Here is a 208170-nt window from a genome sequence, read left to right on the forward strand (position 1 = left end):
AGTGTACATTTGTTTTACAAATATTTCTTGAATACAGTTATACTGTGAAGTGTAGTATACCGTAATGGTGATTTGCCCACCTGGGCAGTCAATGAATGTCAGTTGATTAACTCATCAAAATTTATGGCTGAATGAAGTTCACCATTTTTTTTCAAATTTGCTCCAACAGACTTAAAAATTTCTTGTCAGAATAAAATAACTAGAATAGTAATGTGTGCACTATTTATTTTCCTTTAAACACACAACACTACTTTAGGGGGGAAAACACATTACCCTTTGTTATACTTCCTCATGAGATGGTTAGTTGCTTTTCTTTCTCTTCCCCTTTCTCTAAATTCTCTCTGCCTTATGATTCAGCCAACTGAAAACAAACATGTGGCTAGCACATTGGGGACAATTGAAAGTGTTTGCAAACCCTGTGAGAGACAGTCTAGCCACACATTGTGCCTTCTGTTCAATGACAAAGCTATTATTCACAAAATTGGAGAAACTACAGTTCCTTCTACTCAACACTGAAATAATCATGAATCATGACAATAATAACTGCAGCTACATCAAGATACCTTTGCTTTTAGCTTTAGTAAGATCCATAGCTGATTCCACTTTGACTCTGAGATCTTCTTTTGTGGACAATTCTACAGTATATAGCATAAGAGGAAAAGAGATGGAATTATGCTATTTTTTTCAAGGTTCTAGAATATCGATATCAATCAAGAATTTAAACTGCAGTGTCTGTCACATTGATTAAGAAGTGAAAGTTGTTGGGACTTCCCTGGTGGTGCAGTGGTTAAGAATCCACCTGCCAATGCATAGGACACAGGTTCAAGCCCTGGTCCAGGAAGATCCTACATGCCGTGAAGCAACTAAGCCCATGCGCCACCACTGAGCCTGCACGCTAGAGCCCGTGAGCCACAACTACTGAGCCCGCATGCCACAACTACTGAAGCCCGTGTGCCTAGACCCCGTGCTCCACAACAAGAGAAGTCACCGCAATGAGAAGTCCACACACCGCAACGAAGAGTAGCCCTGCTCACTGCAACTAGAGAAATCCCACGCGCAGCAACAAAGACCCAACGCAGCCAAGAATAAATAAATAATTTTTTTTACATCTTTATTGGAGTATAATTGCTTTACAATGGTGTGTTAGTTTCTGCTTTATAACAAAGTGAATCAGTTATACATATACATATGTTCCCATATCTCTTCCCTCTTGCGTCTCCCTCCCTCCCACCCTCCCTATCCCACCCCTCTAGGTGGTCACAAAGCACCGAGCTGATCTCCCTGTGCTATGCGGCTGCTTCCCACTAGCTATCTGTTTTACATTTGGTAGTGTATATATGTCCATGCCACTCTCTCACTTTGTCACAGCTTACCATTCCGCCTCCCCACATCCTCAAGTCCATTCTCTAGTAGGTCTGTGTCTTTATTCCTGTCTTACCCCTAGGTTCTTCATGACATTTTTTTTTTCTTAGATTCCGTATATATGTGTTAGCATACGGTATTTGTCTTTCTCTTTCTGACTTACTTCACTCTGTATGACAGACTCTGGGTCCATCCACCTCACTACAAATAACTCAATTTTGTTTCTTTATATGGCTGAGTAATATTCCATTGTATATATGTGCCACATCTTCTTTATCCATTCATCCGATGATGGACACTTAGGTTGCTTCCATCTCCTGTGAAAGTTTCTGTAAGACTGTTCTGATATTTGTAAACTGTATTCATATATGTGGGATAATTCATATAAATGGAAAGTAGACTTACGCAGAAAGCCAGAACACTAATGCCTTGGTGGAAGGACTCTGAGTTGAGCACAGATTCTTTAGTTTGGGGTTCAGGAAGCTCATACAAATGTCGTTCATTGGTAGACTAATGTTCATACATGCTTTGGTGCCATGCAGTTTGAAAACATCACAGAGAATAAAATCAACAAAGAAAGTGGGAAGTTGGAGATGTGTAAGTGAGAAATGATTGAGAAGAAAGTAGGCATGATATCCAACACAAGGGAGATGAATTGAGAGGTGAATGAAAACACTAAGCACATTTTTGAAGGTAATTTAGAAAGGAGTACAGCGTGAACCAGAAGTCTTTGGACCAGAAATCTTCTTACTTAGGGTAAAATGGAGAAGAAGAGCAAGTTAGTTTTGAAGTTAACAATGTGCTTGTGTTCCCTTGACCTCATTCTTATCTTCTGCCACATACCACTTCCAGGTACTCGCTCAAATAAAAAGTAGACTGTTGGTACACACGTATCTCTGTGTCAAGGCTGAAATGAAAAAAAAACAAAACAAAACTGTAAACAGACCAGATAGAAGAATTCCAGAAATAATGAATTTTAAAATATCTTGTTTGGTTACTTATCTCCTTGGGCCACCTAGGGAATGGAAAAGTGGAGCTTAACCCTAGGGAATGGAAAAGTATTTTTTTCTAGTGTCTTTAATGCATATTCATATGTGATTAAGTAAATATTGTTAGTCACTATAACAAAACGGGAAGATGAGAAGGGGTGAAGTTATGATAGGAGAATGAGTCTTTGAAATTCAGTTAATCAGAGTTCAAAGTAATTTGGTTACATTGACCACAGAAATAAGGGGTCAGCCTTATTTTTGGCAAAACTGCCTACAAATGAAGTCCAAGTGATTCGATTGGACGTGATGGACTGTCCATGACAAAGAATCCACTGTTCTTCATGCCATGAGTTGTACTAGGGTCATTCCTGTTTTTAATTGATACAATGAAGTGTGTCCTTTGGTCCATGTCCTGCCTTATTTGCTGCTTCTCAGCTTTTCCTGGATTCAGCTTCACTGTCTCAGAACCCTAAAAGTTATTTAATACAACCTGGATATGATCCTCTGAGATGGTGGGATAGAGGTCAGGGGAACATTCATGCTTAACTAAGGTGTCCCCATCTACTTGTCACATGCTATGATTGCAGTCCACCATCAGATCGTCTTCCCTCTGCTTTAACTTAACCCAAAGTGCCCTGCCTTCATTTAGTATCCAGGAGGACTAAGACCACAGATTACTAACAACCTACTGCAAATTATATGGAGTTGTATTATTTTCTCTCTCTCCCGTAAGACAGTAGTTCTCAGAACATTTGAGGGTGTTATGGATGTTTGGAGTAAAGGCGGAGTGAAGAAAGATCTTGATGGGGCTCTAGAGGTGAAAACCTGTTTACTAATCGTTGCTCAAGATGAGCTTTGAGAATCATTGTTCTTTCTCTTTCTGTTATTATTAGAAAATTGCTTATTTCACCATCTCACTTCTTCTTGATTATATAGCACCTTAAGCAAAGAATCAGACTTTTATATCATGGCTCTTAAAGCTATGATATAGCTTCTAAAGCAGGTCCAGTTAGTTATATAGTTAGTACGTTGTTGTAAACACGGGTTTCTTTGGCTTCTATGTATTTTCTTTTCCTACTTTTCAGCTATTTCATGGATCACAGCCATCCCTTCCAGAAAGTGGCAGATAAAAAGAGAAAAATTGAAGCTCATAAAGTGTGTGGGAACTCTGTCTCCTATAGGTCACATAATGGCACTGAACAGTTTGACCACTATTCTGGGCTACTTATGGGAACAAGACAGGCTTTTCTGCCAGTGACATATCTCTTATACTTTATTCTCAACAGTCTATATAAGTTTTTGCAAATAAGTAATACAAGAGCCTATGATACAATGGCATATTTGGAAACATTAAATGAATTGATTAAATGAAAATATTAAATGAATATTAAGTGAAACTTGTAAATGAATGTATACAACCTCAAAATGATCCGTGACGAAGGAATCTCTCATGCCCAAAAAATGAGTTGAATACACAAGCCCTTTTCAAACTTGCTAAATGGATTCTCAGTAGAAGAAGGAAATAATAAGGAAATGAATAGTAATAAAAATAGCAACTTAATCACTCTCTTTAAAGGACACTACTGGTCCTCTCATTAACAATAAGCATTTCTATTTCTTGTCATTTGCAATGCTTCTGACACAGTGTAAAGTGCTTAAATGTATTACCTCATTTTATCCTCACAACAACCCTGTGAGCTGGTTATTAATACCTCCATTTTATGAATAGAAAACAGAGGCTTAGATAGATTAAGCAACACGCTCAGTTAAAAATGGACAAAACTAGATCTTGAACCTCAGGTTTATCCTGTTATAAACACTATATTACTCTTGCCACGTGAAGTAGAATAAAGGTAAGTAATAGTCTCTTTCATTTTCTTTCTTTGTTTTAATTATTGGAAAATTAGGCTTAGTGACTCACTGAAGGAGGTTGTGGCCAGGTCAATTAAATGACTAGCAATGACTGTTTACCTAGTGCCTAAGGGTAAATGGCTTTGGGATAACTGGTTGATGGAGACAGACAGTCCTTGGATAACTATTACCTCTACTATTTACTAACAGGGAGTTCTTGGGCGAATTAAGTGTTCTGAGACTCAGGTTTCTCAACCAAAAATAAAGATAATAAGACTTATCTTGTAGGAAGTGTTGTGAGGATGAAATATTTGTAAGTATATGGCAGAGAATCTAGCTTACATTAGGCAGTAAGTAGGTGATAACTGTTGTTAATGCTTGGTACTTGGACATTACAATTTAAAAGTCAACAAGACTATTTGTATATAAACAATTATGCAGAAAGGAGTTTCCTCTAAACATGAAAAAAGAGACATTATTTAATTTTTAAAGTGCCTGTTTTGTAACTTTGAGGCAAGAAGGTTCTTTAAAAAATAAGTCAGCTTTATTTAGCTATAATTTACGTAAAATAAGATGTGTAACTTGCAAGTACACAGTTTGATGAGTTTTAACAAATGCATATGTCTTTGTAATCAGCACCACAATCAGGATATAGACTATTTCCATCATTCCATGAAGTCCCCATGAGCCCACCCCACCCCTGCCCCAGGAAACCACAGATCTGATTTTTTTTCACCTAGATTAGTTTTATCTGCTCTAGGACTTCATATAAGTAGGAATTATGCAGCAGCTATCATTTTGTGTCTGTTCTTTTGCTCAGCATGTCTAAGATTGATCCATGTTGTTGCTCAATCTGCAGTTCATTTATCTTTCATAATGAGTAATGTTTCATGCTATGAACATACCATAATTTGTTTATTTGCTTGTTTGTTTCCCAGACTGGAGCTATTATGAAGAAAGCTGCTATGAGTATTCATCTACAGGTTATTCAGTGGATGTATTTTTTATTTATTTTTGTAAATACTTAGGGGTAGAATTGCTGCATCTTTAGAGTTCGGTATGTGTTTACTTTTATAAGAAACTATCAAATCTTTTTATAAGTAGTTGTATTATTTTACATTCACACCAGCCGCATACAGAGATTCCGTTGTTCCACATTCTTGCCAACCCCTGATATTTCAGTCTTTTTCCATTTTAGCCATTGGGTGTGAAGTGGTATTTCATTGTTATTTTAATTTGCATTTCCTTAATGACTTATGATTTTAAGCATTACTTTCATGTGATACTTTTTTGTGTGCTATACATTTTTGAAATATATATTCAATTTTTTGCCCAATTTTTTTCTTATATTCTTATTAAGGTGTAAGAGTTTTTTATACATTCTGGAACAAAACTTACATGAGACATATGTATTACAAATATTTTCTCCATCCATGGACTTACCTTTTCATTTTCTTAATGTCTTTTGAAGAACAGGAGTTTGTAATTTTGATAAAATCCAGATGATCAATTTATTTTCCTTTTGCATCCTAAGATATCTTTTTCTAACCCAAATTGACAAGATTTTCTTCCAGAAGTTTTATAATTTTAGCTTTATGTTTAGGCCTATGATGCATTTTAAAATACTTTTGGGTATAGTACAAGGCAGGCGTTGAGGTTTTCTTCATATGGCTATCCAGTTGATTCAGCAAAATTTGTTGAAAAGACTATTTCTCCAAGACACCCCTTTGCACATTTGTCAAAAGTCAGTTTGCCTCTATGTGCAGATCTATTTCTGGACTTCCTATTCTTTTTTACTAGCATGTTTATTCTCATGTCATTACCACACTGTCATGATTATCATAGCTTTATAGTAAGTCTTGCAATCAGATAGTGAAAGTCCTCCAAAAATATTTTGACTGTTTTTGGTTCTTTGCATTTCCATATACATTTTAGAAACAGCCTGACAATTTCTACCCAAAAAAATGCTGGAATTCTGATTGAAGCTTCATTGAATCTATATATCAGTTTGGGGACAATTTATACTTTAACAATATGAGTCTTCCAGTCCATGAACGTGGTATACACTCCACTTATTCAGGTCTTTAATTTCTTTCAGCAGTGTTTTGTAATGTTCAGTGTAGAAACTTTGCATCTCTTTTGTTAAATTTATAAGTATTTTATGTGTTTTGAGATTATTATAATGAAAATATTTAAACTTAATTTTCTTATTGTTTGTTGCTAGTTTATAGAAACACAAAAATTTTATACATTGACTTTATATCCTCTTTAAAACTTTGTTTTAGTTAAGATTTAAGGAGGAGAATAATAAGAGACTGTGAAAGAAACCTGATGGATGTAAATAAGAGAACAACAAAGAATGATTCTATATGATCACAAAGAATGATTGTATATGAACAATTTTAGAGGGTAGGTAATGAAAAAATAGTACCATATCTGCTAACTATTGCTATGTAACAAATCATCTCAAAACCTAGTGCCTTAAAATAATACACATAGTATTATTTCACAGTCCTTTGGGTCAGCTGAGTGGTTATTCTGTTTTCAGCTGCTCATACAGATACATTCAACTGTACCTTTGTCTCAGAAACATATCTGGTACATACTTTATTCTATCTGTGAATGAATCAATTTATTGGGGAAAACAATTGGGAAAACAACAAACATAAAAAAATCTATTGAAAAGAACATGAATAATTCATTTCACATACTCACAATATTGGAAATAATCAGATACTACCAAAAATATTCACCTACTAATTAATATAAAATATTAATACTTCTAAACTAATTATGGTGATTCATAAAAAATCATAATCAAAAATCAAAAAGAAAGTATAAAGTATTTTATTTACTTATTAAATAAATTTAACCCATCACAGAATCAATAAAAGAGTTGCATAAGAGGAATCAGGGTAGTATTTGTATATATGAAAGTTTGTTTAATCATGGATAGAAAGGAAATAATTTTTAAATTAATGTTAATAATGCATTTATATACATATATGTTTAGTCCAATACTTTTAATCTATAATATAACATGTCCCAAACTGATTATTTTTCTGCAGCAAACTTTTTACTTTATTCTCCTCTCTCTTAGTAAGCATAACCCCAGCTGGCTAGTCCAGAAACCTGGGAGTCATCCCTCAGGTCACGCTGTCCTTTACCCCAACATCCAATCCATTTTAGAATTTGGTCCATTGGACCTCCTTTAACATTTCTGCTTTTCCCCATCTCCATTTCAAACACCCCTGACAAAGTCACCAATCATCTCTCAGGCAATAACTTCCTAGCCAATTTCCCCACATTCATTGACCCATGCCCACCCTCACATAGTCCATACTGTAGCTAGGGTGATTATTTTTACAAACACACATATGATGATGTCATTTCTGTCATCAAAACAATTTAGGAGAAGCTCACTTCCTTAGAGTGAAGTAGAAAATTCCTACTATGGCCTAATGGACTCTGCTCTTGCCAATTTATGTAGGTTCAATGCCGCCACCACCGCCACATCCCCACAGCCCCACCTCCTCTACACTGCTGCTGTTCATTGCACTTTCCAGACCAAACTGTCATACGCTCTCCCATCAGAGTCTTTTTTGCACGAATCACTATTTCTTCTACTCTTTAGCTAGCCAACTTCATCGCATTCTTCAAGTCTCAGAGCAAATGTCATTTCTTTCTGGAGACTTTCTTTTCACCCCAAAACAAGGTCAACTTCTTTTTTGCACATACATAGTATACTGCACTTGTTTGTAAAACTAGCCTCACCTGTAATTATGTGCTCAATGCCCGTCTTCTCAATTGAGCTATAGTTTCCATAAGGATATAAACTTCATCCATATATATTCATCCAAGTTGCTTATTTCCATCTGCAGGAATGAGGACTTCCTTTATGTATTATATGTGGACTAAGTACAATATCTATTATCAATACATGTTAATAAGTAGTAATAATAAAAACACTTTGTCCTAACTTAGCATGGTTTCAACAAACATGTACTGCACTCCCAGAATCAATGTGCCAAATGAAAAGTCACTTCAGCTGTCTCAGCATGGGAACTTAAGTAATTACTCACTTGGGAGAGAAACGGGCTTAATTTAACCAGAATAGCAGAGCGTCTGCTCCAGAGAGGTCTTGGGCTGAAGCAATTGGAACCTTAATCTCACCAAAATGACAAGGTTTTGGCTGAAGTGAATGGGGAATCTTGCCCAATACTTGACCACACCAAACTGGCTTTAGTCAGGCCCTCACATTTCATGTACCAACATCTACTTGTTTCTTAATTTAAAAAGGGTAAAGATAACTTAATTGTAAACAATGCCGTTTTATAGTAGACTAAATAGTTTTAGAGTTATCCCATTTAAATTTTCATTTGTAAATTGAATAATTCATTTAACTGAGTATTCACATTTTCTTAGGACTCTGGTTATTTTATGAGCTGCCCTTTGTTGAGAATCGCGTTTGGGCATCTCAACAATGACTGCATGGTGAATGAGATGAGGAGAAGAAATAATTTAAGGGGATCTGACACTAAATTGCAAGGTTTATGAGGCAGAAAGCATGCATGAGCATTGAAACGGGGCTCTTAAAAATGCTGTGACTTGTTTTTGGAAGTAACAGGACCTCAGCTAAGAGCAGCTCCAGCTGCAATCCAAATGGTGATATTTTCATATGAGAAGGGCTAAATGATCATTTCGTGATCTTTCAAGCAAACCACAGAGGAAATTCACAAATTACTACAGCAGACTTTGCTTGTGTTGACACTTATGTACACAATCAAAGGGGCTTTTCTCTAAGTGTCTATATTAAAGGCTTGCTTTCACAAAAGAAAAGTATCCCTTACAACTAGCTATAGGAACAAAGAATAAAGAAACAGAAGTTACTGTTTTATTTATCAATACATTTTTACTATGCTATAACTCTGTACTAATAATCAGCTATATAAACAAGTGATTCATAAGAAAAATTGACACAGTTTACCCATTTCCTTATGAGTAAATGGATATTATCAAGTTGATTACATTTTTTGTATGTGATACTAAGGGACCACTAAGTAAACTACTGCTATATCTGCTACAGTATATTTAATCATCTTTCACAAAAAGATATGTCTTTCATGATGGTACTCCAACTTAATTTCTGAGCAGCTCTGCCATAACACTTTGTAAGAGAATGGAGATATATCTTAAATATTCAATGTTTATTTCACATTGACTAGATATTGAGACTAAATGTGATGTCTGAAGAAATTTTTTTTAAAGAAAACTGGCGGTCGTAAGTATGTGCTCTCTATTTTGGCATTTTCCTTGGGGACTGAGTAAAGTTTCTAATTGCTTAATTACCTATTAGGATGACTGACCATTGTTTATTATTATTATTATTTTTTGTGGTACACGGGCCTCTCACCGTTGTGGCCTCTCCCGTTGCGGAGCACAGGTTCCAGACGCGCAGGCTCAGCGGCCATGGCTCACGGGCCCAGCCGCTCCGTAGCATGTGGGATCTTCCCAGACCGGTGCACGAACCCGTGTCCCCTACATCGGCAGGCGGACTCTCAACCACTGCGCCACCAGGGAAGCCCCCAAGTTCTATCTGAGTTACAAGTTAGGGACTACTTTTGGTGATTTTGAGCCTAGTGCATAATAATTGCTAGAACTAAACACTTACCCTATGTCTTCCAAACTATTAACAGAATAGATATAAAGGAGGAAATGGTCTGAGAACAAGTGCCGATGGGTTTTAGAATAATACTAAAAGCCAATGAAATGCTGTGGAGATGTACTGAAGCAAAATGTCAATTTTGGGAACTGGATGCTCTAAAAATAGGACTAGATTTATGCAGCATTGTATTGGAGGTTATCTATGAGCTTGATTTATAATCTTTTCTCAACAGACTCTCAATTTCTCGAAATTTTTCTCAATTTTTGGTAATAACTCCTGAAAGGAAAAAAAAAAAAGATTATAGCAGACATGTGCTTATAATGTCTCTACTCCTCTTCCAAATACTTCATGTCCTCAGAACATGGCTTCCACTGAGAGATTTGAAATCAGTTTCTGGATTTACTGATACAGGCTACTTGCTACTAGGAATTTGAGAAATTCATGGGAGGTGTCTCACCAGGAACCCAAGAAATGGAATTTTAGGTGTGGCTAGCAAATGACTTAAAACTGCTTTAGTAGACTTCCCTGGAGACAGAAAAATACTGTCTATAGGTCTAGTGGATTCAAAGCCACACAGTTTTTTCCTTTCTGTAGTGGACTTTCTCACTGCTCCAGAATGAGTGTATGGCAGGATGGAGTTTTTTGGAATTCATATGTCAAGTTCATAGCTATGAGTGGGTAAAAACTCTGCTTTTGCATTCCTACAGAAAACCACTAAAATGAGTCATCCTCTAGGGGGCAGTAGAGCATGATACAGGCTCAGAATTGTCTGGATCAAGTTCCTGAGGGAATGATTGATCATGAAGAACGATTAGTCTTAGACTTGAGAAAACCTTAAATAGGCTTTAACTTTATTATAGTGCCCCAGAATCCCCTCAAATTTTTGTGGCTAGTGAAGCTAAACAGTGCTGAGGTAGACCAATTGATGAATGCAGCTGCCCTGAAGGAGAATCACAGGTGAATGAACCTAAACCCCAGATCTGCAGAAGACTTGAAGAGGAAGGGATGGGGCAAGACTGACTGAGCCTCTTGAAGTGCGATGCTCTACAGTGAGACTTCTGACCCTGAGGAGCCCCTGTCTTGCCAAAGGAGTTCCAGTTTGGGGAGTGTCCCTCCTTATTTAACTCCAGTATGATTTTTCAGCTATCTAACTCCCCTCATTTTATAGTATTCAGGATGGCAAGAAATTTTTTCTAGGCGACTTCTGATTTCTCAAAACTTTGGTTATTCAGCTTGGTCCCATACTGCCTCAGTTATGTTGGTACAGTTCATCTAATAGTCAATTGCCTGTGTAATAGAAAGAATTTTGTGAAATTACCTTCATCCTCATGTTATGAAAGCAAGGACCCCAGGAGGGTGGTTGGGCACTAAAATCCTAATGCTGATGCATTTCCTTTCCAATTTTCTAGGAGAAACTTAGACAGACACAGGTATGGTACACTTTCCAGAGTGCCTGATGGGAAGCCTGTCTGACCGAAGTGAAGAAGGAGAAAAGCATGTTGGAGTGTGATGAGTGGTAGTGGTGAGTTGTACAAACACATATGGCATTCTCCTCTGGGTCGTGGGTGCATAAATATCTGATGGGAGAAAGGGTAACAGAGAAATAGAATTACTTTGAAAGTATCCATAGCCTCCCTCACCACTTTGTTTTCTTCCAAGAAGAAAAAATTATTACTGATTGGGTCTCATTTTCTATGCAGAATTTTAGTGATAGGATAATTCTTATGAGAAAAGCAATCAAAGCACAGGGTGAGCGTAAATTTGACAGAGGGCTGCATGCAGCAGGGAAAGTCACTGTAGGCAGCTAGAGCTATTGGTAAGGGACTCATAGGAGGGTCCCTCCTCTGGAAGGAGGAAAATGAGAGAGAAAGGGTGGCAGTGGGAGAACCATATTAAGGGATGGAGTTGAATACTGAGAAGTGATGAGGAACAAGAAAACTATCCAAAAGAATAAAAAAGTTAAGTCATGTGGCTTGTATTAAAAACACTCCATCCGTTTTCAGGCATTTTTCCCCCACCAAGAGACTTCGCAAAGATTCCAATTGCTTTTATTTACTATTTGAGAATAGGCCATTTGGGGACAGGGATTCAATTATATTTAGGTTATAATTAAAAAGTATATTGACTTGGAATATCATTATATATTTATTAGCCTAAGTTACTTCTTTTAGCTCTTTCTTCACTTTATATTTTGATGATACACTTTCCTAAGTAGCAATAAATCTGAAAAATATTTTTAAAATCAACAACAACAAAAAAGTTCTAGCTGGGTATTACCAGGCTTCCTGCCAAGTACAGTAATTGTTACTTGTGGAATTTTCTTAGAATGGCCAAGGCATTTGACTCAATAACTATAACTCTGGAATGAGTATCTGGGTGGAGACATTAGTCTGTTGGAATGTTGGTGAGTTAGTTCAAGCACATATGCTGGAAGAAGAGATTTATCGATGGATTCACTCAGGAAATCCAAGAAATACATGGTCTATGTTTTCTTCAAATCAAACATGGAATTTCATTAACCTATGCTGTTGGTTCCCCTTTTCTCTTAACAGATTGTTTCCTTTTTTTTTCCTACTCTGCTTGCCTTTTGTGTTTTTTATACCATACTAATAATCCATTTATTAAATGATACTCTTTTTTGGATATATAAATACAAAGGCCACAGTTAGGTCATGTTAAGAAGGGGGGGTTCAATTATTTAAGAGCACACGTTGACTGGAAATAACCACAAAGTATGAGGAACTAGGGCAAATAGGAACCAGAGGACAACTACATCACTGCTCAGCCAAGCAACACAGAACGCTCAGTTCCCAGCCACGATGTCCAGATCAGGATTTTGACATTCTTCTTTCACTGAATTTGAGTTGAAACTGAATTTCCTTGTCGTTCTATCCAAGTTGGCGATGTGTGGAGCAAATTTATAGAAACTTAGAATGTAAATGTAAGCAAATAAATTGCAAATGGTACACCCTAAGTGCAACAGTTAATTCAAAAACATTCATCTGTGAATGGGCTGGTTTGTTTGCAAAGTATTAGTTAGGATGTGCCCAATGCAGAGAACAATTAAGGAACAGTTTTGAATTTTGAATGGTCTTTCATCGCTGCACGTTTATTAGGTCCTGAAAGTGATTACACTACCTTTAGTTTCCTCCCCCTTTTTATTTAAATTTGTTGAACATATCTGTACACAATTCATTTTTGCTTTTAAACTTCCAGCCATTAACATAAACAATTAAATAGTATAAAGTTGTTCTCCTCTTTGATTTGTCCATATGTTAAAAACACTAAACCATGAGATGTGGTTGTGCAGATCTCATCTGAGAATTTGCAAATATGTGGCTCCATTTGCAATGGGCCTGCTGCTGTATAGGGATGTCCATGTGCCTCAGGGCTCTCATCCATTGTTTTTCCCTTGCACATGTCACTTTAATATTCATTATTTTAGGAAATTACTGTACCTAATCAGCATATAATTTGCCTTTCTTGTCAATTAATGTAAATAAAAAGATCATCGTATTTTCTAAGAAACAGATAAAAAAGCTACTCACGGAGATAATATTCCTCTGTTATACCTATATAACAGGAAATGTTTCCCTACCCCTTGCACTGAGACATATGAAACTTTACCCCAGAATTTCTTTAGGTAAATTTAAACATTGTTTAAAGGGATGTTTATAGAACCTTTCAGTTCACAAATCCCTAGAAGTTAATTTGCTTTGCTTAGAATTCAGCCCTTGACCACATAGAGAAGGAATTTCGAGAAGTAGTACAGTCCCAACTCACTGGAAGTCAGCGGGGGAAAAACATTGTGCTTAAGCCGATTTTAGACTCAGAATGTAGCTCATTAACATTTTGTAAATATGACACATCCAAGAACCACATTTATTACAAATCCAAGAATAAGTGAGGTCATCTGTTTCAAGCTTGTTAGAATTTTGCTTTGGGACTTTATGGGGGATGTGGCCCCTCTTGTGTGACTTCCTGAGCTGCAGGAGTGAGAAAGCTAAAATCTATACCTCTCAGAGTCTGCTGAAGCTAGGGCTGAAGGATTAGGTTCTGCAGTCAGACGGGATGCCCAAAATTTGAAACTTACTTAAGGCATAGGTTTCCCTTCTTCAGTTTCTGCTGATTTTGCTGGTAAGCATGATTGTGCAGGAATTAGGATTCCCTGCTTCACGTGAAGGCCCCCGGTCTATTCAGTAGCTTTGCAGGGCCCAGTTATAGTACAGAGCCTAGGAGGTGCAGAATGGTTCTAGAGCTAACAGCTACACCTTCCAGATCCCTGGATTGCACAGTTAAGGTAACTGGTCCCAGAGCAATAGTTCCAGGGACAGCTTCCAGATTTCCAGCTTCCCTAAATGTGGTCAAGTTAGCAGCTCCCTTAGTGGGCCAGAATCATTTTGAAATTATTTCTAGAGTCCAATTCTCCGTCTCTTTAAATGATTTTATAAGTATCTAATTCCCTGATTTAAATTACTTCTGGCTTGAAATAGAGTGTTTTCTGTTATCTGTGACTGAATTCTGATTGATAATAGTGTTTGAGGTAGTAGGTTAGGTATTTAACCTACTTGGGTTTGAAGGAAGTGAGGATTGACCTACCATTAAACGATGGAACAATAATCTGTGGAAGCTAGTGGTGAAATAGTTAAATTATTACCTGTATTCACCTGGCTTGAGGTGCCTAGAGGAGACATGACTTTGATAACTGAGTGATAAGGTGGCACAGTATGAAGACATGATGAGTAGGGGTGAACTGGCTGCTGCATACTGCGTTAGATTAAAAAGAGAAATGAAAAATTCAGGGCTTTAAATTATCCACTCAGTGTGGTTACAGAACTAGGAAATTTTTAGCTTTAAAAAACTCTTCTTTCTTGTGGCTGTTGGTAGCCGGAAACCAGAGTCTGACCCTACGGCTTGTTAAATTACAACATGGGTTGAATTCAAACACTTGCCAGATTTCTTACGTGAAAATGCATATCTTGGGAAAAAGTAAGATTCTGGAATTTGGAGAGGTGATCCTTGGAAGAATTTGGAAAATTCTGTTTACCCCAAAACTAAACCCATTGACCTTCTAATGACAGCAAATGTAGCCCCTTCTATCCTGTGTTCTAGTCTTTCCTTGCTTTAAAAAGCTGTGGTGACTTTTGTTGAAGTTGTCACCTAACCAGGGGATACTAATTTGCCTCATGTTCCATTCTACTTAAAGCAGTCCTTCTGGACCTGTAAGTAGAATCTGATCCCACAGGGACCCAGTTACAAAGCCACACATGAAAGGAAAATACGTTGCACTTCAAAACACTGCAAAATTTAGCCAAAAGAAGTAAAGAAATGTGCTGATTCTCACAAGATTTATAGATCTTACTGTGTACCTCATTGCACAGAAGCAGCCGGCCTCATAGAAGAATGAAATGGCTTATTGAAGACAGCAATTATGATGGTAGGTAGAAGTCAGCGCCTTGTGAATTGAGGTCCACAGAGAATGTGAAATCTTGTCTCAACCAGTGACCAATGTATATATGGGTCTGGGAAGAAAGAGGTGCAATTGGGAATATCACTGTTCACGGTATGCTGATGACAGTCTTCCCAAACTGTTGCTTCTACCTTACTATGACTAGGAATGCAAAGCCCTCATTGGCCAGGTCTAAGTTCCATGTCAACCCTCAGCATCGGGTCCACTCGAATGGTTTGAGAAGTGGGCAGATGGTAGTTCTCCAAAGGAATATCTGAATATGATTGCCAGAGGAAGGGAAGGGAATTCTGGGTAGCAAAACAACTGTCATGTCATCTAGGAAGCCATTGCCCCATGTATCCCTTATACCATCATAATGACTGAAAATCTACCACAAGCGAATAATTACTGTTGTTTAAAATTTGCCCTTTTAAAAATGGCAGGGACTTCCCTGGTGGCACAGCAGTGGTTAAGAATCTGCCTGCCAATGCAGGCGACACAGGTTCGGTCCCTGGTCCAGGAAGATCCCACATGCCGCAGAGCAACTAAGCCTGCATGCCACAACTACTGAGACTGCTCTAGAGCCCGCGAGCCACAACTACTGAAGCCCGCGTGCCTAGAGCCCGTGCTCCGCAACAAGAGAAGCCACCACGATGAGAAGCCTGCGCAGCGCAAAGAAAAGTAGCCCCTGCTGGCCGCAGCTAGAGAAAGCCCACACGCAGCAGCTAAGACCCAACACAGCCAAAGTAATTAATTAATTAATTAATTAATTCTAGAAAAAGACAAAAAAAAAACGGCAAACACTTTCTACTTAGTGGATTATCCTCATTGTAAAGATGAGAGATTAAGTAATCTGTCTAGAGTGGTAGAAATGGGACTTCATACAAAGCTGTTTGACCACAAAGCCCCTACTCTTAAAGAAAACAAAGTAAGCAAATTACGCATATGCTATAAAATTTAAAAGGTGCAATTAAGGAATATATAGTAAAAAATAAATTTCCCTTTCACCCTGCCCCTCAGATACCAGTTTACCTGGAGTGTCTGTTACCAATTTCTTATTTAATCCCCTATGTATATGTACATACATATACAAGCATACACACACGAATATTTATCCTAAAAACACAAAAAGCACCATAAGATTATTTTATGCTTTTTAAAAAATATATCCATCTGACTGTCTTGGCGACAATTACATATTACTAAAGCAGTATGGCCTTGTTGATTTTGCTAATATCTACACAGTGTTTATTGTCTATATAGAGCTTTATTTGTGTAACTAGACTTATACATCTTTAAGTTCTTTCCAAGCTTTTGCTACTATTAAAAAATGCGGCAATGAATATCGTTGTACAGATAGCTTTTTGTTCATATTTAAATATATTTGCAGGATATAGTCCTAAAAAGAGACTTTTTGAATAAAAGGGTATGTGTGTTTTTAATTTGTTAGTCACTGCCAAATTGCCTTCCAAAAGGATGGTTTCAGTTTTTACTCCCATCAGCAGTATTTGAAAGCACCTATTTTCCTGTACTATCCTGCTCAACTCAGGGTACTATCAAACGTTTTGATCTTTATCAATCTGATAAATGGAAATGGTTATTTTTCTTATAGGTTTAATTTGCTTTTCTTTTACTATGGGTGATTTTGAACATCTTTTCTTAGGTCTAAAAGTAATTTGTATTTCCAGTCATGTTAAGTGTTCATATCCTTTATCTCTGGGGTTGTTAGTCCTTTCACTTTGATTTATGGTAGTTACCTGTAGATTAATGAAATAAGCTTTATTTTGCTCTGTTACCAAAATTACCCTCATTTGTTCACAGTACTGTTACTCTAGGCAGAATCTTATTTTCACTTCACTTATGGTTTCTATTGCTGTATTTTAAAATATGGTAGTCTTTTTGGTGTAAAGAGTGAGATTGGGATCCCATTTTCCTTTCCTTTCTAGATAAAAAAAAACTTCCCATTCCTGCAACTATGCAATGTTGCTTTCTTGAGACGGTAACAGCTTAACAGTTCTGCTGCCTTGTGTCCCTCACAGTCTAGTAATTTATCAGTGCCTTTCAAGCTGCCTCCTCAGAGTTGAGCTTTATTTTCTCTTATTATTAATTTATTATTTCTATTGAGACATAAATGTTGATTTGACATGTTGTATAACTTAAACTTCCACGATGTCACGTGTCATTTGTATCCTGCCTAAAGTGTGAAGCTCAGCCAAGAGGCGAAGTCATTTCCAATGTCACACAGGCGGCAAGTACAGAAGCTGGGGTTGGATCAGCTCTACCGTGCTGACTACAGAAAGGGTGAAGACTGGAGGTAGTGCTTGGCCGAAATCACAGGCCTCATAGGTGAGCAGGCGGGAATGGAAGGAGCACGTGAGGACAGAGGGAGTGCTGCCGATCAGGTGCCTGGGAGCCTGGGCTGGGTCCTCAGAGGGCACACCTCCCCACAGCCACCCCACCCCCGGGCAATCCCCGTATAGAGGACAGAGCTGGGGTGGGTCCAGCAGACAAAGTGTGGTGGATTCCTTCCCTTAAGGCACTGGGATAGTCATCTGAAGAGAACAGGTGGACTGACTGGTCAGAGGGAGTGCAAGTTCCCGCCATGCCCCCCAGCTAGGCAGCCCCTGGACCAGCTCCCCGCTGAAAGAACAGGACTTGATCCAGGTCCACAAGGACGGAGGGAGACGTTTAAGGAAGGCTGGCCCCTGCCTCTGCTCAACAGACTAGCACTCTGACCGCACAGCAGCCCCATACACAGTCTTCAACACATGGATCAGGCTGGGGCCTCTGGCTACAACCCACGGGAGAGGGACAGAACCAGAGGCAGGGGTTAGTCTGAGATGGCTTGGAGCTCCCAGAAATCTATCTTCTGGGTATTTTCCCCAAGGCTCAGCTGGTCTTGAGCACTCCTGCCAAGGAATGGCTCAGGCAACCAGGAACCACGTGGAAAACCTTGTCTGTTGTTTTGATGCTGATGGCTCTCAGGAAGATGGCAGCTATTCAAAAGGATTGTACACACCTCTGAGATTTTATGTACCTGACCTTTTAAAAATAAGCCCTAGATTTTCTAAAGCGTGCTATATCACCTAGCTTGAACTTGGTAAAGTGTGTGAAACTGATTTAAAAAAATTGTGTGGGCCTCTGGGTGTAAGCACATGAATAGATTTCTAAGGGAATCTACTTAAACCTTCTGAAATCTGTATTTTTTCAGATAACTGTATATTGTTGTTTCAAGAAATTGACTATTAGATTATTAAGTATTATATCCAACAGCAAGATTTTTACCTTGGTTTAAAATGAAATAAATAAGTAGACAAAGTGTCTTAATATTGATTGAAAACAAGATCTCTTAGAAAATGTATGTAGTACTGTGTCTCGGCCTAGTCATATAGGTATACTTTTTATAGTAAGAATTCATAGTACTTTCTGGATTCTTACCAGATGCAATAAAAAATTAATTCACTTTGTAATGCCTTTCTGCCCAAAATTGAAAAATAGAAAGTCAAGAACGTAGTTACTGTTGCTATTAACAGAAAATGATATTTGTGTTTCAATTTGGTAAAATAATTTATGCTATTAAGAAGAAGTGAGGCATGGTGGAGGCAGCAAGGGTTAGGAGTCAGATACAGCTGGTACCAATTCTGCCTCTGCCACTAGTGGCTCTGTATTCAGGGACAGTTACTTAACATCTCTGAGCTCCCTTAGTTTTCTCTTTTGTAAATGGGGATAATAAAAACTATCTTAGAAGATAGTTGAGAGGGTGATGGCACAGAACAGTCGCTCAGTAATGTTACTGTTTATTATTATTAATGACATGGAAAGTGAATTGTCAACCAAGAACAAAATGTACTTCCTTTGAATCAGAAAGAATTAGGTTCCCAAACTAAAGCTGGTTACAGTTACTAAATGTAAATTAAACCATTATCTCTTTGGATTATTGACATTTCTTTATATCTAATAGGACAGAAACAGTTCGGAATTTGTAGGTGACTTTATAACAAAAAATCAGTGCCTCATGGGTGGAAATATTACTCCCAAATTTGGAAACATGAGGTGTCCACAAGCAAGTCTCTCAGCTACTCTCTGCCACAGTGTTATTCTTTCTAAAATACTTACGATGAGGAGCCACTTTCAGGCTAAAATTAAAAGACAAAATGGCTTTGTTTTGGAAAAACCGATTCATCGATATTTTTTTCCCATTGCTATAAAAAGTATTTGAAAATGAATCAAAACAAAGTGGTAAAAAATCTTGGTATGTATTTTTTCCTTGGATAATGAGGTACTCATTCAAGTCCTCTTGGAAAAGATTATTTTGTGCTCTGGTCAAGGTGGCCTACTTTCTTCTTGTGTTGAAAAGAAATAAAAATAGCTTCTGAAGTTATTTGAATTAGAAGTTATTTGTATTTTCCCAGGGAGAAAATTAGAAGTTATTAGAAGTTAGAAGTTTGAAATTAGAAGTTATTTGTATTTTCCCAGGGAGTGTTCACTTTGGGAAGAAAGAAAATTATACACCTGAAGAACATGGTTGGCCAATTTATTGTTGTTTGTCTATGGTAGGCCTAAAAGGAAATACATAGAATTCAAGGGGTTTTTTTTTTCCCTAGGAAATGCAGTGTCTCATTTTGTTTTATGATAGAATACTACTCTTTCCCTCATTTTAGTGTGTTCAAAGGTGAATTATTTGAGCTCACAATCTGAACCAAACCACATATATATATATATATATATATATATATATGTGTGTATATATATATATATATATATATATGAAATGGAGGAAAGAGAGCATATCAGAAGTCTTTCCTTACAGGAAGGTTTCAATAAGTATGTTTTCCCTCTTCTGAAAGATTGCTCAAACACATTTTAATTCCTCTAAAGTGCTCATTTTGAGAAATTGTCTACAAAAATAAATTCTTCCCTCTGAATTTTTTTCATATTCATATGGTCTTGTTCCTGTGTTCTCTATGGAAAAATGAGTATCTCAGCCACCTGGCATATTATTATAGTTGAGGACTGTCATCAAGAGGAATGTGTAATTGCAATTATCCTTAGCTCCAAAGGAGTTTGCAATGGACACATAAAATAAATTGATTTGTACAAATGGTAGAGCCAAAGAGGAATCTTTAGAACCAGGTGTTGGCAGAATTATTTCATTCATTTGTGCTAAGTGCCCTCTCCTGGTCACTGTGAGTAACGTGCAGGAGCTTATTCTTTTTCTAGATCTGCTTTGCTATGAAACATGGTATGTGCAACTATACATGTACTCCATTCTGGGCTTCCTATATGAGGAAAGAAATCTGGAGAAAAGTGACTCTCAACCTTACAAGAGTTAGAGTCTTATTTCCCTCCCTCATCCTAGTACCTTTGACCATCAAGTTATATTTAATTAGCCTTGTATGGGAGGGTAATACTTTTGTTTGTTGACCAGCGTGCTCTTCTCTTTTCCTCATGACTTCACCATCGATCCAAGGGAATCCTGCATATGACCTGTTTGTACATGACAAGAGTGATGTGTGGAACAGGAAGCCAGCCTAGAACTTGAGCAGGTGAGGAAATGAACATCCTCCTCTTCTCCCATGCTCACTCATACAACAGCAGAATTTGTGTAAGCCCTAGGATCAACAGAACTCAGGAAAAGGGAGCATCCCAATGTGATTGAGTGTTAAACCTAAATATCTGTGAAATCACTGAATTTTACTTTAAGTTTTTGGCATCAGGCAGAATGGTGGGTGGTCTCAGAATGAGAAATTATGTGAAATTTATTACTGAAAAATTTTATCTTCTATACCTGTTTAAAAATTGTGATTGAACTAGGGATTCTTCTGCCTAATGACTTCAACAGAAAAACACAATTTTTGATCAGAGAGATTAGCATATCAGAGTTGGGAATGACTATATATGTCACCTAACCTAGTTTCTAGTCTAAGATATAATTAGACTTTCAATCTCTTCTGATAGAAGAGGTAAGGGTATTTCCCCAGACAAAGAATAGGCTTGCTTACTGTTTGTTAAAAAACCAGTAGATTCCTCAAGGTCAGTGTACTTTAGCTGTGATGCATACCCACTGTGTGCATCAAATCCAAATCGATCTGAGCAAGTTGGTTCATGTTGATGGGACTTGGGGACAGGAGAACCCGTGTAAATATGCAGATACTCATACTCCTTGCTGTGCCATGAGTAATGGAGTTCTGTGTTCCTAATCAAAGTCTTGTGTCTTCAGCCAGAACCCATGAAACAGTAACAGGCTAATTTCTTACTCTGTAAGTAGAGCAAAGTCAAATCCCAGACCTGACAGTAGCCTCCCACCCAGCTGAAAATATTTTTTCACTGTAGCATTCTATAATGAATATTTTTACCTTCTTTACATGTTAGAAATGAGAGCTGTTCCAAAAGCTAATTCATTTATCTTATTCATCTATCCCACTGTGATAATAAACTATTTATAGAAATCAAATTTTAAAACACTCAGAATATGTTATTGGCAGAAAAGTAGACACATAAATCAATGGAACAGAACAGAGAGCCCAGAAATAAACCTACAAACTTAAGATGAATTTATCTACAACAAAGGAGGTAAGAATATACAATAGCGAAAAGACAGTCTTTTCAGTAAGTGCTGCTGGGAAAACTAGACAGCTACATGTAAAAGAATGAGATTAGAACATTTTCTCACACCATATACAAAAATAAATTCAAAATGGATTAAAGATATAAATGTAAGGCCAGAAACCATAAAACTCCTAGAAGAGAAAATAGGCAGAACACTCTTCGACATAAATCGAAGCAATATTTTTTTGCATCAGTCTCCTAAGGAAAAAGAAACAAAAGCAAAAATAAATAAATGGGACCTAATTAAACTTAAAATCTTTTGCACAGCAAAGGAAATCATTGACAAAATAAACAGACAACCTACTGAATGGGAGAAAATATTTGCCAATGATATGACTGGTAACGGGTTAATATCCAAAATATATAAACAATTTATACAACTCGATATCAAAAAATAAATAGCTCGATTAAAAATGGGCAGAAAACCTGAATAGACATTTTTCAGAAAAAAAACAGAAGAGTCTGTTTTTATACTCAAATCTGAGAAATGACATTTTGTTTTGTTTTGTTTTTGTTTTTGCGGTACGCGGGCCTCTCACTGCTGTGGCCTCTCCCGTTGCGGAGCACAGGCTCCGGACGCGCAGGCTCAGCAGCCATGGCTCACGGGCCCATCCGCTCCGTGGCATGTGGGATCTTCCCGGACCGGGGCACGAACCCGTGTCCCCTGCATCGGCAGGCGGACTCTCAACCACTGTGCCACCAGGGAAGCCTGAGAAATGACATTTTTGATCTAGGGAATATCTGTCTATTCCTCCTTCCATGGGGCAATAAAACTTTGGGTCTAGCCTTAATTGCTAAAGGGCAATAGTGGAAGGTGGAAAACTGGATTACCGTGAGAAAAAAATACATTAAGTAGTATTTTAAAAATTCCTATTCTTCCCAGGTAAAATATTACCTCCTGCCTTCTTTAAGCCCCATTGTTTCTATCTGGGTGCACACCTTCCCAAAGCCATTCCTTGTTCATATCCAAGGAATAGCAATCAAAGATCTCTGGGAAGCTGGGTTCCAGTGAACTAAAGGGAGATGGAAAAAATGAGTAATAAAAACACCAAAAAGTAGGATATATCCAATATCTGATACAGCCCATTGATTCTGAGAGAGATATGACTCACATAAGCCCTCTGGTTCGAAGACTGGGAAAACAGGGTCACATGTTTCCCTTTGATTCTCAGCTTGCCCCCCCCACCCCAGTACCACACTAACCTCATGCATCTCTTTCAAGTGTCAAGCACAAAGTAGCTTTAATAATCTCTCCTTGGTCTCCTTTACCCATTAAAGCACAGATATAAAGAAAATAGTGCCACAGACAGGTGTTTCCTCATAAAATAAGACAGCCATTTCATTGAGTCTTTTCCAAAGAGAAACTGATAGAAGCACTAGTGAGCCAGTAGTCTCTCAACTACACAGACACCATGAAGCCAACAAGGTGATGAGGAACTTCCAGTTATACTGCTTAACATTGAGAGGATGGCTAATAAAAGAAAGTAAAGGAAATCGTGTTTTCTTAGAACATTGGCTTAGGTGACTATATGTTTTATTTTCAAACTGGGAGATTTTTAATAGTGAAAGGGAGTATATTAATAATTAGCTCAAAACAATGGGCATTAACAAGGAATGTTCCAGTCAAACTAGAACATATGGTTATCCTAATAATAACACAGAAATTATGCTCTAAAAGGTGGTCAACACCAGCAAGAAAAAGGTTTCTTCATCTTATGGATGGTCTACTCTGAGGATGAGGAAACATGATGTCCCCTCTTAAGATGCCTAAAAATGCCTGTCACAGCTTCTGTAAGATGGAGCTGGAGGGAGTGCAGATTAGATATTGAAGAAGAGAAGATTAATGACTTCAAGACATAGCAATAGAAACAATCCGAAATAAAACACACAGAGAATAAAAACTTCAAAAATATATAAAGTGAGCATAAAGGAGCCATGAGCAATCTTCAGGCAGCCTAATATACACATAATTGAGTCCCTAAAGGAGGGAAGACCAAAAAAAATTTTTTTGGAAGAGATAATACCTGAAAATGTTCAAATTTGGTGAGAATTATAAATCCACAGGTCCAAGGATTTCAAACCAAACCACAAAAAACATGACGAAAACCACATAATCATAATCAGAACCTAATTGTACCAAACCTATTATTAAAAAAAAATTTTTTTAAGAGCCAGAGGAAAAAAAACCTTTTCTACCAAGGGATCAAGATAAGAATTACATCAGATTTCTTAATGAAGCAATGCAAGTGAGAAGACAGTGGAATGTCTTTCAAGTACTGAAAGAAAGAAAAATTGGTCAATTTAGAATTCTACACCCAGTCAAAATAGTTTTTAAAAAATGAAGGCAAAATAAAGGCTTTGTAAAATGTACAAAAGCTGAAAGACTTCATCACAAACAGGCCTACATTACATAAAATTTTAAAGGAAGCCTCTCAGAAAGAAAATAACAGCAGTGGAAATATGGAATATACAAAAGAAGAGCACCAGAAAAATGCAAATATATATGGACAAATATACAAGATTTTTTCTTATTATTTGAATTTCTTTACAAGATAATGATAATTACTTTAAAAATAATATATGTGTAATAAAAATGTATGAAAACAATAGTATAAAGGCCCTAGTGGAAAAATGAAGTATATTATTTTAAGGTTATTAAATTATACACAAAGTGGTATAATATCACTTGAGAGTAGACTGATAAGTTTTATACATAAACCTGAAACCACTAAAATAACAAAACAAAAGTTATATGTAATAAGCAAAAAAAGAAGACTAAGTTGGAAGCATAAAAATATTTAATTCTAAAGAAGGCAGAGAAATATTAAAACAATAAAAATATATGACTGTAAAGCAAACAAACAGCATATGATCAGCTCAGCAGACAGAAAAATCATTTGCAAGATTCAACATCCATTCCTAATTAAAAACAAACAAAAAAGCCCCCAAAACTTTAGCAGACCAGGTATAGAAGGAAACTTATTCAACCTGAGAAAGGGAATCTATTAAAAACTACAGCTAATATCTTAATGGTGAAATTCTGAATGTTTTCTTAAAGATCAGCAACAAGAAAAGGATGTCTGCTCTCACCATGTCTATTTACCTTTATACTAGAGGATCTAGCCAGTTCAATAAAGCAAGAAAGACAATGGCATCCAGTTTGGAAAGAAATAAACAAAACTGTATTCACAGACAACATGATTGTCTTTGCCGAAAATCTATTGGAATCCACAAAAAAGTTCATAGAGCTAATAAGTGAGTTTAACAAGGCTGTAGGATACTGAATCAATATACAAAAATCAACTGTATTTTTATGCTAGCAACAATCAGTCAGCAACTGAAAGTAAAAAACAATATCATTTCCAATATCCTTAGATAATATGAGATACTTAGAGATAAATCTGACAACATATATACAAGTCCCATTCACTGGAAACTATACAAGAGTATTGAGTGAAATTAAAGAAGACCTAAAGTAATGGACAGACATTGCTTGTTCATTGTTCAGAAGATGTTAAGACATTGTTAAGATGTTAATTCTCCCCAATTGATCTATATGTTCAGCTCAATCTGAAAAAAAAAAAAATCCCAGCAGGCTGTTTTGTAGAAATTGACAATCTGATTCTAAAATTCATATGGAAATGAAAAAAGACTTAATATAGCCACAACAATTTTGAAAAAATAGAACAAGTCAGGAGACCAAACACTACCTGATTTGAAGATTTATAATGCTACAGAAAGCAAGGCAATGTGGTATTGCTTTTAAGGTAGGCAAATTTATCAATGTAACAGAGTACAGAGTCCAGAAACAGACCCACAAGTATATGGTCAATTGATTTTCAATAATATGCAAAGGTAACTGAGTGAAGATAGGATGTCTTTTCCACAGCTATGTCTTTTCCAGCTATTTGCTATTCATATGCAAACAAGTAAATTTCAACCCATATCTCACATCACATACAAAAATGAACTCAAATGTAGAATTTAAGACTATAAAATTTCCAGAAGAAAACACAGGAGAAAATTTTTTTATCTTGGTTTAGGCAGAGATCATAAATACAACACCAAAAGCAGGAACCACCACACAAAAAAATGATAAATTGGACTCCATCAAAATTAAAACCTCTGAGAATTAAGACAAGTCAGAGATGGGGAAAACTATTAGTAAATCATATATCTGATAAAGGGCTTCTATGCAAATTATGTAACAAACTCTCAAAATTCAAAAATGGGTAAACAATCAAAAATTTTAAGTGGGAAAAATATTTTAACAGGCTCTTCACAAAAAAGACCTATGAATAGCAAATGAGCATCTGAATAGATGTCACTTAGTCATTAGGAAATGCAAGCAACACCAGAAATACGAGATACAACTATACACCTATTAGAGTGGCTGGAATTAAAGGACTAATCATATCATGTGTTGGCAAGGATGTGGAGGATCTTTAACACTCATATATTGCTGTTGGCAATATAAAATGATACAACTGCTTTAGAAAGCAAGTTGGCAGTCTCTTAAGAAGTTAAATATGCACCTATCACAATCCAGCCTTTATACTTCTGGGCATTTACTCAAGAGAAATGAAAGTGTATGTCCATACAAAGACTTATAGACAAACATTCATAGCAGCTTTATTTGTGATAGTAAAAAACTGGAAACGACCCAAATATCTATGAAATGTGGGTAGATTAACAAAATTTGGTGTATCCATACGATGGAATACTACTCAGCAATAAAAGAACTGAGCTATTTATGAACACACAACATGGGTGAATCTCAAAATCATTATGTTGGGTGAAAGAAGCTAAATGCAAGAACATATGTTCTATATGATTCCATTTATATAAAATTCCAGAAAATGAAGGCTAATCTATAGTGTCAGAAGGTTAGCACTGGTTGTCTGGGGATGGTAGATTCAGGTTGAATGGGGGGCAGGAGGGAGGGATACAAAGGGGACAAGGAAACTTTTAGAAGTGATAACATGTTCACTATTTTGATTATGGTATTGATTTTCATGTGTGTGTATATATATATATATATATGTTTTGATGCACCATTATGATTTTAAAAATCAACAAAAATGTATTAAGGCCTATTAGGTACAACCTATCATACTAAGAATTATTCAGCAAACAAATAAATATAAAAAGCTATCTTTGCCATTAAAGAGTATGAAGGGTAGCTAGAAGAAAGTTTTAAATGAGAGAAATTAAATAGAATAAAAATTTTAAATAACTTTTATTACAAATGGAAGTGGTACCTCTCACAAGGCAGTACATGGTTAAGTGTCCAGTGAACCTTCCAGACAATGGTTACCATGGGAAATCAGAGGTTCATCAAAATCTGGGCTACTTGGGGAAGATTTTCTTCAAAGAAGTACGACTGAAGTTTGGTCTTGGAGGGCTGTATAACATGCACCAAATGTTTGGCTAGACCTAAGAAACACACAATTGCTTTTAATAAATTGTTGGGCTGATGTTCTCTGTTCAGAGAGTCAATATGTTCAGGAATGCACTCTGCTAGTAAAAAGTCAGTCTCTTTAGATGATGCTGCTGACAACCCTGCCAGCAGGTCACCCTTCTCCCAAGCCAAATGCACAGTGTGACTGAAGTCTTAAGAGGTCTGTCAGAAATAGCCCACTTGTCGGAACTGGGATGTGTTTGTGGAACTGTGTGTTGAAGCACCTGTACCCACCCATGTCTGGATGTAGTTATTAGTCCTTCATTTTCCCAAGTGGTAAATTTGTTCACAGATGTTACTGGAGGGAAAGAAAATGTTCAGTGTTTACGCAGCAAATCTGCTCTGAAGAAACCATTCTGCTCAACTGAGGAAATGCCACAGTTATTTTGGTATTCCTTTAATTTTGGAAGTCTGCATTATTTGCAGGGCTGACCAAAAGACTTTTTTAAAAAGCCACAAATAAACATCAAATTCCTGTTTAATATGGTGGACGTTACCGGTTTTTGAAAAACAAAAAACAGTCAGTCACTCTTGCACCCAACCCCAAAAGCTAACGGACTTTCTGGTATTGATAACCCAGAAACCTCATGACATAAACCTTATTTTATTTCTGAGTTGGAACATCTACCTCAAAAAGTAGGCTCTGCAGGAAGGCCCTTTCTATTCTTAACGTTTCTGAAACTGGTAGCAAAGAGCAGACAGAGATAAAGCTAAGAGGAAAGTTTCCAAAGTTGATCTCTCATCAACAGCAAGGAATTCCCACCTCAAAAAAAATTATCTTTTTTTAACTTAAGCCTTTTCTCAGCTGAATAAATGGAGAGAAGTGCATTTGGGTTCTTTGTTTTATCCTTCTTATTGCCTAAGAAAATGTTTATTGTCTCTCACGAAATAAAAACAAAGGAATGGTAATTTATAATTTTTTTCCCACATGTGTAATAACCTGTGTCATTTGGCAAACTGAAGTAATTCTAGGATCAGTTGGGATTGCCTATCCTTTGATTAGTTTAAATAAAACTTGAGGTAAGCCCCTCTCTGAAGGTTCTCACTTGGGGGTAGTTGAAGTAAAGGGAGGAGGGGGAATGTCTTCATTTTTTCCTGGTTTTCATCTTTCATCTTAAGCTCCTGCTTCTATTGAATTTCTAATCTCCACTTTTCATTTCACCTACAGTCTATGACACTGACTCATACTCCTCTAAATAATACTGCTGTGTGGGGGGGAGAATTTCCTGAAGATTTGGAACAAAGGGTATGGATAGGATGAGGTGAAGCACTTCACACTGCATATTAGCTGTGTTTGTAAAAATACTCCAGACATTTCTATAACCAACAGGCCCCCTTTTCTAATAAGGACCTTGCCTCTCCCACACTGCAGCCTTCATCCTCACCCTTCACATCTCCTTGCCACTTCTTTAGAGTTTTACTGGTCCCTCAAATCTAAGATTCCTATAGAGTAGTTCCTCTCTCAAACTTTCCCTAGATCAGCATTCTCCAACTGTGGTGATGGAAATGTTCTATAATCTGCTCTGTACAATATGGTAGCCACATGTGCCTACTGAGCACTAGAAATGAATTAAATGTCACATTTAATTTTAATTAATTTACATTTACATTCAATAGCTACATGTGGCGATTATAATGGTTGTTGTATTGGATACCACAGCTCCCAACCATCCAACATTGACCAAGAGGCTACTCTTTCTGAACTGGACAGGTTTACTAAAGTGTGTTTCTCAACACAGATATTTAAAAACAGGAACAGTTATAAACCAGGAATATAAAAGACAGGAGTTTTTTTTTCTTTCCACTTGCTAAGTATCTAATATGGTCTGTGTCCATGTGCATGAAACCTAGCCATAAAAATACTGAAAAAGGGAAAAAACCCTCAATTTAAACCTTTAGTATTCTATTGCCCCAGCCTTGCTCTCTCAAATACATCCTTTTAAACATGCTTATATATTCATTTAATGCTAGTGTCCAAATGTAAATTAGTAAATCATGATTCTGTGTTGAAGTTCCTGACAACTTCTTAGAGTAGCCAAACAATTTAATATATCTAAGTCATGGTTTTAAGATGTGTGATTTGTGTTTCTAATTTTTAGGATACACTCCAGTTACATATTTTTTTCTTTTGTCAGTTACATATTTTTTTCTTTTGTCAGTTACATCTAAGGAAGTTTGGCATGCTAAACAATGGAATCATGTGCTTGAGTCTCAGCTTAATAGTCTTTCCACTCAAAGAACTAAATATGCCTCTGTTAACATTGTGCATCTAATTGTTATTTCTTCTGGTATAAAGAATAAGCTCTGGAGCACTGCAATTCTTTTGAAGGAAATATTACTTATCCCAAGAGTGTAGATTTTGTTTTACAATATATATTTGCCTTCTACATTTCTTCCTTTAAAATGTTTATTGCAAATGTTAATTTTAAACAGATGGGTTTTGTTTTGTGATGGAGAGGATCGAGTGTGCATTTAATAGATGCTGTGAACATTTCTCTTTGCAAGTCCATTTACTTTTGGGCCAAGTCCTGACATGATTATTTCCTTGCTGCAACACTCCCTTGTTTAGCTATTTGCTTGTTCTACCTTTCCATTTCTTCTGCATTTCCTCCCTGCTTGGTAAGCAAGGCAGCTGCCTTCATTCTGTTGGACAAAAAGAGCTCTGCCAAAGAAACATTTGTTATCAAACTAGTAATTTATTTCATTTTCATTTGTCACGCTAAGTAAAATCTCTACTTTTATCCAGTCAATATTAGTTTCCATTATTAGCATCTTGTCTTTCAAACTTTGAATCATGATGGTTAGTCACTCTTATTTTGTCACCCATAATGTATATTAATTTGCTTTTAAAGTCACAAACATCTTTATTACATACTTTAGTTATAAAAGTAACATAGTCACATGAATTAAAATATGAACCGAAGGAAAATATAGTGTATTTTCCCACAATCCACCACTTTAATGCAATCACTAATTTATTTATTTTCTCATGCATGTTTTCACGTAGCTATAATAATGATGTCCATACAATTTAGTGTCTTATTTTGTAATTATTTAACATTTTATCATAAGGCTTTTCCATGTTATGACATAGTCTCTTCAACCCTCTTTTTTATAATCATCATTTCAGTGACTATATATTATTCTATTCAGGGGCACACTATAATTTATTTAAATAATCCCCTATTGGTGACCATATGAAATACATCTGATATTTAAGTTTGATAGATGAGACTCTTAAGAGCATCTTTGTGCTTATAGCTTTTTACATATTTTGTTTAACTTAATGGGGGATTATTTATCTATTTATAGACTATTAATTTGTCTAGATCTAAATCTAATAGAGTATATCTGTGTGTATCTATTTGTTATTGACTTACTACGATAGTTAAAATTTGAAACCCTAGCATCAGGCAAGGGTACAGCCAATTAGTATATTAGGAAGAGATAATTTTTTACAATTTAAATATATTAATGAATTTATTCAAAATATCCTTTTTGAGCAGTATGTCAAGTACTATTCCTGACATACTAGGAAGGCAACAATGACCAAGGGAGACACCATCCCTGTCCAGATAAAGCTTTCCTTATTATGGATGGTGCACACTAGTCTACAAAAGACACAGTACTTTGATGGGGGACATAGATATCCTATAAAAACACATAGATGGGGCTCAACCTTCTAATTACAGAACCTTCTAGGGCTTCCTAGAAGAAGTAACTTTTAAATAAAGTGTAAAGAATAAAGAACTAGTCAGCAAAGATGTCGGGTGGGGTAGGGAAAGAGGGTAATGCACTTCAGGCACCACTAATGGCATGCGAAAGCCCACAAAGCAAGGGAATGTGTGTGGTGAAAAAAAAAAAAACAAAAAGAAAGCAGTGTGCCTGCAGAGGGGATCGTGTGTAGGAATATTTGAAGATTTCTTTTGCATTTTGCTTAACATTCATCAACAATCAGATTTAAACCTTGACGTGTCTGTTGAGCAGATAATCCAAGCTTCCTTTCCAACAAAAGTCATCCTATCCTAATACCAAGCAAAGTATTAGAGGGCCAGTTAAACTGCACCCTTGCCAGCATCAGATGGTATCATCTAGGTTATTTTAATAGCAGGAGAATGAAAAAGATATTATTTATGTTTTAAGTATCGTTTCAAAATCTATGGAGTGAGTTGAGGGAAATCCTCAAGGGAAACTATTCAACAAGGTATCCCATAATTCTTTTCCTGAACACTGAAATTCCTATGGTTTCTCTCTCCTTTGGCTTCAAGTATTGAAAGCCCATGTTAATTTGTAAATTTGTTAGTGGAAAGGATCATGTATTCTATTCCTTTTGGCCATGAACACTTTATAATAAATTATCTTTTCATATTGATTAACAAAAGAGCTGTGTCCCTAAAGAATGTGTCACAGTAGAGTTAAATTTTGATTGTGAATATTTCAATAAAAACAGTTCCTAGTAAGGGCTTCTCTTTAGAAAAATGAAAACTTAAGTGTGGACCGTAGACTTGTAGAAGACTTGGAAAGCAGGAGTAGAGAGTGGAAAGAAGGTATTACCCCCAAACAATAATGAAATGGCTCCATATCATACCCTATTCACAAATTTTCCTCTTCTGAGCCCTGTCCACAATAGCCATTCAAGGGGAAACTGGAAAGTACTTTTGAAATGTAACTTCTTATAAACATCAGATGTGAGACCTTTTTTGTTACATGGCCAATTTTTCAATGTAATATAGACTAGAAGAATCATGGTTTCCTTTATACTCTTTGGCTATTAGGTCATACATTAGTAGGCACAACCTGTGTCGTAGGGAGTCATGAAGAGTTGAGCTAGGTGAGGAGGACAGTAATTAATGCAGTTGTTACCCCCAAAATTAGGTGGAGTAATTTAATTTTGATTTGGTTATAAAAATCATCATAACATATTCCCAGTCCTATCATATGACATTTGATAGTCACTGTTTAAGTAATCAAACAGTAATTCAGTGTTTAAGTACTGTGGCAGTCATTTTACTGTTAAATTCTGATTCTCCTCCTTCTGGGTATATGGTAGTTATCTTCATTCCCTGTCCTCCTTAAGGCTGTACTTGCTTTGGCTAATGGAATGGGAAGAAAAGTGATGTGTGCCTTTTTCAGATGGGAGCAATAGCTGGTGGAAGATGGAATCAAACAGGCTTGATTTGAACCATATCCATACAATAGCCATTGGGGAATGTGGAATTGTGAGAACTATTGAATGAAGAATGAACTTCTATAATCATAACAAGAAGAAAATGGACAATTACAAATCAGTCTTTTTCTAGCCACATGTCACCTGTTTTGTGGAAAAGCTAGTAACCCTCAACTTCTTCCAAAGTAGTCCTGAAAGTTCGAGGAGACCCTTCCTGTGCTCTGCAGCCAAATCTTTTGGCTGCAGTGTGCCATCTGTGATCTTCTCTTTTGCTCCGAATCTCTATGGCAATGGCAGTGAACAAAGTAGTCACTCTTTTAACAATGCACAGCCGAGGTGTTTCTACCACAATACAGCAGTTGCTGAGCCAAGATGGCAGTGCCCTAAGCCAATGACAATGGCACCTAAACCAAATCTCTGACTGTTGCATTTAATACAAATGCCCCCTTACATTGTCATGTAAGCTTGTAGCATCAATATAGCAATGCCATATACGCTCAAAAATCTTATTTGTATTAGTTTTTATTCATTTTTAAAATTACAATCCTCTTTGTCTCTGAGCTCAAATATGAGATCATGGTGGCTAGACCACAGTTACAGACATAAATGGGGCTATTCTCAGAATCATCCTTGCCCTCTGTCCTGGCAATGAGTACCCCAAATAAACCAATGCATCTAAAAGATTCCCTCTCTTCAGATAATTTCTCTTCTGGGAGTCTCCATAGGCCCTTTTGCACATAATGATTTAATAGACGCAGTCTATCCATCCTCCACACTTGTCTTAGGGTGATCATTGGTTAGCCCCAAGTTGTGTACTCACCTACAAATACTTTTCAAGCTTGCTGAATTTCTTTGATCATATTAACAAGAATGTTGCGGATATAAGAAGATACTGAACTAGAATTGAATTAGAGTGAAATGGAGAAAAAGAAAATAATTACAGTACCTGGACACTTCCCATTCTCCTACTTTGCTGTTCTCAGTTGGTTGGTTTCCATCCCTCTTGATGCAAGATAGCTGACACAGCCCCATACCTACCTCCTTCTTCAATCCTATTTAAAGCAGGAAGCCGAAGGAAAGGACAGGAAGCAGCTTTCTCTTTGCACACCTCTGTCCAAATCAAGGGGGGAAATCCTTGCCAGAAGCCCTCTGACATCTTGCTACTCAAATTGTGGTCCTCAGACGACAGCATGGTCCATCGCCTAGGAACGTAAAATGCAGCATTCGAGGCCCTATCCTGATTACTGACTCAGATTCTGCATTTTAGCAAGCTCCCCAGGTAATTTTCATACACAGTAAAGCTTGAGAAGTACTGCCCTTATAAACTTTTTCTAATGTCTTTTTAGCCAGAACTTGGTGACATAGCTATCCCCAGGTGGAAGGGAGGATGGGAAAGTAATCTTCCTTTTTTTAGCCTCTTTAGTGGGAAAGAGGAAAGAAAAAATGAGGCAGGGAATGACTGTTGGTGGAACAACTCCCAGGATCTGCCATAGTATTTCTCTGGAGAAAGGGTGGTGCAGAATGCCGTGCTCCCTGCTGTTCAGTGTTACCCACTGTGGCTCGCTGGGTTCATGTAACCTATGGAACCCTCCCAGAGAAGGAAGCACTGTCCTCATCAGTAGTATTTTTAACAGCAGGTTGAGACTTTACCTGTGTGATTTTGGAATGGTTTCTTGTTTTTATAATCTTGAGGTTTAAGAGTGCTGTCTAACCCAGGAGAATTCAAAGGAAAAATATTAAAGCTAGTATAATTAAAGGGAAGGTGAAAATTATAAAATAGCAGGTTTCTCTTCTGCTCTGGTTGGTATGCAACATTTTTTCACTGAAAGCCACTAATAAAATTTATTTTCATGTACATTTTTTTTCCTTGCTGTGCATTAGTTTTCTGGCCTTATTGAAAATTTGTTAAGAAAGTTGTTTATAAATATGAAATAACTGGCTTAGAGGTTTTTAGTTTAATTTTTAAATGAGAATTATGTTGTTTCAATGTTGAGCCATTAATAAGCTAAGCTTTCTTAAGTATTTCATAAAGTAAAATTCTAACAGTTTTTCCAATCATACAAAGTAATAACACAAGGATAAAATGGCATATAGAAAAAATAATAATAAAGGAAAAATATGGGGGACCTCTCAATCATGGGACAAGGACCTTGTAAACTCGAATTTAAGCCAATTTTGGTTTGACCTCCTGGTGATTATGTGATGATTTATGTGTGGTAGTATAGAAATAACAGATGTCCTTTTTTGTCTCAAAATACCTCTACATATTTGTTTGAAGCCTCCTAAATCAGTGATCTTTCCCACTGGTTGTTTAAAGGACATTTTGAGAGTGGATTTGGGGCTACATTCCTATCCTTCCCAACCAAATCTTTATTTTGTTTAATTCTAGGGAAAATGTATGTTCCCAATGAACCCATCTTGCTATTACCTTACCTGTTTGATATGATAGAATAAATTGGGTGTAACTCCAGAGAAACAGAAATCTTTGCAGAAAAAAAACAAAAACAGAAGAATCTTCAACATAGAGATGGCTGTTTGATTTCGGAAATGCTGCAGACACACTCAAGAGCGTGTCTTTAAATCCAAAGTACAAATGAGTCAGTGGTCGTGTACAGATGAGCAAAGAGTTGGAGGGCAGGTCAGTCCTTACAACACTTGGCATGTTTTAGGTGCACATAGTTCTCATCAAGTTGGCTGAGAGGCCTCTACAGAGATCTCTTGGGAGACTGTGGTGCCCACTAAAACAACTGTGACTTTCAATAAAAATTTATGCCATGGATGCCAAAACAAACTTGTGAAAATTGTTCACTTTCAGGCAACCTGGACAAAATCCTTAGGAGGGCTGAAGTCACCATTTAAAAGGCTCCCTATAAGAGCCAAGAGAAATGTACCTTTGATTTATTCAAATACAGGTTCTAGTAAATGGCAAATCCGCAATCAGCCAAATTTGCATTTCATACCTGGAGTCTGGATTTGGCTCAACCTAAACAGTGAGTCTCCTTGGTCCTTGCTCTCTGAGCTGCTAAATGGAGATTTCAGGAATGTGGTCAAACTAGATCTTAAATTTAAAGACTTGGTGATTAATTGGAGGTTTGGGGGAGGTCTTGTTTTCATTCCTTCAGATAGACCATATTCATTGAACCAAATTGAAAATAATATTTTCAACAAAGTAAAAAAGCAAGTTCAATTATGAAACTCAGGAAATATATTTTTTTCTTTTTTTTATTTGAATTTCAGATTCTCATCAAATGTGAGTTGTATTCAGTCTGCTTAGTAGTAAATCAGAATGTCACCACTTGACCTTGGCAAAGTTACCTGGTAATGAGGATGAAAGGTGTATGGAACAATTTGTGTCTGAATCACCAAGTTTTCCTTCAACAGGACAAATGTGTCATCTGTTTTGTCATGGCTGGTCTTGAGCAATAGAACCTGTGGTGGCCATAGAGAGGAATGGGAAGGGCACCAACCTGCAGGTCAGAAGGTGATATTCACACGCAAGTATACTTCTGTAAATGCATAGACTTCCTGGAAGAATGCACAAGAAACTGGTAACAGAGGTTGCTGCTGCAGTAGGTCCTGAAGTGGGAACCTGGTGAGTCTAGGGTGGGAAAAAAATTTATTCTTTGTGTATGCCCTTTTTTCATTTTTAAACTCTTCTGCATGTCTCTCTCTCTCCCTCTCTCTCTCTCTCTCTCTCTCTCTCTCTCTCTCTCTCTCTATATATATATATATATATATATATATATATCCCATTCAAGAAAATGAATAATGATATCAAAAGACAGAGAAAGAATACATGAGTGTATATATATATATATATATATATATATATATGTATTTGACTCCACATTAAACTGGATGGATCATTTTCTCCCTCTAGACCTTAGAAACCTGTTTTCTAAAATGAAGTGGCCTAGAGTTTAGAGTAGAGAAATAGCTAATATTTGTTAAATCAGGGACTCCACAATTATAGAAAATAAAAATTTTCATCTGAGTCTGATGTTGGAGAGATACAACATATATAGTTAATAATAACAATATGAACCAAAAGCCGTATCTTACTAGCCATAAAGTTCAAAATTCATTGTTTGTATATTGAGCAGCTGCCCTGAGAAGGAACATTCGGAAAGTAAGAGGGGAAGAGACAAGTTGCTTTTTATTGGGTGGAAGCTGTGGTAGACAGGAGAGCAAGGTGGCTAGCAGCCCAAAGGACAATACAAAACAGCACATTCATGGGCAGAATGGCTTAAGACTATGTGTCTAACTGGGGTCATCACTTCACAAGAGCCTCTGCCCGTCTTTGCTTTATCTGGGAACAAACTTGGGTGTGGCTGCCTTTGACCAGCCCAGTTGACCTTGTCTTAAGCAGTTTCCTGTAACTGGGCTCTGTCCTCATACCTCAGTGTATGCACTTGCCCACAATTCAGACATCTCCTAACTTTATTCTCACCCACTCTAATTCCATTATAGCTTTCACTAGGGAAGACAGCTCAGTTCTCTGTCCTTGCACTTTCTCTAGCTGGCTTTTGAGTTGCAGAAGTGATTTCACCCTTAGTCACGTAAGACTGAATGTCTGCCGCCTAGTTTGGAGCAGATAATGTGGAAAAGAGACTAAGCTTCAAAGCCCATCAGGCAGGGCCTACATTCACATTTCAAAGGTTTCCTCACTTGGCTGTAGAAATATAACTAAGCTGCTTAAAATCTCCATGCCTGCTGCTTCATTTGTAATGTAGTCCCTTAGTTATGTACCATGAGTCTGGAAAGAACTGTTAACACAAGCTATTCTGGAAAGACAGCATTCTCATTTGAACACTCGGAGAATCCAGGGCACAAGCCTTAACCATGGCGCTATCGACATTTTGAACCAGATAGTTCTTTGCTGTGGAGGGCTGTTGTTGTGCATTGTAGAATGTTTAGCAGCATCCCTAGCCTGTACCCACTAGATGCCAGTAGCACTTCCCCAAACCCGTATGTGACAACCAAAAATAACTTTAGACATTGCCAAATGTAATGTCTCTGAAGGGGGAGGGGGAAATCGCCACCAGTTGAAAACTACTGATTCAGAGGATGATCTTCCTATCAAGTTTCATTTTGGTTCGTACAGAGTCAGACTAGGGTGGGCATCTGGACAATATTGTCTCTTTTCTGATGTTCCTTACCTTGTGCCTTCAATCCAGCTTCATTAGGCAGCTCTCTAGGGCAACAGGAACATGGTTGTCCCAAGAGTTAAGGCTTTCAGAGTTTAGGGAGAGCTTCTACAAGGCAAACAAATTTGGTCTTGCTGATGTTGACCAACTCTTAGGTAAAGCTTTCACGTGTTATTACTGTAATCGAGTTTCTATCTCAGCAAAGCTCTGTAGGAAATCAGGGAGTGAGGAGACACAGAAAATTCCATAAAAAGGGAGAACTCAGTAGCAAACTGCCTGCCTCAAGAACTGGCAGACTACAAGAGTAATCTCTCTCCTTTCTTTCTAGGTCTCAGAATACAGCGCTCCCTGCCAACCAGCTGCCATCTCTCCCCACCCAGTCAGTCTGGTGATCAACAGCATCCACGTCAGGAACTGCAGGCTGTGCCTTAGGTTTTGAACTCTTCTTGGATGGATATTTATATTTATCAGGTCTTGAAGTCAAGCCGAGGAATTTGTACTCTCAATGGGATGGTTAAGAGAGAAGAACATTTGTAATAGGTGGGAGGGTGACTGTGTTAGATGCATCAGAGTCATTTTGGGTAATGGGAACTGAGAAATACTCCAGGATGAGTTGATCAGAATGGCACTCATGATGTTCTAAGATGATGCTTCAGTGAGAGAAGAGGATAGGAACCAGAAGATAGGCAAAGAGAATGTTTAAAATGAAGGGAGATATGAGGAGAATGGGGGCAGTGGCTTAGACTCCTCTTTATGAAGAAGATGGTGGGTGCACACAGCACATACAGATTGTTTTTAAGACAGAGGACACCTGAGACTCTGATGGTTGGGGGGAAGAAGCCAGTAGAATAGAAGAGGTGCTAGAGAGGAGGGACCAACCAAGGAAGCAAAATACCAGAGAAGAAACATCCCTCCCCTTGAGACTTGTGGAAAGAAGTAGAATAAGAGGAAATTCCCTTATAATTTACTGTTTTCAATTAAAAAGTTGAAATGCCCTTCATAAAATGCACATGAGAAAGTAAAATATGAGACTGTTATCAGCCAGGAACACTCTAATTTAAACCAGCTTGAGAAATCTGTGGGTAATAAACTAGTGATTAAGTATTTATTAAACTTTTATTGTTCACATGCCCTAAGCGTTTGGACTTCTGCCAATACTCTGAAAAGAAAGACAAAATTATTTCAAAATGTTTACATTATATTAAATAGAAAACTTTGAGTATTAATCTGGACTTAACATCTTGTAACTTTTAGTCATCTTCAACCAAGCTGGTCACTATTATCTCTTATAATGAAAAAGGTGTGTGCCCAATTAAGTGGTTGAATATTGACTAAGCACCTACGACTTACAAGTACTAGTGTTCAGTCCTGGTTTAGTGGCTGTCAGAAAAATGGTGGAGGAACAGGGTGGAGAGCTGTGCCAGGATGGCCTGGAGAGCCAGAACTGTGATGAGCTGTCCAGACGCACAGCAAATATTTAAAGCCTAGAATCTCAGGCCCTTGAAACAGGAGGTTTTATAGCACAGTATATACAAAATATTTTATTATCAGTGGAGTAGTGGATATAATACTGAAGAAACATCCTCTGTTCGTAGGAAGGGAGATCAAAAGAAAGAAATCCTTCTCTTTGGCAATGTTTTCATTGTGCCAAAGATAAAGCAAGGGAGTCCTTTGACGAACTTTTTATTGGAGTCTGAGTTTAAATATGTGGCACATAAACAAATAACAATCTCCTCAGCTTAGACTCCTCATCAGTTTAAAATAGACCAATAATATCTTCTTGCCTGAAGACGGTTGGCTGGGCTGGATGCTATTTTTAAAGTCCACTTGAGCGCCAAGATTTCTATTTCTATGATAAAACCAGTCTGATGCATAGAAAATATAATGCATTTATTGTTCCTTTTCTTTTTTTTTTTTTTTGTGCTACGCGGGCCTCTCACTGTTGTGGCCTCTCCCGTTGCGGAGCCTGTGCTCCGGACGCGCATTGCCAGTGGCCATGGCTCACGGGCCCAGCCGCTCCGCGTCATGTGGGATCTTCCCGGACCGGTGCACGAACCCGTGTCCCCTGCATCGGCAGGCGGACTCTCAACCACTGCGCCACCAGTGGTTGATGGGTCGATTGCGCCCAATATTGTTCCTTTTCAAACAAATCCATTTTTCTCTTGAACACAGGGACAATTTACCGTGCTTTTTTGTTTTGGCAATTTAGGAAGGGTTTCCATGGTCTCTGTGGCCTCTTGATCAGTTTTTCTGTGCATCAGCTTGACCATAAGATTATCTGAGGCCAACATTGTCACCTCTTTGGATGTATGTTTGCTGGCATGCATTCCCCCTGGGGGCAGTAAAAATTGGTTTGGGGGTGATGTAATCTTAGATAATATATTGGTTTGCAGGCCACCAAAGGGCCACGATACATAAACAGATACAAGGTATATCTGTGGTAATTAAATTTCATGGTGATGGTAGGGGGGAGAATTAGGGGAAAAAATGTAAAAATACTCAGAGGGGAAGCAATAATAAAATAAATGGAGAAACACTGACCCGGGCAAAGAGTCCTGAGGGAGGGTAGGGGTGTAAGATCTTTTGGGTAGGACTTTAACCCATCAAATACAACAGTTTTTTTTTTAAGTTTTAGAAGCCTATATTTAAAGTATATCTTCCGCCTTTCTTTCTAATCGACTACAGGACACATTTTGCAATGTTTTAAATTTAGACATTTTCAAATTACTTTCTGTAAAGACCTTTCTTGTGACAAAAGGCATATCTTGAAAAACAACTGTCTCTTTTCAGGTCAGACTGTTCTGTGTGGCAGTCTGGAAGAGAGGTCTTGCAGGAGGCAGTAGAAGGAGAGTCGTTGAGCACGTGAAAGACATACGTTTCAATCCCAGATTTGCTTCGGATGAGCCTTGCAATTAGGGGCAAGCCGAGTAAAGCCGCGGAGCCCCTGTTTCCTCATTTGTAAAACAAGTCTGCTAATGCTTCCTGTTGCAGGGTTCTAAAGGATTTGAGACAACTGATGTCAGGTGGCTGGCGCTGGCTGTTTCTGAGTTAGGTGGTAAGGCCAATAGGTAGCAGAGGCCAATAACTGGGTAGAAGAGGACAAGATGCCCAGTGGACCTATTTTGCCAAATTCCGCAAACATCCTATTGGAGTTCCTGCTGCTGCTGTTAAAAAAAAAAAAAACTGTGCCCCTGCACAGTTTAAATAAATTCAAAAGGACTATCAGTAACTTTCAGAGTACGATTTGGGCTTTGCATCAATGAAGAGACACCAGGACAATCAGAGATACCATCAAGGAGCAGCACTTTGCCTGTTCCATAAAATCACCATGATTTAGTCCTTTAATGAAAAAAGGGGCTTGTGCAGGCACAACAGCTGTGGTTTTATGAGGGGAAAATAAACCAGAATTCCTTGTGGTGGGGCTGTTGCCACAAGGGGTCAGATCTGGATTTTTGGTGGAGGCTGGCATATCCTACAGTGACAAAAACATGATTGGAAGTCAGATAGCTTGAAATAACTTGCTTGTTTTAGGGGAGAATAGCTCAAGCAATACCAAACCTGACTAGCTCTGTTTAAGTAAGGACTTCAGTGTTTTTGATCTGAGGTTGAGTTGAGTGTCTGGAGTGGGAACAGAAGAAGGAATACCATTATCTTTAAGCTTGCCCTGGTTGCTGGTTGCCCACTTAGCACATGTGAGCAGTTTAACTGTCACCATGAATAAGGGCTTTTTTTTCCCCCAAGGTTATAAACAGAGATGCATAAATATTTTGGATCCATCAGCCTCCAAGTATTCTTCAGATGTTTTGAGTTCAACAAAACAGAATACACTGTGCTGAGTACATTCTCCCTTGCTTTTTGAGGATCACGTGTGATTTATAGGAAATGGAATCCATATGTTTCTGCTTCATTTACACTTAACTCATCAAAAGATTGTGTTGTAAAGCTATGTGATGTCCAAGATGGCTTTTTGAGCTTGGTGGTTTCTTTTTTTTAAATAAGCTGCTTAAAAGTTTTTGTTCCTTTAAAAGTTAGAGAGAGAGAGAGAAGAGAAAGATACCTAGGAAGGCCTGTTTTGCCAAGATGAAATAGATTTGAACACCAGGAAGTTCAATTTAAGCTGAAACTACAAACCAAAGAATTTCAAATGGGTCCAGAATTTGGAAGAAAACAAAGGTTCCTCTCCAGTCACTTTCCGAAGCATCTCCGATGAATGCAGAAAAGCAGCTGGCCACTCAGCAACCCCACTAAGGGAAGAGAGGGCTGTGAATGCACCATTAGTGACCCAGCTAACACATGTGCCCACTGCTGGAAGAGCTGTTATTCTCAGGCCTCCTGAGAACAGTCACTCTAGTTCAGATAAAGAACTTTTTGCCCTATTTTAGCATGGAAATATCTGCTCTCCTGGTGTTTTCCCGGGATTGTCCTGTCCTAGGCCAGCATTTCCTATTTGTTCTTCTGCCATCTGGCCCAAATAGCTGGCCACTAGACTGAATACTGTGTGTGCATTTGGGATGGTGTTTATTTATTGGACAACTTCTTTAGAGAAATATCTTGTTTAGCTCACAATAGAGCCAAGAAAGCATGCAGTTTGTATAAAGTAAGAAATATGTTAACGAGGGACCCACAAGTTTGTAAGAAGCCAAATGTAAAACTAAGTTTTCTTTCGCCATCTCAATATTTAGTCACTCTCATAGCAGCTCTTTAATCATTTTAGACATGCTTTATCATCAATATATGGCATCTTATGAAAGTTTTCAGGAGAAAAGCACCCAAATTGGAACTATTTAATGTGATAGTATAATTGAGATAACTATAAATCTCTGTAGAGGACTTATCTGCTCATCTCTAGAACAATATATAGTGTTCGATGTGAAACTTCATTATCCAGTGAGGTCTTTTAGATTGTGTGGTCTGAAGTCATTTCAACAGAATTAATAGTCCTGTGAATTACTTATACATACCAATTCAGTTATCTGGGGGTGAGGGGCAGGATTTTGGAATCTTTTCTTTTTTATGTGCAGTTTATTTTTATATATTTATTTATTGGCTGCGTTGGGTCTTTGTTGCTGCGTGTGGGCTTTCTCTACTTGCAGCAAGCAGGGGCTACTCTTTGTTGTGGTGCACAGGTTTCTCATTCTGGTGGCTTCTCTTGCGGAGCACCGGCTCTAGGCGTGTGGGCTTCAGTAGTAGTGGCACGCAGCCTTCAGTAGTTGCAGCACACGGGCTCTAGACTACAGGCTCAGTAGTTGTGGTGCATGGCCTTAGTTGCTCCGCTCCACATTTGGGATCTTCCCAGACAAGGGATCGAACCCATGTCCCCTGCGTTGGCAGGCGTATTCTTTTTTTTTTTTTTTAACATCTTTATTGGAGTATAATTGCTTTACAATGTTGTGTTAGTTTCTGCTGTATAACAAAGTGAATCAGCTATATGTATACATATATCCCCATATACCCACCCTCTTGCGTCTCTGCCCACCCTCCGTATCCTACCCCTCTAGGTGGTCGCAAAGTACCGAGCTGATCTCCCTGTGCTATGCAGCTGCTTCCCCCTAGCTATCTATTTTACATTTGGTAGTATATATATGTAGTGTTATTCTCTCACTTCATCCCAGCTTACACTTTCCCCTCCCTGTGTCCTCAAGTCCATTCTCTACATCTGTGTCTTTATTCCTGTCCTGCCCCTAGGTTCATCAGAACCATTTTTTTTTTAGATTCCATATATATGTGTTAGCATACGGTGTTTGTTTTTCTCTTTCTGACTTACTTCACTCTATATGACAGTCCCTAGGTTGATCAACTTCACTAAAAAAACTCAATTTTGTTTCTTTTTATGGCTGAGTGATATTCCATTGTATATATGTGCCACATCTTCTTTATCCATTCATCTGTCAGTGGACACTTGGGTTGCTTCCATATCCTGGCTATTGTAAATAAAGATGCAGTGAATATTATGGTACATGACTCTTTTTGAATTATGGTTTTCTCAGGGTATATGCCCAGTAATGGGATTGCTGGGTCGTATAGTAGTTTTATTTTTAGTTTTTTAAGGAACCTCCATACTGTTCTCCATAGCGGCTATATCAGTTTACATTCCCACCACCAGTGCAAGAGGGTTCCCTTTTCTCCACACCCTCTCCAGCATTTATTGTTTCTAGATTTTTTGATGATAGCCATTCTGACTGGTGTGAGGTGATACTGTATTGTAGTTTGTTGTTTTGTTTGTTTGTTTTGCAGTACGCGGGCCTCTCACTGTTGCGGCCTCTCTCTTTGCAGAGCAGAGACTCCGGACGTGCAGGCCATGGCTCACGGGCCCAGCCGCTCCGCGGCACGTGGGATCCTCCTGGACCGGGGCATGAACTCGTGTCCCCAGCATCAGCAGGCGGACCCTAAACCACTGCACCATCAGGGAAGCCCCTGTATTGTAGTTTTGATTTGCATTTCTCTAATGATTAGTGATGTTGAGCATCCTATCATGTGTTTGTTGGCAATCTGTATATCTTCTTTGGAGAAATGTCTATTTAGGTCTTCTGCCCATTTGTGGATTGCATTGTTTGTTTTTTTGATATTGAGCTGCATGAGCTACCTGTATATTTTGGATATTAATCCTTTGTCAGTTGCTTTGTTTGCAAATACTTTCTCCCATTCTGAGGGTTGTCTTTTCGTCTAGTTTATGGTTTCCTTTGCTGTGCAAAAGATTTTAAGTTTCATTAGGTCCCATTTGTTTATTTTTGTTTTTATTTCCATTACTCTATGAGGTGGGTCAAAAAGGATCTTGCTGTGATTTATGTCATAGGTGTTCTGCCTATGTTTTCGTCTAAGAGTTTTATAGTGTCTGGCCTTACATTTAGGTCTTTAATCCATTTTGAGTTTATTTTCATGTACAGTGTTAGGAAGTTTTATAATTTCATTCTTTTACATGTAGCTGTCCAGTTTTCCCAACACCATTTATTGAAGAGGCTGTCTTTTCTCCATTGTATACGCTTGCCTCCTTTATCAAAGATAAGGTGACCATATGTGCTTGGGTTTATCTCTGAGCTTTCTATCCTGTTCCATTGATCTATATTTCTGTTTTTGTGCCAGTACATGCTGTCTTGATTACTGTAGCTTTGCAGCATAGTCTGAAGTCCAGGAACCTGATTCCTCCAGCTCCATTTTTCTTTCTCAAGATTGCTTTGGCTATTCAGGGTCTTTTGTGTTTCCATACAGATTGTGAAATTTTTTGTTCTAGTTCTGTGAAAAAGCCATTGGTAGTTTCACAGGGATTGCATTGAATCTATAGATTGCTTTGGGTAGTATAGTCATTTTCACAATGTTGATTCTTCCAATCCAAGAACATGATATATCTCTCTATCTGTTTGTATCATCTTTAATTTCTTCAACAGTGTCTTATAGTTTTCTGCATACAGGTGTTTCATCTCCTTAGGCTTATTCCTAGGTATTTTATTCTTTTTGTTGTAATGGTAAATGGGAATGTTTCCTTAATTTCTCTTTCAGATTATTCATCATTAGTGTATGGGCCTGCAAGAGATTTCTGTGCATTAATTTATATCCTGCTACTATACCAAATTCATTGATTAGCTTCAGTAGTTTTCTAGTAGCAACCTTAGGATTCTCTATGCAGAGTATCATGTCATCTGCAAACAGTGACAGTTTTACTTCTTCTTTTCCAATTTGGATTCCTTTTTTTCTTTTTCTTCTCTGATTGCTGTGGCTAAAACTTCCAAAACTATGTTGAATAATAGTGGTGAGAGTGTGCAACCTTGTCCTGTTCCTGATCTTAGAGGAAATGGTTTCAGTTTTTCACCATTGAGAACGATGTTGGCTGTGGGTTTGTCATACATGGCCTTTATTATGTTGAGGTAGGTTCCCTCTATGCCTACTTTCTGGAGAGTCTTTATCATAAATGGGTGTTGAATTTTGTTGAATGCTTTTTCTGCATCTACTTAGATGATCTTATGGATTTTATTCTTCTGTTTGCTAATATGGTGAATCACACTGATTGATTTGCATATATTGAAGAATCCTTGCATTCCTGGGATAAATCCCACTTGGTCATGGATTATGATCCTTTTAATGTTTTGTTGGATTCTGTTTGCTAGTATTTTGTTGAAGATTTTTGCATCTATGTTCGTCAGAGATATTGGCCTATAGTTTTCTTTTTTTGTGACATCTTTGTGTGGTTTGGTATCAGGGTGATGGTGGCCTCGTAGAATGAGTTTGGGAGTGTTCCTTTATCTTCAATTTTTTTGGAAGAGTTTGAGAAGGATGGGTGTTAGCTCTTCTCTAAATGTTTGTTAGAATTTGCCTGTGAAGCCATCTGGTCCTGGGCTTTTGTTGTTGGAAGATTTTTAATCACAGTTTCAATTTCAGTGCTTGTGATTGGTCTGTTCATATTTTCTATTTCTTCCTGGTTCAGTCTCAGAAAGTTGTGCTTTTCTAAGAATTCGTCCATTTCTTCCAGGTTGTCCATTTTATTGGCATACAGTTGCTTGTAGTAATCTTTCACGATCCTTTGTATTTCTGCAGTGTCAGTTGTTACTTTTCCTTTTTCATTTCTAGTTCTGTTGATTTGAGTCTTCCCCCTTTTTTTCTTGATGAGTCTGGCTAATGGTTTATCCATTTTATTTATCTTCCCTAAGAACCAGCTTTTAGTTTTGTTGATCTTTGCTATTGTTTCCTTCATTTCTTCATTTATTTGTGATCTGATCTTTATGATTTCTTTCCTTCTGCTAACTTTAAGGTTTTTTTTTTCTTCTTTCTCTAATTGCTTTAGGTGTAGACTTAGGTTGTTTATTTGAGATTTTTCTTGTTTCTTGTGGTAGGATCATATTGCTGCTAACTTCCCGCTTAGAACAGCTTTTGCTGCATCCCATAGGTTTTGGGTCATCGTGTTTTCACTGTCATTTGTTTCTACGTATTTTTTGATTTCCTCTCTGATTTCTGCAGTGATCTCTTGGTTATTTAGTTGTGTATTGTTTAGCTTCCATGTGTTTGTATTTTTTACAGTTTTTTTCCTGTAATTGATTTCCAATCTCACAGCATTGTGGTCAGAAAAGATATTTAATATGATTTCAATTTTCTTAAATTTACCAAGGTTTTGTGACCCATGATATGGTCTATCCTGGAGAATATTCCATGAGCACTTGAGAAGAAAGTGTATTCTGTTGTTTTTAGATAGAATGTCCTATAAATATCAATTAAGTCCATCTTGTTTAATGTGTCATTTAAAGCTTGTGTTTCCTTATTTATTTTCATTTTGGATGATCTGTACATTGGTGAAAGTGGGGTGTTGAAATCCCCTACTATGATTGTGTTATTGTCGATTTCCTCTTTTATGGCTGTTAACATTTGCCTTATATATTGAAGTGCTCCTATGTTGGGTGCATAAATATTTACAATTGTTATATCTTCTACTTGGATTGATCCCTTGATCATTATGTAGTGTCCTTCTTTGTCTCTTGTAGTAGTCTTTATTTTAAAGTCTATTTTGTCTGATATGAGAATTGCTATTCCAACTTTCTTTTGATTTCCATTTGCATGGAATATCTTTTTCTGTCCCCTCACTTTCAGTCTGTATGTGTCCCTAGGTCTGAAGTGGGTCTCTTGTAGACAGCCTATATACAGATCTTGTTTTTGTAACCATTCAGCCATTCTATGTCTTTTGGCGGGAGCATTTAATCCATTTGCATTTAAGGTAATTATTGAATGTATGTTCTTATTACCATTTTCTTAATTGTTTGGGGTTTGTTTTTGTAGGTCTTTTGCTTCTTTTGTGTTTCCCGTCTAGTGAAGTTCCTTTAGCATTTGTTGTAGAACTGGTTTGGTAGTGCTGAATTCTCTTAACTTTTGCTTGTCTGTAACGGTTTTAATTTCTCCATCGAATCTGAATGACATCCTTGCTGGGTAGAGTAATCTTGGTTGTAGGTTTTTCCCTCTCATCACTTTAAATATGTCCTGCCACTCCCTTCTGGCTTGCAGTGTTTCTGCTGAAAGATCAGCTGTTAACCTTATGGAGATTCCCTTTTATGTTATTTGTTGCTTTTCCCTTGCTGCTTTTAATGTTTTTCCTTGTATTTAATTTTTGATAGTTTCATTAATATGTGTCTTGGCATGTTTCTCTTTGGGTTTATCCTGCATGGTACTCTCAGCCCTTCCTGGACTTGACTGACTGTTTCCTTTAGGGACGTTTTCGACTATAATCTCTCCAAATATTTTCTCAGACCCTTTCTTTTTCTCTTCTTCTTCTGGGACCCCTATAATTAGAATGTTGGTGCATATAATGTTGTCACAGAGGTCTCTGAGACTGTCCTCAATTCTTTTCATTCTTTTTTCTTTATTCTGGCAGGCCGATTCTTAACCACTGTGCCACCAGGGAAGTCCAGGATTTTGGAATCTTGAAATTTAGAGTTATTTCCCCTAATTCCTAGCCCTAAAGAACATTTAATAAAATGTTTCTTAATTTCATCATCCAGTGCTAACTGCTGTTAACATTTTAGTGTATGTTCTTTCAGCTCATGCATGTGGGCATGTGCTTGCATACACAGACACACACACGCACATTTTAATGAGATCATATTATTTATTCTGCTTTGTAGCTTCTCTTTTTCGTTTAGAAATATATTATGGACTTTTTCCTATGTTAATAAACTTTTTTACCTCATCAGGTTTAATACAGAATTTTAAAAATAATGTTTTTAGGATTGTACTATGATTAGCTTAATATCTCAGAGTCTTTTTATATGTAGGGTTTTAAAAAATCTTTATTTTTAGATACATTTTTAAATGTTGACCTTAGTTTTTAAAAATGTTTTCTATATTTTAAGACACATTAGAAAATAAACTAATTATCTTCTGCATCTTGCATTTCATTATATTTTGGACCAACGCACACTTTGAGAACCATGGAGAATATCCATCTCCCTCTTTTAGAAGAGGCCAAGCATTCCTATATAGATGATACTTTTTAAAGACCCTAGAAAAAATCAATAGGACAATCAGTAATTTTTTTTCTTCCTTAGGAAAAAAAAGTGTTTCCACCCCATTCCATTGCCAAGAAGAGCCTTGTGACTTAGATTAATCTGCCTCCCTTTCTGTGATGTTTAGTCCACTGGTAAAACTCCCAGAGTCAACTTCAAAGAAAGTTGAGATCCATACCTATTTTGCTGTCTGTTTCTGAGTTTCTTCACCCCTTGTTTCGGAGTTTTCCAATCTGTTACTATAGAACTCAGTCCTGTCCCTTTTGTTGACAGGTTGCCAGGATACATCCTGGCAACAAAGGCTGGGGTTCCTGTTCCAGGCAGCCAGCCTCACATACTACATGAACTCTTGCAAGAGGGGATGTGAATCGTGGAGCTCCCAGCTAGTCTGCTCCTGTTTCCACCAGCTCCCTCACTGAGGGGTTCAGCAGGCCATGACAAAAGCCAAAATAGAAAGATGAAGAAAAAATGATACAAGGTGAGTCTCCCAGAAGGTGTTCTTTCTTGGTTGTCTGTCTCAAATCTTACCTTTCAACTAGCAATAATAATCTTGATCTCTTCCACTTCCTTCTCACCACTATGTAGTAATATTTCCTTGCTATAGAAAAAGAATCCAAAGAAAAGTAACCAATTCTTAAGTTAAAAAAAACCCTCAAATACTACTTAACAAATGAACAAATATTGTTTTACTTCATTGGATGATTCTGACAATAATTGAACTATGGATTAAATGTTTTAATGGCTAAAAGAATCAAATTCCATTTAAAGGGATGATTTTTAAAATTTTCTTAAGAAAAGTTGATAAAATATATTTTTAACATAAATTCAGAATTATATGTTTATAAGCCAGATTATCCATGAAAGAAAAGGGGTGATAAAGGCTATAGTTACTCAGTTGACTTGGTAGTTTTTTTTTAATTGAGATAAAATTCACATGGAGTGAAATATAACTGATCTTAAGTTTAAATTCAAGTTCCTAAAAAAACAATGAATTTGATATATATATACAACCATGTAAACCATCACCTTAATCAAGACATAGGACATTTCTATCACTCAGAAAGTTTCCTCACATCCCTTCCAGTCAGTCTCCCCTCCTTAGGCAACCACTGTTCTGATTTCTATTACTAGAGAATAATTTGGCCGTTCATGAATTCTATATGAGTAGAATCATACAGTATGTATTCTTGTATCTGACTTCATTGGCTCAGCAGAATGTTTTTGAGATTGTTCCTGTTGCTGTGTATATAAGTAGTTCAATTCCTTTTATAGGTGAGTATTAATGCAGTATAGAATTATTCCACATCTGTTTATCTATTTTCCTATTGATTGATATTTGGTTTGTTTCCAGTTTGGGTCTCCTATAACTAAAGTTGATTTAAACATTCTTGCACAAGTCTTTTGGTGGACATATGTTTTCATTTATCTTGGGTTCAGACCTAGGACTAAAACTGATGGATGATAGGGTAGACATATGTTTATCTTTATAAGGAGCATGAAATGATATGTCATTGTGGTTATAATTTGCATTTCCTTCATGACTAATGAAGTTAAGCATTTTTACACAAGCTTGTTGGAGATTTGCATCTCTTTTTTGTTAAGTATCTATTCATATTTCTTGCCCGTTTTAAATGTGTTTTTATTTTTATATCATCTTTATTGATACATAATTCACATACAATAAAATGCACCCATTTTAAGTACACAATCTGATGAGTTTTGCAAGTGATTACATCCATTTTACCACCAATGATAAAATATAAGAATATGTCCATTAACTTTGTATTTCATTCTCCACCCACCTACCCACCAAGTAATCACTGATCTACTTTCTGTCACAGATTAGCTTTGCCTGTTTAGAATTTCATATAAATGAAATAATTCAGTATATTCTCTTTTGCATATGATTTCTTTTATTCAGTATAATATGTTTGAAAGAGATCTATGTCATTGTGTGTAATTTGTTCATTTTTATTGTGGAGTAATATTCTGTAGTATGAATGTGCCATAATTGGTTTATCCATTTACCTGTTAATGTGTATTTATGTTGTTTCCAGTTTTTCACTGTTAAGAGCTGTTATGAACATTTGTTTTATATTCTATTTGTGGACATATATTTTCATTTCTCTAGGATAATTATTTAGGAATAGAATGTCCATATCATTAGGTAGATATATATTTAACTTTATGAGAAATTGCCAGATGGTTCTCCATAGTGGTTGTAATGTTTCACATGCCCACCAGGCATATATGGGAGTTTTGGTTTTTTCACATCCTAACACTTGGTATTGGTAATTTTAAAAATTTTATCCATTCTAGTGTGTGTACAGTGGTATCTCTGTGGTTTTATTTTGCATTTTCTTGACAAACAACAACTAATGATATATACTATTGTTTCATGAGCTTGTTGATATTTTATACGTTTTCTGTTGTGAATAATCTATTCAAAGCTTTTGCCCGAATTAGGCAACCCATATTGGGTTGCTTGCCATATATGTGTCAAATATATGTATTGAAAACATTTCTTCCCAATCTGTGGCTTATCTTTTAATTTTCTTAATGGTATTTTTTAAAGAGTAGAAGTTTCTAATTTATATGAAGTAAAATTTTAAATTCTTTTTCTTTTATGTTTAGTGCTTTTTGTGTTTTGTCTAAGAACTCTTTGAAAATATTGAGGCCATAAAGTATTTTCCTATACTTTCTTCTAGAAGCTTTATAGTTTTAATTTTTATATGTAGTTCTGTGATCCACCTCGAGTTAATTTTTGTGTTTGGTGACAGTAGATGGTTGATATTCATTTTTCTGCTACATGAATCCAGTGGTTCCACCATCATTTGTTTAAAAGATTTTCCTCGCTCTATTGAATTGTCTTGGCATCTTTGTCAAAAAAGAATTGATCACATATGTGAATCAACCATATTTCTGGACTCTATTCGGCTACATTAATCTATTTACTTGTCTTTATTGGCATCATTAATTTTTAATAAGCCAGCTCATCTTGGCTTGCATGCAATGAAACAAATATTCAAAACAGATATACAAGTTGAGTCCTTCCATGACTGCTTGCCAGTGGAACCACGCACAAGAGTTTTAATAGGGTTGGGCATTCTGTCTTGTATGTTGTCCAAATCTTTACCTAGGCAGTAATCTGACTTTAAGCAATTCTGTAATAAGCAAAAGCCAAAAATATACAGTTATAAATTTAATCAAGAATGATAATCCCAGGAAAAGGGATGTATTTTTCAAACCCATTTACACAGAATGTAGCTTGAACTTAATTTTCATTCGTTCAATAATTTATTGAGTGTCTACTGTATTCCAGACACTGTTCTAGACAAGGAAAGTGGGAGGAAAATATTTCTTTGTTCATAATTTCTGTAAGGAAACAATACTTAATATAATCTCTACTCTATTGCCTGTTTAACAGTGTATGTCTCACAATTACAGAGAAAAGAAACCCTATGCCTGATAAAATAAGCATCAGATTAAAAGTTTTTATGCATTCCTATGAATTGACAGAAAATTATCAGCACTCAAATGTTTAATAAGGAAAAACATTTCCTCAGTCTTTCCAAGTTTGCTATCACCATCATAAATATACATTTCTTTTGAGCCTGAGAATGTAAGCTATCATTTCTGTCAGTTGCATTTTCCAACTTGTTTTAGAAATTGAATCTTATATATTATTTCTAAGAGAACTTGGTTCACAAACTGGACCTTAATATGGCTGTTTCTTCTCTGGATCTATATAATTTAAATGAATATTATTTTATTCTATTTTTTAAAATTTTTAAATTTAATTTTATTTTATTTTTATACAGCAGGTTCTTATTAGTCATCAATTTTATACACATCAGTGTATACATGTCAATTCCAATCACCCAATTCATCACTCCACCATCCCCACACCCCGTGGTTTTCCCCCCTTTGTGTCCATACGTTTGTTTTCTACATCTGTATCTCAACTTCTGCCCTGCAAACCGGTTTATCTGTACCTTTTTTCTAGGTTCCACACACATGTGTTAATATACGATATTTGTTTTTCTCTTTCTGACTTACTTCACTCTGTATGACCGTCTCTAGATACATCCACGTCTCAACAAATGACCCAATTTGGTTCCTTTTTATGGCTGAGTAATATTCCATTGTGTATATGTACCACAACTTCTTTATCCATTCGTCTGTTGATGGGCATTTTGGTAGCTTCCATGACCTGGCTATTGTAAATAATGCTGCAATGAACATTGGGGTGCATGTGTCTTTTTGAATTATGGTTTTCTCTGGGTATATGCCCAGTAGTGGGATTGCTGGATCATATGGTAATTCTATTTTTAGTTTTTTAAGGAACCTCCATACTGTTCTCCATAGTGTCTGTATCAATTTACATTCCCACCAACAGTGCAAGAGGGTTCCCTTTTCTCCACACCCTCTACAGCATTTGTTGTTTGTAGATTTTCTGATGATGCCCATTCTAGCTGGTGTGAGGTGATACCTCATTTAGTTTTAATTTTCATTTCTCTAATAATTACTGATGTTGGGCAGCTTTTCATGTGCTTCTTGGCCATCTGTATGTCTTCTTTGGAGAAATGTCTATTTAGGTCTGCTGCCCATTTTTGGATTGGATTGTTTGTTTCTTTAATATTGAGCTGCATGAGCTGTTTACATATTTTGGAGATTAATCCTTTGTCTGATGATTCGTTTGTAAATATTTTCTCCCATTCTGAGGGTTGTCTATTCGTCTTGTTTATGGTTTCCTTTGCTGTGCAAAAGCTTTGAAGTTTCATTAGGTCCCATTTGTTTATTTTTGTTTTTATTTCCATTACTCTAGGAGGTGGGTCAAAAAGGATCTTGCTGTGATTTATGTCATAGAGTGTTCTTCCTATATTTTCCTCTAAGAGTTTTATAGTGTCCAGTCTTATATTTAGGTCTCGAATCCATTTTGAGTTTATTGTTGTGTATGGTATTAGGGAGTGTTCTAATTTTATTCTTTTACATGTAGCTGTCCAGTTTTCCCAGGACCACTTATTGAAGAGACTGTCTTTTCTCCCTTGTATATCCTTGCCTCCTTTGTCATAGATTAGTTGACCATAGGTGTGTGGGTTTATCTCTGGGCTTTCTATCTTGATCCATTGATCTATGTTTCTGTTTTTGTGCCAGTACTATATTGTCTTGATTACTGTGGCCTTGTAGTATACTCTGAAGTCAGGGAGTCTGATTCCTCCTGCTCCATTTTTTTCCCTCAAGACTGCTTTGGCTATTCGGAGTCTTTTGTGTCTTCATACAAATTTTAAGATTTTTTGTTCTAGTTCCGTAAAACATGCCATTGGTAATTTGATAGGGATTGCATTGAATCTGTAGATTGCTTTGGGTAGTATAGTCATTTTCACAATATTGATTCTTCCAATCCAAGAAAATGGTATATCTCTCCATCTGTTTTTATCATCTTTAATTTCTTTCATCAGTGTCTTATAGTTTTCTGCATACAAGTCTTTTGTCTCCCTAGGTAGGTTTATTCCTACATTTTTTATTCATTTTGTTGTAATGGTAAATGGAAGTGTTTTCGTAATTTCTCTTTCAGATTTTTCATCATCAGTGTATAGGAATGCAAGAGATTTCTGTGCATTAATTTTGTATCCTGCAACTTACCAACTTCATTGATTAGCTCTAGTAGTTTTCTGGTGGCATTTTTAGGATTCTCTATGTATAGTATCATGTCATCTGCAAACAGTGACAGTTTTACTTCTTCTTTTCCAATTTGTATTTCTTTTATTTCTTTTTCGTCTCTGATTGCTGTGGCTCGGACTTCCAAAACTATGTTGAATAACAGTGGTAAAATTGGACATCCTTGTCTTGTTCCTGATCTTAGAGGAAATGCTTTCAGTTTTTCACCATTGAGAATGATGTTTGCTGTGGGTTTGTCATATATGGCCTTTATTATGTTGAGGTAGTTTCCCTCTATGCACACTTTCTAGAGAGTTTTTATCATAAGTGGGTGTTGAATTTTGTTGAAAGCTTTTTCTGCATCTATTGGGATGATCATGTGGTTTTCATTCTTCAATTTGTTAATATAGTGTATCACATTGATTGATTTGCGTATATTGAAGAATCGTTGCATCCCTGGGATAAATCCCACTTGATCATGCTGTATGATCCTTTTAATGTGCTGTTGGATTCTGTTTGCTAGTATTTTGTTGAGGATTTTTGCATCTATGTTCATCAGTGATATTGGTCTGTAATTTTCTCTTTTTGTAGTATCTTTGTCTGGTTTTGTATCAGGGTGATGGTGGCCTCATAGAATGAGTTTGGGAGTATTCCTTCCTCTGCAATTTTTTGGAAGAGTTTGAGAAGGATGGGTGTTAGCTCTTCTCTAAATGTTTGATAGAATTCACCTGTGAAGCCATCTGGTCCTGGATTTTTGTTTGTTGGAAGATTTTTAATCACAGTTTCAATTTCATTACTTGTGATTGGTCTGTTCATATTTTTCTATTTCTTCCTGGTTCAGTCTTGGAAGGTTATACCTTTCTAAGAATTTGTCCATTTCTTCCACGTTATCCATTTTATTGGCATAGAGTTGCTTGTGGTAGTCTCTTAGGATGCTTTGTATTTCTGTGGTGTCTGTTGTAACTTCTCCTTTTTCATTTCTAATTTTATTGATTTGAGTCCTCTCCCTTTTTTTCTTGTTGAGTCTGGCTAATGGTTTATCAATTTTGTTTATATTTTCAAAGACCAGCTTTTAGTTTTACTGAACTTTGCTATTGTTTTCTTTGTTTCTATTTCATTTATTTCTGCTCTGATCTTTATGATTTATTTCCTTCTGCTAACTTTGGGTTTTGTTTTTTCTTCTTTCTCTAGTTATTTTAGGTGTAAGGTTAGATTGTATATTTGAGATTTTTATTGTTTCTTGAGGTAGGCTTATATAGCTATAAACTTCCCTCTTAGAATGCTTACACTGCATCCCATAGGTTTTGGATCATCGTGTTTTCATTGTCATCTGTCTCTAGGTATTTTTTCATTTCCTCTTTGATTTCTTCAGTGGTCTCTTGGTTATTTAGTAACGTATTGTTTAGCCTAATTTTTTTTTCCCTGTAATTTATTTCTAATCTCATAGCGTTGTGGTCAGAAAAGATGCTTGATATGGTTTCAATTTTCTTAAATTTACTGAGGCTTGATTTGTGACCCAAGATGTGATCTATCCTGGAGAATGTTCCATGTGCATTTGAGAAGAAAGTGTAATCTGCTGTTTTTGGATGGAATGTCCTCTAAATATCAATTAAATCTATCTGGTCTATTGTGTCATTTAAAGCTTCTGTTTCCTTATTTATTTTCATTTTGGATGATCTGTCCATTGGTGTAAGTGAGGTGTTAAAGTCCCCCACTATTATTGTGTTACTGTCAATTTGCTCTTTTATAGCTGTTAGTAGTTGCCTTATGTATCGAGGTGTTCCTATGTTGGGTGCATATATATTTATAATTGTTATATCTTCTTCTTGGATTGATCCCTTGATCATTATATAGTGTCCTTCCTTGTCTCTTGTAACATTTTTTATTTTAAAGTCTAGTTTATTGGATATGAGTATTGCTACTCCAGCTTTCTTTTGATTTCCATTCACATGGAATATCTTTTTCCATCCCCTCACTTTCAGTCTGTATGTGTCCCTAGGTCTGAAGTGGGTCTCTTGTAGACAGCATATATATGGGTCTTGTTTTTGTATCCATTCAGCAAGACTGTGTCTTTTGGTTGGAGCATTTAATCCATTCACGTTTAAGGTATATTCCTATGACCATTTTCTTAATTGTTTTGTTTTTGTTTTTGTAGGTCCTTTTCTTCTCTTGTGTTTCCCAGTTAATGAAGCTCCTTTAGCATTTGATGCAGAGCTGGTTTGGTGGTGCTAAATTCTCTTAGCTTTTGCTTGTCTGTAAAGCTTTTGATTTCTCCATCGAATCTGAATGAGATCCTTGCCGGGTAGAGTAATCCTGGTTGTAGGTTCTTCCCTTTCATCACTTTAAGTATATCATGGAACTCCCTTCTGGCTTGTAGAGTTTCTGCTGAGAAATCAGCTGTTAACCTTACAGGAGTTCCTTTGTATGTTATTTGTCATTTTTCCCTTGCTGCTTTCAATAATTTTTCTTTGTCTTTAATTTTTGCCAATTTGATTCCTATGTGTCTTTACATGTTTCTCCTTGGGTTTATCCTGTATGGGACTCTCTGTGCTTCCTGGACTTGGGTGGTTATTTCCTTTCCCATGTTAGGGAAGTTTTCAACTATAATCTCTCCAAATATTTTCTCGGGTCCTTTCTCTCTCTCTTCTCCTACTGGGACCCCTATAATACGAATGTTGTTGTGTTTAATGTTGTCCCAGAGGTCTCTTGGGCTGTCTTCATTCTTTTTTCTTTATTCTGTTACACAGCAGTGAATTCCACCATTCTGTCTTCCAGGTCACTTATCTGTTCTTCTGCCTCAGTTATTCTGCTATTGATTCCTTCTAGTGTAGTTTTCATTTCAGTTATTGTATTTTTCATCTCTGTTTGTTCTTTAATTCTTCTAGGTCTTTGTTAAACATTTCTTGCATCTTCTCGATCTTTGGCTCCACTCTTTTTCCGAGGTCCTGGATCATCTTCACTATCATTATTCTGAATTCTTTTTCTGGAAGGTTGCCTATCTCCACTTCATTTAGTTGTTTTTCTGGGGCTTTATCTTGTTCCTTCATCTGGTATATAGCCCTCTGCCATTTCATCTTGCCTATCTTTCTGTGAATGTAGTTTTTCATCCACAGGCGGCAGGATTGTAGTTCTTCTTGCTTCTGCTGTCTGCCCTCTGGTGGATGAGGCTATCTAAGAGGCTTATGTAGATTTTCTGATCAGTATTATTATTTTAAGTAATTTCCCCAAACTCTCTGGTGAATGAAACATTTTCAGGCATATATGCAATTCAAGAAATAAGTTGTGAGTGGTGAAGAATGTGAATGATTCCAGAGCACCCTTCCTGAGGCAACAGTGGAGATTCCCATGGAGTCTTAAAAACATAGAGAAAGCTTTTCTAAATAGTACAGTATACAAGTACAGCAGGAGGCACACACAGTGTTGGGGGCAACAGGAAAGGAAAATGTAAAGGAGGCAAGTTGCTAACAGTTCAAAAGTGATGACAAACTGCAAATAGAATTTCCACAGTGCAGTGCAACCAAACATTTATTTCAGAGAAGCCTCTAAGAGGAGGCTAATGGAGTTCTCTGCAAACAAAATTTAGTAGGATTCTGGTTGCGCTGAGTGCTATTTTGTAGATTCACATTGATTAATAATTGGATGTTTCACTGTTAAAATAAAATGGAGTCTCATTTGTATGCTCTAATTCAGGGGTTAGGAAACTTTTCCTGTAAATGGCCACGTAGTAAATAATTTAGCCCCCATAGGCAAAAGCAGTCAAGACAAATACATAAATGAACAAGCATGGCTCTGTTCCAGTAAAACCTGATTTACAAAAAGAGGTGGGCGGCTGGCCAGGTTTGACCAGTGAGCCCTAGTTTGTTGACACTTGTTCTAATCTTCAAGGAATTCTGATAAAATATCTTCCAAAATTATACATTGACATTTAAAGAACTGTGGCCTTGAAACTGTTCTTCCTCAGAGTGCCCAGTACTTTGGGGGGCTCTCTTCAGAAGAAATATGACTTCAAAGGAGAATTAAACTTTGAAAGTAATATGTATTCAAAATGCATGTGGTCAAGAAAGACAATATATGAATAAGCTCAGCTCAGGAAAGCCTAACTCTGTGTTTTTCCTTCAGTTTTCTACCTAGTCATACAGCACCCGATACATGTATCTACCTAATCATAAGGCTACCTCTGGTGTGCTTGTCTAGCTCTGTTCTTGGGGGGAGCTCTATGCCATAGATGCCCGTTGCTCATTACTTGATGAGCAGCCTTTACCATAAGGTCCAGGGCTTGGTCCAAGCCAATGACTGGATTCTCTTTTCTCTTAAATTTGGTAAATAGACAGTCTTCCTTCAGTATCCTTGGGCGTTTGGATCCAGGACCTCCTGTGGGAACCAAAATTCATGGATGCTCAAGTCCCTTATACAAAATGGTGTAATATTTGCATATGGCCTATGCATATCCTCCAGTATACTTTTAAATCCTCTCTAGATTACTTGTAATACCTAATACAAAGTAAATGCTATGTAAATAGTTGTAAATACAATGTAAATAATATATAAATAGTTCCCAGTGTATGGCAAATTCAAGTTTTTTTTTTTTTTAACTTTCTGGACATTTAAAAAATATTTTTGATCTGATGTTGGTTGATTCTGCAGATGCAAAACCCACAGATATGAGTGACTGACTGTAGTTATGCTCCTAAATCTAGAATGATAATCCCTTTTTGAAAAATTATTGTAATATAGTTTATTTACAATGTTGTGTTAGTTTCAAGTGTACAGCAAAGTGATTCAGTTATACATATATTCATTCTTTTTCAAATTCTTTACCCATATAGGTTATTACAAAATATTGGGTAGAGTTCCCTGTGCTATACAGTAGGTCCTTGTTGGTTATCTATTTTATATATAGTAGGTGTATATGTTAATCCCAAGCTCCTAGTTTATTCCTCACCCCACCCCAGCGTTTCCCCTTTGGTAACCGTGACTTTGTTTTCGAAATCTGTTAATCTGTTTCTGTTTTATAAATGAGTGCATTTGTATCATTTTTAAAAATTAGATTCCACATATGAGTGATATATTTGTCTTTCTCTGTCTGACATACTTCACTTAGTATGATAGTCACTAGGTCCATCCATGTTGCTGCAAATGGCATTGTTTCATTCTTTTATATGTCTGAGTAATATTCCGTTGTATATATGTACCACATTCGCTTTATCCATTCATCTTTCAATAGTCATTTAGGTTGCTTGCATGTCTTGACTATTGTAAATAGTGCTGCTATGAACATTGGGGTACATGTATCTTTTCAAAGCATGGTTTTCTCCAGATGTGTGCCCAGGGTTGGGATTGCTGTATCATATGGTAACTCTATTTTTAGTTTTTTAAGGAACCTGCATACTGTTCTCTATAGTGGTTGTACCAGTTTACATTCCCACCAATGGTGTAGGTGGGGTCCCTTTTCTCCACACCCTCTCCAGCATTTATTGTTTGTAGACTATTTGATGATGGCCATTCTGACCAGGGTGAGGTGGTACCTCAATGTAGTTTTGATTTGCATTTCTCTGATAATTAGTGATGTTGAGCATCTTTTCATGTGTTTTTTGACCATCGTATGTCTTCTTTGGAGAAATGTCTATTTAGATCTTCTGCCCATTTTTTGATTGGGTTGTTTGTTTTTTTGATATTGAGCTGCATGAGCTGTTTGTATATTTTGGTGATTAAACCCTTTCACTCACTTCGTTTGCAAATATTTTCTCCCATTCTGTTGGTTGTCTTTTCATTTTGTTTATTATTTCCTTTGCTGTGCAAAAGCTTTTAATTTCATTAGGTCCCATTTGTTTATTTTTGTTTTAATTTTCATTACTCTAGAAGGTGGATCCAAAAAGATATTGCTGCAGATTACTAATCCCTTGAGTTAACATTGTTAGGAATATTAAACAAGGGTCAGATGGTCAGATATTCCTAAGACTTGAGAAAATACCACAAAACTAGCTTTGAATCCTTTTTCCAAAAGTCCTTTTCTGTTTTTATTCATCTATTTAATTAATGAGCTTGATTCTTGTTTAGAAATTTAGGTTAAAATTAAACTAATCTTACTCAGCTCATTCAACATTCAACATATTTTGTCAGTGCCTACAAAGTGCCTGGCACTGGACTAGGTGCTGGGCATCTAACTATGTAGAGAGCAAATGAGCCCCTAATGTTCATGGAGGTTACATCCAAGTGAAGGAAAAGAATACTACACAAGTAAACAAACAAGGTAAAAACATGCTGTAAGAGCTGTGAAGGAAATAAACAGCATTGTCATAACTGTGCACATAACTGTGATAGTGGTGGTGGCAGTGGTACATGTGTGCATGTGTTCACACACATGTTTCTGTATGTTGCATGTGTATGTGTGTGTTTCTGTGTTTTAGGAAGAAACAAAGAAATTACTTGAGAAAGAGTAGTCAGGAAGGGTCTGTCTGTTTGAGTCAATGATATTTTAACAGAGATCTGGAAAATGAAATGAGAAAGCTATGCAAAGACGGGGAAGATTCTAGGCAGTGGCAAGAGCATGTGCAAAGCTCCTTTTCACTCTCTCCCCTAACCTACCCCAGAGTGAGAACGAGTTCGGTTTATTTGAGGAACCAAAAGGTGAACATGGAAGAAGCACAGTACAGGTGGGAGAGAGTAAATGGAGACCAAAACAGAGGCTTAGGGACACACCAGGTTACAGAAGTTCAAGAGTTTGGATTTTATTTTGAGAATAGTGCAACAACCACGGAACATTTAGTCAGGGGAGGTATAGGATTTGTTTTATAACTTAAGTAGGTGAATATGACTGCTCTGAAAAAAAGAAAGATTAGGCAGTGGGAGTGGTTATTCAGCCATTATGCCTGAAACAGCACGTGGATGGTGAGGCACCCCCATTCACCTGCGTGGCAGTACACTTAGGAGGGCAGGCAAAACATCACAAGAAGTTTTCCAACATCACTGGAAGAATGGAGACAGGTGTGAAAGAATATGGGAAAGGAGAGGCATTAAGATGCAAAAAGCAAAAAAGACAGGAGAGGAGAAAGTGAGCAGAAAGAAAATACAAGAAGATGACTAGGGTAAAATAAAATGTTTACTTTTCTGTGAAATCATTCAAATACACTTATACAGGGATAAAAAATACTAAATCCTTTTTTTAGACTGTCTACTAGTCCCTTTTACCTTTTCTCTTGCTCTCCTCTCCCAACCCCACATCTCCCATGCAAGCCCACAAGAAGATCAAGAACTTAGTTGGAGAGCTGGGGCAAAGGAAGGCATCCTCATGATCATCTCACCTGCCTTCACTATCAGTATGACTTCTCCCAAGTCGAAAGATGTGGTCAAAGTTTATTTTAGTAAAATTACCGTGAAATGAACAAAGAACAAAGTGAAAAATATTGAGGATTGGAGATAGAAGAAATACACGGTTGGAGAAAGACTCAGAATTCAATGTTTAGCCAACAATTGTCCTTATTAGTACCATCTGACCTAGTTACAATCCAGCATATCATTACCAAATACATGCTAGATGGACTGGAATCTTGGCATGGATTCACTGCCAAATGAAGATTTTGACAATGATTATCAGTCTGTTCTCTTGTCCTAGAAGGAATTTGGAGAGAAATGTATAGAGGGGTGCGCGCAACTAGAAGCAGAGTGCTCACCAAAGTGATAATAAATATAACTAATAAGATTCCAGCCTCTCGCCAAGTGTATATATTCATTGAAAGGATGGAAATACATATAGTTTGTGAAAAATTATTTATATTGTGGCTCTTTTTAAAATCAGAAATGTGTAGTAAGTAATTAGTTTTCATATTATTTGAATCACTTCAAGGCATTTTCTCTCAAAAATACCAAATGATTGTGCAATATTAAAATAAGATAAATCTTGGATTGCTTTATCTGTTCAGTTCCAAGTGAACCATATTATATATGAAACACATAACATTTCAATCAACAAAAATTAAAATCACATTTTCCTCTTCAGTTAGCCTATTTCCTATGTCAAATACCATGTCAAGTGGAGTTTAATTATTTTAACTATTGGGGTGGTTATGGGTAACAAGAAGTTTCCAAATAAACTTTTCAACAGAGACTCTCAGGAAATGCTTACTGATAAGTAGCACAGGAACACTGTTCTAGCTGTAATTACTGAAATGGACACTATCCATTGTGTGACTAAATAAAATAGGTTAGGTTGTGATTCACCAACAATTTAATAACATATAGTGTAACTGAATCTATTTCAATCTTAATTTTGTAACTGGAATTTTATAATTAATCAAGAGAGACAAAAATTTGTAGCCTAAAATTGTGTCACCCTTCCATATGATATTTACAAGACAGATTTAAAATCTATACATTTTCAAATAGTGATCTCATAATGTCTTAAGATAGTTCAGCTTATTCTATTTCTCCCATATAATTGTGGTATTATAAGATTCTGGTATTCAAAATATCAGAAAACTAGAAAAACTATGAACAAATAGTTACAACACTTAAATGGAAGCTTCAGAAGACAACTGTGAGAAAAGAACAGTGAACAGAAAAAGTGAAAACAAGAAATTTATAAAGCCCACTGAAAGTAAATGCGGACTTACTAAATGCATCTCATCTACGCCTTCCCACCCTGGGATCCAGAATAATGAAATAATTCTCAAGACAGAGAGAAAGGAAAAGCCTTTTTAGTCACCTAGGAGTTAATTGCCATATATGTCTTTTAGTGGAGTAGCCTTTGCAAATGGGACTTCTGGGCCTAAAAGGACAGGAAAGGTAAAGGAGGAGAATGAAAGGAAGAGGATGCTCACAATGACTCTTGTTGGTGTCCCATGGACCTTGGCTGATGGCATTCTCTGAAAAGTTCACCTGGAGGCTAGGATAACCACAAACCTTTACAGAAAAACTACAAAGGAAAAGAGCTCTGCTAGACCCTAGGATTGGTCCATCTGTCCTATATGAAGATAGTAGAATCACATAATTCAAATAATGCCATAGTAATAGTACAGTAGTTGCATCCATGAAGGAAAGGCCAAGACCATCACTGAAGCATTGGTATTATTGAGAATCTGATTGCTTCTTTTCAAAAAACACTTCTTACTTTGATAAAAAGATATGCCTCTTGGGGCTTCCCTGGTGGCGCAGTGGTTGAGAGTCCGCCTGCTGATGCAGGGGACGCGGGTTCGTGCCCCGGTCCAGGAGGATCCCACATGCTGCGGAGCGGCTGGGCCTGTGAGCCATGGCCGCTGGGCCTGCGCGTCCGGAGCCTGTGCTCCGCAACGGGAGAGGCCACGGCAGTGAGAGGCCCGCGTACCAAAAAAAAAAAAAAAAAAGATATGCCTCTCTTTCTTTAAGTGACTAGAGTAGGATTCTTTTTATTTGTAGTGACACACAATCCTAACAGATACATACGTGAAGTAAACGTACTGTAATAGCCTATTAACTCATAGATGGAAGGGTTGCATTATTTGGAAATATCTCTAATGGTGGTCATGGTAATGGGAACTCAAAAATTATGTCCAAAATATCTGTTCCAGGCCCCACTGCCAGAGGCAGCATTCTGGGCTGAATGAATTATTAAATAAATCCAGCTCCAGCCAGGCCTTCTTAGTGGACTCAAGTGTACTTAGGGCATTTATTATAAGGATACTTGTGCATGGAAACACAGGGGAATCAAACAGCCAGGCCTCAGGAAGCTCAAGAACTACCTGTTCCAGGGGAATTCCTAGCCAAAGAGTTGAGTGGACTCTGTTCTCCAGACCAAACACCAAAATAATGAATAGGTAATTTGTATAAAAGCTTCAGAATTCTAGAGGGAAATCAAAGGAATTTTCAACCAAGTTTTTTTTATTTCTGCTGATTATTCAGTGTTAATAATCAGGTATTATCCCCATTGGCTTTTCAGCTCTATACTCATTAGGTCTCTTTCTTGAATTGTTTCAAAAGCCTGCATAGAACTAGAGACCCGACCCTGCTTTCCTTTTTAGGAGAGGTGAAGAAAGAGCCCTATCCACAATCTAGCTCTGCAAGCCTGACCTGGTCACTGCTTTTCCACCTGTGAGGTGGCCCACTTCCTCTTTTATATTTGACATTACAGACATTAGTAACATCTGAATATAATTTCTCATTTCTTATTTGGAACATTGTGACAAGCTTCTTCCATTTTCTAATAGAATTATCACAAATCTCCAAGAGTGCAGATATTCTCTAGAAATAGTGCAAGATATAAAGACTAAAGAACATTGTATGTCTTCTGCACCCAGGCAGTAGTGACAGCCCCTCATGGTTGCTCACCTGAGTGTTCCAACATTGGCCTGTTCCCATGCTCTACCCTGTTTCACCCACAGTCACTCCATCTCCTTCTATTCTACTTTTTTTTCTAATTTTTAAAAATTGAAGTGTAGTTGATTTACAATGTTGTGTTAGTTTCAGGTGTACAGCAAGGTGATGTGTGTGTGTGTGTGTATACACACACACACACACATATATATATATATATATATATATATACACACAAGTATATATATTCTTTTTCAGATACTTTTCCATTAGGTTATTATAAGATATTGAATATAGTTCTCTGTGCTATGCAGTAGGTCCTTATTGTTTATCTATTTTATATACAGTAGTTTATATCTGTTAATCCCAAACTCCTAATTTATCTACCATCTCCCTCCCCAGCTTTCCCCTTTGGTAACCATAAGTTTCTTTTCTATGTCTGTGGGTCTATTTCTGTTTTGTAAATAAGTTCATTTGTATCATTTTTTTGTAGAATCCACATGCAAGTTATATCATATGATATTTGTCTTTGTCTGACTTACTTCACTTAGTATGATAATCTCTAGGTCCATCCATGTTGCTGCAAATGGCATTATTTCATTCTTTTTATGGCTGAGTAATATTCCATTGTATATATATTCCACATCTCCCTTTTTATTTTATTTTATTTTTTATTAATTTTTATTGGAGTATGGTTGCTTTACAATGTTGTGTTAGCCTCCACTACACAACAAAATGAATCAGCCATACACATACAGATATCCCCTCCCTTTTGGACTTCCTTCCTGTTTAGGTTACCACAGTGCATTAGGTGGAGTTCCCTGTGCTATACAGTATGTTCCCATCAGTTGCCTGTTTTATACATAGTATCAATAATATATATGTGTCAATCCCAGTCTCCCAATTCCTCCCACCCCACCTCTTTCCCCCTTGGTATCCATACAGTTGTTCTCTATGTCTTTGTCTCTGTTTCTGCTTTGCAAATAAAATCATCTGTACCATTTTTCTAGATTCTACATATATGCATTATTATACATTAGCTTTTCTCTTTCTGACGTACTTCACTCTGTATGACACTCTCTAGGTCCATCCACGTCTCTACAAATGACCCAATTTTTTTCTTTTTATGGCTGAGTAATATTCCATTGTATATATGTACCACATCTTCTTTATCCATTCATCTGTGGACATTTAGGTTGCTTCCATGTCTGGCTATTGTAAATAATGCTGCTATGATCACTGGGGTACACATATCTTTTCAAATTAGAGTTTTCTCCGGGTATATGCTCAGGAGTGGTATTGCAGGATCCTATGGTAACTCTATTTTTATTTTTTTAGAGAACCTCCATACTGTTCTCCACAGTGTCTGCACCAATATACATTCCCACCAATGGTGTAGGAGGGTTCCCTTTTCTCCACACCCTCTTTAGCATTTATTATTTGTGCTCTTTTGGATGATGGCCATTCTTATTTGTGTGAGGTGATACCTCATTGTAGTTTTGATTTGCATTCCTCTAATAATTTGTGATGCTGAGCATCTTTTCATGTGCCTTTTGGCCATCTGTGTATGTCTTCTTTGGAGAAATATTTAGCTCTTCTACATAGTCTGTCTTCTTCTTAGGCATAATTTATTTGTTGTGATGTTTCATGCTGCTGTTCTTCAGCTTCACAACTCTTTCTCAGTGTCCTTTCTGCTTTAGCAACCATTGCTGTTATCTTTTCCAAGAGAGGAATTGTGATTGAACCAGTTCATCTGTTCATGTCATAGACTACTGTGAGCGTATGATGGATAGCCCTTGTCCAATGCCCAAGTTCTGACACAATCAGCTTGGGTTGGGGATCAGGAGTTGAATAATATGCTACAGAACATGACCACCCAGGGCCACCTATCCGCTGAGGGGGTGGGGCAGATTTCCTTAGCAGGGGCTGAGTATGACAAGCACCATAATTATAATATTTCATACTGCTTTGATCTGATAATTTAAAAAAATGTACTCATATTTCCCATAACTTTTCAGTATTTTTTTTTCCTTTTCAGGACTACAGGTCGGATTGTCTTTTAATGAAATATGAATAAAATGTTATTTGAATTAGCTGCAGAATGAAAATTTTGGAATTCATCAGAATATTTTTTAAAAGGAAGAATAATTTTAAAAATCTATAGTTAGTCTTCTAATTACATTTTTCAGCCTGCAGGATTATTTATGAAAATATGGGGCAGAAGACCTATTAGAACCATATAATAACAATTATGATATCATACCACCTACCAGACAGTGTGCTAAGCATTTTATCTTTTAATCCTCATAATAACTCTGCAAGGTATTATCATCCTACCAAACATAAGGTGAAATTGAGGCACAGAGAGGTTACATATCCCAAGATTCTGTAGCTGATAGACATTTTGGAGCAAGTGTTTAAAATAGACCTGAGTTTATTGCAAAAGTACTTTAAAGTGGAGATTAACAGAGTATTACTGGGTTCTGGGTGTAAGCTACTTTTTCTGCTTTTACTTAGCAAATTAGACTGTACCAATGTATTTGAGAGCTTGCTTGAACTTGGACTCTATTTCCCAGACGTGTTAGTGAAATCTTGATTAAGATTTTAATGACCTGAGCCCATGACACACAGAAAGAGGCATGGGAATTGATTTAGCATCCAAAGGGAAGATGCTGTTGTAAATAAACTCTTTCATTCTTGAAGTGCTGTCTAAATGCAGCAAAATTCTACAGCAGAAGTTCACTTTCTAGTCCAGAAGTATTTGTCAAGATTTTTAGCAAAAATGTTTAGACATATGTCAGCTACTACTAGTAACATAAGATGGAACATGGAGCTAACTGCCTGAAGCAACATTAAACAGAATTTCAGAATTGGAAGGAGCATACAAGTCTGGCTCTGTGTAGTATACATAGTCTCAAGAAGTTAGGTACAAATTGCATTTAATAAACCAGAGGGATCTATTTTCCTACTAAAAGTTTACTTGCAGAGTAAAGTCTGCAATGGATCCTTTTAGGAAACCAAAGAACTTCCTTTGCCTGGTCTTTAGATGTTAAATGTTGATGTTCTCCAGATTTCCTCACTCATGATCTTTTTTCAGTTGTATGTTATATATAAGAAACTCTATAAAAGTTCCCCATTTCCTATAGGGAAATCAAAATTCTTGCGATTCGTTATAAGGCTTTTCATAATTTGTTCCCAGTATACCTTCTCAATTACTTATATAAATTATTCACCATTCTTTTCCCTTTCTCACTTTACCCACTACCCACCTTACTGCCCATCTACACACACACACACAAAACCACTCACATCCATCTACAAACTCATATATACACATCCATATACATACACACTCACACTCTTCCACTCACACCTATTCACACCCCCCCAATCACTGACACCCATGTACATATACACATTCACTTCCATCCATACACATACCACATCTAACAATTCACACCTCTATCCATACACTCATATCACACCCATCCTCTCACAGTCATGTACATACCCACACCTAACCACTCACCATCTACACACTCACATATACATACGCTCACACTCGTGCACATACATTCATATATATACCTATAATCTCACCCATCTGCCTTCCCATTTGCTCAAATTATGTCAAAGTGGCATATTCTGATTCCTACAATTTTAAATAGGAAATGACTCTACAAAATGGAAATGTGTTTTCAGCTCAGACTCGAAACTGGAAGTAACCTTTTCCACCCAGGAAGGGTTTAAACATCCACCTCCAATTGTTAGAGAAGGCTGACTGAGGTCCTGAGGGCAGAGTCAAAAGGAGAGAAGGAAAATATTATGCATGCAGCACTTTGACAAGAAATATAGTCAGTTAACCAAGAGCAGAGTGTATTAAAGTCAAGTTTCTGAAGATAACAGTTAATAAAGGCTTTACCAGTTGCAAATATGCAGATACAGAAACAAAGAATACAGTCAAAGAGGACAGGGGAGAGCAAGCTTGAAGTGTGTACGGGAAAGACACATAGACCACACAGAGGAGAATGCAAAATCTGAAGGATTGTTTCTTCAGTCACACTGGTTGAGGATTCTCACAAGAGCTGAAGAGAGATACTGGAACCCATTCTATAATGTTATGTGAATATTTATGTTTTCGTTACTATAGAGTAAATTGAATTATAATTCTCATTGTAGAGGGCTGACTGGGGCTTCTCAGCAAGGCCTCTGGGATGGAGTCACCCTGGCGGGGTTTCCAGTGGAGACTAGAGCTGGGTGACCCTGAGCTGACTATTAAGATTCTGGGTCACAGGGGGGCCAAAAGTAGTTGAGCAACATTTTTGCAGAAGGCTCCATTCACAATGCTGATCTCTTTCTTTTGGGGTGTTTTAGTCTTCTATTACTGCCTTAGCAAAATACCATAAAATAAGCAGCTTAAAAGAACCCCAATCCATTATCTTATCATTCTATGTCAGAAGTCCAACATGGGTATCCTGGGGTAAAATCAAGGTGTCAGCAGACTGTGTCCCTTTTTGAAGACCCTGTGTTTGTTTCCTTGTCCTTCCCAGCTTCTAGAGCCACCCCCATTGCTTGCACACAGCCTCTTCCCTCCACTTCTTTTAAAGTCAGCAGTGGCTACTTGAATCCCTTTTTCCTTCAGTTGTCCCATCTCTTTCACTAGATGGGGGAAAGTTTCTCTACTTTTGAGAACTCATGTGATTAGATTGGGCCCGTCACTTCTCATCCTGTTTTCTCCAGAATATAACGGAGTTGAAATATAAGACACACTTTTCTAGTGGTGAGCTGGTCTGTGTCTTCAGAGCAAATTAGCAGTGAGGTCAACCACAGGATGCCGCATTCTTCACTCCCTTGCAGATGGTACCTTGTCCTTCATGTGTTGGGTTGTCCTTCTAGACTTAAAGTGGAGACAGACAGACAATGGGAACAATGAAACAAAGAGAAAGAGAGCACAGGCAGTGGGAGAAAAAAAGCCTGCTGAAAACACAAGAAACAGTAAAAAACAGCATTCACAGAATTGATTTTAAATTGAATTCTTCCAATCAAATACTCCAATCTTTCCGATCCTAGGTGTGACTTAAAATACACACAGATCTTCCTTTTGTTTGTTAAAGGAAAAGAGAACAAAGCAGTTGATACTCTCACTGACTTCCTTGCTATTTGACACTTATTGGGCATGGGGTGGAAGGAGGCTTTCAGTAAAGTTTAAACTACAAAAAATTTAAAGTACAAACTAAGAACGTTTGCAAATAAAGAGCTGTCACCACATTTTATGTTTGGTCTGGGCTCTGGGGACCTGGAGAATGAACAAGTTTCTCCTAGACACCAAGAGACTCCTTTCAGTGGTTTTCTCCAGCAGGGGATAGCCTTTGTAAGATTTCCTGAGCAATGAGAGGTTGTAGTGGAGGATTCTAACCATCGACAAGTTCAAACCATCTGGCCTGTGAAAGAGTTCCTTGTTCACAAAATTCAGAGATGAATGAATGACAATAGCTTTTTAATGACTTATTTACATAGGAGGATGAGAGATGTGGGGAGAAGAGCAACAGAAAGCCCCTGTTCAGAAACAGCCTTCAGCTGGTGGGTGTACCCAAACGACCGAGACTCCAGGGTCACCACCAGAGAAGACATGCTAAATGTACCAGGAAATAAGAGGCACATTCATTTACACACAGCAGAAACCCAGCCTTGCCTTTTGGGCTCCATCCTGGTTTTGACTTTCTTCCCAGGGACTTTCCTCAGAAACAGCTTTGCGTGGAAAGCGCATTATTAACAAAGGGTGTTGATGTCTGTAACGAATGGTAATGATGGTCAGTTTAAGTGTTAACCAGGCTTTGGGAGGCACCGACCTCCTGGAGGTGGGTAGAGCTAAGGCACAACTTTGAGGCTCTTGTAGGAGAAGTGGGTGATGTGGTTAAAAAAGGTTCCTTCAGAATACAGTGAAGCCCATCTCTCTTATGCCAATCTATCTTGGCCAAGAAGATCCCATCAAAGGCAGCTATATTCTTCATTGTGTTTGTTTTAACCTGGAGGCACTAGTCTAGTAACTGCACTTCTGACACTAATACTCTGTGGCTTGGAAGTCTTTGCCAAAGATATTGCACTGAGTTAGCTCTCTGAGACAGTAAATCAAGAGTGTAAAGACGGTGGGAACTCTGTGCAAGCATATCACATAATGGAAACTGGTAAACAATGAATCTATTTGTAATTCTTTTTAAAATTTAATACTGAAACAAGGGTATCTGTAGTTTTTTCCCCCATTATTTTTTATCATAATGCATCAAATTTAGACACTTAATGGATATTGGATATCTCATTCTTTATGAGAAGGAATTACTGTACTGTGCTGTTCTTATGCTAACATAGTATAAACTAACATAGATGGTACTTGAGAAAATGGTCAGCTTGGCAGAAAGAAAAAGTTCACCAAATTCTATAATCCCTGCAAGGAAGCATAAGTCTCTTAGGAAGTATTTCCAGCCCAAATCTTGGAAATGTAACAATAGTCTATATTATTAATAGCTTATTTATGGTTCTTTTTATTGACTGGTTCTTTCTTAATCTAATAACTTAAGATATCCAACATTCTTCATTTGGGAAATCATTTAATGGTTAATCAAGGGCCCTGACTAAAACAGAAGAGTAGCTCTTATTATATCAATGGATAACTAAATAATAATGGGAATGCTTCCAAAAAGTTCAGATGGTTTCCAAAACACATTTCTTGCCTGTTTGTGTTTTTCTTTTTCCTTTCTTTCTTTCTTCCTTTTTTTTTTTTTTCCTTCTATCATCTCTCCTGTGGCTGATCTAAACACAGGCTGCTCGATTTTTTTTTTTTCTTTCTGAAATTAGGTTCATCATTTCCTATGACCCTTTAATAATGTATGAAAATTCTTTCTCAGGTCACTGGTTCTTTTCTTTTTTGCCTTGGATATTTCTCTCCTTCCTTGAACCAAGTACTTCATCCTGACTCAACTTTCATTAGGAAGTTTCCCTTCTGAGTTTTTACCAATGAGTACGTCATGTTTTTAGTAGTTGTCTCCCAGAGAAAAGACTTCAACTGGGTTCTCAGTCTTCCGAGGGCAAGTGCTCCTTATAGTGATTTTCAAATATTTAACTGAGGAGAAAAATGGAGGAAAAGGGCATTTTAAAGCTAGAATCACAAAAGGTCACAAACTCAATTGAGTTTGAGAATCAAGCATGAATTTTTTTTTTTTTTTTCTTTCGGTACGCGGGCCTCTCACTGTTGTGGCCTCACCCGTTGCGGAGCACAGGCTCCGGACGCTCAGGCTCAGCGGCCATGGCTCACGGGCCCAGCCGCTTCGCGGCATGTGGGATCTTCCCAGACCGGGTTACGAACCCGTGTCCCCTGCATCGGCAGGCGGACTCTCGACCACTGCGCCACCACGGAAGCCCCAAGCATGAATTTTGAATTGAACAAGGGGCTGATGAGAAACTTTGTAAGAGTGCAGACTGGCTGTCCGATCTATAGGTTCAGCCCTTACTCAATATCCCAGCTTATGTTCGATGTTGCCACGTTGGAAGATGGGCTCTAGGCCTGATCTTCCAATTTTTCAAAAGAAACCAAAAATCCCAATTTTGTGTCACATCTCTCAATTTTAAAATAATGGCAACTAATTCAAACATTTTTAACTCTATGCAGGCCAAAAGGGACATATCTCTGAGCCAGGTCTGGCTTATGAAACATTTCTTTAAAGTCTTAAAAAAGAGCTATTGGAATAGAGTTATTTTATTGGAATCGAACTATCCCAGATGTCAGAAAATATGGCATGTAGATTTGTTTGTTATTCAATGGCTGACTCTCCCAGTTTTTTGTCTATCCTTTGAATTTCTATACATTATAGGCCTCTAACGCGACTATCCTGGTGGTTTCCATAACCAGTTCTCCATCACTCCAAATGTCAATATTACAATTACACAGTCATACCTGTGTGGCATTTATGACTCTTGAGTACTCTGTGATTTGGATACTCAATATAGAGTGAAAATTACAGGCTCGGTCTAATAATAGCTTTCATAGGGTGATATTATGAACCTTAACATAAAATCCCCTTGCAGAAGGCTCTACTTAGAAGCATAAAGGTGCATTTCTCCCATTTTTGGTTTTCATAGCTTTCCTAACACCATAGACTATTATGTCTACACCTGACAATTAGATGGAATAAAAGTGAAAGAACTTATATCTTGGTTTAAAATTCTTCACAGTGAAGGAGAGACAAGGAAGGGGAAATTTTGCATTAGCTATTCAAAATCAGCCTGGGAATGTCAGTATGGACACCCAGATTCCCTAGAAGTCATGCCTCAGGCTAAATGGCTTTTCTGAAAGTGTTTCCATTTTTTACCTTTCAAACACTGCTCCTGTCTTTCCCAAGCCCAACCACCTCTAGTTCCCAGTTGCTCTTTTGTCCATGCATATCAGAATTACTGAGGACTGCAAATGCTACTGGCCCAGGAGCTACCCAGAAGGGAGTGAGAGAACCAACCAGGGTGACTGGACCAGCTCCCCTCAACACTTGCTGGTCATCTCTGATCTATGAATGGGATTACCTTACTCTGACTCCCTCTGTGGCTGCGGTGACCATATGGCTGGGTAGTCAGTACAGGAAGAGTATCATATAAAATTAAGAAGAATATGAATATGCCTAAAATGGCAGGTTTCCCCTTATGGTATAATTCAGTCGATCACAATGGAAGAGCAACATTTTCTAGCTCTTGAAGGCTAGTGATGGTGTAAACATTATAAAGATATGTTTTCAGTGGTCTGAATGAGTTGGGGGTTGAATATTAAGCATCATATTATTTTCTAAGTTGCTATGAAATAATTCATTTGAGTTTATTGCAATAGTAAGGTAATATGCAGCTTGAATATCACAGATTTTTATTGCTTATATTCTGAGAGTGGCTGTATCAGTCAAGAGACAGAAACCATACCAGTTATTTAAACAGAGAGAATATAAAGAGTTGTTAACCAGGAATGAAGTTGTTACCTAGGTAACTAGCAAAGTAAAAAGAGAGAACTATTGTATAAGGGAGGTGGCAGCTACCATTCCTAGGGCTGAAGGATCAGAGGGAAAAGGTTTGAATTATTACGACTTAGCAACTTAGAAGAAGCACCCTATGGAGCTGAAAATCCGATTTCCAAAGAGGAAGAGCAGACTGGCTGATGGTGCTTTCTGCTGGGGGAGGGGAAATCAATCTGATTTGCAAATGTTGCAAAAACTGTAAACTGGTTTCAGCTACTGCTACAGGAAAGAACTGCTTTTGCTGAGATAAAGAAGTATTGCTGGGGTGATACTCACAAGAACCAAAAGCAGGCAGGAAACCCTTTAAAAAGACATAAGTCTTCTCTCTCCTCTAACCTCACATTCTTCCCCCATTACCAGTATTGGTAAATCATAATGCAAGGCTGGCTGGCAAAGCAGAAATGGGGTGTGCAGAGTCTCAGTGCCAGCATCACAAAGATGGCTATAGGAAAGAGAGTATGGAATACAGAGACAGTGCATTAATAACTGGCACAACAATGATGCCTGCTAGCTCTTTCAAAATCTCATGGAAAAAAATAGGATTCCATCCTTCTGAAGCAAAATGTCAATTAATTTTTTTCTTAAAAAAAAAAAAATTCCAGGAAAGGAGGTATTGTGAATCAGTTTCTTAAGAACCATTGGCTCAGTATTTAAAGTTTCAAGCTTTTTTATTTCTGATTTTTAGGAAAAACTGTATATTTAATAAGTCAGTTTTGCCTCATAAAACCTCTCAATTTTTTTCCTCATCAAAAAAAGGTCCTGAAATTTGAAATGTCACTATTAGAATTAATTTTGTGCCTAGATAATGACAACTATTAAACTATAACTCAGTGTTAGGTTTTCACATGAGTAAAAGACTCTTAAAAATTGGCTAAGATACAAATAAACATTTATTTCTCTTACGTAAATAAGGCCCAAGGAAGACACTCCAGAGCTTCTGTGATGGCTCTAATATTATCAGGGACTGAAGTTCATCAACATCTCTACTCTGTCATGTCAAGGGTTACACGAATGTAATCTGGCCCAAGATGGCTGCTAGAGCTCCAGCCATCAGTTATCAGTATGAAGGAAGGGCAGAGGAGCAGGTTGTGTCCCCTACTTTTCAATAGGAGTTTTTACAAGTGCCACATAATATTTCCACTAGCTACAAAGAAACCTGTAGAGTTTTGGCTGGGAAATCAAGTGCCCAGCTAGAAAGTGGGGCTCTGTTAACTTGAGAGAATTTGCACAGAGTAACTATTGGTAGGGAACTAGCTGTCTCTGCCAGACTCTGGGAGGGATATTACCTCATCAATCATAATTCTTGGTGTAAAAGAGTCTATCAGCTCTTTTCTGAAAGCAAGATTTCATTGGAGTGTATATGAGGGTACCAGGCAGGGGAGGCTACTGAATGAGGTGAATGGAAGATATTGAAGACAAACCTCCTCTATTTTATAATTTTACTCAGAGCCAGCATAAGTCCCAACTCCACCTTTCTTATTTATTCATTTGTCCATTTAAAGAATTCGGATTCTATACTAACAGAGAAAATGTCATGTATCCATGTTTATTTTGTTTCAAAGAGCTAAATTATTTTTCAAAAGACTTCATCACACTTCTGCTTATGTTCTTTCCCCTCTTTTATAGAGAAACACCTCCTAATGCTAAGATGAGTTTTGGATTTTCATGGTTATTATATTCATCTTTGTGAGTTTGTCTCTCCCTTCCCATGAACACCAAAGGGCATGGAAAAATGGCATCATATTGATAAAACGTGATGCCTTCCAAGACATTCTTTACACAGTCGATTTGCAAATATGGTCAAAATGAATAATTCAGGCCAGTTGGAGTGAACATTTCTCCATGGATGCTTGGGGTGAAACTGGCTGGCTTTGCAAAGTGGTTCTCTTTATAAACTAGCAACATTGCTTTACGATGTATCTGGGTGACAGGCCAAATTCTTAAGTGATTTAAGTATATGTATTTAGTATTTTCCAGCACTCTCACTTTTAGAACTAACTTATAGGATAGAGCAGCTGACTATGCTGTGCCTTGTCACATTGCCTTAGCAGAATCACTGGCAGAAACATCATAAATTTCTCCAGTTCCCCAAAACTTCACTTACTTCTAGCTACCTCATCTTCCATACATTGATACATTTAATCACAATAAGACAATTTTCAGGAGGACACTGGAGGAAGAAAGAGGATGATTAAAAAAGAAAAGATGAAGATTCAATGGGAATTTTATGATGCTTTGTCATTTTTGCTGCAGAGAAAATATTTGTAGTGCACAAGTACCTGCACGCATAAAGATCCATCGCTAATCAAAATAGTGACAGGGCTGCAAACTGAATGCCATCTGACCTCTTTGGGAAGCCTTCACTTTCACCCTGCAGCCAATTCCTCTCACCCACCGCCTGCAGCTAGTAGTGTAGATTTTTATTAAGGATACTGGTGAGATCAGGAAAGGATTATGTATTGCACACCACACAGGGAAAAACTTCATCTAGAAAACCATTCACAGCAAAATAAAGTGATCCCTATTGCTTAAGGAAAAACGCTGTCTTCAGTAACCTCAGTTTCTCACCTGCTTTTTCCATCTTGGAGATTTCTCCTCTTCTGTGCCCTATTCCCCTCCTCCCTTTCACCTCTTCCTTCTTCTAAAAGGGAGCATAAAAGCAGGTGAGAGCTTAGTTACCTTCCCATGGGGCATATGAATCGTACATTAAAACAGGGATAAAAAACTTAAGAGAAGAAGCTCTGCCGGTGGAATTTTAGGCAGAATGAATAATGGAAAGAGTCGAGCATTGGAGCCAAAGAGAGCTGGAATTGATTCCCAGTTCTGTCATTTAGAAACTGACTGTCTTGGGCAAGTTACTTGTCTTTTCTGAGTCACAGTTTCTTCATTTGTAAAAGGAAAATAATAATACCTGCCTCATAATCATTTGAGAATTAAATTATGTAAATAAAAATTAGTACAATATCTGATGCATAGTTGGCACTCAGTAAATATTAGTTCTCTTACTTTATGATTAGGGAAAGATGCAGGAGGCGTTGGAGCAAGTCATGGGGCTTTCTCAGAATTCTCACCTCCAGGGAGCAGTGTGGGGAGGGGGGGAGACTGCAAGCAAGTCTAGGGAAATAAGCTCATTTGATCGCATTGATTTTTCCAATCTGTCTCCTTAAGTACTTTTGCTGTCTGCAACTTCCTGGTATCAAGGAAAATGGGAAACTGAACCAGGAGATCCTTGGTGAACAAGAAATCAGAACCAAAAAAGCAGAGTGGTTTGGAGGATTATTTCAGTCATGTGCTGTTTAAAACCTGATGAAATAATTTTACTGGATTCTTTGTGTTCTCTAGAGCCATTTTCTCTTTGGATGGTGATGACCAAGTGATAAATTTTGTTCCTTCAAGCTTCATCTTCTGTGTTGGTCATTCTGTTTGGGGCCAACACATTCTTTTGTCACATGTGTTAATATCACTGTCCTAGGATCTGTCAAAATGAAGAATAACTTCCTTTTCTGTGCCAGACCTGATTTGATAGCCTTAATTGCAAAGATGTAGACCTTTCTTGGCACCAAAATACAGGAACTGGGTGCATATCTCACAGCTCTTTTTGTCCCTTATCGACCGCAATGCCCAAACAGTGTTTTGATATTACCAGCACGGCTGTCCTTGCTGTGCCTGAAGCCGTGTCTGCTGTGGTCTGCAGGGTCCAGCCTCAGATCAGGTGCTTCTCCCTCTGTGAATAGGAGCCTCTAATCCAGAGTGAGGTCATCCTTCAGGAAATGAAGAAGGTCCTAAGACTTTTGAAAATTACCTTTCTTGAGCTAGATTGTAGACCTGGGATAAAACTGACTTATGCCTTTACCCAAGGTAAAAACTCCTTTGGCTTCTGACCATAATGAGATCTTATCAGCCCTTTCTTCTGGTTTAATAAAATTGTTGGCCATGTTTTTTACAAAAGGTATTTTGAAGATACATAGATAATATCTATATAGAGATATATCTATATAAAACAAGAACATGAACACAATAGCTATAAAAAGAGCATCAAGTGAAGTCTGAGCATCTTCATCCCAGGAAAGATGTACAGATATACTGCCAGGAAGAGTATAGCCCTGGGTTGCATCTTGGCTTGACAGTTACGGCCACAATTTCATAATACTCCCGTCCCATGATGAAGAAGAGTGGATACCTGGTAGGTTACAAGAAGTTTACCTCTCTCTGATGGTTTCCCTGATAATCCTCCTATTCACTATTGAATTACTTCTTCTGCCGGTTCTTAACCCTAGGCCCATGGACACTCAAAAATTCTAGCATATTACTTATAGCTCAAGTAAAAGATAAATCACAACTAAAAATATTTGATAAATTATTTCAATAAAATTAGTTTCACTTGTACTAGTAAGAATTTTATTTTTTGCTTTTAAAATTATTATTCTGGGAAGAGGTCCCTAGGCTTCAAAGAACTGACAAAGGAATCCATGGCACTAAAAAGAATCCCTAAGGTAGTGGAAGGAGGTCTTTTTACATGATCTGCAGTTTCATTAATCATTTTCAGAGGCCTTGGTTCTCTCCTCCATGATCTCACCACCATGCCTCTTGGTTTGTGCCATATATGTCCGTGATGTGCTATTAATGTCCATCTTCCTTTGGGCAGAACACTACTTTCAACACAGTAACAGTGCAATTCATAATGGAATTTTTTTTCGTACTTACCTCAACATTTACTGAACAAATCCTAAGTGCTAGTTACTATGCTAGCCAAAGAGGATACTAGGTCAAAAAAAAAAAAAAAAAACACGTTTCTTTATCAACTTAAAATCTAAGTGTGTGTCTGTGTGTGTGTATGTAATAACTTCTTGATTTATGTTTCCCCTGCAGATCTTGGAGGCATCTGAGGTTTCATGGGGACTTTCCAGCATTCCAGACTGCTGCCTTGCAATGAAGCTCTGAGTCACTGTCTTTGGGTCTAAGGTACTGGCTACAATGTGGAACCCCAGAACAGCCAACCTGACTAACCTTCTCTCTAAGCAGAAGCCCAAAATATGTCTGGCCTGAAATCAGAGCAAGCACTAGAGAAAGACTTCTTTGTTAATGGAAAGAGGAAAGGAGAAAACGGTTTCCAACACGTTGCAACAGTCTTTCCACCATTCTAAAGAGCCTACCTTCCTTATAAACCAAGCTGTTCTATCTAGTGCATCCCTTTCTAGCTTTTTGCCAGAAATTGAGCTTGTCAATCCTGGTGAAAAAATAAAGACGGACCCTCAGAAAAATAGACCTGGAACTGTAATACTCCTAAAACGGTCCAGTAGGAGGATTATGTCGGAAAGTCAGCCCAGGCCCCCTGTGATCCCATCCCGCAGGCCCGGGTTCCAGGTGTGCCATATCTGTGGCCGAGAATTTGGGTCCCAATCGCTTGGCATTCACGAGCCCCAGTGCTTGGAGAAGTGGCGTACTGAAAACAGCAAGTTGCCCAAGCACCTGAGGAGGCCAGAACCTTCCAAACCACTGCCTCTCAGTGGAAGTGGATCCTACAATCTTCAGGCAGCATTCCAGGGTTCCCAGGCTCAGCTTCTGCCCTGTGAATCCTGTGGTCGCAAGTTCTTGCCAGATCGGCTTCTTGTTCATCAGAGAAGCTGCAAGCCGAAGGGTGAGGGGCCCAGGGCACCAAACCCCAACAGTTCTGATAATCTTGCTGCTCTCAAGAAAGCTTCTGGTGGCATCCCAACCCGACCAAGGGCTCTCATCTGCTACGTCTGTGGTAGGGAATTTGGCACTCTGTCCCTTCCTATACATCAGCCCAAATGCCTGGAAAAGTGGAAAATAGAAAATGACCGGCTCCCTAGCGAGTTCTGCCAGCCACTACCGCGGAAGCCTCAGCCCCTTCCAACTGGACAGTCCAACCAAGAGGGACCGAGTCAAGCTCAGCTCGTACCCTGCCCAAATTGTAGCCGGACCTTTGCCCCTGACAGCTTTCTGGTGCACCAGAGAAGTTGTACAGCTCAACCTAGCAGGCCAAAAGTTCAAGATTTGACATGGAGTAAAGGTGGCCTCAAAGAGTCCACTAATTCCAAGCAGCAAAGGAGCATGGCAGTACCCACTGTGACTGATAAGGTAATTCGTGCCACATGATATGCTCTGGGTGGGTCTGGGGGTACATTCTGTCTCCAGGGGAATGAGAGAAAAATGTCCCCAGAATCAGCTCCCTCAACTCTTAGGATGGTTTCTTTCAATGCCTTATTTCTGCCTCAGTGCAGCCTGAGTTGACCCCCTGTCAGACTCCAGGGTTATATCTCTGTTGGCAAAGTAGATTTAAAAACACCCTTGCCTGGTGGATTCATAGTCTCCTTCCATTCTGCTGCCTAAGAGAGAGATGGACTTCTTTCTTCCTTGATCCCTCATACCAATAATCCTTGGGAGAGACTGGTATTTGAAAATGAGTCAGTAATGCTGTGTCTACATTACAGAGAAATAATTCCCATTCCAACAGCCAATATTTATTACTGGTTTATTTTAGTCATCTACCTTAGGAATTCATTTTTGGCCATGCTGGTTATACTGAGTTTATCGTACTAAAATAAAATCTGTGTCAAAAACCCCAAATGACTTTAGCATAATTAAACACTGGAGCACTTGCAGAAATAAACATGCTTTAAAATGCAGCATGTTTTCTTTTAACACTTATATGGTTGTAGTATCTGGGGGATTAACCCCAGTGCAGACCCAAAGCCAACTAGGTGTGTTCATGGATCTAGGAAGTGCTCAGTTTCTGCTGCTGCTCTGTACCCTGTGTTTGGGTCAGACACCAGGCCATGACTTGGGCAGTTGTAAGTAAGCATGACCCCAGGGATCCCCAACCTGTATGGTGAAATGTTGTTGGGCCTTCACCTGAAATTTCGTCATCAACCAGGACTGGGGAAGGATGCAAGATAGAGTGTGGTCCATGTGTTTTGTCCTTCCATGAAGCCAGGGAAGTGGTTGTGCTGCCATGTGTCACACCTTACAGAACGTCAAGTCGTGAGAAATAGGAGGTGGTCAAAGGCTTTTCTCCGTGACTTGCTACTTGAAATGTCCCACCTGCAGGAGTTTTTTAAACGAACTGTTCTCAGGAAACTAAGGTTACCCAAGCTATTGCAAAAATTAAACCAGAGGGATTGGGGGATGGGTAGCCATACTCCATTTTTTACCCAGTTTTTCTTCGTTACTTCTTTTATTGCATTACTTTGGCAAATGTTGGGTACTTTTTCCTAACTTCTATGTCTAAAATGAAATCTTTAAGTGAGATCTTTCACTTACTGGTTTAGAAGGTTCCAAGACAGTGATCTTAAAGCTGAAGAGTCAGACTAATGGGCATATTTTCCGATGAAATTGAAAAAGAACAGCTAGTTTCTTTGCCGAACGAAAACCCAAACTCTTAAGTGTGGCATGGGCTTCAGGCTGGTCTCATAAACATGAACTGTTTTTCTCATCTTCTGGCTGTTGCTTTTCTTCCAAAACGTGTGGGGTCTGGATCCAGTGAGCGAAAGAATCCATGTCTTAGAGCCACAAATCTGAAACTCCGTTAGTGTTCTGACTTTCAGCCCTGTTTCCTGATTGTATGCATTTGCTTTAAGTGTTCTCATTACAGATCTCAAGATAGGAAAGAGTGTGGTCAGAATTCTCATGCTTGTTGCTGTAACACATACTTTGTGCTCCCAAGAGTGGAGCCAGCAGGCTGAGCATAGCGTGTTCTCACTCAGTCACGACTGCTGAGAGAGGCTGGCCTGGGCCCCTGGCTTCACAAGAGGACACTCCTGACTCACTCAGTCATCTGGAGGGGAGAATGTCAGGAGGAGAGGCCAGTGAGGGCTGTCGGTGACTTGCGCTTTGAGATCAGAGTAGAGGGAGTCCTTTGGAACAGGGACATCTAGAGGACACGGCTCTGTCAGAGTGTGACCAACTCTGCTCCCGACCTGAAAAGGTGCGTGTCAGTGAGAAACTGGCACCCACTGCCGTCAGATATGTGCTGGCCCTTTTGGGGACCACACAGGCTTTAGTGGAGGGCATAGAAATGTCATCCAACATAGGGTCCCTTTAGCTGCCAGATTTGGAGCAAGCTTGGGTTCTTTAAAATGGAGAAAACTCTTAGTCTTCTGAGAGGCATAAGATCTCTTGAACCAACAGACTTTATCCCTTCCCTTGAAAAGACATTTGCCACTGCATTGTGCTTTGAGCAGAAAGCCTTTCCTGGGTAGTGTAGTTTTCTCCTTTGGTTGCATTTTGACCCCGTCTATTGCTGTTTTTCTATCTTTGTATCATTTAAGATTTAGATAGTGCAGTGAATCATTCATTTCCATAAAGATCACTGCCTTGTGCATTATTAGATTTCAGAATTTCATCTGCCTGTGGCGGCCAGCTTTTGGCTGACTGTGAGACACATGCACTGTTTTTTTTCAATTCAGATGTTTGCTTCCTCTCTTCTCATGTCAATCAGAACAATTTCCTTTTAGAATCCTTGTTTTGACTTCAGATTAGAATCAGCGATCTTGCCCAATGTTCTCAGGGGGCTCAATCTTGTAGTGAACTCAGGTGAGAAAAATATTTTCAGAATCATGATCACAGAACTTGGAAACAACTCATTGCAGTTGGGCAACAGTGACTGTTTCGCTGGCAGAGTGGATTACCCTCCGCTCGGAATGTTCCTCCTACATAGATTGGCTCAGTTCTCTGATGACACAGATGCTCCTGTTACCCGTCAATCAAATCTAAACAAACAAACGTCTCTAAGACGGTCTTCCTCCAAGTCGTCGATGGGCATTCTGTGCCAGCTCTGCTTTGCCCTCTCACCACTGAATGGGCTTGAATTGTTCCGTTGCTTCTCATCCAAAACGTAGGGCTGAATTCACTCTCTCTGATCTCACAGTGAAGTTGTGAAGGATCCCAAGCAGCACTGTAAGAGGAATAAAACCGTTGATGTGGATTTTTATTTAAAAGGACCTAGAGTCTGTCATACAGAGTGAAGTAAGTCAGAAAGAGAAAAACAAATACCGTATGCTAACACATATATATGGAATCTAAAATAAATAAATAAATAAATAAATGGTTCTGAAGAACCTAGGGGCAGGACAGGAATAAAGACGCAGATGTAGAGAATGGACTTGAGGACACGGGGAGGGGGAAGGGGAAGCTGGGACGAAGTGAGAGAGTGGCATGGACATATATACACTCCCAAATGTAAAACAGATAGCTAGTGGGAAGCAGCCGCATAGCACAGGGAGATCAGCTCAGTGCTTTGTGACCACCTAGAGGGGTGGGATAGGGAAGGTGGGAGGGAGACCCAAGAGGGAGGAGATATGGGGATATATGTGTACATATAACTGATTCACTGTTATACAGCAGAAACTAACACACCATTGTAAAGCAATTATACTCAAATAAAGATGTTTAAAAATAAAAAAATTAAAAAAAATAAAAGGTGTGACTGCCTGGGGTGTTGCTCTCCCATTATATGGTGTCAGAGCAACATCAAACTCCCCTTTTTGCCTCTAAAAGAAGGAAAGCCTGAACAAGCAATATCCAATTTAGCAAGGTTTTAAAAGTAGTGTTAATTCCAGATGAAATTTGATGCATAATATGGAAAACTATAGATTATCATTTTAAATTTTAATATTGCATTTATTTAATGCAGCCCTTTGATGTCTGTTTTAGCAAGCAATGGTCTAAGTAGTGCTAAAAGTATACAAGAATAGAGGTCACTATTGCCTCTTATTTTAATATGAGTGAATACATTTTAATATTTGCATTTAATATTTGGGAAAAATTTCCCTTTTCTATAAGCTGATAGTATTTCATTCTTTGACTTAAGGCCTTTCTGTCTAATTGGAACACAGATTGACAGAGTTAATTAAATATAACTACAACCTAAAATGAAGCATTTGTTTAATTACCTTTTATTAGTTCCATAATGCTTAGGGTTAGTTTCTTAGTATTTTTCTGGTAACATGTGAAACACTGTTTCTAAAAACCCTATACTATATTACAAAATAGGCATTATTTTTCTTTAGGGAATGTCTTTTTTTTTTTTTTTAATAAAAGATTGTCTCTCTGAATGTAGTTTTAAGCTACTTTTGGCATCCTTGATGCTCAGGTTTGAACTAAAATCCCATCAGACACATCTCTAGCATCAGGTGCTGCCATCTGGTGTTTTCTTTTAATGTAATGTCTTCTACACTCAAAAATATTATTGCCTTTCTCTTTGTGTTACCTTCATATTTGAGAACGTGCCCTTATAATACAAACTCAAATTATTTAGGGCTACAGTTTTATATTTGGTTTAATATCATCAGTGCTGTTCTGTAGCTAAATATCTCATTCTCTAAAGGCAAACCCCTCAGTGGGAAGGTCACAATCAGAAAGACTCAGAAGGGTAGGATGGATGTTCTCACAGTCAGATGTTGTATGTGTGTGTGTGTGTGTGTGTGTCAGGTAAAAAGTATTTGGATTTTATTAGGAGGAATGGAATAAAGGGAAGTAAATTTTATTAAATATCTTTATGATCAGTACTTCATATACATGTTCTCATTTTAATCGTCGTAATATTACTATATGTTAGATATTACTTCCCTACTTTCCAGGTGGGGAAACTGAGATTAAGCAAGTAGCCCAAAGTCACACAGTGGGCTCGTTAATGGTGTCAGAGCCAGATCTGTCTAATTCCAAAGAACAATACCTTTTTATGTCACTAAAGAGAGAGGCATATGTGTGGTACAAAAAGGGTATGGCTATGCTACCAGGCTTATAAGTGTTAATTAAGCAGGACAAAGAGGACAGAAGTTTGTTCATTCAATAAATATTTATTGTTAGGCATTGGACTAAGTACTAAATATAGAGTCATAAAAAAGGTAGACACAGTCCTTGATCTCCTGGAGTTTTTAGTCTTATGGAGGAAATGATAGGAAATAATAAAAATAAATATAAACATTCAAATTGTAATGTGACAGTGTCTAATGGTGGGAGGTGGACATTTAGGTTCTTGGTTAGAGACAACCTTGTGACATTTCAGCTGAGACATGAAAGGTACGAAAGCATTAGCCAATCGTCAGGATGTGAGGGGATGGGAACGACAGGAGGAGGAGATATGCTGGCTAAAGGTAGCGCGTATGAAGGCCTTGAGGTAAGAGAGATCTTAAAATGGAACTAAAAAGTCCACATGTGGCCAGAGTGTGATGAAGGGAGGGGACAGGCACACAAGATAAACCTGTGGAAACAGCACGGTTTCCGCCAGCTGCCCAGTGGACATAGGGACCTCAGTTATTTGGCTACTGCAGGAATCCAGGTGAAAGCAGATGAGAGCTTGGCCTAGGGTGTTGGTAGCAGAGATGGAGATGAGGAATAATGAGCAGAACCTGGTAATAGGTGGGATGTGGAGGAGTAAGGAAGGGGGTCAAGGATGACTAAGATTTCTAGCTTGAGCAACTGCACTGCTTGTGTCACTTTCTAAAATGGGAAAAACTTGAGAAATGGGTAGGCTCTTGGGGATAAAGACCAATTGTTTCCTTCTGGACATAGCAAATTCAAAATGCTTGTGAGATATCTAAGTAGGTCAGTCAGGCTGAAAATATAAGTCTGGATCTCCAAAGTGGAATTGGGCTGGGGTATACATTTGTGCATTGTTAAAATATATTTAAAGTCATCAGAATGAGTATAGGGCTAGAAAAATCAACCCAGGGCTGAGCCCTGAAGCATTGCAGTATTTAGGGGTTAGAGGAGAAGGAGCTGGAAAATAAGGGACTGGAAACACTGGAGGAACAACTTGAGAGCACGGTGCCCTGAAAGTTGTGACGGGAGAAAATGTGAAGAATAAGGGTGTGGAAAACAGTACGCAACGCACAGAGGTAGGATGAAGGATGGAGTAGGATGAAGGCCAAAAAATCTATTTGATTTGGCAATGTGGATTTAGTTTTGACACACTTGGAGAGAAGACATTCAGAGTCGTGACGGGGGCTGCAGACTGTATGGATGGTAAAGATAGGATGTGTTTTGAGAAGTTTGGCTTAGAGACTAGAAGAGAAATAATGGGTAGGCTAGAAATAGAGATCTTAGCTTAAGAGAGGTTCCCTTAGAAGATGGGAGCTTGTAGACTACATTTGAATATTCTGGATATTGATCCAGTAGAGAGCAGGAGAGGTGATAAGAGCAAATGTAAAACCTGGAGGAGAAATGGGCACCAGGGTGGGATCCCAGCCTGTGCAAAGGGAGAGGATTAACAAGAGGGGACAGTTCTCCATTTCAGGAGGAGGTTGAATGCAGGTGGAGGTAAGATTGTAGGTTGTTAGTGGGAAGATGAAGGAGCTACAGTCTGTTAGCTTAGATTTGATATTTTCTCAGTGAAAAATACCAGGTAAGCTTATCAGGCCTATCAGATGAGAAAGAGAGACATATAAAGAGAGAGGGGAAAGTGAATCTTAAGGGTCTACTTAGTCCTTTGTCTCTCATGCCTTCAGTTAAACTGAGTTTCTGAAATAAAGACAGGCTCCTAGAACCGTTTGCCTCTAATTCCCAAATACAAGCATGACTTGAAACTCTTTGGAGGTGGTAGATAAAAAGTTCAGTGTGATCCTTCTGCAGATTCTTATCCTTTTAGCCATCTTCAGTGGCCCTAGTTCACCTCTGAACTAGCACTCATCAGTGCTGATGTCATAAAAACCAGGCTCGACCTCACAAACCAGCCCCTGATGATGCTGCCAGCTGGGCCACTAATATCCAGCTCCATGTGCCATTTCTGCATCTTTCCTTGGTGCCAACCATGCCTGAATATCAGGGCAGCATTCTAGGATCCCACGGCTCTCAGGTGTACCAAGCGTAACTTCAAGGTAACAAGAGCATTTCCTTCTGCCGTGTTGGCTCCAGTAACCAACCCAAAGGAATCTGTGTGTATATAGCGTGTGTGAAATATGTGTTGAGGGTGAGAGAGAGTTACACATCTGATGTGAGAGCAACAGCATCACCGATGAAATTGATATATATTACTTCCTAATATAAAAATTTGAATAATACTCATCTGTACAAATTACACTCTAACATATTCATTTTTAAAAATCAGCCTCAAATTATAATTATACGTATGTCCTACATATCCATAATGAGAGAGACCATAATAAATATAGCTACCTCTCTCAGAGCCCAAAGATGAAAGCAAAAATAGGTGGTCCTTGCATTGGTACTCCAATATGTGGATTTCTGCTTCTCTGAAAAGAATACTGATGGTAACCTCTGTGATAAGAGAGGATCACATATTATAAATTCAGGTATTATTCAAGCCTAAAATGAACAGAACTACAACATGCTGTAACCTCAGATAATTTTTCTAGCTTAAATGATTTCATGTGTCTTCCTAAGCCTGCTTCTCCATGTCACCCCCATCTTACTCCTTCCAGCCCCAAACACACAGACATCCACATTTTCTAATGATAGACGCTTAGGAAATCTTTATGTAATGACTGAATGGATACACATAGTTCTTAGAAACCTAAATTCCAAGGTCAACAATTAAAATCTCTCCCAAAATTCTTAGACCTCCACCAAAGGCAGTGCAACACAACCTTGAGAAAGTTCCTCTTGAAATGGAGGTGATTGTCCTATGAACAGACTCTCACTGCTAGATGTGAGGACAAGTTCAGCTTTATGAATAGGTGGAAATTGAGAGAATTTGACTTAGGACTCACCTCTTGCTTTCCCTTTATATTATGTAATTCATCTCCTTCTTACATCCATTGTCTCTTTCACATATTTACCTCTGTGAGGCTGTCTTATAGGAAGAGAGATGTCCCACAAATTGAAGAAGGGTCTAATAAATGGAGGAAATCAATAAATTTCCAATAATCCTGCTCCAACTCTGATGCCATAATGCTGTCATTAAAAGTCCCCAAGCAGCTCTCACATCCAGGCTACCTTTGTTTAAGCAGAAAAGGTAAAAACATAAAGATATCACTGGTCCCAACCTAAAGCTTCAGGAAATCAGAGGCAGAGGGTAAAGAGACAGAGAGGAAAGGGAGAGATTGGGACCAAAAACTCTGATAAGAAAAGAAAACGAAAAGACAACAACCAAAGAACAAAACTATCTCCTAAGGTTAGAATCCTTTCTGTCCTATATCCAAGATGATATCTTTCTTCTTTTCATTGGAAAACTTCTTTCCTGGGCCTTCCCCCAGAGCTGGGGGCCCTTTAGCATACAAGTTGTAGACAAACCAGTCATGGGAAATAACCCATCTTCCAAGTTCCAGTTCAGATAGTGCCTATGGTTTACTCTTTTTCTCTCTAACTATAGCAGCTGGAAAAACTGTGTCTGCCACAATTTTTAGGTTTTTCCTTTCTTGTCCCCATTGCTTCATTTTACCCTGTGACCCGGAGCCATCTTACCATGAAGGTCAGGCCTGGTGCCAAACTGAGGATCACAGGAACCAGACACCAGGGACACATCCATTTTCTTCAAGGAAAGTCATTCTTACAAGAATTTGCCAAGAGGTTGAATCAATATCTCAAACACCTCACTTTCTAACCAATATCCTTCCAAGGGATTAGAAAAGAACGCTTCTATCTCAAATGTGAAAAGAAAAAAGAAAAACCTTCAGCTAAGAAACTGTATTCCTTTCATAAACAGAAACTAATTTGGAATTCGTTCTTTGACTTAGATTTTTCAGCCTTTGTATGTCAGGACAAGGAAGTAAATAGCTAAAATGCCAAACATATATTCAAAATACCAATAGTTTGTTTTAAAAAATCAGGAACATGAAAATACTTTAATGTTAACAGCATTTCCAAATGAATGACCAAGTCTTTCTTATTGTTTAAAAGGAGCAAAACAAAACTCCAAATCACAAATAGCAGACTCTCTAATAGTTGGCCAATAGACAGGCTGGATTGGAAAATTCCTTTACGTGGCATCCAGTGATTTCCAAAAACAATTTAATTTCAAACAACGATCCTTCCAGATGTGACATTTGGGTAGGATTGTTTGAAAACATCAGAAATGTGAAATACCAGTGGTTTTGAGACAATCAAACTCTGCGATTGTTGAGGTTTGAGACTGAACTACACAGTTACTCCTATATATTAGAATGCTATTAGTACTTTGTCTGCATGTGTAGGACATGCCTGGGGGAATGGAAACTTAATTATACACTTTCAGTCTCAGTCAAGTTTGTTGAAATGGTGTTTTAAATGGCCACAGGCAAAACTCTGACTTTGGGAATGGCTTTGGGTGACCTGGATCTCCTTTCCCTTTCAACACCTTCTGCATCTTCCCTGCTCCTACCAACTCCCATCTTTTGATACTGTTGGAAGGGGGTCGGGAAAATCTGATAAAATTCTTCATGGAAAAATCTCTCATACGACTATTTGCATTTTGAAAGAGGATCTGGGGAGAAAGGATTTTAATCCAAAGGAATGAACTTTTGAGGTAGTCGAGAGAGCAGAAGTAGGAATTTTACAGGTTTCTCTCAAATCCCATGCAACGGCTGACTGTGGACACATAAGGTAGAGCATGATACTCTGCCGACGACGGACGACATTACGCCCCATGTTTCTAGAAGCCGCTGAAATCAAACAGACCTGGAATCAGTTGACAGATGCACAACAAAATCACATATCTCTGAACAAATTACTTCCCTCAGCCTCAGTTTGGCAGGCAAGAGCTTAAATGTGAGAATATCCGCAAAAGACCTGGGATCGTGTCTGACAGACTGCCACCTGTCATCTCCTCCGTGCTCCCTTCAGAGTGGCGGTGCAGTGACAGGCAGTCTGAAGATCCACTGTCTGGGTGAAAAGCGACTTCACCATTTACTAACAGCTCTGTACCTCAGTTTCCTGGTTTGTAAAATGGGGGTATTACATTTTATCCAGGGGATTATTATGAGAAGTATTGAGATAAAGCATGTTAAGTGCTTAGTACAGGGCCTGGCACATAGAAAGTGCCTCGTAATTGTTAGGTGCTACTTAATCAGACATTTTCAATATTGGAATCCCCACATGGATTTCTAAAAGAGGTTTTACTCTTTTTTCCGCAAGTGCAGGGAAGAAAAACTTGCCCTCATATTTCCCCATCTAACCTTACTGCATTCTATGACATGCCTTGTGCACTTACCACAGACATTTCAATTATTTGGCCTAATAGAAGAGATCAAGAGTGTGGAAAATCTAAAACAGCAGCTATGGCCCAAATTCTTTATGTTTGATTTTGTCATGCAGAAAGAGGAACACTATTGATGGAATGATACCCATTCAAAAGCTGCACAGTCACATAACAATTCCCTCAGACCCTGGCAGGATTGGCCCTGTTTTTGACAACCTGGGATCCAGCTAGAAGTGAGGGAAGCAAAAAATCCTCTAGCAAGTAAATGACTTAAGGATTATACACAGTTACTGTGTGGAAATACTGTTGGACCCTCCTCCCTTCATGGAGTGTTTTCTTTTGCCTAAGGATAGGTTTCCAGCCTCCTGTCAAGTTCAAAGTGCCTAAGTGCTTATACTCAAAGGGAGTAGGTAATTTTCAGTGTGACAACTGCTAATGTACCACTGCACATTTGTTTTCTAAAATACCTCCCCTACTTTTTAAATTCCAGAGCCAGAGATTCAGTCCTTTGACTCAAAGCACTGACTCCATAGGAAATCCCAGCTAAAATGCAAAGATCCCCTAGCTAGGTAGCAAACCATGTCTAGCTATTGGCATATTAATACAGATTAACCGTAAGTTTAGCTCATTTCTTAAAAATGAGTTGTAAGGCAAATACCTTTTATTGGGGAGATAAGTGGGGAGAGGGAGTGAAAGAACAGCTGCTCTAAGTCACAAGCTCATATGCTTTCAGGGTTTGGGCAGCTGCATGTAGGGCCATAGGGAATGGTGGAGCCTGTGGTATGCTGGAGAGTAAGTCCCACCTAAGGATATTCACACTGGAAACTTTTAAGAACTTTGTGCCAGTCAAATAAAACATGGAAGTCCATTGGCTGAAATGGTGGCGAGTCCATCAGTTTACAATCTGAGATCCAGAGTGTAAAACAGAGGGGACATAGTTCCACGGGGTAGCCTGGGTGAGATGCTGTAAAGAGGACAGCCTGGGTCATGAAGGACCCATGAGGGGACCCACATAGTTGTATAGTAGTTGAGTACAGGGTCTACTGGCACACACGCCGGGGCAAAGGGTAGCTCACCCTAGCTGCCAAACACCATTTGGATCACGTGTGGGAGACTCCAGAACAATGAGGCGATTCTTGTGGGTCAGATATCTGGGAGCCAAAGCTTCTAAGAATTTTACAAGGCCACAAAAAGTCCAGGACCCTAGAGAGGTTTCCCATTGGAGAGTAGTCTTCAGAACTAATCAGTCTGATTGAGTTCAAACATATCAATGGGCAAAGGAGTCAAGAATGCTTACTCCACTCAGCAAGCCCCTTTCTCCCCCGGCCCCTGTTTCTTGACTAATTTCATGGGGAATGGGCTCTGTGCACACCAAATAGGGATCTGTCAACTAGACTTATTGCCTCAGACAGAGAGCTTAGGAAAAAATAAAAAATGTTCCCAAATAAAGGTGGTGAATTTAAATACGATCATTCCCACAGTTAGGGCCAATTCCCAGTTCTGTCCCTAGCATAGTGCCTTGCACATTGCCTGTAATCAGAACATTCTTCTGAGCAACAGCATCTGGGCTACACTTGAACCACCTCCTGAGAGACAGCCGTTTCCTCCAAACGCATTTCCATTTAGTGCCATTCTCATCTGCCGAATCAGTCTCAGCTGTGTTTTCAGCAGATGTCTCTGGTTTCTTTCCACTCACAGTGCAACTTCAGTGTCAATATTTAGAATCCAAGTGCTTTATTGGCTTTCACGAAGTTGAAAAATCTCTGATTCAACTCAGATATTTACAGACTGGCTCCTTACCAGTCATGCTCCATCTGAGAAACAAAGTACACATCAACCTATAGGGCCAATTCTAGGCCATGTCCTGAGACAGGGCAAGGATTGTCCTGTGTATTCTTTTCCACGGCCACCATATTTAAATTTTGTTATCTTGTGACTTGTGTCATTACAGATGATAGATCACAACCAGATGGTTTGAAAATGTGTTAAGGTGGGGCATCTTTTTCTAATTTACTCAAAGTGGTGGTGCAGGCCACGGGGACAGTTTCCCTTTCAAGACATTTTCACACCTCTGGGTTCTTTGATTTCTCTTTGACTCTTAGGTTAATGAATGTCCCCAAATGAACACAGGGCATGTGGCTGTTTTGTTACAGGGATGTTATGGTGCAACCTAAAAGGAAGAAAAAGGACCATTAAACTTTCAGCAGTGTTTTTTTTTTCTAAGTAACGTGTGAAGCATGTTACCTGGGGGAAAGAGCGAGGCATTTTATTTGCATACATAATTAGGTAATAAAAAAGACATCTTTTACATCTTGATACAGCTGCTTTGGCCCAGCCCCACTAAAATAGCCTCTTCGAAAAGAACAGGCCAACTGCTTCAATGACAGCAAATAAATCCAGGTAACTATGGCCTTACAATGTGCAAATGTGCGAGGCTTCCTTTGTTCCCTGGTAGCAGGGAGGTAATTGTACGTGTGACCTTTTAGAGGCAAAGCTCTCAGCTTTCTTTCTTCCTGAGGGGATTGAGTCTGGAAATGATCATTGGAGGCTGAAAGGAGGGCGAAGGCAAAGCCTTCGTAGTGGAATGACTAGTGCGATACAAAGGGAGCCTTACAGTACCCCTGAGATTAACTGAGGAAAACGACTAACTTAACTTACTTGTCTTTTGTGTACACATACTCATGCTCGTGCATGTGCGCGCGCGCGCGCGCGCACACACACACACACACACACACACACACACACTCATATACTAAAGGACCTTGAACTTTCTCTTACTAGAAGATGAGAAACTGGTGTCAGTTATGTTTCAAATGCCAGATGCCATACACATGGGCACAGAGGGCTAGCCCTGCTTTTAATCTATCCATCCCTGGTGCAGGGGCTCAGGCCCTGACATTCTAAAACTGGATTTTCTGGATGAAATTGTATGTGAATGGAATGGTTACCCACTGCACTTACTCTGGCAAAAATGTTAATGTCCTGGAAAAGAAACTCAATAAAACACTTTATAATTTTCTCTAGTTCTTTTTTTTTTTTTTTCTCCCATGGTATTTTTTTTTTTTTCTTTTTTCAACTGGAGAATTTCTTGGGTGACAAATTAAAGGGTTTAGAATTTAGATCACTTAAAAATATTCTCCAGTTTCTGGCAAAAGTAACCCTAAAACACATTATTTGATTTTGGAATTTCATCTGACGATGTGTATTGCTGACTTTGAACTGACTGCATTGCGTGAGCAGGGAGGTGCAAAAATACTCCACTAAACTAGGTCTGCATGAGTGGTGTTTAATCAGCTTCACTGAGGAATGATATACAAACGATAAACTCCATCCATTAAACACATACAATACAATGAGTTTTGAAAGTTTTATATACCTGTCACCACCATAACCCCTGATTTGATTTTTAGCCATCACAGCTTAGTTTGGATGTTATATAAATGAAATCAGGCGGAAATGTAGTCTTTTATGTCTGACTTCTTTCAGCATAATGATTCGGAGTTTCATCCATGTTGGTGTGGGTAGCAGTATTTTTTATTTTATTTTTATTTTATTGTATTTTATTATTTTTATTGCCAAGTAATAGTCCATTGAAGGGTGGAATTACACTTTGTTTATCTATTCATTGATGTTTCCAGTTGCATTAGAGTTTTTATTATCACTTAGGAGTACTGTCTACTTCAGTGCAGACAAAACCAGTTTACATTTCTTCAATATGGAAGAATCAAGGTGTTTTAATATGTGAAAAGTATAAATTGCCTCATCTGGCCCATTCCTTGATCTGATTCTGTCTCAAAGGTCCTCATCTTTGAACTCAGGTCTCAACACAGTCAAGACAGTTTCCATTACTGTTTTTCGTTGCCCAGTCTCTGCCTGACTCCCAAATAATACAATGCCTTCACATGACCAAGGCAGCCCTCTTGATGTAGCAAGTACTTGCTTCTAGTACTGTCTGTCAAATCCTCCCCAGCTACTGAAGCATGGCTACCTTCTAATGACAGGAGGATGGAGTCTGGGGTCAGGACCAAGGTGGGAAGCCAGGGAGACCCTTAGAAAAGGTGCTGATCTTTGACTGCATTCTTGAGGTCTGATACTCATGTTTTAGTCCTGTATTGAGTAGCCCGATTCCTGCTTTCACACTTCCTCTGGTCAGTTATTCCACTATGGACTTTAAAGCTTTCATATTAACATACTACAGTACTGTTAAGCAGTTTTTGAATAGGTCATGTTGTTGGGCAATTTGTTTGAGGGAGTTCTGCCCACATCAGTACAATTCTACTCATTCAACAAACCCATTTCAATTATCACCCTCTTCACTGGTTTCTGGTCAAGACTCTTCCCTTTCTTCCTACTTCAGGCTCCTATAGCACTCTGCCTGTGTATCATGACACATAAATTTTGCCTTCTAATTTAGTTTACATGCTTGTCTCCATTACTAAGGAAAGCTAAGGATTGGGGTTCCCCATAACCTCCAGCAGGGTGAAGGTGTATACTCAATTTAAATGCTTGTTGTTGGAAGGAACAGATGAATAAATCCATGGAGGCAATAAAATAGAGGACTGTGGCCTCTACCTTGGGGAATAATGTTGAGTTTGGTGTGGCTAGCAGACCTGTTTCATGGGGCTTAGGCTGGGCCTGAACGAAATCAGTCTGAAGTGTTTGGACTTTATTGTGTAGTCATAGAGAACCACAGAAATTCCTGATATCAAATCAGACCAGCCAAGTTTGTACAAAACTTAGTCAAGTGCACAGGGTGAGGAAGCAGTCGGGAGGCTGAATATCATACAATGATTTGTCAGTCCAGCCACAGTGGGTGACACAGGACCCAAGGGGATGGTTCAGTCCATCCATCTCCCAAATCATCTTTTTGGCTGTCACTTTTCAACATAAGATGGCTCATACCCTACAATCCCATCTAGTTATTTGTGAATTCACTTTTTGGTGAATGCAGCCAAGCTAGGGAAACAAGCCTGAATAAAATGAAAATATTAGGAAGAGCTATACTTAGATCATCTTATGGTGGAAACAGACTCGTGCTAAATCCTGTCCTCAGATTATTTTTCCAGGCCTTTGTTACTGCTTTTTAAAGTAATAGAGCTGAATTCTAGGACTTCAGTTGAGTTACATCATGCAAGCATTTAACTAATGTATTTTCAACTATAAACCATTGACAGAAGAAAATAGTATTGGAATAATGTAATTTAAGATATTGTCAATATTTTCATTTTGCATTGTACTTTTATGCTATGCAGAGGTGTATTCATTCTTAATGTTATTTTAATTCCAGTTACTAATTGGTTGCATTACTAAACTGTAATATATACAATACCTTGAATATCATCTTTTATCAGTTATTTAAGGAATTTTCAGAAAGTAATTGGGGCTCCACTTGATTTTTTCTTTTAGGACTGAGTTTATTACCTAATCTCTGCTTAAGTTTTGACTCGGGAGTTGACATTCTTTTTTATTACTTTATTATTATTATAAAAATGACACAAGTTCATTGTAAAAGTTCAAGCTGTCATAAAAGTATAAAATTAGCATAACAGTTACCCCAGCTTAGTTTGACCTTAGTGAGTATCATTCCAGACATCTGTGTAAATAACATATAAATAAATAGACATGCAGGTTTTCATAGAAATGAGATCATCACATTCAAGTTATTATTGATAGAGGTAATATATTTAATTTTACTTGAATTCAACAAAAAGAAACCAAAGTGAAACTGATGATATTGCTGAACTTCAGAAAAATATTTCTTCACTAAAAGAATGTTAGTTTCTAAAGGACCCACTAATGCTAAAAAACAAAGATACGTTATTAAAGAATATGAAAAAAAATTTAACTCCATGTTTCAATTTTATACTGCTTTAATTGACTGTTTGCCATGAAACGTGGAGAATTTAGTACCATTAACATCTTTGTACCTACCTCTCCTTCCGTGGCCAATTTTTGTAAGTAAGGTATTTTTATTTTTCAAGGTGTGTTGCTTTTCTATTCTCTTCCCTAACCATAATTTCTATAGTCATTTTACCTTAGTTCTGTGTTTAAATGGATTCATTGCCATTCTTATAAATCTGTATTTCTCCATGTGGATTACAGCTTCAATATTTCTGAGCTTTTTTTTGTTTGCTGTTTTTGTTTCATCTCTTGATTGCTTATATTTTATGGATTGATGTTTTTCAAAAGTGTGTAATTTATCGACGAAACGGGGACATTTTAGAGAGTAAAAGAAGGGACTATTAATACTTAGTCAAGACAACAGGTACATTAGGAACTGTTTTACACAAAGCAGAACTTAAGATCTTCCTAAAGCCAGAGGTGGTATATTTCATAAGTTCTTGCAGCCTTCAGTTCAGTACTTTTAGAGGCATTTAAATGGTGCCAAATGGCTCCTTACACAAAGGAGCATCTATTTGAAAGAAAAGGTTTGGCTCTGACTAAAGGCCCAACATCTCACTTCCTGGGGTAAATGGATGGGTTTTAGGGAGTCCCCCAGTCATTCCAAATCATATCCACAGTTCTCTGTACATGTGTATTTTTCTGAGGAGATGGCCTTTGCAACCATTAGATTTTCAAAGGGGCTTATGGCTCCATATATATTACTAATTGACATTTCACAACATAGCTCCCAAAAGCTACATCACTGATGCATGTTCTCCTAAAAATAATATCACACAACTATAATTTCACACTATTATTACTTAGTATTTATTGTGGGATTAATATAAGAAATGACCAAATGTACTAGTCATAACTTCCACTTTAGTTTTTAATGTCTCTTTCATTAAGGTTCATGCAATAGTATTTAATGTTAGGAATATCTTTTCCTTCTGACCAATTACTATACTTCCTTCTATAAGCTCTGTTACCTATTGAGTTGTGTGGTTCACTATGGTTTTCTTTCCGCCTGAGCACTCAGGGAGGTCATCAAAAGCTATGTGAAGCTATTTGAAATAGGTATCCTAGTCTAGGTTTTCTGGAACTATGTCCATTCCTCTTCAATCAACATCTCTCTTAAGGCTCTCCACTAAACAATCCTCTTTCCTTGGTCCTTATTCTTTTCCCTTTGATTCAGTGGTGATATTACAAATTGTAAAAAAGAATGGATGGATGACAGGTCATCTACACTGATTAGGAGAAAAGTTGTTAAATGTCCACTTCCCTTTGCATTGCACAGTCCTGGCCTAAAAGATTGAACATGAGGCATTCCTGACAAAGAAGAGACATTAACAGAAAGAAAAAAAAAAATGCTGTGTGGAAAATAGAATAATAATTCCAATGGTGGCCAGAAAAATGATTGAAAACATATGAAAGTTAGTGGATTCAACTTGAAAGAAATATACACATATGAAAACTTCCCCTGAAGTGTTCAAGTGCCTCTGGCTACATCCAACCTAAACAGACTTTCCCAGGAAACTGAAAGAACAAGGGCAAAATGTGATGAGCCCTAATAAACTTGCTGTGTAGGGGCATTTAGCTGCCCCCCTAAAACAGTTCACATCAGAAATAGTGCTTATGTAGTGCTTATGTAGATCAAAACTGTTGATCTAATCCTTTGCTTTGCAGAAACTTTAGACTGACTGGCTTCCTCTTTGCCCTCCTTTGATTACACTTCCTGGAGTTGGCTTGCCCTGGCAGGTCCCGTGTAGACAAGCCCCCTGGGCACACCTTCCGCCACCCGCCTTGCTCAGTTATGTGAGTCCCAGTAGCACACTAGCCAAGAAGCGGCCGTCTACCCTTTCCACCTGGAACATGGTCTCTTCTTCCTGTTCCTCCTCTCCATCCCCCACTCATCCACTTCCATCTGAAAACACTGAAAATGCTAAAGAGTAAAACCTTGGCAGTGGCCATAACCACAAGTTGGAGATTGTTCAACTTTCTCTGGAAGTTTCAGACTGACAGTTGTGAAATTAATGAACAATAAAAGAGGTTCTCTTATCTCTGTTCAGACCCATGGGGATGCATTTTTCTCTTCAGCTGTGTGTCTGGGTTGCTTACACTTCCCTAGAGCGTGGCTTAGGAGCGAGATGCTCAAAACCTAAGAATATGGAGTATATTGCAAGTTCAACTGCAGTTCACCCACAAATATAGAGCATGGGGCAGGCTTTGGAAAATATAATATAGAATATCTTAGCCTTTTTATGGTATTAATTTTCTCCCACATCCCTGTAAGTTATTTTGTGCCTGTCTTCTAGCCTCTGTGTCTGCTTATTTTCTTCTAATTTTTCCTTCCAGAAGAAGCCTTATGACAATGTGACATGAAATGTCTTCATTTATGACCCATACCAATTATTTTGCTTACACGCTTGGTTAAATACTACATTTGGCTCATACTTTCCATATGGAGTTTTAAGAAATTTATTATTCTCAAAGTAAAAAGAATAACTTCTTTTTTCAAACTTCAAAAACCTGCATCTAGTTAATCTTTCAAGTAAATAAACATATAAAAATAAGAAGGAACTTTTGGATACTTTGAAGATTATTACTTCTGCTTTACTCTTTCTCTTAGGTCTTGAATTCCCTAAATATTTATAAAGTCACTTTTCAAGTGTTAGACATTGCTACATGGCTAATAAGAAGGAAGGATAAAGAACTATTTCATTATTTTGATTAAGGTAGTATATTGACATAGGTCAGTATAGAAAAATAGAATAAAAATATTTTTCCTCAAACAATGTGCTTTTTTAAAGACTTGGCTCATCCCGGAAGTAACTCCACTTTCCATTTTGCTTGGTCTGCATTAATTGTGGATTTACTCAAGAATCTGTTATTTCTGCTCAGGCATGCAGAAATCATAAAACTGTTTCCTTCTGATTTTGATCTTTTCCTGTGCTTTTTCCACTGCAGATGTAACCCCTAAGAGTTAGTTAAAAGCAAGCTGATTCTAAAACATGCACACATTTCACCATGTTTTATTTCCCCAGTGGAGACCACACGACCAACTTAATTTGGTTCTGCTTTCATGCCACCCCAGTGCTACTTCAGAAATATTGAAAAAGGTCATTTAATTCCACTGCAATTTCTTGCAGCTCAACTTAACTGGGCCTTTTCCATTATTCTGTGAGTATTCTTCCCTAATTGAATCACTGTTTCCCACAGTGCTTAATCCCAGTATTTTTCACTATTCTATTTCCCAGAATCAGAATCTCTTCATTCTCTAAAGATCACTTTGCCTCATACTTAGAAGACTAAATTCATTTTATGTTAGCTTCACTAGCGCCTCGCTTCTCTACAGTAATCTTTCTCTAACTCCACCTGTTTTATTTTTCTTCCTTTTCCCCTTCCCATTTCCAGTTACACCCTTGACCCAATCTTCTCTTGCCTCCTCAGAGACCTTTTTCTATTGATTATCCCTTTTCTCTTATCTTAGTTCCCCAGCCAGGGATTGAACCCAGGCCCTCGGCAGTGGAGGCTCAGAGTCCTAACCACTGGACTGCCCGGGAATTCCCAGGCCTACAGTTTCTTAATCTCCATCCCAAACACTCCTATCCCCAAAACAGCAAAAAAACAAATCTTTCTTAACTCTACTTATCTCTCAAATTTTCTTTCTGCAGACTTTTTGAAAGTGTATTCCTCTTCTTATTGACCTAATCTTTAACTCCTAACAATTTAGTTTTTATTCTTTTCACTCCTTTGGAACTAAACTATCCAACGTCACTGGCTTATAACCTACTGGTAACCAGATCTACCTGCCTTCCTCAGCCACCCATTACTCTCTGTAGCATTTGACAGAGTTGATGACACCAACTTTCTGGAACCAGAAGTGTTTCCAGAATTCTGAAGGGAGTCTTTTTCTCCATGCCCAAGTTTCTTTAACTTCAGACTTGAACCTTTATCTTTTTAGACTGCAATTTCCCTTGCTCGATCTCCTTATTGTAGATATTCTCCTGGGAATTTTTCTCCATACACTCTCTATATATGCCTCTTCTAGAATTTTTATGGTTTTAAACCTCTTTTCTGTGCAAACAGTTCTGAATCCCACTAATCCTGAATTACAGGCCTCTGTTTCTTATTTTGCCTGGACTAATTTGTGTTTAAACTCCACTAATACATCAAACTCAACAGGTCCAGAATAGAATCCCTTTTTTCTCCTTCCCCAACCTGTCTTTCCAGATTTCTCCCTTTCTGAAAGTGACATCACCATCTTCCCTCTTATTTAGAATAAAACATTGGTGTTCTCTTGGACCCATGATTTACTTACCCCCCAGAGCCATGAATGCTCAAGCTCTCAAAGATACGCTGCCCTGCTACTCCTTTTATATACAGCCAAACAGACTTTCCTGCAGTGAACTTATAGGTTATTTCCCTGCCTAACAGCTTCCTATCACTTACAAAACAAAATCTAGATCTTAGCCTGGCATTCATGGTTGTTCACAGCATGGCCACCACCTACCTATTTGATTCTAGTTCTCAGTGCTACACTGAGCATCAGGCAAGCTGAATTATTTGCTATTCTCTGTACTAACCTTCAGATTTCTGTCCATGGGACTTTGCTCATGCTGTCTTTGCTCAGCCTCCAAAATCTTTCTCCATCCTTCCCAGCCCTTGTGGTCTAAATTTTGCCCATTCTTCTAATGCTACCTCCTTAAAGCTTTCCCTGATCATCACAACTGGAAGAAACATTTCCAACCTCTGAATTTAATTAGATTTTAATAATATAGCCATACTATTTTCTTTGGCTTCATGTTTATATGAATTTTTTCCCTTCCTTTTACTTGTAATCAGTTTCTATCTTTATGTTCATAAAATGTGTTTCTTATAAGCAACATATAATTGGGTCTTGCTTTTTTTTTTTTATCTAGTCTGTCAATCCATGCCTTTTAATTGTGTTCTTTGGTCCATTTATATTTACCCCAGTTATAAATATACATAGAATAAAGTCTACCACCTTGGTGTTTTAATCATACTTATGCCTCCTGCCTTTATTTTTCTTATTTTAATTTTTTAAATATTTTTCAGTTTTATTTTTATTTTATTTTTTAAAATTGTATTGAAGTATAGTTGATTTATAACGTGTTAATGTCTGCTGTATAGCAAAGTGATTTAGTTATACATATATATATTATTTTTCATATCCTTTTCCACTATGGTTTATCAAAGGATACTGAATATAGTGTGTTATACAGCAGGACCTTGTTGTTTATCCATCTTATATATAATAATTTACATCTGCTAATCCCAAACTCCCAACCCTTCCCTCCTCTACTCCCTCTCCCCCATGGCAAACACAAGTCTGTTCTCTGTGTCTGTGAGTCTGTTTCTGTTTCGTAGATAAGGTCATTTGTGTTGTATTTTAGATTCCACATATAATTGATATCATATGGTATTTGTCTTTCTCTTTCTGACTTACTTTGCTTACTACAATAATATCTAGGTCCATCCATGTTGCTGCAAATGGCATTATTTCATTCTTCTTTATGGCTGAGTAATATTCCATTGTGTGTGTGTGTGTGTGTGTGCATGCGCGCACATGTGCATGTGTGTGTGTGTATGTATATATATATATATATATATATATATACCACATCTTCTTTATCCATTCTTCTGTTGATGAACATTAAGATAGTTTCTGTGTCTTGGCTATTGAAAATAGTGCTGTTATGAACATAGGGGTGCATGTATCTTTTCAAATTATGGAGGTTTTTTTCTGGATATACGATGAGGAGTGGGATTACTGGATTATATGGCAACTATATTTTTAGTTTTTTGAGGAACCCCCATACTGTTCTCCATAGTGGCTGCACCAATTTACATTCCCACCAACAGGGTAGGAGGGTTCCTATTCTCCACACCCTCTTCAGCATTTGTTATTTGTAGACTTTTTAATGATGGCCATTTTTAATGGTGTAAGGTGTGGTACCTCATTGTGGGGTTTTATTTTTCTAACATTTTTATTGGAGTATAATTGCTTTACAATGGTGTGTTAGTTTCTGCCGTATAACAAAGTTAGTCAGCTATACATATACATATATCCCCATATACACTCCCTCTTGCGTCTCCCTCCCTCCCACCCTCCCTATCCCACCCCTCTAGGTGAACAGAAAGCACTGAGCTGACCTCCCTATGCTATGTGGCTGCTTCCCACTAGCTATCTATTTTACATTTGGGAGTGTATATATGCCACTCTCTCACTTTATTCCAGATCACCCTTCCCCCTCCCCGTGTCCTCAAGTCCATTCTCTACATCTGCGTCTTTATTCCTGTCCTGTCCCCTAGGTTCTTCAGAACCTTTTTTTATCTTTTTTTTTTTTTTTTTTTTAGATTCCATATATATGTGTTAGCATATGGTATTTGTTTTTCTCCTTCTGACTTACTTCACTCTGTATGACAGACTCTAGGTCCATCTACTTCAATACAAATAACTCAGTTTTGTTTCTTTTTATGGCTGAGTAATATTCCATTGTATATATGGAATATTGAATATATATACAATATTCCATTGTATATATGTTTATAAAAGATATATAAACATCTTCTTTATCCATGCATCTGTCAGTGGACACTTAGGTTGCTTCCATGTCCTGGCTATTGTAAATAGAGCTGTAATGAACATTATGGTACATGATGCTTTTTGAATTATGGTTTTCTCAGGGAATATGCCCGCTAGTGGGATTGCTGGGTCATATGGTAGTTGTATTTTTAGGTTTTTAAGGAACCTCCATACTGTTCTCCATAGCGGCTGCTATATCAATTTACATTCCCACCAACAGTGCAAGAGGGTTCCCTTTTCTCCACACCCTCTCCAGCATTTATTGTTTGTAGATTTTTTGATGATGGCCATTATGACCGGTGTGAGGTGATACCGTGTTGTAGTTTTGATTTGCATTTCTCTAATGATTAGTGATGTTGAGCATCCTTTCATGTGTTTGTTGGCAATCTGTATATCTTCTTTGGAGAAATGTCTGTTTAGGTCTTCTGCCCATTTTTGCATTGGATTGTTTGTGTTTTTGGTATTGAGCTGCATATGCTGCTTGTATATTTTGTAGATTAATCCTTTGTCAGTTGCTTCATTAGCAAATATTTTCTCCCATTCTAAGGGTTGTCTTTTGTCTTGCTTATGGTTTCCTTTGCTGTTCCAAAGCTTTTAAGTTTCATTAGGTCCCATTTATTTATTTTTATTTTTATTCCCATTTCTCTAGGACGTGGGTCAAAATGGATCTTGCTGTGATTTATGCCATAGAGTGTTCTGCCTATGTTTTCCTCTAAGAGTTTTATAGTATCTGGCCTTACACTTAGGTCTTTAATCCATTTTAAGTTTATTTTTGTGTATGGTGTTAGGGAGTGTTCTAATTTCATTCTCTTACATGTAGCTGTCCAGTTTTCCCAGCACCACTTATCGAAGAGACTTTCTTTTCTCCATTGTATATTCTTGCCTTTATCAAAGATAAGGTGACCATATGTGCATGGTTGATCTCTGGGCTTTATATCCTGTTCCACTGATTGATATTTCTGTTTTTGTGCCAGTACTATACTGTCGTGATTATTGTAGCTTTGAATTATAGTCTGAAGTCAGGGAGCCTGATTCCTCCAGCTCAGTTTTTCTTTCTCAAGATTGCATGGTTATTCGGGGTCTTTTGTGTTGCCATACAAATTGTGAAATTTTTTGTTCTAGTTCTGTGAAAAATGCCATTGGTAATTTGATAGGGATTGTGTTGAATCTGTAGATTGCTTTGGGTAGTAGAGTCATTTTCACAATGTTGATTCTTCCAATCCAAGAACATGGTATATCTCTCTATCTGTTTGTATCATCTCTAATTTCTTTCATCAGTGTCTTATAGTTTTCTGCATGCAGGTCTTTTGTCTCCTTAGGTAGGTTTTTTCCTAGGTATTTTATTCCTTTTGTTGCAATGGTAAATGGGAGTGTTTCCTTAATTTCTCTTTCAAATAGTGTATAGGAATGCAAGAGATTTCTGTGCATTAATTCTGTGTCCTGTTACTTTACCAACTTCACTGATTAGCTCTAGTAGTTTTCAGGTAGCATCTTCAGGATTCTCTGTGTATAGTATCATGTCATCTGCAAACAGTGACAGCTTTACTACTTCTTTGCCGATTTGGATTCCTTTTATTTCTTTTTCTTCTCTGATTGCTCTCGCTAAAAGTTCCAAATCTATGTGGAATAATACTGGTGAGGGTAGGTAACCTTGTCTTTTTCCTGATCTCAGGGAAAATGGTTTCAGTTTTTCACCATTGAGAACAATGTTGGCTGTGGGTTTGTCATATATGGCCTTTATTATGTTGAGGTAAGTTTCCTCTACGCCTACTTTCTGGAGAGTTTTTATCATAAATGGGTGTTGAATTTTGTTGAACACTTTTTCTGCATCTATTGAGATGATCTTATCCTTTTTATTCTTCTGTTTGTCAATATGGTGTATCACACTTATTGATTTGCATATATTGAAGAATCCTTGCATTCCTGGGATAAACCCCACTTGATCATGGTGTATGATCCTTTTACTGTCTGTTGGATTTTGTTTGCTAGTATTTTTTTAGGATTTTTGCATCTATGTTCATCAGTGATATTGGCCTGTAGTTTTCATTTTTTGTGACATCTTTGTCTGGTTTGGTATCAGGGTGAAGGTGGCCTCGTAGAATGAGTTTGGGAATGTTCCTCCAAACTTTTGGAAGAATTTGAGAAAGATAGGTGTTACCTCTTCTCTAAATGTTTGATAGAAGTTGCCTGTGAAGCCATCTGGTCCTGGGCTTTTGTTTGTTGGAAGAGTTTTAACCACAGTTTCAATTTCAATGCTTGTGATTGGTCTGTTTGTATTTTCTATTTCTTCCTGGATCAGGCTCGGAAGGTTGTGCTTTTCTAAGAATTTGTCCATTTATTCCAGGTTTTCCATTTTATTGGCATACAGTTGCTTGTAGTTATCTCTCATGAACCTTTGTATTTCTGCACTGACAATTGTTGCTTCTCCTTTTTCATTTCTAATTCTATTGATTTAAGTCTTTTCCCTTTTTTTCTCAGTGAGCCTGGCTAATGGTTTATCAGTATTTTTTTATGTCCTCAAAAACCAGCTTTTAGTTTTATTGATCTTTGCTATCATTCCTTCATTTCTTTTTCATTTATTTCTGATCTGATCTTTATGATTTCTTTCCTTCTGCTAACTTTGGGGTTCTTTTGTTCTTCTTTCTCTAATTGCTTTAGGTGTAAGGTTAGGTTGTTTATTTGAGATGTTTCTTGTTTCTTGAGGTGGGATTGTATTGCTATAAACTTCCCTCTTAGAACTGCTTTTGCTGCATCCCATCCTAAGTTTTGAGCCATTGTGTTTTCATTGTCATTTGTTTGTAGGTATTTTTTTATTTCCTCTTTGATTTCTTCAGTGATCTCTTGTTATTTATTAGTGTATTGGTTAGCCTCCATGTGTTTGTATTTTTTACAGTTTTTTTTTTCCTTTAATTGATATCTAGTCTCATAGCACTGTGGTCAGAAAAGATACTTGTTACAGTTTCAGTGTTCTTAAATTTACCAAGGTTTGGGCTTCCCTGGTGGCGCAGTGGTTGAGAGTCCACCTGCCGATGCAGGGGACACGGGTTTGTGCCCCAGTCCAGGAAGATCCCACATGCCGCAGTGTCTAGGCCCGTGATCCATGGCCACTGAGCCTGTGCGTCCGGAGCCTGTGCTCTGCAATGGGAGAGGCCACAACGGTGAGAGGCCCGTGTACTGCAAAAAAAAAAAAATTTACTAAGGCTTGATTTGTGACCCAAGGTATGATCTATCCTAGAGAATGTTCCATGACAACTTGAGAAGAAAGTGTATTCTGTTGTTTTTTAATGGAATGTCCTATAACTATCAATTAAACCCATCTTGTTAATATATCATTTGAAGCTTGTGTTTCCTTATTTATTTTCATTTTGGATGATCTGTCCATTGGTGAAAGTGGGGTGTTAAAAGTCCCCTACTATGATTGTGTTATTGTTGATTTCCCCTTTTGTGGCCATTAGCATTTGCCTTACGTATGGAGGTGCTCCTATGTTGGGTGCATAAATATTTACAATTGTTATATCTTCTTGGATTGATCCCTTGATCATTATGTAGTGTCCTTCTTTGTCTCTTGTAATAGTCTTTATTTTAAAGTCTATTTTGTCTGATATGAGAATTGCTACTTCAGCTTTCCTTTGATTTCCATTTGCATGGAATATCTTTTTCTATCCCCTCACTTTCAGTCTGTATGTGTCCCTAGGTCTGAAGTGGGTCTCTTGTAGACAGCATATATACTGGTCTTCTTCTTGTATCCATTCATCCAGTCTGTGTCTTTTGGTTGGAGCATTTAATTCATTTGCACTTAAGGTAATTATCCAAATGTATGTTCCTGTTACCGTTTTCTTAATTGTTTTGGGTTTGTTTTTGTAGGTCTTTTCCTTCTCTTGTGTTTCCTGCCTAGAGAAGATCCTTTAGCACTTGTTGTAAAGCTGGTTTGGTGGTGCTGAATTCTCTTAACTTTTGCTTCTCTGTAAAGGTTTTAATTTCTCCGTCGAATCTGAATGAGCTCCTTGCTTGGTAGAGTCACCTTGGTTGTAAATTTTTCCCTTTCATCACTTTAAATATATCCTGCCACTCCCTTCTGGCTTGCAGAGTTTCTGCTGAAAGATCAGCTGTTAACCTTATGGGGATTCCCTTGTATGTTATTTGTTGTTTTTCCCTTGCTGTTTTTAATATTTTTTCTTTGTATTTAATTTTTGATACCTTGATTAATATGTGTCTTGGTGTGTTTCTCCTTGGATTTATCCTGGATGGGACGCTCTGTGCTTCCTGGACTTGACTGACTATTTCCTTTCCCCTATTAGGGAAGTTTTCAACTATAGTCTCTTCAAATATTTTCTCATCCCTTTCTTTTTCTCTCCTTCTGGGACCCCTGTAATTCAAATGTTGGTGTGTTTAATGTTGTCCCAGATGTCACTGCAACTGTCCTCAATTCTTTTCATTCTTTTTTCTTTATTCTGCTCTGTTGTAGTTATTTCCACTATTTTATCTTCCAGGTCACTTATCCGTTCTTCTGCCTCAGTTATTCTGCTATTGATTCCTTCTAGAGAATTTTAAATTCCATTTATTGTGTTGTTCATCATTGTTTGTTTGCTCTTTAGTTCCTCTAGGTCCTTGTTAAACGTTCATTTTCTCTATTCTATTTCCAAGATTTTGGCTCATCCTTACTATCATTACTCTGAATTCTTTTTCAGGTAAACTGCCTATTTCCTCTTCATTTGTTAGGTCTGGTGGGTTTTTATCTTGCTCCTTCATCTGCTCTGTGTTTCTCTGTCTTCTCTTTTTGCTTAGCTTACTGTGTTCGGGGTCTCATTTTCACATGCTACAGGTTCGTAGTTCCTGTTGTTTTTGGTGTCTGCTCTCAGGGGATAAGGTTGGTTCAGTGGGTTTTGTAGGCTTCCTGGTGGTGGGAACTGGTGCATGTGTTCTGGTGGATGAGGCTGGATCTTGTCTTTCTAGTGGGCAAGACCACGTCCGGTGGTGTGTTTTAGGCTGTCTGTGAACTTATTATGATTTTAGGCAGCCTCTCTGCTAATGGGTGGGTTTGTGTTCCTGTCTTGCTAGTTGTCTGGCATAGACTGTCTAGCACTGTAGCTTGCTGGTCGTTGAGTGGAGCTGGGTCTTAGTGTTGAGATGGAGATCTCTGGAAGAGTTTTTGCCCTTTGATATTACTTGGGGTTGGGAGGTCTCTGGTGTAACAATGTCCTGAACTTGGCTTCCCCACCTCAGAGGCTCAGGCCTGACACCTGGCCAGAGTACCAAGACCCTGTCAGCCACACAGCCATATACGTAGGGAGCTTCTTGCCTTTTGGGAAGTCTGATTTCTTCTGCCAGCATTCAGTAGGTGTTCTGTAGGAGTTGTTCCACATGTAGATGTATTTTTGATGTATTTGTGGGGAGGAAGGTGATCTCCACGTCATACTCCTCCACCATCTTGAAGGTCCTCTCCTTGCCTTTTCTTTTAATCCTCTGTTCTTCTTTTCCTATATTTCTTTGGGGGACGGTTAACTCATCAATTTTTAAAAATTATTCTCTCTTCTCATTGACTTTTTAGTTATTCCTCTTGGCATGACTTTGTACTTTAGTGGTTATTATAGAGGCTAAAACATAGCATATCACATTCTATGTTTAAAAATTACTTCAAGAAAAATATAAGAATTCTATGACAATCTATTTCCAGTTTTTCGTCCCTACAATTTATGCTCTTGTTTACTATAACTTTACACATTAGAGAATATAAACTCCATTTTCTTTTGTTATTATTTTTCTTTAAAGAGCCCATGGTCTAAAGTGATTTTGTCATATATATGTACAAAAATTAGAAACATTTTTTAAAAGAGTGTTTTAATTTATTGACCTATTTGCATTTTATAGTGTTTTTCCATTCCTTCTTGCAGAACCAGATTTCTAGCTGATATTTTCCTACAGCATTTATAATGTCTTTTAACATTTCTTGTAAATCAACTCTGCTGAGGAAATTCTTTCACCTTTTGTCTAGATAAAGACATCTTTAGGACTTCCCTGGTGGTCCAGTGGTTAAGACTCTGTGCTTCCACTGCAAGGGGCATGGGTTGGATCCCTGGTCAGGGAAGTTCTGCATGCATGCCACACGGTGCAGCCAAAAAAAAAAAAAAAGTCTTTATTTCACCTTCATTTTTGAAAGGTATTCTTACTGACTATGGAATTTTGAAATGACTTGATAATTTTTCCCTTTAAGCATTTTTAAAATGTCATTCTCTTGTTTCCTGTTCTTCATTTTTTTTTTTTTTTCTGATGAGAAGTCACCTGAAATTCTTATCGTTTCCTTATTCCCTTGTATGTGTTGTTTCTGTTTGAGAGCTTTCAAGCTTATCTTTGGTTCTTAGCAGTTTTACTAGTACATATCTAGTTCTGTTTTTTTGTTCATCTTGCTCGGATTTCTCTGAGCTTCTCAGATATGTCATTTTTAGTTATGTTCAATGCATTATAGGCTTTAAATTCCTCCATGGTAAACTGCCCGTGCTTTGTACTTAGTGTAAGGCCTGGAGCCAAAGGTCTCCTCCTGGTTCTTCTACTACACCTTTAGACTCCTGTGGACTCTACATGCCTGCAACAGAGGGGGGTTCCCTCTTAGTGCTCCCAAGCCTCCCCAGCAGTATACTGCTCTTATCTGGGACTAGCACATGGCCTAATTCTCCAGCTTTACCGTCACATTTAGGCAAGCCCTATGTTCCTGAATTGGTAAGCGTTGATCTCAATGCTCCTGACTCTCTCCAGTGTTGGACTGTCACCCTCTATTACTAGGTGCAAGACCCAGTGGGTGGGAAAGTTTCTATAGACAGGACCTGTATGCTGCACCTCTGAATGGTTCACACTCAGCTGGCCTGCCCTTATCTCTGTGGCAGACAAATGTTGTTTCTAATTCATGTAAAGTTGGAGGGTGGGAGTTGTTCTCTTGTTTCTGCTGATCCACCCTCAAACTGAGGCAGTCCTTTTAGTTCATTAGTTTACCTTGCAACTTTGAGTATCTAATAGGCTCAAAAATTATGTTTCTGCGGGCTATCTGATTTGTTCTCATTGTTTAGGTGGGAAAAATGTTTCTTGTAATGTTCTATATCCTAGACAGAAGGGTTATATCCTTAACTCTTCCTTAGATTTGGTTCTCCCAGAAACAAACGTTAAGAAAAGGATTTGAGTTCAAGTAGTCTGGGGGGAGGTGATCTCAGGAACCCCAATAAAAGTAATGGGAGGAGAGACAGGGAAAAGAAGGAAGTCTACATAGTGTGTTAATGAGTAACTGTGATACAGTCCCACTGGGGACTTCTGGAGCACTGTATGGAAACAGCCTAAGTGAGCAAGCTGGGTCTTTATCCACCAACTCCCAAGTGTAATTGATTAGTTGTCCTGCCTATAAGCGGAGTCTACTGCAGATCAAAAAAGGCAGAGACTCGCAGGTGCAGCAGAAATTTTATACATGAAGGAATGCGAGAGAGCACAACAGTGTCTGTTAAAAACTCTCTCTGTGCCAGTTAGGACATTAATTACTTTATTCCTCAGTCATATTGATGTACTGAGAGGATGATTCATACCTGATTTATCTTTGTATTCTCCCAGCATGGAGAAAAGTCAGAAGACAATCAATCACTATTTATTCAATGAGAAAATAACTTTTATAAAGTACCAATATGTAAAATTCTGGTTAGCTCTTCTTCATTTCCTGTCCTCCTCCCAAACCAACATCCTTACCCCCCACCTCAATCACCCAGGTAGTATAGTTTATTCTCTTAACTGCCAGAAAGGTTAAACTCACCAGAATGGTTAGACTCTTCTAAAAATTTACTGATTTTTCTAGCTAATTTAAATGTATTATAATTTAAAAGTGTAATTTCCAAACCTGAACTTTATCTAACAGATATTTTGTATTACTTGCAGCCAACAATGATAAGGCATCCACCAACAGTTGTTTGCTACATTTGTGGTCGTGAATATGGAACAAAATCAATTGTCATCCATGAGCCACAATGTCTGAAAAAATGGCATAATGAAAACAACTTGTTGCCTAAAGAGCTAAGGAGACCAGAACCGAAAAAGCCAGAAGTCGGGACCATTACTGGTAAGTTTTTGGAAAAAAAGACTTGAGTGTATAAGGGAAGACTTTTCCCTGTAAACTTAAAAGAGTAGAGGTATTCTTTTATTACTTGTTCAGGTAACTGAAATCAGCAACATTTACTGTCTTGGCTACAGCCAAATAGAAAAAACAGTTCCAGAATACCTGACCAAAGTGTTGTCTTCAGATGCTGAGACATAAAGATACTATATCCTGGCAAACTGTACAAGGAGAGGGACTCACTGGTATTTGCTATATTTCCCAAAAGTTGCTTTCATATATTATCAAACACAAATCTTTAAAACTTTGTAGCTTAAAAAACCTTTGGGGACATCTGGAAACATGTTTTCAAATATGAATGTGTTTTAGTGTTCAAAGAGTGGGGGTACCAAAGTGAAATGCTTATAGGGTCTGCTAGTCAGGATACACAATTGAATAAATTTGTCCGTGTGTGGAAAAAGGGAAGGTGGAGACTATGAGTGGGAGAGCACTGCCTTTCTTTTTTTTTTTTTTTTGCGGTACGCGGACCTCTCACTGTTGTGGCCTCTCCCGTTGCGGAGCACAGGCTCCGGACGCACAGGCTCGGCGGCCATGGCTCACGGGCCCAACCGCTCCGCGGCATGTGGCATCCTCCCAGACTGGGGCACGAACCCGTGTCCCCTGCATCAGCAGGCGGACTCTCAACCATTGCGCCACCAGGGAAGCCCAACACTGCCTTTCTAAAGGAGACAGCTGCTATCCAGTTCCAGCTGGTGTTACACTTAAGAAATTTAGCCTTAAATTTACTGTGATGTACCTTTCAATAATACAAAAGAAACTGGAAATCTAGACTTCTATATGAAATGTCCAGATTTTAAAAATTTTGCAATGAATACTTTGTAAAACACTGCACAGGCTGACACTGGAACTTCATAAACTGCCATGTGTGGTCGCATTACAGAGCCTTATACTGACTCATTTAGGGTGAGAAAGAAGTAGTTCAGAGAGTGTGTTTGCCATACAAGCTCAGACTTGCTCATCATCTGCCATTGTCATTTTCTCAGTTGATCTCCTGATTCCCCTCAAAGGAAAACTATTCTTGGTTTTAAGAGAATCATTCAATTAATTGATTTTCTTTATGTAACCATAGGTACCTTGGAGGTCATTTAGTATCAGTTAGCCCAAAGTACTCTTGCTAGAGATGTGACCCAAAGAGACTTTTTTTTAACAACCCACAGAGTGGAATCTAGATTGTCATGATAAAGTTCTAAAGGCTGCTAGAACCCAACTATTCACAGTCCTTGCCTAAAGGAAGACTCTGCATGAAAAAGGTGGGAAAAGAGCTCAAGATGAAAATATCCATCTACTGAAATTAGAATATTTGCTCACAAAGAAATTGTTCACCTCTTTGAGACTGTCTTCCCATCATTTCTCATTTGGTGTCAAAAATCTATTTCCTTCACTTCTGATCTTTATCACTTTCTCTGCTTGAGCATGCTTATCACAATTCTAGAAGAGGTGAGAGAAACGACTGGTTTGGAAGCCCTGGAGTGTTCGCCATTCTGTTATTGGCTACAGATGGAAAAGGCAGATCCTTATAATTGCACTTTCTGCAATTTTTCTCTTGGCTCTATGCTTTTGTTATTTCCGAAGTTGCCCTTCCTCTCTAGGCAAAGAGAATTCTCATGAACATTTCCATCCCGTGGACTTACTGTAGTCATAGGATTCAAATAGCCCTTCCTCCAGATCCAAAGTACAAGCCCTAAAACTTTTAGAAATGTGATGAATCATCTTCAACTGAGAATCAGTGAATACTCTGGAATTTTTGAGTCCATATTAAAACTCATATGAGTAAGGAGAAAGTCAGTGCCATTCCTTTTTAAACTGCTTTTAAAGCACTCAAAATATACATTCAGGGCTTCCCTGGTGGCACAGTGGTTGAGAGTCCGCCTGCCGATGCAGGGGACACGGGTTCGTGCCCCGGTCTGGGAAGATCCCACATGCCGTGGAGCGGCTGGGCCCGTGAGCCATGGCCGTTGAGCCTGCGCGTCCGGAGCCTGTGCTCCACAATGGGAGAGGCCACGACAGTGAGAGGCCCGTGTACCGCCAAAAAAAAAAAATAATATATATATATATATATATATATATATATATATATATATATATATATATGTATACACACATTCATATCCTGCATGGAAAGTGACACTTCCTTTATCCAAGGGAGAAATACTAGGTTGTCCTGTTGTGCTGGAGTTTAATTTCCCACGGAGAAAAAAATAAAAGAAAAAGAACATGAGTAAGCTTGTTAAAGAATCTAAGGTTTGCTATGTTTGTGTGAACCACTAGACAGAAGTCATATGGGTATTGCCTGGGCTTTAGTGAAGAAATATATGCTGTGAAAATAATTTTTTAAAAACTATGTGATATATTTTTGCATGCCTGGCTACATTTTGGGGGGCCTATTTTGGGCAATTCTAAGACATAGTCAATTTAATGTACTAAAGCCATTCTATTTAAATAAGGTTTATTAAAGTTAAATCCCACACTGTTTCTCTAAAATAAACCCATATGCCTTTTTTCCTGTGCTCTGCCAATGGAGATTATATATCTCTCAGCTGCTTTTGTTGTTTTCTTAAGGACGCTTTTTTTCATCAGATGAACTATTCTGTTTGCATTCTTCACTTTAATTACTTAAAGAATCTCTGAGTTTACGGCCATAAAGAGATGATAAAGTTTTAGGATAAAATTCATCTCAAATTCACTCTCAACTGTCAGTTATGTCCTCTAAAAACATTCCACTGAAGGATTACAGGAGAAGAAAATTCAAATAAATGTTCTTTTCCTTTTGTAAGCTTATATTTAGAGTCAACTGAAAGAAAGCCAAAAGTTATATTTGCAAGATAATAATGTGTAAGCAAAGATGTTAATAATTAGTGAAGAATGCATATCACAACACATAAAACAATGTCTTCCCCTTTTTAAAATCTGAGGACTGAAAAACCTCTAGTTCCGAGCTAACGGTTCTCAACCCTTAAAAGACCGAGCAGCACTTTTTTTTTTTGGCAAAAGTAATACGATTTGTTTAAAAGCCTCAGTCAACAGGTATTTCCTGAAAATACTTTCCATAAAAAGTAGAGCATGGTTCTCCAGAATGAAAACTGATCCATTTTCCCATTTTCTTTTTCTTTTATTTTTTGTTCTTCTTTTTTTTTCTCCTCTGTTTTTCTTTAACTTTTCAGCCAAGGGTTTCTATGATCTTGATGCCTTAAACGAAGCTGCTTGGAAAAGTGCCCAGAGCCAGTTGGTTCCCTGTAATATTTGTGGGCGTACCTTCCTGCCAGACAGACTGATTGTTCACCAACGATCCTGTAAACCAAAAGTCGCCAAGTAAAGCTCTTTCTCCCTACGAAATAGTTGCAGGAATTAAATCCTTTGGAAAGAGCTGGGATATGACGGGGAGGAGGAAAAGGAGGGGAGGAGAGGAAACAAGGAAAAGTGGAATTGACCAAAGGCCATCGAGCACGAGACGCCCAGCTCAGTGCTTTGGGGGCCTGGTGCGACCACTGTGTCACTGCTTTTAGCGTGCAGCTGCGTGTGTGTGCCTTGGCATGCCAGGGCCTCGCATGTCACACGGTTGTCAGGCAGAATTACACGTGGCTGCCCCTCATCAGAGCTGGCATTTTTATCTCCAGGAAATTTCAGAGCCAGTTGTTGCTGTTTTTCTTCTGGTCTGATTTCTTGAACAAGATTCTGAACCTCACACTTAGGACTATTATTCAGTGAACAGAGACTTTGGGTGGTGACTTCAGGCAACTCTTTAGTTCCCGAGAAAAACTGGATTCCCTCCCATCCCTGTGCTTTCTGAAATAATGTGCCACTCCCTGCTATTTCTGATCCAGGGAAATGTTTTTAATTGAGTTAGTGACCGGGAATCTTCTTTTCTCTATAAAATTGTTCAACAGGAGACACATACAAAAGAAGAGCTAAGGACTTAAAGTACTAGAAGCACACAGAACTCATGCTCCCTTACTAATAGTGAAAAATGCTACAAGGAAAATTCAGCATCAGTGCCAGCCTCATATGTTGGGAGATTGCTGTGATGTGATTCATCACATGGGTGGAAGCTAGCTCCCTCCTCCTATAGAAGAGGTCCAGCAAGAGTTCTCTCTGCCCTCCTAGGGGCTTATAGGTGTTTTATTGTGGAGCTCTAAAAGCCTGCCTGGAAGTCCTGTGCCTCCCTACCCAAGGGCCACGCACAGTACATGGGTTGTGAAGCTGCTCTGGATTTGAGTCCTTGAATGTGTATTCAGAGAGTCGGGACTCCTGGGAGGAGGCCAGGGCCAGGGAGGTGCTCTGCCCAGGAAATTCTGCACCCCCCACCCCGGGGCAGCGCTGCTTTGCCTGGACTCCCAGCGGTTTTGCTTGAGATCTTTGTTCATTTTATGGCTGACTTTCAGCGCCATTTTGGATCCACCAGGTAGGTTCCTGCAAACCTTGCATTCATGACCTTACACAGCACAGTTAACTCCAAATTATACAAACAAATTTATTAGACCTAATAATTTGGTCATAATCTGCAGGTTATAAAAGTTTAGGTTAGGATCACGGTGCTAATTATTTGGGTTTTCCTGCCTGTTCCAAAGGAAGCAAGAGATGAACTTCTTAAAAAGTCTTTTAGATATCCCCAAATAAAATTAGCATCTTGTAAAGGATAGCCTTTAATGACTCATACCTGATGGTTTGTTCTTTTATTTTGTTAAAAAAATGACAACAACATCTAATGTGTAGTGAGTGTACTGTGGGTCAGGCACTGTGCCTAGTGCTTCCTATATATCAGTTTATATAAATCTCACATCAACCCTACAAGTAGATAGTATCCTTCTTTTATACGTGAGGAAACTAATACTTAGACTAAAGTAGCAAATTCAAGGTCACACTGGACTTGAGTTAAGGGTTGGAGTCAGGAAGCAAACTCAGGACTGTTGGACTTCCAAGCCCATAGTCTTATCCATTGCCATTTGTGTGCTAGATACCACCATTAATAAGATTAACTCCAACACAAATGATCTGACAAATGTCAATTTTGTACAATGTTTAGTAACTAAGGCAAATGGGAATTTTAGCATGCTTGCAGTTTGGCTGCTGGTCTGGGTTTATCTTAAACCGAGGCGATAACAAATGTTTGAACTGCATTGTGTGTTTTTTATTTATTTATTTTTTTGCGGTATGCGGGCCTCTCACTGTTGTGGCCTCTCCTGTTGCGGAGCACAGGCTCCGGACACAGGCTCAGAGGCCATGGCTCACGGGCCCAGCCGCTCCGCGGCATGTGGGATCATCCCGGACGGGGTCACGAACCCGTGTCCCCTGCATCGGCAGGCGGACTCTCAACCACTGCGCCACCAGGGAGGCCCTGTGTTGTGTTTTAAAAGCCACTTCTGTATTCTGCTAATGTTCAGAAGCCAGACAGCAAGGGAAATAAAGCAAGAGTTCTGGCCTCAACTTTGAAATGAGTGGCCATTTGGGGTCATAAAGAGAGATTCGTGGGCCTTTGCTTTCAAAGCCTGAGAAAAACAAAACAAAACTGTTTTATCTGTAGGAATTATTAAATCTGAGTTCTTGAAGCGGTTGAAAAAGATGAGCTCTTGTAAGAACTGTGCTTCCACAGGGAACAGCTTGAGGAATGTCAAGGTGCCGACCGTGGGACTTCCACTTCTGGCTCCAGCTCCAGCTCCATCCGAGCTGGCCTGGAAACGTTACAGGGGATCAAATCTGAAGCAAGTTCAGTCACAATGACATCAATCCAAGGGCTCCTATCTTTCATCAAGGCAAGTCACTGAAGTCTCACCATTAATAGGACAGAGCTCACCTGCTCTCTGCCGACTGCCCTCCCCCCAATTTGTTCACATCTGTGCAGATTTTTTACTCTAAAAAGGAAAATGATTTTTTTAACAATGGTTGGCACATCCATGAGCTTTGAATCTGAATCTTGTAATGGTTCCCATAGATAGTCTCCTAGGTGATGAAGAGCAGATACTAGATGAAGGTACTTGGAGCTCTTATACTGGCTCAGGTAGGTATTGACTTGGGATGCGATGTTATTAGAGGCATCGGCAACAATACAATTCCCTCTCTGCTCTGGCAACTGGTGCTGCACAATCTTTTATTGAATTCCCCTTTAGTTGAGGTTATGGGAAGAATTCCAGGATTTCTTGATGCTCATTTACACATTAAATTCACATCAAAGTTGTGGGGCATGTCTTATCAGAAGGGAACACTGGAGACAGAACAAGCCTGTCCTACTAAGGGATGTGGATGGGGAGACTCTCCTCTGGTGAGTAAGCATGGAGATCTGTTCGAGCTCTGTTGTGGGAGCTAGCTCCTCAGGTTGTGGGACCTTCTCCTCATCTGGCAGCCTTGGATGTATTTCCAAGTAGGGTCCCAGTATTTCCAAGGATGGCTCCCAGATGACACTGCTTCAGCTTGGGGGATATTGGCCTGAGTCTCTTCACTGAAAAAGAAGCTTCTACTGACAAGCAGACCCATTTGCGAGCAGGGAAGAGAAAGAGGGCAGATATCCAAAGCCTTCCATCTCCTGAAAACCTGAAAACAGCCCTTGGTCTCTCTGTACTTCTGACATTAGCAGCATCTCTTCTTTACACCCTCATCTAAACCAACTCATATGGCTTTAATCCCATACCAGGTCAGGTCAGGAAGTTCAGCCCTTTCCTTCCCTAACCCTGTGGGAACCTTTCCCTGCTCTGGCAATGGACAACCTTCCTTTATCATTTATTACTTCCCTCCTGACTCTCTGTCTGGTGCACATAAACGGCCGTGCCTGTTTCAGCTGGCCCTGCCCACTCTCTGTGAGCACTGTGGCCAGAGATGGAAATGAGGTTTTCCTGCACTTGGAAGAAACAGCACACATGAGAGGCAGTTGAGTTTCCGGTGGGGGCCAAATTGGATGGTGTAGAGAGAATTACACCAGGAAAAACACTGTTAATTTAGCATAGGATGGTACACTTTGTGCTTAGTTCTTTTAAATTTTTGTTATAAAAATATTCAATAGATAACACCTGTAGGGTAAAGGATAATGAAGTCTTATGTCCTCCACACCCAGACAAACTTAGTTGAAACCCCACTAAGGTTGAATCTGAATGGTCTAAATTTCAACTACTATTCTTTTGGGTATAAGAGGATGAAGGATGTGGGGAGAGGTGCTGGGAGCACAAGATTACAGAGTATGTCTGATAATTCCTTTTATTTCTACTTCTGGAAACTTGAGATTAAGCCAGCATGGATATAAACCAACTGCAAGTAAGAAAGTGAAACCTGGCCTAGGCATCATGGGGGCTAAGTCCTATCATTGATTCATATTGATCATCTATAGACCAATGTTTTCAGATAATACTTAATTGAGTGTGTGTTTGGCAAAATAATGTCCCCAAAGATGTTGATACCCTAGTTCTCCAAACTTATGAATATGTTACCTTGCATGTTATGCTACCTTTGCAGATTGTGGTTAAGGTTTTGGGCCTTGTAATGGGGAGAGTATCTCGGATTATCTAGGTGGGCCCAGTATAATCATGAGTCCTTAATAGTGGAATAAGAAGAAAAAAGGGTGCTTGAGAGAGATGGCAGCATAAGAAGGATTCAACAGTCTGTTGCTTGCTCTGAGATGTAGGAAACTATGTGCAATGACCAGAGAAAAACCTCTCCAAGTTAAGGGCATCCCCAGCAGACAGCCAGCAAAGAAACTGGAACCTCAGTCCTATAACCACAGGAACTGGATTCTGCCAACAACCTGAATGAGCAAGGAAACATTCTCCCCTGGAACCTCCAGAAAGGATCACAGCCTGCCAACAACTTGTTTTTATCTGGTGAGTCCAGGGTTGAACTTCTGACCTACAAAACTGTAAGAAAATAAATGTGTGTTGTTTAACCCATTGTTTATAATAATTTTTTGTGGCAGCAACAGACAACAAATAGAAGAAGCATCCACAGGCAGACCTCAGAGGTACTGTGAGTTCATTTCCAGATGACCTCAATAAAGTGAATATCACAATAAAGCAAATCACAGAAATTTTTTGGTTTCCTCATGCATAGAAAAGTTATGTTTACACTGTAGTCTATAAGTGGACAGTAGCATTATATCTAAAAAAGCAATACACATACCTTAATTTAAAAAATGCTTTATTGCTAAAAAATGCCAAAACAATTGCAATGGCAACATCAAAGATCATTGAATGCAGATCACTATAACAAATATAATAATAATTTTAAAAATTTGAAATATTGAAAGAATTATCAAAATGTGACAGAGAGACATGAAATGAGCAAGTGTTGTTGGAAAAATGGTGCTGATAGATTTACTTGATGCAGTGTTGCCACAAACTTTTGTCAAACAAAACAAAACAAAAACTCATCTGCAAAGTACAGTAAAGCAAAGCACAATAAAATAAGGTGTTACCTGTATGTGGCATAGGGTAGGACCCCCAAACCTTCTACTGATCAGAGAGATAGAGTCCTCAACTCCATGTGGGACACCGGCCACCTCCACTGCTTGCATTAGTGAGAAGGCACCATAATCAAATTCAGTAGGGCCAGATAGCCCAACAAAAACTGGCTCCAAGATTTGCTACCCACAAAATACCCAGCTATTTTACAATATGCACAAAATATGGATGCAAATTTTTAATGTTTTGTTAATATTTTTAATCATAAAATGGATTCTGTTACATGTACACACTTGTTTAAAAACTAATGAGTGGACAAATGCAGTTGAATTACTTGGCAGTTGACTTTGCATGCCAATGACCCCATGACCTTGTCCTACCCACCTGTCTGTCTTTTCCACGAGCTGCAGAAAGAAAATAACTGTATAATCTGAAATAGTAGAAGGTTATTGTTATGGGAATCTCTAAATAAGGTACTAGCTGAAAAACAGTGAAAATATCCGAGCACTGAAAATGCAGATATGGCTTAAACAAATCTCATCGTTCTCTTATGATCTTTAGCAGGACTTTTCTGAGGGGCCATGTGTGGATCTAAAAAGTAGGCTGGACCATCAAAGAAACGTGCTCAAAGTGTAGGGGAAGGGTAGAAAAAGCACCTGATTTGAGGACCGTCATTCAGCTGAATTATCAAGCAAGAAGTTTCCCTTCAATGCCTTCATCTCCCATCTTTGAACCTTCTGAACTCTTTCCTCCCAACCCCCATGAAGGTTTCTCCAGGATCCTGCTGCCCTGTCTTCTATCTACGACTGTCCAGACGTCTGTTTCTGTTGGAGAAGAAACTCAGGTGCTCCACCTTCTAGATATCCCTCCATCTCTCCTAGTCTGCCCATCCACATTTCTCTTCCTGTGTCCCTTTCTGGACTTTTCACTAGCCATTTCATTAGAAAGAAATTTGAGAAAGTCATCCATGCTAAGGGGTTCATGGAAGTTGATGGTTTGATGCTCTGTCTCTCTCAGATGGTATGGTTATTTTTAAAAAAGTTTCTTAGAAGTATTATGTCTATATCCAAAGTAATGAAGTCCATGTGGTGGAATTTTAGACAAAATGTTGGGATGGAAGTCAATGGGCATGGGAAGCAGGTCTCTCCTTGACCGTTAGTGACCCTCATCACACCACATAGACCTCTGTTAACTCCACACCTGAGTAGAGACACCTCTGACAGGGTTTCTACGGACAGCTTGTATTAAGGTAGGCTAAGTGCTGTAACAAATAGACCAAAATATTCTAAGGGCTTGAATAAGACAGAATTTTATTTCTTGCCCTGGGCAAGTGAGCAGTATAGTGAGGCGTCCCTCCTTTGTGACATCATTCAGGGCCCCAGGCTCATGAAATCTTTGCCACTTTCAACATGTGACACACAAGTTGCCCTGGTAGGTCCTCTCCTTTCAGCTCATCCACGAGGAGAAAAGAGCATGGAGTTACCTATTCGGCCTAGAAGAAATGCTCATCATTCCACTCACATTCATGGGCTAAATCTCAGCCACATGACTGTACCTGAGTGCAAGGAGGTCTGGACATTGTGTTCTCACTGCCACAGCAGGAGGAAGAGATGACCAGGGATTTGGGGGAATAATTAGGATTTTCTGGCATGAGCTCAAATCTCTTCCTGGCTTCTTGTTAGGGGACCACTTTCCCTTTTGTGGGAAATTGACAATATTTGGGCATAAACCTCAGAGGACGAGAAATTATTCTTGCCATCAAGGGAGGCAAGTTTGGTAAATTAGGCCCCCCAAAATATAAAACTTTAAAAAATTATAGCCATTTTCACATATCAGAAATAGCAGCATTCAATATTTGAAGGAAAAAATGTGCTTTTTCTTTTTATTATTTGAGGAAACACTTTAAAAGGCATTTTTGATATGCAAAGTTTAGTCCTGAGTTTAGTCTCACAAGGTAGCTGGGGCAAAGAAGAACAGTTTTGCAAAAGAATGTGAATGGCCACCTTTACAGTGGACAAAGCTCCAACTTTGAGGAAGTATTATTGAGTACACTGGTTTTTCATCCTCTTGTTAGAGACTGACAAAAAAGAAATTGGAGTTTGGGGCTCAGAACTAGGTCAAGGGGAACTCCCACCTATGTGACGAGGGACTGAAACCACAGCAGCACCTCAGCAAGACAGCAGGTAGGGGGCGCCCTACATTGGGACAAGGCTGGTGGACTTAGGAGCAGCAGTCACTGCTGCCGAATTTTAAATGTCCCTTTCCTGCACTCTAATGTTGTACGTTATCTTCGAGCCTTCACTTTGCCTTATTGTTAGCTGTGCTGGGGTGTGGGGTGGAGCTGTGAAATAAGAGAGGAGCCAATGTCTACACATGGACAACCAGACCAAGGAAGCCCTTGAAGCTACAAGGAGCCCCCAAGCAGCAGTCAGGAGCAACAGATGGCAAGCAACAGCCAAAGCAGGTGCAGAGTCTCCAGGAATCCTCAGAAGCACCTGAGGAGAGGACTGGGATTCCTGACATCATCTATGAGCAACTTAGATCCTGATTTTTCAGCTAGCAAACCCTGGAATGCCAGAGACCGTAGGTATATGGTTAAATGTGCTTCAGTAAAGCATCAGTGAACAACACAGCACTGCATGTAACTGACAAGTGGTGGTACACAGGTTCTGACTCCTGCAGCCAAAGCAGATGGGGGAAATGACATCTTTATGAAGACCTCAAGGCAGAGGGAGTTCAGAGCTGGCCCTGAAACGATGAACAGGTAGAGGCAGCAGGGATACTAAAGGACACACGAGGGAAGAAGCTTACAGAAACTGTGATCTACTCCATATCCCTGTAAGCAGCCTCAGGGATGAACACTCTGTATAATACCAGTATCAGCATTTTCCAGGTGAAGCACAGCGGGAAGCTCTATATCCTTTATGGGTGTTTCTAAATTTAATTTTTATTTTATATTAGAGTATAGCTGATTTACAATGTTGTTATATTCTTTATGTTGATGGGTGACTTGACCACAGGAAAGACAAGTACAGAGCCTTTAGACTATGAGATCAATTCATACAAGAAGTTTTCAAAGTTAACAGCTGAGTTACTTGTTCTGGATAAAGGTATTTCTCTTTCTCTTTTTAAACATGCTTCCTGCCCAACTTCTGTCACCAATGTGGTATTTTCCAGAAATGAAGAACCCAGATCCAGAAGGCGGTAAAGCATTAGCACAGAGGGTTAGAAGCAGTCCCCATATATAGCTGGGCAAACAGGAAGGCTTGGGAGGGGCTCAAGAGCAGCCCTGTTGTGTGTGGAAATTATCTAGGAGAGCAACAGTGGACAGCAAGTGAGAGGAACAGCTGAGCAAGGACAAAGGGCATGTGCAGGATTTGTGTGCAAGGAAGATAAGGGGCAATGACAAGGCAGAGGCCAGGGTGGTCATGGATTTATTCTTCCAACCCTGCAACTTGAGGTAGGTGCAAAGAAAATCTGAAGAGGTGTACAATTTTCTGTTTTTGTTCAGGAGGGCACTGGACAAGATGACATCTAAAGGAAAAATGAGGGTGAGTGAACACAAAGGGTAGGAGGGGTATAAATCTGCTTTTCCCATTTTGTTCCCACATTTGCCTTTTCCTCATTTTCATCCTCTCATAGTATCACTGTCTCTGGCCCCCAGTTCCCTTTCTCTTTCCAAGCAGGCTCATTTCGCACAGCTCTAGCAATGAGCACGCTCTGCCAGAAGAGGACAGCATTGGGAAGCAATGAGCAGAGGCATCCTCACTGTGCAGGCACAAGTCCCGCCAGGCAGAGACAGGGTCTGGTTTTCTGTTTATTCTAGCAGCAAACTCTGAAATAAACATGAATTTATCCTTGAAGTCATATCAAGTGACTCCTTCATCTCCCCCGCTCCCAGCTTCTTAAAGGAATAATCATAAATACTCAGGGTATAGATACCAACTTGGCTTCATAACAGGCGATGTTTCAGCCCGTTTTCTGACAAAACTTACATAGAATATTGAATGCAAATATCTAGATATTGTGAGTAATTCAGGCCAAAGAGGCACTTTGTTTAAAGTATGCTGGCTCTTATTATGCAGTTGGCAGGTTGAATTTGTATTCTACCGTTTTTTGTTGTTGTTGTTTTTTTAATGATTGCACAAGTCACTTATTAACTTTCTCAACACATATTTCTTGAGCACCTGTGAGGTGTCATGGGTTGCCTGGACAAGGGGGAGGTATGTAAACAACCAGGTGGTATAGATGGATGATGTGGGATTGAAAGAAACTGGATTTTTGAAGAAGGAAAAGAAAGTTCTAAAAAGGGAAAGCAATGGTGAGTACAGATGACACCTGCCCCATCCCCAGGCATTATGTTATATGGGATATGGGGATCTGACAGTGTCCATGGGGGACAGAATAGACTTAGTTAGAGTAAGAAGAATTTTTTTGAATATTAAGAAATTGGGGCTAGAGGTAAATTACAGATAAACTGCTGATAACAGTATTAAGGAATAAAGAAAGGGTTTGAGGTAGGAAACATAGGCGGCCTCATAAGTGTATAATCGGGGTATCACATGGAGCACCACACTTAGAAGGCCCCATGCTTGATTTAATGTCTTGATTTTACAAGCAGGAAATTCTTACTAATTTTTGAACAGGAGATCCCCATTTACATTTTACATTAGGCTCTGTAATTTGTGTACCTGAAGGTGGGGGTTATGTGGAAGTTTGGATAAAACAAGACTAGGGAATTTCCAGATCTGTCTGTGGATAAGAGTTTCCCTGATGCTCTGGGAAGCTGGAATTTCTGTTGGTGTTGGAAGCACACAAGGGTGTAATTCCCAATGATATAAATACTTATGGTCTTTTATTTATTAATTTTTAACATATTTATTGGAGTATAATTGCTCTACAATGGTGTGTTAGTTTCTGCTTTATAACAAAGTGAATCAGCCATACAAATACATATACCCCCATATCTCCTCCCTCTTGTGTCTCCCTCCCACCTCCCTATTCCATCCCTCTAGGTGGTTACAAAGCACTGAGCTGATCTCCCTCTACTATTTGGCTGCTTCCCACTAGCTACCGATTTTACATTTGGTAGTGTATATATGTGCATGCCACTCTCTCACTTCATCCCAGCTTACCCTTCCCCCTCCCTGTGTCCTCAAGTCCATTCTCTACATCTGCCTCTTTATTCCTGCCCTGCCCCTAGGTTCTTCAGAACCATTTTTTTTTTTCAGATTCCATACATATGTGTGAGCATACGGTATTTGTTTTCCTCTTTCTGACTTATTTCACTCTGTATGACAGACTCTAGGTCCATCCACCTCACTACAAATAACTCAATTTCGTTTCCTTTTATGGCTGAGTAATATTCCATTGTATATATGTGCCACATCTTCTTTATCCATTTGTCTGTTGCTGGACACATAGTTGCTTCTGTGTCCTGGCTATTGTAAATAGAGCTGCAAAGAACATTGTGGTACATGACGCTTTTTGAATTATAGTTTTCTCAGTGTATGTGCACAGTAGTGGGATTGCTGGGTCATACAGTAGTTCTAGTTTTAGTTTTTTAATGAACCTCCATACTGTTCTCCATAGTGGCTGTATCAATTTTCATTTCCACCATCTGTGCAAGAGGGTTCCCTTTTCTCTACACCCTCTCCAGTGTTTATTTGTAGAATTTTTGATGATGGCCATTCTGACTGGTGTGAGGTGATACCTCATTATAGTTTTGATTTACATTTCTCTAATTATTAGTGATGTTGAGCATCCTTTCACGTGTTTGTTGGCAATCTGTATATCTTCTCTGGAGAAATATCTACTTAGGTCTTCTGCACATTTTTGGATTGTGTTTTTTTGATATTGAGCTGCATGAGCTGCTTGTAAATTATGGAGATTAATCCTTTGTCACTTGCTTCATTTGGAAATATTTCTTCCCTTCCTGAAGGTTATCTTTTCACCTTCGCCTTTATGGTTTTCTTCGCTGTGCAAAAGCTTTTAAGTTTCATTAGGTCCCATTTGTTTATTTTTATTCTTATTTCCATTTCTCTAGGAGGTGGGACAAGAAGGATCTTGCTGTGATTTATGTCATAGAGTTTTCTGCCTATGTTTTCCTCTAAGAGTTTTATAGTGTCTGGCCTTACATTTAGGTCTTTAATCCATTTCGAGTTTATTTTTGTATATGGTGTTAGGGAGTGTTCTAATTTCATTCTCTTACATGTAGCTGTCCAGTCTTCCCAGGACCACTTATTGAAGAGGCTGTCTTTTCTCCATTGTATATTCTTGCCTCCTTTATCAAAAATAAGGTGACCACATGTGCGTGGGTTTATCTCTGGGCTTTCTATGCTGTTCCATTGATCTATATTTCTGTTTTTGTGCCAGTATCATACTGTCTTGATTACTGTACCTTTGTAGTATAGTCTGAAGATTGGGAGCCTGATTCCTCCAGCTCCATTTTTCTTTCTCAAGATTGCTTGGGTTATTCGGGATCTTTTGTGTTTCCATACAAATTGTGAATTTTTTTGTTCTACTTCTGTGAAAAATGCCATTGGTAGTTTGATAGGGATTGCATTGAATCTGTAGATTGCTTTGGGTAGTATAGTCATTCTCACAGTGTTGATTCTTCCAATCCAAGAGCATGATATATCTCTCTATCTGTTTGTATCATCTTTAATTTCTTTCATCAGTGTCTTATAGTGTTCTGCATACAGGTCTTTTGTCTCCTTAGGTAGGTTTATTCCTAGGTATCTTATTCTTTTTGATGCAATAGTAAAATGGTAAATTGGAGTCGTTCCTTGATTTCTCTTCCAGATTTTTCACCTTTAGTGTATAGGAATGCAAGAGATTTCTGGGCATTAATTTTGTATCCTGCTACTTTACCAAATTCATTGATTAGCTCTAGTAGTTTTCTGGTAACATCTTTAGGGTTCTCTATGTATAGTATCATGTCATCTGCAAATAGTGACAGCTTTACTTCTTCTTTTCTGATTTGGATTCCTTTTATTTCTTTTTCTTCTCTGACTGCTCTGGCTAAAAGTTCTAAAACTATGTTAAATAATAGTGGTAAGAGTGGACAACCTTGTCTTGTTCCTGATCTTAGAGGAAATGCTTTCAGTTTTAAACCATTGACAATGATGTTGGCTGTGGGTTTGTCATATATGGCCTTTATTATGTTGAGGTAAGTTCCCTCTATGCCTACTTTCTGGAGGGTTTTCATCATAAATGCGTGCTGCATTTTGTTGAAATCTTTTTCTACATCTATTGAGATGATCATATGGTTTTTCTCCTTCAGTTTGTTAACATGGTTTATCACATTGATTGATTTGTGTATATTGAAGAATCCTTGCATTCTTGGGATAAACCTCACTTGATCATGGTGTATGATCCTTTTAATGTGTGGCTGGATTCTATTTGCTAGTATTTTGTAGAGGATTTTTGCATCTATGTTCATCAGTGATATTGGCCTGTAGTTTTCTTTCTTTGTGACATCTTTGTCTGGTTTTGGTATCAGGGTGATGGTGGCCTTGTAGGATGAGTTTGGGAGTGTTCCTCCCTCTGCTATATTTTGGAAGAGTTTGAGAAGGATAGGTGTTAGCTCTTCTCTAAATGTTTGATAGAATTCGCCTGTGAAGCCATCTGGTTCTGGGCTTTTGTTTGTTGGAAGAGTTTTAATCACAGTCTCAATTTCAGTGCTTGTGATTGGTCTGTTTATATTTTCTCTTTCTTCCTGGTTCAGTCTCAGAAGTTTGTGCTTCTCAAAGAATATGTCCATTTCTTCCGGGTTGTCCATTTTATTGGAATAGAGTTGCTTGTAGTAATCTCTCGTGATCCTTTGTATTTCTGCACTGTCAGTTGTTACTTCTCCTTTTTCATTTCTAATTCTATTGATTTGTGGCTTCTTCCTTTTTTTCTTGATGAGTGTGGCTAATGGTTTATCAATTTTGTTTATCTTCTCAAAGAACCAGCTTTTAATTTTATTGATCTTTGCTATTATTTCCTTCATTTCTTTTTCATTTATTTCTAACCTTATCTTTATGATTTCTTTTCTTCTGCTAACTTTTGGGTTTTTTGTTCTTCTTTCTCTAATTGCTTTAGGTGTAAGGTTAGGTTGTTTATTTGAGATGTTTCTTGTTTCTTCAGGTAGGATTTTATTGCTATAAACTTCCCTCTTACAACTGCTTTTGCTGCATCCCATAAGTATTGGGTCATCATGTTTTTATTGTCATTTGTTTCTAGGTATTTATTGATTTCCTATTTGATGTCTTCAGTGATCTCTTGGGTATTAAGTAGTTTATAGTTTAGCCTCCATGTGTTTGTATTTTTTACAGATTTTTTTCCCTGTAATTGATATCTAACCTCATAGCATTGTGGTCAGAAAAGATACCTGATACAATTTCAATTTTCTTAAATTTACCAAGGCTTGATTTGTGACCCAGGATGATCTATCCTGCACAATATTCCATGGGCACTTGAGAAGAAAGTGTATTCTGTTGTTTTTAGATGGAATGTCCTATAAATATAAATGAAGTTCCATCTTGTTTAATGTATCATTTAAAGCTTGTGTTTCCTTATTTATTTTCATTTTGGATGATCTGTTCATTGGTGAAAGTGGGGTGTTAATGTCCCCTACTCTGATTGTGTTACTGTCAATTTCCTCTTTTATGGCTGTTAGCATTTGCCTTATGTATTGAGGTGATCCTATGTTGGGTGCATAAATATTTACAATTGTTATATCTCCTTCTTGGATTGATCCCTTGATCATTATGTACTGTCCTTCTTTGTCTCTTGTAATAGTCTTTATTTTAAAGTCCATTTTGTCTGATATGAGCATTGCTACTCCAGCTTTCTTTTGGTTTCCATTTGCATGGAATATCTTTTTCCATCCCATCACTTTCACTCTGTATGTGTCCCTAGGTCTGAAGTGCGTCTCTTGTAGACAGCATATATAATGGTCTTGTTTCTGTATACATTCAGCCAGTCTATGTCTTTTGGCTGGAGCATTTAATCCATTTGCATTTAAGGTAATTATCGATATGTATGTTTTTATTACCATATTCTTAATTGTTTGGGGTTTGCTTTTGTAGGTCTTTTCCTTCTCTTGTGTTTCCTGCCTAGAGAAGATCCTTTAGCATTTGTTGTAAAGCTAGTTTCATGGTGCTGAATTCTCTTAGCTTCTGCTTGTCTGTAAAGGTTTTAATTTCTCCATCAAATCTGAATGAGATCCTTGCTGGGTAGAGTCACCTTGGTTGTAGCTTTTTCTCTTTCATCACTTTACATATGTCCTGCCACTCCCTTCTGGCTTCCAGAGTTTCTGCTGAAAGATCAGGTGTTAACCTTATGGGGAATACCCTCGTATGTTATCTGTTGTTTTTCCCTTGCTGCTTTTAATATTTTTTCTTTGTATTTAATTTTTGATAGCTTGATTAATATGTGTCTTGGCATGTTTCTCCTTGGATTTATCCTGGATGGGACTCTCTGTGCTTCCTGGACTTGACTGACTATTTCCTTTTCCATATTAGGAAAGTTTTCAACTATAGTCTTTTCAAATATTTTCTCAGTCCCTTTCTTTTCCTTTTCTTCTTCTGGGACCCCTATTATTCGAATGTTGGTGTGTTTAATGTTGTCCCAGAGGTCTCTGAGACTGTCCTCAATTCTTTTCATTCTTTTTTCTTTATTCTGCTCTGTGGTAGTTATTTCCACTATTTTATCTTCCAGATCACTTATCCGTTCTTCTGCCTTAGTTATTCTGCTATTGATTCCTTCTAGAGAATTTTTAATTTCATTTATTGTGTTGTTCATCATTGTTTGTTTGCTCTTTAGTTCTTCTAGGTCCTTGTTAAACATTTTTTGTATTTTCTCCATTCTACTTCCAAGATTTTGGATCATCTTTACTATCATTACTCTCAATTCTTTTTCAGGTAGACTGCCTATTTCCTCTTCATTTGTTAGGTCTGGTGGGTTTTTACCTTGCTCCTTCATCTGCTCTGTGTTTCTCTGTCTTCTCATTTTGTTTAAATTACTGTGTTTGGGGTCTCCGTTTCACAGGCTGCAGGTTTATAGTTCCCGTTGTTTTGGGTGTCTGCCTCCAGTGGCTAAGGTTCACTCAGTGGGTTGTGTAGAATTCCTGGTGGAAGGGACTGGTGCCTGTGTTCTGCTGGATGAGGATGGATCTTGTCTTTCTGGTGGTCAGGACAGTGTCCGGTGGTGTGTTTTGGGGTGTCTGTGAACTTATTATGATTTTATGCAGCCTCTCTGCTAATGGGTGGGGTTTGTTGCTGTCTTGCTAGTTGTTTCTCATAGGGTGTCCAGCACTGTAGCTTGCTGGTCATTGAGTGGAACTGGATTTTAGCATTGAGATGGAGATCTCTGGGAGAGCTTTCGCTGTTTGATATTACATGGAGCCAGGAGGTCTCTGGTGGACCAATGTCCTGAACTCTGCTCTCCCACCTCAGAGGCACAGGCTTGACACCCAGCCAGAGCACCAAGACCCTGTCAGCCAAACGGCTCAGAAGAAAAGGGAGGGAGAAAGAAAGAAAGAAAGAAAGAAAGAAAGAAAGAAAGAAAGAAAGAAAGAAAGAAAGAAAGAAAGAAAGAAAGAAAGAAAGAAAGAAAGGGAAAGAAAGAAAGGAAAGAGAAAGAAAGGAAAGAAAAGAAAGAAAGAAGTAGAAGAAAGAAAAATAAATATAAAATAAAAAATCAAAAAATTATTAAAAATTAAAAAGTAATTTAAAAAAAGAAAGAAAGAAGAGAGCAACCAAACCAAAAAACAAATCCACCAATGATAACAAGTGCTAAAAATTATACTAAAAAAAACAAAAAAACGGACAGACGGAACCCTAGGACAAATGGTAAAAGCAAAGCTATACAGACAAACTCTCACAAAGAAGCGTACACGTACACACTCACAAAAAGAAAAAGGAAATATATATATTTATATTTTTTAAAAAAGCAACCTACTCAATAAACAAATCTGCCAATGATAATAAACTCTAAATACTAAACTAAGATAAACATAAAACCAGAAACAAATTAGATTCAGGAAGCAAGCCCTAAGTCTACATTTGCTCCCAATATCTACCACCTCAAGTTTGGGATGATTCGTTGTCTATTCAGGTATTCCACAGATGCAGGGTACATCAAGTTGATAGTGGAGATTTAATCCGCTGCTCCTGAGGCTGCTGGGAGAAATTTCCCTTTCTCTTCTTGTTCACACAGCTCCTGGGGTTCAGCTTTGGAGTTGGCCCTGCCTTTGCATGTAGGTTGCCTGAGGGTGTCTGTTCTTTGCTCAGACAGGATGGGGTTAAAGTAGCGGCTGATTCAGGGGCTCTGGCTCACTTAGGCCAGGGGGAGGGAGGGGTACGGAGTGCGGGGCGAGCCTGCGGCCGCTGAGGCTAACGTGACATTGCAGCAGCCTGAGGCGCGCCGTGTGTTCTCCCGGGGAAGTTGTCCCTGGATCACGGGACCCTGGCAGTGGTGGGCTGCACAGGCTCCCAGGCAGGGAGGTGTGGATAGTGACCTGTGCTTGCACACAGGTTCCTTGGTGGCGGCAGCAGCAGCCTTAGCATCTCATGCCCGTCTCTGGTGTCCGCGCTGATAGCCCGGCTCACGCCCATCTCTGGAGCTTGTTTAGGTGGTGCTCTGAATCCCATCTCCTCACGCACCCGGAAACAATGGTCCCTCGCCTCTTAGGCAGCTCCAGACTTTTTCCCGGACTCCCTCCCGGCTAGCTATGGCGCACTAGCCCCCTTCAGGCTGTGTTCACGCCGCCAACCCCAGTCCTCTCCCTGGGATCTGACCTCCGAAGCCCAAGCCTCAACTCCCAGCCCCCACCCGCCCTGGCGGGTGAGCAGACAAGCCTCTCGGCTGGCGAGTGCTGATCTGCAGTGAGCCTCTCTGCAGGAATCTCTCCACTTTGCCCTCTGCACCCTTGTTGCTGTGCTCTCTTCTGTGGCTCTGAAGCTCCCCCCACCCCCCGCCAACCCCCATCTCTGCCAGTGAAGGGGCTTCCTAGTGTGTGGAAACCTTTCCCCCTTCACAGCTCCCTCCCACTGGTGCAGGTCCCGTCCCTATCCTTTTGTCTGTTTTTTCTTTTTTCTTTTGCCCTACCCACGTACGTGGGGGAGTTTCTTGCCTTTTGGGAGGTCTGAGGTCTTCTGCCAGCGTTCAGTAGGTGTTCTGTAGGAGTTGTTCCACATGTAGATGTATTTCTGATGTATTTGTGGGGAGGAAGGTGATCTCCAAGTCTTACTCCTCCGCCATATTGAACATCTCCTGTGATGGTCTTTTAGGGAGCGATGGTTCCCAGTTCTAATGAAGTAGGGATGTCTGGAGAGAGTCGGGGTCCTGGGAGCACTTCTTGTTCTTTGGATCTGGAAAGTGGTCTACCCTAGAGCACGTGGGGCCTCGTTCAGATTTAGGGGTATTTGGTGCAGAGTTGTTCCCTTTCTAGGCTGTAGTGTCACATGTGATGGGGTAGTTAAGGGAGGTTTGTGGGCCTCCCTTAAATCCCATAGTAGGCCACACTGTATCTGGAAGAAAGGCATCTTATCAAGAGCCAGAGAGCCAGTAAAACATCTCCATGTGGTAAAGTATGTTAGACTTTTCCTGTGTGCTTATGTTACTGAACCAAACTTGGGTCTGCTTGCCCAAGGACAGTAAAGCCAATCTACTAACACTGGGTCGTGGTAAAGGAAAGTGCAGCATTTATTGCAGGGCACCAAGCAAGGGTCCAGGGCAGCTAGTGCTTAAAAGACCTGAACTCCCCAAAGGCTTTCAGGGAAAGGTTTTTAAAGACAAGGTGAAGAAGGGGGTTATGGGATGTGTGATCAGCTCATGGACTTTCTTCTGATTGGCTGATGGTGAGGTAATTGGCATTCAGCATCGTGAACATTCTGGTTCCAGCCGGTCTGAGGGTCTAGGTGTTTGTGGGCAGCATGCAGTTAACTTCTTCCACCTGGCGGGGGTTTCAGTATCTGCAAAACAGCTCAAAGGACATGGCTCAGAATATTATCTATAGCCCTTAAGGGGGAACTAAAGGTCCTTGACTTTTTTTAATGCCTAAACTATTATTATTGGGTCTTGTTTGACTGTTTTCCTTTCTTTCTGGATTTTCTCCCTTCTTTTTTAAAATATTTTTTAAAATTTTATTTTAGGGGCCTCCCTGGTGGTGCAGTGGTTGAGAGTCCGCCTGCTCATGCAGGGGACACGGGTTCGTGCCCTGGTCCGGGAGGATCCCGCATGCCGCGGAGCGGCTGGGCCCGTGAGCCGTGGCCGCTGAGCCTGTGCATCCGGAGCCTGTGCTCCGCAACGGGAGAGGCCACAACAGTGAGAGGCCCGCGTACCGCAAAAAAAAAAAAAAATTTATTTTTTATTTTTTTGGCTGTGCTGTGTGGCTGCATTTTCTCACTTCTATGATTAAATTTATTCTTTGACTAAAATTTTTCTATAGACAAAAGACAGGCAGGGGACATGTCGGGTGGTGGAGTTTTGTTCTGGGAAGGCCCCATAGGGTCCTGCTTGGTGTTTACAATTTCTGAGTATGATGTCTAGCTTAAAGAGCCTTCTCCCTCCCCAAGACTCTATAGATTCTTACATTTCTTCTAACAATTTTCAGTTTTTATATTTAGCCTTTAATTCCTCTGAAATTTTATTGCTATATGTTTGCATAGTAGGGATCTTTTTTCTTCATTGCAGTTTTTCCATATCATTTATTAGTTAGTTTATCCTGTATATGAATGGATGTCGATCTGTTTTCCTATCTCTGCAACATTATCACATGGTTTACATGCTGTATCTTTAGAGGACATTTTGATATTGTATGACAAAGGCCTGCTTCTTTTTCAAAAAAAAAAATTGGCTCTTCTTACTTATCTCTTCTTCTAGATGAATTCTAGAATCAAACATGTCAAATAACATAAATAATTCTGCTAGGATATTGATCTGTATTGAATCAAATTGATAAATTTTTTTAAGGAAGAATTAGCATTTTTACAATATGTACTCTTTCCATTCAGGAACACTATACAATTTGTGTTCTAAATCATAAATCTTCAATCCTGAATTCCATTCACCCACCCATGCTAATTTGCTTTGCCAGTAACAATCTTTTTGCATCTTTTCTACTTTTTTGTGGACCCCTTGGCATCTCCCTTTTCACAGCCATGTGTTTTCAGATAACTCTAAGGGGCAGTGAATACACAGGGAATGGAGAGTTTGAGGATAGTAAAACATCACACTCAAATTTTCTAACTACTGGGAGTTTTTGTTCTTTTCTTAAATATATCTTGTTAAATTGAAATATTTCTTCTCTTAAGTGCTCCAGAAAAGATTTGGAAAGTTTTGCTTTAGACCCTGAAGATGTCCACATCAATAGTTTCTCTATAATCAGATAGTTATAATACAAAGCCATATGAAATTAAATGCCAAACATCATTGCAAATCAACATACAGCTGGAAAAGCACTCTACATAACTCAATATATTTTTCAGGAAACCAAAATCTTCAGCAATATCCATCTCCTAAAATGAGGATGTTCATAAAGAAGAAAATCATTTTTATTCAGCCAAATTATTTATTCCACCGACCAAGGCTAATCACGGCATGTGATTAATAATATTCACTTAAAATTGCATCCTGGGAAGTGTTTTCACTTAGGTTTAATGAAAAACACTTGGAAGCAATTGAATGCTGTGGAGACGTGGTTAGTTATTATCCTTGTTTATGAATTAGCATGATTTTAAAGAGTAGTTAATGCTGAAGGCTAAAGTTTTTATTTCTTTTTCGTAACAATATTCCACCCAAACTGAAACAGAGAGATTGACAAGTGTAAGAGGGCATTTAGCCTGCAAAAGGAGCCAGAAGCTAGAGATTTGGAATCAGAGGTGGTGGGACTGGATAGTCTGATGAAAACCGTGGAGCCCAGAAGGTGGTGATAGAGGCTCTTCTCTCCCCTCCCTGTGCAGGCATCTCAATTTGTCCAGTTTCTTAACCCAATGTTAGGGTAAACCTAATTTCAATTATCTGTGGTCTCCTTGTTCTCATGGAAACAAGAATAGGAGGAGACAGGGTAGCATAGAAGGAATGAAAACTTGTGTATAAATCTGAGCCCTTGGGTAGGACTTTGATTTCCCAAGTCACTGAAGACTCCTATTCATAAAGAACATGTATGTTTCGATAGCCTCTGTAAGGATGCTTAGGATTTTTTTGGGGGGTGGATGATAAATCTTTTTTAATTAATTTATTTTTATTTTTGGCTGCATTAGGTCTTCATTGCTGCGCACGGGCTTTCTCTAGTTGCGGTGAGTAGGGGCTATTCTTTGTTGCGGTGCATGGGCTTGCCATTGCGGTGGCTTCTCTTATTGCGGAGCACGGGCTCTAGGTGCCAGGCTTCAGTAGTTGTGGCTCGCGGGTTCTAGAGCGCAGGCTCAGTAATTGTGGCACATGGGCTTAGTAGCTCCACGGTATATGGGATCTTACCCGACGAGGGGTCAAACCCGTGTCCCCTGAATTGGCAGGCGGATTCTTAACCACTGTGCCACCAGGGAAGTCCCTAAAATTTTAATCATCAATAGTTTCAGCTTAATAGTAAGGTTTTTGGCAGATTTTGGTACAGCTAATTAGTTCAAAGGGAGCTTATTGAAAGGCTTAAACTACTAATGACTGTCATACACAGCAAAAATTTAAAAAGTGTTTTCAAGCAGAGCACATAGAGAACTGAGATGTTACAAGAAGGAGCTGGAAGACTAAAGGTGCCTTTTGTTATGTTAATGAGGTGACCTTTGGAAAGTGCCCAAGGATGCTGGAATGTAGCCAGAAGAACCAAACAGGTGATTAGAGGGTTGGAACTTTCAGCTCCACCCCCTGACCTCAGAGGAGGGGAGAGGGCCCTGGAAACTGAATCAATTGGCAATGGTCAATGATTTAATCAATCATGCCTGTATAATAAAGCCTCCAGAAAAACCCAAAGGAGAGCTTCCAGGTTGGTGAATGCATGGAGGAACGGAGAGAATGGTTTGCCTGGCGAGAGCATGGTAGCTCTGTTTCTGAATTAAGTCATTAAGTCATATGGACCCTGCTTGGGCCCTAGCCCCTCTGTCTTGGTGGGGGGAGGGGTTTTTTTCCATTCGGGTGGGGTTCGGGCAGCCTAATAACGAAACTGAATCTGACATTGACAGAGCACAAGCTTTATTCAGTGGCCAAAGAATGGAGAAGCAGGAACTAAGTTCACAGATCTACTTCTCACCCATGTGGCGAAAGGGACTTAATTTTAAAGAGTAAAGACAAAGGGAGGAGGAGTGGGGCTATTGATGGGGAGGCATACGTATTAGTCGACCAGGGAAGGGGCAGGGCTTTTTCCAAGGGAGTGGGGTGCCACCCCCTTTTTATCCTTTTTTGGTCCTGAATGTCTGGTCGTGGCCACTGGTAGGTGTGTCATATAATACACTAATGTAGTAAAAGCAGCATATAATGAGACTCAGGGTCGGTTGGAGGTCAGATTTGTGGCCACCTGGTCCCAGCTGGTTCCATCTGTTTTTTGTTTGTTTGTTTGTAGCTTCCTTTCTTATCTCTGGACCCTTTAACTTAAAGACTTATGTTAACTCCTGCTAAGGGGCCTGGGGGTGGGGAGGTGTTGGCAGGTTTGAGCAAAGACCTGGAGCAACTCTGGCAACAGCTCCATGCTCTTTCCCCATACCTTGCTCTATTCATCTCTCCCATCTGGCTGTTTCTAAGTTTTGTATACATTCTTTCATAAAAAAAAAAAACCAGTAATCTAGTAAGTAAAATGTTTCCCTGAGTTCTGTGAGCTGCTCTAGCAAAATAACTGACCCAAGGAAGGGGTTGTTGGAAGCTCTAATCTATAGCTGGTTGGTCAGGAGCACAGGTGATAATCTGGATTTGCAATTGGCATCTGCAGTTGAGCGGGGAGGGGCAGTTTGGTAGGACTAAGCCTGTGGAATCTGATGCTATCTCCAGGCAGATAGTGTCAGAATTGTGTTGAACTGTAGGACATCCAGCTGGTGTCTGAGAATTACTTTTGACATGGACCCTCCACCACAGTGGAATTGGATAAGAATCTTTAAGCACTTAGAACAGTATTGTCACAAAGAAGCTCTCAACAGACCCTGCCTATTATGGCAGAGATAATTAGTGCTCAGAGCTTATTTATTTGTTCCATTGCATTTCCCAGCCTCCCCTGCAGTTAGTTTAAGGCCAGGTGCCTAATTATAGTCAATGAACTGGAGCAGAAGGACTGAGGCAGGTAAGAGCCAATGAGCCTTTGAGATCTCTCCTTCCCTGATGAAGAGAACTTGGAGACCATGAGTTCCCATCGGTAGAGCACCAAGATAGAGCACCACCCCTGCTACATCAGGGTGCAATGAGGGTGACAAATTGTTGTGTTACATTACTGAGATTTCAAGGTTAACTCATCACCTTAAGATGTCTTCACTAGGTAAGGAAGACATACGATTTTACTATTAGAGTTTCTTTGCAAGTATTAATTCTAGATAATGACTAAGAAAATGAGTAACTGACTTCTAGTTCTTCATAAGCAGAATTTAATCCCCTTGAGGGTAAGGCCTTTATCTATCTTATTTACCATTGAAACCCCAGTGCACAGAGTAGTGCTTGCTTGGCACATAATTAAGTGCTAAATATATCTCTTTTGTGCAGGTACTGTGCCTTTTCAATATGCATAGCACCCTTCATACATTGTATAGTGCTCAAGAAATTCAAACCATGGTCTTTACCCTCGAGGAGTATATAATCCAAATGAGGAGACAAATATACCTTTTCTTCCCTTGCCTCCTTCCCCCCTCACCCCCCAGGTACACAAACCAATGACATTGCTGCTTCAACTAAAGACACTATATTTAAACGCTAACTTATGCCATAGATGGAAGGTGTTCCATCTGTAATAGAGAAAGAGAGACCAGGTGAGTGAAAGAGAGAGGTTAGTGACATAGTTAGAGGAAAGACCCAGGATTCTGGATATGAGACTACAAATGTTGATGAGACAGAGCCAGGCTAGAAGAAAAATATGGGAGGAAAGGACAAAGAAAAAAATTGGATGGTGGATGTCATGATAGGCCACCCAGACACCCCCCACTTTGGGACTTAAGCACTCACCCATTCCTCCAGCCGCTGGGACGGTTGACTGCTGAAGACCCCTCCAGAAACAGCCCTCAGCTGAAGAAAGCCATCTGGGTCAATGTCTCACCCTCTTTCCAGGGACAACCCATATCCAATGATCAATTGATGCCAAGATGCAAAGCCTGGGCCTCTTGCCTCATTGAAGGGTCCCAGCTCCAAGCATCCTGTGGGGTTATAGAGGCCTCTGTTGTGACCTTATCACAGCCTGACGTTTGTCCTTGCCCAGGCCTGCTCTCCTTACTTCCCTGCAGGTATCACTTACGAAAGTAGGCCCCATACTTCCTACATGCAGATCTCCACCTCAAAAATCTTCTCAGGGACAAGCAGCAAGTCATGAAGCATCACACAAGCCAGGAAGAGCTTAGACTTGTTGGAGTTGAGAACACAGTCACTAATGACTTCTGAGGAGGGGAATGAGGGTCTAGGAAGGATTCGGCTGGTGATGGGATGGAGGGTAGGTGGAGGCGAAGATCCTTCGTTTGCAAAGGCAAAAATCACTTTGACAAAGTCTGCTCCACACTCTGTGAAGCCCTTCAGTGAAATTCCATTGTCTAGACCCCAGAATATTTTCCCAGAATGTGTCTAGAATTTCAAAGTTCACTCAGGACTCTGAGCTACATGTCTGATGAAAAGAAGGGAGTGAAATTCCTTCCTTGGCTCTGCTTCAAGCAGGATCACTTGACTAGAGAAGAGTGTGAGAAGTAGTCAGAGTTAAAGGTGAATGCTCCGTTTCTTGAAGAAAATGTCAGCATTTTGTGACCTTTCTCAACATAGAATTGGGATTGTGAGGGAGTGAACAATGGAAGGGAAGACAGCATCCTTATGGGGAGAGCTGACTACAGCTGCTCGTTCTTACCACTCAGATCTTAGTGTTCCACAGTAGCACTGGCCATAGAATAAAACACCAGCTGATAGGAATATTCAGTCAGGAGAGAGAGAGAAGCCAGGGGCAGATAGCCAAGACGAGCTAAGTCGACCTAAGAAGCTGTGGAAAATAGAGATCAATGAATATTGTTGATTGTTTGATGTGGTAACGTTTTCAGGTACGATTTACGTAACATTGAGGATCCTTTCTCTACATTAATTAAAAGACATTTTCTCTCTTCCCAACTTTGTTTTCATCTCTTACCTGTTGCTTTAAAGATGTTTGTGATGGCAGCGGGAGTACCAGGGCATCAGGTCTTAGAGAGTGATCGCTACAAGAATGATGCTCATTTCACAGCAACTACGTGTAGATCTAATAAATGGTATCAATGGAGTCTTGGAAAACTATTATTTTGATTGGAGCAGTTTTAGAAGTGTTGATTGAATATTTAAATAAGAACTTGGGGAAAAAAGTTAGCCATCCTAATGTTTTTATAATGGGGCCATTAGCTCAAGTGAGCTTGGCATGCTGTCCTACTGATCGTAGGTGGAGGGAGCCGATGTCGTAAGATGTAAATGGGGATCTATGGATTCAAAAAAAAGAACAAAGATGGGACATCCTGAGGCAGGACGTGTGCAATGAGTGTTGTTTTTTTTTTTAATTAATTTATTTATTTAATTATTTTTGGCTGTGTTGGGTCTTCATTTCTGTGCAAGGGCTTTCTCTAGTTGCGGCCAGTGGGGGCCACTCTTCATCGCGGTGCGCTGGCCTCTTCACTATTGCGGCCTCTCATTGCGGAGCACAGGCTCCAGACGCGCAGGCTCAGTAGTTGTGGCTCGCGGGCCTAGTTGCTCCACGGCATGTGGGATCTTCCCAGATCAGGGCTCGAACCTGTGTCCCCTGCACTGGCAGGCAGATTCTCAACCACTGTGCCACCAGGGAAGCCCCAATGAGTGGTTTTGACACTAATGAGCCCAGTAAAATGGGAATTACCTGCTTTCTAACCTTATTCAACAAACATTTCTTAATCCTTTACCTGTATCAAGCACTTCATGGGAGTGTATTTGGCAAACTGATGAAAAATCAGAACTAGTAAGGCCTTCTGAAGTCAGAAAGATGAGGGAAAAGGTAGAAGAGACAAAGGTTTTGAGAAAGGACTGAAAGTTGGAATTAGGCAAATGAGGAGAGCTGAGTCTGGACGGAGTGGTCACTGTGGGAAGCAATAGCTCTGTCAGATTCCCTTGTGAGTCCGTGGGGTCACCAGCTGGATCGGGCGATCCTGCAACTCCTGGGAGCAGAGGCATCTGTGGCACGTGGGACTTTGGCTAGTTCCTTAATCTCTCCGTCCCCTGGTTCCTCATCTGTACGATGAAATTAATAACAGGACCTCAGGGGATTGTTGCTAGAAGTTAATAAAGTAATTCATCTGGAGTGCTTCGCACAGTGCCTTGCACTCTGTCATGGTGCTCAAATAGGTTTACATGTGCTGTATGACAGTGGACACACTGTGTATGGGCGGAGAGATCACTGGAGAAATGGAAAGGGCACCAGTCCCTGGGATGTAATCCTTTCAAATGTCTTCCCTCCCTGCGTTCCCTAGGGGATAAAAATAGAAAAATCACCCAGCATAGCAGCATGGGGAACAAAGACGGGATACATTCTCTTTGGAGTCATTCATCTCACCACAGACATCCACAGAGACATGCAATTTCTTTTCTCTTAAGTTTATAGCTTATGGAGTGTCTTAGCTTCTGATGGACTGCAGGTACCTTCTGGTGAGACTTAAGCAATTTTCTCAATTTTTGCTTAATAAGAATAATTCACTCTATGTGCTAAGTCTGCATAAATAGTTTCTGACAGATGAAACAGTTTATAAATCCTCAAGAGTTTTTTATTATCCTTGAAAAAACCTTTACACTTACTGTGTACCCTGAGGGCCTGTTGTTTGGAAAGATCTCTCACGCTAAAGAACAAAGGCAGGCGATGTTTTCTTAAAAAACAGGCATATTGTCCTGCTTGACTAAGGCTCCCTCTGACTCCAAACCTTGAAAATTCTGTTCGTTTTTAATATAAGTGCTCTAGCAAGGATAGGAATAAGCCAGATTCAGAGGATTTCCATGTCAGCAGTGCCAGATCTTTGCATGACAGGTGGCAAATGGCTTTTCTTCTTTTTCTTTCACCCTTGAAACCTCTGGCATATCTGAACTCTTGTTCTTGTGTCTTTTCTGGCCTTTGAGGATAACAATGCAGCTGTGTGTTAAGCGAAGGTAAAACAGCCTTTAAAGGGTTATTCTGGTTTTCATAGGCTCCACATAAGAATAAGATAAAGAGAAGTGATTTAACGTGCCCCAAATCACAATATATCCTGACAGGAGAGCAGAATAGCTTATTTGGAGTTTTTCCTCATCCCTATTTTCACTCCCATCTGACCCAGCAAAGCCAGTTGATAGAAGGGGTGCTTGCCTCCTGCCCTCTCTTCTTAGCTGAACACTTCGCTTTCTAGCTCTTCAGTCATCTTATTCCATCTTCTGACATTAGCGTGTGTAAGCCATGTAGAGGGCTGGAGGATATCTTTGTGTGTATATTTGTGCCCATCCCTGGGTATCAATTAATTTATTAAAGGCCCTAGGGAAAAACTTTTCAGAGACGTGGTGTTGAGTGACAGTTCTCCATGAGCCTCTCATGTTTCTGCACATCTTGCAACAGAGATACCAACTGTCCTTTCTTCTGGGCTATCTTTCTAAGGATGTGTATAGAGTGGGCAGCCTTGGGAAATAGAGCATCTCCCTCTAGAGCAAAGTACAGGCGTGTTCCCTCCCCATCATAAAAGATTCAGGTTCCCTGAGCTCAGGGTTCCCCTCCTGTGGCATAACCCACTGCATGTACGGGTTTAGTGTGGCTTTCCTCCCAGGGCCCTGGGGTTCAGTGACTAGCGTAGAAATGTTACTGCTCTTGCTGTGTATAATGAACTGTTCTGTGTCTCTGATCCAGGGGTCCTGTGTCATCTGCCGGCCTCCATGAAACTGTGGCAAGCTAAATTGTTGGTATGTACGTTAGAATCTCAGACCCATCTCAGTTCTTGACACATAGTTCCAAATTTAAAACGATCCTGAGAGATTTACTGATGTACAAAACCCCTGATGAGGATTCCTTTTCTAAAAATTAATTAATTAATTAATTTTAATTTTTTATACAGTTTTAAAGGTTACTTTCCATTTACAGTTATTACAAAATATTGTCTATACTCCCTGTGTTGTATAATACATCCTTGGGCTTATCTTACACCCAATAGTTTGTACCTCCCACTTCCGCATCCCCATGGTGCCCCTTTCCCTCTCCCCACTGGTAACCACTGGTTTGTTCTCTATATCTATGAGTCTGCTTCTTTTTGTTATATTTGCTAGTTTGTTGTATTTTTTAGATCCCACATGTAAGTGATGTCATACAGTATTCTGACAAGTATTCTTAGCGTGTTGACCACTGTGACACTACACCAAACCGCTCAGCATGTCCCACTGCTTCCTCAAATTCTCAAAAACTCATGCTTTGTGTGTGTAACAATAGCTTCACTCAATCACAATTCTTGGATCACTATTTTGGAAACTTCTTAAAAATTGGCAAGAAAAGCATTTAACTCTCAGACCACTTTCTAAATATTATCAGATCTTTGATCTATGCACTGAGGATTGAGTTCCTGTAAATGGCTTGGACAAGTTGTGACTGGCAAAAACACAAAGGCTGTCTCTGTTCCCACTGTATAGATTGGCTCAGTCATTCAGAGCCATTCATTTATTCAAATAAATTTATGCATTAACTTAAAAATATATTTCACAGAGTCAAGTAAGACAGGCACATTCCTGCCTTCTTGGAACTTGTAGGTTAATGGGAAATAAAATATTAACATAAAATTATTTAATATATCGTAAATACTAGAAATGAAATGACTACTGTGAAGTACTATGAAGCATGATAAAGGATTTAATAGGGATTTTTTTTATTCTCTCAAATTTCAAATGTAGCATAGACTGGCAAATAACTCTGCTACCAAAGTACAAAACTTTTTGAACCGTTGATATCTTTTTCCCTTCCTTTTTTTTTTTGCATTGGATCTTTGAGATAAACAAGAAATAAGAACTAAAATTTGTATGTTCTTTAAAATTTTACCCAAATAAAGTAACATTTCCCCCTGGATAAAGTGGATTTGGGGGAGGTTCCACGATTTCTTTTAAGAAAGAAGATGTTGCTCTATTGACAATCTTTAAGAATAAGTTGAAATTTGCTGGCCATTATGTAGAAGTTAGAAGCTGAAGGGAGCATGAGACTAAAAGAGGAACATTTCACTTCTCAAACGAATGAGGTAGACCTAAGACCTGAAAAAATTTTTTCACCTTTCCCAGCAATGTTTGATAACTATGTTAGGTGACTATAGCCTGTGATGATAAGCACCTAATCTGTTAAATTTTAAAATAAGTCTTTTGAAATTATGAGAAGGGAGACACACATAAAAACAGTTGTTATTTATAAACATTTCCAATTAAAATTTCAGAAAAGCAGAAACTTGTAAAATTTTCTAGGCAGCTCTCACCTTCATTCAATTCACAGGCTGATTTGAGCAGAAAAACTGCAGAATGGCAGGATCACACAGTATTCTGGAGCTGTATGGAATAGTCTGTATCATATCTGTCTGTCTCTCTCTCTCTCTACATGCATGTGATTTATATTTATCTCCCCAGTTTTCTGAATAATTCAAACATTGTGTTTTAATTTGTGAATTATTCCAAATAATGCAGATAATTGATTAAAATCTGTACTTCTGACTAGCGTTGGCAAGGTTTAATCATAAAACCCAAGATATAAAAGCTATTTTTAAATGGGAATGAAGAAAGCATGTGATAGGGATTTGACTGAGGAACGGTTAAAAAAAGAAGGTATTATTCTGTTCATATAGATTAAAGGAATGTAATCCCATTGAAATTCTTCTTTTAGGGTGGTGCCAGAAGGAATTTATTTTTCTTTGTAGTAATACTAGGACTTGAAATAACTTATCTACTAATTAGTTACCTCATGGGAAGGAAAAAGCTCATTTGTGTTTGCATTACTGAACATGAAGGCAAAGAAGCCAAGATGTTGTAGACCAGTTCTCTTTATCTGTCAGCAATGGCAGATGTTTATCTCTGTTTTTCCTGAATGCTGCATGAATATCTGGATGAGGCTGAGTTTCTGCCTAAGCAGGCAGAGCTGATCCTTGCATCCAGCAAACCACATTGCTCCAGCTATTTCTTCTGGCTTGGTAACCCTCATTACACTACCCAGCTCATTTTAGAAGGGATTGTTCAATATGATTGTCCCTTGCTCCTAAAAGCAATTACATTACAAGCTGGTGTAAGATTTCTGGTTTCCTTTCAGAGCATTGGTAGGTGAGTGTGTTTTCTCCAATTCTATTGGTAGCACAAATGCCCTCTCATTCAACGTTTCCATTTTATGAGACCTTCAACCCTGCCATCAAAGTCAAATAAAAGTTCAAAGCCTACAACCCTTTCTTTCATTTCTTCATCCCTTTGAGGGAGGGACTCTTGGGATGAGGTATGGATGGGGGTAAAATGACTTTTTGTGTAAGAAGCAGGACTTCATTATATTGCCTGTGTTTGGAAATATCCATGTGGAGCTCAATTTATTTCTTCACATCTGACACTGACAGTTTCTGGCACATAATAGTAAAATTCTAGTGTTTCCTAAAAGATTCTTGGTAACTGGTTCTATTTTATCTGAATTATAGCTTATAAAATAATGTAAGCAACTAACTCATATCATATTAATAAAGGAAATTCTCCTGCTAGATCCAAGTCAGTATTACAAGTCTAAACAGAAGACAATTGTATTGGGTTTATAATGGAATTCTTAGTTCTATCTACTTCTATGAGAGTGGATCTCAGTGATGCTGCCTGGAGAATTTTGTATAGTGTAAGCCATTTCCATTTAATGACCATCGAAACTGAGGCAAATATTTTCTTCTTTAGGACGTTATCTTTCAAAATTTCCACTGACAATTTGAAGCATAGCAATTCAATGAGGGATTATAGAAGCCATACCTTGGGATGTGTTTTTAAGTGGGTTAGAATAGGGACTCTTGCTGGTCTGTATATCTCCCTATGTGTCCTAGGGTTATAAGTACAGAGATATTTACCTTAAGTACTGGGTTTTGGACTAGCTACATTGTAATCAGTTGGGTAACTTTAAAAATAATACAGATTTGAAGACACAAGTCCCAGGGATTCTTATTCAATTGGCCTGAAGCAAAGCTTTAGAATCAGTGTTATTTATAAGTATCTTACTCAGTTTTAAGTTATGCCATGTTTGGGCAACAGTTTTTAAATCCATAAGCTACTTTACTTTTTCCTATAATACTTTTTCATGAAAACATGAAGAAATAAAATAATAACTTCTGATGATGCCAAAATAAATGTCCCAGTGCTTTTGGCTGTTTGATTTTATCTTTTCAAAGAAAATGCTGTGGTAGGAAAACAGTAGGTTGTTTAGGAAGAAACAACTCAGGCAAACTTATGTAATTTGTCAAATATGTTTTAGGTACTCTTGGGCCCTATGGTTGCATAGGTGTCTGTACCAGTCAGGATAAATTAGGTTATACTGTAGAAATGAACAGACCCCAAATCTCAGTGGCTTAATATAGCAGTTTATTTACTACACATGCCACAGATCCATATGATCAATGGCAGCTTTGCTCCACAGCATTTTCCCTGGGGCTCAGGCTGACAGAGCAGCCTCTGTCTAGGACATGGCTGGTGATTGTGGAGGAATAGCAAAGAAGGCATGGTGAGCCATATGCAGGCTCTTAAAGCTTCTGCCCAGGGAAGGTCCCACAGCCATGCCTGAATTCCATGGGGAAGAGTGTAGAATCAATCCCCCAGTAGGAGGGGATAGCAAACATTTGAAAATCAGAGTGCACCACATAATTCTCTTTAGAAAATGAACAGTGCTGATCTTAAACCAACAGAAAACAAGTATTTATTGAGTCCCTACCATGTTCCAGATACTGGGAATATAACTGTAATTGGGAAACACAAAATCCCTGAACTCTTGGGACTTTCATTGAAGGGGTGGGAGGAGGAATAAGACAAATATTTTTCTTTGAAGAAAAACAAAGCAGAATAGGAGACTAAGAGCGATGAGAGTGTTGGGAGTTCTATTTAGACAAAGTCATCAGGGAAGTGTCTTGTGAGATATTTGAGCATAAAATTGAGAGAAGAGAATGGACTCCATTCCAAGACCTGGGGGAGGAGACTTTGAGACGATGACAGCAGCAATTGCAAAGGGCCTACAGCAGGAACGTGTGTGGCCTGACAGGCACTACGAGAAGGTCAGAGTGAATAGATGCTTGCATTTCAAAACGGAGAAATAGGAAAGAAAACAGCAGTAAGAGGTCCCAAGTAAGTCCAAACAAGGCAAGCTCCATGAGATCTAAGGCTTAAGTACAGTCCTCTTTGACTTGATGCTCTGCCCTCCAGATCCAGGTGGGGCAAAGGTCCCACCTTCCAGACACTGGGGCAGAAGTTCCATCTTGTAGGCCCACTAGGAAAGCAGTCTTTCCCCTGAAGCTTTGGCAGGGCTGGGTGGGAACCCCAAGATGCTGGGCAACCCCACCCCCCATGGCTTTGAGCAGAGGCCGTCTGGCCTGTTGAAAGTGAGGTGATAGGCTCCCATTTTGAAACCAAGGGGGTGGCCCTGATGATCTCTGAATTGCCTTCAGGGTTATTCTTTCCTTGTCTCGAAGAACAGTGCACATTCATAATCAAATAGTTCTAGGGCTCCATCTTGAGAAATTCCGGAAGACCAACAGTCTGGTCTCCCTTCATCTTTCCCATATCCTTCCTCCTCAGTTCAGACTGGCAGTTTTCCTACTGGGGTTGCTGATGATGAAATCCATGGTGCACACACAAACCAATCTCTTTATCAGAGAGATGCTTGGCCACATCCTTAGTGTTCTCTCCCAACACACTTTCTCAATTTTGCAATATGGGTAGGATGAGAATTTGTCAAATCTCTAAGTTCTGCTTCCTTTTTGCGTAACAATTCCAACTTTAAGTCATTTCTCTCTTCTCACATTTTCCTGTAAGCATTCAGAAGGAGCTAGGCCTCACCTTCAACACTTTGCTTAGAAATTATTTTAGCTAAATATTCCATTTCATTGCCTGCAAGTTCTACCTTCCACAAAACACCGGAACAGGAGCACAATTCAGTCAAGTTATTAGACACTTTATTACAAGGATCGCCTTTTTTCCAGTTTTCAATAACATGTTCTTCATTTCTGTCTGAGACCTCATCAGAATGGCCTTTATAGGCCATATTTCTACGAACATTCTGGTCAGGATTACTCAGCTATTCTCAAGAAAATGTGAGGCTCTCTCTAGAGCTTTCCTCTCCTGAGCTCTTACCAGAATCACCCTCAATGGTCTGTTCATAGCAATGTAAGATTTTTCTAGCATACATCTCAAAACTCTTCCAGCCTTCACTCCTTACCCAGTTCCCAAACTGCTTCCACACTTTTAGGTGTTTGTAATAGCAACACCTCACTCTCAGCATCAATTTCTCTCTTACTCCATTCAAGCTAAGACAGAATACCATAGACTGAGTGGTTTATAAACAACATAAATAAGAAATTTATTTTTCACAATTCTGGAGACTAGAAAGTTCAAGATCAAGGCACAGACAGATTCTCTGAAGAAGGCCCACTTCCTGGTTCACAGGCAGCTGACTTCTTGCTGTATCCTCACAGGCTGGAGTGGGTGAGGAAACTCTCTGAGGTCTCTTTTATAAGGGGAATATTCCAATGCATGACCTACTTAGCTCCCAAAGGTCCTATCTCCTAATTCCATCACAATGGGGTTTAGGATTTCAACATATGAATTTTGGAGGGACACAAACATTCAGTCAGTCTATAGCAAGGTCATTGGTCATTTTGGCAAAAGAGGTTTAATTGACTTGTTATAAGGATTAAAAACTTGACTTGAGCAATAATGGAGGCTGAGAATTTGGAGAGCAATTACAGACTCTTAAGAGGTTTTACTTTGAGTGGGAACAGTTGGCTAGGTTTCACTGCTTCATAGTTATTTTTTTCCACTGTAATTGTACCATTTTACATGTTTTCCAGCAGTACTTTAAGAGTTCCAGTTTTTCCACATTTTTACCAACACTTGGTATGGCCAGTTTTTGTTAATTTTAGCCATTCTAAAGAGTATATAGTTATATCTCATTGTGATACTTCCCTGATGACTGATGATATTATTGATCATCATTTCATGTGCTTATTAGACATTTGTATAGCTTCTTTTGTAAAGTAGCTCTTTCAATTTTCCATTTTCTTATTGGGTTTTTAGTCTTTATAATTGAGTTATAAGAGTGCTTTATGTATTCTGGTTACAAGTCTTTGTCTTGTATCTGGCTTGCCAATAGTTTCTTTGATGCTCCATGACTTGCCTTTGTGTGTTCTCATTAGTGTCTTTCAGTAAGAAAAAGTTTTCCATTTCTGAAGAGTTCTAACTTATCTATTTTTCCCTTATGCTTCATGCTTTCAGTATTCTATCTAGGAAATATCTCCCTATCCCAATATTGCAAAGATTTTCTCTTGTGCTTTTTTCTAGAAGTTTTCTCATTTTGTATATTATATTTGTGTCTGTGACCCTTTTTAGTTACATGTTAGGCATCATGTGATGTAAGGGTTGATATTCATTTTTCCCCTGTGGATAGCCATTTGATTGAGCAATGTTAGTTAAAAAAAATTTTTTTTCCCATTGAATTGCATTGGCGACGTTGCCAAAAATCAATTGAACATACAAACTTGCTTTACTAAATTTTTGGGCAGTGATTACTCGTCCTCTATTTTTTACTATATTTGAATAAGATTGGTGTGTTATTTCTTTCTTCAATATTTTATAGAATTCACCAGTGAATTTTTCTAGGCCTGGACTTTTTCTTCTTGGGAAGGTTTTGATAACAAAGTAAATTGCTTTAATACATATAGAGTTATTTATGTCATTTATTTTTTTCTTAAGTCAGTTTTGATATGTCATATTTTTTGGAAATGTATTTATTCATTTCAATATTCCTATTTTTTAGCATAAAGTTATTCATAGCATGGTCTTATTGTTCTTTAATATCTGTAGTGTTGATAACCCCTTTTTCATTACTAATATTGGTGGTTTATATTATCTCTCTTTTTTTCTTGATCAGTCTAGCTAGAGTTTTGTCAATTTTGTTGGTCTTTTCAAAGAGACAGTTTTTGGGTTTGCTAAGCAGTTTCTCTATTGTCCATTTTCCGTCTCATTGATTTCTGTTTTTATCTTTATTATTTCTTTCCTTCTACTTACTTGGGGTTTACTTTCCTCTTCTTTTTCTTTTTTCTTGAAGTGAAACTTACGTCTTTGCTTTTAGAGCTTTCTTCTTATATAAAGCAACTTTTCCTTCTCAACACTGTTTTAGCAGCATCCCACAAATTTCGCAGTGTTGTATTTTCATTGTCGTTCAATTCAAAATATTTTCTAACTATGCCTCTGATTTCATCTTTAACCTGTGACTGTTACTTAATTTCCAGATACATAGGATTTTCCTAAGATATGTTATTGTTATTGATTTCTAATTTAATTCCTTTGTGGTCAGAGAATCACTTTGTATAATTTTGATCCTTTTAATTTTATAAAAACATGTTATATGGTCCCACTTATGGTCTATATCTGTCAGCGTTCTATGAGCACTTGGGAAAAAAATGTGTAGTATTCTCTAGTTTTTGAATGTAGTGTTCTATAAATTAGATCAAAACGGTTGATAGTGTTGTTCAGATCGTCTGTATCTGTACAAGGATTTCATCTCATTGTTCTATCATTTGGTGAGAAATGGGTGTTAAAATCTCCCATACATCAGAGTTGAACCTGAGATTGTGCAGGTTCACACTGAGTATCTGAGCACGTTCCTCTCCAGCTCTCCCTTCTAGGATTCTCCTCTCACTCTCCAGCCCCTGGACACTCATTTTCCTCTGGCCAGAAATATGGGATATTTCTTGGAGTTTTAGCCACTTACAGTATTGCTGCTGCTGTAGCACTCCAAGACCAGAGCCTGCCGTGGGGGCAAAGCCACAAAAGAAAAGAGAAAAAAATGAGAAACTTAATTTTGTCTACTTTTCAGAGTCTTCAAGTTTTTTTGTATTTTGCTCAGAGTTTTTAGTCATAATCAGTGAGAGAAAAGGGGCATAGGTGGATGGAGCTTTTTGTGATATGCCAATATCAAAACATCCAAAAAGTTTCAGAAGTTTTACATAGAAAAACTTTAGCCTTTTCATGAGGAATTCTGAAGTTTTGTGTTTTTTTCAATAAGGTCTTCTTTATCCCAAGAATATAAATAAATATATATATTCTATCTTGTTTCTGATTTTTTTTTTTTTTTTTGGCTGTGCCATGTAGCATGTGGGATCTTAGTTCCCTAACCAGAGATCAAACCTGTGCTCCCTGCAATGGAAGTGTGGTGTCCTAACCACTGGACCACCAGGGAATTACCTAGTCTATCTTGTTTCTGTTAGCACTTTCAAAGTTCTTTTGTTTGTTCATTTGTTTCGTTTTAAGCTTACTTATTAAGCCAACTAAAATTCCTTTTTTAACGTTTTAGCATGGGATGAAACAGATCTAAATTTAATTTTTTTCACTTTGAATAGATGATCAATTGTTCAAGCACCATTTATTGTATAGTACATCATTTTCACACAAGAATTTGTTTCTGGATTGTCCATTCTATTCTGTTGATCACTTTGATTATTAATTTTCCAATATCTAGCATTATTATCTAGCATTATTACTTTAATCCTTTTTTGGTCATAATGTATATTATTCTTGTTTTATACTTAACTTGTTATTCAAGTTGAATTTTCAAAAATTGTCCGAAGTAGGAATCTAATCCTTTTTTAAAGGACAATCCAATTTTAAAGGACAGCCAACACCACTTTTTGCATACTCCATCATATACACACACAAATAAATGAATTTCTGAATTCTAGATTCCCTATACTCTTCCATTGACCTATTTATCTATCACTTTTCCAATATTTAGCAATACTGTGTTAAACCCTTTTTGATCATGATGTATATTATTGTTTTAATGAAATTCTTCACTAAAAGTGCTAATATCTCCTACAACTGTGTATGGTGACAGATGTTAACTAACCTTACTGTGGTGATCATTTTGCAATATATACAAATATTGAATCATTATATTGTATATCTGAAACTAAATAATGTTGTATGTGAATTATACCTCAATAAAAAATGCTAATATTAAATTTAGGGGTTTTGCATCTAACTTTATAAGAGAAGATCTATTGCATTCTCTTCTTTCAGTATTCTGGTTCTGATTTTGTAGAATCCACCCATAAAATGTTCTGATCCTGGCTTTTGTCTATATTTTAGATTTTGTCTATGCTGCTGGTCTATTCTGTTTTTAACTTCTTTAAGAAATCTTATTAATGTATATTTTTTCTGGAAGAGCCAATCATTCCAATTTAAAAAATTACTTTGTATAAAAATGTTCTCTTATGTTTTAAAAAATTCTGGAATTTATACTTTTGATCTCTTTATCATTCTAATGTTTTTTTTATTCTTGATCAGGTTACAAAAGGGCTGTTTATTGGTATTTTCAAAGAGGCAACTTTTGACCTTAAATATATGTTCTATTGTGCTTTTTTTTTTTTTTTTTTTTTGCGGTACACGGGCCTCTCACTGTTGTGGCCTCTCCCATTGCGGAGCACAGGCTCTGGACGCGCAGGCTCAGCGGCCGTGGCTCACGGGCCCAGCCGCTCCGTGGCGTGTGAGATCTTCCCGGACCGGGGCACGAACCCGTGTCCCTTGCGTCGGCAGGTGGACTCCCAACCACTGCGCCACCAGGGAAGCCCTATTGTGCTTTTAATTAATTAATTTCTATTTCTGTCTTTTGACTCCTCTTATAGTTTCTTTGGGTGTGTTTTTTCATTCTTTTTCTAGTTTATGTTGAATATATGGTTCATTTATATTTAATTTTTACTTTATTAAATACTTTTAAGCCTAGGTTTATTATTATTATTATCATTTTGTGTGTGTTTTTAAGTTTCAAAGTGGATAGATTTTCCTGTCTTGGCTTCTCTCCTTTTTCTATCCTTTAGGAGTTTCTTTTTTTTCTTTCTTTCTTTATTTTATTTTTGGCTGTGTTGGGTCTTCATTTCTGTGCGGGAGCTTTCTCTAGTTGTGGCAAGCAGGGGCCACTCTTCATCGCGGTGCACGGGCCTCTCACTCTCACGGCCTCTATTGTTGCGGAGCACAGGCTCCAGACACGCAGGCTCAGTAGTTGTGGCTCACGGGCCTAGTTGCTCCATGGCATGTGGGACCTTCCCAGACCAGGGCTCGAACCCATGTCCCCTGCATTAGCAGGCAGATTCTCAACCACTGTGCCACCAGGGAAGCCCTAGGAGTTTCTTTTGTTTGTTTTGTTTTATTGCATTTTTTTGTCTACTTTATACATATTTCTTGTCTACTTTTATTTCTGAAGTTTGTTAAAGTCTCCCAAATTAAGATACTCTTTTGTTGCTGAACTGGTCCCAGAGCATACATCCCAAAATACCTGTGGATTGCACTTTCCATAGCTTCCCATAGCCTCTGAAACCAGCTCAGAGTTCCAGAGGGAGAGAGCTAGGAAGACAATACGCAAAGGTCCTTAATGCAATGCCTGTTGCATCAGCTCTTTGCTTTCCTAGTGAGAGCCAAATCAGCAGTATTCTTGGCAAGGCAGACCCTCTCTCTGGAGGTAACTGTATGTAATTGATGAGCAAAGCAGTCTCTCTGTGTATGACATTATTTATAAGATTTCCTTGATGTGATGAAGGAAATTGGGAATTCCCTGGGGAAAGTCAGTGTATACACTCTGAGCACTCATTCACTTCCATAAGATACAAATATCTGAACTGTTAAACAACCAACCAATTTTGGCAAGAGTACCTCCATTTCAGAGGAGGAAAGTCTGACTTGCAAAGAGATTGAAAATGTCATGGCTTCAGAGAAATATTTCCAAAGTAAATTAAAATTTATTATATTTCCGAGTATTCTCTTATATACTAGATAACTTTATACTAGCAATCATCCTTGACAAAAATAAAAAAAACATGACTGTCATCACCATACTGATAATACCATTGAATACAAAAGATCTGGAGTGACTCATCCAAAGTTATACAACTAGCACGTGGTAACATCAGTATTGGAATACACATCTTAGGACAACACATGTCTATTTACTTCCACTTTATCATAGCAATCTCCTACAACCTAAAGACTCAATTTCCATGGGAAAGTTCTCCTTGGATTCCAATTCACGTAGATGATGAAATTTGCGAAATGAGGAATTCCTGTAGTTGTTGAATAGATATCAGTTGATGTTAATAGAAATGTTCCAGATGTCTTCCAGTTTCCCTTCACCCTTTCTGCCACACTTTGCATACCAGGGGACTGACTTAAGCCTTAGCATCACGAGTTCACTTGCCCTCTGAGATCTGGTAGGGTTGACCAGTGGGAGAGCCAGCAGGAGACCTGAGGGAAGAGGAGAATAAGGTTTGGACATTTATATCCATTTTCTCCCTGCAGGTTGATTTGGGCTGGCCATGTAACTTAAGATCTCAGCTCTTGTGAAGGGTCTTCTCCACTCCCTTCTTTTCTCCCCTATTCCAGTAGCAATGTCCTCCCCTTGCCTTCTCAGGCCTAGAGTGAGAGTGGTTCCTTGGTGTTCCTTACCCCAAGTACCACACCATCCCTTCTGGTTTCTCTATACCCTGCTCACACCTTTGTAAAGGTGTCTTTTTAAAATGATCCACAAATTATCTGATTTGAATGTGCCAGCTGTTTCTTGCAAGGACCCTGACTGATATAGGAAACAAATTACTCTTAAAGTTTATAGTTTAAGTACAAAACGATGGAGTAAAGAGATAAGTTTTCTAGCCAAGCCCAAAACTATTCATATACTAACATCTGATTACTACAGTTTTGGAAAGGAGTTGACTCTTTTAATACATGCTTCATTGGGGATTACACATTTTCTGGACCAAACTCATAATCAGATCCAAAGGATTTCTAATACTTTATATATAGTTAATTAAATTTAGCAGTGACAGGAAAAAAAAGATAAAAGGAAACAACCCTTTCAGTTTCCAAAGCAGAGAGAAAAAACAGGGCATTGCTCCTACATCTCTCTGTTGCCATGCAAACTTCTTAGCCATACCACACTAAGACATCTCTTAGAAGAGTTAGAGTCTCCTGATTCTGATTCTTTGGCTATTTAAAGCAGGCATGGGGCACTGCAAGGGCTCACTTTCCAAAATTCAATGTAAGAAGAGAGCGGGAATGTTGATTACATGTGAACAGAGGGATTGAAACAATTTCCAGCAGGCGTCTATGTACACATGAGGATTCATACACACACACACACACACACACACATACACACACACACACACAAAGCCAGAAAGGCAAACCTGCAGAGAAAAAGGTATGATTGTCAGAATTCATTCTGGTGCTTGGGGACTAGATGGGACCAAAGGCTATTACTTTCCTTCTGAGCCAAAGCAGGGTGACATGCTGACATGTTCAGTAGTTTCTGCCAGTTGGCCACAATTTGGGTGGGTGGGAAAATATACTTCATTCCTATTCTCCTCCCTTATCCCCTGCCATGGGTTAATTTTTAATATAATGCCATAAGGAATATTATAATTCAAAAAATAAGAAAGGAATCCAGCTACATAGTTGCTTAATCAACATAGAATAGGTTTCCACTGTCAAAGTCGAGTGAAGAGTGGAGCGTTATCCTCCAGTGGATTTGTTTTTGTTGTTTGTACAAGAATAAGGCTGAATACATTTCCCTTTTTTGCATTTTAATGAGAAGGGGGACTGAAAACTAAAATATTTTGGCTGCAGCCACTGAGGGGTATGAGGTGGCACAAAATAATAGCGGGTTGTTCATACTAACAATTTTCAGTTTTGAAACAGTCCCTCTTGTCAGTCAAGGTAATGAGATAAAGTGGCCTACTAGAAATTTAAGTTATAAAATTTGTGTCCTTGAACAATTATTGCAGGTTTCTAGTCTCTTGTCTCTGTTTTTACCAGTGTAATAGATATTTCTTTGGACAACAACTTAGGGGTACAGTTATGGCACAAATTAATAATAAAACAATTTGTGCATCAGTCCTTCTAGGTTTGGAACAAGGGAGATGCGAGTAAGCACTTAGAAACGAAAATGATTGTCAAAGTTAACTTTTGTTTCCTAATTTCTCAAAGTGAGGATAAATAACTATACTTGAAGTGAAAGTTGATATATTGAGAACTGTAGGATTAAGCATATTATTTAAAGCTGTAACTGCAATTGCTTTTTGAATTCAAAATAGTCTATTTTTTTCAAACGTCAAAGAAGAAGATGGCAAAGGAAGAAGATGTAAGACATTAAAAGCAGAAAAGATCATTGGTATGACAAAAAAATCTAATATATTAGCCCCATGATAAAAATAAATGGCATAATGATCTACTAAATAAACAAAATGTTGGGAGAAAATGTTAACTATTATCAAGCAGAGGTGAATGCAAGCTGATGCAACCTACTTAATGATGTAGGTTAAAATTTACAGAGAAGTTATAATTATTCCTTATAAGTAAAAATATGAATAATATATAAAATTACTGAAGATAAATGATATATTTACAAAAACACAATAATAGTGAAAGGCAACGCATCGGTTTCTATACTTTATGGATAAAAAAGACAAAATTTAAATACAGAAGATTTGAATAGCAATATGTGTAACAGTATTTAATAGATATGTAGATGTCAAATATCAAACCCTAGAAACAAAGAAATGCATCATTTTTTCAAGGACCCATAGATATTCACAGATATTTATCATGCTGTTTGAAACAAAAAAATAAACCCCAAAGTAGAAATACTATAAGCAACATTCTGTGACAAAAAATGCATTCAGTGCTAGAAACAAATAGGAAAATCAGAAAAAAAACAAAAATTTTTTTTGTAAAATAGTTCTCAGGTTAAGTAAACAATAACATCACAGTTACAGAATATCTGAAAAATAACAGTGAGGGAAAAAATTTTAAACCATATACATTTATATTACTAAAAAAGAAAAAGAATGGAAATAAGTGAATAAGGTGCCAGTTTAGCTAGAAAAATGAATCTAAAATAAACTTTAGAAAAACATAAGGAAGAAATTTTTTTAAATGAGGAGCAAAATTCCATAATGAGAAAAGTGATAGAAATTATAAATTAATTCAAAACTTGGTTCTGGAGGGAGGGAGGATCAAATACAATTAAATAAATAAATAATCTACCAATACTAAGTATGAGTGAGAACAAAAGAGAGAGAAAAAACATGAATTCATAAAATACGCAATGAAAAGGACAGATGACTACAGATAATGAGAAAATCATCGTAAGAAAATGTTTTGCACAATTTTATACTAATAACTTTTAAAACTTCAGTTTTTTCCTCAAGAAGAAATAGACTACAAATTGTGCAAGAAATTGTGAATGTTGTTAAAGTTTTCCAGAATGCTTCTGACACAGAAGGTATCTTTGGAAATTATTTTCATTCTTCCAAGAGCCAGATTACTCCAACGTGATTTGAATTTGTTCCAGAGCAACACAAAATAAGGAATTCTCTTCATATTCTTTTATGACACTAGCATATGTGTGACAGTAACATTGAACAGATTCTCTTCTCTATCTCTCTCTCTTCCCTCTGTCTCTTCCCCTCTCTCTTTCCTCACAAAAGCTGTGAATGGTATATTAGCAGAGAGAATTTAGCAGTACATCAAAAGAGTAATACAATATAACTGAGTGAGATTAACTCCAAGAATGTATCCAATTCAGTACTGGCAAATACATTGATTTCTTTCAATCAGTCAAATCACAATAGATGCTAAAAATATTTGATTAAATTCAGGACCTATTCCTGACTTTAAAATATTGTTTTAAGTCTCCCAAAAACTATAAATAAGAAGATATTCTTTACATAATAATAATAATCAAATTTGGCAAAAAAGATAAGTAGAGTATTGAAAATAGTAATAAAAACATAAAATAAAAAATATATTTGAATAAACTGGTCAAGAAATATTTTGCAGGTATATAAAAGAAAAATAAAATATTCTAAAGGACACTAAATTATAATTTAATAAATGAAAATAGGTGCCATGTTTTTGGTTACCAATACTTAATATTTTACTATTATTTTATTCACTTTCCTCAAAATAATAATATTCATGTATTTTTATTCAATATTGAAATACTATTTCTGTTTTTCTTTTTTTTTAATATCTTTATCGTGTTAGCTTCTGCTGTACAACAAAGGGAATCAGCTATATGTATACATATATCCCCATATCCCCTTCCTCTTGTGTCTCCCTCCCACCCTCCCTATTCCACCCATCTAGGCAGTCACAAAGCACCGAGCTGATCTCCCTATGCTATGTGGCTGCTTCCCACTAGCTATCTATTTTACATTTGGTAGTGTATACATGTCCATGCCACTCTCTCACTTCGTCCCTGCTTACCCTTCCCCCTCCCCGTGTCCTCAAGTCCATTATCTATGTCTGCATCTTTTTTATTGGGGGGGTACTTGGGCCTCTCACTGCTGTGGCCTCTCCCGTTGCGGAGCACAGGCTCTGGACGCACAGGCTCAGGGGCCATGGCTCATGAGCCTAGCCACTCCACGGCATGTGGGATCTTCCCAGACTGGGGCACAAAGCCGTGTCCCCTGTATCGGCAGGAGGACTCTCAACCGCTGCACCACCAGGGAAGCCCTATGTCTGCATCTTTATTCCTGTCCTGACCCTAGGTTCTTCAGAACCTTTTTTTTTTTTTTTTTAGATTCCATATATATGTGTTAGCATACGGTTTTTCTCTTTCTGAGTTGTGAAGTACTATTTCTTCAGAAGCTTTTGAACTATTCTAAAATTAATTTAAAAAAATAGATAAATAAAAAGCTAAGACAATTTGGAAGGATCAAAAAAAGAATTGTAAGAATACTTATCCTACTAGATATTAAAATTTATGAATTACAATATCTAACACAAAACTGCTACAGGAGGCAGAAACAGTCTGAAATGAAACATAATAAAGCAGCCAGAAATAGACCCAAGGATATGTGGTAATTAAATATATGATAAAGATGGCATTTCATATTGGTGAGATGATGAATAGAATTTCTGGTATATAACATTGGGATTACTGGCTAGACATTTGGGGAAAAGAAAGCTGAATCCCTTATGGTAAAATAACTTCTAGGTGGATCAAAGATTTAAATGTATATTAAAAAAGGTAAAGAATGGAAAGAAACCAGAAACTACTAGAAGAAAATATGGGTGAGTAATTTTATAGTCTTAGAATGCAACAATCTTTCTAAGCAATATAAGTAATAAAAGATCCACAATTAAATTTTGATAAATTTGGTTACATAATAATGTAAAATTTCTCCACCATGAAAAGTCTTTAAGTTAAATCAAAAACAAAATACAACCTGGGAAATATATGAGAAAGAGTTAATACACTTAATATATAAAGAGCTCTAGCATATCAATGAGGCAGTCAAACACTGTAACAGAAATATGGGTAAAAATGTAATAGGTGGTTCACAAAAGGAGAAATGCAAGGGCTGACAAATGTGTGGAAAATAGTCACTCTCACTAGTAGAGAAATGGAAAAGAAATTACATATATTATTTTTTGCTCATGAAATTAGCAGATGTTTATGTGACTGTAGGGAACACTGAATTGTCCAGGTCTTATTGGTATAAATGTAATTCTACAGATTTCTCTAAAGCAGTGTAGGAGTGTGTATAATATCCTGAATTAGGTACCTTTGGCCTAACAACTCTACTTCTAGAAATTTATCCCAAGGAGATCATTGTGTAGGTTAAATTAGTATATATGAGGTTTTTCTTTAATGTGTATAAACAATCTGTAAATGTCTCTCAGTATGACACTGATTCAATAAATTATAGTACAAATTATATAACATCATATATCCAATAAAATAACAATATAGATCTGAATTTAATTATTCAGAAAGATGTTAATGACATTTTTTTGGGTTGAGAATAGCAGGTTAAAAATAATAGGTAAAGAATAAACTGAAAATGAAATTATAAATAATAAGTTCCATCTATGCAGATGTATGCATAGAAGTATACAAACATGTATTAGTTATATTTCCCTTGAATACAAGTGACAGAATCTCAGTCAAATCTAATTTAAGCAATCCAATCTATTTTTGGCTCAGATAGCTGAAAAGTATAGAGTCCTGGTTTGCTTCTAGGCACATCTTTTTCAGGGCTTCAGACAGGGTCTTCAGGAAGAGCCAGTTTTTCCCTCTGTTTCCACGTTTCTGCCCTTCCTCCTCTGTGGTGGTTTTATCTTCAGAACAATATCTCCCCTCATGGTGACAAGGAGGCTGCCACAGTTTTTGCCTCTCCTCCTCTCCATATCAGCACTGGCATGAAAGAAAGTCTTCTAATTACTCAGTTGAAAGCTCTAGGTTCATTGGGCCTGGCTGGTTAACTTAGGATGCATGCTTATACCCAAACCAACACTGTGATCTAGAGAACGTGAGGTTCTAATTGGCTTAGGCCTGTGTGCTCTGTCACACGTTCCATCATATCTCCACCATATCCATAGGTGATATAGGATAATACCTATAGCATGGGGCCTAAGAGTCAGATGGGTCAGGAGGAGAGAGGAGGAATCTCAGTTAAAGAAAACTGGTGGGATAATTATCTGGAGATGGGTAAGTGGATGCTGGGCCACTGAAAGAACAAAAGAAGTTTCTCCCTTCATGATGATGTTTCTGAACACTACTACTTTTTTGTATTATTTGAGAATTTACAATTTTTAGTTAGCAAAACTATGAGAGACTATTAGCATGCATTCTTTTTATATTTAGATAAACAATAAATCTATTTTCAATATAAATAAAATACACAGATATTTGTTTTTCTTGTTCATGCTATTTTTGCTTTTTTGTATTTCTGACTTGTCTTTCACTTATTTTTCTTTCCAATAAATCTATCAGTATTACTCCTTTCTATTATCTTTCATAGCTGTTATTCAGTCTTCCAAAGTCACAGGCAAAACAATCCATGCAAAAAGGGAAGGTATTTATCCTAGGAAGTATCTCAGAGAAAAAAGTGGAAAAGTAAAGAAATAGGTGGTGGCTCCCGAATGTTTGAAGAGGGTATTAGGGACCTCATTTTGAAGTTGTATTTGCAGAGCAAACATGATTTTTACTTTGCTTGCAAGTTTATATGTGGTGCTGGAGGACAGGAAGGCTTTCTATAAGCCTACTTGATAAGCCTTTGGTGAATGGTTAATTCAGATCAGGGCTTCAAAACCTTTGTGTACATGTGAGTCACCTAGGGATCCATTAAAATGGAGATTCCAATCCAGTATGACCATGCTGGGGCCCACAGTTCTTCATTTCTCACAAGCTCCCAGGTGATGTTAATGCTACAAGTCTATGCGCCATTCTTTGAAAAGGAAAGATTTGGATAATATTTTCTACCTATTAAGTAAAAACTTAAGCCAGCCATATTCTGCATGCTTTTCCTTAAGATTAGAAATATGTTAAAATATACTTTTATCTATTCCGGGTTTATTTGTACATGCTACATATTTCTATTTAAGGCTACATTTTAAAAAATCAACAGAATTTGATTTTACTGTTTTGGCCAAAAAGTTCGTTTGGGTTTTCCCAAAGGATTTTACAGAAAAACCCACACGAATTGTTGGACAACCCAATACGTTACCTCATGTTAAAAGAAGGTAAATACTTTCATTCTTGCTCCCACTTTCTAGTATAAAATCCCATATCTGTTTTTACATTAACTCCCTAAGAAAAAAATGTTTTCTTGCCATCTTAAATGCTATTTTTCTTGTTCTGAAACCAAAGGTAACTCAATTCAACTTTGAATTACATTGTGATTATGGAAAATCCTTTACTGTTTGAGCATTCTACAATGTGCTCTGTCAAGGGCAAACTCAAGAGCTGTGGGTTTCTACTTCACTGCTGCCAACTAGCATGATTTGTAAGGCAGAAGGAGCAAGGTGCAAAGAACTTCTCCTGGAGAAAAATTGTCTTAAAGTTAGATTCCCGCTTGTGCAGAATGCTGGTTACTGCTCTTCACTGCGGGGTCCCTGTGAACTTGGGCAGCAGACAGAGCCCAGCCCTAGTTTCAACACCAATAAGGACTGAAGGCCCAAGCGGTTTAACCTGTCAGAGGCCAAATTTTGTGGGTGTGTATGAGTTCACTTTGGGTTACCAACATGTTTAATGATTTTTAACGATGTATATGTTTTTAAACTTCACATACCCTCTCCAACTCCAGGCCCTTTGCCAGTTCCTCTTGGCTCTGCTAAGATGCATGGAATCTGGGAATCAAGATCAAGGGAGGGAGTCTGCTTTACTCAAGAGGGATGTGTGTGCGTGTAAAACAGAAACACCCCTCTCCATGTCTCCATTGGTTTGTGTGCCTTTCTTTAGCTTGCCCCAGGAGCCATACTTGCTTTGGGGACTCTAATAAGCAATTCCAAATGGTAACTCTGATGTAATTTTCACTTCTGTGTAAGCATCTCACTTGTCTTTGAGTTCCTGGCCCTGTTTCTGAATATGGCCTCCATGATGGGTGAGCTATGATTCTATCTCCCTTAGCCCCTTGTTGCTATCCTGACTGCAAACACAGGTTACCTTACCTTTTGGGAGTTTATTTGGACTTTCAGACTGTACTCAGGGCCTACAACTACCTATGATCTTCTCTGACTCCTACTGAGGCCCACTGGCTAGGAGTTTTTCTCATTCGTACTTCTCTGGCTATGATTTTGTGAAAGTTACCGGCACTTGTTAAGTAGAGTGGTAATAGTAACGGCATTTATAATAACAATAAAGCTTGTTGATGAATAAAAATATCACCACAACCTACATTTACTTTCTTCCAGAGACAGAGACCTTTAGTAACCAAAGATGTCTCCTTTTTCAAGGCATCTACATAGTAAACAACTTCTTTTTACTGTAAAATCATGACACTTGTTGGATAATGGATGTTGGGTTGACCATTGGTGCAAGTTTGCCCTTTAGCCTTGCCAGTCTGGTGGTAGGAACAGGGACCCCATGGTGCACTCCTGTGGCTTGGCCATTCCCCTCACAGTTGCTTCTCTGAGTCTCAGGGGACTTTACAAGAGATGTGGAGTTAATGCCTCTAGCACTGTATATAGACAGAAAAAAGTCTTACATATGCATGTGACTAGTTTTTAAATGTATAAGAAGAAAATGATGTTTTCAGTTTATTAGTCTTTGGGTACAAAACTTAAGCTATGAAAGAAAACAAAAAGGATTCAAATATGTTTTGAATAATCATTTATTCTAGAGCATCTGGCAAACATAAACTTGGAAATATGGAAGAACCTCCATGTTAATAATGGCCACTTTCCAAAGAACAATAAGGGACATATACTAAAAACAACAACAACAAAAAAGCCCAACCACAGTCATCTGCCACAGAAGTAATGATTGCAGGAATGGTAAAGGACGGTGATACTAAGCAGAAGGTTATGCCTTTAAGTCCTGCTAGTGAAATCCAATTTAATGAAATGAGGGTTTAATCATAAAAGCAAAGATGACTTTCACTTCTATTTTTAATTTTATGGATGAAAAGTAAGCCTCAGAAATATGAAAGAACCAAATAAAGGCCTCAAATAAGAATAACTTAAACTACTTTTGTGGGGATTGGGGAGTTTGAGAGCAGAGGATCACTTGGCAGGCAACAGATAAATACAAGCAAACTGAAAGTCCTTGCCTTTGCCTTAAGTGGCAAAATGCATGATGAAGACAAGACCGAAAGAGTCTGAGTTGATAAACATGGAGACAATTATTATTCTTATTTATTGGCTTATAAAGTACATCTTGCTTAGTACAAGGTGCTGGGCTGGAAATCAGAAAGGCCGTTGAAACCCCAAAGTAGAGCCATTCTGAGAGTTGAAGTCCTGCAGAGAATATTTTTATTTACTTCAGAAGGTAAGATGTCCTATGTGGAACTATGTGTATGAAGGAGTTTCACTGAATAAGGATTATAATTGCAAAATGAATGCTGTACCATGTGCCAGGATGGCAATAGTATGTTGAACCTAAATAAAGAATGTGGGCTAAAGCATTAGAACAGATTAAGATATTTTAAATCAAATTTATTGTTATTATTATTTTATTTTAAAACTTTTTTTCTGAATGAGGGATGGTGGGAGTGAGGTGGTGAGGAGATGCACGAAAAGAGTTCCAGAAAGAGAGGTGCCACAATGGCTAAGTAAAAATTAGTTAATTCAGAGCTACTCAGTGGGAGGTCTATATCATATTTTTTATATTTTGTAATAAACCCCAAATTGTATGGGTCTTTTTTCCTAAACTGGCAACTTTATGTGGCTATGTTCGTCTATACCCAGTCTGAGTGGGCATACACACAAGCCAAAAAGTTTAAAAAAATGTTGCCTGTCTCCAGGACGTTTTAAAACTAATTTATTTGACTTTACATCATTATTAAGGAAGATTATTTAAACAGAGACACAGTCTACTTTTTGAATATCCTACCCTGGGACTAAAATTAGCAACTAGACCTTGAATTTAAACCATTCCAAGTTGTGGAATGAATCACGTTAACCTTTCTACCAGTTTTCCTGTTCAGTTTAATCTGATAGCCCCAAGAGATGGGTTCTGAAGGAGTGCCTGAGCTATTGGGGAAGGAAGTGGTTAAGAAGAAAGAAGTACATTTCTGGTCAGGGTGTCTGAGCATGCAGTGACATTTCTCAGGGCTGGACTAGATGGTGGCTAAATATCAAGTGTCATTTAGAGGTGTCAAAAGGCTTACCAGCTCCTGATGGTCCCACCATAAATTCACTCAACAAGGATACATTTGTTAATTAAACATTTTGGGGAGACAGGGCACCTATCCTGGGCAGAGTCTTGTGTTTGGCATTTATGTATGATTCAAGGGAGGAATAAGACATGTCTTTGATTTCAAGAAGAGACGCACTTCATATTACCCAGGCCCTGTCAAGAGTGCAAATGAAAGCCCACATACCATATGTCTAAATATTTTAAAGCCATAAATTAAAATGTTAAACAAGTTTATTGAGATACATATAAAAATCATGTATGTTTAAGGCTACAATGTGATGTTTTGATATATGTATACATTGTAAAAAGATCAGGATAATCAAGCTAAATAACATATCCTTCACTTTTACATAATTACCTGTGTGGGTTTGTGTGTGTGTTCCTGTGTTGAGAAGTTTTAAGATCCATCCTCTTAGCAAATTTCAGTAATACAATACAGTACTGTTAATTCTTGTTACCATACTCTATATTATAGCTCCAGCACCCATTCATCTTGCAAAACTGAAACTTTGTACCCTTGCCCAACATCTCCTCATTTTCCGCTCTCTATCCTAACCTTTGGCAACCACCATTCTACTCTCTGCTTCTATGAGTTTGACTAGTTTAGATTCCAAGTATGAGGGAGATATATAGGACTTGTCTTTCAGTGTGTGGTTTATTTCACTTAGCATAATGTTCTCCAGGTGTCTTCTTTTTTAATATTGGATAATATTTCATGGGAGGGAGGGAGAGAGAGAGAGAGAGAGAGAGAGAGAGAGACCACATTTTCTTTATCCATTCATTCGTTGAAAGACATTTAGTTTGTTTCTATATCTTGGCTACTGTGAATAATGCTACAATAAATATGGGAGTGGAGATATTTCTTTAAGATCCAGATTTCAATTCCTTTGGATAGATACCCAGAAATAAGCTTCCTGGATCATACGTTAGTTCTATTTTTAATTTATTTAGGAACTTCCATACTGTTTTCCATGATGTCTGCACCAGTTTACATTCCCACTTACTGTACAAGGATTCCTTTTCTCCATATCCCTGACAACACTTATCTTTTGTCTTCTTGATGACAGCCATTCTAACAGGTGTGAGGTGATATCTCATTGAGGTTTTGATTTGAATTTCCATGAGATTAGTGATGTTGAGAACTTTTTAAAATACGTATTGACCATTTGTATGTCTTCTTTTGAGAAATGTCTGTTCAGGTCCTTTGACCATTTTTAATTTTATTTATTTATTTATTAACATCTTTATTGGAATGTAATTGCTTTACAATGGTGTGTTAGTTTCCGCTTTATAACAAAGTGAATCAGCTATACATATATCTCCATATCTCCTCCCTCTTGCGTCTCCCTCCCACCCTCCCTATCCCACCCATCTAGGTGGTCACAAAGTACCGCTTTGATCTCCCTGTGCTATGTGGCTGATTCCCACTAGCTCTCTATTTTACATTTGGTAGTGTATATATGTCAATGCCACTCTCTCATTTTGTCCCAGCTTACCCTTACCCCTCCCTGTGTCCTCAAGTCCATTCTCTATGTCTGTGTCTTTATTCCTGTCCTGCACCTAGGTTCTTCAGAACAATTGTTTTTAGATTCCATATATATGTGTTAGCATACAGTATTTCATTTCCTCTTTCTGACTTACTTCACTCTGTATGACAGATTCTAGGTCCATCCACCTCACTACAAATAACTCAATTTTGTTTATTTTTATGGCCGAGTAATATTCCATTGTATATATGTGCCACATCTTCTTTATCCATTCAACTGTCAATGGACACTTAGGTTGCTTCCATATCCTGGCTATTGGAAATAGAGCTGCAATGAACATTGTGGTACATGACTCTTTTTGAATTATGGTTTTCTCAGTGTATATGCCCAGTAGTGGGATTGCTGGGTCATATGGTAGTTCTATTTGTAGTTTTTTAAGGAACCTCCATACTGTTCTCCACAGTGGCTGTATCAATTTACATTCCCACCAACAGTGCAAGATGGCTCCCTTTTCTCCACACCCTCTCCAGCATTTATTGTTTCTAGATTTTTTGATGATGGCCATTTTGACTGGTGTGAGGTGATACCTCATTGTAGTTTTGATTTGCATTTCTCTAACGATTAGTAATGTTGAGCATCCTGTCATGTGTTTTTTGGCAATTAGGCAATCTGTATATCTTCTTTGGAGAAATGTCTATTTAGGTCTTCTGCCCATTTCTGGATTACGTTGTTTGTTTTTTTGATATTAAGCTGCATGAGCTGCTTGTAAATTATGGAGATTAATCCTTTGTCAGTTGCTTCATTTGCAAATATTTTCTCCCATTCTGAGGGCTGTCTTTTGGTCTTGTTTATGGTTTCCCTTGCTGTGCAAAAGCTTTTAAGTTTCATTAGGTCCCATTTGGTTATTTTTGGTTTTATTTCCATTTCTCTAGAAGGTGGGTCAAAAAGGATCTTGCTGTGATTTATGTAATAGAGTGTTCTGCCTATGTTTACCTCTAAGAGTTTTATACTGTCTGGCCTTACATTTAGGTCTTTAATCCATTTTGAGTTTTTCTGTGTATGGTGTTAGGGAGTGTTCTAATTTCACTCTTTTAGATATAGCTGTCCAGTTTTCCCAGCACCACTTAAAAAGAGGCTGTCTTTCCTCTACTGTATATTCTTGCCTCCTTTATCAAAGATAAGGTGACCATATGTGCATGGGTTTATCTCTGGGCTTTCTATCCTGTTCCCGTTTTTGTTTTTGCGCCAGTATCAGACTGTCTTGATTACTGTAGCTTTGTAATATTGTCTGAAGTCTGGGAGCCTGATTACTCCAGCTCCATTTTTCTTTCTCAAGATCGCTTTGGCTAATCAGGGTCTTTTATGTTTCCATGCAAATTGTGAAATATCTTGTTCTCCTTCTGTGAAAAATGCCATTGGTTGTTTGATAGGGATTGCACTGAATCTGCAGATTGCTTTGGGTAGTATAATCATTTTTACAATGTTGAATCTTCTAATTCAAGAACGTGGTATAATCTCTCCATCTGTTTGTATCATCTTTAATTCCTTTGATCAGTGTCTTATAGTTTTCTGCATACAGGTCTTTTGTCTGCTTAGGTAGGCTTATTCATAGGTATTTTATTCTTTTTTTGCAGTGGTAAATAGGAGTGTTTCCTTAATTTCTCTTTCAGATTTTTCATCATTACTGTTTAGGAATGCAAGAGATTTCTGTGAACTAATTTTGTATCCTGCTACTTTACCAAATTCATTGAGCTCTAGCAGTTTTCTGGTAGCATCTGTAGGATTCTTTATGTATAATATCATGTCATCTGCAAACAGTGACAGTTTTATTTCTTCTTTTCTGATTTGAATTCCTTTCATTTCTTTTTCTTCTCTGATTGCTGTGGCTAAAACTTCTAAAACTATGTTGAATAATAGTGGTGAGAGTGGACATCCTTGTCTTGTTCCTGATCTTAGAGGAAATGGTTTCAGTTCTTCACCATTGAGAACCATGTTGACTGTGGGTTTGTCATCTATGGCCTTTATTATGTTGAGGTAAGTTCCCTCTATGCCTACTTTCTGGAGGATTTTTATCATAAATGGGTGTTGAATTTTGTCAAAAGCTTTTTCTGCATCTATTGAGATGATCATGTGGTTTTTATCCTTCAATTTGTTAATATGGTGTATCACATTGATTGATTTGCATATATTGAAGAATCCTTGCACTCCTGGGATAAACCCCATTTGATCATGGTGTATGATCCTTTTAATGTGTGGTTGGATTCTGTTTGCTAGTATTTTGTTAAGGATTTTTGCATCTATGTTCATCAGTGATATTGGCCTGTAGTTTTCTTTCCTTGTGACATCTTTGTGTGGTTTTGGTATCAGGGTGAAGGTGGCCTTGTAGAATGAGTTTGGGAGTGTTCCACACTCTGCTATATTTTGGAAGAGTTTGAGAAGGATAGGTGTTAGCTCTTTAAATGTTTGATAGAAGTTGCCTGTGAAGCTATCTGGTCCTGGCCTTTTGTTTGTTGGAAGATTTTTAATCACAGTTTCAATTTCTGTGCTTGTGATTGGTCTGTTTATATTTTCTCTTTCTTCCTGGTTCAGTCTCAGAAGGTTTTGCTGTATTAAGAATTTGTCCATTTATTCCAGGTTGTCCATTTTATTGTCATACAGTTACTTGTAGTAATCTCTCTTGATCCTTTGTATTTCTACAGTGTCAGTTGTTACTTCTCTGTTTTCATTTCTAAATCTATTGATTTGATTCTTCTCCCTTTTTTTCCTGATGAGTCTGGCTAATGGTTTATCAATTTTTTTTTTATCTTCTCAAAGAACCAGGTTTTAGTTTTATTCATCTTTGCTATCCTTTCCTTCATTTCTTTTTCATTTTTTTCCTTTTTTAAAAAATATCTTTATTGGAGTATAATTGCTTTACAATGGTGTGTTAATTTCTGCTTTATAACAAAGTGAATCAGCTATACATATTCATATATTCCCATATCTCCTCCCCCTTGCATCTCCCTCCCATCCTCCCTATCCCAGCCCTCTAGGTGGTCACAAAGCACTGAGCTGATCTCCCTGTGCGATGCAGCTGCTTCCCACTAGCTATCTATTTTACATTTGGTAGGGTACATATGTCCATGGACTCTGTCACTTCGTCCCAGCTTACACTTCCACCTCCCCATGTCCTCCAGTCCATTCTGTATGTCTGCATCTTTATTCCTGTCCTGCCCCTAGGTTCTTCAGAACCTTTTTTTTTTTTTTTTTTTAGATTCCAAATATATGTGTTAGCATACAATACAGTATTTGTTTTTCTCTTTCTGACTTACTTCACTCTGTGTGACAGACTCTAGGTCCATCTACCTGATCTGATCTTTATGATTTCTTTCCTCATGCTGACTCTGGGTTTTTTGCTTTTCTTTCTCTAGTTGCTTTAGGTGTAAGGTTAGGTTGTTTATTTGAGATTGTTCTTGTTTCTTGAGGTAGGATTGTGTTGCCATAAATTTCCCTCTTAGAACTGCTTTTCCTGCATCCCATAGGTTTTAGGTCATTGTGTTTTTATGGTCATTTGTTTCTAGGTATTTTTAAATTTCCTCTTTGATTTCTTCAGTGATCTATTGGTTATTTAGTAGTGTATTGGTTAGCCTCCATGTGTTTGTAAATTTTACAGCTTTTTTCCTGTAATTGGTATCTAGTCTCATAATGTTGTGGTCGGAAAAGATACTTGATACTACTTCAGTTTTCTTAAATTTACCAAGGCTTGTGTTGTGACCCAAGATATGATCTATCCTGGAGAATATTTCATGAGCACTTTAGAAGAAAGTGTATTCTGTTGTTTTTGGATAGAATGTCCTATAAATATCAATTAAGTCCATCTTGTTTAATGTGTCATTTAAAGATTGTGTTTCCTTATTTATTTTCATTTTGGATGATCTGTCCATTGGTGAAAGTGGGGTGTTAAAGTCCCCTGCTATGATTGTGTTACTGTCGATTTCTCCTTTTATGGCTGTTAGCATTTGCCTTATGTATTGAAGTGCTGCTATATTGGGTGCATAAATATTTACAATTGTTATATCTTCTTTTTGGATTTATCCCTTGATGATTATGTAGTATCCTTCTTTGTCTCTTATAATAGTCATTATTTTAAAGTCTATTTTGTCTGATATGAGAATTGCTACTCCAGCTCTCTTTTGATTTCCATTTGCATGGAATATCTCTTTCCATCCCCTCACTTTCAGTCTGTATCTGTCCCTAGGTCTGAAGTGGGTCTCTTTAGACAGCATCTATACGGTCTTGTTTCTGTATCCATTCAGCCAGTCTATGTCTTTTGGTCGGAGCATTTAATCCATTTACATTTAAGGTAATTTTTGATATGTATGTTCCTATTACCATTTTCTTAATTGCTTTGGGTGTGTTTTTGTAGATCTTTTCTTCCTCTTGTGTTTCCTGCCTATAGAAATTCCTTTAGCATTTGTTGTAAAGCTGGTTTGGTGGTGCTGAAGTCTCTTAGCTTTTGCTTGTCTGTAAAGGCTTTCATTTCTGTGTCGAATCTGAATGAGATCCTTGTTGGGTAGAGTAATCTTGGTTGTAGGTTTTTCCCTTTCATCACTTTAAATATGTCTGGCCACTCCCTTCTGGCTTGCAGAGTTTCTGTTGAAAGATCAGCTGTTAACCTTATGGGGATTCTGTTTTATGTTATTTGTTGCCTTTCCCTTGCTGCTTTTAATTTTTTTTCTTTGTGTTTAATTTTTAATAGTTTGATTAATATGTGTCTTGGAGTGTTTCTCTTTGGATTTATGCTGTATGGTACTCTGCTTCCTGGACTTTCCCTTCCCATATTAGGGAAGTTTTCAACTGTAGTCTCTTTAATTATTTTCTCAGTCCTTTTCTTTTTGTCTTCTTCTTCTGGGACCCCTATAATTCGAATGTTGGTGTGTTTAATGTTGTCCCAGAGGTCTCTGAGACTGTCCTCAATTCTTTTCATTCTTTTCTCTTTCTTCTGCTCTGTGGTAGTTATTTCCACTATTTTATCTTCCAGGTCACTTATTCATTGTTCTACCTCATTTATTCTGCTATTGATTCCTTCTATAGAATTTTTAATTTCATTTATTGTGTTGTTCATCATTGTTTGTTTGCTCTTTAGTTCTTCTAGTTCCTTGCTAAATGTTTCTTGTATTTTCTCCATTCTATTTCCAAGATCTTGGATCATCTTTACTATCATTACTTTGAATTCTTTTTCAGTTAGACTGCCTATTTCTTCTTAATTTTTTGGTCTGGTGGGTTTTTACTTTGCTCCTTCATCTGCTGAGTATTTCTCTGTCTTCTCAGTTTGCTTAACTTACTGTGTTTGGGTCTCCTTTTCGCAGTTTGAAGGTTCATAGTTCCCGTTGTTTCTGGTGTCTGCTCCCAGTGGATAATGTTTGTTCAGTGGGTTGTGTAGACTTCCTGGTGGAAGGAACTGGTGCCTGTGTTCTGGTTGATGAGGATGGAACTTGTCTTTCTGGTGGGCAGGACCACATCCAGTGGTGTGTTTTGGGCTGTCTGTGAACTTATTATGATTTTAGGCAGCCTCTCTGCTAATGGTGTGGCTGTGTTCCTGTCTTCCTAGTTGTTTAGCATGGGGTGTCCAGCACTGGAGCTTGCTGGTTATTGCATGGAGCTGGGTCTTAGAGTTGAGATGGAGATCTCTGGGAGAGCTGTTACCAATTGATATTACATGGGGCTGGGAGGTCTCTGGTGGTCCAGTGTCCTGAAGCTGGCTCTCCCACCTCAGAGGCGCAGGCCTGATACCCGACCAGAGCACCAAGACCCTGTCAGCTGCACATCTGAATAGAAAATGGAGGAAAAAAGAAACAAAGAAAAAATATATATTATAGAATAAAGTTATTAAAATAAAAAAAGTTATTAAAATAAAAGATTTTAAAGTAGTTTAAAAAAATAAGATGAGAACCACAAAACCAATAGAGAACTCCACCAATGATAACAAGCCCTACAAACTATACAAAGATAAACATAAAAATAAGAAACTAGTCAGTCACATACAGGAAACCCCAAGTCTACAGTTGCTCCCAAAGTCCACTGCATCAATTTTGGGATGATTCGTCATCTATTCAGGTATTCCACAGATGCAGGGTATAACAAGTTGATTGTGGAGATTTAATCTGCTGCTCCTGAGGCTGCTGGGAGAGATTTTCCTTTCTCTTCTTTGTTTGCACAGCTCTTGGGGTTCAGCTTTGGATTTGGCCCCACCTCTGCATGTAGGTCTCCCTCTGGCATCTGTTCTTCGCCCAGACTGGAGAGGGTTAAAGGAGTGGCTGGTTAGGGGGCTCTGGCTCACTCAGGCTGGGGGGAGGGAGGGGCAGAATGTGAAACAAGCCTGCGGCAGTAAAGGCCAGCGTGACATTGCAACAGCCTGAGGCGTTCCGTGTGTTCTCCTGGGGAAGTTGTCCCTGGGTTACGGCTCCCTGGCAGTGGCGGGCTGCACAGCCTCCCAGGAGGGGACGTGTGGATAGTGACCTGTGCTTGCACACAGGATTCTTGTTGGCTGCAGCAGCAGCCTTAGCGTTTCATGCCTGTCCCTGGGGTCCGCGCTGATAGCCGCGGCTCGTGCCTGTCTCTGAATCTCGTTTAGGCAGTGTTCTGAATCTCCTGTCCTCGTGCATCCTGAAACAATGGTCTCTTGCCTCTTAGGCGGGTCCAGAGTTTTCCCTGGACTCCCTCCCTGCTAGCTGTGGCGCACTTGCCCCCTTCAGGCTGTGTTCATGCAGCCAACTCCAGTCCTCTACCTGGGATCTGACCTCTGAAGCCTGAGCCTTAGCTCCCTGCTCCCACCCGCTCTGGCAGGTGAGCAGACAAGCCTCTCAGGCTGGTGAGTGCTGGTCGGCACTGACCCTCTGTGCAAGAATCTCTCTGCTTTGCCCTCTGCACCTCTGTTGCTGTGCTCTCCTCTGTAGTTCTGAAGCTTCCCCCCACCCACCCCCCGTTTCCACCAATGAAGGGGCTTCCTAGTGTGTGGAAACCTTTCCTCCTTCACAGCTCCCTCCCACTGGTGCAGGTCCCATCCCTATCCTTTTGTCTCTGTTTATTCTGTTTTCTTTTGCCCTGCCCAGGTACATGGGGAGTTTCTTGCCTTTGGGAAGTGTGAGGTCTTCTGCCAGCATTCAGTAGGTGTTCTGTAGGATTTGTTCCACATGTAGATGTATTTTTGATGTATTTGTGGGTCAGAAGGTGATCTCCACATCTTACTTCTCCGCCATCTTGAAGTGTCCTCTTTGCCTTTGCTTTTGATGTCATGAAAAAACAAAAAAAGTTATTCCCTTGACCAATGTCAGTAAGCTTTTTCTCTGTTTTCTGCCAGTAGTTTTACCATTTCAGGTCTCACATTTAAGTCTTTAATCTATCTTGGGTTGATTTTTGCATATGGTGAGATAAGGTTCCAATTTCATGTAGATAATGCAGTTTTCCCAAAACCACTTGTTGAAGAGCTTTCCCCATTCTGTGTTCTTAGCACCCTTTCAAATGTTAGTTGACTGTAAATGTGTGGATTTATTTCTGGGCCCTCTACTCTGTTTCATTGTTCTATATGACAGTTTTTATGCCAGTACCACACTGTTTCAAATACTGCAGCTTTGAATATATTTTGAAATTAGAGAATATGAAGCTTCCATCTTTGTTCTTCTTGCACAAAATTGCTTTGGCTATTCAAGTTCTTTTGTAGTTCCATATGAATTTTAGGATTTTTTTTTTCTATTTCTGAAAGAATGCCATTAAAGTGCCATTAGAGTTATGATAGGAATCACACTGAATCTGTTGACCGCTTTGGGTAGTTTTGACATTTTAACAATATAAAGTCTTCCAATTCATGAACATAGGATGTCTTTCCCTTTATATGCATCTTCTTTAATCTCTTCATCAGTGTTTTAAGTTTTCAGTATACTAGTTTTTTACTTCTTTGGTTAAGTTTATTCCTAAGTGTTTTATTTATTCTTTTTGTTGCTATTGTAAATGGGATTGTTCTCTTAATATCCTTTTTAGATAGCTCATTGTTACTGTGTAGAAATGCCGTCAACTTTTGTATGTTAATTTTGTATCCTGCAACTTCATTGATGTTGTTATTAGTTCAGACAGTCTTTTTGTTGAGTCTTTATGGTTTTCTACATATGATCAAGCCATCTGCAAACAGAGATCATTTTACTTTTTACTTTCCAATGTGTATGCCTTTATTTCTTTTTATTGTTTAATTGCTCTGTCTGGGATTTCCAGTACTAGGTTGAATATAAGTGACAAAAAGGATGGTACAGAGCATCCTTGCCTGTACCAAATCTTAGTGGAAAAGCTTTTGGTTTTTCTCTACTGATTATGATTTTAGCTGGAGGCTTTTCTTATATGGTCTTTATTTTACTGAGGTAAGTTTCTTCTATACCTATTTTGTTGAGACTCTTTATCATGAATGGACATTGAATTTTTGTCAAATGTTTTTTTCTGTATCTATTGAAAGATCATGTGGTTTCTATGTTTCATTCTGTTAATGTGGTATATCACACTGACTGATTTGTGTACATTGAACTGTCCTTGCATCTTAGAGATAAACCCCACTTGGTTATGGTGTATAGTCCTTTTAATGTGCTGTTTAATTTAGTTTGCTAGTATTTTATTGAAGATTTTTACATCTAGGTTCATTAGGGATGTTGACCTGTAGTTTTCTTTTCTTGTGGTGTCTTGTCTGACCCTGGTATCAGGGTGATCAGCATCAAAAAAAAAAAATCAGTTTGGAAATGTTCCCTCTTCTATTTTTTTGGAAGAGCTTAACAGGGATTCATATAAATTAACTTTTAAAATCAAAATTAGTTAAGTAAAGCTGAAAATGTTTAAATTTTGAAAATAATGAAATATCACTCAATATTTTAATAAAAATATGGGCTTCCCTGATGGCACAGTGGTTGAGAGTCCGCCTGCCGATGCAGGGGACACGAGTTCGTGCCCCGGTCTGGGAAGATCCCACATGCTGCAGAGCGGCTGGGCCCGTGAGCCATGGCTGCTGGGCCTGCGCATCCGGAGCCTGTGGTCCACAACGGGAGAGGCCGCAACAGTGAGAAGCCCACGTACCGCAAAAATATATATATATATATATATTTTAATAAAAATAAAACTATTTGCATTTCTAGCATTAAGTATCTCTTTTGTTACCAAGGTAAAGAATTAGTAACATGCTCCATGAATGTTCTGTCTAGACCTACATGTATGAATTGTTAAGTATTTCAGCCACCATGGGCAACTCTTGTGAATATCATACCTCCAGAATCACAAACCAGAACACAAAGAAAATAGACTCTTGGCATTACAAAGAAATGATTGTTATGCAAAAGTAGATTGCATTCACACTATCTAAAAAGGGACAATTTGACAGTTAATAACTTTCTCTTATCTCTTTCCTAAGCTCACCAGTGCTCATCAAATCTTCCCCTTACTTCAGAGAAACACTTGCTTCTGACATGAGCAGTGGAACAGCCAACTAACCTTCACAACATTCAAGTGCAATCATCTTTGTTTTGAGCACATAGGACAAGAAAGGTGGACAACGATATTCCCTGGATCTGAACAGTTTAGTCAGAAGAGCTGTTGTTTTAGAGTGACATATGCTACATTGTACCAGTCTTCAAGGTTGAATCTCAAGTGACTAAGACCCATGTGTCCTTTAATAAATTTAGCATTGTGGTGTTTGTGATATACAGAGCTTACTAAAGCATAGCTGCTGGGTCACAGGCTCTTGCCTGGGCCAAGGATGGTTCCACCATAGAGACTATAATTTAACAAGAGAAAGAGACATATAAATTGTGAATTATAGCAGAGACTAAATGAAGGAGTGCTGTGGTAGAAGAATAACAATACTTAAATTTTATTGGCTCCCTATGTCCCACTCTTACAAGTGCTTTATGTATGTTATTTCATTTGAACCTCACAGAATAATAAGTGAAGATTGCAAAATACAGAATTGAGGCACAGAAACATTAGGTAGCTTGCCCTCTTATGTGAATGCCAGTCAGAGGTCATGTTTTTAAGTAGACATTTGCTGGATATAGTAGTTTGCCAAATTTTATTTTAAACTTTTAAATAGATGTTAACTGAAAGACATATTTTTTCTTTATCATTGTGCTCTTGTCAGGTTTTGCATTTTCAAGGAAAAAATTCAGCTCTGCGTGTGCGTGTGTACTTGTGTGTGTTTTCCTAGAAATAGGGTCTTTGGTTTTTATCAGCTAAGTCTAAAACGTATATGGAAATGGCAAAGGCCAAAAATAGTCATGAAAATCTTATAGAAGAGCAAAGTTGGAAGATTTACACTATTGGATATCAAGATGTATCATAAATCAACAGTTATTAAAACAATATGGTATTCAGAAAAGGAGAAACAAATCAAGGGAATGTTGCAGAGAATTCAGAAACAGGCCTATACCCAAAAGGAATTTTGATTTATGATAAAAATGAACCTGCTTAGGGTAGAGGAAGGGCAGCCATTTCAATAATGATGATGGGTCATTGGATATCTGTATATGAAAATAAATGAAATTTGATTCTCATCTCATATCATATCCAAACATCAATTCCAGGTGGACTGTAGTTCTAAATGTGAAAGTGCTTCTAGAAGATAGCATGGGAACATATCTTTCTGACCTCGAGGGATGAAAAGATATTTTTAAAACAGAACATCAAAGCACTAATCATAGAGAAAAAGACTTACAAATTAGACTACGTCAAAATTAAGTTCTGTTTATCAAAAGACATCATTAACAGAGAGAAAAGTTAAGCCAGAATGTGGCAGAAGACATTTTCAATAAATATATCTTGCAAGGTTGCATATCCAGAATATATAAAGAACTCTTACAAATCAGTAAGAAAACAACAGATGACACAATAGAAAAATGGGCAAGAAATTTGAGCAGACATTTCAGAAGAGAGATTATCCAAATGGCCAGCAGACATGAACATGTGCTAAACCTTATTAGTCATGAGGGAAATGCAAGTCAAAACCTTAATGAGATATAACAACACATTCACCAAAGTGGCAAAACTTTTGTAAATGATCACAATACCAAGTGTTGATATGGATTTTTTTTTTTTTTTTTTTTTTTGCGGTATGTGGGCCTCTCACTGTTGTGACCTCTCCCGTTGCGGAGCACAGGCTCCGGACACGCAGGCCCAGCGGCCACGGCCCACGGGTCCAGCCGCTCCACGGCACGCGGGACCCTCCCAGACTGGGGCACGAACCAGCACCCCCCGCATCGGCAGGCGGACCCCCAACCACTGCGCCACCAGGGAAGCCCCCCGATATGGATTTTGACCTCTTGTACTTTGGTGGTGCAAATGTAAATTGATACAACCACTTTGGAAAATTTATTTGCAATATATATTACACCTGAAAAATTCTTATTCAATGATCTAGGAATCTAACTCCTATACCCAGGAGAAATGCGTATATGTGTGCATCAAAACAATGGACAAAATGTTCATAGTATTATTTGTAATAGGCCCAAATTGTTCATCAATGGTAATGTGGATAGATTGTGGTATCGTTATACAATGAATGATGTTCCGCAGCGAAATGAATGAACTACAACTCTATGCAACAGCCTGGGTGAATTTCATCAATATTATATTGCATGTAAGAAGTCAAACCAAAAAGCACATTCTACTTGATAAAGTTAAAAAAAATGCAAACTAATCTATGGTGCAGATGTTAGGATTGTGGCTACGTTTGGGGTGATAGAGGAATAATGACCCAAAGCGGGCATGAGGTGAGTCTCCGGGATGCTGATATGTTACACTTCTGGGCCTAAGGAGGCCACTGTGTAGAAATCTATCAAACTGTACAGTTACGATTTATTACTTTTCAGTAAACAATACCGTGAATCAAAATGTGTTAATGCTGTGAAGGAAATAAACAGTGATGGAATAGAGAATATCTAGAGAAGGGAGGTCAGGGAAAGGCTTTCTGAGGAGGTGACATGAGTTAAGTCCTAGAAGATAAGAAAGAGGCACACGGCTGGGGGAAACCCTATGCCCTCTGCAAAGGTGAGTGAGTTTCACTTTCGCATGGATGGGGTAGTTGTGTGCTGAATTCATTAGTGTGTTTGTCATCTATTGAAGAGCAAGGCCCTATGACACAAAATAGATGCATTTTGATGGACTGCAGAACTAGGGAAGATTCAGAAATAGGAGATGCTGCTCAAGGGATGTACGTGTGTAGCGAAGACATAGCTGAGAAGAGAGAGCCCTGAGGTATAGTGTGAGGGCACTGATTCAGTGAGAGGAAGGAAAGACGGGAGAGATGATAAAGAAAGAAAGGAGAAGGTGGAACTTAGTCTTAGCCTCCTTCACTACTTCACCTATCCTGATCTCAGACATCAAGTGGTAGAATCAGGGCCAAAAAATTAAGGAAAAAATGACGAGGAAAGAAGAAAGCGCCTAAGGTTAGCATGTGTGCAGACCTGTTTATGAGTGCACATCAGCAAACGCACATGAGGAAACTGAGCAGACAGGACATACATAAGCAGAGAGTTTAGGAAGGTGAGAGGGAAAGGAGGGGCTCCACTAATACAGATAATGTGAAAATAGATACAGAGGTTTGTTTGACATCATTTGGGAAAAAAATTAACTGTTTTATAGACACTTCTTACCTTGTAATAAAATTATTTCATGCACAAAACTTAAGAACTGATGGGCCAAAAGGGAAACGCAAAGAAAAAAAAGCCTTCAGAATGCCTGCCTGTGTACGATATTTGATATAATGAAGGACTGAATTAGAATCACATTCAGGAACAATGACAATGCTAAAAGAAAAAGAAAAAAATTCATTCTGTACTGGGCTTCACTAACATTTTTGCATCATTTAGAAAGCACCTGATATGTTATTCCTATGCATAAATAGATTTTACATACAAGTCTTGAGGATAGGTGTATTCATGGCTTAGGCTAAAAAGTACAGACTAAAGAAAGTAGCATCCGAACTTCCGAGCATCATAATAACACAAAGACACATTCACACGCAGCTAAGTCTGGCTGGTATTTGAGAGAATGCCAGTGTAATTAATCAGTTCTCTCCAATGTTTACTTCAGCTATCTGTTGTGCACAAAACGGCTCAAATTAGTTTTGGTAGTAGAAATGGTCTGAAATCCAAAGACAGTTCACATTACTGTTCTAAAATTATAACAGTGCAACACTGTAAATTTTACTTTTCCAGGTGTGAACCAGATGCTATAAGATTATTGTAAGTTACATTTTCTTCTGCAAAGGCTTTCTTTTCAACATATTCTCAAACATTACATAGTGATGATTCACACTTATGTTGAACACATTCCAAACTGTGTATGTAGGAAGTACTTCTAACAAAAATCAAACAAAGGCTTTTGAAGGTTTCTTTAATTGTTGTTTTATTGGATGTCATTTATTTTTTAGCATTTCAGGAGAACAAGCTGAAAACAAAACATAGTGCTAGGATATTAAAATTATTAACAAGTATTAACTTAGAGTTTGTAAAGAGTTAAAAAAAGTAATAAGGCATATTTTTATTTATAGAACCCTTATTACATGAAGTAATATTCAGCTCATTACAATAAGAGATGGGATAAACAGGTATGAAATAGTTAGGAAAAGAAATCTGATATCGTAAAATATACAAATGACAAACCCCAGTGTCTTTAGTAAACTTGTATATAGACCAAACATAACAAAGAGATTAATAAATACATAATATACATTTTTATGGTCAGGCTGAACAGAAATAAATTTAATTTTATTACCCAATGGATAAAACTAAGGAAATATTTGGACTTCTTTCCCCAAATTTCCCACTAGGACTATGTTCTAAAAATAAGTATTATAAAAATACAGTATACCTTTATCATATAGAAAACATAGAGCTGTGAGTGAGGCGGTGACAGATATTGTCATGTCACAACAGGGGGACTAGTGTAAGTCCTAAATGAGGGAAAGCCCTTGAGGCGCATTAGTACGTCCTGCAGTGACCGAAACTCCGTTATGGGAAGAGTAATGGGGATTTTTCTAGGCTACTTGAGATGTGACAGTACTGTAGCAGAATCCTCCCTTTGACTGTACTTACTAGTTTCCAATGACTACAGCAGAGAAATTTCACCCTGTGGCTTTTCCTATTCTAGGAAAACCAGGTATCTTAGCAGAATAGCCCTGGCTCTGAGCTAATTCTTCCATGCCAGTGATGTATTTGCCAGACATATGCTGGGGAGAAGCTTCTGTATGCTGTCTACCACGCAGTTATCACGATCTCATTAGACAAGATCTCCAGGTTCACACCCATGACGACCCCCTCAAGATAAACACCCCCCCACCTCACCCCCTCCCTTTTACCATTTCCCCATTTCTGCTTCCTCTCCACCTGGCGCTCTTTCTCAGACCCTCATTTCCACCTATCACTCTCTGTTACTCTTTTCTCATCTCTCCTCCTCCTTCCCAACTTATTTTTTCCCTCTTTTTGTCTACTTTTTCCTCTGTTTTCTTCATTTCCCCCATTTTTCCCCATTTATTCCTCCATCTTCCCCAGGTCCTCTCCCCTGACCCTTGTTTTATCCTAGCTTCCCTTCTCTCTATTTCCCCTGTCTCTCCCATCTACTTGGGGTATTCTTTTGGGATTTGGAGGGATGAATTCTCTGGGGAAGGGTACTTCTCTGAGCATATTCTCCACAGAGCCTATTTCAGCAGCTCTGCTCGGTGTCACATCATTTGCCCCACTACACATCTCACGCTTGGCCCAACCTGACCCTTTGTAACCCAAACACATTATTCTCTTTGGGAAGGTAGAGTGATTAGAGAGGTAAACACCTTATAGGAAATCAAAATCCTACTGATTTATTGCCATCAGCAGCACATTTAGGCCAGATTGTCAAGGGCCCTCCCTCTTCAGGGTCCCCTGTTTTTCAGGCTTCTGATTGATTTATGCTTAAAACCCATACATTGTTTTCTGCAAAATAAGAGATAAAAAGATAATTTTATCTCATTAAAATGGAAACTGTTCCTTTGAAAATCTGGCCAGAAATGTTGGTGGAATTGCTCTGTTCATCAAGGCTCAAAAGACCAAGAGACTGATCATCCTTAGGAGAAAACAACACCAGTGCTGTGGCTACAGTCTAACGATTTAGATAGAAGATGTCAGAGCCAGCAACTGATGTCCCTGTGATGGGTTACCAGGGCTTGCATATAGGAATGAAATGGTTCAGGTAAACTAAGCCTAAAGTATGCAAATATATCATCTTCTCACTACTCTTCTCATGTATATAGGAAATAGTTCACAGTCAGACTCAGGAAAGAAGGCCCCTTGAGCTCTGGTGGTAGGTGCTCTGCTCATGAAGTGAGGGCCAACATGGCCCCAGGCATCCACAGATCACCCCTCCACAACAATGTTAACAGCTGTCTGATGATGAAAACTGAGCTACTGGTTTATGTACCTACTTTTTCCATCTTTCAAAATAACTAACTGTTTGATGCTGACACTCTGAATTCTTATGATAAAAATAGGAATTAAAAATAGTGCTTCTCTGTGTTATTCTTGAAAGAATTTCAGATGAAGCCAAATTCTCTCATGCTGCTCAAATCAGACAAGAAGTTATTGCCTTCATGTTTCCTTACTGAATCCCATTAGCTGTTTCATGATTCACTATTTGGTATGTGATCATGGCCTTCTTTTCTATGATTATCCCAAATTAAAGTTTACATTGTCTGCTTTTTTTTCAAATTTTCTTATTGGATGAAAGAAAACATACTTAGCGTTCAGTGGGAATTATGGTAATGAAAATGACCCTAGCCAGCTATCCTGGCATTAAAACTATGTGGCTTGCTAATTATAAAAGGAAAAAAAAAGCCATTATGTCAGATTAAGACCTTCATCTCTTAATGGGCAGCAAGCTCAGAGTTTCTTTGTCTGAAGGATATTTTCACATAAATTGTTCCCTTTGTATCTGAGTCCAAGGATTCTGCTTTTGTTACTTGAAAAATTCAATAGAAATGTCTAGCAATATAAGAAATATTTTTAAATAGGTAAAGGCACTATCTGAAAATAAAAAGAATGCTAATTACTTGTTTAAAGTGCATAAGAATTTAGTTTCAAGTTATATATATGTGTATACATACATACACATACACATATAAAATCTCATGACACTTAAAATTTTCCCAAATGATCATAGAATGTTCACATTGAACAGGACTTTGGAGATCATCCAGTGGTTCTCAAATTTAGCTCAGGTCAGAAACACCTGGAAGGCTTGTTACAAAACAAATGGTAGGCTCACCCCCACAGTTTCTGGTTCAGCAGAATTTGCACTTGGAACAAGTACAGGTGATACTGTTGCTGCTGGTCCAGGGACCACAATGTGAGAACCTCTGACCCAGGCAAACCCCCTTGATTTACAAACTAGAAACCTGCAGTTTCAATAAACTGTCCAATGCTAAATACATGAGTGGATGAGGTGAGAGAGGAACCTGGTTCTTCTTGCTCCTACTTCCATTCTTGATTTTCTACATGAGTGTTTCTCAAACTCTAACGTGCATACGAATGACCCCCTGGGGAACTTGTTAAAACAGACTGTAATTCGGTGGGCCTGGGGAGAGACTTGGGCTTCTGCATTTCTAACAAGCTCTCAGGTACTGTCCTTGCAGCTGATCCACAGATATAATTTAAGTAGCTAGATCCTGCACTGTCATGCAATAGTGCTGTCATCTTTATGTCAATTACTTACACTCAAAAAATGTAGAACAGGTATTCTTTTTTTTTCCTCTAATAGATTTTATTTTAGAGTAGTTTTATGGTCACAGCAAAAATGAGCAGAGAGTACAAAGAGTTCCCATATACTCCCCTCTTCCATTCCTCCTCACTGCTCCCTACACAACCTTGCCCACTATCAACATCCCCCAGCAGAGTGGTACATTTGTTACAATTGATGAACCTACATTAATGCATTATTATCACTGAAAGTCCATAATCTACACTAAGGTTCACAATTGTAAGTTTTGTGAGTTTGGACAAATGTATAAGGGCATTTATCCACTATTACAGTACCATGCGGAATAGTTTCACCACCCTAAAAAGCCTCTGTGCTCTATTTGTCTCTCCCTCCCCACAAACCCTGGCAAACACTGAACTTTTTACTGTCTCCATTGTTTTGCCTTTTCTAGAATGTCATGTAGTTGGGATCATATAGTATGTAGACTTTTCAGATTGACTTCTTTCACTTAGGTTCCTCCATGTCTTTTCATGGTTTGATGGCTCATTTCTATGTAACACTGAATAATATTCCATTGTCTGGATATAGCACTTTGGAAAGCATGACTTTATTTGCTTAATGGGTGTGTTGGAATGTAGGAGCTTAGATTTAAAGGAACCATGATCCTCTGACACTTCTGACTTAGAATGAAAGCTAGAATGTATCTGTAGATTTTAGATTTTATTGTTATCGCTACATCTAACATCCACCCAAATTTTCCATTTTTCGTTTGTCTAAATTCAGATTTTATCAGCTTTCTAGTTTAATAAAAGTAATTTCCAAATTTCTACTTATCCTTTAGTATATACCACTCCAATAGTTTTTTTTTAAGTCAGTATTATCTTTTTCAAATGTTATCCACACTTTGTTTTTCAAACATACATAAATACCTCACTGTCATAATTAGACATTGCCTGGTTCTCCATTGCCTCTACAATAAATTATTAATGCCTTACTGGCCCTATTTAAAAAATGGATATATCCATTCAAGTACTGAAGGACATCTTGGATGCTTCCAAAGAATGTCCATGTGCAGGTTTTTGTGTGGATATGTCTTCAACTTCTTGGGGTAAATACCAAGGAGTGCAATTGCTGGATCATATGGTAAAAGTTTTGTGAGAAACTACCCAGCTGTCTTCCAAAGTGGCTGTACCATTTTTCATTGCCACCAGAAATGAATGAGGGTTCCTGTTGCTCCACATCCTCATCAGCATTTGGTGGTGTTAGTGTTCCAGATCTTGACCATTCTAATAGGTATGTAGTAATATCTCATTATTATTTTAACTTGTAATTCCCTAATGATATATGATTTTGAGCATCTTTTCATATGCTTATTTGCCATCTATATATCTTCTTTGGTGAGGTGTCTCTTAAGGTCTTTGCCCATTTTTTAATTGGTTGCTTTTTAAAAATTTTTGAGTTTTAAGAGTACTTTCTATATTTTGAATAACAGTTCTTTATAATATAGGACTTTTACAAGTATTTTCCCCCAGTCTGCAGCTTGCCTTCGCATTCTCTTAATAGATATTAATTTTGGGGGAGCAGAAGGCATCATTTCTTGCTTAGGTTTTTATTCTTTCATAAAGTTAAGCTTTGCTGATTAGCAATAATTCTATGTCAAGGAAGTATATGAATTATGAAAAATATCTTTTACACTAACTCTTTTATTACTTCAGAAAAGGAAGAGTACTTTAAATATGCTGAGTATTTTTGTGGCTGTGTTAAAGCTATTTTAATGAAGAGTTATTTAATGGTCATTACTAGCTTGTATATATATCTATTCATTCGACAGCATTTATTATTAAGCACTGTCCCTGTGCTAGGAACTTGGAACAGGTGAGTCATAGACCCAATCTCTGTCATCAAGCCTAGTTAGGAAGGGGAGTGTAAAATGCAATGCAGAGTGTACTGTGGTAGGTGTTAGCACAAGCAATATCTACAGGATGGAAAGAGTACTGGAAGGAAAGTGTATTTAGGGATGATTTTCCAGAGGAGGTAGCTTCTGAGCTGGATTTAAAAGTACACATGGGAGTTTGACAGGGGCCGGGAGAGGGGGGAAGCAGACATTCCAGTCTGAGATGTCATAGAACTTAAGACCTGAAAAGCAAGGCCTGAGCACACAGCGTTATTGGAAGTCTACATTTAGGTAGACAAAGGAGGAAGAGAAAGCAAAATAGAGATAGGGCTTTTTCAGAGACTTGGGAGAAACTACTCTCCAGAGCTAACTTTAAAAATGAAATAGAATCGGTTGTTCTTGTACTCCAGCAGATGTGAACAACGAGCACCTAGCTTCTTATCTGTTCTGTAGTCTACAGGAAACCCAACACACTGTTAGCTCAAAAGGACTCATTGCTAAGGCAGACACACACTGGCTAAACTTTGGGGATTCATATAAATTTAAAAGTTGTAATTTTAAAAACACCATCTCTCTTAAGCAATTAAAATGTAAACCAATGGATGAACATCTATTTTAAGTGTGGTATACTTTAAAGCAATCCAATAAAACAGAATCAGTTGGTTAGAGTGAAAACTTTGGGAGTACAGAGACTGTGAGTTAAATTCATAAGCTCCTAAAGTTTAATTAACAAGTATTTTTACTTCTAATCTTGCCTTTTACTTCTTTTAAAATGTATATGTGTTTTTTAAAGAAAGGTCTTCTTTTCTCTCTATATTTATTCTCAACTTAGCTCAGTTGCAAACCCGTGGTCTTTTGGCAGCTCACTTCTCTTTAGGGAGCGATCGTTCTCTGACTCAGACATTTCTGCCTTTTCCCCATTCTCGTGTAAGACCTCTACCTAAATTTTCCAGCTATATATCAGCTAAAATATCCCTTCTTTCCTGTGTGGCTAATTCACTTCTCTCCAGTTTATTTTCTACTCTGCAGTTTCCCCGTCCTTCCTTGGAAGAAAGACGTTTTATAGAACTTTCTTAGCTCTCCACATATCTATGTACAGTGATTTAGAGTTATATTGCAAATTTTCCTCCAATATGATTTTTTTAGATTGAGAGAGAATACTGGTAAATATCCAGAATCTCTTCAAATGTAAACTTGACTTGAATTTATTACATGCCAGTTAATGAATTTTCCTGTTTTCTCTCTAAACTTTTGTCACCATGAACATTTAAATACTTAACATTGTTACCAATTTAAAGATTATTCAGTATTTAACACAGCTAAAATCATACTTATGGACTGGCTATCATGTCAATTCAAAAATAATTATAAAAAATAATATATAGAAAAATAAACTTTTGACACCATCTGGCAGAAGGAAGGAAATAATAATGATAAGAGCATTAATTAATGAAATTGAAAACAGGAAAACAATAGAGAAAACCAATGGGACAAAAAGCTGGTTTTTGAAAAATTCAGTAAAATTGATAAATCTCTAGCAAGACTGACAAAGATAAAAAGAGAGAAGGCACAAATCACCAATATCAGGAATAAAACAGGGGCTATCAATACAGATCCTGCAGGCATCAAAATGATAAAGGAATACTACAGACAACTTTATGCTCATAAATTTGACAACTTAGAAGAAATGGACTTGAAAATCACAAGCTCTAAAACTCAGCCCAGGTGAAATAGGCAACCTGAATAGTCCTACAAACACTAAATTGAGTTAGTAATTTAAAAGATCCTGAAAAACAGAAAAAAAATCTCTAAGCGCAGATGGTTTCACTGGAGAATTCTACCAAACATTTAAGTAATTAACACCAATTTTATACAATCTCTTCCAGAAAATAGAAGAGGAGGGAACACTTCCCAGCTCATTTTATGAGGCTAATACTACCCTGATACCAAAATCAGACAAAGATAGTACAGAAGAAGAAAACTACAGGCTACAATATCTCTCATGAACTAGATGTAAAAATCCTCAACAAAATATTAGCAAATCAAATCCAGCAATGTATAAAAATAATTATATACTAGGACCAAGTGGGATTTATTCCAGACAAGCAAGGCTGGTTCAACATTTGAAAATCAGTGTAATCCACCATATCAACAGGCTAAGGAAGAAAGCTCATATTATCATACAGTATTTGACAAAATCCAGCACTTAATTATAATAAAAAAAAACTCAGCAAACTAGGAATAGAGGGGAAACTTATTCAACTTGATAAAACCCATCTACAAAACACCTATAGATAATATACTTAATGGTGAAAGAGTCAAGGCAAGGATGTCCATTCTCACCATTCTTATTCAACATAGTACTGGAAGTTCTAGCTGCTGCAATGAATGAATGAATGAAGGAAGGAAGGAAGGAAGGAAAGAAGGAAGAAAGGAAGGAAGGGAGGAAGAGAAAGAAAAATATTAGACACATACATGTTGGAACGGAATACATAAGACTGTCTTGGAAAATGACGTTGTGTAGAAAATCCTAAGGAATCTACAAAAATAAAAAAATTCCTAAAACTGATAAGTTTAGAAAGGTTGTAGGATACCAGATCAACACACAAAAATCAATCACATTGCTATATATAAACAAGGAATATGTGGAAACCAAAATCTAAATCACATACCGTTAATAATCTTTCCAAAGAAAATAAAATACTTAGGTAAAACCTAACAAATCATACACAGCATCTGTATGCTGAAAGTTACAAAATATTGATGAAAGAAATCAAAGAACTAAATAAATAGGGAGACATACTGCATTCATGGATTGGAAGTCTCAATATAATAGAGATGTCAATTATCCTCCAATCAATCTGTAGGTTCAAATAATTCCTACCAAAATTCCAGCAAGGTTTTTTGCAAGCATAGACAAGACAAGCCTATTCTAACATTTACATGAAAAGGCATAGGTCCTAGAATAGCTAAAATAATCTAGAAAAAGGAATAAGTTAGAAGGAATAAATATACCCAATACTCAGGCCTACTATGTAGATACAGTAATCAAGACACTGTGATACTTGTGCAAAGATAGACATAAGGATTAATGGAACAATATAGAGAACCCAGAAATAGATCCCCACAAAACATGCTCAACTAATATTTAACAAAAGTCCAAAAGTATTTCAATGGAGAAAGGTTAGCTTTCTTAACATATGGTGCTAGAACACCACACAGGAAAGAAAAAATGAATCTCAACTTAAATCTCACACCTTATACAAAAATTAACCCAAAATGTGTCACAGACTTAAATGTGAAACATAAAACTATAAAACTTTTAGGGAAAAAAATAAATCTTTGGTAACATATTCATAACAGAAAATCTGATAACAGATGTGGCCAGGTAAGAGTTCTTAGATTTGATACCGAAGTCACAACCCATAAAAGGTAAAATTAATTAACTGGACCTCATCAAAATTTTAAAATTATCCTCAGTGAAAATCTGTCAAAAGGATGGAAAAACAAGCTACAGACCTGGAGAAAAATTTTCTGAACCATCTACCTGACAAACGACTAGCATCTAGAATATATTGCAAACACTCAAAACTCAACAGTAAACAAATAATCCAATTAGAAAATGGGCAAAAGACATGAACATGTATTTCACCATATATAGTAGATGACAAATAATTCCATGAACGTGTACCAGCCATTAGGGATATGCAATTTATAGCCACAGTAAGATATCACTACATACCTATCAGAATGACTAAAGTAAAAAAATAGCAACAATACCAATTGCTGGCAAGGATGAAGAGAAACTGAATTACTTTCACATTGCTGCTGAGAATGAAAAATGGTGTTAATACTCTAGAAAATAGTTCAGCAGTTTCTTATAAATCTAAATATGCAACTAGCATATGACCCAGTAATTGCATTGGGGAAATCGCAAAGAAATGAAAACTTCCGTTCACACAAAAACATGTAATGGATGTTTTATTCATAATACCCCCAAACTAGAAACACCCGTGTCCTTCAACAGGTGAATAGTTAAACTGTGGTCCATCCGCACCACAGAATATACTTACAAAGAGGATACACTTGACAATTTGAATGAATCTCTAGGGACTTACACTGAGTGAGAAAAAAAAAAATCCTGAAAGATTATATACTGTATAATTCCATTTATATAACATTATTAATATGCTAAAATTATAGAAAGAATTATAGAAAGAAGAACTGATTACTGGTTGCCAGTGTGCAGGGATGGGGGTAGGTGAGTGTGGCTATAAAAGGCAACAAGAGGGAAATTTGCCTGTATTAATATCAATATGCTTGTAGAGATGTTGTCCTGTAGTTTTGCAAGCTGTTACCACAGAGGGAAACTGGGTAACAAGTACACAGATCTCTCTGAATTATTTCTTAAAGCTTCATGTGAATCTCTAATTATCTCAAGTTAAAAGTTTAAAAAAAGCAGTTTTAATCCTTTCCTATTTTCTAATTATTTAATAAACTTTTTAAGCAAATTATGATTTTATGGAGAGGCAAAGAGGAATTATTAATCTAATTTATGAAATATTGACTAATACTCCATAATACTAATTATCTGTATTGTAAACCTGAAGCCCCATATGGGAAATTGCAAGACAAACATAATATGACATTGTCTCCTCAGATCTTAGATGGAACAAGATGGTGTATTAGAAACTAAAAATATATTGGATGTGAACACAATCTCAGACTTTACATAGAGAATATTAACAAAGTAGCATTTCTCACTTAATCTGCAAAGTATAGCTGTAAGTAGTGTTTCTTCTGTCATCAATGCACAGGCTTATTAATGAGTTTTATTCTCTGATGATGACATATTTATTAACATCAAGATAGTTAATGTGGATTGTTTGGTTATTGAAATGATTCTATAATGCAAAATGAAAATCTCATCATTTCCCTGCAAAGAAAAATAATTGTGAAATACAATCTAGAAATTGAAACCTAGGATTAGATGCTGAGGCCATGAGATTTTCTTTACTCTTTGCACCATCTATATGGATCTGGACACTTTAGATAACATGCATTTATGTATTGTTATCAATTAATTTATTTAATTCTGTATTCACTTATTCAACTAACATTTACTGAGAACATAGCATGTGCATAAAATTATGCTGAGCACTGAAGTAGAGCAGACAGGTAAATAACACTGCACCCTCAAGTAGACTTCAAAGTAACACACATCCAGAAACAACAGCATAAAACAGAAAGTCTTAAATGCCCTAAGATATAGGCCATGTAAGCCAAGAACAGTCAGTGTTCAGAGGAAGTGAGTCTTTCCAACCTAGCGAGACTGGCAAAGGCTTTATGGAGAAAATGATGCCTGGTGTAATCTTAAAGGAGGCTAGGTTCAAACAGCCTGAGAGAGTGAAGGTTTAGAACAGAGGAGTCAGGGCCCTCTGGAATTGCCAGGGAAGCCTGAAGCCATCTAGGCTGTTAAAGGAATGGCCTGAATTCTATCTCCGACAACTGTCAGTAAAGCTTGCTTGGATTCCCAGGGACAGGTCAGCGACTAATTTGAAAAGACATTTCTTCAGCCTTTCAGCACATTTCTGACTGATACCTATTTCCTTATCTATAAAATGAACTTCACAGAAATGAAGGAACTACAAATATCTAAAGTACCTAAATAAATATATTTTAAAAATATTTTTATTGACAATGGAGATAGAATAAGAGAGAGTTGACACAGGGGTAGCAGTCAGATAGGAAATCATTTATAAGCATGAATACTGTAGGGGCTTAGGGTTTAAGGATGGCAGCACTGAAGCACTAGGAAAATTTTGCATTTCCTGGTGGGATCTAAAGAAAAAGAAAGAGAAATTAATACTCATCATCCTAGGGCAGTGTATAAGGAGTAGATCTTTACCCAGGTCAGTGTGAAGATCTATCAGATGTAAATTTCTTTCAGTCTGTGGCTGTTTGTACCTGGTGAAGTTCAGGCTGGTAAATAATTTAAGTGCATATGTTATCTACCATTAATCCTCTAAGGAGTTTCAGATGCTTAGATTTTTTCATTTGCATATTAGTTACTTTGGAACATCCTTTTTGATGCTCATCCACGCACTTTCATATTAGTTGGGTAGTAAAGTCTTAATGTCAGGCAGTGTCTGCTCCCAAATTTTAATTTTCTCTTTCCCTGTTCCCCAGAATCTGGATGCCCTGGTGAGTGAGTGAGTGAGTGTGTGTGTGTGTGTGTGTGTGTGTGTGTGTGTGTGTTGGGGTCAGGAGGAGAGAAGGAATAAATAAAGGAAGGTGACCGTGTCACATATGCACTATTGGAAAACTGATCTTAAATTTCTTTTAAACCCTAACCACTTCCAATCACCAGAAAATAATTTTCATCTTAGTAAAAAAATCAAATTTAATGTGCCCTACAATTTTAAAGCAGTGTTCAGTTTGACTGAGTGTTGATCAAATCCCAAACATAACTGAGTTATCCATTTCCTCGAATAATTTTTTTTTTTTTTTTTTTTGCGGTACGAGGGCCTCTCACTGTTCTGGCCTCTCCCGTTGCGGAGCACAGGCTCCGGACGCGCAGGCTCAGCGGCCATGGCTCACGGGCCCAGCTGCTCCGCGGCACATGGGATCTTCTCGGACCGTGGCACGAACCCGTGTCCCCTGCATCGGCAGGCGGACTCTCAACCACTGCGCCACCAGGGAAGCCCTCCTCGAATAATTTTTAAAAGCTCAGGTTTTGACCTTGAAAATAAAATACTTGACCTTTATTATGCCCCACCTCTAATTTGACTAATTGGTGACATAATAAAAACAACATATATGTAAGGTCTTTAAATGTTAGCACAAAGACCTTTCCTGCTCCTCCTACTTTCTAATTCCATGCAGATATTGTGAATTCATGCAACAGACCTGTTTGAATCAGCACTTTTCAAAAAAAGAAAGTTTCAGAGCAACAAAGTGTTTTTAATTTAGTCTGATGAGCTGTATTTCAAACAGCTATGTAGATAGGCAGCTTGAGTCATTTGCTTACACACACACACACACACACACACACACATCCACACACACACACACACACACACACACACACACACACCCCTACCGCTTTGATGATCACAAACCAAACCCTTATAATCACAAGGTTGCAGGACTGAACATCTTGGAAGACATGCCATCTAAGAACCCACAACTTCACAGAGAAGTTTAATTACTACATTGTCCCATGGAGCTTACCCTCAACTCTAATAAGTAGATTTCATGTTAACTTTATAAACAAAGTGTCTAAACTATTACTGCTCAGGACTTTAAAATTGCTATATGTTTTCTCAAGGAATCAGTCCCAAAACAAAGAACCCCCCCCAAAAAAAAACAGTTTATAAGCTGATATGGTGATGTCAAATACCAGATACAACACAAAAATATCCGGTATGAATTTTCTTCTGCATGTGAAGGTCTAGTTCACTCACCTGAATAAACTGGCTTCTGATATACATTACATCATGAGTATGAGATCAGAATTTTCTTCCTTAGATATACTTAATGTAGAAATACTTGAAGCCTGTGTTTTTTGAATAGCTGTAGTTACAATGATGTTAAAGTATGTGTGGCCATTTGAGTATTATTGAGTACAAAGTTTTAAAGCATTGGTTCTGAATTGTGAGTTGTTCCACATTAGACAAATCACTCCACACCAAGAAGCCTGATACTTGCTCTCGGGGACCAAATTGGTAACTCTTTATCCAGACACTTAGGCTTTCTCTTGAAATCTGTGATTACCTTGGTGTCCAAGTAGGAATTGAAAGGTAGTTAAAAAAAAATAGTAAAGGCAACACAGGAGACCTAAGCATCCAAGGAAACGGATTGTTCTCTATCTTTTACAAGTGTTAACAGATTGGAATTGTAGGTTTGTAGTTTTTGGCAAGGCATGCTTATTTTGTACTGACAGAGGTATTTGGCTTTGGAAAGTGTGTTTGGGTCAGGTAGACACACAACCCAGGCCATCCATCACTAAGAGAGTTTGGTAGGTCAAGGAGAACAGGAATTCCCCTGGGATATGTAGCAAAGGGAAGTCCCTGGATGAGCAGGTGTCTACGGTGGCAGGTACCCATGGCCCGAGTGCCCATAGTGATCTCAGGCCATTATCTCCTCCCCCACGCCGAGACATATATTTGCAAATTGCAGTGTGACCCAGACCTTCCCCACTGTGTTCCTTCCCACAATCACCTTGAAAAGTGGGAAGAGGTCCACTGCAGGTCTGGGCTGGCCTTGAACATTAAGATACACCCTGAGCAGGTGGGCAATTCTAGGTGCTGTTCTGGGCAGTCCCAGTGATCTCACAAGACTTATGAGAGTGCGAGTCTCCCACAGTGGTCGGGTCACGCCATCCGTACTCCTCCAGCAGTGACCATTCTGTTCTGATATATAGGACAGTACAGACTGGCCATGTAGTGGCTGTGATTCAGGAGATGAGGACAGATGACAATATGTCATTATTCCTGTCATGAATGAGCACAAACTTTCCTCTCTGGATTGTACTCAGTGTGAATGTCTAAGTCCCCCAAGCTGTTCTTTGAGTCTGCCTGCCATCACTCACATAGATTGTCTATGTACATATGCAAAAATCCTCCCTTGGAGAAGGTGGTCAGGCCAGATGCAGCGTTTCAGGAAGACTGAAGACAATTCGCTGTCCCATGATGCTGCAGTGTTGCTAATTACTGAACAAGAACACATAGATAAAAATGCACTCGTTGTTTGCACTGGACCTTGAGCATTTGACTCCAAGTCCTCTTGTCACTGCACTGACTTTCATTGAAGCTATACAGCCTGGAAGGGTGGCAACCAGCTGGTACATCTGCGATGTAACAGACACTATGAATAGTGAGGGTCAACTGTGACATTATCTCAATTATCTTTTCCTTCTCTTGGACCTGAAAGCTTTCCTTATGCTTAAAGCATGCTTGGCCTTTCATTTATATCCTGGTACTTTGGAGGGCAAGCTCCTGATGTCATTTTCCAGACATTTTGGCTTGTGGTAAAATCCTCTCACCAGGTGCATTCACTGTTTCAAAGGCGTTTGTTTCTGAACCACCTATTTCTTATCCAATGTGACAGATTTGTATTTTCACAGTTTATGAAGTTATTATATACTTCTTCATGGTGATCTGTGCCCATCCTGGCATCTAGTCACTCAAGCACAGGAGAATAAGGATTTGGCACTAGTCCTTTGAAATGCAGACCCCTTTTATGTGTTTTGCGGCTGGGAGTCAGGCGGGGGGGCGTTCCTATGAATAGATGAAAGATGAATTAATTTAACAGAATGACTATTTAAAGAGAAGCTCTTGCAGCCTACACATAAAGCTGGCACTTCAGTCCCCAGTTTTGGAGCATCTGAGGGGAGGAGGAATGCTGGAGCCCCGGCTGCTTCTTACTCGGCTCACCGTGAAAAGCTTCCCCCTCTGAAATGTCTGCTTTTTAGGTGTCACATAGCTATTGCAGCGGAACCAGGCTTCCTCTAAATTGGCTGGTTTACATGCAAAATATTTTGTCAGATACACATTAGCTTAGGGTACTTTCATTTCAATCTTTTAAGCTAAAACAAAAAAGACTTGTTTTCTTTTATTGAAATAGGGAGGGGCTCCCTGTAGGGCAAAGGAGGTCAGAATATTTCCTTTCCTCCATTGTTCAATGATTTTTCTTTCTAATTATCTTATGTTTGCAAGGTCTACGCAATTTTATACATAAGAAACAAAAAAAAAAAAAAAACCTGTTTTTGAAAAATTATGTTAAAAGGAAGAAAAAAGCACATGGCTTTACAAAATCAAAACAAACATCTTAAACGGATTTTTTTCACATAACTTTTCAATCCTTTTCTAAGCGTAAACATTTAACTAAAATTTATTACGTACGTATTTGAATTAACTCTTCACAGTGTTCAATTCTCGGACTCCTGCTCTTAGGTAGGAGAAGCAACTGTTTAGCTATTGAAACATGCTGAGATCAATGAAAGGGGAGAACATGAGGAAAACAAGATTCATTAGTGAGCCTTCTTGTACAGCCTTGTGATTTCCCTCCCTTTACTCACAGAGGCTGAGTCCCTCTACTCAGATAGGCGCTTCCAGGAGAGGGATCTCCAAAACTCATAGAGCTATGATCCATTTTGACAGGAAATGCAGGAGGATGTGTATTTGTGGAAGCATACTGAAAATGTCTGCACTACGGTTATCCCCAAGTTTCCAGGCTTCTAGAGCCACCCTTTTCTTTAACGTCCAAACAAACTGAATCAATATCCCAATCCCAGTGCCCCTCGCCATATTTTCAACAGATTTCCCAGAGGGGTTTGGTTTCCAGTTTCTCCGTTTCTCTGAATTCCTGTGCCTATGTGTCAGCCTACCCTCTTCCACATTCCCTCACCCAGCTCTGGACAGCCCTGAGGGCTACCTCACAGCACAGAGCTAGGAGGCACTGCTCACTTTGTAGTGTATGTGAATGACGTCTTCCGGAGCACATCTAGGAGTAAATGGTGGCCCTGGCTTGGGCAACATAGCAGCTGCAGAAAAAAAAATAATTCTTTTTTTTTCACTTGCAAAAGTACTGTTAACTCAATCCCATAGAGGTCTACGGGATGTGTTGGGCTAATTATTGAGAGTAATTGGTGAGAATAATCACATCACAGGTGGGGAATCCTTTTAGGCTAGGTCGGGGGAGGGGAGCAACTCAATTTTCATAGCCAAACAGGCCCACGTCATTAAGGTATTGTCTAGAAAAAAAATTCTTGAAAAGAATTCTGCCTTCTTCCTAAGCCTTTGCCTTCAAATGCTAAAATGACAGATATTTTTATTGCCTTTACAGATGGTTTGCAGAGAAAGGAAGGAAGGATGAGTGGAGACCATAGGGATGATTTAGGACTATGGCAAAGCCCTAAACTAAAAGCCTGAAATCCCTGAATTCATCTCCTATTTGCCCCTTCACATTATATATTCAGCCTTTTCCAGACTGAGAGTAAGGGGGAGATGCTTTCAGACGGTTGTATAGAAATGTTTTTCTTATCTATCCAACGTCAGCCAGTTGTTTACTCTATTGATTTGAAAATCTCCCTCCTGTGCTAGGTCTTTCTTACATTGCCAGTTAGCTTCTTTCTAATGTCCTGTAACCATTAAGATCCCCTGATTAAGGATTTATAACTGCAATCTCATTTTTAGTATATATCTTCAGATGTGAAGTTTTCCCCTACCATGTAAATCTACTCTCTTGAACGTATTTAATTAAATGTGTGAAAAGTAAATAAATGTTCCTTTTATAATTGATTTATGAGAGCTTAATGCAATTCAAATCAAAGTCTTCAATTATCCTTCAGATAGCTTCGTCATTGAATATGAAATTAACGTGGTACCATAAATTTTCTCTATGTTGTGTTAAAAGTCAGGTAAATTGAACAAAGGGCACTATCCATGGAAAAATTAGAAAATACTGTGTTTAGATATTACTATGTCCAAAATGGTTAAGCTGTCAGGAAAACCTACTCCTGGAAATAGTATATTAATTGGCTATTCCAAACTACCTTATAAAAGAACACAGTGGAACTAGAAGGATTGACCAGAGACTGATCATTGAATTTAGGTAAATATTCAGAGGAAACATTACAGTCTAAAAAATAAAGTTTTACTTACACTTAAGAAATACAGATAGACTACCTTTTTCATAAGAACCTTAGATAAATTTTTCTTTCCTATGATCTTAATTTAAAAAAACACATATTACATACTGCATTTTCAGTTGCTTCTTGGAAAATAAGATTAAAATACTGTATATAATCTATACTCTTTAGAGAAAAAATCATATGAAACAGGAATTTGAAAGTATCAGAAAAGAGGGGACTGAATTGAAAAGCCAAGTGACAGAAGTAATAATTGAATGTTTTATTCAGTTGGAACAGTGCTGTCTTCATCCCAGTTTGACCCATATGTGTTTCTTTCGAGTTCCCTTGTTGAACAGAACATGGTAGGCATTTCAGTGTCGTTCTGTAGAAGTAGTTAGCCCACCTTGTTGCCTGGGTGTCCTCTAAAAGACTGGGCAGGTTGGCCATGGGGGAGGTGAGGTATAAGTGCAAGAAAAGTGATTAGTGAAATCCACATATTTCAAACAAGATCTTTCACTACCTGTTTTGTAGAATGTCAAAAAGCTGTCTTATGTTGGAGAATATTCCCTGGCAGAGCTCTCTTCCCCTCCTGGGGGGAGGAGCCCTAAGGACTGCTAAGTTATAGTTGCTGCTCTGTTAGGATATCCCATAAGGTTTCTGGTCAAAATGGCAGAAGGCAGAAGGCCGGGCTATGTTCATGAGGTAGGGAGCTGCCTCCAATGTGCTTTGAGGGCTTTCTAAAGCAACTCTGTCACTGAAAACCTCCCCTAAGAAAGAGCCTTAAGGCCCCACCATTATATTCATTCCTTTTGCATAAAGAGGATTCTAACCAGATTCAGGAAGAGCCTCTTAGCTGCACATATTACCCAAGAGATATACGCACGAGTGACCTTCATTTGTATAGTTTATCACCTTCACTCCAGATCCTATTAGGATCCAGAGGGAGTGGGACACAAGACAAGTATACTTTGGTGGCAAGTGTTGAGTGGAGACAGAAAAGTCTGAGATGTGGTACACAGCCCAGATCTAAGAATCAAGGGTGGTCCCAGGCAGCCCAGCCCAGGGTAAGGATAGTGTGTTTCTAGAGGCGAGGGACATTAGGGCCTATTCTGAGAAATGGAGAGCATTTGAAAAGTGAAGTGACGTGGTTGGTACCCAACATAAACTTGACCTACCCACACTTTCGTAGTTAATACTGGCCTTGAGTAAGGAAGGGACCCTGTTTTGATGCACTCATTGATAATTGCCAAACAGGAAAACAAAAGCCCTCCCAGAAGTCTGGTTCCCTTGGGCCTCAGACACTTCCTTGCATTTCATTGTTGAACAGGAATCTGCTGTCACAAGCTTCTCTTCCTTGTCAGAAAAGAGGCAGGGCTTGCTGTTTTAATTGGCCACTGTTTTTTGGCCACATAATCTGCTGCAGTTGGAGATTTCATTAAAAAATTGCCTCATGTTATTTTCTTACTTTCAACAACAGTATTGAAGACAATAATAAAACAGAAGTGAAAGTGGGCCCTGCTGCTTCTCTGGGGTCACAGGCAAGGCACCTGCATTTCCTGTACTGCTCAGGGTATCTGAGAAGTAGTGGTACACATCACTCAGCATATCTTATCTCCCTGCTTTCAGACCTAAAAAGGCCAGTGCGAGGAAAATTAAGCCAGGTGATAAACCACCACAAGAAGGGATAATTTTTTCAAGTTTTCTTACCTGGAGAAGGTAGAGGAAAATATTACAGGTAATTGGGTCAGGCTTCAGTAACCTGAAGTGTCATAAACAACCCCCTCCCACCACCAAAAAAAAAAGGGCTGATATTGTCTGCAGGTTTAATAATGATACAAAAACAAAAAGGACTGAACTACTTTTAAAAACTCTACAAGTTGCCTTGGAAAATAATTCAAAGCAGAAGGTAAAATAAATGAATCCTGTCCACTGGGCTGATTAAAGAGTAGTAATTGCATTGTCAATCCTGCCAGGAGTCAAATGCCCCTACAGAGTTCAGAATTAGAAGTGCTTGTAAGGCTCTTGATCTAGACAAATGGACGACAGACATCTGCCTGAAGGTGAAGAACAGTTTTACTAACTGTCTTGTGTGGTAATGGACAGAAGCTGACAATGAAAATGGCTGACATGTAGGTTAAGAGGTCAGTCATCTGCCAAGACCTGTAGTTCTGGGGCATGATTTGAATGTTATACAGGAACACAAGGAAAGGCAACTGCGCATGTGTGATTGTGGGTGTGAACTTCACCGGTCCTGGGTCAGATCATTTAGGTTGATGTTTCTTCCCATGTCACACTTCAAATCATGCCTCACCGCTGCCTGTTTCATCAGACCCACTGGGTGTGTGCATAAGGATGTGTAGAAGGTGGAGATTTTAATTGGCCCTTGTTCTGATCATTAGTTCACAGTTTTTTATTAGGAAACAGCTGCAACAATAATAAAAATGATCATAATTTTAAAAAAGGGAGGAGTATAAGAATATGTTGAAGGTTGTTTGTTATAATCATTAGGTCTAACAGCAAAAGCAATAGAAAAAAAAACTAGAGACCGACTTAATGTTCTTCAATACATTGAAATATTAGCTGCTAAATAAAATGAGGTGACCTATATGTTTTATGTGAAAAGATGTTCATAAGATGCTTTTAATTGTTAAAAAACAAATTAATTTGGGAACAAGATGCATACCTTGATTCCATTTTTTGTTAAAAGGAAAAGAAATATTTTTTGATAAATGCAAGGAAGAGGATCTGGAAGAGTACACTCAAACACTTGAAGAATAGGGTTTGATATGTAAGGTTTGGATTTTTATTTTTTAATGACGACTTCTCTACTACTTATATTTTTTAATGAGTATATATTGGTTTATTAATTTTTAAAAGCCATCAATTTTTTATTTAAAAAAGAGGGAAATGGTGAAATAGAAAAAAACAATAGAGCTGAGAGGTATGGTTCAAAAATTTGCACTTTTACATGCAGACCACCTCCTGTGCCAGGAATGGTTAATTTTATTGCAATTATTTAGTTTGTGTTCAATTCCAGTGGTGAGTTAAGATTGATATTCTCTTTAGAGTTTCCATGCATGTAAACTCTATTGTGTGTATGTGTGTATGTATGTAATTTCTGCTAACACATTGAGAGAAAAGAAGAGAAATTACCTAATCATTTCCAGTTTTCTTCTTTCTTTTCTTCATTTTTGGGGGCCCTTATTACTCCTTTTTCCTTCCTTTCTCTTTTTGACACAGTTTTTAGTTGCACTCAAACATACTATATTAGTTATGAATCTTTTGATTATAAGAGATTATAATGAGCAGAAACCCAGCTCAAACTAGCTTATGCTGAAAAGAAAAGCTGAGTGGGAATTTTGTGATCATGTAATTAAGAAATCCGGGGGCTAAAATTTTTTCATCAAGATTTTCTTTACTTTTACATCTCTCAGCACTACTTTTCTCTATATTGTCTTCATTCTCAGTCAGCCTGTCTTCTCAGGGTAGCAAAGATGGTAGCCACAACTGCCCAAGTCTTACATCACTCTCAGAGATAACAACCCCAAGAGAACAAGAAAGAATGCCTCTTTTTCAATAGCCCCAACCAATCCGCCCACCCCATGGCCCAAGAGGATGAGAGACTCTGATTGGCTAGTCTTGTGCCCATTCCTATGGCCAAGAGGATGAGAGACTCTGATTGGTTAGTCTTGTGCCCATCCCTATGGCCAGGGAGGCAGATCAAGTGATAAACACATCTATCAGCTGAGGAAGGGAGAGTTCCCAGAGGAAAAAGATAATAGCTGTTACAAGAAGGGAGAAGGTCTGCCAAGTAGGCAAAAACAACAGATATACACTAAACATGGGATTTAAAATGTGTCACACTCCATATGAAGAAGTAATAGAGCCTCCCTCATCTCCTTGGTCTTCCTAAATTCTTGAAAATTTTTCCTCCTTAAGTTTCTATAAGTTCTTTGAAAAATCTCTCTCTGGATTGGGAGACGAGATTGCCTGTGTTCTTCTTCCCATGTGTATCCTGTTATGAGCAAAAGGCTCTTGCTTTGGTTTACCCAACTGTCCTGTCATTTGTCTTCCAATGATTTATCTCAAAAGGAAGCTGGTAAAATGAAATATTCTGATTTTTAACATATTTTATTTGAGTGGGGGTGGGGAGAAATACACTGTTTCAGATGGGTTTTTTAAAAGCCTTGAGTTGGTGAGTTGCATAAAAATAACTTATGCTCTTTTCCCTGAGCCAGCAGTCCTTTAAAAAAAGCAGGTGTTCCGGATACTACAGATGACAAACAGCTTTATAACTTACACAAGGAAGAGCAGAGAACAGTGAACTTTTCTGCCAAGTGTTAAAGCCAAGGGCAAAATATTCCAAAATGGGCTTCTCTGTAACCATTTCAAAACAGCAGAAGCCAGAGGATTAGTAAAACAGTAAGTGTACAGTCTGGTCACTTTGAAGCCTGACATATTAGTCAGTTTGCTAAGGGTGTACTTTTATGCAGATCTTTTCATGGGGAAAGATTTTTCCTTTAGCCAAGTATGAAGACACAATAGTTTTTTATCTATCCTCAGCTCATGCTAAGCAACATCAACATCTGTTGCATAATCTACATGGAGTGGGGCTATTGTCATGAAGTTTGCAGAATACCCATTGGCTACCTTAGCTTATTGATTGTAAAGGTTTATTTCTGCTTGTTGAGTTGCTGTTTTAGAGGAAAGAAAGGGAGGTGGGGTATAGGTTTGGAAAATTATGCATGCTCTCTTTTTTAAAAAAAAAAACAAGCAGGGGCTTCCCTGGTGGCGCAGTGGTTGAGAGTCCGCCTGCCGATGCAGGGGACGCAGGCTCGTGCCCCGGTCTGGGAGGATCCCACATGCCGCAGAGCGGCTGGGCCCGTGAGCCATGGCCGCTGAGCCTGCGCGTCCGGAGCCTGTGCTCTGCAGCGGGAGCGGCCACAGCGGTGAGAGGCCTGCGTACCGCAAAAAAAAAAAAAAAAAAAAACAAGCAAAAAAAAAGTAATAAAAAAAAATTAAAAAGCACAAGCAATCTGAAGGACAGTATATCCTGCAGCCCCTCAGTCACTGGCATAAGGATAATGTAGTGCTTTGTTTTATGTTTTTATGCTCCCGGTTTCCTTCTTTGGGAACATCTATAGAGCACATCAATAATTTTTCTCCAATACTTATCAATGAGTTTTTCTACCAAGCATCAATTTTTCCAATACTGTGTAACTGTCACATCCATCTGTTACCTCCCACCAAAACCTGAAGCTGGCTAGCCACCCTCTGACGACACTGTCATCCGTTTTGACACAATGGTGTATGATGGATGTTAGGGAGCAGGTATGATGGGGTGATTTTTCACATTCCCTAGAACCGAGCTGTCCAATAGAAATATAATGCAAGTGAAATATTCAATTTTAAGTTTTGAAGTAGGTGGATGAAAAAAGATTACAGGTGAAATTAATTTTCAATATATTATTTACTCTAATATAGCCCAACATTGTACAATTATTAATGGGATATTTTGCATTCTTTCTTCTGCACTAAGACTTTGAAATCCAGTGTGTCTGTTACACTCACAACACATCTCAGTCTGGACTAATCACGGTTTGAGTGCTTATAAAGACCTCTGGCTAGTGGCTACTCTGTGGAACTGTGCAGCCCTGGAGGGACACTGCAGGCTATACTTAGAGCATTTGCTGTGGACCTGTTGTGTTTTTATAGAATATTACAGATTTATGAGTAGTTCAGTATGCTGTGAACAATAGAATCTTTTGTTTTGTTGTTTTTTTTTTCAAAAATCCTCATTTCCTCAAATCTGTACCAAGATTCCAAGTTCTTTGCCCCGGTCAATGTAGCTACTAAAAGCCGTTGCCAAGGTCATGACAGGTTTTAGAAAATGTGGAAAGTTGAGGAGAAGCGTTCCAAATTTCTAGGTCACAACTCTTAAGTGAAATTCCAAATTAGATAAAATGTTTAAAATGTATCTACCTGATTATTTATGATTCTCATAGAACTTTTCACCACCTCATGATTTTCTGCTACCTACTTGCTCTTAAATGTGTTTTGTGTTCTAGTCTCAATTCTCTAGTGTTTTGGAACAATTAATCTCCTTTCTACTTCGGCTACACATTCCCAATAGCATTGCTTGATCCTCACACCAGGGAGTATACTGTAGGGGTTTTTACTTTCTTTGAAGACTTGCTGTCTAGGGATTATCACTATGCGGTGATATTGTTCTCATAGATGCTTTGTAAGCACTTTAATAAGTCAACATTTCCACTTGTGTTTCCCGAATATATGGTTAATGGTGGCATTGATGATTAGTTTTGTTTTTGTATGTATGTGGTACCAGGCCAAGGGGTAGCTGACATATGGCCCTCCTTAAATCACTTAATTTTTTGAGAATGGCTCTGAACACTTTTGGTTTCTTCATGGTTGATGGAAGGATACTCAGCAGTCGGATCTGGTTCCTCTGTCTGGATCTCTTTTCTCACTGTTCACATGGTTGTCCTCTTTTCTTTCTTCAAACTTCAGAGGCCTTCCCTGACCACCCAACATTATACTATGTCCTCTCTTTCTTTCCCCCCTGCCCCCCAGCAACCTGTTTTTGCCTTCATAGCTCTTTGCAACACGGATATATACTTGTTTATTGACTACCTATAAGGTCAGTCTGATGTCTCTGTTCTGTCCACTCCAATATATCCTAAACAATTAACACAGTGCACAGCAAGTGCTCAAAAATATTTGCTGAATAAATGTGTAACCAAGTACCTTGCATTTTCCCAAGAACAGTATTTTTCCATTTATATCACTTTAATGGTAAACATATCAAAATCATATTGACAGCCCTAGAGTTAAATGCTGATGATACTTCTTTTGCTAAAAATGTTTCTTTAAAAAAATATTTCTTCTCCACCTGTTCCTGAATTGTTAGTCGAATCACCATTGGAGGTCTCGGTAGAATGTTAAATGCTGTTTACAAATGAAGTTAAATATCAAACTAGAGGATAAAATTTTTTTTAAATCTTAAATTGTCAGAGAACCAATGGCAATACTAAAACATGAACTGAAAGGTTTTCTAAATAATATTTCCAATAATCTAAATGATTATAATAAAAGTGGGGTTGTGAACAACTATATACAGACCATACAGGAATCCAGGCTGTACTATTATTGTAGTTTAAGGAGAAAAGAATTCTAGTGCTATTTAATGCCGTGATACAAGTAGAGAAATAGGGATATTTCTATCCAGCTAGGCAGCACTCAGCTTCAGAGTTCATTTTTTCCAGTGAATTCACCCAGGTGCCATAGGCTTTCTAGAGTACATTTATTTAACAAATATTTATTTAAACTTTTTAATGTGTTCAATTTTAAGTTTTCTTAGAATATTAGCTTATTTAATTCTCATAACAATCTTCTGGGTAGGCACTATTAACATCTCATTTTGTAGCTGTGGAAACTAAGGCCTGGTCAAATGAAGTAACTTTGAAGTGGTAAGAAGGGAAGTTGGGATTTACACCCAAGGAGTCTGACTCCCAGATCAGTGTGCTTAACCTCTGTACTGCAGGGCTGCCTTGGACTTTGAGTTTAAAAGCATTCAGCCTATCAACAGTTACAACTTTCTCCATTCTTCCCACAAACCACCTTTAAAACATTTCCCATGATTTACAAGGAACGTTTTTCATCAGCCGTCAGCTTTTCTCATCCAGTCCAATATGTATTTAGCTTTTCTCTCCTTGTTTTCTTCTAAAGAGGACCATATGTCCCCAGGACGAGGAATTGGAAACTGGAAGCTATAAATTTGTGGAAGAAAGTAAAACTCGTAAGACAGTCATATCTAGGCAGACTGAAAATCTTACTTCATTTTCAGAACTGGTCTTTCTTCACAAAACCTGTTTGGAAATAGGATTTATTCTGGTCTGGAACAGTGGGGATTATAATTACTTATGCATTCCATTCACTGACAGCTTTCTTCTGCTAATTAGAGGTAACCAGTTCTAAAGTCTTTGCATAGCTTATCCAAGGGGAAAAGGTTTCTGTTCTATTAATCCCTAGAAGCTGCTTAAAGTCAGAGACCAGTCTATTATAGGTTTAATCCTCATAAAATCTAGATCATTTTATTCCATTTCATAGCCATGGGTATCATCTGTAGAGCTATCCAGTCATCCCCAAATGCGTGTTTTTGGTGTCAAGGTAGAATAGGTGAGAAAAAAGATGAATTACTTGTAAAGACAACAGAAATCCTGAATCCAAGTACATACATATCACAGTAATATTCAAAGCACAGATTATATGCTATGATAAAATCATTAAAATGTAGAAGAGAGACTTTGTAGTTGCCTGTAGGAACAGATGCAATTAAATATACAGTTTGGTTACAATTGGTAAGTAATCAATGGAGTGCATTTTCATAGGTTTCATATTCTGGGATCGTGGCTGGTCCCAGTGAACATGGCATGGTGTTCCCAAGTTGACCTGCGTTCCCGTTTAAATCATTGAACCACACTCAGCTGACCTACGTTCCTGTTTAAAACAACGTCATCAAATTCATTTCAAATACCAAAACCTCCAGTTAGGGATTTAATCTGTTTATGCACACTTGTGAGATCTCTGGTATCTCAACGTGCCCTTGCTTATGAATACTCCATGTTTACAGAATATGAACTTCACAAGACCTCACAGCCATAGTTTTCCAATCTTAAGTGAGTTTTCTCTCTCTTTTTTCCTTGCTAAAGGAAAGAAGCAGGACGATTTGCAGTCAGGGTCAGATGGCCTCAGATAATGTTTGGTTTTAGGCACATTGGCCTGTATCAGAGAATCATTCCTGGAAGGAAAACTACAGGTGCCCCTCCTTGAGAGGGTCTCTTTGTCTCTCTGTCTCTCTCTCTGTCTCTCTCTGACTCTCTGTCTCTCTGCCTCTCTGTCTCTCTCTCTCTCTCTCAAGAGGGCTTTCATCAGTGGGATATACCAATTGTTGAAACCACCCATCCTGGGTCTGCATCTCCAAAATTATTTATCTGTTCTCTTGGCCCAAGTTGGAAAGTAGTGTAACCCAGCAGGCAAATTACTAATTTGGCAGCCCTGGAAAATATATTAACCCAGTGGTATAGCATAGAGTATGCTGTGGCTGAATATTTAATAACTAAGATATTGTTATATATACATACCATGTTATGAACGCAAGAATGCTGATCATTTATCCCAAACTAAGTTGAATACTCTGACATATTTATTTCACCAACAGAAAAAAACAAACCTAAGAAAAAGTTGAATAATAAGGCTGTACAATTTGAAGGATTTTAAACACTTCCCAGTTTTTGCTATAGAGTGTGAAGTAGTTCCCTTAGAGATAAAAATGTTAGATGTAAAAGACTGCTTAGAAAAAACCATTTTAGAGTTAAATAACAGATCCATGACATCAATTCACATCAGTGACTGGAGTCGCTATTAACGAAGATGACAAAAGGAGACCGGAATTTAAAAGGGGGAAAGGATGGTATTAAAGACAAAAACCAGACAAGTGAGATTGATTTTATTCAGGCTATTGCAATTGGAAGACCACCCTAACTCTGAGTATCAGGGTGTTTCTGAGGGGTGATGTTGCGTTAGACTTTTATAGAGAAGAACAGACTAGTTACAGGTGGGATGAGTTACATTTGGGATTGCTGTAATCAGGGGAAGTCTAGGTCAGTTAGCTGAACAGGAAATGTTTTTCTCTGTGTCTAGCAAGTTTCAGTGGGACAAACAGTTCTAATCTCAGCTATTCATTCATGAGACAAAGAATGGGAAGTTGGAGGGTCTGGGTCTAGTCTTGTCAGCACATTCAGGCAGAAAAGGGAAAGTGTGGCCTTCTCGTAGGTAAACAAGAGAGTCATGTGCAAATCTTATGGAGTCATGAGAAAGACTGGACCATGAGTTTGCTCACGGGGAGGTGGCTTTTTGTGGTAAGTCATTTTCTGGAACACAAAACGGTGGGGGCCCTTCTCAACCATCGCTGATTTCTGGGAACGCAGGGCTCAGGCTGGCTTCACCATGATCAATGGCAAATGGATTCAGATTGGAGGCATCAGTGGACACATAGGGAGATGTGACGTGACCCAAAGGAAGATTAGTTCAAATAGATCTGAATGCATCAAGCCACTCTGGGACAGAAAAGGCTTTCCATAAAAAGTAACCTGGAAAAAGTGACCTACTGAAGACGATGTGGGTGGAGTCCCTGGAAGAAGAGACCAGTCCACTGGGCTCAGGTTGCTGCAGAAATATCACTTTTAAATCACAACTGAAGGTTTGTGGATGAAGCTTAAGAATGGGCAGAGTGTCTCTTAGGGCCACGGTGAAGAGTGAGCCCAAGTCAACTTCAGGTAGAATAACGTGTGAACCTGCACAAATCCAACTACGGGGTTAAAGTAAGTATAGTTAAATCCAGCCATGAAAACTTTGTATAGAGTTTGAATCCAGAGTTCCTCTAGGTATCCCAGCAGTTTTACAGCAGATTTGCTCCCTGCTGGTGGTTCATTACGGAAGAGGAGCACAGGGGAAAATCATGGTCCCAAATCAGTTGATTTATCCAAAACTCCTTAATCCCTGATGGATACTTTCTTTGCGTTTTTGCCCCAGGCTGTCTCAGAACACATGGCAAGACATTCATCTGATTGCATTTTTGTACATGGTCTAATTTTTTCCATTTAAAAATACCAACAACAGAATTGCCAATGATCTGTAAGGGTAGGTAAAGCACAGTAATAGGATTAAATGGAATCTCAGGAATATCTCAGTGAATCAGGTTAACAATGCATAAAATTTCTTCTACACCCAATCTTTTATTGAAGTTGCTATAGTATTATAAGCAGCTAAGCTCCTGGGCTTGAATTTCATCTCCCTCTCCAATTCTAGCTTTATTAGAAGTGCTAAGATGAAGCAAAAGGCTAAAACTTGCTCCAAAAAGAGAGAAAAGAAGAAATATTGAAGGGAAAAAAAAATCACTGGAAAGTGAAGAAATGACCACAGAAAACAGGTCAGGTGAAGAATGATAAATTCCTAGTCACTCTCACCTCAGGCACACAAACACCCACGGGTATAGCAAAGATAAGCTCTGTCCAAACAAGTCAAAGATAAGGAGGTGTGTACTGGGAAAAGGAGGTGGGGAGAACATGTGAGAATGTCCTATAACCAGGAGGAAAACTGGGTAAAACCATGTGTTTCTGTAACCATTCCTTTCTCTGTGAAACTCAAAAATGTTCAAAAACTGGGCTCCTAATCATTCTTTATCAGTCACATTTCTTTGCTCTTGATTTTGTGGTTGTTTCAGAAGGTAAAACTGCTATAGAATTTATACTTCTGTTCATCATCTATTTCCATATTTCAGTTCTATGGCTTTTTGTAAAATGCACAGAGATTTTTCTCCTGTTTTATAAGATCTACAGTAAAGTGTAATATGTTCACACCTCCTCATCTTATTATTTACCAAATATCTGGTATATTGTAGGATGCCCTTCCTTGTCCTCTTGTGAGTAGTGGAGCCACATAACTAGTTGTGGCCAATGAGTTGTGAGACGTGACGCGTGTAACTTCTGAGCTGGAGCATTTAATTCCCCGTATGAGACCTTCAAGTTCTCTTTCTCTCACTAGAATGACCAGCAACATTGCTGTTAGTGGCTGTTTCATTAGGCTGGAGTCTTAAAGTGAAAAAGATATGAATCAGAGATGCAGCTGACCTGAAATTGCCATACAGTGAGAGCAGGAAATACATTTTTAATGATCTATGCACCTTTGGGGTTGTTGTTGCATGAGTGCTTGTTACCACAGCATAACCTAACCTATCATGACTAATACAATCACATTTGCAGATGCAGTGTGATCTGATTCTTGATATACATATCTTATAATTAACCATATACATTTGTACAGCAAACAAAGCAAACTTGACTCCAGAATAAAAGAGCAGTCTGGCCCAGCTGAATTATAGGTCCCAACCAGAAATCAGAAAGGACCCCAAACAGGACTCTCTTCAGTGATCCAGACTCTGCAATGAGAAATAAAAATCTGAACCTTTAATGCAGAGTTGGATGTTTTATTAAGCAAATCAACACTTAAAGGATGGGAAAAAAATGACGTCTATTTGATCACTGGCAGTGTTGTAGCAGGTTTATCCAATTTTTGTAGCACAATAAAGATATATTATGGAAACTGTAAAAAGAAAGAGGCAGCTGTTTAATTGTAATAATTGAATGAATAATTACATGGCAACTCCTTGGCAGATGATATACGGTGAAATGAATTTCTGTACTAATTATTTTCGGTAGCTAACTCTTGAATATAAAAATCTGCTCAGTGTCACAGATCCAACTATGAGTAGTATGAACTCCCTGGCATTTAATGCAAACTGACAATTGAATAGAAGGGGAGTAGAAATGGACATGAAGCAGAAATATACTAAATGCTCTAAGAGTTGCATACTCCATGCTGTGACAGGCATGGGAATTCTAAAAATAATCTAGTAGCTATGGCTGGTAAACCATTCCATAGTTAGTACTAGCCTGTAGAGGCACCTGCTGGAATAGGAAACTGAGTATTAGAGGCTAGTTGGTAGTAAGAAGCCACGGAAGGAGTGGGCAGAACAGTTTATTAGCTTGTTAAGAAGTCAATGTTATTTTGAGGAAGCTGGCTTGCTTGCCATCCAGTCTAAAATCTAGCTCTGTTTCAATCCCAATTACTTCACCACTTCCACACTTTGGTATATCAATTTGTGGTTTAGGATTTGGCAAGACTGTGCACAGGAGAAGCAAACCAATGAACAGTCCAAGTAAAAGCAAACTCATCACCTATGTGGGAAACTGTGTATAAGCACAGGTTTATTTTTACAGTGTAAAAATAATCACATGGAAACAATGGTAAACATGTAATCAAAAACATGTTAGAAACAGAATGAACCATAACAAAAGAACTAAAAAAGCAAACGGGGAAAATATCTGAAACAATATCTCAAAGGTTGCTCTTTTAGACTATGGCATGCTATTCCTTGGCTACACAAAAACAAAATTTTCTTTCCTCTGACAACCCATTTTCTGACCATGCAACAGAATCAGAATACTCAGAATAGTTCTTGTTGAACTATTTACACTGAGTTAACACCTGGCTTATTCTTAGAGAGTAGATGTTTAGGGCAGTTGGAAAGAAATAGCCATTTATAACTGTTCAAAAAATTACTCGTTCAATAAGTTAAAATTTGATTTTTAAAAAAGCAGGCTGTCAAAATATTTAAGAGGATGGCAATAAAAGTATGTTGTGTATAGAACATATCAAGGGTGACACCAACTCCATCCATATCTACTGGATGGAAGCAAGATGTGCTTTTCTTAGAGTTTATACTAGGCAAAAAAAAAAAAAAAGGCATTTTTATTTTAACCAGATGTGAAAGAATTAAACCCAATATTTTCAAGTATTTTTAGTGCCATATGATGTCATCTGATTTTATATCTTCTGAGGGATAATGTGTATTTTTTAAATTGTGAAGCCAGTTTCCATGTATGTACTTAAAGTCTTATATATGATAAATTACAATAAACAAATTATAACACTGCAGAACATGCTTTTGGCTGTTTATGTCAAAAAGCAGAGAGAGAAATTTAGTTTCTCAATAGGAAATG

The 208170-nt window shown here is 38.3% G+C and overlaps 1 protein-coding gene across 23 annotated transcripts; it reads left to right on the forward strand.

Annotated features, from left to right (window-relative positions):
- Nucleotides 1-1285: 1285 nt before the first annotated feature.
- ZNF474 (zinc finger protein 474) lies at nucleotides 1286-175476 on the forward strand. Of its 23 annotated transcripts, none has more exons than XM_067731548.1 (12): nucleotides 1286-10541; nucleotides 11277-11389; nucleotides 15249-15304; nucleotides 15760-16062; nucleotides 17517-17662; nucleotides 20787-20862; nucleotides 35935-36145; nucleotides 38029-38132; nucleotides 43974-49154; nucleotides 78535-79767; nucleotides 110160-110340; nucleotides 113556-113727. In XM_067731548.1, exons 10-12 carry the CDS (start codon nucleotides 78748-78750, stop codon nucleotides 113705-113707), a joined length of 1353 nt encoding a protein of 450 aa, XP_067587649.1. In that variant the 5' UTR covers nucleotides 1286-10541; nucleotides 11277-11389; nucleotides 15249-15304; nucleotides 15760-16062; nucleotides 17517-17662; nucleotides 20787-20862; nucleotides 35935-36145; nucleotides 38029-38132; nucleotides 43974-49154; nucleotides 78535-78747; the 3' UTR covers nucleotides 113708-113727. The 23 variants fall into 23 exon arrangements, 21 of the variants coding, with proteins under 21 accessions (XP_067587649.1, XP_067587646.1, XP_067587651.1 ...); XM_067731537.1 differs by lacking the exon at nucleotides 1286-10541 and adding an exon at nucleotides 10553-10996; XM_067731538.1 differs by lacking the exons at nucleotides 1286-10541; nucleotides 15249-15304; nucleotides 15760-16062 and adding exons at nucleotides 10553-10996; nucleotides 33619-33832; nucleotides 34943-35191.
- Nucleotides 175477-208170: the final 32694 nt, after the last annotated feature.

This window comes from Pseudorca crassidens, chromosome 3 (assembly GCF_039906515.1).
Source record: "Pseudorca crassidens isolate mPseCra1 chromosome 3, mPseCra1.hap1, whole genome shotgun sequence".
Taxonomy (NCBI): Eukaryota; Metazoa; Chordata; class Mammalia; order Artiodactyla; family Delphinidae; genus Pseudorca; species Pseudorca crassidens.

Bases quoted from the DNA above. Each gene is read 5' to 3' on its own strand.
- ZNF474 (XM_067731548.1), top strand. From the start codon at position 78,748: ATGGAAAGAGGAAAGGAGAAAACGGTTTCCAACACGTTGCAACAGTCT. The intron at 79,768-110,159 runs GTAATTCGTGCC...TATTACTTGCAG, and splicing joins TACCCACTGTGACTGATAAG to CCAACAATGATAAGGCATCC. The intron at 110,341-113,555 runs GTAAGTTTTTGG...TTAACTTTTCAG, and splicing joins AGAAGTCGGGACCATTACTG to CCAAGGGTTTCTATGATCTT.